Source organism: Castor canadensis, chromosome 3, assembly GCF_047511655.1.
Source record: "Castor canadensis chromosome 3, mCasCan1.hap1v2, whole genome shotgun sequence".
Taxonomy (NCBI): domain Eukaryota; kingdom Metazoa; phylum Chordata; class Mammalia; order Rodentia; family Castoridae; genus Castor; species Castor canadensis.
The window spans coordinates 44091320-44379677 of NC_133388.1; the positions used below are offsets into that span (position 1 = coordinate 44091320).

The window sequence follows — 288358 nt, forward strand, 5'->3', positions numbered from 1 at the left end:
GGAACAAAGAGGCAGCCAGACATATACAGACTGAGAAATATATGCTTTGAGGACTACCCAACCTCAGAAACCCAGTTCTTCCCATTTTCTTTACAGAGGAGGAATAAAAGAGTCCAATGAGGCCAGTGATTTGTCCAAGGTGACCCAACAAAAACTAGGTCCTGACCCTGGGTCCCAGGCTGTCACTACCAGGCTGCCTCTTTGAGTCTTTACTCTGCTTTCCTAGTAGAGCTTCTGCCCAGTGCTATGGCCCCTGGTGCCCAGGACTGCATTGAGCTATTCCAATCTGGACTCTGCAGAGTCTGCAACCTGGCAAGGGTCCTTAAATTCAGAATTACCTGGAGGGCTAAAGCATAGACTTGCTGGCCTAAACAGTGTCTGATTCAATAGGCCTGGGGTAGAGTCTGACAATTTGCATTTCTAACAAGCTTCCGGGTGTGGCTGACGAGAACCACTAAATTAGATTACAAACAACAAAAAAGTGCAGAGAGAAAGACTGGAAACAGTAAAGTCAGGTTAGAGGAAGGGTAGAGTTAGGAGTGACAGTGTTCATTAGGTGAGGAAATGAGCTCCAGGGGCTCATCTTTTTCCTGTACCTTCTTCCACCCTGAGCTTGGATTTATCTAGGACTTTCCCAGTACAAGTTAAATCCTCCCAGTTTCTGGGATAATGGGGGCTCTGGCCCACAGGTGAAGCCAAAACTTGCAGGGTCTTACTTAGAGCTGGCACTAGAAAAGCCCAGACTTAGGATTTCTCTCCACACTCCTTATCTCTATGTCCCTGTCAAGATCACTACAAACTATACAGCTGCCTGCCCCATAAGGCCCAGGGACTCCAGTCCTAGAAGCCTCGAGGATAAAGAGTCTGGAGAGTGGTTGTGGCCATCTCACCCACCTGTCTTTTGCCATGGAAGGCCAAGGGCCTTAACACCCAGTGGGCATGAAGGATGAAGGCATGGGAATGAGGGTGGCTTATAAAGTCCACAGCTCACATCCATTGACTCAGCTCATCTTTTGAGGCCCCAGTTCTCCTGAATCATCAGTGAACATGGACTTGGCATTTATAGTCATCAGTACTGAATATGGGTCACTGTGGTCTAAACTGGTTTTTAAATGTAACAGCATAGAGCTGAGCCAGGCAGGGTGGGGAGGAGGAGGAGGGAGAAGAAAGAAATTTTCAAGTGAAGGTAGAAGTCCAGGATGTATTCTGAAATGATCCACCTCTTCAGATCCATTTGCTGTTTAACAAGCTTCATTTGCCTGAGAAAGTACACAGATGCTTTTCCAAGGTTGGCAGCAACCTCAGGGGGAACCAAGAGACTGACCAATGAAAAGGCAGAGCAGGAACACTCTACCTATGGTTGAGCCCCCAGAGGGTTCTGGCAGGAAGCTGGAGCTGTGACTTTATTGCCTTTCCTCAAGACTGTTCCCATTGCCTAGTAAACTGCCCCCCATTGCACCCCTTGACCTGAATTCAGTATAGATGGCCCTCATATCTAAAGAACCATCTGACCACAAGACCAACCAACAACCTTCTGTGAACTTCTCAGACCCTGCTGGCTCTGCAGGTAAGAGACTGACATCACACTGAAGTAAATACAACCCATGCCATAAATATATATAGATAGATAGATAGATAGATAGAAAGATAGATAGATAGATAGATAGATATCTCAAGATGGGAAAGTAGAAGAAAGCAATAGATTTATTAGGACACCATTAAAGAAAAATGGTGGACAGCCTGGCAACAAGGGAACTGTGTCTACTGCTGTGCAGTTATGTGGTTGGAGAAAGGCTTTCATAGAGTTTACATGGGATTTCTCTGATTGGTTTTTGCTTTCTTGTGGGCCTTGTTGATTGGTATTTCTTCCTCAGATCATGATTTGAATTTTCATGTGCTCACTAGCTTGGGTTTCAGATTCCATCCTATCCATTTCTCGCTTTTCACTCATTCCACAATCTACCCAGGCTTTCCTCAAAAGGGGGGCTTCCTCCACAAGCTCCAGACGAGAGAATTAGAAACTGCATGATTTTCTGTATCAAAAGCCTGAAAATATTCCCAAGGACCCAGGTAGAGTCTGGAACTTAGAGGACAGTTATCTTATCCCCTTCACGCCCGGGGTGGGTGGAGAAGCCACATGGAGCCCCCTGTGCAGTCCCTTCCAGCAAACAGATTATCCCGTGCGTGTCTGGCACATTTTGTGCTCCTTGGAGAGGAGATGGGTGAGGCCCTGGACATACTTCCTGAAGCCACAAAGAAAGACGAGGCAGCTGATTCAGGACCAGCTGCTTCCTGGAATTTTCAGTGCCCGGTTGGCAATGAACAGTATTTTTCCAAGGTGATCCAGAGCTGTTACGACATTTCTGCTTTACTCCCATCAGACCTTCCTGTAAGTCAAACCAGAGAATTACCCAAACCACACATTCCTGAGCAGTCAAGCACAAGGTTCCAGATACAATGTTTCCAACATGCCTTAATATCCCCCTTGGGACCTGGGGTCCAGTCACTCTAGAGCCTCTGTACTTCCTCAGTGCATCTGGCAGAATACAGTCATGTGGAAGGAAGCTGGTGTATGGCTCTAAGTCAACTGGGTGGGAAGCTCAGGCCAGGGCAGATTCCCCTAACAGGATGGGTGAGAGAGGAGCAGTCCCCTGATCTTGCTGTGACCCTGTGTTCATAGACACTTTCTCTGTCCTGCTTCACTCTCCCAAGTCTGAGACAGAAAGCTAACATTTCCCGTACTGAATTAGTCTTGGCTTTTTTCAGAAATAAAATACTGGTTTGGAAGTGCCCCTGTTTGACCCTGGTATCTGCTTCTCTCCTTTGCATATAGGAGACTTGGTTTCTCTGCTGCCTTTGAAGTGTAGTGGCTTTTGCTCGGAATGGAAATTCCAATGGTGGAGGAAGGTGAGGTGAAAGTGGGGGTGCAGAGAGGAGCAAGACAAGTTCTGGATTTTTCATTTCTGCCTCTGAGACAGATTGAACTAGGAAATACCCTCCCTCCAAAAAAAAAATTCTTTGTTTTTCCTTTCCTCATCCTTTTCTAGGAAATAGAAAACTGAGGTGGAGATGTCTAGGAATAAAGTACACAGAGCCAAGAAGTAGGGGCCTGAGCTTAGAAGAAGTAACTCCACCCTTCTCTGGGATGAATTGGAAAACAGCTTCTCTCTCTCCTTCCTTGACTGATGGTCTGTGGCATCTTTAGGTGGAGAAATGCTAAGCCAAAGGACCCTACATTTAAAATGAATTCCTCAGTTATACTAACTGTAATTTGTACTGAGAGTTAGGAGTTTACAAATTGTCCTTTTTTATCCTCATCACAATCATAGAGGTGGGTATTGTTAGTACTACTGTGTGAACATCTCTAAGTCCAAAGTCCAAAATCTGAAATTTACCTAATGATTTCAGTGCAGACACAATGCTATGGTGGAAAAATTTCACACCCAACCTCATGTGACAGGTAACAGTCAGAATGCAGGTGTACTAAAAATACTGCATGACATTACTTTTTAGGTTGTTTATTAAGGTTTATGTGAAACACAAGTGTATTTTTTTGTTTAGACTTGGGTTCCATCCCCAATATACCTCATTATGTATATGCAAATATTCCAAAATCAGAAAAAATTCAAAATCTGAAACACTGCTGGTTTGAAGCATTTTGGATAAGGGTAGATACTCAACCCATATTGCCATTTAATAGATGAAGAGAACAAGGAATGGTGGTGGTGGTGAACAGCTAGGCCAGAGTGAATGCATTACTTCCAAAGCAATATTCTTCAAAGCCCATAGTATATACTTGGCAGTTACCGTTGGCAGGTCTGTGAGCCTCAAGAAGTAAGCCCTTAGAATTCCTACTGGGGCCCTAATATTCTGAGAAGGTAGAGACCCAGCACAGAAGTTTGCTGAGTCTGTGACCCTGTCCAGGGTTTGTCCACAGTCAGCACGTGGTGGTCCTCATGGGGCCTAGCCCAGTGCTGTAACAGGCTGTGCAGAATGAATAGAACAGTGCTCTTCATAAACACTGTTGGCCATGTCTCACTCTCTAAGACAAGTAGCAAAAGCATTCTTAACTCTCCCCTGCTCACTCTTTACGGTAGGCCCATTTTCTTTATAGGCCTCTGGTTTTCCCAATGAGCTCTTTGCCCCAATCCTGTCTAGTAGTAGGGAGTGGTTACCTGATAAACAGCCTTCTTCCCTCTTCTACCCCTTTCCGAGGCTCCTCCATCTTTGTCCTGCAGGGAGAATGAACTCCTCTCTAGCCCAAGGGGGCTAAGTCATAATATTTCTAAGATTTAGACTTGCAGCCACTGGTTCTGTATTGTGACTGTTCATTAGAACTATCCAGCATATTTCAAAAATCCCACTAATCCCAGCAGAGGCTCTGAGAGCTGTGGCTGGGCTCCCATTTCCCTTGTTAGTGATTGGTGCAAGGTATGGTCATGCTAAACCGGCTTGTAGAATATGAGACCAGGAGGCTGGGAAACTCCTAGGAAGGTTTTCCACATTTAAAACAAAAGCCCACCATTTAGGGGTGTTGTCTCTTTCTGTCTCTGGAGTTTGACCAAGGGAAAGCACTTAGTTTAATAAATGACTTGAGGATCTTGATCTTATCTGATCCTCACAGTGCTCTCTACTACTCTGAAGTAGTTAGTATTTTGATTTTCATTATTATCTCCATTTTATAAACAAGGAAACTACTGGGTACACAGAGGTTTCAATAACCCCTGTCCTCAGACCATAGAGTAGAGCCAGTCTGAATCCAGTTTTGCCTGGCTTCAAAGTGCATGATTTCCTTTCAACTCCACTGTTCCTATGGTTGTGCTGATAAACTTTCTAAAAATAATGAGAATGATACTAATAATGAAATTTCTGGGTTTTGGCACTTCCCTGTTTCTACAGTGTAAATATTCCCACCACAATCAAATTTGAGCTACCAGTGTGAAAGCCACTACAAATGGGACAAGTGCTTAAACCCAGACTTGACGCTAAAAAGAAAAAAAATCTTCTCCCTAATCCCCAAGCCCCCAGCAGAGTTTTCTCTTACCATCTATCTCCTGGAACACCTCTTACCCTGGAGTTCTGCATTGGTGGAGGGTGCTTAGCTCTTGTTCCTAGAGAGCAGAATATGCACGAGGAATAGACCAATAGGGGTGAACCTCGGGGGCTTTCCTAATATCTCCAGGATGCTCAGTTTGTAAACAGAAGTCCTGGAGGCTTACCATTCTGCATGATGGTGGGCCAAGAGCACCTTCACCATTTGGTTGATCTCCTGTCATCTGAGCTGCTGTGCATTTGGGACACACTTGCTGAGCCCCATGGCAACGCTGGGTCCAGATTCATGCCTGTGTGGTACAGTGAAAGCGGCTGGGGACTGGGCATGTGGCCACTGGAAATGTTATGGTGAGCCAACGCCCGGCAGCACAGTTGCAGCCTCATTCCACACTGTGACGCGGTACCTCTCAGTGTGACCTGTTTTTCATAATATTGCTGTATTTGTATTAGGTCTATATTCCACATATGAGAGAAAACATGTGACTTTTGGTCTTCTGAACCAGGCTAATTTCACTCAAGATGATGTTTTCCAGTTCCATCCATTTACCTGCTAATGGCAAAATTTCATTCTTCTTTGTGGCTGAATAAAATTTTATTGTATATAAATACCACATTTTCTTCATCCATTCATCAGTAGTGGGGCATCTTGGTTGTTTCCATAGCTTGGCTATTGTGAATAGTGATGCAATAAACATGGGTGTGCAGGTACCTTTATTGTAACCTGACTTACATTCCTTCAGCTATATCCCAGGAATGGAATTGCTGGGTCATGTGGCAGCTCTATTTTTAGTTTGTTGAGGAGCTTCCATACTGTTTTCCACAGTGGTTATACTAATTTACATTCCCATTAGCAGTGTATGAGGATTCCTTTTTTCCCCACATCCTCACCAACATTTGTTGTTGGTTGTAGCCATACTAACAGGGGTGAGGTGGAATCTTAACTTGGTTTTGATTTGCATTTCCTTTTTGACCAGGATGTTGAGCATTTCTTCATGTGTTTTTAGTCAATTGGACTTCTTCCTTTGAACAAGCTCTGTTCAGGCCAGGTGTTGGTGGCTCACGGATGTAATCCTAGCTACTCAGGAGGCAGAGATCAGGAGGATTGTGGTTCAAAGCCAGCCGGGACAAATAGTTTGCAAGACCCTATCTTGAAAAAAAATCCATCACAAAAAAGGGCTGGTGGAGTGCTCAAGATGTAGGCCCTGAGTTCAAACCCCAGAACCTCAAAAAAAAAAAGAAAAAAAAAGAAAAAGCTTTTTTCAGTTCATTTGCCCAGTTCTTCATTGGGTCATTGATTTTGGGGGAGTTTAGTTTTTTTGAGCTTCCTGAATAATCTGGTTATCAATCCCTTGTCAGATGTTTTTAGCTGGCAAAGATTTTCTCCCATTCTGTTGGTAGCCTCTTCAATTTAGAGAGCATTTCTTTTGTGCAGAAGCTTTTTAGTTTCTTGTAGTTCCATTTGTCAATCCTTTCTCTGAATTGCTGAGCCACTGAGTTCTATTTAAGAAGTCATTGGCTATGCCTGTTAATTCCAGTGCATTCCCTTCTCTTTCCTGCACTGGCTTCAGAGATTCAGGGCTTACATTAAGGTCCTTAATCTACTTTGAGTTGATCCTTGTACAGGTGAAATACATGAATCTAGTTTCAGTTTTCCGCAGGCAGATATCCACTTTTCCCAGCAACATTTATTGAAGAGGCTGTCTTTTCTCCATCATATGTTTTTGGCACCTTTGTCAAAAATTGGGTGGGTATAGCTGCATGGATTCATATCTGGGTCTTCTATTTTGTTTCCCTGGTCTTCATATCTGTTTTTGTGCCAATACCATGCTATTTTTATTGCTATGGCTCTGTAGTGTAGTTTGAAGTCAAGTATTGTGATACCTACAGTGTTGCTCTTTTTGCTCAGTATTGCCTTGGCTATTCCTGGTCTTTTGTGTTTCCAAATGAACTTTAGGGTTGATTTTTCAGTTTCTGTGATGAATGTCTTTGGGATTTTAATGGAATTGCATTGAACATGTAGATTGCTTTTGGTAATGAAAAAGCTTATTTTTTATGCTAAAACAAATTTCATAACTCCTGTTGCGGTCTGATATGCTTCAGTTCTAACCCTGAGGTTAGTATATATAGATATAATAATAATATAGTAGATAGATGTATTGCTAGACTAGTCACTTTCTACACAGCAGGCATAGTAGTTGGGATAGATCAGCGTTTGTCAGTTTTCTATCACTATGACAAATACCTGAGACAAATCTAATTATTATGAGGAAGAAAATGGTTTTTTGGCTATGGTTTCAGTCCATTGTCACCTGGTGTACTGCTTTGAGCCTGTGGCAGCACAGTGAATAATGGAAGGAAGCCCAGAAGAGGAAGACTATTCACCTCATGGCAATTGGGAGCAAAAAGAGACAGGCAGGCACTGTAGTACCAAGATCCCCTTTAAGGGCACACCAATGACCTAACTTCCTAAAGGCTCCTTACCTTTGGAGCCTCCCAAAGCACCACCCTACAGACCAAGCCACCAACACATGGGCCTTTGGGGGGCATTCACAATCCAAACCATAAAGCCAGGTGTGGTGTCCCACACATGTAATCCCTGAGCTCATGAGGCTGAGGCAGGAGGACCATGAGTTCAAGGCCATCTTGGGCTGTATAATCAGACCCTGTCTCAGAAAACAAACAAACAAACAAACACCAAACCGTAACATCTAGGTTATGTTACAGTGACAAAATGTGGCCACAAAGAAAAGTAATTTTTTAAATGTATTTTTTGTTCATTCAAAATGTCCATCAAAGATTGTCTAGGAGGTCATTTTAATCATTCAGGCTTCTGGAGTCTAGCCACCATCTTTTGTTATTGCCACTCACTAGAGGAAAAAGCGCCTCTCACCAGCATTGAAATATTCCAGTTTGTAGCTACTGGACACCATTCTGCTCCCAACTCATTGGCTAGAGCTGGAGAAATTAGAGTAGCATAATGAGCACCTCCATACCTTTCTCACGCAGATGGCCCCACTGAACTGTGTTTGACTTTTAAGACGGTAGGAAAGCGATATGCATTCAGTAGAAACTGTAGTTGGAAGTTTGATCTTTTCCCAAACTAGCGACATGTGGTGCAGCCATTCTTTTTTGACACTGGGAAGCAGCAGTGAACTGTGGCTCTCAGTCAGCCGCACGGTCACCGTGTGAAATAGCCTGTGCTCTATGGTGTGCGTGTTGTTAAGCGCTGCTGTTCAACAGGTGAGGTGCATTAAATGCACTCTGGATTCATGATATTTTCAGCTTACAATGGGTTTTATTGGGAAGAGCCCCAGCTTGCCGTGTTACCTTCATTTATCAGCTCACAATCTCTGAACATGATCAGAGATTATATCTCTCCATGGCCATGGTAGTTTCTAGAATCAAGTCCCCTTACCCAGACAAGGTCAACCCAAGGCAAAGTTCAGTGGGGCTCGCCCTTCTTGCCTGAGACACTACGCTTATTTGTAACTCTGGAGCCTAAGGTTACATTTCAATTATTTTTAGCAGCTACAGCGTCCTGCTACTGTGTTTTCACAAGACTCAATATTAACATCTCTAAATTAGAATGGAAACTCCATGAATGCAAGGATCTTTGGCTGTTTCTTTTTTCACTCTAGTTTTTCCAGCAACTAGACATGTCTAGAATATAATAGGTGCTAAACAAATATTAGTTTAATGAGCAAATAAATTTCCAAGCTTGTTTGCTCTTTATATCAGAATCTCCTGGGAGGACATGTATAGTTGGAAAACAAAGTAGCATTTTGTTCCATTGTTTGATTTTTGTGATTAGTCATGATGTTGAAGATTTGAAATTTCAAATATCAGACTTGAAATTTATTTGATAACCCAAGGGGAGCAAGGGTTACTCAAGGTTGCAGAATCATTACTCCAGACTGATATTAATCTTTTAATCACCACACTTTGGGAACCATTGGTGTTTTGGTTTTTTTTAACTGCAGTTTAGGTACAAGGAAATAACATGAGATTTGATCACATATGTTATAAGAAAGTTATCATATGTCCTTGATCAACCAGTCTACTAATTGTCAAAGAAAAAAATGAGATTAGACTTTCAAGATACATTCTTTATGAACTTCTGTGCAGTCCTATTGATCCATGTCACTTCGATGCTTATAAATTATTGATGAAGTATCCTGTTCTGCAATTTTGCCTGTACTCACCTGAGTGCTTTGCAGGATCTCTGTATCTACCTTGGACTACAATTCATTTTATCAATGAGTATTGTACTCTTTCATCTGGAAAATCATTTTCTCTGATGGGAAGAGAGAGCAGAGTGAAATCCTGCCTGCTTTTCATCAAGCGCTCTGTTATTGGTTGCTGGAAAAGGGCTTATTTCTTGTGATCTTCCTGTGCTGATCATAACTTTAAAATGCCTTTTTATTTTTTATGTATGAGGAGGTGTGAGAAATAGGAATGGCAACTAGGTATGTGGTACTGGTGAATGACAATATGGATCAGTGATCTGTGTGAGAGTCTAAGGGGAATCTTGGGAGTGAGAAAGAGTGCATATGTGAGTTAGGGAATAAGGTGGACAGGGAGGAAATTGGAGTGAAGGATGTCTGGTGTATGACAATAGAATCCTTACCAGTGGAGGCTCATTGACCATATCCCTCTGCTCACTTTTAGTCATCGGAGCCACAGACTAGAAGAATTTAAGAGGTCATCCAGGTTATTTCTGGTACTGTCAAGTTAACTGGCTAGACTATCCCTGGTTTCTAATTTGAAATGTCTCCAAAGAAGATTCTGCAACCAACTTGAATGTTTGACCCCATTTGGTACCTACATAATCTTCTCTTTGTCTAGCCCAAATTCTTCTAGTTGTGGTCCAAACCCTTGGAAGAATGAAGCCTGTGAGGGGTAAGAACTGCCATGATGGCATGAGAAGGCAGCCCAGGGTGATCTGGAGGGGCTATTGTATGGGTACAGGGGTGTTTAGCTAGCTGTGTGGCTGTTTCCAGAAGGATACATCTGACTATGGGGAATCTTGTTACACTAGAACCTTCTTCATAGAAAGCTTAATCTAGAAAAGAAAGGCCTTTGGTTCTGTCATTGACTTTAACCTCCCATGTGTGACAGGACTCACTGAACACCTTGAGCACATGTCCCTTCATCTCTGTGCTGATCCACCAGCATGTTGAATGTCTAAGTAGAGAGTGCCCAGCAGGTACTGAGGATAGGTGTAGTCCTGTGCTAGTTGGATGGAAGTGAATTAAATACACCTTCCTGCTAAATCCAGTCAGACAGAAGAATTCCTGAAAGGCTGGAGAGAAAAGCCATTCAGAAAAATCATGGGTATGTCTTGGTTTCTTTGTTTCAGGGTGATAGCAGTTTCAACCTCACAACTGATCCTGTGTGCTAATCAGGACTGAACTCAAAACACTTTAGAAAGTTTTAAAGGTTTTCCGAAGAGGCTCTGTGGTCAGTTAGTTAGAAGAGTTAAATCCCCCTAACTTGGAGCTGGTCCAGCATCCCATATTTGATGAGAAAAGGAGTATGAAGTACATGGGTGTCCTACTCTGTCCATTTTTGGGTGGGCAAAACAAACCACATTCCCTTCATCCTCTGTGGAATAGTAGACAATTACCAACACTGCTTGAGCATTTGCTATGTCCAGTCGTGTATTCAGTGCCTGACATGTATTACTGCAGTTAATCTCTGTAGTATTAACACAAGGCAGGCAGCTGTTAGTCTCACTCCCACTTCACAGAGGAGAACACTGAAATTTGGGGAATGACTTGGTTTGCTCAAGGATGCAGAGTAGATGTGGGTTCAACACCCAGATCTGCATTCCCACAGCCAGGACTCTCAGCCTATGGGCCTCTTTTCTCCCAGGGCAAGGAGGGGTGGCTCTTAGGCAGTGTTTGCTAGGGCAAGTGCTGACACAGGATGATGATGACAAAGATGCAGACATACATGGAGAAGGTGGCTGCCATTTCTGGACTATAAAGGAGCTTATGAAGTAAATGTGCATTTTATGTCATGAAAATCTAGTGGTGGAGGGAGGGAGAGAGAGAGAGAGAGAACAGAACTAATTGTTTTACATTGAGGAATAGAGTGAGGAGGGAGGAAGTGGAAGGAAGGAAAGAACAACTGAGAATGGAGTGGGGGACATGATGAAGCAATGGTGGCACCCTTAGCTTTGGTTCTATTCCAACACAGGAAGAAAGGGGGACTACAAAGCTCTGATTACAGCTGTGCTGTGGCCTGCTCTGTCCAACCTGCAACTCACTTCAGAGGAACATGACAAAGACCTCATTCTCACCACAAGCGTCTAAGGTCGATCTGTGTCTTATCTTGAGATGACGCACAATGAGAAGTTACAGGACCCCGAGTGCGTCTGAGCCGGGGCAATCGCAGTGGCTGTCTGGTCATTGTAAGTCAAAACCACCAGATGAAGCAACCAGCAAGCCTGGCAATAAAGAAAATGGAAAGCTTTTGTCACTGGCATGTGAAATGATCAAGGCCAAATCTGTGGCCGGAATATTTTCAAGGCATTATATACCCAGTTAAGACTAATGCATGGCAAATGGAGTGTTTGTATTTTGCTCTTTTCTTCACAACCAACTCACATCAGCTCCATAGCTGAAAGCTCTCAGCTGAGAAGGCAGGCTCTAGGCCTCAGGCCTGCTTCCCTCTGGCCTCCTGCCAAGCCAGCAAGTGGTGGAGGGGAATAACTGAAGCACGAAGAGGGGTGAGGAAAACACTGGAAACTACCAAGATTCAGAGGTTACCCCAGAGGTTCAGATGCGTTTATGGGATCCAGCCTGACCCAGACTATTTCCTCACCCACCTCCCTGTCCCCTGTGGAGGTCAAAGTCCCCATTGCATCACCCTGGCCTGCCCCTGTTCCTTGAAGTCGGCAGTTAGCAAGCTTCAGGCCCTTGATATGCAAATCATGCCATTTCCCTGCTGACCTATGGGTCTACAGAGGGGATGACTCACACTGTCCTGCTTAGCTGGCACTTTATCTCTTGCTAACCACTAACCCCAGATTACATCCTTTTAGTTGCTCTCAAAACCTCACAAAAATGGAGAAAATACAATTGATTTTAGTTGAGGAACTCATTAATTTGGACTAAAAGTAGAGATTCTGGAACTAACCTGCCTGGTTCCAGTTCTAGCCCTACCACTTTAGTTGTGTGACTCTGGACAAGTTTCACAGTCTTCCTATACCTCAGTTTCCCCATCTGTAGAATGAAGATGAGAGTACCCAACTCATGTGGGTACTGAATAAATAAGTACACTTAAAGTATTTAGAACAGGCAGTTGGGAGTGGGGGCAAAGTCTTGTCAAAGTCCTGTAATCCCAGCACTTGAAAGGCTAAGACAGGAGGATTGAGTTCAAGGTCAGCCTGGGGTACATAGCAAGACCTTGTCATAAACAAAACAAACAAAAATGTGTTTAGAACATGGCCTTACATCTAATAAACAATATAAACATGAACCATTATTATTGAGTGAAAATATCTTTTGAAGTAAAAAAATTGAGCAAATTGAAAAAAAAATTGCACAGAGGGAATGTTTTGGACTTATTCTATCAAACACTGAAGACCATGAGTATAACTTACTTAGTATGGGATAGCTTGGGAGAGGGGGGCAAATGGGCATGGGGATGAGGACTGGCTGCGGAGGAGAGGACTGAGGATGTCTCAAACTTCCTTATCCAATGTATTTTGTATTCATATGTGAAAACAGAAGAATGAAATCTGTTAAAATTGTTCTAAGACGGGGGAGAGGATGATGAAGGAGAATGGAGGGGGTAAATTCACCTAAGGCATATTGTAAGCACATATGTAAATATCATAATATATGACCCTGTACAACTATTATATGCTAATAAAATAAATAAATAACATTTTATAAAAAGATTCCTTATCCAAGAGGCAAGATGATCTTGAGTGAATGAAGGGTCACAGTGTGACCTTGTCTTGAAGTCCTCTGTGCTACCAGCTGAGCTCATACAACCAAGCAGCCCCAGCCAAATCAGCACCTGCTGACTGGATGGCTTGCTGCCAGCTCTAGCCAGTTAGTTCCAGGAAGTAGAGGAAGGGCAACCCCACAATTGATCACAAAGAAGGGAGTGTAAGATTAGAAGGAAGATGTGAAGCAGAGCTCTCACCAGGAATTGGAGGTGCTCTGAATTTTAGGTAAATATCCTGTTTATTCTGTTTTATAAAAGAGGGAAGAGGGAGAAGAACCAGAAATCCCATCATAGCAAAATCAATTGCTATTGGCTAATCTGATAAATTTGGAATGGTTTCAAAAGAATGGTCTCGACCCAAATTGGGGGCCTAGGTAACAGGCTTGAGAACTGACTGTGATCGGCTACCGAAACTCATCAAAGAGAACACTTTGGATCCTGTGCATGGCTGTGATGATGGATTTTGTAAAGAAACAGGAGGCATACTTTATTTTTCATGGCTCTTTACCAGACTGGTGTAAACCATATCAAAAAGCTGATCAGCCCAATGGAGGAATAGAAAACCTGGAGCTGCAAAGAAGCCATGAAGGCCAAAAAAAGCCTCAAAGTCAGAATAATCTGTCCTTATCCAGAGGCCTGTGGGATTAGGATATAAAGATTCAGAGTCCAGACTTCCATCTACTGCTTACAAAATCTGAAACCTTTGGGAAATCAACTAACTCGATTTCTCTGAGTCACTCTTTTCTTTCAGTGTGTGAGACGTACTGCAGTATTGACACTGTTGATAGTGTAACTAGCAGGAGAGGGACCTGCCTACCTCCCAGACCTGTCATGAAGAGCCAGTGAAGTTGTACAGGCCAGGCAACCCTTCAACTGCTAAGTGCTAAACAAATCTGCAGGGAGGCTCCTGGCTGCTCTATTCATTCAAGTAAAACTTCACTAGGAATGCAAAAAAGAACCCACAATAGAGATTGCCAGTTCTGGCTAGTTCCTTCCCGGCTGCTCTATAACTCCCCCATCCTGTTGCAGTTCGAGGGACATCACATTTTGTCCAATCAAGTGAGAGAAGTGATGTATGTCCCTCTGAGGAGAGGTAGTAAAGCAGCCATCACCTCTTCATCTCTCTCTTCCCTTGCTCTAGTAACCTTGGGAACTATACTTTGCGGACGGCATACTTAGAAGATAGAGGGGGTCCATGAACATGTGCTCTGTGTGAATGAGAAATAAATGTTATGTCTAGCCACTGAGATTTTGAGAGTTAAGTCTGTTGCAGCAATAGCCAGCGGTCACTGTCATGATTGGAACAGAAGCATTGATCAGTAAGAGACAGGCCATATCCACTTTTGGGATACGAGAAGCTAATGTCAAACTCTCCTCTCAGGAGTGTCCCTTCAGTCAAGAGCTCGATCCATTCTGCTCAAAGCTTTTATTTTAATTAATTAATTACTTTTGGTGGTACTGGAGATTGAACAAAGGGCCTCGTACTTGGTGGACAAGCACTCTACCACTTGAGCCTTGCCCCAGTCCTCAAAGGCTTTTAATTCTGATTGGAAATCAACTCTCCTAGTGAAGAGAGAACAAATCCTTCCGAACAGAAAAGTTCCTTTTGTTACAAAATGCATTTATTTCCAGCCAGATAAAATTCTCCAGTTGCATATGTGGTTACACATTATAAGGTCCGTCTTTTCTCTAGCCCTCTTTACAAGATCCACTTCTAATTATTAAAGTGTATATCAAACAAACTGTCTCTGCAAACATAACTTAAATAAACTGCTAATGGAGAAGCTGTACATCTGGTCATGGATACGAGTGGCGTGCAGTTCCTCACTGATGAGTCCGGAGCCATAATCAGATTCCACAGGTCAGCGGGCAGCATGCACTGGAAGCTTGCCTGTTTGTCTGTGTTGTGGCGGTGACCCTTCTGTGAAAAAGAAAGTATGTGTAGACAAAGAACTGTGGCAGAGGCAATGTGGAAAGGCATGTCACAGAATGCAAACACCATTCAGGTAAATTAGTGGAACCCAGAATGAATGAAAGCTTTATGAAGGTAACTATTGTTTACGATACTGGGCATAATGACACCTTATGGACACTCAATGGACTTTCAATAAATATCTAGCTAATCAAAGTAAGGGTGAGAGAACCTGTTGTGGCCATTGTCTTGGTGCCCAGTATCTGTTTTCACACTGGGCTTTAAGTTGGGGACTTAATTAGGTACACCATTTTTGTTTGTTTGTTTCTTCAGTGTAAATCATTACTTGGAAATCTATTCATTTCCTTAGAAAAACCTTTAAATTCTTCATTAGCATTTAGAGTCTTCTTGCAGACTGTGGTTTTAGGGGTTCATTGACTTAAAGAACACAAAGTAGTCCACAGAAAGTCTTGATTTGTCTCTTACAGTAAAAGGCCTGTTTGGCTCAGAACTTCTAGGACCTACTTTATTCTTCATGCCTTCTCTCTTTTTGGCTCCTGTTAATATCCCAGGTCTGAAATAGCCATGGAAACTCATAGATTGAACATCTATGTCTTCATAAAATCTCATTTCATTATCAACTAGTCCCAGAACTACAGCTCCCTTGGGACTTGAAATAGTTGATCTCTTGAAGCTCCATCCTTCACAGAGTTGTGAACATTTGTTTTGAAGGTAAAGTTGGTGTTCTAAGGCGGATGCTGGGGAGTTCCCACAAAGGAAATTCCTGGAAAGTCTCTATTCCCTTTTGATTCTCATACCAGCTCTCTTTCCCCATAAGGCTATGGTTGCAATTCTGGAGACACATAGGAAAAGTTTCTAAACTCATCCTGGTTAATCATAGGAAGATGTCCCTCATCAATTGGAGTTAAAACTGGCTCTTCTTTTATGAAGTCAGGGTCAAAATTACTGACATCTTCTCGAGATTTCTGTGAAAAAAGGGAAACAAGGTCAGAATTTATGTACCTGAGACTAACTCATCTTGCGTGGGACTCAGCCCATTCCAATGAGTTCAGAGTTCTCTGTAGCTTGTTCAGCAGCATTATTTACAGTTGTGATCACTGCGATTAAACAGTACTTTATAGCAATTCCAATGCAATGTGAATTATTATGGCATTTGGTAACCACCGATTCACTCACCCCATGAAAATCTTGCCGAGCAGGCCAACCTTAGACTGGGAGGCTTAGGACTTAATTTGGTCACTAAACCAATTGGCTCACTCACCCTTTATTTCTCCATTTTACCAAAGTGCCATTTCCCAGCAGCCCTCAGTGAGGGGCAGATGAGCTCCAATTTGTCAAGGCGTTGCGTAAGTTCACACTCACCTCACCTGCTTGTACACAGTTCTACACATGTAAAGAGCTGTTGTTAAAAGACTTCTTGGCAATGCTGACCTTAGAGAAAAACTGCCTATCATTTCTTTCACTAGAAAGATGTGTTACTCATTCCTGGGCTGGTTGTGTAGTCAGGACTATGGGTTCTAGCTTCTGAAAGCCAAGTTATCCCCAATCTCAGAGGAGCTGACAAGAGTCTATCCATGGAAGGAACTGGCTTTACCTCTGGTTGATTGGTATCCAAAGCCTAGCAGACGAGCACAGACTAAGCTTACTGTCTGCTTGAGAAGTTGCATATGTTATATCTTTTTTGAGGGGGAGAGCAGGTTGGAATTATATCACTTGAGCCTTACTCCCAATCCTTTTTGCTTTAGTTATTTTTTAAGGTAGGGTCTTGTGTTTATGCCTGGGGCTGGCCTGGACTTTGATCTTCCTACCTATGGCCTCCCACCTCGCTGGCATCACAGGCACACACCACCATGCTCAGCTTATTGATTGAGATGGGGTCTTGCTACATTTTTGTACTTCTCTGACTTGATTCAATGATACGTCTCTCTCCATCCCATGGACCACCCCTCCTCCCTGAAACTCTTGATCTCTTGCTATCCTGGCTTCTTTGCCTTTCTACTGTGGCTTTCTTGACCCACAGATAAACAAGAGCTCAGCTCTCAGACCATGAACTGGGTCACCCTCAGGAGGGCTACCCCTCTTGCTGCATAGCTTAGAGAGGTACCCCTGGTGCTCTCATATTTCACCAAAAAGGCTTGGCCCATTCTGGTCTGAGCTCTGCATCACAGTAGCTATTATAATAAGTCCAGGCTCTATAAGCCAAGGAGCCAGGCTCAGCAAAGGAATATCTTATGCCTTCTGTGCTTTCTTGGGAGCTTATGAAAGGCACAAATGGTGCTTAAGGAGCATGAGGATATTGGCTTAGGAATCATGACTTATCAATTACCTAACTCGTTGGGGAGAAACCTACAACATCTCAGGCATCTTAGACCCTACAATATTTTAACGTTGGTTAAGGAAGGATGAAGCCAGGGCAAGCAAGAGATGAAAATTCATGAGAAATAACTGGTACATGGAGAGATGCTATCTCAGGGGCAAGGAGCCGAGCTCCTCTTGGGTAAGACTGCCCTGTAAAAGTGTCATGTGAACTTCTACTCTGTCACTCCACAGGGCACACCAGCTGCCCAGTTGGACTTTGGTCATCTGAAGAAAGGGGAACGTCTACGCTAATGGTCTTGACACTTACGATTCTGGGTCGGAAAGGTGGTTCTATCTGGCGATGGTTCAGTTGGGCCCAGTCGATTTCTTTAAAGAAAGGATGTCTCAAGATAGCATGCTCACCTCCCTGAGTCAGGCTGCCCAGGCGCATGCTGGGGTTCTTGGTCATGAACTGAGAGAGAAAGAGAGAGTCAATTATTCATTCACGTATAATCGCTGTGTCACAAGACAGCAGGCATCAGCCCTGGCAGACAAGCCTATGGGAGGCGTTCTGGCTGACGTTGCTTAACTAGCTGGATTTTCCATCCTGGGCAGCACAGCCAGTATGAATCATGCCTTAAAGGCGCAATTGCCTGTGTGGATTTATGGCCTTCCCCTGTCCATTTCAGACATGGCCACTAAAAGAGGACTAAAGGGTCCAGTTTTCTTTTTCTGTAAACACCATGTATTTTTCTTTCCTCTTTAAAGAAAAGAAGCTCTTTATGAAATAGTATGCCTCTCTCCCACACTGCAGTTGTGGACAGCAGGCATCTTATGAATGAGGCTACTTTTAGGAACAGCCGTGCCATTTTCCAGAGAGACCTGCCCAGCTGGCCAGGATTCCCGCTCTCTCACAAGACCACAGACAGAAGAGTGAGAGTCATTGTTTTTGAAGACCTGTGTGAAGAAGTAGCAAGGATTAAAAAAAAAAAAAAAAAGCTTAAAAGTTCTGTGTTTAGGCTCTAGGAAAAGCAAAATTGGGTACTTTTATTTATGCAGCAAAGATATTATAGTCCGAGATGAAAATATTTTTTCTTCAAGATGGCTCTTCTTCCATTTTGAAATAGGTTTACTGGATAAGAATTTAAATAGGTGATGCCACATATTCAAGAGATGTTTGTATATAAATTCTATCTTCGTATCAATTCAGAAATTTCCTTGATGCTCAGCTCCTATCAAAGTATTTTGGGCTAACTCTGCTTTCACAAAATGGCCTTGGTGTTTTGATCATTTCCTGGCCAAGGACTCATACACAGAACAATTCACTTGTCATGGCCCAGACTATAATTCTTAATTTCAAAGACAGCTAATTTAATTTCCCATTTCAAAAAAGAAATTGACTTGGATAAAAAGTTCTGGTATTGGTTTGGCTTTTATTTAAATTGTCATCTTTAAACAGATTTGTGACAACCCCCACCCCAAGCACCCCTTTTCCAAGTTCGATCTGTGAACACAACGGTGTTCCCAGAAATGTTTTCGGAGTAGATTTTACAGAGTAAATAAGAGGAAAATCTTGGTGATGGTGCAGACATGAAAAGGTAGCATTTGAAGGTGTTGGAGGTGACTACGGCTGCCATGCCAGGTGGCCAAAGCTGCAAGCCTCCAATATTGGTTCAAATGAAAATAATAATGTTGAGGAAGGAGGCTGCAAAACTTCCCAAGCAATCGTCAGTCTCACAGAATCTGTATGTAAAGTGATTTAAAAGAGTGTCAATAAAAAATGAAGACACTAGTGGGGTTTAATGGCTTTTCTCTCCAAGTGTCAAGGAATTAAAAGCCTCAAGTGGTGCTAGACTGGAGGTGAAACCCAAAATAAAATAAGCATTCAAATACAGACAGGTCCAATTAGAACGGTTTCTACTCTAGGGACTTCTCATGGTCAATGTGGATTTAGAAAATCTGTACCTTGTAAATTACTCTACTACATAAGAGCTGGAAGTTCCCACTGCTCAGGATCTTCTGGGTAAACTTCCTTCTCCAGAAGGAAGGGGAAAGTACTTACAAAAAAGAAATGAGTAGATTTCTCTCCATGGGAAAGTCAGTAGGATACAATCCCTAATGGATGAGCAGTTGTGATTCTGAGAACTAATTAACAAATAACAATGCTGCGAAAAACTCAGGAGACAAGGATGACAGAACAGACCCAGATGGCTTGTGGGAAATTCCCAGGCCTGCCAATGATGTCAGTAGAGGACATTTTGTGAATGTGTGGGTACAACTTGTACTTCTGGGCAAGAAAAAGAGTGCAGGACTATATGCCAGAGTGGCAGAAGCCCTGTTGTCTGAGAGACTTTGCCCATTCTTCTCTGCCCTGGCACTAAATCCAAGCTTCCAAGGGGCACCGTGGCAGAGGCACTGTATGAAGACAAGCAGACCAAATCACAGTGGTTCCTTCTTTGAAAACCACATCCCTGAAATAGGGAGCAAAAAGAATAACCATTTCACTAGCATGATACTTTCTCATGGTGTTCTGATCAATCCTGTTCAATAACCAAATGGCTTTGTTTTGACTTTTAATATCTTGGTTTGGGCTCTTTAGATGAAGTCATCCTCACATTAAAAAAAAATCTTTCTATTTACAAAGGTTGAGAGGGTAACTGGTGAATGCAAGGCAGTGCACTAGACTTCCTAGGGTAGGGGGCTCTGCAGATGACAAGACACTGTCTCTCTATCAAGGCATGAACCAAGGGAAGGGGAAGAGGCAAGTGAACTTTAAGGCACCGATGAAATGAAGAGACTTAAGACAAAGTGCTGTGGAGCTTAGAGAAGGTCTGGGTGGGTGGTAAGAAGGTAAGTGACAGTCTCATGGAAGAGGTGGCATTCAGCACAAATGAAGAAGAAGAGATGAAGAGGCATGAAGAAAGAAAACAGTCATGCTTGAGGGCACAGCCAGCAGAGTGCAGATGCGTACAAGCACCTGATGTGCTGGCAGAGGAACATATAGTCTGGTGCAGGTGGTACACTGAGATGGGTGAGGAAATGTGTGGGCAGCCAGTGAGAGCCATTAAAAGTGAAGGCGAGTGATAAGAAATGTCCGTGATTTAGGAGATGACTCTGGCCACAGGGTGATGAATAAATCCTGCATGGAGAGTAAGGATTGGTGGCGGGGTGAATGAAGCTGAGACCACAGCTGAGTTCAGAAACTCAGAGAGCCTCTAGTTAATGGGAAGGGAGAAATGGGAGCAAATTCTAGAAGGCTTGGGGAAGAAGAATGAGTGCAATTCACTAACTGCCTAGGGCTGGGATGAAGGGTAGAGTCAAGATCACAGTGTCCTTTCTGGCTGTCTGATGGAGCGGGGCGGATTGAGTAACAGAGGCAAGGAACAAAAGAGGAGTAACGGATCATTATCTGAAATATTAGTATTAATGGCAGAATCAGTAGTAGTGATATTTTTTTTTAATCAGGGGAACAAAGATAAATACAACTAACCCTTCTTGAGATTGTGAAAGTTGTCAAAATCAAAATGGAGTCACTGTGTCAAATCCTAACTAAGTAAAGAAAGGTGGGAGGTTGTGAAAGGGAGGTGCCTGTGTATGTGTGCCTTTATGACAGAAGACTTGCACAAAGGCCACCACAACCTGACACAGAAAATACTTCTGCAAGGTTGACCACCCCACAAGGGACTGATGTCACCCTTATTATTGATCTTGTAGCCAAGGATTATTTCAAGAAAATTTGTAGAATCCTCATGTGCCCTCTAAAAACTTCCCCTTGAATATGAAAACAATCTCTTTGAATAGGCCCACAGTTTACTATGGCACACACATTGCCACTGCAATGTCAAATCTTAAATCAGCTTATTAATCTTTGGAGAATGTCTGTTTGCTATTTAGTTTGACTAAAGGTCTTAAGAGTTGCTAAGCCTGGGAGGTTGATGAGCTCGACTTGGCATTTGAGGTGTACAGGCACTCCCATGGAGATGACCAGCCCTGTAAATGTGGGTTTGCAGCCAAGGTTAGAGAGCTAACTCTCAGAGATACTGGTATTTCAGATGAGAGGGCTGAAGGTGGGAAGGCAGGCAAGATTGCAGTAGATGAGACAGGGAAGAGAGGGAAGGAAAGAGGGAGAAGGAAGGAAGGAGAGAGAGAGAACAGAACTGAGACTGCCTGTAGTTTTTAGATACATTTTTAGTCCACAGAATGTGTTTTTTAAAATAATTTTAATTACTTATCAAGAATTAAAAAACCTGGAAATGTTACATGTTACATCACATAAAAGTCAGGTTTTGCAACCTTTTGAGAAAATGGGATATTGCAGAACCAGAGTGCTGGGCTTGCACTACTTCTTCTTCAGAGGGATGGCCGGCAGTTGAGCTGTGGTGGGCATGACATTCCCAGTTGGCCACGTGTCTCACCACTCCCTATTGCCTCACACCTGGCTGGCTTCACTCACTGACTTTCATGGCTCCTGAGTCCTGGCACAAAGGAAGAAACAAGCCAGGTGGCAGTGGGTGGGGCTCATGAAGAAGCCAGAGGAGGATAAATACCAGGAAACAGGAACCATCCCGAGGTGATACTAAGGACTTTTGAGGGCAAGTGGCTTGTAGCCCCTCTATGACAACCCCTGTCCAAAGATGCTGAGCAGGGCATTAAGGAAACATTTCCCACCAGTCCCAGGCCTGAAATGGGTCATGGCACTCACGGGTGCAAGCATGTACAGGTGCAGGCCATCCTGGCTGGCCATAGGACTCTCCGTGGACACCCCATTCCCACTGCTGTGAATGGTGACAGCATAATACTTTTGTGGAAAATGTTCTCAATTTGCTTATGTCCATAATGGGACCCAAATGCCAAATAAGTTAAAAGCAATTCTGTTTCAAGCAATTCCTTTCGTCCATGTCTAAGTTCACTCTTCAAACTTGCCTCACCTCAACTGACCTCCTTGACTATGGTCCAAATGGAAAGTCAGCCCAAAAGGAAAACAATGTGACTGAGTGGAGGATTCTTACACATTTACCAAGGGAAGCAGAAAACTTCCTAGGTCAACAAGAGCACTTTATAAGCTGCAGAGAGTGAGTTAGGCACCCAGCGTAGAAAGTCTGACTCTACCCCAATTTAAGTGTCACCCTGGAGAGCAGGAGAGGGGTCAAGGTCTCATGGATTCACTTTACATACTCCTTCCTTCTGTAGCCCTCATGCAAGTGGAAATGAATGACAGCTACTGAAGGAATCAGAGACACACCTGCCCCTGGGAATGGGATGCTCAGCAGTCCTTTCCAGGCTAGACAGGAGGTGGACCATAGAGGAGGGCAATCAGCTGTGCTCCCTCCGGAAGGCAGCTCCAAAGAGTGATGTAGGCTAAGTTTGCTCGAGCATGTCCTGGGAAATCTCCAAACCAGGGAAAGGTACCTGAAGGATATGGGGTCTCCTCTGATACGGAGCAGAGGTTAACTGCTCTGGCTTTGCTGTTCCACTACTTATGCTTATACACCAACTTCAGCACGGAGGAGCTATGTGGCCTTGGACTAATTCCTTAATTTCTCTGGACCCCAAATGCCTTTGCTATGAAACGGAGGCTTTCCCATACTTAATAGGTTATGGCGAGTACATGAGAAAATCAATATAAAGTGCCTGGCGCAAGGAAAAGACCTCGAGAAATAACAGTACAGTAAGATCTGTTAAAATCACTTGCAGGTCCATCTTATTCTACTTCAAGACTCCAAGAGAAGACACTAAAATCTGAGGTCAGCCTTGACCCTGAGGCTCATTTGGCCTTCCCTTTTGCTCCATCTTACAGCCAGGACAGATCAAATAAGATCTGGGTCTGTTCTCACAGTCCCAGGCCCTAACTGTGGAGTAGCTGAAATGGTCTTTGGAAAACAACTTTCTGATAGCAGATCTTTTCTAAGCCAATCTTAAAAAAAGAAAACAAAAAATGCTGATGTGCATTACCAATAGATGGGAGGCACCAAATTCAGAATGTGGCTGCAATCGAGCTGCTTCTTGTGTCCAGTGTCTGGTACAGGACAATCATGTCTTGTGGGATGGGCTACACATGAGGAGGTCTTGGTTTTGAGTTGTTGGATGTTCCAGATGACAGATTTAAACTAACTCTGTATAAATGTGAGTCTTGAGATAACAGGATCCAAATGGACTTTGAAACTCATTAAAATGTAAGCAATGGTGAAAAGTACTTTTTTTCCTCTTTCAAAATATGTCTGATTTCATAGGAAGGGGACTAGTTATATAAATAGAGCAATTAGTCTAGTAACAGTTTCTTCCAGGAGCCAGAAAACACTGAATTTTCTACCTAATAGTTGGATTTGGCTGTTGGGCAAACAGAATGACCTTCTTTTTTCATTCCATTTCAGACCTTAAACAAAGGCAGACAGAGTTAGCAGCTCATACTGCCAAGCCAAAGGGAAGGAAACCAAGCCACAGGACATTCCTGTCAATATTCCAGGGAGGCACTCCTAAATGGGAAGGAGGCATTTTATGGCTCCAAAGAGAGTCCGGGGGAGGGAGAGCAGAGAAAGAGAGCGGGACACAGAACAGAGACTGTTTCACTGTCACCACGGCCAGCCTCGCCATGGGCACACAGCCTGATGGCCACCCAGGGGCTAACAAAATGTGCCTCTTATGCATGGTGCAGGTATGTCTGGCTTTTGCTACTGTGCAGTCTGACTCTGACCCAATTGTGAAGTCCAATCACCAGCCTTGGGCCTTTCACACCTTTTCTACTGGTGAAGGTGTGGGGGGCATTGACCTGGGAATGACTTGTGCCAGCAGCACCTTCAGGCTCAGGACAGTGGTCACAGAGGGATGGGGTGAAGATGTCAGTTAGTGGATGAGGCATCACAGGAGAGGACAGAAGGTAGGGCCTTGACCTGATGTTGGTAAGCCACTTTTCCATAGAAGGCAGAGGCAGACACTTGAACCTGAGATGAGACCGATGAGAAGCCACTGGTGGGATGGGGCTTGGCAGGGTAGAAAAGAGCTCTGAGGAAGCAAACGCCATTTTCTCCCAAGTTCAGGCTCTTATGCAGAATGGCGCTGCTATGGAATGCTGGACGAGCCAAGAGGAAAGCCACTGTATCTTGCTCCAAATGGACCTGGATGGAATTTACTTGCAGAGCTGGAACTAGCAATCTGCAAATCTATGGGACTGGACTGCCCTGCCAGGTGTCCAGACTGTTTTGGGAAGGGACAGTATAGGAATGGAGTATGTGGAGAAAAGAAGGGTACAGTTCTTGTAACTCTTATCACTTACTAAGTGGTAGGCATTTCCACTATATATGTATGTTAAATACTCTGTATTGCACCTGATAATTGATTTAAGTGTTTGTTTCAAATTAATTCTAGGTAATCTTTGGAGCGACCATGATTATTGTTTCCATTTTTTCAGATTTGGAAACAGAGGAAGAGACCCATCTGTAACCTGCCCCAGGCCACATGGTTTGACAGTGGGTGGGCCTGGGATTCATACCCAGGCCTGTGTGACAGCAGAAGTTTTTGCTCTCAGTCACTATGCTTCACTTCTGAAGACTGCTGAACTTATTTGGATTCTGGGTTGAAGAGCAGTGTGGACAAGACTTAGGTTGGGAAGAATCCTGGCTCCACTCCCAGGACTTCACCTGGATAAGTGTTCACAGCGCTTGGTGGATCCCTTTGGCTTGCACTGCCTCTCCTGGCCCATGTGACACTGTCTCCCCGATTCATAGGGGGAAAAGTGGTTGTGAAGTGCACCCAAAACAGGTGCTAAAGGACGGGGGAGGAAAGTGTTAGTCTTGGGAAGAGTCTGAGCCATCTTTCAGTCTGACACCAATTTTACTTTACACAACTGAGGGTCTTGAGTTGAGAAGACAGAAGGACACTGCTGTGTTTTTAAGTGTCTGAAGAGCTGTTGGCCAGAAGAGTGATTAGTGGCCTTTAAATGGAAGAAATAAGTTCAGGGGAAGAAGACACAGGAGACATGTATAAGTCCTCATAAGAACAATTTTTTAAAGGTTCTTTTCAATACTCAATGCTGTTATGTTACAGAAGGGGCTTTCCTAAGAGAAACAGGACTTTTTATTGGAAATGTTTGAAGCAGAACCTGAATGATCTGTCTGGCACCAGGTGGGAAGTGAGAGCAGTGTCTACCGTGATCTCTGCCAACTTCAGGAGCAGTCTCAGCCTTTTTCTCTTCTTTTCTTGCCTTTGTCATTAAAACTCTGGGAGAGAAAAGCTGACATTCTGAAGATAACTGTTCCTCACTCCCTCAGTTGCAGATGCCATGTTCTTAGGGAAGTAGGCTTTTCTTTATAAAAAAATAAATGAAACTTGCTCTAGCTGAACTCACCAAGCTAGTTATTGAAGGAGTGGACATGTGAGTATGTGGGTATATCTGAAAATGCAAGTGGGTCAATGACTTCCCTAACAGGTTATAATCAACCCACACCAGAATATTCTGTGACCTATCTCCACAGACACACTAAGCACTGTGCTTTATTTCCTCCTAATAAAACCCAGTACAACAAGTGCCCTGTGCTCTTCCTGTTCCCACCCTGGGGCAGAACAGTGCTAAATCCGTAGTGGACTGTTGGCTGTATTTTCCTCTGCGATGGACATATATTTTCCTTTTCGTGGACATCCATTCAGTTCCTTTTCAATGCTGCCAGTACACTGCCTCTCCCGTGTTTTGTAAGCATAATTGCTTTTCTCAAATCCTAAGCCATCTCATGGCTCATGTCACGTGACAGTATTGGTTAAAACAAGTAAATGTCAGAGGTGAGTGCCTGAGATGGAAGCTGAAGGTCATGCCCTTGAGCCAACTCCGATGCCTTTGTTGGCCAATGGAATTTTATTCCTGGAATTAGTCTCAAACAGCTCTGGCTGATAGAGCAAGTTCCAATGCTCTCCAGTAACTTCCCAGTGTTAAAGGAAGTTAACTTCTGCCCCCTCCCCCCATGCCCAAGCCATACAAATGACTGCTATCTGGACACCATGCCTAAATGTGGCTATTAGAAAGAAGTGAGTACTGGAGAGGTTTATCTAGAGGTACATGCAACCATGTCCTTTGTTTCCTCCTGACAAAACTTAGGTCAATACCCTCCATTATTCTGGATATACATTAGCTTTGGTATCTAAACTGAACCTGATGATCAACTGGTAGAGATTATGGATCTTTGATAGTTGGCAAGGAAAATGGAAAAAAAAAGTGTATTACTTCTGTTCATAGGAGTTTTTCTAACTTAAAAAGCTCTTCTGACTCACAGATACTAGTTAGCAAATCTCCAAATAGAAAAAAAGTCTCCATGATCATTTTACGAAATCTTTGACATCTTTATCCTTCTAGCTGGAGATGGAGATGAATGAGATGTGGTGTGAGTGCTCATTAAAGAAAATCTTTACCCTGCTGCCTGCAAATAAAACAGGAGGACCTCTATTCTTAGGAAACCTACAATCTAATGAGGGGGAAAGAAGAGAAGAACAATAGCTTTAATAAAAATACATGGTTTTAAAAAATCCCCACCAAATACATAGTCTCTGGGCAGCTCAGCAGTTTTCTCTTATAAGCCAACAGTAGCTGTGATCTGAGACTTAATGGTTCACTTCTGAAAGGTATTGACCCCCCTAGGAGTTTCAGTAGACACTCCATCTCCTCTTATGGGATTACTTTCAGGCTGCATGTCAACCACCCCTCTTATTAAAAGGGTCTTTTGATAACTTTCTTTTGGATTGTCCCCAAAACAGTATTAGAAAAATCAGCTCCAATGACCTGGAGTTGGGTTCTTTGCATTACTTGGGTCCCATTTTTCCTCCTCTTCCTCAGCCTCCTCCCAGCTTACCACCATTTGGCCCCTCCCTTTGACACTCCAACCTCTACTAGATGGTGGGGAGTTAGGAATGGAGAGGGTAACGGTCAAGGCTCCTTGAATGAATCAGCTGCTTGGCTGTAGAAGAGGATCCCAGCATTCAATGTGGTTTCCTCTTTGTGCAAAGAGGCAAGCAGGGATCCTGCAGACAATGCAGGGATGACAAAATCTCGTCAGTTTGATGACAGATAAACCCACACATGTACACACACACTTGAATTTTTGTGATGCTCAGAAACAAAAGCAACCTTACAATCTCCTGTTGATGCCAAGTTTATCATGGTGACTCAGGAGAGCGCAGCAAACTCCTTTCAGCACTTAGCTAAGCGGCCGCCTGTGTGAGCGTGGAGACAAGGGTGTTGACTTCACCTGAGTCAGCATAGAGCCACGGGATTTCTCACAGATGCTGACTCAGCAAGGAGCCTAACCTCTGAGCCGGGTATCACCTTCCAAGCTCTGAGACACGTGAGGACCTCCCCCAAGCCTTCCTTAAAACGGGTAAAACTCAGACAAACCTCAGAAGCTCAACACAAACTATTTTCTTTTGTGTCATGATAATCAGCATTCTGGCATAATTCAGTGTCAGCCTAGGATGGTAACAGGGAAATAACAGCAAACTTGTAGTATTTACTTTAAAGGCAATAAATAAAATGTTAAAATAAAATCTTTAAGGTCAATACCGTGGAAAGTCTATACTTATTCTTTATGCAAATGTGTGTATCTTTGAATATCTTTTTTGTGTTAACTTCTGAGGATATTGCCATTTTTAGTAACTTACTCTCTGAGGTGGGGCTGTCTGGAGATGCATGTGTGAATATTAACAGATATATTTAAACCAAAGATAAGGAGGACAAAAGCCAACTAAGAAAACAGCTCCCCATTGGGTTATTTTTAGTTGTGGGGTTCACTGGCTCATGATTTGGAAATTTATTTTCAGATAGAAGTCCTGGCCTAAAAACTGTGTGTCTCCTAACTACCTACCTCTCCAACCAATGACCGTGCTCCATGGGAAGTGCTCTCATAGGTAAGTCCTTTGAACTCTATCTATGTCTTTATAAGACTTCTGGACAGCCACACACAAAGAACTCAAATATCCACAGCCTTGGGGGTGGCAGAGATGGAGAGAGTAGTGATAAAAGGGATGACAAGAAGGGTAGGTGTAGGAAAGTAATATTGGATTAGGAGTCAGAAGAGGCTGGGGCCTGTCCTGTCAATTCCTCAGTCTCAGAGGGACAGTGGGGAAAGACACTCTGCCTTCTCCACTCTGAACTCAGGGGATTCCCTACCACTATTTCACAGATGAAACACTGACGTCTTTAATACCTATGACTCTACAGTGTGTTACATAAATGGAGCACAAACATTTCTACAGATGTAGAATAATAATGCCTTCTTTTAAAAAAAGTAAGAGAGAAATTCAAAAAGCTTTTTCTTCTGAAGGGGAAAAAAGGCATGCAAAATATCTAATGTACATCAATTCCAGGAACAGTCCTGTTCTTACATTTAAAAAAAATCATAAAATACCAGGAAGTCATGTCAAGATGATGCACAGTGCTGACAGAGGGGCTGTGAGGGTTGCTTTGGAGATCCTGGTTCTTCCTGTCTCTCTGGAGGGATAGGGCTGACCCAACAGGGCAGTAAAGGACCCCATAGGGTCACAAGGGCATCTTGGGGCAGAATCAGCCCAGGAAGACTCTCATCTTCTCTGTTTTCTTTTTTTACTTGCTAAAAATACTTCTTTGGGGGTACACTGAGCTGCTGACTTGGGGGCTGAAGGATACTTCTTGAGAGGACATGGAGACTCTTCAGGGATGTTGAAGAAATGAATGTGCTAAAACCCCTCTGGTTCATTTTATCTACAGCATAAAAATGATCAGGGTGATGTCAGCTCCTAATCCAGAAACCTGAGATGTTTGTTTTGTCTCAAAAGATATAGCTGGGATCCACAGGAGAGCTTTATGTGGTTCACACCATTTGCTCTTTCTGTATATGGTATTATTAAATCATTTCCTTTCATTCATGAAGGCTGGGCTCACTTTTTCTAGACATTTCTATAGAAATGTTTCTTCATCTGCACACACCGGGCTTGTGCAGGAAATTCATTCGTATATTGGTGTTCACATTTTTCTATTTTGTAAAGTTTCAAATGGATGCAGGTAGGGAGGACAGTAAGATGACTCCATGTGCCCAGCACTCAGACTTGGTGTACTGATATGTGCCTAGGCTTGCTTCACCTGTTCTTTCACCCAACTTTGGATTGTTTTAAAAGAAATCCCAGAAATCATTTCACCTGCAAATACTTTTGTCTGTTGAGTCCCTCCTTCTATCATAACCAGAGTGAACTTTAAACATGAAAAACGATTTTGTCACTCTTGCTTGCTTAAAATGCTCCAGACCTGTCTTGGAACTTCAAAGTCCAAACTCCTTCCTCTGTCTACCATGCCCTTCAGCTTCTTGCTGTGTCTTCTCCCTCATCTTCTGCATCCCTCATTGTCCTACCCTTGGCTTGTGATACTCCAGCCACCCTGCCACTGAGTTACTCAAAGGGTGTCTCTTTCTCAGGACCTTTGCATATCTTAAGCCTGACGAATTACTCTTCAGCCTTTACTCTCAGCTTAAAAGTTATCTCAGCATGGTTTCCTCAGACAGCTCAGATCAGCTTAGCTTTGTCTGTCATGCTTCCAAAGCACCTTGCCTTTTTTCCCATCAAATTGTATATGGTTTTGTAAAACTGCTTCTTTTAAACCTCTTTGTCCTCTCCACCCCAACTAGGCTGTAAATTCCACAAGGCAGGAGTCACGTCTACCTTGCTCATCACCAGATCTCCTGCACCTTGCCCAGAAGCTGACAGTAGCATATTGTGGTTGCTACGTATCCATGTACAATACATGAACATTCATTAAATGAACACATAGCTCATTATCTATTTGGCTATTTACACCCTCCCCACGCGTCTGATTTAGATTGAAAGCTCCTGGACAAATAAAGTATCATTCTCCTAGGAATAAAACTCTAGCACAGCCTCGTGTATAATTAAGCACTTAATAAGTGTGATGATGTTACTGGATTGTTCAAGAATAGAATGGGGATAATGACACCTGTAAGTGTGCTGTGAAATTACTGCTCGTAATTTAACGATGCTAATAACTTGCTCTTATGCTGTGCATTCCACTTTGAAAAGGCTTCCATGCATGTTGCCTCATTTGAAGTGGGTACTGGAGCTGCTTGTCCCCACTGCTAACAGAGGTGAAGACTGAGAGCCACTTGTGGAAGTAGACTGAGGACTCATGACTCTAAGGCTAGCATTCTAATATGTCAATCCCTTTGCATCAATGGGACTATAAACTAGGGATTTGGACAAAATGTTTTTGTCCAAAATTTCCAGCTCTGCAATTCTGTGTTTATGTTTCTCATATACACAGAGTTCTATGAAATTAAGAGCAAAGGCAAATGACTACAGTCCAATCCTTGGTACTCAGGACTTCCCTACTGTTTTTAGGACTATGCAAGACACTACCAGTAGATTCAACTATTCATCTCTAGGAACTCTTGAAGTCACCATGATCACAGGATGCCTGACCAGGGGTGGCCATGAAATTTTGAAAAAATCCCTCAAATCTACACTAGGAAAGAAAAACAGTATAATTTGATCTAGCATTGTACAACAAAATAAAAGCCTGCTCAGAGCCCTTAAAAATGCCTAATCTTACCTACTTCTAACATGAATTCATTCCCCAAGCCTTCGTTATGTAGCCAAGGACCATGTGTTCCCACCTTGCCAGCACTACATCTGCTGGAGGCATCCGCTTTAGGATGAATCACACTGCATAACCACTGGCTTATTTCACTGGAAGCAAAACCAGCAGACATGTTGCAGCTTTTCATGTTTATATGATCAGAAACCATTCATTCCTGGCTTCCCAGCTGAATTGACTTCACTGCCCCAGGTCCCATCCTCTTTACTCTTCACCTCTCCCCTGGTCAACATCTACTCCCAGAGTCCACAGTGATCATCTCCAGCCCTCTGTCTTGCATTCCAGAGCCATGTGATCAGCTGCTATCTATACCACTTTCCAGACATCTCCCAGCTCCATCAAAGTTCACATGCTCTAAATTCATCTTTCCTTGTCTCCTACCCTGCACAGGATGCTCCAACAGTATAGAACTAATAACTATGGTTCTTGGAACATATATGCCACTTCCTTCCTCTGAGGCTTTGCATAAATCATTTCCTCTAACTAGAATGTTATTCTCACCCTTGTCTGCACACTGAACCTCATTTGTCCCTTAATGCCCAGTTTAAATGTCATTTCCTTTGTCTTATCCTTTTGTCACCATCCCTGTTCTGGCCTCCAGAGAAAGTTCTCCAAAGATGATTCCTCCTAGGCAGTACTCAAAGTATTCACTTACCTGTTCTCATTCCTACTTGACTATGAGCAACAGAGAAAAACCAGGTCTTTTCACCACTGCATCCCCAGCTCTAGCACAAGCCAAGTAAAGAAAGACACCTAACGAGCATTAACTGAACTAAATTAAGCATGGATTCCAATTGCCTAATACATTGGCACGGAGACTCATGTCAGGTCAATAGATTGATAATTATTTCTGATATTATGGCATTAGTCAAGTGTACGCTCTTTAAATAACAATTTAACTTATTATTATCATAAACATTATGCCTTACTTTATTGAACATTAAATAGGTGAGTGATGAGTGAGTAGTAAGTACACGCACCCTGGTAAATTCCTCTAGTGGCTAATGTTCCTGGTATAATAGGAACGAATGACATCACGGAGTAATTTGGGTGCTAGAAATATGGAACTCTAGGGGTAGGAGATACTTTTTAATGGGAAGTAGAAGAAAAATGGGCAACAATCCAGCTTAGAATCTTAGACTAGGAGTCAGGAAAATCTGGAATCTGATTTCTAGGTTTTTGGAGTTTCTCCCTTTTTTTAGTATAGCACATGGCATACACTGTATGGCATAAATATACATAAACCATGTACACCTTCTCCAGAACTTTTCATCTTCCCAACTACAACTCCACACTCATTAAACACAAATGCCCCATTCTCACCTTCCTCGAGCACCTGACCGGCACCATTTTATTTTCTGTCTCTGTGAATTTGACTATTTGAAGTGGAATCATACACTGTTTGTCCTTTTGTTTTTGGCATATTTCACTTAAAATAATCTCTTCAAGTTTCGTCCATGTTGTATCATGTATCAAAATTTCCTTCCTTTTAAAGGGTGAATAGTATATGGTGTATGGATAAACCATGTTTTGTTTATCCATTCATCCATTGAGAGACATTTGAGATGCTTCCTCCTTTTGGGATTGTAAATAACATTGTTATGAATATGGAGGTACAAGTTTCTGTTGGAGTCTCTGTTTTCAATTCTGTTTGGGTATATACCCAGAAGTAGAATTGCTGGATCATATGGTCATTTTATGTTTAATTCTTTTGAGGAACCACCTACCAAATAATTTTTCACAGTGGTTACACCATTTTCCCTCTGCATCAGCAATGCACAGGGTTCCATGTTATTTGCTTAAGAGATGTGCTGCGTGGCCTCTGGTGAGACACAATTTCTCTGTGCTTCTCATTTTCCTCATCTATAAAATGAGAGAGTAGAATGGACAATCTCTAAGGTTTCTTCCAGCAGTAAAATCATAATCTTGGCCTAATTACCTCAAGATGTGATTACAGCCAGGAAGCTGTCTGGATAGTTTATGAAGTATGAGTTGATACTTAAACCCATCTCCTATTACAGAAATGCAATAATTTTTCCTAGAAAAGGCAAAGAGTTTAGAAATCATTTCATGCATGCAGCTCTCCTAACAGGGGAGTCCACTTCTAGGCATGTGCCCTTTCCTGAGAAATGCATCAAGTACCCTTGCCCCCACACAGTTTGGTACATGATCCACACAGTAGCCCTATAGGACAAATACCCAATAACTTAGGTGAGGAAACTGAGGCATGGCAGAGTGAGCCATTTGCCTAAGGTCACATGGCAGTGGGAAAAAGTCAAAATCTGCTCTTAGACAACTCTGCTCAGAGCAGACAGGCTTTTAACCACCAAATCTGATACCTTTCCCTGTCCGCTGTTTCCCCTCACGTCTTGAGTTTCAGTTGTTTTCCTTGGTCCTATTTCCATTTAAGTGTCTCAGCCGTATGTGAGGTCTAGATCACTGTCCTCAGCTATAGCACTAAGTTTCTTAGTTTTAGGTATAGAGAGTAAAATATACAAAACTGTCCCAAGAATCATCAGTGAATTTTTTTCTAGTAATTTTATCTGACAGTTTTTAAGAGAAATTACTTCAAAAGCATATTCCTTGAAGGGAGTAAGAAACAGTATGCTTATTGTATACCTGTAAGGTTTACATACATTATTTCATTTAACCCCGATGATAAACTTATGGCCTGGATTTTATGACCTCTCCTTAATAATCAGGGACCCTGAGATTGAGAGAGAGAGAGAGAGAGAGACAGAAGCCCACCAACATCACTTAGCCAGGAAGTAACAGCGGTGGGAAGCAGAAGTGGCACCATGGATCCCCAGCTCCTTCCTATCTGGATGACCCCAGAGAGAGCACAGAGTGCCATTTAGGAAAATCACTGCTAGTTAAATGACACATAATGATCTCAGGTGCTGTCATTAGCCATGAGAGCAGCTGGCATTAGAAAGGAAGTAAAGAGATTGGTAGCTTCCCAGAAGAGGACCTGCAGGGAGAGGGAACAATGGAGTATCCACTGATGCTGAGATTCTCTTTAGATAAGGGACAGGAGGCCATTTCTTCTTAGAACCAAGACTGTAGAGGATGTTACTGGATAACACTTGTGCTAGTTACTAGAAGTATTTACTGTATATATACATTGGAGATTCAGCTTTAAGCAATTGGGCTTATTTGTTAAGAAGAAATGGTCTTAATAATTCTTAACCTTGCTTAGCATCTGCTCTAGGTTCTGTAAACCTTGGCTGAAGGGGTGATATCTAGTCTCTTTCAAGAGAACTCTGAAGTATTGGAATGAGGATGTCTCCCAAAAATGTGAAAAAAAAATTAAGAGAAGCAGATATGAGAGATGTCCAATCCAAATTGTGATGTGACCTTCCAGATTTCTATAAGCCTGGATGCAAAAGGTATGAGGTATTTATCAGAGAAGTGCTGATCTAGACTGGTAATCCCTAAAGGGAGAAGAACATCAATGTTTCTTGAGATGCAGACTGACTTTTATTTCCTATCCTCACAGTACACTTCAAGCATAGCGATCTTTATGCAGCAAGGCTAGTGATGGGCATTCCTTTACAGCTTAAAGTAGCATTTTCATTTGATTGTAAATTCTGGGATCACCCTTTCAAGTATCAAATCAGCTGTGGTAATTGGACTGAAATGTGCATCATGAAAAGTCATTTGTATTCTGGGTTGGCCGTTACAGGCCAAGGGGGCTAGCATGCCCTGGGAATCACAAAGAACCAGATTCTGGGTCATGGGCCTTAAGAAAGTAGTAATGCAAAACAAGCCTAAGTTTGCCACATGGGAAGCTGTGTTATCACAGCTTATGTTATCAGGGTTAGCCGTGGCCAGACCAGGTGAATACGTTCCCTTCAGGAAGTTAAGAAATTTCATGGCAAAAGTCCACACAGATAAGTCCTTCCCCATGATTTTTTTATTCATAAAATTATCAAAGCCACACTCTTGGTCTCCTCAGTCAAAAATTTCCACTAATTTATATAAATTGTTCTTATGAAAGCCTACCAGACAGTAGGTAATTGGTAGACTACTCCAAAGTATTTTATTTTTATTTCCACATGAGATTAGTGTTTTGTTTTGTTTTTTTTTAAATTTCAGGAGTATTGGCTCCTGAGCTCCTGAGAATCGAGTTATGTGTTGTGATTCACTCTGGCAATATTTTCCTGAGGAGGACTTCTGTGATTCTTTTTAAGTGACACAGAGAATTTTCAGAGGCAATCTTGCCCAGTACACAGTGACCTGTATACAAGATGTTCTCAAAATGGCAATAATTGTAAGGCTGGAGGTTTCCAAAGAGACAAGTCTTTCAGTAAGACAGCTAACATTTACCAAATTCAGCTTTTTGTTTCAAAGCACTGGAAAGGATATAACTTTTGGAAACTGAAAGAAATACAAATTGAGGACAGTTATCTATGGGATAAAATTCCATAAAATCCCATAGATACTACCCAACAGAGAATAGATTTTCTGCATCTTTCCCTAATGAATAAATTTTTAATTCATTTTTATATCCCTCTGTGTATTATAGGCGATACTACATTATTTTTTAACACAACTAATGTTTTCCAGAACTGACCTAAATTACACAAACTTTGTTATTTTTAACATAAGAGCATCAAATCCATGTTTCTTCCCTCATTTCAAAGTAAGGTAGTGCTTTGACTGCATTAAAAAAAAAAAAAAAAGAATTTCTCACCATGACACATTGTACCAGAATCCTTGGCTTGGCACCTGTCTTGCATAAAAGAATAACATGGAGGCCAAAGAAATCCAAAGATGTTTTAAGAACCTCCTTCTTCCTCTTCTAGCACTAAGGGAAAGTCTCCTTTGTCCTGTTCTTTGGACACTGGCAACAGAAACATAGTTGTTATCAAACAAACTGGGAGTGGAATCCACTAGATCCAACACCTTGGTATGGCCTGACCAAACCTCAAGCCACTTAAACTTAAGCCAGTTTAAATTCAGTAATTAAGAGAAAGAACGGACAAATAGGACTGCATCAAACTTGATTTTTGGCAAACAAAACTACCAACTGATATTGTACTTGGCCCACAAGTAACTGCTGCAGCAGAGAGGAGAAAAGCTGGAGAGAACTCCTTGATTCTTTAGCTCAAAAGACTCAAGCTGGTTTGCAGGAGCTTGGAAGCTGGCTGGATAAGGCAAACTTACAGATTTGAGGATCCCTGTGGCATCTTCATGGAGCCAGGTAGGGTAGATCACTTCATCATTCAGTATGGCCTCAAAGAGGTCATCTTCATTTTCAGCCTCGAAGGGCGCGTGACCACACAGCATCTCGTAGAGCAGCACGCCCATGGCCCACCAATCGACTGCTGGCCCATATAGCATCTCCTGGAGGATCTGAACAGAGGGGTCAGCATGAGAGGTGCCTTGTGCACCTGCTTAACAAAGGTGTTCTTCATAACTAGGGAAAATGATAGGTTAAGAAAAAAGTCTCCCATGCTGGTATGCATGCTTCAGCTGTCTCTATAGAATGGTTTATTTTCACTGTGGTTAACTCAGAGGTGTCTTCTCTTCAACGTGAGCAAACATTAGGACCTCTCAATCTAAGAGGATGGCAGATCTCAAACACAAAGAGCTTTGGAAATACTCTAAGGTGGAAGGAAAGGGAGACAGGGTTTGCTCATTCATATGGGAAAGACTCAAGAGCTTTTCTTTGGAAGTGCTACATCAGGCTGGAATTAAAACACTGAGTGAGTACAGCCAAAGAGGAAAATAGTAATGAGTAGAACACACTTTGTCCTCATTTAGGGTAAAGCCTAAAGCAACTGAAAAATTTACAGTTTTTTTAAACTCCAGTTTTTATTTACATGAACCTTGGACATTTTCAGCCCATTCACTCAATGAGCCATAGAGTCTGGAGGTGTCAGCTTTCAATGCTGTTGTGGCACATAAAAATAGCCCAGGGCATTTGTGGTCAGGGCTAAGTAGAGCTCAGATTTCAAAAGCCACACCAAGTCGGTGCACTCACCTCTGGAGCAATGTAGTCAGGTGTGCCACAGAAGGTGGCTGTGGTGACTCCATTACAAATACCCTCTTTGCACATTCCAAAGTCCGCCAGTTTACAGTGACCCTCGTGGTCCAACAGCACATTGTCCAGCTTCAGATCTCTGAAAGAAAGCAAGTGTAGCATGTGATAGGTTTGCCAGGCCCCAAACCACTCACCTGAGAGAGCAGATTCACAGGATGGGGGATGAGACCACAGTGTAGTCACCAGGGTTTTCTGCACACACTTCAGAAGGAATAAACTTTTGGGGAAAAATATATGTTAGGTCTCAGAAGCTGCTTCAGAGACCCCAAAGATTGGTCCTTACAAATGGGCTAATGTAGGAAAAAATGTAGGCTGTCCTTTAGAAACTGAGGGCAGAGTGAGGCTTTCACATACTTTTTATATCTTTAAGAAATGTACCCCTCCCCTATCTTCCACTCTAGCACCCTTTCTGCCCACCAGAGTTCACTTAGTGATCATGTATGGAGCAAGTGCCATTGTGTGCCAGGAAATGTGACAGACATCAAGAATACAGATATTTGTCCTTAAGAAACTTAAAATATAATGGTGACACAAGTATTTGCTACACTGTATACTCCATGAAGGCAGGTATCAGGTTTGTGGTTGTGCCTCACATTATATACTTAGCCCTCCCCACCCCATCCCCACCGCTCCCCACAGAGAGAGAGAGAGAGAGAGAGAGAGAGAGAGAGAGAGAGAGAGAGAGAAGAGAGAACACCAACTGCTATGTAATATCAGTGGCATAACAGAAGTACAAACCAAGGACTACGAGAAAAATGAGAACAATTAATTCCTTCTAATGCGAGGGCAGAGTGACAACTTTATAGTAGAAGCAGAAATTGAACCAAGTCTGAAAGCATGATTCACAGTTTCCCACTCAGAGAAGGGGGTGTGGGAAGGTCACTGTGGCAGATGGGCAGAACAGGTGCCCAGAGGCAGGCACAGAGGTGTGGATGTGCAGATGGGCTCAGAGAACCACGGATTGGAATGGGGTTGGGGAGTGAGACTGGTATGGGAGCCTGGAGCCATGAAAAATCCAGGGGTGGAGAGGAAAGTGAGGTCCTTCAAACTGCGAAGGCCCCTGAATGCTGTATTTAGATATTAGGCAAAGGAAAAGAAACTCCCTAACTAAGAAAGTAACAGGTTCCCAGTAGATACCCAGGGAGGTGGTAGGAACTGAGCCAGACACTGATCAATGGAGCGGAAAGAAGGGGTCTGAGGAAGGTGAAAGTAAGCAGAGCTTCCAAGAACGAGGACAGTAATGGGGCTTGACAGCCACTAAAATGACCAAGGAGAAGCAGCGGAAAGACGACTCCTGAGTTCTGTCTTAGAGCAGTGGGTTAGTATAGATGTTAATAACAGGAAAATGCAACATAGGAATAAGAACAGGGCTTGTGTAGGTACAGCTTGAGTTCGCAGAAGGCCTAGTAGATTTTGGGGAGCCAGGACAAAGGCACTTTCCACTCCTCTCTCAACCTCTCATTGCAGCATCCACTGGAGGGAAGTGAGTTTCCTATAGACCTGTTTGGTTAAAAGCCCTCCAGGTAGGCAGGAACATGGCTGCACACTGACAAAACTTCTGCAGGTGAAAGGCAGGGCTCTCTTAAAACAGCCTCCCCAGAAAGGCTTCAAGAACCTGGCTCTCCTGTTGCCAGCTATATTCCTCACTGTTACAGAGGGCAGTCTAACTAGGTCAAGAAAGAGTCCTGCAGACAATTGCCAGCCTCCCATGACAGTGAGAGAGGATAAGAACAGCGTCCTGGTCATGTGTGTTGGGAGGGGGGGTGCGGGTAAGGTGGGGAACATCTATGCTTTGCTTTTTAAAGGAACAGTGTGTTCAGAGAAAAACCGCAGGGCCTATCAGTGGGAAGGAACGCTAGGTGACCTGGAGATCTGCCCCAGCTGGAGATCTGCTGTTAACTGCCAGTGAGTGAGGCTGCTCTGGCCTTGGGCCACTTGGTTGGGACTGACAGTGTTCCCCTCCCTGTGGCATCTCCAGTGTCTATTGCTGATGGCTCCCTGAAGTCTCACATTTGCAGTGGGCTGTGTTGGGATCCTCATGGGTCTGAGACTAAAAGGTCATTGGCCTGCTAAGCCCCATGGAAATGGCTGGTCTCTGTCCAGCCTGTACCACATTTTGGTTGAGGGAGGGGAGGACAGGACTGGTGTTACTGGCTCCCACATTGTGTCCCATGAATTAACACAGTCTGGCTCTGCAGGTCTTATCACAGTAGTCACTAGAAAATGCCCAGGAATGAAAAAAACCCCAAATCAAACAAACAAAAAAACGATTTCCAGGAATCCCTGATGTCTGGTGAGCACAGCAGAGCTTTCTTGGCATAGACCTTCCCTCTGTCTTTGGGCTCCCTCTGTAGCAGTCTAGTTGTCTCCTGTGCCAGGAGCATAAGGCCCAGGTGTGCAGAGTACCTGTGTGCACACCTCAGCAAAGCAAACCCTCTCTGCCTCTAAACCAACCTGCTCTCCACGCAGAATCCTCTTTCCCACACAAGCCTGTTTTCGGGTGTGCTGCAATTTGTGGACACTGTTTTCTCACCGCACACACACACACACACACACACACACACACACACACACACACTGTTCAGCCCACAGGAAACTGGACCCACAGGAACACAGTGGGAGATAGGGAGTGAGGATGATGTGGTTATGTCACATGAAGAAGGCCACCACTGGGTATGTGGACTCCTAGTTGTTCCTTCACAGTGGTTTCTGACTCAGAGGGCCCTATTAGCACCTGGTCACCTATGGGACTGATGCCCAATATTAGTGAGGCAGTGACTGGCTAAGGTGAGAGACAGGAGCCTGTGGCCTCAGCAGAGAGCAAGAGCCTGGGATGCTGAGCTTGTGAAGTTGGTTTATCAATACCACATCCCACCTGGCAGTCCAGGCTATGCAGGTCTGAGCCCAGAGAACTCGCACTCACGTTTCTAAAAAAGGTGACTGAGTTTCTGAACTTTCCTGAAGCCGTTATGCCTGTTGAGGACTCGGGAAAGATCTTGGGCAACAGGAACAAGTGCTAACAGAGACCCACAACGGTCTGAAGAGCTGACCTGCGATTGCTCAAGAAAGCTTGTGACTAACATCGCAGGTAAGAGGCTTGATTGCTTATTACTCAGCTGCTGTCATGAGTAGCAGGAATTGTTCAGGGAGAGAAAAGTGCTTTGCAATCAGTTTGTCAGTCACCCATCGCAATTCCCTCAGCACAGAAGTCCTGGAACACAGCTCTCAGGAGACACACCTGAACAGCACAGGGGATATGACTCATCCTGGTCATAAGACGCCAGAGGCCACATAGGCAGGTTAGGCACTTTAAGCCTGACTTTTCAGTCTAATTTTAGGCATTCTCAGAATTGTACAAATCCTGAGGGAAATGCCACCGTGGGTTTCCCACCAGATACTGTCTAATAGGACAAAAATTTCAAATTAGGATCCCAAGAGGATTCAATTAAGAGTATAATAATCCCAGACTATCAATTCTGCCTGAGACCAAATATCTCACATCTCCTCTGTGAAGTCTGTTCTGATGTCCCCAGCCAGACATACTGATGTCAACTCTGCCCTTAAGAGTACCAAGTTCATATCCCTACAATAGCCCTCTCCACTGGCTTCCAGAGGCTCTATTGTGCCTCCATCATGTCTCCCCTTAGCAGGAGCCTTGCCTTACTCCTTCCTAGCTCCAGCTCAGTCCTGGCAGAAGGTTCTGCCCAAAGAGATAACTGGAAGGATTTCAGGTGGATACCAGGGGGCTCCCCTGGCCAACTCAAAGCATGTCTTATTTTTAGGGGCTGGAAGTTCCATAAAATTCACTGGGATCCTTGTTCCAAAGTAATTAAATTCATATAAAGGGGTATGTTTTACCCTTTCAAGACAGATTCCAAAAGGAAAATAGGAAACCTGAAATGGAAGTTCAAATTCTTCTCTTTGGTGAAGCTGGAGAAAGGAAACTGATTTTGAAAGGGGAATCATAGAGCCAAATGGAGCAAGCAGAACCCGTCTCTCCCTCCGTTTATACCCAAATACAAGAGAAGAGAATGGAGAGGGTTAATCAAACAAATCCAAAGCTTATTGAGCCATGTACAGCCACTCTATGGCAAAACCGTACCTTTATTGAAAAAAAAAAAAAGCAAAAACAAAGTTACTCTGTGACTCCCAATTTTAACTTGAAATGTGCAGAGGTCAGATTTTTGACTTTGGAATTCCTCAGCCTTGTATGCCAACATATAACTCAACAGCAAAACTTAACAAGGCTACACAATGAAGATTACAAGTTCATACAGGGCAAAGGCTCAGATCCTAAAATGCCAAAAACACAATTACGAGCTCACCAGTCATTAGCTCACTGAGCACTGATATTTAATAGCTAAAGCTTTTGTCATGCAAGCAAAGAAGGGTAGACAGAGCTATTTTACCCTGAAAGGTACATTGTTCTTGCTGGGTAAGCAAGGTTACTTAACATGCCTATAGTAGTTTCAGAGAGAATTCCCAGGTGGTTGAGGACAAAGAAGAGTCAAAATTGGATTTGTTTCCTCTCTGAGCTGTCCTGAGGGTAGTAAAACAGAATGGGATGAGTCCTTATGCTTCACTACTAGACTCAGTTGCCTCTCCAAAAGAAACAAAGGAAAGTGAATCGAGAGCTGGCTTCTTGAATGACACTGAATCTAGGAGGTTATTCACCTTCAGGAACTATTTTTTGTGTCTTCTTGACACTTTTTGTTGTTGTTGGCATACTGGGGTTTGAACTAAGTGTTTTGTGCTTGCTAGGCAGGCACTCTACTGCTTAAGCTACAACTCCAGCCCTTTTTGCTTTGGTTATTTTTGGAGATAGGGTCTCACTTTTTGACCAGGCCAACCTCCTATTTTACACTTCCCACAATCATTGGGATGACAGGCTTGTGCCACCACTCCCAGCTACCTTTGTGACTTTCATTGAAGAAAATGTCAAATATAGACAGAAGCATAGAGAATAATATAACTGATCACACAGCATCAGCAGTTTTCTGTGCAGGTTCAGTCTTGTTTCACCTGTGCATCTCCTTATTCCCTTCCTGAGCAATCTTTTTTTTTTAAAGATTAGTTCATATCCAAGACATGAACTCATCTCATCTGTATTCTAACAATGATTCTTTAATAAAATACAACTTTATATCAGTTATCATAAAATAGACAGTCGGTATATAATTGTCAGTAAACTGCTTTTTGTGATGTGTGTGTGTGTATGTATGTGTGTGTGTGTGTGTGTGTGTGTGGTGTGTGTGTGTAGGTGTGTGTGTAGGTGTGTAGGCATCCTGAGAACCTAGAAAAAGCTTTTGTGGATAATAATAACAGTGTCACCAGTACCTAATATGTATTAAATGTTTACCAAATGCTAAGTGTTTTATACATACTATCTTAGTTTTACTTAAAATAACCCTTTGAATTAGGCTGTATCCCAAGATCATATAGCTAGCTATGGGTAAAGTCAGAGTTTGAATTTAGTTCTGTTCACTTCCGAGGCTTGGGCTTGTAACACCTCCTTCTGTGTGACAGTGTTACTGGCCCATCCTCATGGTAGACTATTTTCTGAGAGGTTATTGAAACAAGAACCATCTGAGAGAATTGGTCAATATCCTAGATGACAAAAGGAATGCTTTCTGTACATCACTGTGAAATGCATCATCAGAATTCTGCAAAACTACCTTTCCCTCCTTTGGCAGGTGCACGGCAAAGAAGTTCTGTGGATTTTGTGCATCCTTGAGGGTGTAGAAATAAGTGAATGTATAGCAAATATTTCTTTAGTGTCCAAATATTCAGAAAATAATTTGCTACCGTCTTCTAAGGAGAAGGGGGTGGCATGTGGATAATTGTTAAGAGGTGGCATTTGTCAAGAGAATGCATTTAGATTATGATCTTAATTTCAAAACAAAGCTAGTTAGGGCTGGCTTTGTTTGGAGTGTCAGGATTTATACTTGAAAAAATTTAAAGCAAGACGCTTGTACTAAATTGGTAAAAGAATTTTGAAAAGTCAATGAAATAGTAAAAGTCTAAAATGTAGGTCCAGTGGAACACAGAATAGAGGACTTGGATATGAATCTACACAAGTATACCCACCACATTTTTGACAAAGCTGCCAAAAATATATGATGGAGAAAAGACAGCCTCTTCAACAAATGTTGCTGGGAAAAGTGGTTATCCGTCTCTAAGAAACTAAAACTAGATCTATGTCTATCACCCTGTACTAATAGCAACTCAAAATGGACCAAGGACCTTAATATCAGACCCAAAACTCTGAAGTTACTACAGGAAGGGGCAGGAAACACTCTGGAAGTAATAGGTACAGGCAAGGACTTCCTCAATAGAACCCCAGCAGCTCAGCAACTAAGAGAAAGAATGGACAAATGGGACGTCATAAAATTAAAAAGCTTCTGCACAAAAAAAGAAATGGTCTCTAAACTGAAGAGACTTCCCACAGAGTGGGAGAAAATATTTGCCAGCTATACATCAGACAAAGTGCTGATAACCAGAATATACAGGAAACTTAAGAAACTAAACTCTCCCCAAATCAATGAACTAATAAAGAAATGGGCAACTGAACTAAACAGAACTTTCTCAAAAGAAGAAATTCAAATGGGCAAAAAACACATGAAAAAATGCTTACCATCTCTAGCCATAAAGGAAATGCAAATCAAAACCACACGAAGATTCCACCTCACCCTTGTTAGAATAGCCATCATCAAAAACATCAACAACAACAAGTGTTGGCAAGGATGTGGGGAAAAAGGAACCCTCATACACTGCTGGTGGGAATGCAAGCTGGTGCAACCAATCTGGAAAAAAATTTGGAGGCTTCTTAAAAATCTAAACATAGATCTACCATATGATCCAGCAATACCACTCCTGGGGATATACCCAAAGGTACGCAACACAGGTTACTCCAAAGGCATCTGCACACCCATGTTTACTGCAGCACTATTTACAATACCCAAGTTGTGGAAACAACCAAGATGCCCCACTACTGACGAATGGATTAAGAAAATGTGGTATCTATACACAATGGAATTTTATGCAGTCATGAAAAAGAATGAAATTTTATCATTTGCAGGTAAATGGATGGAACTAGAGAACATCATTCTGAGTGAGGTTAGCCTGGCCCAAAAGACCAAAAATCGTATGTTCTCCCTCATATGCGGACATTAGATCAAGGGCCAACACAACAAGGGGATTGGACTTTGAGCACATGATAAAAGCGAGAGCACACAAGGGAGGGGTGAGGATAGGTAAGACACCCAAAAAACTAGATAGCATTTGTTGCCCTCAACACAGAGAAACTAAAGAAGATACTTTAAAGCAACTGAGGCCAATAGAAGGGGACCAGGAACTAGAGAAAAGGTTAGTTTGAGAAGAATTAACCTAGAAGGTAACACACATGCATAGGAAATCAATGTGAGTCAACTCCCTGTATAGCTAACCTTAGTCTCAACTAGCAAAAACCCTTGGTCCTTCCTATTATTGCTTATATTCTATCTACAACAAAATTAGAAATAAGGGCAAAATAGTTTCTGCTGGGTATTGAGGGGGTAGAAGGGGAGATGGAGGGGGTGGGGTAGGTAAGGGAGGGAGCAGGGGGAAGGGGGGAGAAATGACCCAAACATTGTATGCACATATGAATAAAATAAAATAAAATATTTCATATTCTAAAAAAAAAAAATGGCAGGTGGGAGAAGCCGATAATCAGATAACCATACAACTAAATTTCCCATGGTGAACTGTGATGAATTCATTGAAGAGAAAATAAGGGAGTGTCTAGAAGGATGGCCTGACCTAGCACTGGAGGAGGATTTATCAGGAAAGTGACTTGAGCTGAGTTGTGAAGATTATGAAATGGAGAGAGAGAAATAAGGAAGTAATGGTGAGGAGGAGAACACTAGGCAGAGGGAGCAGAGGTGAGGAGTGTTTAATATAGTCAAGAAATGAAGACTAGTGTGGCTGGAGTCCTAGGAAGGGGTAGGGGTGGAATGGAGGAAGCAGGCAGTAACAGGAGCCAGATAAGGCTGTATCTAGAGAGGATTTCAGTCTTTAGCTCAAGAAGAATCAGAGACCATTGAAAGCTTTGCACAGAAAAAGGGTGGCCCTGGATCTATGATTTCACAAGTTCCTAGCTTCAATATGGAGAATGGATTGGAGGGGTTGAAAGTGAACCTAAGGAGATCAGTTTGGAAACCACTGGAGTATCCCAAAATAAGTAATGGTGGCCTGGACTAGGGTGGGGGTAGTAAGGTACAGAGAACTCAATGGATTCATAACTCTTAGGGGGACATTAATGAGATTTAGTAATGCAAAGATGCACAGAATAAAGGAAGGAGATGTCAGCAGGTTGTTTGGATATACTGAGCTATTTTTTAGACACACAAGTGGAGATGTTTAATGGGCAGCTGAATATACATGGCTAGGAGTTGGAGGAAAGGCTGGGCTGGAGATATAAATTTAAGAGTTATTACCTGGGTATGGATAAGTTCACCTGAGGAGATGGATAAAAGAAGAGGAGGCCCTATGACTGAGCCTGGGGAGCAGTCTCCCAAGGGAAAGATGACCCCTGGTCTTTTTTCACACAAAGACCACAAACACTAGTGATAAATGAGACCCAACCTGGGGAGCAGAGCTGAAGGCTCAGAAGAGTGGGGGTCCAACTCTCTGCCTCCATGAGGGCCAGCGAGAGTAGTGCTGAGGTTTAATTTAAATGGATTTATTTAATTTAAATGGATTTATTTAATTTAAATAACTTTGTATGTTCACAATTGTGCAGCTGGATTCCAGGCTAAACACTCAATCTTGCTACATGATGTCATGCTCTGGTACGTGTAAACCTACGTATTTTATTTTATAAAGTTGTTTACTGCTGCATCTTACATAATAACAAAACTGGGAAATAAGCTGACTTACATATTAATGGTGGAACGTTTAAATAGACTGTGGGATTTCTATAACAGAATTTTATGAAAGTTGCCAAAATTTTACAGAAGACTAAAAATGTAAGGAAATATTTGCAACACAATTTTTGTCTTTTTGAAAATGACCTTTCTGATTTTCATTTAAAAATTTGATTATTTTAAAGAAGCTTATTATATGTGAGAGAGTAATAATTTGGCTATTTTGTAGTAAATATTACCCATTTTTGTAAGTCATATTTTTTGCTAACTTTCATGTTTTTCTGTAGTGAAGCCTATGAGTCACGTAGAGCTTTTGTGACTTATTTACAGGCTGATGCAACCATAAGTGAAAGAACAGGGTACAAACTTGTATTTTCAATAGTTTAGTTATGTGGCAATTGTAAGGGAGGGGGATAAAAGGACAGGAGAAAGACAGGAGGGAAAAGGAGAGAAGAGGTAAAAGAAAAAGGCTGAAAATCTATTTCTGAGTGACGTGTTTATTATTTTTCTTTTTTATATTTTTTTACATTTCTTACAGAAATGAAGTATTACTTAATATTAGGGAACCAGCCATTAAAATATATATGTTTACATACCCTGGCTTTAAGCCTTTTCTTTGGTTTCTGTATTATTTAAGGTTGTAACTTCCAACAAAAAATATTTAGAGAAAATGACCCATTGGTGGGAATGATAAGGATTTCTTTTAGAATGAAGGCTACGAGAGAATGCTGAAAAAAATCATCTTTTTTGTGTAGAGAACCTGCATTTTTTTGTGGTTCTCAGAACTCTGAACCTGTTGTTCTAAACTCATTTGTCACCTGGTTTCTGCTATATTTGTAATTGCTGTGGGTGGTGATTACATTTTCAATAACCCCGTAAGACATCGTGGTAGCCTGAACCATGATGAAGACACAGCACCTGCTAAAAGCAGCAACACTCCTGGCTGTTAAATGAGGTCTCCATGCCATTTCTCCTCATGAAGTGACATGTCATCTGGTTATCTGTGAGGCCTGATCTACTGGAACATCTTGAGAACAAGCACGAGACATGAACATTCATCATTGTAAGTCTGAACACAAAATTACTGACTGAAGAAAGTCAGTAATTCCCAACCCAGTTCTGAGGCTCTCTTCCTCTCACCTTCTCATACTTCTTCCAACGTCTACATGAGATGAGAAATTATTTTAAAAGTGACTTCTGTATAAATCTGGTTAGTACAGGGCCAGCACTCACAAACTAATCTGCACAGATCCAGTGTTGGACTCCATCCAGTCCTGGGTGTTTGACGCTCTCGATATGCAGACAGCATGTTCCCACCTTCACCACTGTGTGCACAGGGAACTAACTTAAACTTGGGTAAAGGGACTGAGAGATTTCCCTCACCTTGTCTCATGGTAGGAAAAAATACTCACAAAAAAGGATTGACTCTCTGGACAGATACAAGGGGAAATAAGTTTTAATAACTTTGACAGTGTATATATACAAGCCAGATACCTCCTTAGGATCACCAAGTAAATGAGCCATCAGGTTGACAGGTGAGACTTACAAGTTTTTGAAAAACCATTTCATATACCCTACCTCTCACTCCCCTAGGAGGGCTGAAATCTCCTGGCTGAAGCAGTACAAATTCATTTAGTAGTTCCTTACAGTGCTTGTACTTTGTACTTGCCAAGAAAACCTCTCTCGCTGGTTCTCCTTGCCAAAATGTTTCTTATATACCTAGCACTGTTCATTTTGCAGATGCACTCAGTGAAGAAAAGCAGTGAGGCAGGTTAGAGGGTTTCAGACAAAGATAATAGAAGATGATAGACCTTTGATGACTAGGGGCCCCCTGATCATTGGATCTAGTTCTGACAACACAGATAGGAGACTACAGCTAACAGTACATTTGACCCACAGAAAATCACTTGTTTGGTTGGCTTTGCTTTCTGGCCACAGAAATCCACCAAAGAAATGTAGGCTTTCTTATAGCCAGTCTCTAAAGGGTGAAGGCTCAAATGGAATCAGAGAGGGAATTCTGAGATCCTGTAAGGTAGGGGCACGATAGGTGTGGAGGAGCCTCTTACTGGCTGGCTGCTTTCAGGACAGGTGCATGAGATGACATAAAGAATGATTTCCCCTTGTTAAGCCAGTGCACACAAGGGAGATATGAGGATAGGTAAGACACCTAAAAAATTAGCTAGCAGTTTTTGCCCTCAATGCAGAGAAACTAAAGCAGATACCTTAAAAGCAACTGAGGCCAATAGGAGAAGGGGACCAGGAACTAGAGAAAAGGTTAGATCAAAAAGAATTAACCTAGAACGTAACACCCACGCACAGGAAATCAATGTGAGTCAATGCCCTGTATAGCTATCCTTATCTCAACCAGCAAAAACCCTTGTTCCTTCCTATTATTGCTTATACTCTCTCTACAACAAAATTAGAGATAAGGGCAAAATAGTTTCTGCTGAATATTGAGGGGGGGAGAGGCAGGGGGCGGAGTGGGTGGTAAGGGAGGGGGTGGGGGCAGGGGGGAGAAATGACCCAAGCATTGTATGCACATATGAATAATAAAACAATAAAAATTAAAAAAAAATGATTTCCACTGAGGTAGAACCTGAATTTGGTTTTCTAATTAGCAGTAAATATCATGGGTGGCTGTGGAGTGGAGATAGGCAGGGCCACATGGATCCTGCCAGGTTTATGTTGGACAAGTGACACCAATACCAACAGATTCAGAGTATGAAACTCTGTGTTATACATCAGAGAGCTCAGGGATCCAGGTAAATGCATGACTGTTAAGTAGATAAACGTGGTGTCTCTTCTCAGCAAGATGAACCACACAACTGGGCTGCCACACAAATACACAGAGGAGACATGTAGGACGAACAAGTAGGATGAGCAAGTCTAGTACAAGGTACAACATGAGGACAATAGTTTATAAAATTGTACTGGACTAGAGATTTTTGTTAAATAAGTATATTTTAGCTGCTTTCGTAAAGAAGTAACTGGATGAGACAGATATGTAAATTTGCTTCAATACAGTAACCACTTTACTATCTGTATGCATCCTATAACATCAGATTGTAAACATCAAATATACACAATAAAATTTAATGTAAGAAGTACAAAAAATGAAGGGCAATGGGACATCTTAGCCTGTCTACCCGTGGCTAGTTCTCTCTAACAGAAACACGGGGCTATTCTTACTTAGAGGGCAGAGACCCTCAATTATCACTCAGATGACCCTCAGTCGTCACTGAGGCTGGTTCCCTGAAGACCTTCAGGTGACAGGAAATGGTGATGACTTTGCTTTGCTAGGATGAGAACTTCTCTTTGTCTTGGGAGAAGCAAGCGCAGTAAGTTGCAGCCGTTTGTTGTCCAAGCATGTGGTCTTACATAGTGTGAAAAGGGCTGTGAGTACTGCAGGGGAGGTATGGTTTGCAACAGGAAGGGGGAGAGTTGGTAGGACTAACCTTTGGAGGGGATATACAGGCTGCTTTTGGCAATGGACTAAGCACAAGTCTTGCCAGCATTAGTAATGCCTTATGCAATATTGAAAAGGAGAGAAGGCAGCCTTCCGACTTGAACCACTATAGCTGCTTCAGCAGGTCTCATCTGGTTACCTGTTATCCCTATCAGATTAAACCTGAGCTACTTAAACAGAAGTCGCTGAAAAAACCCAAGAGGATGCTTGTAGTTCAGAACCTCCCCCAGGTCCTTGGAATTAAATATGTACCTCACATTTTAGTTCTGGATTATAGTCGGTATTCATTTGTTCTGTACGTTTAGCATAAAAAGAAAGTCTTGCTTACCCTAACTGGATTACAGACTGCAAGGTCATCTTCACAGTACTGATCATAGGCTGGACACATGACAGCAACATATATCTGAATCTCTTTTCAGGGAATTTTACTGATTTCTTAATAATGTTGGGCACATGTTATAGCAAAATGCACAAAGACAATGAATTTTTTTCTTAAATGCCCTTTGGGAGAACTTAGTAATACTTTCAGAGCAGTCCTTCTATCCCTAGCACTTGGTTTTGTAACCAAAGAGCCCAGGTTTCTGCTGTTCATTCTTTGAATATTTGAGTATGTATATGTGGGAACACCATCCAAAGAATATTTCCTATTTGTCACAGTATTCCTTTTAATAAAAAAGCTATTAAATGTATAAATATGAGGTCTCATAACTTTCTAGGATCTTAAAAGTACATAGAATTCACAAATTAAGGGAAAATTTTTTTGGTTTATGTGTCTTATTTTTAGTTTAGAAACCGTCATCCTGCTATGAGCAAAAGTAGCAGGTGAAGAGATATTTTGAGAAGGGCTAAAGTCTCTCTTGCCTTAATGCTGTGATGATCTTACCCCAATAAATAATGGCTGTTTCATTATGGTCAATTTCCCTGACCCCTCAGTTTCTTTATTAAAACATAAAGGTTGCAAGGTGATAGACCTTGATCTGAATAGTCACCAACACTAGATTTCACTCTATCAGTAACCTGTATAGCAACACTGTATGTCCATATTTATATTCCAGATGCAACTAGAGACCTTTTACAAATAGGAGATTTAATGTAACATCATTAACGGGAAGGACATATTTACATTTCTTAGGGAACCAGGGTCCAAGATTATGACCTTATCTGGTAATAAGCCAGAGTGACTAATTCTGGGGACAAAAAAAATCCAGATGGCTGGCCAAGAATGGAGTCCCTGTGTCCCACAGATAGGCCAGGGTCAAAATTACACAGTGTGGTTATAAGATTTTGGAGGAGGGGAGCCAAGATTCAGCTGGTGGAATGAAGTGATTATTATTAGAATCCTGGATGAGTGAGGGAATTCTGTATCGTGTACCAATGTCCAGTTGAAAATAAAAATAAAAATATGTTGGGCAGTTTATTATCCAGGGATGCTCAGAATGATTCACTAGGGACATCCCAAATCACAACTCCTCTATGTACCTCGTGACTCTCATCTCCATCTTGCCATGGATCCTGCGGCTCACAGAGCAGCTATCTTTGCTGACCCAAGTTTTTGTTTTCCTACAAACTCAAACTTACCTCTTCCAGGAAGACTTCCTGAGTGATTCCAGCTCACAGGGATCCATTCTCAGTGCAGAGGAAATTCACAGCTCAGGAACAGCCTACCCTGCCATCACGCTGTTCTCTTCGTCTAACCCTGGACTTACTAATGGTTTTACCCTTCTCTATCTGCACAGATAGATCAGTAGCCTTCTCTCTTCTGTTTCTCAAGTAGCTCCCAAGTTCCCCCCCCCCGCCCCCCCACATACTGTAAGCCCTCAGTCAAGGCCAGCTAGCCTGACCTGGACAATGGTCTCTTAAGTGGCAGGACCTTGGCTCATCTATGTAAGAGCCAGGAACTCTTAGGCTGACTGAGAAAAGGATTAGGACTATAGAATCCTGGTCATTCTTGGCTTTGAATGAATGCTTTGTTTTTTAAAAGAGGTCTGTTTTTTGTCTCTAGTGCATTGAGGAGACAAAGCCCACTGTCATCATATTTCCAGAAATGATTAAACCCCATCAGCCATAATACCATTGTCTTCATCAGCCATCTTTGAGATTAAAGTGTGAAGCATTAAGGTAAAGGCATTAGGACCTGTGTTTGGTATGAGCAGCCCAGGTTGCAGTGGTGAAAAAAGGTTCATCCTGAACTACTGAATGCCAAGTCGCCACCAGGTGACCTGTTCTTTTAGGCAGAATAAGTTGCAGGAGAACACAGGAAGTCACTGACTTCTGTTGCTATCCCAATACCACTGCAGCTGGAGAACTTTATTTTCATTCTGGAGAAATGAAATTCTTCAGAAATAAAACACAAACTTTTCAGGAAGTACTTTTTAGTACACTTCCTATATTTGTAGTTCACAATGTAATCAAATAATATTTGAGTGTACAGCCAGTTCTCATTTTGTACCCTCTCTCTACTAACTATTTAGGATACAGACCTATCAGTAGATACCAGTTATAATACTCAATGGCACAATCAACCTCAGAACCTGCAAGGCCACCTTTGGGAGACATTTATAATCTTCATTGTTATAAATAGTGCTATGACAAATGAAGGTATCTTTTGGACATGTCAAAATCTTTTAATATTTTTATCATGTGTTTTCACAAATAAGCAATCAATTCCAAGTGCCATGTTCACATTTAAGAGTTTCTATAAATACTACTGTACTGGTGCTTGCCATTTTTTTTTTTCATCAACAGAGGACATGTGGATCCAAGAAGCGGTAAGGAAGAAAACATGAATCCCAAAGTCCTGTCTTGGACTGTTTCCATATGATTCATATTTTTCCAACTAATATGCCTTCTCTTTGATGAGAGATGTTTCATTACCTTCATTTCTCTAGATGTTGGAGGCCCCTTTAGTGTGTAACACAGTGCTCTGCACATACTGGGTCCAATAAATGGCTGTTAATCTGAAGAGCAATTTCCCTCTTTGGCCAAAATGGTTTGGTCTGAGGTCCCAGTGAAGCTTAGGGAGGATGTGGGGGAAACTGGGAAACTGGGTGAATTCTGGTTTGTGCTGGGCCACTGGACCCATCATGAAACTTCCATTGCCTACTGGGGTTCTCTGCTTTGGGAACAGCTCAAGACCAGGACAGCACCCCAGGAAACTCTGTGGCTTTGAACACACTCTCAACTCTACCTCACTCCAGATATCAATCTTTCAAAACCAGTTTAGAATCAATTCAATATTAAAAGATACCAGAAAGGAAAAATTGCATTGCTATTTAAGTTTGGCTTATAGTTGAGAATAACCTTTGTTCCTTTAAAAGAAGGGCATTAAAATTCCATTGACTGCCTAAACAGGATCGACATGAATTTAACTGGCTCCTCCAGGACACAATGAGCTCTTCTGTCATTAAGACAGTGACTGTGAACAGAGGGCACAGAGAAACCAGTGGGTTAGCTAAGTTCAGCTAGGCAGCAGGCTGGCATCAGGGTGTGCTCTGATCTTCTGATGGACACTGATCCTTCTCCTTCCTTGGAGGGGTGGGTGTGAATAAGCAGGAACACTGGGGTTATCTGGTACAATGTCCAGTGAGTTAGTCATGGGGCAAGAACACTTGTCCTGATCCAGAAAGCAGAGTGCTTGGCCTCAGCTCTGTCACCACTCTGGGTCTCAGTGTCCTGTCAAATGATGGAGCACAATCAGACAATAGCCCCTCCCCACTTCTCACATCTGGTCACTCACTAAGAACTGACCATTACTCCCAGTTACATTTAGAGTCAGATGCCTTCTCTCTACTGATCTGTCAAAGCCTCTGTTCAGCCCCACTGTTATGCACCTTTGCCTCATCTCCTCTCTGTGCTGAACTAGCCAGTTTTCTGAAATACAGTTCCTTGAATGTTTGAAACTCTAAGTGGCTCCAGTGGGGCTTTGGCACCCTCAGTGCTCCATCATCATCCTTGGCTGTCCCTTGTCTTCTTCCTGAAGGCTCTCTGGTCTGCTTTTGGATTCTCCAAGAAGCACCTAGATCAGCTCACCATGGACCCCTCTGCCCTCTGATACGTCCTTCCTGGCTTAGAAGTGCTAATCAAAGTGTGGTCCCAGGACTGCTTGTCTGCAAACTGCTACTGGCCCATAGTAAGGTAAGTAGGAAAAGAGTGTTTTGAAGCTTTTGTAACTGTTTAGCAGTGATTGTATGTCTGCTGAATCTAATAATGAAGATTTGGGCTTCTATTTTATATGTCTTTTTGAAGTTTCATATTTGTAGTAAGGTACTTTTATTATAGTTTATAAAAGTATTAGTCCTAAGTGGATTACAAAAAAGAGAAAACAAACAAACAAAAACCCCTGCTGTTTTATGATTTTAGATAGCTGGTGGAGCTCTGGCTTGACCCTTCTTCTGTTTCTCTCCTGGGCAGACTACTTCTATCTCAACCGAAGCCTATTGCAGCCTTCCTGGAACAAGCTTCGCATCTCTCCTCTGAGCTCCAAAGGTATTTAACACATACTTCTAATGGTAGCATTTATTGCACTCACTGTCTTTCCCAAGTTTATTTCAGCTCTCTAATCCCAGGCTCAGAGTTCAAGCAAGCACTGCCTGAACACAAACCAAGTTTCTTACCCTAAAATTTGGTTGTATTCCCTTTTTTTACCTGTTGAGTATAAAATCCTGTTGGCCTGTGTATCTCCCTCTGGCCCCTCTAGTCCCTCTGTGCATAGTGGGTGCTAAGGGAGTGAGGAAGAAAAAATGAGAATGTTCTCTGCATGTGATGGCAAATCTTCTCTGCCACCCTTCTGGTTGCACTGCTCCTTCTCCAGCTCTGAGTCGCGTCCTGCAGCTAATCTAAAAAAATTGGGCTTGTAGGTAAAACAACCAGTGAGCAATGTGTGTGCTTGGTGATTAACCATCCTCACAGCAATGTGGTATTAAAAACCAGACAAGACAAATTGCCCCCATGCATCTTGCATAAAATTAAAAGGTCAGTTCAGGAAGAAAAGGAATGATGAGAATCCTGAAGTCCTTCATCAAGTTGAAAGACTAATTTGATATATTTTTAAAGGTATTTCATGGAAAACTCCAAGGTCAGAGAGATGAAATATTATTCCGGAAACTATGTAAGAGATCAGAAAATCCTTTAAGCCCAAACCAAAGAACAATTTTCCCATAATATGGAATTCCTTTCCTTTTGAAAGTTTTTGAATTTCCCCAGAAATCAGTTGATTCCCTGCATTTTCCAGAGAAGGCAGTTTGGGAAAAGTTCCAGCACCTCTGGAGTCCTATTCTTACATCTTCCTTCAGAGGCCACAGAAAAATTCTCTTTCCCCCTCCCTGCTTTAGAGCTCTTTCTTTAAAAAGAGGTCTTGTGATCATCAACCCAACTATAAGATGTAATGTATGAAATCCAGGCTCTACACAGATTTTGGATCTACTGAGTCAGGGGCCAGGTCACTTTAAGGTTCACAAAGAACATGCAAGCAAACCCCAGAGTCAGGACAAATGATTAGAGAAGAGATTCTACTTCTCACATTTAGGAGTCAACTGATAAAAGAAAATGTACTCAAATTCAACATTTGAAAAAAACTGAATTATTTTGGAAGAAAAACATTGAGACTGACTAATTCAGAAAATGTATACGCAGTCGAGTGCCACCCACTCAGATAAAACCATTTCACTCTGAGTTTTATGGTTGGTCATTCCAAACACTGTTTCCCTGGACTGGCCTGGAGCCCACTGACACACAGTGAACGTGGAATTTTTGATCTGGGTTAAGCAGCACATTCCTAGCCAGGAGGGTGGTGCTATCCCTCTTCATGCAACTTTCCATCAATGCAAGGAGGTCACAACAGCCAGGAGGCAGCAGTGACAGGTCTGTGTGGGCAGAGAATCACGAGCCAGGGCAGGGCACAAGCTTTCTCTTCTATGAGAAGCATTTCTACATCTTATTGGCACACCATCTGGAAGGCTGTGAGCCTTTGTAGTTTGTGCCATAAAGAAGCCAAGGCAGTTTCTAAGCCATTGTTCTGGGGTTGCCTGTGCTTTATGTGGCTTGGGAGGCAAGAAGCTTCCTTCACCTTGCATGGTGCTCAGAAGGCAGGACTCAGAGCCATCTGAAAGGTTCTACCTGCTTGGGTTTGAGACTTGTCCCAGCCTGATCAGGTGCAACAGGGGTGAGCCCTGAGGAGCTGCCCTTTCCTAGCAGCAGGGAGCATGGTTTTCCCATCTAGCTGCCCACACAGGGCAGGTTCTGGCTCCAGCACTCTGGCGGAGGCATCTATGTGTCCTGGATGATGGTCACCTGCTCAGCATTGGCTCCTAGGAGCACAGCCACAGGTCTGATTACTCTATATCTTAACCAAACAGAGACAGTCAACTAGTCCATCTGCTGGTATCAGGGCAAACATAGTCGGTCTGTGAAAGGAGAGAACCTGCTGCTCTGAGCAGAGGCTCCACCTGAGTCATTAAACCAGAGGCAGATGGGAGCTCCCCTGTGATGACCAAGTTTTCAGGCAAATAGGAGGCAACTAAACACAATCCTATTTAAGTCTCTAACCACTTTGAAGTGTCTGCTTTGCAGGCTCCTCCTCCACCCTCCCTCGGAGGGTGGGTGGTTCTCTAGAGTTCTCTTCTTGGCCCTGGTCTAGGTTTACATCCAGCACTCCTTCTAGACCATATGGCGCTTTTGTGCACATTAGGAAAAGGTGTTCATTTCTCAAGATGAAACTACCATCTGCCAGAAGATCTGGAGTCATTATGCAAATCTCTGATGATTTTGATCATGGTGCTCCCAGGCTGCTCTGTGTATGGTCACCCAGTTGTGCACAGGTGTCCTGCTTGGTTCTCTACCTGTGTAGCTGGATGCCAGGAGTTCAAGTATTACCCTAGACAAATGGTTCCCGAATGTAAATCTCTACCCTGCTCTTCTCCTTGGAGAGGCAGACCTGCAATTCTACTTGCTTATATTTGGGCATGGATACTAGGGATGGTTCAATCTTTCAAATACAAAAGAGCAAAAATTAACTTTGTCCAGCTGCTGACTTCACTCAGTGAAAGCTTTTGAGCTCTTCACTGGAAATCTTCGGGTAATCATTAATGACTTTTCCTTGATCTCCTAACCATTTCATCACAGGGTCAGCTCAGCTTTTCCTCTACTATATCACTCACTCCCATTTCTCTTCTCTTTTCTCCTCCCACTGTCCTTGCCTTGCTTCAGGCTGTGACTGTTTCCTGTCCAACATATGACAATTATCTTCTACCTGAATTCCTGGCTTCTGGGCATCTCTGCACTAAGATGCTATATTTATTTCCTCTTAGTCTCTTCCTCATAAACCTCTGATGGTCTCTACTGATAGGTAAATAAAACTCAAACTTCCACCCAGGCATGGTGGCACATGCCTGGCATCCTAGCTATTTAAAAGGCTAAGATTGGGAGAATCATGGTTTGAGGCCAGCCTGGGCAAAAAGTTAGCAAAACCCCCATATCAACCAATAAAATCTGGGTTGGTGGGGGTGGCTCATGCTTGTCATTCCAGCTATTCCAGAAGATAAATAGGAGGATACTATCCAGACCCACCTAGGCATAAATGTGAGGCCCTATTTGAAAAATTCCTAAAGTAAAAAGGGCATGGCTCAAGTAAGTGGTAGAGCACCTGCCTAGCAAACTCAGCAAACAAAGCCCTGAGTTTCTTTTTTTTTTTTTCATTTTTCTTTTATTATTCATATGTACATACAAGGCTTGGTTTATTTCTCCCCCCTGCCCCCACCCCCTCCCTTACCACCCACTCCACCCCCTCCCGCTCCCCCCCTCAATACCCAGCAGAAACTATTTTGCCCTTATCTCTAATTTTGTAAGCCCTGAGTTTCAATGTCAGTACCAAAGAAAACAAAGAAAAAAAAAAAAAAAGGAAAAGAAAGACAGAAAGAGAGAGAGAGGGAGAAATAAAAAACTTCCGTGACTCACCCCAACCTCCCTCAATTGTCACTTCTGCCCTGTTCCTTCCCAAGCTCCAATCCTGGTCACTGTAAGTCCTCATGATTCCTTAGCACAGGATGCTTTCCTGCTTCCATGTCTCCACTCCTATCATTCCACTTACCTAGCATGGATTTCTCTATTTCATAACTGAAAACCTACAGGTTCAAATGCCATCTCTTCTCCAAAGTCCCCCTTGGGAGACCCTCTCCATCAAAATTAATAGCTGCCTTTTCTGTGCTCTTCTTGTACTCTGTATTTTACTTTGGGCCTTCTGGTACTATGTCTTACATTGTCAATTTGTGTGTGGTTGGAACCCCTAACAGATTTGTCTTTTCATTTTCAGAGGCAAATAGTACAAAGTAGGTGCTCAGGACAACTGCATGGTAAAGTCCCTTTCATGTTCAAATGATGCCCATGGGTTACTTAGCCCTTGTCTAGCCTGCATTTGTATAAAGCAGCAGCCAAGCAAGGGCAAATGAGTTCACTGCAGTAGGCCAAGAATGGGGTGAAGGGCCCTGTCCAAACCAGAAGGGCACAGTTAAACCACACATGTATTTATGCCGTAACTCACAACCCGCATCAAATACAATTCTTGGAAACCACACTCTGCCACCTGAGAGAAGGATCAGCAAGATTCAGGCCTCTTTCTTTAGCCTCTCCTGTCTCTGCACAGCTGTCCAGATCCAGTGCTGGCCAAGCCCACTACCATAGGGGTCTGGGGAAATAGAGTGCTTGCTTAGCACATGGGAGTCCTTGGGTTCAATGTCTAGCACCTCACCAGGAGGAAAAAACCAAACAAGAATATATTACAGGCATCCAAACATTGATCAGAACAACACTTGCTTCAGAGAAGGTGAGTACATGGATGGGTAGCAAGTAAGAATAAAGGAATGCTTACAAATCTAGTTAGCAGCTTTGTCTTGAGAAAGTAAAACAAAACAAATTAAAAAAACCCCTTAACTCTGAGGACTGATTCAAAAGACATTTACAGACACAAGAAATCCAGGAAAGAAGCTGGGCATGATGGTTTATAATTGTAATCTCAGCTACTCAGATTGCCAGCTGAGCAAAAAGTTAACTAGATCCCATCTCAACAAACAATCCCAGCTAGGCAGGAGACATAGTAGGAGGAGTGCAGACTAGTGGGAGGCTGGCCAAGGAAAAATGCACACGATCCTATTTGAAAAATAAACTAAAGGGCCAGAGGCATGACTCAAGTGGTAGAGTCTGTGTGTGCCTGGAAAGAAAGACCATTTATAACTGGGTATCATTTACAATACCAATATGAGAGTCATCAGCAAGATGAGCTCGACCACCTGATCAGCACTTTCATCTTCACCTTTTGTGACATGGGCACAAGAGCCACTCTTGTGAGACCAGATTCTTTCTGGAAAAGAAATGACCCTGAGCTGGGGAGGGTGGGTGGATTTGGCTTCTCTGAATCAGAGGGAAATGCTGCCGGCTGTCCTAGCCACTGCTCGCACAGCCTTCCTGCAGAAGGACGACTTCACCTCCAAGTGAAGCACGTTCAAATCCCACTGATCACACACTGACCAACTGTCGAGGTCCACCTTCTGTTTCTCTTTCCCCTGGTAATCTTGGTAACCAATGCCCCTGCATCACTGTGCCTGGAGAAGAAATACTTCTTCGGTCACTACTTTGGGAAGAACAAAACTCCACCCCCTGTGTTGCCTCCTTCTAAGACCCTGCTCTCTCCTCTTTAATACCTTCTGAAAAAGGGAAGCTCCCTAAGACTAAGGGCCAAAAGAAAACTTGACATCTGCCAACAAATCAAACAATTCAAAAAAATCAAAAATCATCAGTATTTTCCAATCGATGGTTTCTTGGAATAAAGGGAGTACAGCACTTTTCAACAAGGATTTCTCTTGTCAATTACTGAGTTAAAGGTTGGGGGACCACAGAGAGATATTCTTTTTCTTTTAAAAACTGTTTTACTGATATATGATTGACATACAAAAAACTGCAGGTATTTCATGTGTACAACTTGATGAGTACAATTATTGCAATAAACATCCATCACCTACAAAAATTTGTTCCTGCCTTTTTTTTCCCCTTTTGTGATAACAGCACTTAACATAAGACATATCCTCTTAGCAAAATTTAAGTACAATATACAGTACTGTTAATCTTAGGCCCTGTATTACTATGGATTTCTAGAACTTATTTAACTTATATAATTGAAACTTTATAGCCTTTGATGAACACCTTCCCATTTCATCCTCCCTCTACCCCCTGGCAACCACTGTTCTACTCACTCTCTTTTTTACATCCACATATAAGAGAGATCATGCAGTATTTGTCTTTCTGTGTCTGGCTTACTTACCAGGTCTATTCACATTGCCACGAGTGACTGGATTTCCTTCATTTTATAAAGCTATTAATACTTCATAGTAAATTTTCCTAATTCATTTGTCTGCTGATAGAAATTTAGGTTGTTTCCAAATTTTGGCTGCTGTGAATAGGCTGCAATGAACATACGGGTGTACATGTCTTCTGTTGCTGTAACAGAATACCTAAGACTGGATGATTTATAAAAGAGTTTATTTAGCTCATGGTTCTGGAGGCTGAAAGTCCAAGATTGAATAGATACATCTATCTGGCAAGGGCCTTGTATTATGTCATAACATGGCAGAAAAGTGGAAGAACAAATGGCCTATGCAAAAGAGACAAACACAAGGGGTACCTTGCTTCATAACAACGTAGTCTTGCAGTAACTAATCCAGTCCCCCAAGAGCTCCATTAATCTCTCTGTCTCCAGTCATCACTTGAAGTTCCACCACCTTTCAACATTGTCATAGTGGGGACTAAATCTCAACATGAGTTTTGGATGGGACAAACCATTTCCACATCACAGCAGTAATCGGTATCCTTTCAATTCCTTTGGGCATACTCCTAGAAGTAGGACTGCTGACCATATGGCAGCTCTATTTTTTGAGGAACCTCCATGTTGATCGGCTTAGTGGCTACATCAATTTCCATTTCTACCAGTAGCCTATAAGGATTCTTTTTTTCCACATCTTTTCCAACATTTGCTGTTCCTTGTTTCTTTTACAAAAATTACCCTAACAGGTATGACGTGATATCTCATGGCTTCAATTTGCATTTCCTGATGATTAGTGATGTCATATACCTGTGAGTCATCTGTATGTCTTCTTTTGAGAAATGTCTATTCAAGTACTTTGCCCATTTTAATTGGGTCATTTGGGATGTGTTGTTACTGTTGGGGTTTTTTGTTTTTTGGTTTTTTTGCTATTCAGTTGTAGCAGTTCCTTTTATATTTTGGATATTAGTCCCTTGTCAGATATATGACCTGAAAATATTTTCTCCCCTTCCATATGTTCCTTTTTTATTATTCCGTTGATTATTTCTTTTGGCGTGGAGAAGCCTTTTAGTGTGAATAGCTTCTTCTATTTATTTTTGTTTTTGATACCTGTGCTTTTGATATCATATGGAAGGCAATTTTAACAGGGAAATTTGGGATATATATATATAGATATATATAGATATCTATATCTATATATATCTATATATATATATATAATGGTATATACACACACATACATATATATTAATCTTCAAAGAATAGAGTTTGTTGTAGGAAGTTTTATACTGTATCAAAACCAAACTATTTTGTTAAATGGCTATTCAGAAAGGTCCACTGTGTGGCCAAAAGGAAGAAGAGGCAATTGGGTTTTCCTGCTCTTTGAGTTCCTTCTTTTTCTTCCTTCTTAATTTGAGAATAAGAAACCACAGGGCAGTTGACTGAAAGCCTTTCTTTCTTTCATGGAAGTCCTGGAAAAGGACAGTACCGGCGCCTCTAGGAGTGTGTTGGCACTGAAGAGAAGCTGTCTGGGAGAGTGCCAAGAGGTGGGGTTGGCTAAGGAAGAACAGAAGATGAGCTTCATGGAGAGGGCTCACCTAAGGGTACAGGAGTTCAAACTTGGCTCAGGGGAGTTGTAGGCTAGAAGGAGCCCACATTCCTGGATGGGGTAGATGGTGACAATTAATTCCCCTACACATCCCAGTCTGGGCTGTACCAGTGTACGGTGAATTTACTCACAGTGAAGCATGATAGCAGTATGTACAAATTCCATGAGGAAAGACAATATTCCTGACATTTCCCCAAGGTTTTCCCATGGCTTTCCTTGAGCTTAGTCCATCTGTCATCCAAATTACTGAGCTCAATGTTTCCAAATTGAGGTGGAAAAATTCCCTGTGGTTAGAAATTTCTAATATCACCTCCATTTTCTCTGAGAGATTCACAAGGGGACCTACAGCAATGTGAAACTGAAGCAGGCTTGGCAGGCATCAATTTGGTGCTAAAGGACACTGGAGGATTTAGATGATGTGAGTTAGTGGCCAGAGCCAAATGCTACCTGTGGACACTTCTTGCTGCGCTGTCCTTGGAATCCTTGTCCTTATTATTATTATTATTTTTAACTGAACTTTAATTGTATAGATGCTGTGTGACTGGAGTGTTGCCATTGGTTCTCTCACTCTTAATGTAGGAGTTTGAGACTTCAGGTAAAATATGACTGTAGCGTGAATGTTGTGTCTACCAAAATTCATGTTGAAACTTAATGCCAATGTGATGCTATTTGGAGATATGAACTCTGGGAGGTGATCAGGTCATGGGGGCTGTCCTCACGAGTGGGATTACAGCCCTCATGAAAGAGACCTCAAGGCGCGCTCTGGCTGTGTGTCCCTAAGTGCCAGGAAGCAGGCTCTTACCAGTTACCAAATCTGTTGGCACCAAGATGTGAACCATCTACCCTGTAGAACTGTGAGAAATAAGTTTCTGTTGTTTCCTAGCCAGTCTCTTCCATCATAGTAGCCTGAATGCACCAAGAAATACATTAGACATTCAACAATGTCTGTCTGTCTCTCCACTTTCTCAGCTCTGAAGTAGAACTACAAATGAAAAAATTTACTTCCTTTCTTCTACACAACTGGTAATTACTTTTACTTCCTTACATATTTATACAAAGATGCATGCTTCCTGTAGGCAGGGATGAATTTATACCTTACCTAAATACAGTCAGGCCTCTTTATCTGTGGGTCTACATCCATGGATTGAAAATATTTGGGGAAAAATGTGTAATGAACATGTACAGACTTTTTTTCTTTGTCATTATTCCCTAAAAAATAGAGGTGATTTCAAGATATAGGAGAGGATATGTGTAAGTTATTTGCAAACATGCCATTTTATAAGAGGAACTTGAGCATACAAGGATTTCACTATCTGGGGGTGGGGGTGGGGAGTAAACTAGAACCAATCCTCCACAGTCGCTGAGGAAAGAATATATATTAAAGTATCATATAAAGGAAATGAGCTATGAGATTTAGGGGAAAGGCAGTTTTCCCTAATGTGTCTTTGAAACTAAGGTAGTAACTGATGTGGAAAAAAGATATTTTAAAATGGGCTTAGTAACAATATTCCCAATTCATGAACTAAAGGGAAACAGTTTATGGAAGGCAAATGCTGGGGGATGTGACCTCCTACAGAGAACCCCTCTCATCTAGAAGAAACACTCTTTCTCTTTTGGCTCTACCATCTCATAGGAACACAATTCCTGTGAAATGGACACCCCTTTTCTTTGGGTGATCGTAAATGTTCTCTCTAAAATGGGGCTCTGTGAGTGAAAGGGGCTATTTGAAGGAGTACAGGATCAACCTGCGACTTCTCTAGGCAAACTACAATATAGGATCTGACTTACTGTTCACCAGGTAGGCTAATCTAAGCTTATTCAATGCTAGAGTTATTTTTTGATGTCTACTGCTAAACAGGTTTTGGTTTTTTTTTTTTAAACTAAACTCTGTCCCCCTTGAACACTGATGAGTTTTCATCTTGAGAGTTAATTCTTTCAAAGTAAAGTATCTTGAGTTCCTCAAGTTTTCCATTCTCAAGTTAACTCAAAACACAAAATGCAGAGCTGCGATGTTCATAGCTCAGTGGTAGTGCACGCACCCTGCATGTGTGAGCGCCTGGGTTCTGTCTCCAGCACCAAAACCACAAGAATGAAACCACAAAGTGCAGCAAGTTACTGCGAACACTGCACGGTGAGCTCTTCACTGTTTCCTTCTTTTTATAAAAACAGAGCACAGACACATACCATCGCGACAGCCAATTGAACTAAGCACAGTGGCCTTCAGACTCCAACGTGCTTGGTCACAGGTTTCCTACCTGGGGGAGCAAGCACCCCAGCACTACCATCCCACTGAGCCGCCCTGACCATAAAGCACTTCAGTCTTTCCCAATCCTGTTGCCAAAGTTGAAATGCCAAGAAATGCTGGGAAACTGGCCTGGGAGTACACCACTTCATACTTTACAGGAATAAGCTGCAGAGAACAGAGATTTCCTTCTTAAATGGCAGTGGGACATGTACAGCTCTCAGGCCCCGCGGAGTGGCTGAGGATTTGCGCCGGGAGAAACAAAGGACTCACAGATTCCTCCTGTCTGTGGGCACCTTCCCATCTTGCCACCTGGCACAGCTCAGCTAACTTTTCTCACTTGTTTCTGCTTTGTTATTTTTTAACCTTCTGAATTACTCAACCAAATTGTTATAGAAAAAAAGAACCAGTAGCATGCATATAAATCAGTCACAGGGAAATGCAGATACCAACGGGTTTGAACCTGTCTGTTGGCAGACCAGAAAGCAAAACCTCAGCGTTCCTTAGGCCAACACTGTGTCCCCCTCTGTGGTGCCCCATAAGTGGCCTGTCTGATTTGCAGTTTGCTTTCGTCAACATTTTCCTAGCTTTGTAAACGAATTTCACTGTCTCTGTATTTTTCTCAATTCCATCCTCTGTGTGGGAGTTAAAAAAATTTCTTTTTAAAAAGCCTGCTTCCTTCTCCCCTTCTTTCAAGAATCTACACAAGAGCCACGAGTCCCTCGGAAAGGGCTCCTGATGACAGGACTTCTTTCTCTAAAGAGTGAATTTCATAAGTCAGTGTCACCTGCCTCCCTCTATTGCTCAGTCCCATTTCTTTGTCAAAGGAGTGCGAAAATCCTCATTGGGTGAATTTGGGAGGGGAAAGTATTTCACTGCTGGATTCAACTAAGATTTCATACCCTCTCTTGATTTATTGCAAAATCTGGGGCTGGTGCTGCAACCCCCACCTGTTCTTAGAGGACAGGAGACGGCTTTTGATTGTTCACCCTTTGGAGTATTTGGTCTGGTGTCTTGCACCAAAGGTGTTGGAGAACTCCCTGGACAATGAGCAAGCCACTTCTGCATGATAACAGATGCTATGCATTGGGTAGTATGTGCAGAGAGGCTTTAATCCAATTACAAGTAATGGCTGATACAACTGCTGTACATATAGTGTTGGAAGAAATGTCTCTTTGAGGCTATGTCACTACAATAAGTTTTTAATAAGCCTGCTGCATGATTTGGAAAAACCTGCATAGTTTTTCTGACAAGAAATGGAATTTTTTTTTTTTTTTGTGGTCTCACACTGGCTAGGCAAGCACTCTATCTCTTGAAACACTCTGCTAGCTGTTTTCGCATTTAAAAAATTTTTCCACTATTATTTATTTATACAAGTCTCAGCCACATTTATTTGTACATGCATAATGGGCAACAGATACTCCAAGTTCATACCAATTTATAAAACAACGAAGTTAATAATCACTTGATACACTTGTGTGTTATCTTGCTTACATATTCAAGTCTGAATTAACTTCCTTCATTTTTGTAAACTTTCATACACTACCCTTAAACAAAACTTGAAAACACATATTGGCATGTTTCAGTTAGAGCCAACACAAAAGTTAAGATCACAAATTCAATAACCAAATTTTTTTTTTTTTGGCATGTTTCAGTTAGAGCCAACACAAAGTTAAGACCACAAATTCAATAACCAAAAAAATTTTTTTTTTATGGTAGTAGGGCTTGAACTCAGGGCCTCAGCCTCAGTTGCTCTACCACTTGAGCCATTCTGCAAGCCCTTTTTTGTGCTGAGTATTGCCGAGATAGAGTCTTGCAAACTATTTGCCCAGGCTGGCCTTGAACCACAAACCTCCTGATCTTTAACTCCTGAGTAGCTGGGATTTCAGGCATGAGCCACTGGTGTCCAGCTGCATTGATTATTTTTGGTAGGGTCTGTCTTTATGCCAGGCTAGCCTGGACTGCAGTCCTCCTATTTGTGCCTTCCCATATAGCTAGGAAGTCAGGCATGCACCACTGGGCCCAGACACTGGTTGAAGTGGTATTTTGTGAACTCTTCACCAGGGTTGGTCTCAAACTGAGATCCTCCCAATCTCTACCTCCAAAGTAGCCAGGATTATAGGCTTGAGTCACTGTGCCCAGCCTAGAGAGAGAGGACTTTTTATAGTGAATTCAGTGCTTGAACCCTTACCACCAATCCCTTCTGAGAAAAGAGTAAGTAGCTCACTTACCACCTTTCTATAAGGGCTTAGATCTAACCTCTCCCAAGATTTAGGAAGAATGTTCTAGCATAGATTAGTATTTGCTTTTCAACAGGAAACACATTCAAACACGGAGATGGTACAAGCACAGAATATTTCTGGAAGGACATACAATGATATGCCTTGAGGAAGAGAAATTGAAGGCAGGGGACAGGGCTATGAGGAGGATTTAGCTTTCACTGTAATCATTTTACAGCAGCTAAAAATTGCCCCTTTTTGTTACGTATGCTCATTAACTTACATTTCAGCATTAAATTAAAATGACATTGCTCTTTAATCAATAAAGATACCATAGTTCTACCCATCTTCCTGTTGCTTATTGTCCCCTAGTGAATTCTGCTGGATAAATATTGGGCTCAGTTGTCAAAAGTAAAACAGGAATGAAGGGAAGAAACAAGAAATATTGCTGTGCCTTGTGCCAGAAAGGAAAAGCTGAGGACACAACCTTAATGTAGCCATAACAAGTGAAAAGAAGCCTGTGCACCCTGGTTTTTAAGTTTGTGTTCTCCAGGACATATCTCCCCATCTGTTTGCTCCAGCTTACTGATCTATCCTCCTCCACTGACCATTTCTCACTCTTTTGGCTTTCTTTTAAAAAATTTGTTCTCAAAAATCACAAAAGTAACATATTCTTACCATAATCAGTGAGATAGTATAAAGATATATAAAGAAAAAAAAAAACCATTCCCCCCTCCCCAAACTATTATGTTTCTGTTCTTCCACACCTCTCCCCATGCAGATGCTTCTGCTAATGTTTTCTTTGAGGGATTAAAAATGACCACACAGCTGGGTGCCAGTGGCTTAAGCCTATAATCCTAACTATCAAAAGACAGAGATCAGGAAGATCCAGGTTCAAAGCCAGTCCTGGCAAATAGTTCACAAGACCCTATCTTGAAAGTACCCAACAAAAAAAACAGGGCTGGTGGAGTAGCTCAAGTGGTAGGGCACCTGCCTAGCAAATGTGAGGTACACTGAGTTCAAACCTCAGTACTGCCAAAAGGAAGACCATTAGTACACAGAATTAACATATATATTTCTTTTTCCCCACTTGTCTTCAGGGACAAACTACTCAAGTCAATAAATGTAGATCATTCTTAATGTTCATGTATAAGGTGGATCATCCTTTTAATGGCTGTATGATATTTTACATGGATGAACCATATGCTATGTAATCATATCCTACTGAATTTGCTCATCTCTTAAATGGAGTCATTGTTCAAGTTTTCTCCTTGGATCACTTTTTTTCTTAATAACTTAGATAATGTGTAAGGAGCATTAAATGATGCTAGATACTGGGACAAACAAGCCATATGAATTCTCATAGCAAACCCATGGGATAGGTGATACTCTTAGTCCCATGTTGCAGATTATAAAACCAAGACTTTCAAAAATTAAAGTTTACTCAGTATTGCAGAACTAGTGCACTGTGGAGGTAAGTTTCAAATCCAAGTTTGATTCCAAAATCTTAGTAAGTCAGTACTCCCTCATTTCACACTGTTCTGTGCAATCCACATAAAGTCTATACCCATAGTCTTAAACATGCCTCCCCATACCCCCATGCTCACCTTGTGCTTCATCCTTGGCAATTTATGCTGACTGACTTGAGTGGAAAACATCCACCTTTTCAGAGTAGACTGGACATACAGACTCCCTAGTTCTGAGATTTATAATGACTTCCTCTGCTTTCCTGTACACACAGGGGCTGAAGCAACACTCACAAATGTAGGCAAGGATTACGTCCCTCCCCACCACAGATCCACACAAAAGGAAACTTTGAACACCCTATTCTGAGATCATTATACCAACAAGTAACTTCTCACCACGATGTCTACCCTGGATTCAACATTAACAATCCACAGTTAAAGTCCAAGTGTTACCTAGGAGAGGTAACATGAGCAAGCTGTTAGTATAACCAACAGCTCCTTAAGACAGATCTGATTTTATAAGAGAAGAAGACTATAACAAGGCAACTGGATATCAATCCAAGTATCTAGAATCCCATGGATGGCTAATGATTGCTCAGAAACCAGTGATTGTGAAAACACAGCCAGATTGAGCAATATCAGGTTGATACCATGTCATTCTTTAACAGGAAAAGTAGTTTGAGAGACCCAGAATGCCTTTAAATATCTGAAAGGTTTTCTTGTAGAAGATTTGCATATTTTTGAGTTTACCCTTTAAAGGTGGCCCACCACCAGTTAATAGAAACTGGTAGAAACTTTGTTTCGAATAAACAAAGGAGACATTTCCAATAGTCACAGATGCCTAAAAGAAGTAAGTTCTTTTCTGCTTGGAAGTGAGGATGGAAAAATTGACTGCTCAGCAGGATGTCAGATAGTCCTGCTCTGAAAGAGGAGTATATAACTTTGAACTGCTTTCCAACTTGAGATTCTAGAATTTTTATCAGTGGGACAAAGTAAATTTTGATGCAGGTGCCAAGAATGATATAGAACTCTGCAGTGAAAGAGCAGGTTTGCCTGAGCTCTCTGAAGGCTGGAGGGGCAGTACTGAGGCAGGAAAGGGAGATGAAAGGCCAGAGAATGAAACTTGCCAGCATCTGTCTGTACCACTCACATGCCTCTGGAACCAGACCCCCAGGGACACTGTCCTCCAGGGAGTGGGGCCATTTACTTGTCAGGTTTTACTACTTGCAATCGAATCTGAAAACCATCATGTGTGAGCATTTTTGTTAAACAGTAACAAGGCACTTGCACCAATTTGTATTTCTGTTTAGGAAGCTAACCAAACATTAAAAATTGACACTTGCAGACAAAGGGGAAAAAACTCCACTTTCAGGCACATGCTACGTGTATTATTTATCAAAAGGTAAACCATAATACTGTGTTCTACTCAGCTATTTCTCCAGCTAGACTGACACTGGAATCCAGGAGAAAGATTTGGTTTCAGCACACCTGAAAGACACAGCTCTAAGACTTCTAAGACTTGCCAAAAGAATGGCAAGACCTTGGTCTAACCCTCATCTGTTGTCTCATATCAGGCCACTCTATGGTCAGCTCTAGCAGGTGCTGTCCTCAGGGCTAAAATTATTTCCGGGTAGATTCTGTACTATCAAACCAAGTAGCTTCAAAGTACCTTCCTTAATGTAACAGAAAACATTAATTAACTAAATATGTGTATGAATGAATATCTGCTATAGACTGAATATTTGTGTCTTTCCAAAACTTGTAAATTTATGTCCCAATCCCTATTGTGATGGCTTTGGGAGATAGTTAGTATTAGCTGAGGAAGCGAGGGCAGGGCTCTGTGGTGGAATTTGTATCCTCATAAAGAGATGTACCAGAGAGCTTGTGCTTTCTCTCTCTTTTTCTTATTCTGTAGGGTCACAGAGAAAAAGTGGCCACCTATAAACCAAGAAGACAGCCCTCACCAGGAACTGAATCAGCCAGCACCAACATCTTGAACTTCCAAACTCCAGAATGGTGGGAAATAAATTTCTGTTGTTCAAGGTACCCAGCCTATGACATTTGTTATTGTCTGAGTTGACTAAGACAATGAGTTTGGGACTTCTATAGAACTGGGATTCACAGACAAGGAGTGATTCCAACCTGAAGGTCAAGGCTTGACAGAAATTCACTAGTACCTATTTTTGACATTATCATGTTGAAAACCACAATATCATGTATGAGATTCCTTTCTGAAACAGCATTTTTAATTATGGAAAAGACAACATTTGTTCAATGTAGAGCAGTTGATGGTAATTTATTTTATTTTGGGGAGCAATGCTGGGTTTCGAATTTAGGACCTCGTGTTTGTTATGTATGCACTCTTCCACTTGAGTTCTGCCCCAAAGTAGAAAATTTGAAAGCATTAAAAGGAAAGTAAAAACCACCTACATTGCCCCATACACTCAGACTCCTGCCAGTTATGTGCGGGGGGTTCATCTCCTGGAAATATGTCCCCCTACAGGCATATTTCTGTCTGTCTCAGTTCTACTGATTGAGAGGAGGGGTTTGCTTTTGGATTGTTTCTTCTGATCACAACCACCACTATTCACAAAGTCCATTTAAAGAACCCCATCCTTTTTCATTCATAAGACATTACTGAAGAGTAACTTTCAGGAACCACTGCACAATTCAATCACTTTTGACAAATGATGGTGTTCATCTAATATTTAAAGATCAATTGGCTGCATTTTTATTGCTTTGCAAATAAATCCAATATTGTCTGTAACTATAATGAGGAAATGGTTTGCTTGGTTAATTTGGTGGGATCAAAACTGGTGGTCTGATTTCATTAGCCAGTGAACTCCATGAACACATTTATCAATTAACCAATTAGTTCCAAATAACCATGGCCTTCATTGAAGCCAAAGGGCAAACAGTGAAAAAGTGTGCTAGGATCACTATTCTGATTTAATGTATGAAGTACAGAAAAACAACCAAAGTGTTCCAGGCTTACATTTATTTCTGCTATTAAGCTGTGTCCTTTGAGAAACTGTATTACTGGGAATAAGCCCCTAGGATACTCACTCCACTGGTGGTCTGAAAAGGTCCTTGAATTTTCCCTCAAATTAACCACCAAAAGTTCTGTTTCAATACTACAAGAGGAAAACTCAAAGTGAGTTCAGCTGCTTCCCTCCAAAATTAGAGAGAGTTGAAAATTATACAAAATATAAAAGTAAAATGGTCATACAGCTGAAGGGCTTCCTAAGAAAATTTCAGGGCTTCGTAAGAAAATTATCTCAAAGCCTTATGATAAATATGTAAGTATATCAATCACATATAATTTCAAATTACTGCTGAAATATAAATAAAACAATTTTTATTTGGAAAAAAAAGGCACAGATTTAGTTTACTGCAGAGACTGGTCTTCAAAGGGTTGAATTTTACAAGGTAAAACTTCAATTTCTCTGAAGAATTCCTCACTTCAGAGGCAGGATCTTCAGGATGACTCTAGAACAGGCTACAAAGAAAATCTGAACCAGCTGATAGTGTATATGCCAAGAATAACCTCTCATCTTGACCTGGCATGTTTCAAAGAGCTTGCACATCTTCACAATACCCTACAGGGATGCCTCATGGTACAGACAGACAGACAAGCTCAGAGCACTGAGCAACCTGCCCACATCCCAGAACCATCACTCTGTCCAGTGCCCAGGTTTTCAGAAAACCATCTGTAGCATTCTCTTAGTAGAAATACATTCTTCCCCTCAAATCATTTTAAAATAAGAGGTCTTTTTTTACTCTTTTAATGGATTATGTTTTCCATGGAATTTCACTTTGGGGACATTTATCAAGCCTGGTGGCATATGCCTATAATCTCAAACACTCTCAGCTTTTAACTTTCCATACTCAGCTTAGATGTTATTTCCTTCAGGAAGTTTGCCTGAACATCTCAGGATCAGTAGCCATTCTCTGTGCTCCCAAAATACCCTGGGCATACCCCAGTTTTAGAGTCCATCTGCCATTATTTTATATGAGCCGTCTCTTTCACCCCATGGAGAGAGCCACATCCACTTATCTCATTTCTATACCTCCTAACTCAATGCCTGACTCAGTCAACATGTTCTGGTCTCAACTGGATTTTTCTCTTGAAAATGAAGTAAACAGCATTGAATGCCTCAAGATGTCTAATTCTTCATGTCAGCAGTAATTTGAAGATTTAAAAAGTCAAAAGTTTTCTAATTCTAGTTTTAGTTTTCTGGAAATGGACATTAAATTGTAGATGAACCATCCTAAGAGAACACTTATGAAAAGACACAATTCACTGGTTGGATGGTTCAGACCCGAATTTCTTCATCTGGAAAAGAGAACTTGGCTCTAGGTAATTTCTGAGGTCTCATCTGGCTCTACTATTTTATAATCCTACTGTTGAGTATAAACACAAAGGTGAGTTGATGGTACCTCCAGGGATTGTCAACATGACCAGACTTACACGTAAAACCTTTAAATAAATTATTTACGAGGTTTGTGTAAAAAAATCTTGAGGTCATCAGATGACTGGGAACACTCTGGTATAATGAAATACCAACTATGGAAAGCTATGCCTCCTAGACTCCAGCCACAATGGACTCCCTTAAAAGTTCTTGAACTTGCCATTTTCCTTCCTCCTACTGGGCATTGCAATTGCTGTTCTTTCAGTTTTTCTCTTCCTCACCAGGGAACCTCAACTCAAGAGTCGCTTCCTTCGGACAATCTTCCATCTTTTCCTGACCAGATCAGATCACCCTATGGGAGATTCTCAGTCATAGCATTGCATTTCTCTTCTTCACTGCACTGGCCACAGTTCTACTTTCTCTTGTAAGATCACTTGGTTAATAGCCTTCTCCTCACTGGGCCATCCTCATCACCAGAGGGTATTTTTGGTTTTGCTCATTATCATATCTATATCCTTGGCAGAGAGTTGATGGTCAATGAACTCTTGTTAAATGGTCTCCAAGGGCTGTCTGTGGGAACAGAGAGGGCTGAGCATTTCCCTGTGGGAAAGGAGAGACTACATTTGGGGGAAATGTGAAGTGAATCTACTGAGCTGGAAAGCCTGAGCTCTCCAGCACATTCCTGAAAAAGGAGTAGGGGATGGTGGTCACTTTCTGGTGACAGTGGAAGAGCAGTCACTGAATGAGGCCACCACTGGCAGAGCAAAGCATGGCATGGAGAAAGGAGACAGGAATGTGACTGGTATCAATCTTGTGGAGGGCTCACAGTCAGAAGCTGAGGTGAAAGTTATTCATGAACTGAGCATTCCCATCCTTGGTACTTCCTGGAAAAACAAGGACTATAAATGTAACAACTGACAGTTTGTAGCTGTCTCTGCAGTAAACAGATCAAAAAATAATGAACCTATTTTTTCATGGAGTAGAAAGAATGATGCCATTAGATGACAAAGGGAAAAGAGAAAGACTCAACTTGACTACCATTTTTTTTATCTTAAAAGAAGGCTTTTCTCACTAGCATGAATACAAAGAACCATAGATATGGAATAGAATCCTAATATAGGTGAGGTAACAGTAAGATTCCAAAATTCCAGGCACAAATGAAAGACATTTGAGGAGTCTCCAAGTTTGCTGATAAGAAATGCTGAGGAGTGAGGGAGGTCCCAGGAGATGGGAATCACATTGCTCCAATTTTCCAGAGGGGGACAGCTGCAGAGAGAAATGGTGCAGGCATGGAACATCTATGACAGACTCAACATACAAATCGATTTGGAAACAGATTCCTTGTGAATCCTTAGCCACAGAAGCAACACTCACAGAGGGCCCTCTCAATGGGCTCACTTAGCAGAGCTACAACCAGCTAAGCTCAGATCACACAGGTATCTGGAGCCAACCAGGCACCATGGCCTCACATATTACCCTGAAACAAAGAGAGGTGATGATGGAGATTGACATGTCACCCAGCTCCCTCCAGGTCCAACCTCTGTGTTCAGAGCTTAGCTCAAGAGAACTTATATTAGAGGGACATTGCTGATCCCAAATCCTAAGTCTATGAGCAAAAGTCAAATGAGGTAGAGATTTTTCTCTCAATTTGAAGATAAATCAAAGATGGTTTTCAGCAACAGTTGACATGCTTTATAAGCATAAGGGCAGACGACAATGTGTCAGGTCAGCCTCTGTGAAGCATCTTCCTCTCCATGGGCCAGTTCCACATCTGGAAAGTGGGACAGTGAAATACCACAGTAGGCACTTGGGGCTTGATTACCTCATGTGTAGTTTGCAAAGGACCACACAAGCACAAGTGGTCAGACACACACTGGAAATATATGTTGACATGTGCCATGTGTTCAAGTGTAACATGGCAAGTAGGAACCAAAATTTAAATGGCATCTTTCTGTAGTCTTCACCCAACATTTCAGATTCACTCCCACTTTGCCAGAAACAGCAAATCAGACATGTGCTGGCTGGCTTAGGCACTGGAATATGTGACAAAATGGGCTGCATGGCCCTTCGTTTCCCTATCTTTTTTGTAGGGCTTAACTTTGGAAAAGCATCCAAGCCACATGTAAACTATTCATGAGCACTGTCTGGGCTTCTGGATGGCTAACAAGCCCAGGACAGGAATGAACAGTCTTTTTTCCCTTGGCAAAGCCAACTCTACCACTTTCCAGCCCACTCACCTTGGTTTCTGGGCTGTGGCAGCATCCAGACTTGGCAGACAAAGAGGCAGAGGCTTTTGATTCTCCACAAAATGCAGGTGAGTGCATCTGAGAGTCAGGGTCAGAACAAGCTGGAAAGCTTGTAAATGTGACTGGCCTGTCTTCTCCCACACAGGCAGTCAAGGAAGAGAAAAATGCATGTTGGAGGGAGCCAAAGGCACCTTCTAAGGTCCTATTTGACAATGATTTACACATGTGACTTGCTGGAAAATAAAGAACCTCCTACCCCAAGAAAAAACTTCTTAACAAACAGACAACACTGTTTGGATAGATCAGAGCCATCTTCTGTAGAGATCATTGTAGCTCTGATATGCCATCTTGGGATATGCAAGATAAATGAGGCTGTCTGATGCTCCCAAGTTTCTCATTGGATTCCTGTATCAAATTCACACTCTCTGTGACCCAAATGTGCCCTTGACTGTGTGTGAATTCCAAGGACTTGGCTTTCAGAGCCTTACTTTTAAGATTCTGCTCCCAACCAATAACCTGGATGGAATTGAATTACCTTGTGAAATAAATCCACAGAACACAAATAGCAGTTGAATCTACCATAATTAAACGTGTTCCCTTTGAAGTCAACCATATCACTTAGAACCTGAACAAGGGTAAACTAAAATCAGTTCTCAGAATTGAGCCACAGATAGCATGAATTGAAATTAAACTTCAAGCTATAGACCAATATGACTTCACTGGAAACTTCGCAAGTTACAGTATCCGTGCTGTGTATCTCGAGACAAATGAAACAAGCGGGCACAGAAGTGGTGACATGCAACCTGGGAAAGCAAGCATGTAGTCTCACATTGATGTGGTGTACTGCTTATGTCAAACCCCTGAGTATTCAAGACAACTTGAGTATAGGCCTTATTTATTTCCCCATTCTGCCTTATTTTCATGATCGAAAGTTGTACTATGACTGAAAAGAGAATAAGAAGCCAGCCCTCCAGTGGTGCTCTCAATCTTTAAATCTCTCCTGAGAAGGCAGGGAAGTTCAGTGATTAAAAACATGGTTTGAATCCTGGCTTCACTACCAGCTAGTAGCCTGGTTGTTACGGCTCTGTAGGACTTGATGATTCATCTAAACAAAGTGAACTATATTACTGTGATATAATATGATGGAGGACTAGGGGACAAACAGGTGAAGAGCTGGTCCTGGAGCAAATTTAGCTCTTATTGTTGATAATATTATTTTGATTTGCAACATAAACCTCTGTTAAGTAGGGAAGTCATTACTATTAAAAATTAAATGTTGACATTTCTCTTTGGGGTAAGCAGAGCAGGATGGATGGTCTACAAATAGCAAAATTTAATCAGGAAATTGTTTTGTTTTGTTTTGTTTTGCTGTTACTGGAGTTTGAACTCAGGGCCTCACACTTGCCGGGAAGGTGCTCTATCACTTGAACCACTCCACCAGCTCTTTTGTGTGTTGGGTTGTATTAGAGTCTTGTGAACTATTTGCCTGGAGCTGGCTTCCAAGAGAGATCCTCCTGATCTCTGCTTCCTGAGTAGCTAGGATTACAGGTGTGAGTCACTGGCGCCAGCCTTAATCAGGAAATTCTTTACTTCAGCATTTGTGCTCTTACTCTAAGAGACTTCTTCTCAAGGGGAAAACAACAGTTACATCTCCAGAGAAAAAGAGGTATGTATGTGTCATTATGTGAGTTAAAGAGTAAGAGGATTCTGACAACAGAAAAAAAAGGAAATAAAAACTGTCTAACACTCACTATTGCATTTCCCCTCTCCCCCTACTCTCGCTGACTAGTTTCTTTTGCTGTCCATTGAGTTCTAATAACACCAATCAGACTTGGAGCCCATTCAATGTGGTATATAGTGATCAAAAGATTGTGTCATGAAATGGAATCAAATATCATTTGGGAGGGGGCTACAAGTGACAAAGACCATCAAGGAGGGCACTGCTCATCAGCAGGTGTTAGCTCCTGACTGGGAAACCCACCTCATCTGACCCAAAGGTTATCACAGCAACTTAGAGCAATGCTCGGCCATGTCGCTCGGTTTACATGTGGATTTTTCAAACAGAACAGCTCCATGTTAGCCAATTTCCCTCAGGTATTAAAATGGAAAAATGAGAAGAATGACACTTCCCAGGGTGTGGCTGCTGCAGGCCCTGAGTAAGCCCCAGCTGAACCAACTCATGCCTTGTCTCTTCTGAGCCTCTCAGGCCTATTTTGTGAATACCAAGTAAGGTGAGTTCTAGTTTGGAGGCAGAATTCATCAACTATGTTATTCATTTATTCTAACAAACACTTAAACCTTCTGTGAACTTAACTCCAAAAGACTTAATTGATCATCATGAGTAACAGAAGGATGGGTCCCAGGCAGGAGAGGGGGCTGGGAGTGAATCAGGAGAGACCAGGCCACCCAAACTTACCGGTAGATGATTCCCTTCTCATGCAGGAACATGAGAGCTGAGATGATCTCTGCAGCATAGAAACGAGCTCGGGCTTCATCAAAACGACGGGACTTCTGAATGTGGAACATCAAGTCACCTCCGTTCACAAACTCCATTACAAAAAACAGGCGGTCCTGGATGTAAACACATGGCACAGTAATTAGCCTAGAGTTCTGTCAGCATTGTGCTGCCCTGGGGTGTGGCAAGGGAGGAGAAACTGTCAAATGTCCTGACAGCTGACAGTGGGCCAGGGAGCAAAGGCAGGTCTGGGGGGACAGGATTCTTTAGGGAAAGAGTTACATTCAGATCTAAACAGCCTTGAATTTCTACATCTCTAACAAGTAGAAAAGGCATCAAAAGCCACCTGTTCTAGTCCTGGCTCTGCAGCTTATGGGCTATGTATGTAAGGGAAGAGAACAGCACAAGTCAAAAAAGGCAAACGGCTTCATCTGAGCCTGGGGGTTAATCACACAAAGTAAAGGACACTGGACAGGTGCTTTAGACATCACCAGTGGGCAGAAAACAAAGAAAAGGTAAAATCTTTTTGATAATTCTGCCAAATAGGAGTCAAATGGCAGCCTCTGTGTAGCCTCCATGTTAGAAAGTCCCTACAGGCCAGCAGAAGACCATGACTCAGAAGTGTGACTGTCCAATGAGCAAGAGGACATCTCCACCTGCAGGAACTCTGCCCTAGCAGGAGAAATGAACCCCTAAAAACATGACCTGTGCAGTTACTCAGGCACTGGAGATTAGGAGGATTAGCAATTTGAGGCCTGCCTAGGCAAAAAGTTATCAGGACCCCATTTCAACCAACAAGCTGAGCATAGTGGAATACACCTGTCATTCCAGCTATGTTGGAGGAATAGGCAGGAGGATTAAGAACTGAGGCCAGCCCCAGGCAAAAATGCAAGACACTATCTGAAAAATAACTAAAGCAGAAAGGGTTGGGGGCATGGCCCAGTAAAAGCAAGGTTCTAAGTTCCAAACCAAACAAATGTGACCTGTGCAGTATTCTGAGAACTATGCAAATGGTGTGTGGACAGTAAGACCGTTCAATGACAGAAATGTGTGAATCTCAATTGATATCCTCAAAAAGGGATAGCTCTAAGATGAAATAGTAAAAAGTTTTGATTCAAGGACTTCTAACATCAGCCAATTTCCTCCCTCCACCAGTGTTTGTGAGGTCTCTGGTTAGCAGGTACTAAATGAGGTTTAGGGGACCCAGCAGAGAAAACCACAGACATAACACAGAAGTACCCGTAAAAACACACAGTGCTTTAAAAAAAAAAAAAAGCCACATAAACAAGCAAACCCACACATTCTGGTAAATCCTGTGAAGCAGAAAGGGAGGAAGCAGGAACCTCTGCTCACCTAAGTGGGGTGTGAGCCGAGGCCTGCAGGATGAATGGTAGCCTCTTTGGAAACAAAGTGGGAGAAAGTTACCGTGGAGGAAAATGGGTGTATATGCAGAGCCCATCTTTATTTGGAGCTTTAAGTGCTACTGACTTTGCTAGGTGTGTTTCCACAGTCACTGTAAACAAGGCAGGGAGCTGTGCGTGCTGTGGCTCATCTCCCATTGCCTCACTGGTACAATCAAGCAGATCCCTATCAGCAGGCAGTCTGACCTGTGACCTCCTAGTCCCTATTTTAAGTAATACCTTAATTCGAAGGGAGAAAATTCCCAGCATTTATTATATGCAGGTCTCTCTACCAACAAGTATGAGTTTAAGAGTAAAGAAGGAATGCCAAGACTTGCAAAAATAAAAACCAGCACCATCAACAACACAACTTCAGGCTGACCAACATAAGCCAGAGGGAAGACTATACAAATATAGCATGCCATCTGACTAAGCTAGTGGCCCTCATTTGTGTGACTGACAAGGGGAGAGGCAGAATTGGGCAGAACTGGTTCTGATGAGCAATGGCTGTCCTGTATTTTCTCCACAGGAAGGAACAAGTTCCCAAATAGGTCGGGTGGAGGGTAGACTCTGTCTGCATGGGAAGCTTTCATGCTAACATATTGCTCATATGGAGGGGAAGCTGCAGGAGGCCTGAGGAAGACCACAGTGGAAAAGCCAGACTGCAGCATCTCTCAGCAAGTAGGTCAACTTTACACATTTTTGTTAACCAGCCTGTTCTTCATGGATGTAACTGGAAGCCACATGAATTCCAATTGCTCTGAATATCTGTTTACTGGAACTGGGTCAGTAGGACAGCAGCCATTCTTAGGCTGCCATACGGTAGTGTCCATAGGAAGAGTTGCAAAGGCAGTAGGCATCAAGAAATAAGGACAGTCCAAAGGAAATTTTATCCACTTCTAGTTCACACACACAAAATCGTTTTCATATCTGAAGTTTAAAAAGCCAGACCCTGGGCTAAACTCCAGATCTGGTGGAGGAATGCTGTCCTCTGGTCTTGTTCATTCTCCTCCATCTGGGTCCCACACATAGCCCTGGAGGCAGCTTCTCAGACAACACATGGAATCTGGCACTTTCTCCTCTGAGGCCCAAGAAGAAGAGAAGAGATCATAAGCTTTAGAACTTCAAAAATATGAAAGTATGGACTCATGTTCTTGTTTCTTTTCATAAAGACTCTCATTTCTAACCTCATGTCTGGTACCACCCAGAATGAACCGGGGGTATAATTCACAGGCCTGGAGCTACAGTCAACTTTTGAAGCAGGCATGAAGAGGAAACAAGCTGATAAAGCAATGAGAATTTAAAGAAAAGAAACAGTCCAGCCTATCAAAGACCTCAACAATGTTACAAGGTACAAAAATAAAATACTATGTTCATCAACTAGCAAAATGCTCTTGGCTGCAATGAAACCCTCTATTGACCTGTATTTCTGTTCGCCCTATTTTAAAATGTCTGCTGCAGAAGCGGGGAAGATTCAGCAGAGCCTCCAAGATCACTGCAAGAAGACCCATTTTCCATGAGGTGGTGTGGGGAGGGGTGGGGATGAGAGCTGAGAAGGAATCAGAAATTAAATTTTATTAGGCATGTCATTGGGTCCCTTCTGCCCAGTATGCAGTAGATTCAAGCTGATAAGGTTACTGCTGGTGGCTCTGATGAAGATATTTTCAGTTAAAAAAAGTCATAAACGTGAATTATAAAGAGTTATTTCAATTATAGCCAAGTTGCAAATATGCAACCCCAATCCTCTATAGTAATAGAAGTCAGCTTTCACTTGTGGGACCTTTATTCTTATTTCTTTATACTTCTCCGTATGTCTCAAGGTTTCTGTGATGAGTGTGTATTCCTCTTATCACCAGAAGCAAACTAAAGTCATGTGCTTCCTTCATGCTTCTCCTACTCTGGTCTTTAAGAAGGAAGATAAGATGTTGAGCAAAGATAGTTTTCAAGTTATCTTACAGAGCAGTTGTTTATGCAATGGGAATCAGAAAATGGTTATGGAGAGGCCTTTGCATCCTGATCTCCATTACTAAGGATCATCAGTGGCCATCTTTCTCCCTAGGGCTTTTCTGCTGTCTGCAGTAACCAGGCCATGAGACTTGTTGGAATGATCCCCAAAATGACCAGCAACTGGCTCTTGTTTGGGTGTGAGGAGCCCTGAGGGCCTGTGTTCTAATGCACAGATTCTACCGCACCGACTGCAGCCTTCAGAGACCTTTGGTGCTCTCTAAGAATCTTGGCAAGGACAAACTTGCTGGGCACACGCAGTACACCAGGCCCTGGGCAGGGTCCAAGTATCCTGAAACAGATGAGACCCTACACTGCTCACTGATGGGCAGACATTGCACACCACCTAGCGTGGTTAGTGCAGTGGAGGGGTTGGAGGGTGTCATGGGGACATGAAGAGGGCACCTGAGCAGTCTGGAAGCTAGGGTAAGATCCGCGGAAAGCTAGAACTGATTCCCTGATGCTCAAGTCAGGCTAGAGAAGGAAAGGAAGGAGGAGGTGTCGAGATAACAGCTGAGGGTAAGGTGCAGGCAGAACTCAGGGGCTGTAAAGGAAGACAAGTCACCAAGTACTGAGGCTGCAGACAGGGAAGTCTCATTGCACTGCTAGTGTCGTAGCAAGTATTTGTAGAGAAAGCAAAAGACTTTGTTTGACCCCATCCCAGGTCACCCACAATCCCAGGTCCTGAGAATGCAGGACCTCACTGCAGATCACTGACCTACTGGTCTCCATTAGAATTTTAAGCCCAGTGCCCGGGGTAAAACAGGTGGCAGCTATGGGGATTGACTTGAAAGGACTCCAGGAAGCATTGGGCCATGCCCCGGTTAATAGAACATCAGCCACAAAACAAATTGCTCCAGCGAATTAGATCCATCCACCTACAGGAAGCCTTTCGTATCGAGGGAATGACTTCTGCAAAGCAGAGATGTGTTTGTGAAGTTCTGAAAGGAAGCAGAAGATAACCTCTCACCTACAACTCCACTTACCGCCTCTGCTACCATTTAAGAGCCAGCATCATTGCCTTCTTGCCAGACGCTAAGCCATGCCTCCAAGCTCAGATGTGAAGCAACTGGAGGAAGCATTTTGGGGGGAATCCTACATCAGGAAGTACTGCAGGATGGATTGAGTCTGTTGTGACTCACGTCTAGGGTAGGGAGGACTTACCAAACCCCACCTTGGCAGAGATGGCACAGGGGACTCTCTGTATTTAACCCTGTGCACATAACCCTTTCGGATTTTCTGAAGTCTAATTTCCTGAAAACTGACTTATAGCCTCAGCATCTGTGAAGTTTTACTTGAGGCTTTTGGCTCCTCTCAGGTAGATCTGCCCTGACCTGTGTGGTAGGAAACCTAAGGTTCTTGAGATAGGTTTAACCTCAGTTCTAAAGCCAAGTGGCCAAGCCCTTTGTGTATCCCTTGCACCTCTTTTTGGTCTCTGATTCAACTAAACACAAATGCAATCATTAACACAGATGATGAATACCTGGGGGAGTAAAAGCAGTTCAGAAATCCCTTTGTCCCCACGCCCTGGTGTGAGTTACATACAGGCCCAGAGGTCAAGAGCTGTTGCCTGGTAAGAATAGAATTCCTGTCACCACCTGCCTGGTTCCATTGATCTGCTGCAGCTCAGGCTAACTCTGTCCTGGCTCACAATCCTGGTTGTTGCTTCCATAGGCCAAAGAGGATTAAAAAAGAAAGAGAGAAAGAAACAAACAAACAAACACACGGGAACTAACAGTGGCTGTCAGTAGCAGGCACTCTCAAAGTCCCTCATGGAGGGTTGTTCTTGGAGCCAAAACTGACAAGCAGCTGCATGAGAAGTCAGAGACCAAACCCTAGGTAGATGGAAGCTATGCCAAGATGGTACAAGTGACAAGATGGAGAGTGAACATGACAGAGGGTGACTATGGCAGACACTTTTGGAGTTGCCTGTTCAATGCATGGTGTCTCCCTCCTCATCGAACTGCCCCAGCCCAGTCATGGGGGTAAATGCTAAGCCTCTGGACCAAGCTGGGTCTCCAACTATCTTCCCCAGAAAATTCAAACTGAGATAAAGAGGTTTCAATTTAGTTTGGGCTGTGTGCAAGAAACTGAGGAAATGTGAATTAGAGGCTGCCTTTGTGGTGTGAATATGTGAAATGACTTGGTGTAACAGAGTGGTGAAAGCCTGGGTGGGTGGGTGGATGGATGGATGGATGGAAGAATGGAAAGATGGAGGATAGATGAATGGGTGGACAGATGTATGGGCTGATGGATGGATGGGGGAATAGACAGATAGGTAAGTGTGTGGATGGGGGAGAAGAACGGGGTGAGTCCCCTGTGAGAATAGCCATCATCAGCAACACCACCAACAACAGGTGTTGGCGAGGATGTGGGGAAAAAGGAACCCTTTTACACTGTTGGTGGGAATGTAGACTAGTACAACCACTCTGGAAAAAAGTTTGGAGGCTACTTAAAAAGATGGACATCGATCTACCATTTGATCCAGCAATACCACTCTTGGGGATATACCCAAAAGACTGTTACTCCAGAGGCACCTGCACATCCATGTTTATTGCGGCACTATTCACAATAGCCAAGTTATGGAAACAGCCAAGATGTCCCAGCACTGACGAATGGATTAAGAAAATGTGGTACCTATACACAATGGAATTCTATGCAGCCATGAAGAAGAACGAAATGTTATCATTCGCTGGTAAATGGATGGAATTGGAGAACATCATTCTGAGTGAGGTTAGCCTGGCTCAAAAGACCAAAAATCGTATGTTCTCCCTCATATGTGGACATTAGATCAAGGGCAAACACAACAAGGGGATTGGACTATGAGCACATGATAAAAGCGAGAGCACACAAGGGAGGGGTGAGGATAGGTAAGACACCTAAAAAACTAGCTAGCATTTGTTGCCCTTAACGCAGAGAAACTAAAGCAGATACCTTAAAGCAACTGAGGCCAATAGGAAAAGGGGACCAGGAACTAGAGAAAAGGTTAGATCAAAAAGAATTAACCTAGAAGGTAACACCCACACACAGGAAATCAATGTGAGTCAATGCCCTGTATAGCTATCCTTATCTCAACCAGCAAAACCCCTTGTTCCTTCCTATTATTGCTTATACTCTCTCTACAACAAAATTAGAGATAAGGGCAAAATAGTTTCTGCTGGGTATTGAGGGGGGGAGCGGGAGGGGGTGGAGTGGGTGGTAAGGGAGGGGGTGGGGGCAGGGGGGAGAAATGAACCAAGCCTTGTATGCACATATGAATAATAAAAGAAAAATGGAAAAAAAAAAAAAAAAAAAAAGAACGGGGTGAGTGAGCTATGAACGAAACCACCAAAGTTCTCCATGTCTTTCCAGATTTAAATCCATCTGGGAGTCCTAGCCAATGTCTGCCCTTGGGTTCCATTAAATGCCTCTTGTCTCTCTGAATCTTTACTTCTTTACTTTTAGTTCTCCTTTTTTTTTTTTTTTTTTTTTGCGTAGCATTGAGTAAGTTTTCTGCTGCTATCAGGAAAATTTTAACTAAAATACACAGCAATTTTTAAGGAGTAAGAAGTTTCCTCATTTATAGATCTAGGATGGTAACACCACCCCAACAGTGATCATGTGAGGATTATCTAGAAGCAAAGAGGCTTGCCCAGTGCAGGCCTGGAAAGGAATCTCCACAAACAGAAGTAACTGGTAGTACTTCACCATACATTACATCCTACAGCTCCCAGGAGACCTTGTAGCCAGTGCCAAAGTCCATGGTGTTCTGGAGGTGGGATGCTTCTCATGTACAAGCAGCTCTTGCTTCACTTTATTTTCTCTCTCTCAAAACTCCTATTTGCAAACTGGGAATAATCAGACAACCACACTCACAGGTTTGTGAGGACTGAATGAGCTAAGCTAAGAGTTTTGAACAGTGCCAACACAGGAAATGCTCAAAACACACTAGCAACTGCTTCTATTATCATCATTCCCATCATTATTACCACCTCCACTCTAGCTGCAGCCACCATGGCTGTCCACCCAGCTGCACCGTAAGGAAGTACACTTCCTATACATGTAGCAGTGATGTGCTACCTGTAGCGGATATTGAGATAGTGCCTCCTTCATGGACCTCTCAGACAGGGGGAGGTGATCACACGCACACACACACGCGCACACACAAATACACACATGATAAAACTGCAGCAGAATCAGTAGCTGCAATGGCTCCCCAACCCTCAGTTGTTGGACAAGGATCTAGGGGGTCCAAGGAGATGGAAGGACTCTGAACCCAGCTGCTGGGGTATAGGGGTATTTCTTGATGCCATATGGTAATGATCTTGATCAGGTAAGAATTTCTGTTTCTGGGAAGTACTTGGTAAGCGAGGGGGTCACAAAGCTAGGCTGATAACCAAAATACATTAAACAAGGTCTCTGTTCCACTAAGTTTTCTAAGAGTGAATGATAATTCATATTCCCAATTTTAAGCAGTTTATAATATTATTATTGCAAAGCAAATGCCACCCCTGTGGATTGCAACATAATATTGTGACTTTGTATAGTGGCAATTCTTCCCTTTTAGATAGCTGACTCATTCTTATAATCAGGTTGAGAAAGATTTTTCTCTGTTTTAAACAAGACTCCATAATCTTATGATTTACAAATGTGAATTTCATGTGAAGATGTATCATTTTGAGAATGAAATGTTTTCAGCAAGAAAAAGTCATGATCACAGTGAGGATGGAGATTCTCTTTGGAAAAAATTCAAAGAATAGGCAGTAGCAGCTATGAATAATTTAGTCATTGCTTTAAGGCAATAATGTTAAGCTGGGAGCCACGTCTGTACTTATTTATCCAAATTCTAAGAGTTGCCGTGGAATATTTCTATATGAGTAACAACAACTCCCTTTTCCTGTGTCAAGAGCTAGAGTGCTACTAACGCTGTGGGCAAAGAGGAGGAACTCTCCAGCATCCTGCTGGATTTCTCCTAAGCGCCACTGCTTCATTATTTTTCTCGGATACTGTCATCCACAGGGTGAATAGGGAGTTCACATCAACAGGAAACAGCTACTGACGTCAGAGGTCACAGTGGAAAAGCACCTCATGAGGAAATCAGATTGCACCATGTCTGAACTGGAAACCACTTAAATTTAACCACGTTAAGAACAATTACAAAGGCTTCGATGAAGAAACAATGAGAAGGAGCTTAACAGCTTCTTTTTTTTTTTACTTATCATTCTGCAGAGCCCAGAAGAGAGCAGAAGACAATTCTGTCAAGCCCACAGGCAGGACGCATCCTGTTTTTGAGAAGGGGAGGTATGTCTTGAATATAACCAACCCTCAGGATCTTGAATTTCAAACTTGGAGGGCTGCACAGCTCTTTTTAAAGACCAAGTCTCTTCCTGGTCATCAGGATGCATTATAGCCATCTCTCATAATAAAACCCGACAAGACTTACTGGCCCATACACCAGGCGAGGGAAACACTGAGAAGCATCCAAGCTGGGATGTCCTTTAAAGCCTAAATAAGCAGTAGACATATGACCTGGGATTAGCCCAGCCCGGGCACAGTCCTGCCTTCCTGCAAGAGCCCCCTTGGGCTCTCAGTCCACACGCATCGTTGCACCTGGTGGGCTTTATGCTGTTGTCTCATTTCCCATGGAGGAACCGAAACCTTTCAGGCTGAGCTCTAATACTAAATTATGTATCTTTACTAGTGCCACATACAGTGCCCGAACTGTGGTGGGGTTTGTTAAGTGCCTAAGGAACTAACAGCAAAAGAATAGTTTTGTTTTCTTATCAATTTTAAACTAGTACTTTTAAAAAACTGGAACAAACTCCAACATTAGTTTTCCCTATCCATTTTATGTTAGTAAAGTGCAAAGAAGTAAAGTCTCCCAGTCTGTAAGGCTGGGCATGGTGGTATACATCTGTAAGCCTAGCACTTAGAAGGTTGAGGCAGGAGTTCAAGGCCAGCCTGAGCAGCATAGAAAGCAAAAACAAAAACCAAGCAAACAGTTTATGGAAGAGTTGGGTAAGAAAATCAGGCCTGTGGACACCATTTCATTTCCCTTTATAAAGTGTTAGTTTCTGTTTATCAAAGTGATTGCATATCCATCCACTATAATTACAAAGTAAAACTGAGGCAAAAAAAAAGAAAATGAAGATAAGTCACCCCCAATCCTGACAACCAGATTGAAGCCTAAATTATGCAAAGAAAAAAAAACTAGTAGGCTTTTAGCTTCCAAAAAACTGAGGAGTTGTCGCAAATAAGAAATTTTGCACCAGGCACTGGTGGCTCACACCTGTAAGCCTAGCTACCCAGGAGGCAGAGATCAGGAGGATTGTGGTTCAAAGCCAGCCCAGGCAAATAATTCAAGAGACCCTATCTCAAAAAATCCATCACAAAAAAAGGGCTGGTGGAGTGGCTCAAGGTGTAGGCCTTGAATTCAAGCCCTAGTACCACGAAGAAAAAAAATAGAAATTTTGCAAAGTAATTTCAACTATATTTAGCCCCTCACTACCCACCCCTGGTTCTAATTATACTTAACAATTCACAGCATGTTTAAAGAAAAAGAAAGGAGAAAATGAAAAACATATCCTCTTCTTTTCACTTATATTACATAATATTTCTTAATATCATTAGTCAGCCAGACCATGCTTTTTAACAGTTGCATACTATTCCCAATGCCACTTCTAGGAAGTCTAATTAAGTTATTGGGAGTTATTTAAGTTTCTATGACTTCTAATTAAGCTAATGAAAATTAGAGAACTTGGTATTAATAACATAGTCTCTATACAAAGATAAAGATCACTTTTATTAGCCAGGAAAAATAGCCATCTCTGTGGGCAGATGATTGCTAACTAGGAGTGGTATTTTCATCTGGCTTGACTAATTAGTCATTTAGACATCAGTAGCCTCTGGAGCACCCCCTGGTGGTTGAAAAGGGCACTGGACCTGTGTCTCCTGGTCCAAAGTGTACCTGTATCAAAGACAGATTCATGAAGAAGATAACTATTTTTTTTTTTTTGGTGGTACTGAGTTTGAACTCAGGGCCTTGTGCTTGCTAGGCAAGTCCTCTATCCCTTCATTCACACTGTCAGTCCAAGAAGAAGATATATTAGTAATCATTCTCATTTTAAAGAAGGTTTAGTTACTTAACAAAAGTATTCACAAAAGGATTTCTTTAAGTCATAATTTCACATAGTGCAATTCCTTTTACAGTCATTTTGGTTTAATCTTTAGCCATATGGGAAATGCAGATCAAAACTACATTGAGATTCCATCTTACCCTAGTCATAACAGCCATCATCAAGGAAGCTAATAACAACAAATAACTGAAGAGGACGTGGGGAAAAAAGGAACCTTATACACTGTTGGTGGGAATGTAAATTAGTGCAGCTGCTATGGAAATCAGGTGGAAGTTTCTCAAAAAACTAAAAATACACCTACCATATGATTCTGCTATACCATTCCTCAGCATACACTCAAGGAGTCAAAGTCAGCAAACAATAGAGACACCTGCACACTAATTTATTGCAGCACTATTCACAATAGCCAAGTTACGGAATCAGCCTAGGTGCCAATCGACAGATAAATGGACAAAAAATATGGCATACAGACACAATGGAGTTTTATTCAGCCATAAATAAGAATGAAATTATGTTATTTATAGCAAAGTGGATGGAACTGGAGAACATCATGTTAAGTGAAATAAGCCAGACTCGGAAAGACACATAAAGAATCACATTTTCTCTCATATGCAGAATCTAGATCTAAAAAGAAACAAACAAAAAGACATGACCACAGAACAAGGATTATTGGGAGGAGAACCAGCAGGAGTGGAGGGAATAAGAGAGGGTGATGGGGGGGTGAATAAGACCTATGTACATTATATACATGTATGAGAATATCATAATGAAACCCACTATTTTGTACATTTTTCTAAAAGGATGGAAATTAGAGTAATTCCTGGAGAGCTTCCAGATTAATGCACAGAACCACATTGTGGGGGGGGGGGGTCGCACCAAGAAAGGGACAACAGATCTGTTAAAAGATTCTTACTGTATAGACTTAGTTTGTACAAGGCTACAGAATAAAGAGTGAAAGTACCATTTAATTTATTTAGATCTTTTTTTTTTTTTTTTTTAAATGACTGATACGCCTAAACTTGGCACACTCTTAAAAAAGCTAAGACTTCATCTTCTCCCTCTGACCTGTGGATGACTTAGACATTCTTGCCTCATGAGAAGACTCTGGGCTGGAGTTGTTTGATCAGACATTTTACCCAGAGATCTGCCTTGAGACGGGGACCCCCTGAGAAGCCGTTCCTTCCTCCTGCGGGATGTACTTGTTGGCTCCCCTGGGAAAGTGCACTGCACACAGGATGGGAATCTGACTCACATCCAGGCCTCCCCCTGAGCTCCCAGTGGAGCGGATGGTCTTCCTAACACACCACTGATTCAGTGCCTGATCACCAAAGTCTAAGTGTAACAATTAAATGCCAAGAGAAGCTGTGCATCTCTGTTGCTTGCTTTTTAACATAACCCATTTAAATACTCAGTGAGCTAAAAATCTTTGGCTCCCAGATGCCCCCTGCTCTGCTTATCACACAGTGGGTCTCACCAATGGGAAGGACCAGTAGTGTATGGCTAGGCTAGCAAACCCTGCATGCTTCTGCTGTCTCCCCCACTCAGGAGCTCCATCCCACAAGTGCCACGTGCAGCCACTGACAGCTGTCATGCTGTCATGTACCCTCAATAGGAACTTTCCATGAGTCCAGAAAAACGATAATGCTTATACTTTTATAATGAAGATTTGATACCTTTTGCTTTGGCCCTTTTAAGAAAAAAATAGTAGTCTAGCCCACCTGGGCTCTTATCTCCGGAACAGATCACCAGACAGTTATGTAGGGCTGTAGTTTCTAGCTAAGGTAGACTCTTCCCCTACTACCAGTAGACATTTGGCAATATCTGGAGACAATTTTGATTGCTACAACTTGAAGCATAGCTAGCATCTAGTGAGTTGAGGTCAAGGCTGTGGCTGAACACCCCACAATGCAATGACAACTCCCTCCCCAAAAAAAGGACTGCCCAAGCCTGTTAGCCCAGCTACATTGAAGGTGGAGATCAGGAGGATGGTGTTCAATGGTGGGAGTTAGTAAGACCCTGTCTCAATAGATGTGGTAGTCCAAGCCTGTAATCCCAGAGTGGGAGGCATAAGTAGAATGATAACAGTCTGAGACTGGCCCCAAGCAAAAGCGAGACCCTATCTGAGAAACAACTAAAGCGAAAAGGGCTGGGGGCATGGCTAAAGTGGTAGAGTGCCTGCCTAGCTAAGGGTGAGGCCCTGAGTTCAAACTCCTGTAGTGCAAAAAACAACCAACCAGGAAAACAAAAGGGCTAGGGGTATGGCACAAGTGGCAGAGCACCTGCCTAGCAAGCCTTCGGTTCAAACCCCAGTACCACATACAAAATGAAAAAGAATTGTTCAGCCCACGTTGTTAGAAATGAGCAAATGACAATGCACTATACAAATAACTGTTTTGTTTTTTTTTAACTGCAAAGGTTGAAAACTACCTATCCCTCAGATCACTAAAATGACCTGACCTGTTGGTGAGGGTCAGTAGGGGTAAAATTCTGTAGAACAGAACTCTCTGCTACAATCTGTCCTGAAACCCAAGGAAGGGGCATACATAAGAGAGTGAGCAGCCCCACATTCCACAGGCTTCCAGAAGAGAAACTTCAACCAGGCTCTAGGTCAGCTCTTCCTTATTCGCTGCTGTTTTTCCTGGTTGTGTGTAACTCATCCTGAGCTGCCTTTCACTATGGGTAGACAGACATTAATACAGAAGGTCTAGGTTTCAGCCTGGGCTACTTCCCACTTCACATTCCCTCAGAGAACACCAGGGAGACTATGACTCTGTGCTCCCTGGGGAGTGAGTGGGCAGAAGGGGATTGACAGAGTCTCGTTGCATAGAAATGGAAAAGGATGCACAGAGGCCAGGGCAGTGTGACTGGAAGGGCTCTTCTCTTTTGTTTGGGTAGGGAATTATAAATGACACCATTCTGCTATTTAAGATGTCATATACCATGAGAATGACATTAAGAGACTCTGGGAAGAGTTCCAACAATCCCTTCCCAACACCTGAGTGATCAATCACAACAGTCCAGAAGTGGGCAGGAGTGAGCTCAAAAGACAGCAGCTCTCTTGCTGGACAAATATACTGCTGAAAGACAGGAAAGAGGAACTGCCTGGGTGGTCCCAAAGGGAAGAAAGGGCCTCTGCAGCACTCTAGCAGAGAGGAAAGGGTCTGTTGGTGAGGGCCAAAGTGTTATTAGCTGATGGCAGAAGGCAGGAAAAGGAATCTTGAAAAGTCAGAGTAGAGGTGTTCTCCATGGGTTACAGTGTGGGCAGTGGGGTAGAAAGGGTACCCTTGCCACTTGGTGCAGAGGCAATTAATGAACAGGCCAGGCTACCCAGCAGAATGGGAAAGACCAAGCAAATGGCAGTGGTGAGCAAGAGAAGCCAGCTGGGGCTGCTACTCTTCCCAGTATGCCTCCTGTGTGGGCCTCCCTGTCCCCGGAGTAAAATAGAACCCAACACCTGCCAGAGACAGTGCCTGCTTGCAAATTCACTACACTCTACATAAGAATAAGGGTATCAATGTGCACTTGATTTGCAAATGAAGTTTTAAGACCAGCCCCCTAGACTTCCTTCTAAATGGAAATCTAGGAACTGCCATCAGGACCAGACTCCCCCCATTCCACCAAACCCCACAAAAGTCGGTCAACAGCTAAGTCTAAAAGGACTGTCAGCTCCGGGCTCAAGACCGCCCCCAGCTACCTGAGGGTGGGGCCTCCTCTCTGCTTTGCTTGCTGCAGTGTCTCCAGGGCATGAAGCCCAACCTACACTTCCCAGGCACTCACATGCACCGTCATATTGGATGAACACGTCCCTGCTTTCTACAGTAAGTTATCCTGTGACTGCTGTTTCTCTGTACTTCCAGGTCCGCTAACGTGGTGCTGACAGAGTTGTTTCTACTCCAGAGAGGCCCTGAACAGGACTGGGGCCTAGGAGAGAGGGACACAACCCAGTTTTGACCAGTGATGAAGTAATTATGGGAAACTCAAGTATTGCAAAACTAGGACATATTATAGCCTGTGATTTCCATTCAAGGCAGTCAGTCAGGCTTTTGGTTTTTACCCTGTATGATTCTGTCTACCGGCTGGGTGGGCCCCCTCCAGCCACTCACAGACACTGCTTCAGGTCCAGCCTAGACGCCCCAGTGAGTCAAGGCAGAAGTCTACCCAACCTCCTAGGGAAATATCTACAGGTGGCACCCGAGGAACGGCTCACAGCTAAGATGCTAGCTGATTTTGGTCTCACTCTGGTTGCTCTTCTGCGGAAAACTGTCACATGGGTAAGCACTTCTCCAAAATGCAGAGTTCTATTTTGACTGTCTTTCCTCTGACTTGTATGAATTACATTTACTACAGGGGATCCACTGCACACGGTAGACCTACTCCACCTGTGGTTGATCTTCTCTTCCCTACAACTGCAACTGCGGATGAAAAGAGTCACTTCCCTGGCCTAGCGCTTGAGCTGATCCTTGTGCTCCTGGAGGACTCATTTTTTTTTCACTAGGCTATGGGGCAGGGAGCCCATCTTCTCACCCCTAGAGTCAGTCTTGGCACTTGGAGTTTGAGTGAACAATGCTGTTGAGGACAGAGAATCTATAACTGGACCAACTGTGGTCAGGGAGAACCATAGCCAACCAATCACCACCTCTGAAAGCTTTCAGCCATCATGAGCACATGAGGCAAAGTCTGACCCTGGCAAAGACCTGGTTACGTCAAAGGAAATTACACACAACTCCACACCCCATCATACCAAATGCAGAAGTGATGGGTTGGCTTGACCTCCACGTCCTAGTGATGTGAGGTCAGCAACAAGGTCTGTTACAGAAGACAACCTCAAAGCCAACTGTTTCAAACTCTTGTCATACCAACTGTGTTGGCCATTCCATCCAAAGACACAGAGCCAAAGGAACAGCTCGAATTTCAGACTCTCTTTTTTTTCATTCATTTTTGGGGACTTCCCTATTTACCACCAGAAAGTCTCATGCCTGGTGGCCTGAGAGGACAAAGCAAAGGTCCCAATAATCCCCCCAAATCTGAGTCTGGAGATGACCTCTGTATACTGTTTCCAGGGGCTTTCAGCTGAGGAGGCAAGTCAATATTTGCTTGCTCCAGAGAGTCAGATCCAAGCTGTTTGGCTGATTAGTCACAATGACACACACACACACACACACACACACACACACACACACAGAGTTAATAAACTAATAGAAAGATAGAGCACTGCTAATAAGTTGGGAACATGTAGGCAGAGATGGGAAACACCATGTTCTGGCTCCTTTTCTATTTTCATCTGAGCCAAAGGCAAACTATAACAAATGACCCATAAGCAGACCAAATGGTATTTGTAGCAGTCATTGCTCAGGGAAAGGAGGAAGCCTAGTTCCAAATGGATAAAAGTAAATATCCTTAGGACCTTCCTAAAAGGCCAAAAAGTGCAGATTGTGAAAAAACTGCCTTTATTCCTGATTAATGGCACTTTCCTTCTCAGATGTACGTATTGAGGAGAAAAAATTTCTTGTTGTAGTTTAACAGAAATGGCACGTGTGTGTGCATGGATGTGCAATTAAGCTGGACAACCTGGTCAGGGATCCACATGCTGGCTCTGTGTGACATGGAGCAAGGGACCTCTCTGACCGCTGTCTCCAGACCTCTACAGTGAGGATTACAGTATCTACACCTAACTGCATTGTTTTAGGTATTAAGAGATACTTCTCCAATGGGTATTTATGGAATGCCAATATGCAGTCTTGTAGATAGCGGTAATGAATAGCAGCATCCTAGGGTCTTGGTGAGCTGTTCTTTTGTTTTTCACCCATGCCTTCGAGAAAGCTGGCACCATTCAGCTCCGTGGTCATGCCAGCAGAGGCCTCCCCAGACCCTCATCTCTGCAGAGGGAAATGTCTTCTTCCTCTGCACTTCCCCTTCTCCTCTCCTAACCCGCAGTCACGTGGCCTCTTCCCTTTACCCAGGGATGTCACAGCAACTCAGAGCACAAAGGGGCAATGCCACTGCAGGGGCCAAGTGTGTCTCCTCCCCAATTCAGCCACTGGCAGCAGTTCAGGACACAAATAGGCCTGGCTGTGCTGCCAGATGCCAAGGTCACATGGAAAAGAAAGCAGGCTGGAGTGGCTGGAGGGCAGTTAGGGCTGCCTGGGCTGCAGGGCAGTCTGCTTTCCCATGTGTGCAGCCCACCTGTGAGCCCTCTGGGAGCATTCCTGCTGATAAGGAGGGAAGGACACAGATTTGGGTGGAGGTGCTTATCTGGAAAAAAAACAGAAATCAGGGGACCTTTTTAAATACAAGTGGGCTGCTAGGTAAGTCAGAATTCTAACCCAGAGCTCTTGTACTGGTGGTCACAGTGCTGTCACCTGTTTCAGAAAATGCTGAATGGTTAATTCTGGGTCCACATGAGTACCATGCTGCCTGCATCTTGTCTCTTACACATGCTGACACTCAAAATTCCTTCGCTAATAACTTAATGTAACAACAATGGAGAAGCTAATACCAAGAAGACAATGTTCTCTTGCACCCACATTACCAGGAAACTTTCCTAACGTGTTTCAAGTCCACTGAAATCATTTCACGCCAGTGTGCACTCTGGTGGCATTTAGTCCACAAGGTCCTTGGACACTCTGTGATTCACAAAGGGGCTTCAGTTGTATTCACCCAAATCTAAGGAGTGCTCTGCCAGGAGCGCCAATCCTGCAGGCCGACTTCACCAGGACATGGATCAGCAGCCCTAGGCCCTGAGGAACAGGTGGAGGTGGAGCACTGGACTTCTCTCCCTGCACTGGGGATATCGGTAGGCTGCAGCCCCAATCAGTGCAGCTGAGGAAACACAGCTCAATTAATTCATTAATTACTTCCCCAAGGATTGAGGCGCTACCTTGGTGCAGCCTCTGTCCTGGGCCTGGGGCCTGCTGGTGAGAGGCAGATCTCGGGCACTGGGTACCAAGTGGCTCCTATTTTCCAAGTGGAACCTTTGCTCCCATAAACTGGGACTCTGAACAAAGACTAAAGCATCTGAGCAATGTTTACTTTGCCCCCCCCATTTCCTGTTAGTGCTCTAATTTGTGTCTTTGTTCCTCTCTCCCTCTTCCTGACCCTCCCCATCTCTATTCTTCCTCCCTCCCCACCCCCTAATGTCCGTCTGTCTTTTGCCCTCCCTGCTATGCAGCTGAGTCTCCAGCCAGAGAACCAAGAAGAGAGGTGCAGAGAGCCAGATTCCAGGCCATAAATGTCAGGAGGCTCAGCGTCTGGCCGGGCAGTCACTGATGGAGATGAAAGGAGTGTGGAGTGAATTTGACTTGACAAGACTGGGGAGGCACATTTACTAGACCTGCATCCCTGGTCCTGAGAGACCCAAGCCCTTCTCACTTAATAATCCTTACTCTTCCCACCTCCATGGCTAAAGAAAAATCACCTTACCACCAAATTTGATAAACAGAAAAAAGAAGAAACAGCATCTGGAATTCCACTACCTTAATAGAGTCCCTGATAGTTTATTGGTATAATTTCCTGGGGTGGTTGTTGTTGTCGAGGAGACAGTCTGCCATTCCCTGTCCTGGACAGAACTTAATGTGGCATACCACTGATCTTCAAAATTCTATACTATTTGCTAGCCTCTAACCTCCCTAGTTTCATCATTTTCTAAAAAGTGTTGAATTTGGAGCAAGTGACTTAACTCTCACTGCTTCACTGCACGACTGACAAAGAAAACAGCTGTACCTCTCTTATGCATGCAATATATAATATGTGTGCCCACGGCAATCTCTCTCACACAGAATATTTTTTTGAGATAGGGTCTCACTATGTTGCACAGGCTGGTCTTGAACTCATGGATTCAAGTGAACCTTGTGACTCAAACCTCCCGAGCTACAGTATGGGCCAACATACCTGGCTCGTGACACATAATTTAATGAAATTATGTTTCCTTATTAGCTGAAAACCTTCATCGGATATTATGAGGCATGTCCCAACTGCTGAATGCTGAAGTTGTTTCTAGTATTTTCCTATTACAAACAATGCACTGAAGCCAAAGTGATCTTGAACAAAAAGAACAAAACCAGAGGCATCACACTACCTGACTTCAAAACCTACGACAAAGCCACAGTAGTCAAAGCAACATTTGATACTGATGTAAAAACGGATACACAGATGAGTGGAATGGAATACAGAGACCAGAAATAAATCCATTCATTTATGCTCAATTCACTTTTTTTTTCGGTACTGGGGTTTGAACTTGCTAGGCAAGTACTCTACCACTTGGGCCACAAATCCAACTCTTTTTTTTCTGCTTTAGTTATTTTAGTCCTTTTTGCCCAGGCTGACTATAGACTGCAATCTTTCTACTAACATATGCTTTCTGCGTAGCTGGGATTACAGAGATGAACTGCCACCCTGGTTTGTTTAATGAGATGGAGTCTTGCTAACTTTTAGCCTGGGTTGGCCTCAAACCATGATCCCCCTGATTCCTGTCTCTTAAGTAGCTGGGGTTACAATTAAGTAGCAGGTGAGCCACCTGCACCTGTTCTCAGCTGATTTGTGGCAAAAATGACAAGAATACATATGAGGAAAGGACAAGCTCTTCAATAAATGGTACTGGAAAAACAAGAGATTTACATATGAAAGAATGAGTTATATCCTTATCTCACACCAGATGCAAAAATCAACTCAATACGGGTTAAAGTCTTAAACTTAACACCTACATCTATAAAACTACTGGAAGAAAACACAAGGGAACGGCTCAATGACACTGGTCTGGGCAATCACTTTGGATACAACTCTGAGAGTACAGGCAAGAAAAGCAAAAGTAGACAACTGGGATTCCATCAACATAGAGCTTCTGGGCAGCAAAAGAAATGACCAATGGAGTGAGAGGCAACCTGTGGCATGGGAGGAATATTTGCAAACTGCAGAGCTGAGAGGCATCAAGATCTAAAACATATAAGGAACTCAACTCAGTAGTACGGAAACTAACAGCTCATTAAAAAAACAGGCAAAGGCTGGCGGAGTGGCTCAAGTGGCAGAGTGCCTATCTACCAAGTGTGAGGCACTGAGTTCAAACCCCAGTGCCATCAGAAGAAAAGAAAAAAAAAGGCAAAGGATCTTAATAGACATTTCTCAAAAGAAGAAATACAACAATCAATGAGCACATAAAAAAATGCTCACATCACTAGTCATGAGATTCATGCAAATTAAAAACCACAATGTGATACCAGCTCATACCTGTCAGAATAGCTACTAAAACAGATGAAAGATACCAAGGCTGGCAGCCACTTGGAGAAAGGGAACTGTGGTAGGATTAAAAATTAAAATTAGTATAGTCACTGTGGAAAACCATATGTAGGTTCCTCAAAAAGGGAAAACAGGACTGCCACAAGAGCCTACAATTCTATTACTGGATATATCCAAAGAAAATAAAATCAGTATGTCAAAGAGACACCTGCACTCCCGTGTTCACTCACCATTATTCACATTATGGACAAAAGGGATAAAGATTTGGGTAAGCTGGGCTCTGGTGGCTCACACCTGTAATCCTAGTTACTTGGGAGGCTGAGATGGGGAGGGTGGTGGCTCAAGGTCAGCCCAGGCAAATAGTTCACAAGATCCCTTCTCCAAAATAACCAGAGCAAAATGGACTGGAGATGTGGCTCAAGTGGTGCCTGCTTTACAAATGCAAAACCCTGCGTTCAAACCCCAGGAAAAAAATAAATAAATAAAACATAAAAAAATGTAAAACATATGCAATAGAATATTATTAAGCCTTAAGAAAAGAAGGAAATCCTGTCATTTGTGGGAACGCAGATGAACCTGGAGAACATTAAGTGAAATAACCCAGGTGCAGAAAGCAATTAGCACATGATCTCTCTTTTATGTGAAATCTAAAAAAGTCAAACTTGTGGAAGCAGAAAGTAGAATGGAAGTGACCAGGGACTGGGGGTGGGAAGACTGGGGAGATGTCAAAAAAAATAATGCACTCAAAATTAAATATCTTTGTGAATAACATTTTATTTCACTCTTTAGACTGTTCCTGTAGGCTAAACTATCAGAAATAGAATCCACAGATCCAAGAGTATAAACATTTTATGAATCTTGATGGCTGATCAAATTATTCACAAAATATTAGTGTGTACAATGCTACTGCAAATGTATGAGAATGCCAATTTAACTATATACTTGCAAGCAATATATAATTATGAAAAATTAGGGGGAGAACTTACGGATTCATAAGCCTACATAGAAAACTTAATAAATTAATATTTGAAATTTGCCTTATCATTTTCTTTTTACCAAGAACAAACAGCGTCCCCAAATTCCCACTTTGGGGAATTCCTAATTATTGTCATCTGCACGTGGGGGTCTGGGCTGGCCACTGGAAAACCCCAGGATATTTGTGTTTGCTGTGGGGAGGAAGGTATCATCACCCAGGTGAATCCACTGGCTTTTGTGCAGCACTTCACAGTGTTACAAGTGTTTCCTGAGTTCTCTCACTTGACCCTCCTAGGGTTTTCATTTTCATGACGAGGACTATAAGGCTCAAAGGAATTATAGAACAATCTCAAGCCATTACATGGAGGGAAATAAAGGTAGAAAAGAACTCAGGTCCTGAAGGCAATGAATGCTGCTTCCATCTCTGCAAGCCAGAGCCAGGGCATATGGTATAAGACCACACGTGACAGATGGATCAAGTCAGCCTGGCCTACATGAACCCTGTCTCTACCACTTAGAATGCAAGTGACCCCCTCCACGAGTCACCCCCTTCTTTGTGTCTCAGAGATGTTGATGTGAGCACAGGGCTGGACGTGAGGGTAGGTGCATTTCCACAGGGGCCTTTGCAATGAAAGCATGCTTTGCAGACAGCTGCGAGTGATCTGACAACCCACCTGAATTCACTTCTAAACTCTTCAGGGGCGGCTGTGACAAGAGAGCAACACATACTCATCAGCATCTCATTTGAGAAGCTGCGGCCTGTAGGACTGGGTAGCTAAGAAGTCATCCTCTCTGCTGTCATTTCTCACAGCAACTCCATTTTTTGTCCGTTTTAGCTTGCTTTACAACAGTGAATGAGGATGGTCACCGAGGACTTCTTACAGATGGATGCACAGTGAACATATGTCACACATGCTGTGGAGTCAGATACCTTGTAAGACTGAGACAAGGCAAAATGGAAATTGTGTATCTCTGTCTTAATTTGGTTCTTTTCAGTTGGTTTTCACTACTTCTTTCATTAAAATGAAGCAGGGAGAAATGCCTTCATCCTTTGTTTTGGAGACGGATATTACAATCCATACTTTTGAAACCCCAAAGGCAGTTCCATGTGTTTATTTCTCTGGTGGAGAAATAAAAAAATCACTTCGCAGTAACGACTGCCACCTTGTGGCCAAACATCAAACTTTTACCAGGGAAAAAAAGGCGCCCATTGCTAAAAAAAGGCTCAATTTTGAGCCCAATTCTACATAGGCAGCAGAGTACCCTGCCCTGGGGGATGAGGCAAGGTTAGTATACGGCAATCATGAATCTTGAGTAGATAATTACTTTCCAAGCCCCCCTCGTTGCTAAGCATGGTTAACTAGTCTAGGAAAGTTCTCTTCCCGATAGGAGAGTGGCCCCTGCTGTATTTTGCCCTCTGCTCCTGTGCTTTCTGCTCTGGACATAGCCATGTGAAGGTATGATGGTTACAGATGTAGCACATATTTGAGACCCCAAAGGGAAGACAGGTCTGATATCACAAGATGAAGAATCCATCCTCACTGTTACTACCAGACTTCCCACTGTGGGAAATAACAAAAACAAAGCTTGCATGAATGACCTAAACCCATCCCGGGTTTTGTGGTTGTTTGTTTAAACCATGGCTGGTTGGGTATTCCACTGACTGCAGCCCGAAGCATTCCTAATTGCATTTACCATTGCTTTTGCCATCACAGGCAGACAGGTTCTAATTCCAAGTCCATGGTACTGAGGAAAGCATCTTCCTATGCAGCTAGAACAGTACCTTAGGACATAGCCAAGTGCTCTTTCTGGGTCCTTTCACACCCCTCATTATTATTTTTTTATTTTTTGCGGTTCTGGGGTTTGAACTCAGGGCCTTCACCTTCAGCCACTTCACCAGCCCTTTTTTTTGATGGGTTTTTTCGAGAAGGGTCTCACGAACTATTTGCCTGGGCTGGTTTTGGATTGCAGTCCTCCTGATCTCCGTCTCCTGAGTAGCTAGGATTACAAGCGCGAGTCTCCAGGGCCCAGTCAGACCACTCTTTTGAACTCTTGTGCCCAGGTCCAAACCAGTCCAGAATTTAAGAGCACAGCAATTGTCAAATTCACCAAGATAATTAGCCTATTACAGAAGTCTTAGACTTCTGTAACCTTCACCGGACCTTTTCAATTTCAGGGTATGCAACACTAGAGGTGACCCTTGCACAGGGCAGCATGAAGGAAGGAGTGAATTGATTAGTTTTTATATTTTGTCCCAGAGGTCGTCAGAAGTTACTGTGACCTTCATTTGGCCTACCATAAGAGCTCATTCCAAAATATTTTCTGGTACCTGACTTTCTGAAATCTTCCACATCTTATTATCTGAACTCTTTAAGACCGGAGCTGCAGAGGCAGTGAACGCGAGTCATACTTACAGGGGTCTGGAAGCAGCAGAACAACTGGGTGAGGAAGGGGTGGTTGCGGGCTAAAGACAGGATCCTTTTCTCGGTCATTGTGCACTCCACATCATCATCCTGCAGGATCACGTCCTTCTTCAGGACCTTCACAGCATAGAGGTCTCCTGTTTCTTTTATCCTGGCAAGCATCACCTAAGCCAAAGCAGGAAAGAGGATGAGGGATGTCTCTCGGGGTTCTTCAGATATGGGCACACATGAGAAATGTGGGTGTGTACATACACACACACAAACACACAGACACACACGCTCACGCAAACAACATACACATAATGCTTACTTCAACCCAGAGAGTCAAAGCCAAGACTCACCTTCCCAAAACTGCCCTTTCCCAACACTCGGATGAATTCAAAGTTGTGGATGCCAAATTGGTTGGAAGAATTAATCCCAACCCCATTTCCTTCCTTGGTGCCCTCCTTTCCCTGTCGTCTTAGGGTTGATCTGGAAACAAGTTTCTGCAAAGAAGAGGATATATTGGTCAGAAACTGCAGTGTGAACAGGAAGCCCAAATGGATGGAAAGCTCTTCCTGCTAGCAGCAGTCTCAAGCCTCCATCTAGTATGTGAGGAAAGATCAGTTCAGCTGAGCGGATTATCAGCTTCTGAAACTCAAAACTACTTCAGTGCCAGGCATGGTGGCACTGAATGCTTGCAATCCCAGCATTCAGGAGGTTGAGGCAGCAGGAGGATCTTGAGTGTGAGGCCAGCCTGCGCTACATAGAAAGACCTTCCCTCGAAAAACTGAGGCCTGAGCACTGTCTGGCTTACCATATGCAAGGCCTTAGGGTCAATCTCCAGCATCATAAAACAAATAACAACAAAAAACCACACACCACCTCCATGTCAGTTTCTGGTCAGTGCTTACTTCTATGTGGGAACAAGCCATTGCAAAATACATCTAAACCAGGCAATTACAGTTTGTGTGCAAATGGAAGAGCTTGGAAGTGTGAATGCCTGAGGCTGGTCCCTTGGCCTTCATTTGTGTGGCATGGGACTCTAGGAGCGCCACCTAGTGTCCACTTCACGCAAAGAGCAATTTTCATGTCTGCTCATAGAACCAAGTGCCTATGCAGCATCACCACACAAATGAAGCAACTTTTTTATAAAAAATTTTAAATTATATAGAGAAATAAAAATTCAATTTAATAACTGAAACAATGACCAGAATTATGAAGGATAAAAATTTAAATACCTAAAATCTCCCTTACCCCCCCTTTCAAAATATACCTATTTAAAACAATACAGGTGCATTTTACACTTAATTTTTAAAAATATAATTAAACTATTGTTTTATAACACATTTTTATTTAAAAATTGGTCATGTGTATCCACTCTTCAAAAGAGCTTTTGATAACAGGCGAGTCTGAGAATGGAACAGAGGGCCTCACACGTTAGGCAAGTGCCCTACCTCTAAGCTATTACCCCACCCCAGCCTGAGAACATGAGTTTTAATAGCTGTTCAGTATTTCATTTTATGCATATAACATCATTTATTTGCAAATTCCCTGGCTATTGTTATACTTTTCATTGTAACAACCATGCCCCAAGTGAACACACCAGCATGTGAATCGCTATGAAGCAGCTGCTTGGGTTCAAATAATTGCTCTGCAACTTAGCCTGTGCCCTTGAGCAAACTACCTTACCCAGCCTCAGTTTCCTCTCCTGACAAAGGGGAGGTTGCAGCATCTGCCATGAGTTATTATGGGGGATAAATGAACAAGTGTACATAAAGCAGTTAGACTGGTGCCCAACATAGACAATAAACGTAAGCTGTGATGTCATTATCACTATCTACTTTCTTAAGACAGCTTTTTGGAAATAGAATTCCTTGGGCCAAAGTGTTCACTTGGAAGACTTTTGATACAACTTGCCCTTTACAAAGATGGGCTCCCTCCCACCAGCATAATGAGAGCTCCGGTTTCACCACCTTGAACTGGCGGTAAATGTTGCAGCTCTGGTTGGTTCTCAGGTCCCACATGCCAGCTTCACAGTGAGGACACTACTCAAAGGCAGGGTGACTTTTGTAGATACCCAGCTCAGAACATTAATAAAGCAAACTACCACTAGATAATAGATCAAAAGTCTAACATCCTGGAGTTTTTGACCTATTTAGCTGAAAATACAATTTACAAAAGTTTATCTGGGACAACTTCTATGCAATGTTAGAAATAAACCAACTGTGCACCAGCCTGGAACTTCAAGGATTTTTCTTAACACTGTAAAACAGGGATAGCAGGATATAAAATGGATTATCTTTAAAAAAATCTGGTGGTTTTAATAGTTCCTTCTCTAAATCCCTCTTCTAAATTTTTCAAAGATAGAGAAGTGGTACCAGCTTAAATGCTACTTCCTCCATTTACATACTTCTCCTGGTTAGACTAAAAAAAACTCTAAGCCAGTGTTTTGCAACCTTTTTTTTTTTTTCAGCCCATTCTTTTCTTTTGTTAAGACTTACAGTTCTCCCTTTTCAATGCTGGACTGTGAAATAATAGGTGATTTTGGGGTTTGCACTATTAAATATCATAACATTAAAGATATTTTGGTTTAGGCCAGGCACCAGTGGCTCACCACACCTGTAATTCTAGCTACTCAGGGGGCAGAGATCAGGAGGATCCTGGTTCATAGCCAGCCTGGGTAATCTTGAAAAAAACCCATCACAAAAAAGGGCTGGTGAGTGGCTCAAGGTGTAGGCCCTGAGTTCAAACCCTAGTACCGGGAAAAAAATTAAACAAAAAAATAATACAAACTTGGTCCAAATGACAAGGGCACCACCATTCCTAGCAATTTGTCATGTGGTCTACCTTAGTCCCACTGTATTTTTGAAGCCCTGGCTCAGGCTGAAATCCTTCATCTCCTCTTTTTGGCAGTAGCTATCCTAGAGATTAGAAATCCCCTAACCATTTTAGCATCCTACCTGCCTACCCACAACTTTTCCGTGCCCTCCTGAAATCAAGAAACATACTGTCAATACAAATCCCTCATCTGGGCCAGGAGTCTTTCAGGAAAGAGCAAGTGAGATGGTTAGTGCGGACACTTTCTAAGTTACCAAGAATCTCACAGTGATTATGCTTTCCTCTCTAAGTACCTAGAGATCATTTACCAGTTAAGTCTAGAACTTTTCTGAGCAGACATCAAACCCCACCTTACAGACCTTATAGCCAGACAGTCAAGCCTATCTCCTCCCTCCCTGCAGATGCTGGCCAGGAAGACAGCAGTGACAATTGGCCTGGGAAGTGGCTGAGGTTCTAACGGACACCACCAGGTGGAGGCCAGTCAGGGAGGCTGCATGACCAAACATGTCCAGGGCAAGTGACCCAGCCCCCCGCCCCCCACTCCTGAGAGCCCACGGGAAGGAATTCCTGCCAGTTACTAAATGAGAAAGATAAATTCATAATCCATAAATTAAAAAACTGCAGAACTGCTGGATTCCAGGGAAGTAGAAAACCATAGCTATCTCCAAGTTCAACTCGGTTTGGGACGAGGAAGCTGAGGCCCGTGGTTATGATCCACTGCCCTGCCCGGTTAGACAGCTCCTAACTCAGGCCTCTGGGTTTCAAGCTTTTCACCAGACCTTATCGACAGGAAGCTGGTTTTTGTTTGTTTGTTTAAAGAAAGGAAAAAAGTCTTTCTTCTGCTTGCTGATATATCTGCATGCTCATTATTTCTTGTCATATAACTGAAGACAGATTTCTTTTGTGACCTGAAATGATTTTTTTTTTAAATGCAATAAATCTGCGGAGTGTATTTGTTGCGATTGGAAACTCTGACAATGCCTCATGTTCTCATTTGGAGTCACCACGTCGGAACAACTTTTAAATTACAATACATGAAGAAAAAGGAAGTCTCACCGAGGTTGGTGAAATATTTCCGGGCTGGAGACCCATCCCTGCCAGGGTCTTGGCCAGCTCCACCGCGTTCACCCCACAGTTGGGAGCGACGTTGGCTTGACATCGAATGTGTACATTCATTTTACATACTGGGAGAAGAGGAAGATAGAATCATTATTCAGAAAAGAACCAGTCACCATATGCTACAACTGAGAACTTTAGTAACCTAAAAGATCATGACAGGAGTTACACAGGCTGAACAATGTCATCTCAGAAAATTAAACTCACACTTAAAGAAATTCCTGACATTTTATCTATTTCTGTTTTGCGCAAAAGCAGAAATCCTGGCATACCAAAGAACAATAGATCTCAAATACATTTTTTTTTCACCATGACTTGAAACACGTTCATCTAAATCATATGCAACAGTCATTGCTGACTGAACATCATAAGCCAATATAAAGATTAAAACGTTCATCATAGTGACAATTCACAGTCAATTAAATAACAAGAATCATGCCAACTGGCTATTCTTTTCCTTCTTTCTCTCAACAAGAAAATAAAAGGCCGTCGTCCAATGCTATACATAGATCACTGCTGAAACAGGATGGAAATGGTGTTTCTGAGAGCTGAGAGCTCTACAGAGGTTTCCTTCTGAGTACTGTTGTGGCAGGGTAGCCCTCCTAGCACAGAGACATACATCCTGTGGGGCTGTGGCTCTCCGTGTTTGCAGCCTGTGGTTCTAACTATGTTACAGGGGAAGAAAAAAGCAACCTTTAAAGAGTTTGAGGTTAGGGTAAATGGCAGTTAGAAGAAGCAAGCAAAGTCCCTTGAGCTCAGGAGCTGCCTCAGGACACTGAATCTCCAAGGTTTAATCAGCAGAAATATATTCCAATATAGTTTCTTGAAGAAGGCCCTGTTGATGAGAGATAGAAGTAGCCTGCAACACTTTTCTGATTTATGGAGTCTGTCCATTTTTGGAAGCACACAGGGCTGAATTTATGTCAATCAGGAAACTCTTTAAGAAACAGAACAACCAATCCAGAAGAAAGATACTTTGAAGCTTAAGCTCCATGAGCTTAATGGGAAATTGGCTTTTCAAGAAGACTGCTATAGAGCAACACAAGCCTACAATGGCCTTTCAAAACCACCAAGTGACAATGAAAGCAAAAGTTATAGAAGGTGGATCACTACAGGTAGGCTACCTCAGGCTACCAGGAACAAAAGCAATGCAGATGAGTCCTATGCAAGGCCCTCCATTCAAAAACAGAAAGTGACTTTCAGGCAGGGTCCACACCCTGTTGAGACCATCAAGCTGAAATCAAGGAGCACAGGAACCAAAAGCCCTAAAAGCTGGATCTGAGCTGGCTGCTCTTTGGTTGTATGAATAAATAACAGTTATTAATGGTATTCTAGAGCCACAGAAGAATTTGCTCTTCTTAAAGAGAAGAGATTTGTCCCCTTTTGTTGACAGAAGCAGGCTGGATAACTTCAGGCCATCAGCAGAAGTTGTCTGGCTGCACCCATGCCAACTCTATCTCCTCCATCATTCCCCGGGACCAACGACTCAGGCACACCCCATGACAGCCAGATCACAGCATCCCAATGGGAGATTACTCAAAACCGTCAGTTCCCCTACTCCTAAGGACAGGGCCCAGCCCTCTCCCAACCCTCATCCCGCCGCAGCCTTTGCAAAAGCAAAAGTTCCAAAGGGCTCTGGCCCACAGCCAAAGAAAGCTGCAGTGCTCCAGCCACCTCCAGTCTCCATCAAAGTTCTCATGCAGAGGACCCAGGACAGCTCTTGCTATACTGACAACTGAATTTCTGCTCATCTTTGGTGAGGGCGTCAGACCTACTCTCTTGCCAGTTCTTACTCATAACCTAACCTCCGCCTTTAGCCATCTCACCTCCCATCTGCCATCTCTGACCAAGATCCTATTTTTCCACTCTCAAAAAACTATTTAAAGTACAATGCCCAGTCTACTCAGCAATGAGTCTACTCGTATGACAGCTAGCTAGCTAGATCCCCGAACTTAACGTCTGACTAAATGTTCTATGATTAATTTGGGGATCAGATGTAGTTCTCTTTACATGACAAGGGATACATAAGTATAAAATGATTAAGATATTGATATATAAATATCTAAAACCATCAGTCCCAGGTCAGATTCTGAGCCTGTAGAATCCCAGAAGCTTGTGGTAAGGTGTCCCCATGAAATAGTGGGAACCCAGTCCTTTGGCATCTCACTTTTACACTGAAGTCCTTGTCGCATTATTCCCCAGAGCAGGGAGCCACAGTGATCACAGAACGTTGGCACTTTGTAATTGTGGATGCTGAATTTGTGTGGGATGTTGATGCCAAACCTCTGTTCAGCAACCTAGGGTGGAAAAGAGGACGAGAGGTAAAATTTCATACTGACACCTTTTGTAAAAGCTGTAATAGGAGCCCATCAAATGCAAAGTGTACTGTGACCCCAGGGTTGGGTATACCATTTCGCTCAGCTTCAGCTAATTACTCAGGTCTCACAGTCTGAGCGTGTCTTCTTTTCTTTTGTAATTTTTAATTGGTTTCATCATAACATTTCATACATGTTTATAAGGCACTTTGTTCATATTCATCCCCCATCACCCTCCTCCCTTCTCCCACTGACCCCTTCCTCTTCCCAAATGGTCCCCTCTACTTTCATGTTCTGTTTTTAAAAATCTAGATTCTGCATATAAGAGAAATCATCAATATTTATATTTCTGAGTCTGGCTTATTTCACTCAACATGATGATTTCCAATTTTATCCATTTTCCTGCAAATGATATAATTTTGTTCTTTATGGCTGAATAAAATTCCACTGTGTGTACACACACACACACACACACACACACATATACACATATATATGTATATAGCACATTTTCTTTATCCGTTCATCTGTTGATAGACACCTAGGCTGATTCTATAGTTTGGCTATTGTGCATAGTGTTGCAATGAACATAGGTGTGCTGTTATCACTATTATATATGACTTTGAGTCCTTTGGGTATATACCCAGGAGTGGTATAGATGGATCATTTGGTAATTTTATTTTTAGTTTTTTGAGGAACCTCCATACTGATTTCCATAGTGTCTGCACTAATTTACATTCCCATCAACAGCATATAAAGATTCCTTTTCCCTCCCATCCTCTCCAGTAATTGCTTTCTTGATGATAGCCATTCTACATGGGGTGAGATAGAATATTTACTTTTAAAAAATGCTAGGGATCAAACCAGGGCCTTGCACATGCCAGATAAATGTTCTACTGAGCTACATCCCCAACACATTTGCAGCATGTTTTCTGATAAGTAGAACATGACAGAAATGTGGGGTGCACATTATACCATTCACCCTTTGGAGAGATATGCAGAAATTAAGATTTTCAATCCCCTCACACCTATGTCTGTTTCCTGGAGCCTCTGACTTCAGGATTAAATGTGCATTTATATACTGTATATATGTGATTACCACAAATTCGTCTAAAAATTGTGTCACAGGGGAAACTAAAAAAGGCACTAAGAAGACATGGACTCACAAAAGGAAGTCATTCCAAAGTGTCATTAGAGTGGCCATCTTAGCCCTTGTGGCATTTGTATTCTGAGGACCTGAGCACAAAGGTCCAATTTTAATTTTACATACTGCTTCCACAAATAATTATACTTGCCATATGCTCTGTGATCTACCTCACAGTTCGCAGCAGTAACAACAGATCCATTCACGTCAAGGAGGAGGGCAAAGTCTCCTTTGGAGACTTTTCTGGTATCTTTCTTGTGTATCTCTCTATATTCAACTCTTTAGCAATCCTGCATGTATTCTGCCAACAACCATCAAGTTCCAGAATCAGACTTTTCAAAGTATCTGCAAATCTACTAAATGTCAGCAATTCTCCATCTATCTAAGCTCTCCCTCCAGAATTTAAAATGTGTGTCCATCCCAGCCAAAAGCAACGTGAGTGGCAAGAATGAACTTACAGCTTTTCCACAGATCTACATCCTGCCTGAAATTTCTCAGATGCTGGAGGAGGCCAAGAGACTTACTTAGGAAGCATAATTTATAGCTTACATATGTCACTTCTATTTAATTTAACCCCCACAAATATGCATGAGGCAGGTACTGATGCTGTGTTTAGAATGAGGCACAGAGAGGATGTGGTCCCAGCTTGAGTTCACAGAGATGATCTCTACTGGAGGCTATATTCAGCATTCTAGTCTAGGTGGTTGCGTGCCAAGGTCAGGTCTCTTTTATTCCATAGAGTGCTCTGCCTTAGTAGAACTGAATGATCCATAGAGCCAATGCTCAGATGACCACTGATGAGATCCTCATAAGGTGAGGTCATGCTACACAAGAAGAGGAATACAAAATGCCTCAATGCAAAAAAGGATAGGAATTGCAATTCTAAATACCACTCTGGGCTCCAAGGATTGTGGGAGGAAATGGGGAGGGAGAAACTAAAGCAGTGAGGGAGGGGGAAAAGGGGAGGGAGAGAGAAAGAGAGAGTTCGCACACTTACAGCACATGTGCTTAATCAACAGACTAGCAGCCTCTTACCTTTGAGTCCACTTTGTTAATGTTATTTTGGCAGGTGCAGGCTGTAACAATTAGATGATGGCAGCGTTTATGGACCACACAGGTGCACACTAGGAAATTAAATCCAGCAATTACACATTTATCAGAGACTCACAGTCCAGTCAGGTGCAGCAGTCATGAAGGCTGTGCCATGCCAATGTCATCTGACTTGGATGTCTGGTTGGCAGCCAGCATTCCCATCCTTCCTACTTCCTAACAAAGATCTCTGTTCATGTTCAAGCAGCCTGTTGCCCAGTCCTGAGTTTATTTCTTCCTGACTGTATTCCATCTGGCACCCTTTATGGATTCTTTCCATATTGTGATTCTGGTCACTTATGTCTCATGATTGAAAATTTTCAACAGTATCTCATTGCTACTCAAGAGGGTTCAAATTTTCCAGCCAGGCTCTCCAGAGGCTACCCCAAACTATCTTTCTTCTATGGGACCTTTTGTTCCAATAAAAACTTAATTAGATGATCTTTCTAGAACAAATCTTCACCCTTTCCTAGGCATTATCAATACTCTTCTCTATTCCTGGGACAGCACACTTGCCTAGTGACCAACTATAACTTAAGTTATGATAAGATACAACTCAAAAAATATATATATCTTCCCTAAAAGTATTCTATACCTGTCCCTTTGGTTGACTGAAACCACCCTCTGATCTCCCACACCCCTTAGCCTGCCCTCCCTTTTCAAACCTCCCATATGTGGCCAAATTATACACCAAATTCCCAGAATAATGCCTTGTGCAGCACAGGCATTCAATAAGTTTGCTGAATGACTTATCAATTGTCTGAATATTTTGAACTTTCTGAGTAATATTTTTTTCTCATTTTCATCCAGGTAACTAACACAGTTCAGATGGAATCAGACTTGACATTAAAGGATGAAAACATACAATGAAGCAGTATAAAAATGTACATCATTTTAAGATCTTTTAAGACATGTAGAAGTTTTAGGATTAAGCACATAAAGACAAGTGACATGTCAGCAAATAGCATTGTACCTTAAAACTAATCTAGCTTTCATCAGATTGAATTCTCAGGACAATCACATTGAATGAGCCTGGAGAACTGACCTTTTAATATTGAGATAATCTCAAACCTATCTTTCACACTTATTTTTTTGAGGCATTTGGTTTTTCTTGATTAGCTTGGCTAGAGATTTATCAATTTTATTGATCTTTTCAAAGAACTAATTGCTTGGTTTTATGGATTTTCTCTATCATTTTCCTTTTTTCAACTTCACTGATTTCTGCTCTAATTTTATTAATTTCTTTTCTTCTGCTCATGTTAGGCTTAAATTTCCCTTTCTCTAGCTTCCCAAGGTAGAAATTTACATTATTGATTTTAATACATTTTCTTTTATGGCATTTAGTGCTGCTACACATTTTCATTTGAGCACCGATTTTGCTGCATCCCACATTTTCTGATGAATTATTTCATTTTTGTTTGATTCAAGCTATTTTTTTTATGTTCTATTGAGTCTTAACTCATGTGTTAATTGAGTGTATTGTTTAGTCTCCAAATGTTGAAAGTTTTAGAGTATCTGTTACTGATTTCTAGTTTAATTCCATTGTGGTCTGAGAAGGTATATTTTATTATTTCTCTTCTTTTATATTTGGTAAGTGGTTTTATGATCCAGAATGTGGGCTCTGTTGGTAAATGTTCCTCGTGAGCTTGAGAAGAACGTGTAATCTGCTGTTGTTGGAGGTATATTCCATAAATGTCAATTTGCTCACGTTGTGATAATGTGGTTTAGTCCAACTATATCCCTACTGATTTTCTGCCTGCTGAATCTAGAAATTACTAATATATTGAAGTCTCCAGCTATAACTGTGGACTTGTCTATTTCTCCTTATAGTTCTATCAACTTTTGTCACATGTATTTTGATGCCTATTTTTAGGTACATATGTGTTAAGCACTGTTAAGTCTTTTTGTAGGACCAACCCTGTTATTACTATACAATGTCCTTCTTTATTTTTGATAATTTTCCTTTCTCAGAAATTGGCTTGGTCTGAAATATCTACCGCTCTTTGCTTTTGATTTTATATCACTGAGCAAGATGTAAAAGAGAAGTCTCCTCATGTTTCCTGATTAATGTCATTTCCTACTCTTTAAATCAACCATAAAATACCCTGATACTAACAAGCCAAAGAGGAAAAGAAATAAAGTACCAATAGAGATAATTTCTAAATCAAATACTTTAATCCCAAAACTATAATTTGGTCTATCCTGGGCTTCTTAACCTATCTTGGAATGTATAAGATGGGTGTCATTATGGGGCTTTTCCCCGTGCTGGAGATAAAGGGGCTACAGAGTGCTAGCCACCTGGCTTGTGAACTATCTTCTCATTTAGGACTGGATTAGTCACATTGGTCAGTTAGCAATGCTATATTGATTACATACTCAATTTTTCTAGTTTTGACAATTTAGTGGAAATTTGCACATATTACAACCAAGAGTCTATCTTACCAAGTTCTTCTAAGGAAAATAATGTTTTACCTCACCTTCTCCAGAATAACAGACAGACTTTCCTTATTTACACAGAGACTACCTCTCTAGGATACACGGTGTGCTCTTATTAATTATCAATAGGGTGAAAATCAAAAAGACAAGTGTTACATGTATAAACCATGTGATTGCTCAAGCCAATGGGAAGAGAGACCCAAAGAAGGGGCCAGGCAGATCTGCCCAAGATATACCACGTGTGTAAAGGGTCTCCTTTCAATGTTTCCATTTTACAAATGTATTTTGCCTTAGAGTTATGAAAACCAAATTAAAGTTAGTATGCAATGACTTAGAATATCATTAACAGCTTAACTTTGAACACGTCTCTCGTTTTTTTGAAATCGGAACGTTGAGACAAAACCAGTTTGGATAACGGCTTCTACTCTGCAAGCAGATAAGGACGGCGTCATGCTATTCTCATTCCTACTGGCAACGCTATGTGAAAATCAGAAACTTTTCTTCATGGTTCAAGGGTGTGTTTCCCAAATGACACTACCATTTTAGCACTTTCACGTTACCGCAGAGACCAAGTTTACACAGAGAAACTTTTCTGGGTATCCTGGCTTTAGAATAAAAACGCCCTCTCGAAAATATAACCAAGATCTAACTAAAACTAAAGAGTTACAGCTACGTGGGAGTTTCCTTTGACCCTACAGAGTTATTTATCACGGTTTTAAGGGAATGCATCCTGCTTTCTCTTATATAATAATTTTAACACAGGAACAAAATTAAACACAGTTGTAAACATGTTTTCTTACCTTGGCATTGATAACCCTGTTTCCCAAATACGCCCCTGTTCAGGACAATAGAGAAAAAAAATTACTGTCAGTCAAATATTTCAGCAATCATCTTCTATAACTAAAAAATAAGTTTCATTCTCACGCCACTTATAAAAAACACAATTTGGGGGAAGAAGTGCTTTGTGAATCCTTGTTTGGTACCATGAGACACAGGAAAATCATCCGACGGACTAGAATTTTCTAGGTGATATAAGCTCCAGGTGGGTAGTGATGATCCCCATTCCACCCACCTCTATCACAAACTCCTAGGTCCTCACTGTGTACGTGACGGAACCTCAGCTGAAGACTTCATCCACCACATTATTGCCTCTCACAAACACACAAAGTTATACCAGGCAGAAACCACAGCTGTCTGGCCCCAGCACTCCCCCTCTAACTTGTGCCCACGTCAGCCCTGGAGTCCACAGAGGGGCAGAAGTGCTACCATTATTCACCCTTCCTGTTCCATGGCTTCAATTTCTGTCTGTCCCTAATGTATTCTATGGGGGATGGTGATGACATTCTCATCCTCACTAACAAAGACCACATTTTACTACACCCATGGTAAAGACATCCTTAGTAAAGATTCTTAGATGTGCTTACATCTTTCCTACGTAGCATCTCTCTTAATCCTCCTAAGAACCATGGGAGATGGCGCACAAAATAGAATAGTTAAGAACACAGATGCTGAAGTCTAATGGTGTGATTTGGAGCAAGTCAGTAACTTCTTTGAGCCATAGTTTTCTCACTTGTAAAAGGTAATAAGAACAATGCCTACTTTGAAGAGTTATCACAAAGATAGACTGTGTTGGTAAAATGCTTAGAAATCCCTTTAAGTGTACTATAAGTGCTATTTAAAAATTTATTATATAAAAGAAAAAAAAATTGTATAATGCAAGAGATCAAAAAAAATTTATTATATAAATGAAATCTGTTTTTCCATTTATAAATGAGGAGACACTGTGGGTTATATAATTTAAGTTCACATACTTGGTGATGAGATGGAATGCCAAGTCTATACACACACACACACACACACACACACACACACACACCATACACCAATATTTTAAGTGACAGAGAATGTATGTGAACGACTGAGAGTGTGTGTATGTGCGTGAGTGTGTTATAGAGTGAAAGCTGGTTAAGAAGTTAATGTTCCCATTATGTTAATCGAGGTCAGAGGTCATCATTACAAATGCTTACAGGGGCCAGACATGTCACATGATTAAAAGGAAACAGGACAGTATGAAATACTATCCTGAAATAAAAAGCAGTGGGGGCTGGGGATGTAGCTCAGTGGCACAGCACTTGCGAAGTCAGACTCTGGGTTCCATCCCCAGTGTTGGGTGGGGGAGGGGGCAGTGGCAATGGGCAGTTGTCCTCAGGTCAAGCAAACCAGAGAGAAAGGGGTAGGACTATGGTAAAGAGACAGCATGGCCCGAAGATGCCAGAGCTCCTCGTTTTTTCAATAGAAAATGTAACAGGGATTTAAAAAAAAAAAACAAAAAACACTGTAAACATGACAAATTAGTAGGCCTCTATCAATAGCTCACTTAGGAACTCAAGACGGTTCTTGATTTAAAATGCCAGAAACACTAAATCTGGGTTCTTACTGCTAAAAGGTAGAAATCCAAAATAATCACAAAAAACAAAGAACAAAATGGTATTCAAAATTATTCTGAACCAAGTGCTTCTCTCTTCATTAAGCAAAGCGATTAAAGTCTGTAACACAAACACAGATCTCTTTTCACGCTGTTAAGCTGTCTCTCCTTTTGCAACGTGTGTGCAGGCATATGTACAAATGTATGTTTGAAGAGGTATTTGTTCTCTTTCCAAATACAGTACATATGCTTAATGCTGCCTCTAATTAAAGATAACTATTGCTTAAGTTTATCCTATACAATAGGTCTGCCATCATTTGAGTTATTCATTTTCTTTTTTTCCACAAATATTTATTAAGTGCTACTATGTGTCAGGTATCTTTCCAGCACTAGGAAAATACCAGTAATGAGTTATTCATTTTCAACTACTATAAGATATTACCCTTGGAATCTCTAGCATTTCCCAACTTTTAATTATGGTAGATCACTAAAGGCTATTACCTTATACTACATATCTGTAAGGCTGAAGACTACTGGGTACTTAGTTTTCCTGGAACCACTAACTTCCATACTTGTCACATGATTCATGCCTTTTTAAAAGCAATACTGTTAATTTTCCTTACGTGCTGATCGCCTAATTTATTATCTCCTTATTGACTGATTAGCTTCTCTGATTTATGCTTCTTGATCAGTTCATGTTGATTAGCACCTTTACAAAAATGATTGGAAAAAGAAATAATATCTAAAACTGTAAATTATTTAGATATTTTTAGTAATGGGGATTAGAATTATTGGGTCAACATATTATAAGAGGAGGCAAACATCAGATCCCAAAAATAATTCTTAACAATCACGCTTTCCTCTGAAATGATACATAGCCAAAGGAAGGGTAGAGAGAGGCTCTTGGGGCTGAAGGGGAGCCAAGGATCTCTTACCAGATAAACTCTCTGCAGTGGGAGCAGTAGGTGGGCTGCCTCAGGTATGTGGCCATGAACTTGTGCCCATTGATCTGGTGGACTCGTCTTCGCATAGCCCTTTGGCGCTTCCTGGTAAAATGTTTGAAGATTCGGTCTCTCTGGAGAGTGGCTATGTATTAGGAGAAAGGAAAAGAAGAAAAACGTGTAATGAAAAATGTGTAATGAATCTCATACACTGAAGGTATGTGAAAGTTGGATGGTTCAAATAGTCCCCAAATTATTTTTTCTCTCTTCCATATTCAAAACATTTTTGGAAATCATCATTCTTCTAATGACTTTAGGACTCTTACTTTTTAAGGTTAGATCTCTATGAAACCCCGAGAGCTCACTAACCTGGTTATAACTGGCTATCTTGAGTCCCCCCAGGGTTCCACGCTCCAGTGTGGGATGCCGACATGGTCCCCTAGCCTGTGTGTCAGTATGTGGGGCTGTAACTTGGCTGTGGGCTGCAAGCGATGACTGCTGAAGCAGTTTCTCATTGTCTTTCCCGTTCGCTTCTCATGTCCGCATGAACTGGATGAGGGACTGCCCACAGCACAGGCCGTGAGCGCCCAGGCCAAAAGCAATCGACACAGAACCACCTCTGTTAACCTGGGCTAGCACAAAGGAACCTGGGATGGGTGCCAAGTTTTCTAATGGCATATTTTTAAAATATCGGCTCCTAATCTGAAGACTCTGAAAACTGCATACCATCTAAAGACAGTAAATTACATCTTCCATATCATTATACTAGACTTTTTTTCCGATGTATGAAGGGATTTGGGATTAATCAAATCAAGCTTATTTCCTCAGTAACACTTTTAAATAATCACTGACGCAAAGGAAATTCAAGGAACCATGCAAGAATAATTTGCTAATAAATTAAAAAGCCTGGAAGAAATTGGAGATTGCCTTTTTTCCTTTATTTTTTAAAAGTTGACAGATAAGAACTGTACAACTTTATGGAGTACAGTGCAATGCATCAGTATATTTATACACTGTGAAATTATCAATTTAGGATATTTAGATTATTTGTCATCTCAAACATTTATCATTTCTTTGTGATGAGAACAGTCAAAATCCTCTCTTTAGCTATTGTGAATTATCTGATACAATATCATTAACTATGAACACCCTATGTGTTTCAGAACATCAAAACTTATTCCTCCTTTTGGCTGTGACTCTATACTTGATTTCTAAAATAATCTCAAACCCATGTTGAGGAGGAAATTACAGAAAAATAAGAAAACAAAGAGATATAGTGTATTCCTAAGATGAGATAAGAATAACAAAACTCTATGCCATAAAAGATTCATAGATATGCAACTTTAAGAAATTTAAAGTTCTATTTGACAAAAGACACAAAACAGAAAGTTGACAGAAAAAAGCTAAGGGAAGAAGGACTTTGCAGTTACTATTTATAATACATAGAAATCAGTAAAGAAAAATCATGAACAATACAGTAAAAATAGGGCAGAGGATATGAAGAGGCAATTCATGAAACTATAAATACAACTCTCCAATAAACATGCCGAGACATCCAATCCTATCCAGGATGGACATTTAAGAACAGGAGCTGAATCATGTTCTACCTCTTTAATGAACAAATATTAAAAGAATCGCACCCATTTTGACAATGGAAGATAAACTGGGCTCAGCCCTGGACAAGCCCCTTGGGGCTGTATTCTCCTTGTTTGCTCCCATCTACAAACCAGGTGGCGCTGTCCTCCTGGGATTTTCCAGGTAGTATTAATGAGGAAGTGCTTACCACAAAACAAGACACATTGTAGCAATCAAAAGCTGTAGCCATTTCAAGAATAATTTTTTTAGAGACCAATTTGACAATACCTGTCAAAGTTGTAAATATGCATTTCCTTTCATTCAATAATTAACTTGAAGAATTTTTGTTTCTATAAAAACACCAGTAAGCAGGAATATATATGATACCTAGGTATCACTGCTACATATTTTTCACAGTAAAAAGTACGGTCAGCCCAGCCCAATAGGTATTTGGGAGACTGGGGCAAGAGGAGTGCTTGAGCCTAGGAGTTTTAAAAAAGAAAAACAAACCAAAACCCCCCATGAAAGTAAAAGGGAATAGGAAAGGGAGCAGTAGGAGAAAATAAGTGTGGATATTAGGGGATAATTATGGCCAAAGTACCAGCATATGTATATGAAAATGTCATAATGAAACCCACTCTTTTATACAATTAATATATACTCACAAAAAAATAGAAATGGAAGGAGGGTCTACACTAGAAATCCCAAAGAACAAAATGCAGAAACAGTCAAAACTAATTTGGCTAAAGAACCAATGTCTTCAGAGGCTCTAACAGTAAAAATTGTACCTGTTTCACCTTGTGGTTGGGGCATGTGCTGTCTTTGGCAAGCTACCTACTTACTTCTGTTCTCAGGTTTTCCATTTCTCTTGAGGAGATAAAATATACCTGTCCTCAATCCCATGAGAACAGTGCCATAACCAACATTCCTGACAGCTTCCTATAGTTTTGGACAAGGGTTCATTCCGTAACAACGGAAGTCAACATTCTGCTTTACCCTTTTTCATGACATTTCCAGAAGTCATTTAGCAACCCCAAAGTGAACAGGTTTTAACATTTCTTCATTGGAGAGTGACAACATTAGACTAAAGGTATCATCCCGTATCTAGCTGATGTGATTATCAGCCTGAGACCTACCCAATACTGGTTAAAGCAAGATGTATTGAATTACTAAACACTTATCATACCTAGATGCAAATTAAATTCTCCCAAGGGCCTAATTACCAAGAACTTACATATTTAATCTTTTAATACCATAAAGATTGGCTAAAAGGTCAGCTCTCTTGCATTTTTAATATTTCATGAATTGAAATATGCCATAGTATTAGCATGACCTATAAATTTTCCAGTTGATTCCTCTGACCAGAAGGAATTATAAAGAATCTATATATTGCTGTCCCTCAGGATACTCCTGCCTTTGGCCCTTCTTGAAGCAAACCCCACCCCCACCCTGTTTTTCCATCTAGACTTCTCTATCTCCTATATACCTCAGGCCTAAGTGCTCCCCATCTCCCAAATCCTCAACTAGGTGAAATGCCTCTTACCTGTTCCCACAACAGCTTGGATGTACACCTTAACCTTTTCCCTTACCCCACTACCCTGTGGGTCTTGTCTCTTTACCTCTGTCCCAGGTGCCTCCCACGTACCTCCTACATGGGCATGGACTCCAACTGAACTTCATCCTTCCCTTTTCTGCATTCCTTTGCACCTCTTTCTGTTTAAGAAGCTAATGCACACGGGGCAAGTACCTGTAATCCCAGCATTTTGGAGGCTGAGGCAAGGAGGATCATAGTTCAAGGCTAGCCTGGACAACTATAGCAAAGTTGTAGTATAGTTGTATACTACAACTATACTATACAATGTAGTATAGTAAAGTTGTATAGTAAGCCCGTGTCTCAGAAAACCGAAAATAAAATATAAAAGCAAACACACACATTCATGCATGTGTTCACACATACCTGGGAATTTGCCAGACATTAGGTCACACACACACAAACTCCAAAACCTAGGGGCCCGTGACTTCCAGTGGTTTTCACTGTCACCATTCTCTAGACTAAAGCCACAAACAGGAAGAGCTCTCCCTCTGCACTCTCTTCCCCACTATGAACTGGGTCTCCACTTCATAATCCAAGTACAGAGAGCTTCCCCATTGTTTTGAAGGCCGCCTGTTTACTTAGGCCTCAGTTAAAAGGACTATAAAAGACTTTTTAATGCTGCTGTGCCTTACGCCAACTGGGGCTTTGAGAAATCTTTCAGATCACATTTTAGTGAACACGTCAGGCAACCTAACATGCTTTGCAGCCAAAACTTGCATCACAACTTTGGCTTGGGTCCTGAGGTGCCCAGGGCCTCTTAAGTAAATAGGAAGCTGGCTTGGTGCCTCATCAGGGAAATTCGCATTCCAGTCTCCAGAGGTCCACAGCCCTGCAGCCCTGAGCTGTCTCTCCAGGAGTTGGTTTTGACAAGGCAACCCATTAACAGGGTGCAGAGTAATTACATCAAATAAAATGAAGATTTACTATTCTTAGCTAAAGTTCTATTTCATAAAATCCGATTGTTATCCCACACACTTGTTTTTGAGAATTGAAGAATGCGCAAGTGACTAGGAGCCACCAAACAACCCCAGGGTAAGATTTCACTTGCAAAAAGTTGTGCTGCACTGAAACTGGGGTTGGTCACGTGAGGCTGTGCAGAGGAGGAATGTGACTCTGAAATCTCTAAAACTGCTCTAACTTTAGCTACCAAATGGCAGACATGTCACCCTCTTTAGTCTTTTGTTCTACCTACCTGAATTCTAGCAGCAGAAATAGGTATTTGAAACTACTTTTGGAACATTCTGATAGGAGGAATGGATCATAGATCCTCATTTTAAAGGGACTGTAAGCAAATTAAATCAGAGAGAGAAAATTTATGACAGGGTACTTTTTTTTAACTTTCAGAAATATTGGTTTAAATTCCATAAAGGAAAGAACTTTGGTTAAGTTTAAAGTATAATTTAGCTCTGTTAAGCTGAACACGCCTGTTAGCAAAAGCACTTGGAGCTAAGCTGATGAGTGGCTGGGAGGCTGGTCAGCCTTCCTACACAACAGGTGGGGGCCATGGCAGCCGAGGCTCTGGGATCTGGAGCTGGTGTGAATCCTGCTTCTCCCCTTTATAAGCTGGGTGACAATGGACACAGTGTTTAGCCCTCTGTGCCTCAGTTGTCTCACTGACAGAGCGTGAAGAGTAAGAGTGTCTTCCTCACAGGTCCATTTTGAGGACTCAAAGAGTTAGTAAGTGTATCACAATTGGAAAAGCACTCTGCAGGTAGTAACTGTTGCCTATTATAACTGTTGTTAAAACCCTTACTGCACCTTTCCAAAGAGTTCTGGGAACAGAAAGGACTTTTAAGTCAATTGTCTAATTGTCTGGGAAAGGAATGAACACTAGGAAATCAATACCTAAAGACGTTAAATGATGACATGTCTGAGATTCAGCTAGCTAGCTAGTGCCAAAACGAATACGAGACTCTTCCACTCTTGCTTTTATCCCAGGGTTGCATGGTTGATGGCACGCTGCACTGTGTCCCTTATTAACACTGGGTTCTCCTGGTATCTCTGGAAAGTAACAAAATTTCTGGAAACAGAAACTTACAGGAAGGTTAGTGAGGTCAAGCAGCCAGTGATACAAATGAGGATGCCAGACCCTGTGTGCACTGTTGAACTACTGAGTAACACTATCGAATGTCTTGTTTTCTTCCTCCTGAGATAGTTGTTTTATCATTTTTTGCACATGGGAGGGGAAAATTGTGACAAAAACAAACAAGAAATCCTTACAATTAACCAAAAGTTACTAGTCAATAAAGAGCCAGAAAATATCATGCTTGTTTATGCCTCCAAAATGTATCTCTAAAAGGTAATGAAATAACACACAGCAAGTGAATTTCACTTAACATGGTCAAACACACTGAATAAGCCCCCATATGATCACAGAGCTGTTTGCATGAAGAATGATACACAAAAATATAAATATCCCTTAGATCTCTGTTTAAGACAGTAATGATATAAACAGAGAAAGACTAGGATGTGAATCAAACAAATATGTAACGTAAAGGAGTCTTTACAAGTAAGTACACACCACCAGTGGGTGGGAGGATTTAGTGGGTGGTGAGTGAAGTGGGAATCACAGGAGATGCATATCTGGTCCTCTGATTAATTAGAGAAGACTTCATAAAGGGGCTGAGACCCAGCAGTTGTCCAGAGAAGAGAAAGGAGAACTTAAGATCAGGTTCTAGCAATTGGTACCAATGCCAGTGACCAAGATGGCACCAAAGGGTTGCTTTCTTAAAATGGCAGCAAAAGCCCCCAAATGGTACCAAGAAGCAGAGAATCTTCTGTGTTTTTTTTTTTTTTAATAGTTTAACTATATGACTCACAGCAATTTCCAAATTCAGATGGAGTGATTAGACTCACTGTATGAGGAGACTTGGTTCTACAGGAGCTGTTCCCAGGTGTCTCTCAAGGATCTGGCTCCCTCTGGGGAGGCTCAGCCCACACAAACACCTATCCTCCCGTACATGGATGGGATGGCCACCCTCGAAAAGAAGAGGAGAAGAAAACAATTTGTCAAGGGACCGACTCTCTTGAGTGGGATTCAGAGTTCCCAGTACCCATGAATGCTGACTTCACTCTCCCTGTCCATCCAGCCTCCTCTGCCAGCAGAAAGTTAATCAGAAAGAACCGGAAGTGATCCTCTGAAATGGCACCAAAGCTCTACCAAGAGCCATGGGGAAAACCTCTCACCACACTGTCATGAGAAGAACGCCCTGGCTGCCCACCTTCCTCATGTCACTTCCAGTAGCTCCCCTCTAGGAACAAGATCTCCCCTTCTTGAGCCTTCAGGAAAAGGGCCTTGGATCCAGCCATAAAACCCAGATCCTTCCATTCCACAATTCTCCTTCTTAGTCTCTGTCATCAGCTCTTCTTTTCCACCCAATCTTTAAATATGTGTTTGTCCCAAGACTCTCTGTGCACTGTCCTTCTGGCCTTTTCTGGATGTTTATTCATCTTTTCTGAGTCTCATACATTCTCTTGACTTCTAGGAATTGTCTGTATGTATTGGTGACTCTTAAATACACAGCTCTAGCTTTGGCTTCTAGCTACTAAACTCACTTCTAAGTAGCATCCTTCTAACACATCTCCAAATAGCCAATCATTTGTTGAGCTGAGCCATCTTCTCCATCTTAACACACTCTCCTCCTAAGTAATAGCATCACTATCCTTGGCGTCATCCAGACCAAAGACCAAAAACCAAAAACCAAAACCAACCAACCAACAAACCAAACAAACAAAAACCCTGAGCAATGTCTTCAGATCCTTCTTCTCTCTTGCTATTTGGTTATCCTTTTTCTATTCTGTCTATACCTGTCATCATTTGGATTCCCCTAGGAGCAGAGTTTGAGACAAGGAATTAAGATACAAATATAGTCAGCCCCCTGAATCTTGGGGTTCTACATTCATGGATCCAAACAACCTTGAATTTTGGGAAAAATGCATGGGTACTGAACAACTACAGACGTTTTTCTTGTCTTTGTTCTCTAAACAATACAGTATAACATCTATTAACATTGCATTAGGTATTATAAGTAATCTGGAAATGATTTAAAGTATATTGGAAGATGTGCATAGGCCATACACAAATACTATGCCATTCTATAAGAAGCACTTGAATAGCCATGGATATGAGTATTGGGGCATCCTAAAACTAATCTCCCACAAATATTGAGACAACTATAGTTTAATTGGGAAATAATTCCCAAAAGCAGCACAGGATTACAGAAGTGACAGAGGGAAGGAAAGAAACACCACAAATGTGTATCACAGGTCTCCAGTGTGGGCCACTGAGGCTCAGCCCCTTTTGGGTGGACATAATCAGGGGATGAAGAAACAATATATTTGCCCTTGACTGTCATTCACCATCAGCTGCTGCCTGTTTCAGGGAAAAGAGGGCATTAATTCCCCACCATTTCCAACCTTTTTTTTATGTACCAAGAAGAAATAAGGGTGTGACATCCAGGGACAAATTGACACAATGGTTCTGATTTCTTACTTGTATTTTACTGCCACATATATTCTCTATAAGCTTTTTTAAAACTCTTTGTGGAATGGAGTGAAGTTTAAACAGAACATTTTTCCAATAATAATCTTCAACTATTATTATGTCTCCTCCTTTCTATACATATAATTTAATCACAGAAATTCCCTCCTGTCCTCTATTATCAGTTGTAAGAATTTCACAGTTCTCTTCTGTGAAATGTTAAGAATTCATACCCTGCTGCAGTGATTCTACAAATAATTCATTTTCCTCCCATAAATAGACTTCCAATTGCCATTGCTCCATCCTTCATTTTTCAGAAAAGGAAAATTAAACATTCCTCATCCACTGATTAATGAGACTAGATTTCAGTATGATGAGGAAAAATAGTCCTGTCCCATCAAATTTAGGTTGGATCATTTGGGGTACATCCCCATCATAACTCTTATCCAGCCTAAAAAATATCTCAAAACAGTAGTGTTGTCAGCTCCAAGCTTAAGTTAGATTATACATCTTGGTTTTATATACTTAAAATATATGCATTTTCTAATTTTCTTGAAATTTTTCTTACATCTTTCATTACTAAATTTGGGGAGAAAATGTCCTACTCATGAGCTCCTGTGCTCATAACAGCCTTTTAAATGTAACATAAAGGGATGATGTAAGCATAATATGGTTTCAGTGTTAGAAATAACACAAAGATTTCTCTTTTTGCTCTTTCGTTATTGTCATTTATGGACAATATGATGACACAGAAAGCTATAAAGAAAAATTTCTTTCAAAAATCATCTTAAACTTTACTATATAATCTCTGAATACCTTGATAAGCATGCCAAATATATACACAGAGGCCCAGTCTTAAATTAATGGCATCAATACTGCATGTGCTGCTTTGTCAGTTACTTTTCAACCCTCATCTTGCCATCCCTTTTTAGAAGTGACTGTTTCTGTTCCAAGTAATCCAATAGCATGAGCAGAACTTCCCTATGAAAACAGGGCTTCTCTGTTGGAAATCTGTGTTTTTCTCTTTCACTTGAAACTGAGGGACTGCTCACTCTACCCGCACCCTAGCCTCCAAACCCAGGTTGGTCTTCCTTCCTCAAAAAAAAAAAAAGGTTCTTATACAAACAACCTGTCCAACCAAAATCTTTTCCAGATAAACATGTGTTTCCTGCTGAGAACTAAAAGAACCCTGCCCTTCAGTTTGACTTATTCCATTTCCCTTTCAATTTTTTTCCCTTTTCCACTAGCAGATTTCTAATGTCCCTTCTAAGCTCACAAGTTCTGGGTTGCTGGTCTTAAATAACCTTACAGAGTATCAGCCATGAGGGGTACAATGACTAATTTCCTGCTCCAACTCCATCAATGCAGTGAAAGCAAAGCTGCCTCCCTCATGTTGCTCCTTCACTGTATTTTTAAAACCACTGCACGGTTGCTCATTGCAAACAAACGAATTCAAAACCTAATACTGAAGGTAAAATACCTTTATCACACAACCAGACTCCCTGAAACACTAATGTGAGGGCTTTGAACCTCTTTTTTTTTATTGTTAAAAAAAAAAAAAGAAAAAAGCTGCTTTAATCAAATGTCATTTACATTACACGGTTATCCCCTGTCAGAGGCTAACAACTGAAAAACATAAGTCTTGGCTGCCAAATTGGATTTTTTGTTGCTGTTTGGGTTTTGGCAACTGTATTATACCTAAAATTAAACAGGAACAAAATAAAATTAAAAAGAAAGAAAGAAATTAAACCTTTTAAAGCAACATTGGTTTGACAGTGACAGGAACTGAACCTCTAATGAAACAAGATTTTTGAATTTGCAGTGAATTCCCTCTTCTCTGATCCAGTGCCATTATCCTCTGCTGCCATATAGAGAATATTCCACTGGTCAAGGACAAATGGATCCTTCTCTTTCTTAAAGCCATTCACAAGGTTCTTTCTCTTTTATCATGGTAGCCCAGTAGCCTTAGGAGTTTGTACTCTCAATATACAGGTATATATGTCTGTATGTTATGCATATGCATGGATGTATATCTTCACGCACACATGAATATTCCAAATAGCTGGACAAGCCACTCATCTTTTGTAGTATTTTAAATTATATTATTGTTGTACTGGAGGTACACTGTGACATTTACAGAAGTGCTTACAATATATCTTAGTTAAATTTACTCCCTCCATCATTCTCCATCTTCTGTAGTAATTTTATTACCAGCTCAATATACCATATGAACAAAAGTCTGGATATTTTACCTTTAATTCAGAGGTTTCGTATAATCTAGTAAACACAAGAGTCACAATATACAACGGTTTCCACTGAAAAAATGAGGAGCAAAAACCTGTAGGCCCTAGGCTGTCATTCAATTCAAAAATCACTCTGAAGCCAGGAGATATGGTGCCCCATTCGGGATACTAAGTAGCAGACCATCTTTTGCCATGACCTTGATTTAAATATAGGCTCTAAAGATCACTCACCTCTTTCTCCACCTTATAAACTCCAAACACTGTGATGGAAAGTAGGGGTATAGTAGTGAACAAGATACAACTAAAACATAATGTCGGAGGCAGGATGCACATGGCTTTGACTATGCTTGTGGCATGTGGACAGGCAGTAGACTTAACCAGATGAAATGGTTTCTCTGAAGGAGGACGATGCAGTTACAAACTAGTGAAGGCTTCAGAACAAGTGAAAGGGAAGTGGAACAGAAATAACAGAGAGAGTATTGTAAGAAAACAGTATAAAGCACTGGCCAGAACAAAGAGAATGTAAGAGTCAGGCTGACCTATAACCTTAATAGGTAATAGCTGTGTTATTATCATAAAATACTTACCAAATGTCTACTATTTACTAGGACCTGAAACACCAAGCACTAGGCACGTACGTGTGTGTGTGTGTGTGTATAATGTAATATAATATATATAATTTATGGAAATATACATTTATTCACAGTACATGCTCAATAATTGCTCACTGATGGCTGCCTGGTCAATAAGGTTTGGAGACCACTGACCTGGATGCAGTACATTCTAGCTGGAGAAACAGTTATGAAGAGGAGAGAAGCACCACACACCCAAAGCCTAGTGCCAGCTATGTTAGAGGAGGAAGGGGCAGGAACAGATCCTAAGGGCTGGGGTGGTCAGGAAAAACCCCCTGATGGAAGAGTAGGACTTACTGGGCTATGCCCAGGTGCACGAGCCTTGGGAAATACCTTAGAAAACCAACTTCTCTAATACAAATAATGCCATGGGGTAAAAAAAAAATAGATGAGGATTTTGGCATGGAGATGAAGGGAAGCTGAACAGGAATCACCTTCACAGTAAGGCTAAGAAATTGCTCTTTACCCTAGAAAAGTAAGGACCCTAGAAAAGTCATGCCACTGTGCCTAGTGGCAGGCCTTCTTCGGAAATGGAAAAAGCTGAGCTAAGTGGTTAGTGAAGTTCTTTCTTTCTCCTAAGAATCTTGGTTACCAGCAAGACTAGCTTCTAAGAATGAGGGCAAAAGATATATCAGAAAACTGACATGATTCACCCCAAATACCTTCATTAAATAAACTTAAAGAATGTACTTCAAAAAGGAAGAAAATGGTCCTTGAAGGTCTCCGTTATACAAGAAAATGGTGAGTTTAAAATACGATAAACACAGAGGTAAATATAGCCAATGATAAAATAAATTAGTAATGATGTCTAAATGAAGTTTCAAAAGAATTTTTTAAGTCTAAAATACCAAACAATTGCACACAAGCCAAGAGAAAGCCGACTGGAGTTGGAAGCACTCTAAGACCCTACTCTGTAGGAAGGAAGAGTGGTGGCTAACTTCAGAGCTCATCACACAGACATGTTCAAATTCCAAGTGTAAGCACTTAGAAAAGATGACGCATTCCAAACCAGAAGAGGTGAGGAAATGGAACTGATACAGGTAATAGTTGGGAGAATCTCTATCAACTTTTAAAACAGGAAATCTAACTGCTTGCCATAAAGACACAAACCTAAAACCCGGGTAGAAAAAGTAGAAGGTAAAAGAATGAAAGAGGACGCTAGACAATTACTAGCTAAAAGAAATGCAGAGTAGCCCATGAATGCAGGTAAAATAGACTGCAAGAGAAACAGTATTTCCACAAATTAATAGATGTGACAATATAATTATGAACTGTTTGTTTCACCAGGAGAATGTAACAGTATTATATTTGCATATATTTAACGGTATAGATATAAAATAAACTAATAACATTTATTTACCATCTAAATATTGTTTAGTGCAGAACTAAGAGTGTGATAGGATCACATTCTCCATCTCTGAGCATCTATCCTGGACCACTCTAAGGAAAATACTCCAAATATCAAGCTTAAATGCACTCTCTATTCTTTTATTTCATCAGTTGTCCAAAATCATACTACAGTTGGCAACCTTTCCATTCATGATTTGCTTTCATCTCTCTTGGGTAAGCATCTAAGACAAGAATTATAGGGTCGTAGAGTATGTGTTTGTGTTTACTTCTGTTGGAAACTGCTAGACCATTTTCTACAATGGTTATACCATTTGAACTCTCACAAATAATATGAAAAATTCTAATGCTTCACAGCTTCACCGACACTTATTGTTATTAGTCTTTTTCATTTTAGTCACTACAGTGATATCTTATTGTGGTCTTAATTTGGAATTCCCTAATCCCTAAAAACATTGAGTATGTTCTCATGTGCTTATTGCTTAGTCATATATCTTTTCTTGAGAAAAATGTTGAAATCTTTTGCGCTTTTAAAAAGCTGAGTAGTGGGCTGGTGGAGTGGCTCAAGTGGTAGAGTGCCTGCTTAGAAAACATGAAGTCCTGAATCCAAATCCCAGTATCACCAAAAAAAGAAAAAAAAATTGTGTTGTTACCTTTCATTTGAACCATGACTTTCTTGTATAACCACTTATTCTGTTTGGGTAATCTATCAACTGTTTTTTTCTGCTGAAAAAAGAAACATATGCCTCTACTATTGATTCCATGGAACTTAATCTGAGAACTCTCTGCCCAAGACTGTGTCCAGATTAAAGGTAGAAAAGATTACAGAAAGATTAGGGCTCACGTTTACTTTTTATACATCCATTTTGGGGAAGGAGAATAAAATCTGGACTTGTGTTTTAAAATCCCAATGAAATAGGATTATTCTGGCCAGCAAGCATAGAAACCCACACTTCTCAACCTCTGTGCCTCTTCTAGCTGAGTACTGAGTAAGATAATATGGCTAAATTTTAATATTCCAAAGTTTTAATAAAATAATCCAAATCACACTGATTCCTCTTCCTTTTGATTTATAACTCCTAGCATCAACACACAGGTTTATTTTAGAATGAATCTTGTTAACCTCATTGTCAAGTTCTTAATTAACTGAAACAGTTTTGGTCTTAGCACCTGCCACTGTAAGTAGTCAATTGTGGCAGAGTCCATGGACACACATTCCAGGATCCCCTGAGGCTCTATAAGCATTAGTTAGGATGTGACTGCTCCCCTTCTTTGTTTGAAAGTAGGTGCTTAGCTATTGCACAGTCTAGGTTTTAAAAAAAAAAGTCCTCACATCACAAAGATCAAAACAGTGAGCTACTGTATGCCACGTAAGTCTAAAGCATTTATAAATGTTCGGTTAGCCATCTGCCCTTGAGAAACACTTGACTCTGTTCTATGGGTTTCTGTCTGAGCTGTTACTCAAAGCTGACAAATTGTCTCCTTAATGTGAACATAGCTGCTCTGATGAAAGAGGCATAAAAATTACTGTGCTCTTCCTGGCCTGCAAGTTTACTTGTTCTCAGTGTAGTATTTGTGTTGAATGAGAGAGTAGTGTCTGGTTTCACTTGATTTGTAAGGAATGAAGAATTTTATGTGTCCTTCTATTCCCCAGATCAACTGGAAACTTATTTAAAACTGCAGGAGTCTCTAAAACAATTAAGAGATAATTCCTACTTTCCTTAATTTTGCTTGCTTTAAGAACTTATTTTTAACCTTTGGCCTTGAACATGGAACACACAATAATGGGATATGAACCACAGCATTCAGAATTCCTTAAGCTATCTAATCAAAAACAGAAAAAAAAAAAAAATTTACTGAAAGTTAGCTCCACCTGCCTCTTTCAAAAAAGAGTATTTTAAAGTCAGTAAGAAAAAAGAAACTAGCTAGGAAAAAAAAATTCTTAAAATTTTTATAAGCAATCATTGAATCTCAAAAGCATACCAGTGAGGAATATTTTCTCTGACTGATAGACACAAGAGCTCCCATGAAGGCATTTCTGGTGTTTCAGGGTGAAATTAAAACTCCACTTGGACACAGAAATAAAGTGGACCAGGTCTCAAAAGCCTGTTTGGGTTAAGCGTCAGCAGCCAGCAGAGGACAGGCTCAGCTCTTCTCAGAGTCTGGTACAGACTGGTAACAAGATGGGAACTTCAAGAGGAATGCTTCCAGCAAGTGCATATACTTCCCCATCGCAAACTGCTTCTAATCCACTTTCGTCAACTGCATTCCTGAAGCCCTAACTCATAAGATGAAAGGGTTGAATTTCCCCAGACAAAACTTCCCACATTTTCTTGGAGTTGTGTGGGAAAATTCCTCTGAAGCACAAAAATGGGGCATATGGCTTCACACTGCAATTATAGGTAAAAGATTCTGAACAGAAACTATTTTAAAATAAGCTATATACTTAAAACTATGTAAGGTACAGAGGACTTGTCTTCTTCCAGTATTTATGGCAAACTCAAACAGGAGTCTTCACAGGAGACCTTTTGGACTTCCTTGGGGCAAAATGACCATGCAAAGATGAGAAAAACATTTCCTTGGATCAAAGGCTTATTACAAAGCAATACCTCATGCAAATTGTCTCGCTTCAGCAATGACAGGGCACTGTGAACTGACAGCTTTATTCTAGATTACATGTCCAGTGGCTTAAGTTACCTGGATTGATATCTATGGAAATCATGGCTCTGACTGTTTTAATGTTTTCGTGGAAGGAGCTGGCAAACACATTGCACAACAGGAACTGTGACAGCTTGGCGGTGTGTGCACACGCAACAGGCAGGGACACGTAAACATTCCTCTGAATGAAAAGCCAAATGAAACTGTCCCAGGTTGCACCTTGGGCTGCTTTCCACTGACCTGGAAGTCCAAGTGTGGCCAGAGCTCTCCAGAAAGAAGAGCACAATGTAAAAAGGAACACATGGTTATTACCTTAAATTTAGAAACTCAGAACCCTGGTTAGTTAAGTGAATGGATCCGGGGTTGAGGATAACAGACTTTTAAAATGCCAAGTGTGCAACACATCTCCAAAGTTAATTAAAGGCCTCCTGAACCTGGCCCAGCACCCTCTGCTACACAACAATCATCACCTTCTACACAAACTTGTGTTCTGGTCAAACTGGTGTCCTCACTGCTCGAAGCCCATTCCTGTCAGGCCTCTGCTCACGTCACTCTCTCACCTGAAGTGGCTTCTCACTTCCCAGAGCCAAACATCATGAAAGTGCTTCCTTACCCCAAGGTATTTGCAGACCTCCCCAGCAAAGTCTCTCTCTCACACTTCCTCCATCCCTGCAGGGTTCTAATGCTCTGCTAGGCCCAGTACTGCATGGAACCCTCACATTCTTGCACGTGCATTCAATTGCCTGTGTATTTTTGCCTTTTGCCCTCAAGTAGATAGATAGATTTTACAGTTTCATATTCTCCCAAGATCAATAATGAGTGTCCATACTCCTTGATGGCATCATGGACGATGCTTAAGCGCCACTGAGTATTAAAATGCAAGTTCAAGATACCATGTTCCTAGTTCTGGGTCCCTAGATGCTGTGGTTGAATAGGACTGCCTGCTTCTCAAAAGGCCATCTCAATGAGCCACTGTGACATAGAGATGCTGTGAAAAAGCCCGAACTTGGAATCACCGGTGATCTTTAGTTTAGGCTCCAACACACCTTTTCATATAAATTCAGGCAACTTCATAAAAATATATAGCATAGCAAATTTATACTAGGCATTCAGGAAATATGGATATAAGCATGAATAAGAGGAACTGTGTGGGTATCTGTGGATGTATGTGCATGTACATGTGTTTGTGTGTATGCACAGATGTGTAAGACCAGGGCCTTCAATGTACTTATAGTCTACTGCAATGCTTCTGCTTGTCACAAAGTGGAGATTCCCAGGCTTGACCCCAAACTGAATCAGAGTAACTGGGGTGGGAACTAAGAGTCTATATTCTAAACCCTGAGAACCAGAAGGAAGGACACACAAGTAAACAAATAGATAAAATACAAAAGAAACTGTTGCCTTATCTCTAGTATGTGTGATATGGTGCTAGGTTACAGAGGAAGGAGCCCCAATGGTGCCAGATGTCTGGAGCTCATGCTGAGGAGTGAATCCTGAACTCAATCTACACCCTGAGCAGCAGGGTGGTAGACTGACAACAGGAAATGCCCCAAAATGATCTTTTCAACCAATCTATACCTTGCCATGCTTCTACATAAAAACCATTGAATGGCTGCCTTCAGGCTATGCACCAAGCCTTCAAAACTGTATACCTGCAGTTGGCCCTGCCTACCACCAAAACATATCACTCACCCATCCCTGCCTGATCTGGTGTCCACACCTGTTCTGATCCCGGCCTTTCTCTCCTCTTGTCACTTGACACTGAAGCGACTGACTTTGGAGAAGCCACTCCAGGGCCTTCAAGTCAGAGTTGGACTGCCTTCCTCATTCCTCCCTGAGAACCAGCACCAGAGATCTTATCACACGGCATCACATTTGCCTGCTTAGACTAAGAGCTAGGGGCTGGGCAGGTGTATCCCCAGTGCCTAGAAAATATATAGGAGGGAATGAATGAATAGACAAATTCATGCTTGTAAAAGGCATGTAAAAGATTGCCACAGTCAGGTACCCTAAAAGACTTTTACTATTGCTAAGCTACAGTGCATATGAAAGACAGTAGGAATGAGATTTTAAAAGAGGTCAATACCAGACTGAAATAAGAAGACAATCTGTAGGGCTTCACAGAGCATACGATGTTACCTCTTAGGTGACTCCCTAAATTCTGTCAAGATGAGGCCAAGAAAGAGGCAGGGTCTTAAGACTGACTTGTGATGATTAAGCAAGAAAATACATATAAAACAACTTATGCATTATAAAGTTAAAGACAAACGTAGGACTATTTTCTGCAACACTTAGCTAATAAATCTACTTAATGTTAGCATTTAGTTTTCATATCTCTATCAATATTACCTACAGCTGGCTGCATAATTTGATGATAAAAGATGACCAATACACAGTGCTCAGGAAATTCAGTCACGTACTGGGGAACTCTACTTCTTTTTCAAAACAAACCAATTATATACCTAGATCACTATTAGCCTACCCACCAGATAATACCTACTACAAACTAATACTATCACTGGTGACCTTTGTTGAGCCTCATTTTCAGTTCAGTGATTTGTGTATTTATCTGATGGATATAATCCACACCAGAAATTTAAGCAAATCCAATGATTTCAAATCTTAACAAGGTTTTGTTTTATTCTTACAGCAATCTTCCCCCATCACAGACCAGAGGAGGCTGGGTGGTTTCAGGTCTTTGCCCAACTTCCAACCCAAGTCATCTATGTGAGCTCCTCTCCTGCAGGCCATGATGGTGGCAATGGGAGAGAGGATGGTAATGAAGGGCTGCAGTAACTGACTCTTGTCGGTCTCTTCCAGGAGTGTGAAGCAAACCTCAGTGGACTCCTGCAGCATCCTGGGAGTGGGCTTCTCTGTGGAGGTGGAGATCCACAGATGGTCTGGTAGATAAAATGAGTTTTGCACAGTCCTTTGCTTCCAAGGCTAACTGTGGTGGTCAGATGATCTTTTGGGAAAATGAAACCTTGCACTATAGGGGCCAGGAGACCTTCATGTGCAGCCAAACAAATCATCAGGATGGCAGGAGTGTCCTTACACAAGGCACGAGCTATTCACTGTTTTAATACTGCATTTAACTGCCAAATAGGGTTATAATGCATTTGCTGGGGAGACAGACTGAGGCTAAGACTCTCTAGAAAGCCAATTTCCTCCCTTGGGGGTCCAGTGAGGTCCAGTTTCTGTCTGTGAGAAAGGCCTCAACAATACTTTTATCATCCCCAGTTAGGGAAGAAAGAGTAGACTGGTATGTGCCATGCTCCCAGAGTCCACCCCCCCCTCCCCACCCCATAACCAATGCTCAGAGTTGCAGGGAAGAAGAGGTAACACCAGGCCTCTGGAAGGAGCAGGACAGCCACACACATTTGTACAAAATCACACATTACTCACTAGTACAAAGATCCATCTACTGATTTTGGAACAACCCTGGCCAGAACTGGGATTGAGTGAGAGTCTTGCTGAAAGGAGGCCACAGGTGCTAGCCCACCCTCGGGCCCCCATGAGCTAGGCCAGTTCTACTGAGCTTCATGGAATTTGGCATTTTTGGACAGCAATGGCCAACTATATCTCTGGGCTGAGAGCCATAGGCCTGCAGCTAGCATCTCTGGCAAAACAGAACCAACTATGATAGACAAATCACAATGTCTATGGAATCAGGTAACATCACCTGGCCGCTTTTCTCTTATTCTACAAATTTAAGTATACATACAAAGTCTGGGTACATACCTATACAAAGGTGTTCAGTGTACATATAGACTTGAAATTTGGAATGGTGCCTGGGATGTGGCTCAGTGGTAGAGTGCTTACTTAGCCTGTACAAGGTCTTGGGTTTGATTCCCCAGTACCATGGGAGTTAAAAAAAAAAAAAAAGAAGAGGATCTATCTAATTTTAGCTTTGTTTAACAGGTTCTCTATGTCCAAGGTATTAAAAATTACAACCTACCTCTCTCTGAGACAGTATATCTGTGTAGCCCAGAATTCCCCATACCACCCACCAGGGACCCTGGACCGTGATCTCAAGGTGGGGCTTCCTTCTTTTTAAAAATCAGTTTCATAGACTGCATTGCATTGGTTTTCACTCAGGGGTGATCTTGCCTCCCCGCAGGGGACATTTTATAATGTCTGGAGACGTTTTTATTGTCACAACTAGAGTAGGGCGTGCTACTGCATATGGGGAGGGGGTAGAGGCCAGGGAAGTTGCATAGCACAGCCCACCAAAGATGAATTATGTGGCCCAAAACACCAACCAAGTGAGGGGGAGAAACCTGTGGTGCTTGGACTCTGCAGGTGATTTCATTTGGAAAAAAGTATTTTGTTGCTTAAAAATAAGTGAAAACTTCTGCTCTAGGACACCTGCCTGGACTCAAACTATTGACGAAAGTGATACTCTTTTGTGTTACGCTTCAAAGTCCTAAAATAGCACAGATTTTCACCTCAGGCATTTACTTTTAAATTGGAATCAAAGGCCTTTTGGGGAAACTGCTAGCTGCTATGAAAAGGTAAGACTTTCTCTCTTATTTTTTTTTTTCCTCTTCAACACCGGTTGAGAATCAAGGGCCCTGTAGTCACTCAGGACACAACAGCAAGCTCCCTGCTGAAGCAGTAGTGTCTAAATAACCTTAACCAGAGGGGAGAAAAACAGACAGGGGCAGTGTTTGTCCTGATGGGAAGCCACGGGTGTTGGCTTCATAGAGATTGACTCTCCATAAGTCAGGCACAGAGCCAGAAGTTAAATATATTGCTTCTTTTAGGAAGGAAAGTGAACAATGGCCTCTTCATTTGAAACCACAATGGGAGTTAGGAAGGGGCAGAACATAATTCCCAAAATGGAGAATGGCGGGCGCTTCACCGTATTAACATCCTCACTCTTTTAGGACAGACTCCAAGAAAGTTTTCAATTATTGCTGGCGAACTCTCTTTTACTAATTCCAGTACAAAAACCAGGGACTAACTGGGACCTCTGGACGCCAAGAAAAAGAATAATTCTGATTCAGGGGTCAAGGGAATTAATATGTCTGGCCAACCTATCCCAAAGTCTTCCTGATACTCTGAGATTCTCCGAGATCTCTCTCATCAAAAGGAACCAATACCTCATGCTTAAGCCAATCCCTGCAGACACAGTCAGGTCAACAGCACATCTCTCTAAAACCTGCTTCATCTTCCACACCCATCTTTGTCTTCCAGTAGGGCCCCCAGAACCCAAGCACATTAATCATTACACATCATGCTGAAATGTATTTAGGGGACTTTTCTCTCAAACCTGTGAGTTTTTAGAAATTAGGACTCCTTTCACATTAACCTTTTATCACCAGGACACAGGCTAGTGTCCAGCCCTGGATGAACATAATATTGAATGAATGAGCTTGATCTGTCAGACAAAAAAACACGCTTGAGTATGTGCACCTAAAATATACCTGGCAGGCCCAATCCTCCCTTGTTCTGGTCGTGCAGTTTGCAGTGAGAAAATGCAAGCCCAGAACTCACTTCAGTAAATACAACCAAAGAACAGGATAGACCTGCACAGATGTTAGATCTTTCTCCAGGAACTATTCCATATGTAAAACTATCATGGGGTGGAGAAATTCAATAAACAGCTGGCCTTTGAGGTGGCAAAAGACACACTCTGCCTTTTGAAGTTTAATCAGTGGGTCAGACGTCCTTGACTTTGCCTTTTCAGCAGAGAAGCAGTGCTGGTGTGGCTTCCTCATCAGTCCTTAAAAGCATCTACAAGAAATCCTCATACAAAAACAAACAGCAAACATGAATCACATTCAACCTAGATGTTTTCACTGGGACTGTCAAATCTGGCAAGAGAGATTCGGTCACTCTCTAGGCTCTTTCCTTTCCTTTCCTTTCCTTTTTTCTTTCTCTTTTAAAGAAAACAAGCTCTCGGGACCATTCCTAAGCTGAGGATCCAGGGCAGAGGAGGATACTTATAAAGGTCCATGAATCTAGAGAGCACCAAACAGACTGAAAAGCTAGTCTAATAGCTATACATCTACAGCTTACATACTTTCATAATTTAAAAAAATCTGACTAAATGGTTTACTGAATCTCCTGAATTTTGTCATTATTAGTCAAAAGTGACGTAAAGTACAATGCTTATGAGAGGTCCTGGGAAATTTAGTAATGGCCCTCCTAATCAAAGGTTTCAAAACCACGAAGCAACCCATCTAGACCATTTCCTCTGTGGTGCTGTACCAAGAGCCCTTCAAATGTGGCCCTTTCAGTTCACTGATCATGAGCGATCAAAAGAGAGCCAAAAGGGGGAACGTAATAAAGGTTCTATTTGGTAAAGCAATGTGGGGTGTGGACAGCCAGGAGGAAGCCCTTTCCAAAGAAGTCTACCCTAATGATTCTGGCCTCTGCAGAGATGAGGTCATATTCAGAAATGAACAAAGGGCTTTAAAAACCCCATTGTACATGGGACTCCAACCCCTCCTTTTCAAGTATGAAGGATACCAAAAAGGGAAAGGTAGGACATAGACAGAATTTCAGGGGTCCTCTGTACAGCCCTTATAAATGTCATATAGAAGTAGATTCCCTTGAATTTTTTAACTGTAACAGGATGTTGGGTGGGAATTTTCCTGTTGTCTCAGAATTTGAGCTTAAGACAAAAGGCACTAAGTACCCTATACTGTAAGTTCTTGGAACCTCTGCTATTAGGCCTTTCTGGTGACAGGACCACTAACCCACCACCACTTCCTCAGTCAGAATGAACTTGCGAAGAGAAGTGGGTGTCAGTTTCAGAGAAGATGCAGTGTTTTAGGTGAGAGATTGTTCCCTCCCAACCTGAAGCCAAGGGAGGGAAACTTCAAGAGAATCCTTCTTGAGGAACAAGCAAGGAAAAGGAGAAGAAAGAATGGTGGAAGGGAAAGGAAAGAGAATAGAAAGAGACAGGAAGAGGGAAGGGGAGGCTGGATCTCTGGATAAGGCCTCACACCCTTCTTCATTCAAAGTAGCTGGGCCAGGATGTGAGGGTGATCTGGGTGTGACATCTGTCACACCATTGATTGCCAGGGTTGATTAGGCTGATCTGGCTGGCTAGGTGGGTGTTCCCTTCCTCCCTCACTGCTCCATCTGCATCCCTCCCGAAGTTTTGTGCTCAGTTGAAGAAGACGACCACCCCAATAGAGAAGGACCATTCTTCGGTCAAGGGTATACAAGTAGCTGTGCTCCCCTGCTAGAACCCCCAAACAAGCTCTCCAGGTAGCTGGGCCAAGTTAGGGAGGTGGGTTAGGGAAGTCTCCATTGAGTTTGAGACCGAAATTTTCAAAACAGATAAGATTCAATCTTAAGTACTAATATGAAAATACTTAAAAACTGAAAGTGTCTGTTGACAGAAGAATGGGTAAACAAAATGTAGACAACAGAATACTAGCCAGCTTTAAAAAAGAATGAAATTTAGACACATACTACAACATTTCTGACCCTTGAGGATATTAAGTGAAATAAGCCAGACACAAAAGGAAAAATACTATATCATTCTGCTTACATGAGGTACTTAGACTAGTCAAAGTCATAAAAACAGGAAATAGAATGGTGGTTGCTGGGGTCTGGAGGGAGTGGGAATGGGGTATTAGTGTTTAATGGAAACAGAGATTCAGTTTGCAACAATATAAAGAATCCAAGAGATGGATGGTGGTGGTGGTTGCACAACTTGTGGATTATTTAATACCACCTTGCTATACACTTATAAATGGTTAAAATGACAATTTTAATGTCACGTGTACTTTATCACAACTAATAATTAAAAAAAAAACTCACGGTAATAGAGTTATGGAACCAGCCCAATTCAGTGTTAGGGAATCCACTACTCAAAGAGAAAAGAAGATTCTACACAGCATAGTCTAAAGTAAAGGTTCAGATCCCTATAAACATCCCTAATGAGACTTCTCATTACACAGATTACATATGCTCATCCTTCAAGGGCTACCCATCTCTACCAGTTCTCCTTCTACCTGAAAATGAACATCTCCTCCCAAACACCACCTCTGAGATCATGATGTAGTAGTACCAAAGGTAAGGCACAGGGTTGTGGCTGCTTGTTATGACAGGGACACTTCTCTTTGCCTCATTTATACCTTCACATATCTCCACTTTAAGGAGGATATACTCACCCCTGAGTAATATATCCAGAATTTATTAACTCATGAAAAGACAGATTCTGTGCTGGTCCATGGGAAAAATTCAGCACTAACAAGTACAAACCACTGTAGGACAGATTTTGGCTCAGAAGATGGGGTACATCCATAAGTATGGCCCATGCTTGGAAATAGTATAACGAGCAGGTGTGGGGTACAGGGTACACAAACAGAACACTAACCACTAAATTAAGTTGCTCTTAATTTAGTTGGAAAGATAAAACATGTAGGTAAGGAAAAATGTGGATTCTAGCTCAGGTGTCCCAGAAGGAAACAATGTTAGAAATGGAATGAGAAGGTGTGGATACAGGAGGAAAATGATGACTGGGGTCTGAATTGTTAGAAAGACATCATGGAACTGGGAAAGAACCAAGGCTGAAAGTAATAACTGATTTTCTGCCTGAAGATGAAAGACTCTATAAGGTCTGAAGTCCACTTTTAAGACACAGAAAGAGGAGTAGAAGCCCATGAAGGAAACAGTCAAAGAAATAGAGCAGGATCAGAACAGTACAGTGCTTAGAAAGGGAGGGGGGGTTCTTTCATTCATATTATTCTACATTTCATATGCAACTGAACATGGGGACAGAAGATGCATGTTTGCTAACTGAAAGAGTGAATGAATGCCAGGTGAGAGGGAATCTAGAACTCAGGAGACCTGAGGAGGTCTGCAGATATAGATGAAGAGGAGGAGTATAACCAGCAGAGTGAAATCCCAAACCAAAATAGATCACCAGGGTTGTGAGTGAGAACTTCAGTGGGCTGAAAAATGACCTCTGGGCAACATGAACTGAAGGGGCAGGTAGAAAGGACTAAAGATACAAAAAAGAAAGGTCAGGGAGTTACAAGGATGATAGCAGACTTCAGAGTGTGGATGTGAAGACATGCAGGGTTCTGAGGTGGGTGGAGGAAGCAGTGTATATAATATACAACAGAGACATCCAGTAAGAAGGGGAATAAAAATTGTCTACCGGATTAGGCAATACCAATGTCCTTAGTGACCTTATCAAGAATCCAGAGAACTTAGTGACTGGAGGAGAAAACAGCAGGCGAATAAGTGGGGAGAGGCACACAGACTAGGCTTTCAAGACATCTGGATGATAAAGAGGAGACAGAAAGTACTGGGGTGGGAGGAGGCTGGAAGCCTTTTTGAGGATGAGGAGACATGGCAATGTTAACAAGTTTGAGGAAGAAACCAAGAGGGAGGGAAATGGGGCAGGTACAGACAGAAGCAAAGTTCTTGAGGAAGCAAGGGACTTTAGCAAAAGCAAGCCTGTCCTCTGGAAGAGAGGATAAGGAATGAGGACAGGTGGTGATGCGGATAGGCAGAAGCAGGATGTGGGGGGAGGGGACCAATATTACCAATATTAACTCAAAATGGATCAAGGATCTTAATATCAGACCACAAACTCTAAAGTTGATACAGGAAAGAGTAGGAAATACTCTGGAGTTAGTAGGTATAGGTAAGAACTTTCTCAATGGAACCCCAGCAGCACAGCAACTAAGAGATAGCATAGATAAATGGGACTTCATAAAACTAAAAAGCTTCTGTTCATCAAAAGAAATGGTCTCTAAACTGAAGAGAACACCCACAGAGTGGAAGAAAATATTTGCCAGCTACACATCAGACAAAGGACTGATAACCAGAATATATAGGGAACTTAAAAAACTAAATTCTCCCAAAACTAATGAACCAATAAAGAAATGAGCAAGTGAACTAAACAGAACTTTCTCAAAGTTCAAATGGCCAAAAAAACACATGAAAAAATGCTCACCATCTCTAGCAATAAAGGAAATGCAAACTAAAACCACACTAAGATTCCACCTCACCCCTGTTAGAATAGCCATCATTAGCAACACCACCAACAACAGGTGTTGGTGAGGATGCGGGGAAAAAGGAACCCTCTTACACTGTTGGTGGGGATGTAGACTAGTACAACCACTCTGGAAAAACATTTGGAGGCTACTTAAAAAGCTAAACATTGATCTGCCATTTGATCCAGCAATACCACTCTTGGGGATATACCCAAAAGAATGTGACACAGGTTACTCCAGAGGCACCTGCACACCCATGTTTATTGCAGCAGTATTCACAATAGCCAAGTTATGGAAACAGTCAAGATGCCCCACTACTGATGAATGGATTAAGAAAATGTGGTATCTATACACAATGGAATTTTATGCAGCCATGAAGAAGAATGAAATGTTATCATTCGCTGGTAAATGGATGGAATTGGAGAACATCATTCTGAGTGAGGTTAGCCTGGCCAAAAGACCAAAAATCGTATGTTCTCTCTCATATGCGGACATTAGATCAAGGGCAAACACAACAAGGGGATTGAACTTTGATCACAAGATAAAAGCGAGTGCACACAAGGGAGATATGAGGATAGGTAAGACACCTAAAAAATTAGCTAGCATTTGTTGCCCTCAACGCAGAGAAACTAAAGCAGATACCTTAAAAGCAACTGAGGCCAATAGGAGAAGGGGACCAGGAACTAGAGAAAAGGTTAGATCAAGAAGAATTAACCTAGAAGGTAACACACATGCACAGGAAATTAACGTGAGTCAACTCCCTGTATAGCTATCCTTATCTCAACCAGCAAAAACCCTCGGTCCTTCCTATTATTGCTTATACTCTCTCTACAACAAAATTAGAGATAAGGGCAAAATAGTTTCTGCTGGGTATCGAAGGGATGGGAGTGAAAGGGAGGGGGCGGAGTGGATGGTAAGGGAGGGGGTGGGGGCAGGGGGGAGAAATGACCCAAGCATTGTATGCACATATGAATAAAAAAATAAAAATTAAAAAACAAACAAACAAACAAAAAACCCAAATGAATAGTGGCCATTTGAGGCTCTTGAAGGAAGAAACATAGGTAGAAAGAACCAAATGCAGCAGCAAGGTCGCAGTGAGAGATTACTGAGAAAGGAAGTGTACATTTTATAAGTAGGATGTGTGTAGGCAAGAGAAAAACAGAGGCTGAAGGGAAAGTGGGTGATGATGAGATATGGAAAACCTGTCAAGAGTGTTGGCCATACAAAGGGGAAAGAAAATGGATGGTGAGGTTCAGAATGTGATGAAGAATTTGTTTTCTATATATGACACCAAAGGAGAAGCAATCAAAGGAGAGTGAGGGACTGAACAGTGTGGTCAGACCAGATAAGTGAGCAAGCAAGAAGGTGTTATGAGGCCAAAGAGGACAGATCTTCCACCAAAAGGTGTAACCTCTGTGAAAAAAGACAGGAAGAAAAAAAGATGGCCATATTGAGGGGCAGTGGGTACACAAAGATGGAAGCTGTTACATGATTTTCTCAGCAGAGTAAGAGAATCCAACTTGGGGGCGGGGGAGGAGAAAGAGAGAGAGAGAGAGAGAGAGCCTCACTGGTATAAAGGGTTTGAATTGCTCAAAAATCACACGAGACCATGCTTGGATTTTTGATGGGTACTTACTTAAACACAGAATTTATACAACAGTGGGTCCAGAAGCACTTTCTGTCCCAGAAGCTGCCCTGCTGGATACAGACTTGCAGGAAGGTTAAAAAGCCAAGTGACACTGGGTATCACTGAGTTAGCATTGCAGTGGTGACCCCACAGTCTGGGCTACAGTGAGCGCTACATGAGCCAGGAGGGGCTTATAAGTCAGATAAATTAGCAGGGGCCACCTATATGATCCACCTATGTTTGGTAGAAGTAACATAAACATTGAGCTTTAAAAAGACATCCCATGTCTGAGAGCCAATTTGGGACTTTTTTTTTAATCTTACATATTTTCACTTAACTTTTTGAACACACAGAACAGAGTTATCATAACTGGTTTTTGTTTTGGAAAACCTTTTTTTTACTTTATTTTTTTCCCCTTTATTGTTGTGATAGGAAGGGGTACATTGTGGCATTTACACAGGTTCTTATAATGTATCAAGTATATCATACATGTTTTAATGGTTTTGTCTACTCATTCTAACATCTACAGTTACTTCTGGGTCAATTTTCTTTCCTTTCTTTTTCCCTTCCTCCCTTCCTCCCTCCCTCTCTCCCTTCCTTCCTTCCTTTTTCTTTTTTGGTGGTTTGAACTCAGGACCTCACACTTGTTAGGCAAGCACTGTTCCACTTCAGTCAATGCTCCAGCCCTGGGTCAGTTTCAACTGATTGATTTGCTTCCATTATGGGTAATATTTTGTTGCTCCTTTGCATGCCTGGTATTTTTTATTGTATGCCAGACATTGTGCATCTTTCCATCAAGTACTACATAGTTCTGTACTGCTATAAATCTTCAACTTTGATCTGGGACACAGTTAAGTTACTTGGAAATGATGTGATACCATCGGATCTGGTTTTTAAGATTTGTTAGGTCAGCCAGAGCAGCACTCAGTTTGGGCTAGTCACTTGCCTCCCCCCACTAGGGAGGCAAGACCTTTCTAGGTACTCTACCTAAAGCTCCAAGACTCTTGAGATTTTCCAAACTGGTTCTTAGGAACAGGAATTATTCCTGGCCCTCTGTGGGACCAGAGACTTATCTCTGGTTCTTTTGGATCATCCATCCTCTAGTCTCGGTTAGTTTCTTGACACTGATCAATACTCAGTTGAATACTACAGGGGAATACTTTGCAAATCTCCAATGTTCTCTCTCTGTGCAGCTGTCTCCTTCTGGTACTCAATCCCGTAATCACTAGTGTTCCTGTTCTCCCTGGACTCTCAGGTCCATCTCCTCAACTTAAGGAGTTGAATGGGTTTCACCTAGGTTCTTTTTCCTGTTTTATGTCCTAGAAACTCAAGGCAGTTTTAGAAGACTCGCCTCATTTGTTTCTCATCTCTGAGGAATCACTGGCCTTCATTATCTGATATCTAATGTCCTGTAAGTCATCGTTTCATTTATTTTTCCCACATTTTGTTTATTTTTAGGTGAGATAGTAAATCCAATCTTTGTAACAGCATCTTGGCCAAAAGTGAAGCCCCCTGCAGTTCTTAAGCTGAAAAACCAAAGAACTATCCCAGCAACACAAAAACTTGATAAATACATGTGTGGCTGATAGGAAGAGAGGTCCTGAAATGATAAACATGAACTACTGTCCACTATTCTTTCTGAAGTAAGTGAGAAGAGGGAGAGGGAGAAAATGAAGAGTTACTCTATTTCATACTATACATCCACTGACACCACTGCTATTTTAGCCACTGAAGATGACACAGGACTGGAACGTGAGCAAGGAGACCTGCATAAAGACTGGGCATGAAGGTGTTAGCCTTTGGGGCAGTTCAAAACTCTTCACAGCAAAGACATGCTCTGTTGCATGGTGACTATCTCTGGGAGTCACTGGGGCTTGGTCCTTGCTGAGCTCAGGTATACTTTCTTCACGAGACTTGGAAGTCCTGACATCCAAATGACACGACAGAAGAACTAAGGAGATGACACCCATCATATCCCATACTCTACTCTGCATCTTTGCAATCATCCTTCATTTCCAAAATTCATCCAGCATAGCTCTTCCTAGCAAGCTTCATGACCCCAAAAGATACAGCAGTTCATTTCATTTGGAATTAGCCAGGGACTGGTAAGTGTCACAAGTGCAAGACTATCAAAACAGTAAGAAGAGAGACCAGCCAAGAGAGCTGGCCCTGATAGCTATATTTATCTATATCTACCATAACCAAAAAAAAGGTCAGGCACATTGACTAGAGATGACACTTATCCTTGAAATGGCCAAGGGAGGCTCTGGGACAAAGGAAAGTAGAGCATTCAAGAATATAAAGGGACTGCAGGACTAACTCAGCCACCACAGTCCCCTCTGCCACACTCCACAGGCCAGAAATGGTACTGAAAGCAAGAAGAAATACCCAGATCGAGCCTCCATTCATCCTTATAGGCAGTAGAATCTCCAAACACCCTTAGATGAAAAGAGCCTTTACCATACTTTTGATGAGCCCTGTCAGGCAGCTCAGAAGCAGCTGAGCCTGTATCACCCCTAGGACTTATATTACCAGACACCCAGGCAGCACAGAGCAGATTAAAAAGATTAACCCAAATCCACTCAAAAGTTAATCATCTGTGTGGCAGTGCAGGCCCCCCTTCACATGCAATAATATTATAATTTTGCCTCCAAAGTGCACATGATGTGTTTTAATTAATCATCCGGTAACTGGATTTTTAAATGGATTTTCACTTGAACATAGCACCACCTTTAAGTTAAGAAGGACCTGGGTGGTGACTAAGCTCTAAAAAAAAAAAAGCCAGCAAGCAAACAAAACCAGCTTGTGGACTTAAGCAAGAGATGCTATCTGGTAATTCAAAGACAACTAAGCCTGTAAAATTAAAACCACAAAAGTTAATGCATAATTTAACTGATAAATGAGAACTAATTTAATAAATGAAGCAAATGTTTGGGAAAGTATCAAAAGCCATGAAAATATCCAATGGTGTGAACCAACTCCATTTATTTGTGAATAAATAACAAAGTGAGTGGTTAGCCTGATGAGCAGAAAGCTCTTGGTCAGATCATCAGGCTAGTGACCAAACCTAAAAAGATTCTGGGACAGGGGAAAAGGCAGGAGACAGGTGCCAATGCTGGTGACAAAGTAGGGTGCTGGCCTTGGCACTAAATAGTCAATCCTTGAGAGATAAGAAATTAATAGCAAGGAGCATACACAATTTGATCTTTAAAAAAGTTTTGTTCCTGGGACCTAGAAATGTGTTATAAACCTTAACTTATTCATGTTAAAAGAGCTACAGGAAGGAGGCAGGCACTTCTTTATCTGTGCTAAAAGAAGATACCACAGAGAACCCTGTGCCTACAGCTCTCTGAATCCCTTATCCCTGTGCTGCTATCCTACCAACACTCCTCTGGAGTTCCCAGAGCAACAGGCATACCTACAAATAGGGCTGTCTCACACACACACACACACACCACACACACACTCACCCACCACCATCACACACAATCACCCGTGGCAAATCAGTCCTCACAAGGCAGCATGCGCAACATCAATCTAGACATTAGATGAACTCTTAAGCAGTGCCTTAGGAAAAGGTGCATCATTGGGTCTGGAGGGTGGATTTAGAAACAGGGGCAGCATATGTTCCCTGAGTTTCCAGCAGGCAGGAAACTAGCAAAGCAGAGCGCGCTCTTCTCACAGAGTGAATCGTCCCCTCACCCTCCCCACTCCACAAAGACATATATCCTGTGACATTCAGTTGCTGCCCAGAATTTGAAACAATGGCTGAGAAACAGGACTTATGTAATCACATTTTTTTTTCCAGTGCCTTTTAGATGACTCACCACCAAGTACCTAGAAGTAAATGGGGTACGGATTTCCTTAAAAGTGGGTGGGTACATAAGCTGCACCAGGCCCTAATGCAATTCTTTGTGGGTGTGTGCTTGTGTGCATAATCTCATGGAACCTTTTTAACAATCCTGGGGTACACATCATTATCCACATGTTTTATACATAAGGTAACCATTGCTCAAGGTCATCAGCTAGTAATTGCACATGGGAGAGTTCATCCATTTGATCTAAAGCTAATGGCCTCTCCCACCCACACCACATCTCCCCAACAGCAATTGCTTGGGGAGTTCTGACTATGGCATTCTATTAATAAAAGGTTAACACTAACACAGGAAATTAACTCTTGGGCATTCATGAATTGTAGGCATCACTGAAAGTAGATTTATTATCTGAAAGCTTGACTTATCTTCTGGTGTTAAACAAACAAAGAAACAAGAAGGGGTTTCTTTCCCCACCCTCCCCTCAAGTGCTCCCCAGAGCAGTGAGACTGTACTACCCATGACTGGAAGTGTGGGATTGCTGCTGAGTAGGATGGGATGTTAAGTGATGCAAGAAAGGAACCTTCATGGAATTCAGTGGCAATAAAGTGTTTTCATTCTTGACTCTAGCAAAGAAGTGATCCTTCTCACCAAAGGATATTGAACAGTCCCTCCTTGGCCATTGTATACTGTCCAGTAAATACCTGAAACAAACATTAAGATTTGGAGTGAAAAACTGAGGCTGGGGATGGAAGCATGGCAGTGTGAAGTCAGAGGGAATTTAGACAGCAAAGGAGGATAGGATGGGGTGCCCTGCAGAACTCTATCCTTTCTGAAGAGTTCAAGTGGGAAAACTTTGAAAGTATTATGCTATACTGTATACAAAACAAAATGGGTCTGTGAGCTGATTTCAGCCCATGGGCATTTGGCAAACCCTAGTTACAGAGAGACATATGGCCAAATAGACACAGACAGCACACGGTTAACAGTCTGCATATTAGACAGAAGTATCCATAAAGATTGGACTCAGGGCAGCCTTTAAGCATTCACAGAAGCAAAGATCAAAAATGTAGAAGCCAGAGGTCTCAAAGAGTACCCAAGAAGAGGTGTGGAAAAGATCTGACAGTCACAGACACTCTTGAGTAGGACCATTCCACACCCCACATGTCCTGCCTGCAGAGAGGCTAGAAGGAGATATCAGAGTCCTTATGAATTGTCACTCATGAAAATGCTCAACAAGATAAGCATGGTTCCCACCCAAAGAGGACCCCACCATGTATTGTTATGTGTTCCTTTGCCTAAATGGATCCTAAGTAACCATGAGATGAAAAAGAGGTACTCAGATGTGCACTCCCTTCCACCAAATGGAATTTGGATACTATGGACTTAAGACTTATGTTAGAGTCATTACATCTTTTATAGGAAATAATAATTTTAGAGATACCTGAACCTACCATCTGAGTATTCTCACCAAAATTCCTATAATAATGAGATTTAGATAGGCAAACTACATGGCCAGAGCATAAAAATAGTTACTGATGAACGCTTCCAAGTTTAAAACCGCCTTATCCCTGTCCACCACAGAAAAAGCCGCTGTTCTCCCCCAAGTAATCAGACACATCCCATAATACCACCTACAAAGTAAAAATAAGCTCAAGATCAAAAGGATCTTGTAGTTTATACTAGATGCCATGAAACTGACTGGCAAGTGCTCCAATCAAGCAAAGCCCAGACAAAGTAAATCCAGGGTATGGGGGTCCTTCACCCATGAAGAAAAGGACAGCATTGATGGAGTCATGCCTGGGTATTAAAAAAACTGATAGCACCTTCAAATAATTTTGCAAAAAGAACTCTACTTGGGACAGTGCTGAGAAAAATCAGTATGAAGTAGATATTGTCATGCTTTCAAATCAGCCAGAGAAGTATACAATGAGTTAGTGATCCATTCTTGATTCTAAGAATTAGAACCAAGGTGCCATTGTAATCTAAACACTGACAAATACAGGGTGAAAAAAGTTGTGGGCTTTCATTATTTTTATTGTTGTTAAAAACGTACCAATCTTTTTTTTTTTAAGCTATATACTGTTAAAAAATTGGAATCTCATTTTAACTGAAATCACTTAAAATTGCCTTTTCCCAGGACCAGTTACCTTAAGAACAAGGAAGTGCCTGTAACTTGTCTCCAGTGTCACAGCTAAGGGGTAGCAGAGCCAGAATTCCCTTCTGATTTGATCACTTTCAAGGCTGATCTGAGTTCCCACATTAGCACCGAGTGTTTGCAGACATTGGCTGGTCCCTTAGCCCCTGAGTTTCATTTTTCTTCTCCAAATAATGCGAAAATTATAACCTAACTTTTGTCACAGCATTTTTATAGGCTCTTAAAAGAACGCATTTGGGCTATGGCCGACTCTCAAAGGACTATTCCAAGGCAATACACTCACCTATTCATTTTTTCTATATTTATTTTTCAACTGGCAAACCTCCCAATCACCTTCACCTTACCTGAATTTGATGTGATTTAGGATACAACAGGAGGGTGTCCAAACTTGGTCAAACATTATAGTCAGCCAAGATGCTTATTAGGAATCTGTTGTCTTGGCCTCTTCCCCAGGGATTCTGATTCTGTTTGAGGCCTGTATTTTTAAAAATTCAAAAGTGCTTCCAATACTACAGAACAGATCTTCTTGCCATTTCAGATTTTCTGATGCTCCAGAGATCAGTACTTGATAAACCCCAAATCTAAGGACTCAGATAATGGAAGCACCTCTATTTACATGAAACAGGAAGCTTCATCAAAATTTAATAAGAACTAACCTTTCAAAAGAAGGTACATACTAAGTGTAGGCACACCAAGCTCCAAACTGTTTACCACTCCAGATGTTCAGTAGAAAGCTGTGTCACTAACACATAAAGCCCTACAACAAAAGATGGCCCACGCCAAGTTCAAGAACGCAAGACTCCAGCCCAAATTTTGACTGTGTTTTAGAAGAGTGAGGTGAACAAATAAGAGTAGTTTCTTAATAAGTCTTAACCAGAACTGAATCACAGCTAATTATGGATTTGTTATGTACCTCCAGATGGTCAATTTGAACGTTGAATGCTTATTAAGCTGTGTAATGGCCTCTAACATAGCTTAAAACAATGAAAAACCACGAAGAAATTCACAGAACTTGAGAAGTTTTCATGATTTAAGCAATGTACATTAAGTCATTGTAAATGGATACCATATTATACTCTGGAGAGTATAACATTTTGGCCTGGAGGCCAAAGAATTGCAAAAAGACATGCTGAATCAGCCAAATGGCAAGAGGCACCAAACGGAAGTAAGTTTCATGTATGTCCTTGGAAAAGGAAGTGACGTTAACAGGGTGCTGACTTTGTGCCAACAACCATGACAGGCAACTCCCCAGGCCTCACAACTCAGTTATATTCTTCTCTTTACTGCAATTCTAACTCCCACGCCATGTTTCTTCTTAGCGTTTTTATACTTCCTGTTCCCTGTCTCCACAGACTCCCTCTCTTCCTTCTATCTCTGACTTGAATGGCACCTCCTCAGAGGGGCCCTCCCTGACTACCTGATTTGAACAGAACAGCATACACATAACCCCCCTCCTCCATTCCCATATTCTGCTTTATGTTTTCCATATCACTTACCACCCATCATATTATGTTAATTTGTCTGTTTGCGTCTTCACCTACACACCAAATTTTGAATCCTGTGAGAACAAAGTGGTATCATTATTCACTACAGGTACACACATGAGTGAATATATACATTCATTGTGTAATTCTGTACACCATAAATACTGTGTGTATAAATGGGTGGATGGATAAATAGATATCTTGATCAACTGGACTGAAGTGATGGTCATTTAAAGGTGTTGCTCAATGTAGTGTATTTTGGACCAAATGTAAACTCATACAGGTAGCAACTGATTTGCTCCAAAATACAGTGAGAAAGAACTAAGTTGCCACTTAAAATGTCTAAGGCAATCTCTGATATACACAAGAATGTGTCTGCAACCCTAGGCCACTGTCCCTACCATGCCTCCCCGTCTCAAATTCATACAGTGGGTCGTTCAGCACTGACTGGAGATCCAGAATACAAATCTCAAGACACCACGAGAAAAAAAGGGAGAAAAGGGGAAAAATGGGTCTTTCTGCCTCTGACCCACTGACATGGGGTGTTTTGGGGGAAACCAAAAAAAGGGGACTTAAATATAACTGGCCTGGAAAATGTTTCTGGTTTTGGCAGTCTTGTTCATTTAAACAAAAAGAGCTGAAAGGTAAGGAGTAGGTGGAAATAAAATTGAAGTAGATTAAAATAAATGCTGGAGCAATTAATTCTTCTATCAAAAAATTAAATCATCTGTTTTACTCAAATCTCAGTTCCATTAAGAGAATACCACATCAGTATAATTGGAATGAAAAAAAAATAATGAAGTTTGAAAAAACTAGTTGTGTTTTACAAAGAACCTTTATTTTAAAAGGAGCAATCTAGTTAATAAGCAGGTGACACATGAAGCAAGTCTCCGGATCTTTGAGCTATTTTTGAGGTTCAGGTTTTGGTACTTACAGCTCTGACCACTTGCCCAGAGTATTGTGACTGCCTTGTTCTGCCTAAATTAAATGCGGTTTAGCATGAAGCTACCTGTAACAGGCATCTCTGAAGTCAGAAACCACTGGGGACTTCTGGGTTGTTTTGGTGTCACTTCCTGTCCTTATTTTTATGAGAACAGGCTTATAACTACAACTGGCTAAAAACAATACACAGTAAAAATAATTAGAAAAAAATTATAGTTTCAAAAAACTACTTATTTCTGCTGCTATGTCACCTAATTGTATCACTCCCTAATATAACATGCACAATATTTGTCAGTTCCTTCTCTCCATGGTCACTGAAGTGTTGTTTGGGGTGTGTGTGGGGGGGGATAATTAATCTAGAAATTCTCAAACTTTTTGGTCCTAGGACCCCTTCACAGTCTTAAAAATTGTTACAGACTCAAAGAGTTTTGGGTTATAGGTAGTTTATTAATATCCCCAAATTAGAAATTTAAATGACAACATTTAAAAATGTGTGTTCATTTACTTTAAACAGCAATAACAAATCAATATATATTAGCAAAATATTAGCATAAACATTTTCATGAAAGGTAACTATGTTTGCCAAAATAAAACAAAAATTAATGTAAAGGGTGCCATTGTTTTACAATTTACAAATCTCATTAATGTCTGCCTAAAAATAAGACAGCTGCATTCTCCCATCTGCTTCTGTGCTCACCCACTACAATGCTGTTCTAGTTGAAGGATATACATAAAATCCAGTCTCATTAAATGTAGCTAAAATGGAATATTTTAATAATCTTTCAGCTATTTATGAATATTCAATATTTGATACTACATCAAAACTCAACAAGTGGTAGTTTCTTAAAAGATAGCTATATTGTGGAACACAAAATTTTTCATACTTTTACATTAAAATGTGCTTACATTATTTGAAGCACAAGGTTGTAAGTTCAACCCCTGGTACTAAAAAAAACAAAAATCCATTCAATGGGTTCCTCTTACTTGCATGGTTTTGGTAACATCTTGTATTGGTCATTTAGAAAATATGTACTCACTGAGTCAGGCAGATCTTACAAAAGTTGACATAGTTCATTACACAATTTTTTAAAAAATCAGTTGTGAATTAATATCAACAACAAACTCATGAGAAAACACTTTAGATATTGGGAAACTGTTAAGCTCACAATGGTAGATATAAAATTTCTAATTATGGTTTGAAGGCTTTGATTTGATCATTGGTACCAAAAATTTAAGTTGTTTTCCTTGAAATAACAGTCTCACTGCACTCATTTTTAAGAACGTATTTCAAAAATTCCCCCGTGTCATAACTACCGTTTGCATGTCACTCATCCAAAGGAGAAATGGTATTCCATGCACAAAATGGTGAGCCTGGGCAACAATTCAGTCACACAAGTGACGTGAGATCTGACAGTGTTTTGGTATACAACAGGAGTCTTAATGTATTCTTCTAATTTTGTCACACATAATTTTACAAAGATATATAGACAAGGGCTTAACATAATAATGGTTACCACTTCATCAAAAGCATTAAGTGAGACTAGCTTTTTGTCTTCCTGCAATTGTTGGCAATGAAGAATATACTGATAACTGTACAGTTTGAGGTCCGACTCAGGCTGAGGTACCTGAAGTTTTACCCACCATTCTTTTGCATTGTTGGAATAAACGTCAATACAGTTAAAGGGGCAAATAACATCTCAAGAGACTGAACTGCAGACCTCTTGAAAATGTCTCTGGAACTCTCAGAAGTCTGAAGGCTTACACTTTGAAAACCAATTTCAAAAATTCTCAACAAAACTACTACCTAGCTTTTGTCAATAATGAAAGTAAGAGAAGTAGGTAGAGTGAAGCCAGTGAGTTATAACTGAGGTATAAACTAAATAGAGCCAGCTGGATTCATTTATTTTCTTCTGAGTTCTAGATTAGATTTCCAGCAAGGGAACCTACTTCCTGATAATAAAACTTGCATGTCTCTTAAACTCGATCTGCCACAAACTCAGGCTCTTGCCACAAGCCTGAAATTTGAAAAGACTGATGAATATTGGTCTTCAGGTTTGAGGAGAAGGAAACAAAGGGAATTCTTATTAAAAAAACAACAACAACAACAACAAAAAACCATCATCCCGAAAGAAGACAAGACTGTGGAGAGTGGGTTATACCATCACTGAGGACATTTTTCCTCCAACGTAGAATAAGAGGAAATAAATATCATAATGCCCCTGCTGAGTGTTGATGTGCACCCCAAAGCTCATGTATTGGACCTAATCCCCAATGCAAGATGGGGCTTAATGGGAGGCGTTTAGGTTATGAGGACTCTGTCCTGATGAAGAGAGTATCATTATCACAGGAGTGGGTTTGTTACAAATGAGTTAAGCCCCCTATTGCCCTCTCTCACTCCCTCATTTTAATGATGCCATATTATCATGTAGCAGGAAGGGACATACCACATGCAACCCTTTGATCTTAGGCTTCCCAGCCTCCAGAACCATGAGGCAAATACATTTTCTGCTCATTATAAATGACCTGATCTGTGCTATTCTGCTACAGCCGTATAAAGTGGACTAAGACACTTCTCCAGATTGTGGTCAGCTTGGAAAGATCTTGGACCTCATACTGTGATCTGAGCTACCCTATGCTCTGGCACTTACTCTCCACTGCACCACAGCACATCAGTAACTCTGGCCTGACTCGCCATTTGCATACTGAGAATGACACCAGCCTCAGAAGTGTGTTGTGGGGAGTAAATTAAATAATGTATGAGATGGCAGGACACAAAGAGATTCACAGAAAGGAACTATCAGAAAGAAAATAAAACAAGGGCTGTCAAAGAACAAGCATCGCACAGTGTCCGGTCCTCAGAAGGTGTTCAGGAGATGAGCTGGATGATGGCAAAGAGGAGCAAGCAAACTGTGACGAGGGAAAATTAGTCTCAATTCTTTAAAAATATCATTTCTTTTCTAATTCGTCTCCTTTTCCCATTCCCTCAATTCCTCTTTCTCTTCTACCCTGTCTCCAACTTGGCAGTCATTTCCAATGGTAGCCACAAGGACTACTCGGACCAGCAAAAACACTCAAGTAGCCTCTCGAGAATCTTCAGGTTAACATACCAAAGGCATACCATTTTAAAGCTAAGTTTTTAGCTTTAAACATGAAACATGAAAAAAGAATGCTACAAATCCAGTAGCAGCAGAGACAGCTATTTTTCCTTTTAAAATGACAGGTATTAGAAGTGTGCAACTGTGGGTTGCAGCTTAGAAGCAGTAACACACACTTCATACACCTCCTTGGTCCATGTGGCCACAGTGACTTAGCAGAGAACATCATTATTACAAACCAGCGGTTTGACACAGGAAATGTGAGCTACCAACAGAGCCAAGGGCACAGAAAGCCAAAGATCAGAATCTTATTCTGCACCATAATGCACTGCCTTCCAGAGACAATAAGGAGCAACCAAAAACTCAAGTGCCTTTCTGCACTGTCCCCAGAGAAATGCACATCAGTTCCAAGTAAAGCAATAACAGTCTAAGAGAAGGGCAACTCAAGGTTTCAGCAAAAGCAAAAGACCTTTTTTTTTTTTCTAAACAAGTTTGGAATCCACAAATTATAAACAAGTGCTTTGTGAGTTTTGTTTTTGTTTATTCTGTAAGGGGGGGTATTTTCCTCCTAGAACTGGCACAGGACAGAATATCTTTGCTTTGCTAGTGCCAGGGAAGAATCATGTCCTTTAGGACCCTTGTCTTACTATCTTTATAAAGACACTTCTATTATTAATTCTTTTGCTTTACTTGATTAGCTTAAGAAACCATGTTAACGCGAAGCTTTGCAGCTGCAGAATGTTATGTAATTGCTAGTAGGAGATCTACCTGTCACTCGTTATGGTTGAGAACTTCATGATGGAATGAAAGGAATCACCTTACTCACCCCTTCCTACCTGCAGATTTTGACTCACAGCTTAGTATTTATTTAGCATTAAAAAAAAACTTTCTGAAGTGCTTTAGACATTTAGAACTTTTAACTTACCTTTTCATAAGACATAAAAATTGAGAATTAAGGATAAAATAGCGCCCCCAAGCCCCCTCATCCAGTCTTAATTTATAAAGGAGGAAAAGTGACATGCGTTCAAACTTACAGCATCATTTTGATGTCATACAGGCAACCCAGATTCTAGCTCATGTTTAAGAACTAGATCTTAAAATTGGTCATTTTATTTGACTTTATTATTAATGAAAAACATATGCAAAGTTAGACAGGATGGTATAACAGACACATATGCAACATATAATTGTTCTGCAGCCTCGATAACTGATTCATGGCTAACCTGGTTTCATCTACATCCATTTCTTCTGCCTGCCTCTGGATTATTCCAAAATAAACCCCAGATGACATATCATTTCACTAAAAAATATTTCAAAATGTATTTCTCATTGATGCTCTTTTTGTTTTAAACAACCACAATACCACAATCACACCTACATAATGCTCACAGTTCCCTGTAATTATCACACATCCAATCACTTCTCCCATTTCTTGTTCCCTGGACATTACTGTTTCTTTTACAGTTTGTGTTTGAATTGGAAAAAGCATGGTCCACACATCAAAAATAGTTAAAGCCTCTCTCTTTTGTTTTTTTTTTTTTTGGCTCTTTTTCTTTTCTTTCTTCTTCAAATTTGTGGCCCAAGAAGCCTAGTCTCTCTTCCTGTAAAATGTTCCCACAGTTTGGATTTTGCTGATGACACTGCAAGGTGTCATTAAGAATGCTCTTCTGTATCCCGTATTTACTTTTATCTCATGACTGGATTGGGAACCCCGACCAGACTCAAGCTTGAGTTTCTGTTTACCAATGATGTGGTGTGTTCCTTTTTGCAGGCACATCATACCTGGTTTTCACTTTGTGGGCCAACTATGTAAGCGTGTGTTACCCTAAGAGAAGACAAATTTCACTTGTGCAAAGTACCTTCTCCCCACATCTTAAAATCTTACAACTATTTCTTAACAGCACAATCCAGCAACATCTTTCTGACCTATTCTCAAATGAAGGAATATCATACTTCAATTTCTCTGTTGTTTCTTTTCCAATCACAGAAGTTATGAATTTAGTTTGATGCATTTTCATCAGCTGCCTTTAACTTTTTTTTCTTTTTTTGCCACTCTCCTCTTCCAAGTGAAAACTAATTCAACACAGTGACAATCACAGCCACAGCCATAATGGCAGCATTTAAAGGCTGCATTAAAAATAGGGTCTCTTTCATTGCTATCATAAATTTCAGTTTGCTTAGTTTGTAGATACTGTTGTTAGCTCCAGAAAGACTTATTAGTCAGGAAGGAATAAAGATTGACATTAGACAGCTTTTTCAAAAATAATACATCATTCAATTGCATCTACTTCTGCCCCAGCACTTAGGGGAACTCTGCATCTGATCAGAGCAATAGCACCTTTCTCACGATGAAGTCATGAGGGGTTTCTGCTCCAGACTTCAGCTCTGCAAGACACTTCTATAAAGTGATAATGACTGGTTTTTCTGAACTCAGGGCCTCACATTTGCTAGGTAAGTGCTCTACCAGTCCTCTGTGCATTTTAGTTTGTTTTTCAGATAGGGTCCTGTGCTTTTGCCCGGGCTGGCCTTAGACCTCAATTCTCCTACCTCCGCCCCCCAAGTTGCTGGGATTAGAGGCACATGCCACCACACTTGGCATTGGATCTAGTTTGGTTTGATGAAGAGCCTTCAGTGGATCTAGTTTGGTTTGATGAACAGCCTTCAGTGGATCTAGTTTGGTTTGATGAAGAGCCTTCAGTGTATGTTTCTGAGCATCTGTTCCTCTTACCCCAGCATTAAGTATGAACAAAGCATATGGACTCATCAAACGTTGGGGAAACTACTGCTATCACCAATGCACACAGTGCTTTTCAAAGTTTTTTATATTCTATTCTTTCTTCAATCTTCATTATCCATCTCATGCCAATTTGGAAGATGTTATAACAATCTGGGAAAACATCCACTGGCATGCAGTAAGCACTCAATATTATTGCTTAAGTAATGAACACATTAGCAAAATAGGCATTCATTAAGTAAATCTTCAACATAGTTTGAGGTGGTTTGACACACTACAATCTATGAGCAAAAGTCTTTGAATGTTAGTGTTCCACAGAGTTATACTGCAGGTCAGGCCTCATTCTCTAACTCTCCTCACTGGTCCCCTTCATCCATGTGCCTGAGTTCCACCTGGCACCTAGTGTTCAGGCCCAGGCCCAGACATCTGACCAAACTCCAAGCTTGCATTTTCAATTCCCCAAGACATCTCCACTTGGATTTCCCACAAGCTCTCCAAATTCTGCTTTTCCTAAGCTACACCATCATCTCCCACCCTTCAGGGAGATTTTCTCCTTGGTAAATGAGCCATTACACTATCTGAGCACCTCTTCTGGCTCCTTCTCCATCCCTGACATCCAGCAGATTGCCGATTCCTGTCAATTTTACTATCATCCATCTCTCAAAGCTACCCACTTTTCTCTATCCCCTCGCCTTCCAGCTCAGCCCAGGCCCTAATAGTAATTCCCGCAGACAGCTTCAGAGTGTCCCAGGGCTCTCTGCTCTCCTGTCTTCTCTTATGGTCTGACATCCTCTCTCCCACCTTTGAACGACTGATAAGAAATCTGATCTTATTCCTCTCTGCTTGAAACCGCTTCCTTGGCACTCCATTACTTCTAGTAGCCTAGAAGTCGTATGACCACACCATTTACCATCTAATCTGGCACCCTTTTGAGAATGAAAGATAGCACTTTTAATAGTGGTGCTTTCAGAGCCGATAAGTGGGCAGGCCCTCCTGAGTCCCATGCTGCACCTCCCATCACAGTCCTTCATACTACTGGTGTCACATTATAGCTACAGAAAATCTAAAATGACTACCAGGAGCAAGGCCAAGCCAGGGACATGCTCAGAGGCCTAGGGATACATTGAGGGTGGGCTTCAGTTCTCTTTGTATAAGAGACACAGAGACAGAAATAAAGGAGGGGAGAGGGGAGAGAGAAAGACAGAAGGAGAGAGAGAGAGAAAGAGAGAAAGAGAGGCAGTCATCATGTCCTCTGCATTTGACAAGGGAGCTGTGCTCTGAGGTAAAAGCCACATGCAAGTTCAAGCTGAGCCCCAGCCCAGGATCTAAATTGAAAAGATAAAGTTCCCACAGAAACAGAACAGACCTGGGGTTCATAATATATATGCCACACATACATCCCATGGGTCCTGAAATGTCAACATTAATGTCTATTTCTCTTGACTAAAACAGTTCTGGTGTCTTAAAATATCAAGCACACCTAAGAGGGGTAGAATACTAAGAGAGCAATCACTATTGCAGTATGAATTAGTTCATGAACTCATTATCTTCCTTTTCAGCAACTATTATTGGATAGAGGAGTTTGCTATTGGAGGGAGGGAGGGAGTGAAGAAGGAAAGGAGGGAGCTAGAGAGAGAGAAAGAGAGAGAAGGGGAGGTGGAACTACTCAGCCCATTGCACAGGGGTGGCTCTGAAAGGAATATAACTAGAGTTACCTACTAAGAACTCAACTCCCAAATGATCTGCCAATTCTTCCTTCTTACTAAAACTAAGAAATAAATACAATGAGAACATCTGGGTGTATTCCAATGTCCACACATTTAAGAAAGATACATTCTTAATAGCTCTCAGTCCTAAAGAGCAGAGATAGCCATTACAAAATGTCACACAGTGACTGCAGCACAACAAACCAAGTGTGCCATGTATGGCCTTATGTCACTAGCCCCTCATAACGTAGTGCAGAAAGGTGACTTGGCACATCAGAATCTCACCCACTCTTCATTCTGGCCTGCTTTCTCAATGCTGGATTTCCTTCTACAACTATGACCCATGTTCCATGTGAGAGAGTCTGTCCACAATACTCTGCAACAACACATTAATTTTATTTGACTGAGCTAGGAGCAGACTCATTTGCTCACAAATTCTGTATGTCCAAGATACCAAGCAAAACAAAAAGAACAGAGGGCCAGCAAATGACTCCCAAACTGTAACCCTGACAGTTTTGTATGTCAAGTGTCCAGTTTCTGCTGGTTTCATTATGATACAAAAAGGCAACACTTAACTGATTGAGACAATCAGTTTTTCAGCACTGAAAAACTTTAACATTAAAACAATGTCCCACGTGAATGAGAACAATTGACTGAGAGGAACAGAAAAAAACTATTTCTCAAAGACAGCATCACCAATTTGCAAAATGCCAACACCAAAATGCAAATAATTAAGCCACCTGCTTAATAAATCTTCATTGGATGTTAGTAATGTGGAGTGGTTTATAATACTCAATCTTCTCACCAAATCATCAAAATCTCTGGGAAAATATTTTTAAAAACTACTTGAAATACTTCAGAACAACAACAACAACAACAACAACAACAAAAAAGCACAAAGTAAGGGGAATTTGACACTTGATAGAAGGGACCAGCATTGGGTGAGATGCATATTTACAGAGCTTGTCCCCAGACTATTCCTCAGGCTGCACGGGAAGCCACAGTTGTATTGGCTTGTTTATGGACTTGAAGATGCTTACAATCATTAATTGTCCTCAAAATAATCTACAGATTCAACACTATTTCAAATTCAAAATCAAGCAAGCTTTTGAATTATATATATATATTTTGAATAATATATATATATATATACACACACACACATGTATATGTATATATACACTCTATACTGACATCAAAATTCAAAATAGGGTGAGGATAGCCAATAACCTGAAAGTAGAATAAAGGTAGAGGATTCATACTATTAAACCTTAGGGCTTGCCATAAAGTAATAGTAAGGAAGACAGTGTGGTATTGGCAGAAGGATGGAGAAATAGATCAACATAACAAAATAGATCATCCACAAACAGACCCACATATATGGTCAAATGCTTTCCAACAAAGACTCCAGTGTGGTTCAATGGGGAAAAAAGAAGCCTTCTCAACAAATGGTGCTTCAACAACTGGATTGATGTAGAGGAAAAAAAAAAATAACTCCTCTGCTGCATCTCATACAAATATTAAGAGGGCATGAAGACCTAAACATAAAAGTTAAAGCTATAAGCTTCCAAAAGGCTCAGTGACAGACTTCATAGAGAGGACACAAAATGTACAAACTATAAAAGAAGAGATTGATAACTGAGTTCATGAAAATTGAAAATTTCTGCTCAAAGACACCACTAAAGAAATGAAAAGGCAAGTCATGGACTGGAAGACAGGACTCATCTACATATTTCTCACAAGGGACTTAGGTCTGAAAACATAAGGAAGTCCCATAAATCAATAATAAAAGGACAACCTTAACCTTTAGAAAATGGCAAAAGACTTGAATTAGCACTTATTAATATACTATAAATGGCCAACCAGCACATGAGAGAGTGCCGACGTCAGCAAAATGCAAATTAACATCACAAAATGCTACTTCATCTCTACTAGAATGTCCAAAATTAAAAAGAATGACCATAGCAAGGGTTAGTGAGAAGATGGAGCAACTGGAACTCTCATAAAGTACTGCTGGGAGTGTAGTAAGAAAACCATTTGTGAGTTTCTTGCAAAGTTAAAAATCTGTACCAATGCCAACACCTAGCAGTTCCATTCCTAGGTATCTACACAAGAGAAATGAAAGTGTATGTTTGCAAAAAAATCATTTCTAAGAACGTTTTTGGTAGCATTATTGGAAATAGACAACAACAAAAAAGCCCCCAAAAAGTTCACCCAGGAGACAAAATAAACACTTATATGATGGAATATTACTCAAAATAAAAATAAAATACTGATATACACAACGGTATGAATGAGTTTCACAGAAATGATCCCAAGCAAAAGAAACCAGACACCAAAGAGAATTACTGAGCGACTCCATTTGTATGAACTTCTAGAATAGGCAAGACTACTTTGTGTGCAAGGAAGTGTACACTGGTTCCCTTGAGAAGCAGGCCTGACTGAGCAAGGGCACAGGGCGTCCTTCACAATGACGGAAGCATTCTCTATATCTTGGATTGCAGAGCTGGGTACCTGGTTGTATACATTTGCTGAAATTCAAATTATTCACTTGTGATCTCTGACTTCACCACATAAAATTTTACCTCAATTAAAAGGAGGGGAGGATTTGGTAAGCAGTGAATGAGGTACAGACTCCCTTAAAGGATACAAATAAAATTGAGATTATGAAGAAGAGAAAACAATCCCCAGTTTTTCTTTCTTAGACATTCAGAAACAAACTAAAGGGCTGGCACAAAACCAAAAACCTAAAGCAGAGTCTAACAGTCATGACTCAAAACAATTCAGGCAGAATAAAAACAAAAACTCAGAGAGTATGCTAACCAAAACACATGATTGCCAGGTATACCAGGTGTGTTCAACCTGACAATCTGAACAACAGACCACTGGACAATAAAATCCAGCCAACCCAACTGAAGACAGTGACTTTTAAGTATCTTTTCAAATTTCCATGCTAGACATTCCTACTGAGTGTGAACTGAGATTACTCATTCTACAAACCACTTTAAATTCATCCTTACCTTCAGTGAAACTCCCTGTTAGGGTTATTACCACAAATACTTTCCCCTCTGGCTCCAGATCCACCTAAAAAGAGAAAAAAAATCATATGATATATTTTAATATTAAAATATTTTTTGTGGGTCTTAAATAATTCTTTACAAAGAGGTCTTAACATATGAATTAGAGCCATAAATCAAATCTAAATCTTTTATGAAACAGTAGATGGGCAAGGAACCAAGGGAGAGCTCACAAAATTGTAAAGGCTGAACCATAAATCTAAAAAAACCTACAGTTTTTCAGAGCATCCTTGTCTTTCCTTCTTGGTTCTCCAGGATACACAGAAGCACTCAACTACTTGGGATTGCTTCTGAGACATGTGTGTCTGTCTCATTCACACCTCCATAAGAGCAGCATTTTATCAAACCACAGGGCAAGTATACGAAATAGAGAAACAAAGTCAACTTCCAACGTAATAATAATAAAAAAAAAACCTTGGCACAGACAATTGCAAACCTTTAGTTTTATGGAGCAAAAAGTACAAAGACTCTATGTTTCCATCCAGGTCTAGTCAATCTTAAGACAGCACCAAGGAAGGAAGTTTGGGAGCTTTGCATTCATTCACTACTTTTTAGCTGTTGTTGTTGCTTAGGGTTTTTTAAATTTTGTTTAAGGCAGGGTCTCACTATGTGTCCTTAAACTCATGATTCTCCTGCCACAGTCCTCTGAGTTCTGGGTTTACAGGTATGCCACCACACCTGGCATGCTCATTACTCTTGATTGTTCCTGGGAATATCAGCATCCCTTGAAGTTATTGATTGGCTGAGACAGGAAGACATGCATTCTGCAAGCAGACGGCATGATGTCTTCTCCCATGGTGTCATCCTCTGTGCACATTCCAGTTCTCCAAAGACCCTCACACAGCAGGACACCTATGATGGAAGAATGCCCTGCATATCTGCTCTGATCCCTGTGAGCCCAAGCCAGCAGGCTCTGTCCTCTTCCTGCTAGATGCTAACCTCACCATCTACACATACATCAAACCCCTACAGTATGAAGCACTTAGGGGCACAAAAACAAACATTTAAAAAGATCCTAAAACAAATCTTGTCAGATTTAGCTTATGACACTTCTGTTCTTGTCTTCTCCTCTAAGACAGGAAAGTCAAGGGAAACTGAGCGTAGGCATGGATGGCCATTTGGGGCAGAATAGTAAATTTAAAATAACTGGTACAGTAGAAAGCACCTCCCGTAGGCCATAGGCTCTAGGCTAACTGCACAGCTGGCGCAGGACCAGGCAAGAGTTCTTTGGCACCCCGAGCCTCCCTGTGCTCCTCCGGAGTCTAGGACCACTGTGTAGCATTTCTGACCTTGAAGAACTCCAACAGTACTACTTTTTGCTTTTATGATGCCTATAGATAAATGAAGCCCCCACCCTCAAATGCATTGACCTTAACCTAGGTTACCACCATATCTTTTTTTATTCTCCCATCCGAGTACCAACCAGGTCCAACCCTGCTCAGCTTCCAAGATCAGATGAGAATGGGCAAGGTCAGGGTGGTATGGCCTGGTAGACAACATATTTTTCATTCTAACACCACACCCCAATTATATACTTTAAAAAATAAGAGATGACTGTCTTGTGCAGGCTCAGAAAGCTTTACCTATATACCGTGACAGCCTGTTTTTTCCACTCTACCTTTCTCTGTATGAAATCTGTTCCCAGTGAGGTCACCATATTGTAAATGACCTCCATATTCACACCAACTGCTTGTATCACAGTGGAATGCTAACTTACAATATCCTCTTAATTATCTTGATACCACTTGTGAACCTCCATAGAACAGTACTGAAAATAGAGCTCTCTGGAGAGATGACTAAACAGGATGTCAGTCTCTAATTGTCTCCATTCTTTGCCTTGACTTGCTTCAAGTCAAAAATATGTTATTTTTAAAAGCCACTCCCTCATCTTCAACATAAAGGCCTGGCAGAGAAAGAACACACACACACACACACACACACACACACACACTCACACACTCTTACTCACTCACTCACACACTCAACCTCAACATAAACTGTTGCTAGCACAGGAGCAACCACTGCCAGCCTGCAGACAGACAGACTACTGGGCCGCCTCTGCCATTCTGTACCCATCAACTCCCTCCAACACTGCCTAGAGGGCCCACAAAGACGGTCACTTTACCCCAGTGGATCAGGAGCTGCTCTGACAGACAGTGGAAGGTTCCACCTCCAAGAATCAGGAGCTCTCACACAGAGAACAGAACAGGTTTGCCTCTCATTTTTGACCCGTGCTACCATCGTGGTGGACAGACCAGGTTCACACGTCATCTTCAAGCCCGGTCCATCTGAGGCAGATGTACTAAGATGGTGGGGGAGGGGGCTTTAGAACACAGTTTCACAGACTGCAGGTTGAGACCCATTAGAGGGACAAGCAAACAATTTAGTAGATGCACACAACAGGGATTTTTAAGTAAACAGTAGAACAGAAAATGTCAAGTACTTAGGAAAAGCATTATTTCGTGAAACTTGTGTTTGCAGTTTGGCGTATGTGGGTAAGTGTGCTGGATCTTAACGCGGAGATGTTCTCCTTACTACGTCACAGAGAAACATGGCTTTCGAGCTTATGTGCTCCATCCATAGGGTGCTGACAGGCTGTTGGCATTTATTCACAGTGATTATTTGGATCAACCGCTGGCCTGTTTCATTCCGGTACTCCAGAGAAAGCTCTTTCTCTGTGAGTAGTAATGCAGTGGGACCAATAATTTTCCCTCGCTGATCCCAGTTCTGTCCTACAAAGTTCTGGTGGACACTATCTCTCTAGCTAGAACATCCATTCTAGCTCTGGGAACAGACTTGAATTTAATGAGAGAGCAACCTCTCCCTCACTTGGAGTCCAAATGCTTCAGCTAGGATTCTATTTCTGCTCCAGAGTGGATATGTGACCTATGCCTAGCCAGTGAAAGCACTGAGTTCACCAGCCAGAAGACTGGTGTGGAACTGACACATTCCTTAGATCTGGCTATCAAAGTAATTATAACTCCTTTCCCTCAGTAGTTCCTATTTCAAGTTTGAGCATAAAATTCAAATACATCCAACTAGGAATCCTGGATCTCCTCTCATTCTTCTCTTCCTCAGGCTCTCTCTGCCTCTGCATCTTGCTGGCTCTTCAGTTCTCTTTTGTTTCCATTAGAAGATGCAGACCGACAATTTTAAAGCCCATCTTTTTTTTCTGTGAAGAAAAAGAAGTTAGTGAGGTCCTACCTCAAAGAACAAATTAGGCATGGTAGTGTATGTCTGCAATCCTAGCCACATGGGAGGCAGAGGTAGGGGGATAGTGATCTGAGGCTGGTCTGGGCAAAAGCATGAAGTCCCATCTGAAAAACAACTATAGCAAAAGCGGCTTTTGAGGGTGTGAGCTCAAGTGGTAGAGCACTTGCCTAGCAAGCATGAGACCCTGAGTTTAAAACCCCAGTACCACCAAAGAAAGAAAAGAGAAAGTAAATGAGAGAGTGAGAGTGAGAATGAGAAGTGGGTAGAGGGAGAAAGGGAGAGGGAAGTAGGGAGACAGAGAGAGAGAGAGAGACAGAAAGTGACAGTCACAAAAGACAACATACTGTACAATTCCATTTATATAGAATATTTAGGTTATGCAAATCTATAATGACAGAAAGTAGATTAGCAATAGCTTCAGGCTAAAAGGAGAATGGGAATTAACTGCTTAATGAGGTTCCTTTTAAAGATTAAAATATTCTCAATTTCTTTTTTGTTGTGAGTTATACGGTAATTCTATGTTTAATTTTGTGTGTGTTATCTTTAATAATATATTTTAAGTTGACAAATAGCAATTGGACATATTCATGATATACACTGACATTTCAATACATGTTACAATGTGTAATCATCATATCAAGGCACCTGGCACACCTACCATCTCAGACATACCATTTCTTTATGCTGGGCACATTCAAACTCCACCTTGCTAGCTATTTTGAAATATTCAATTAATTGTTGCCAACCATAGTTATCCTATAGAGCATGAGAAATTTTTTCTCCTATCTAATTTCACCCCTGGATCTGTGAACCATCCTCCCACCACCTTAACCTCACCCTCTTTCTAGGCTCTGACAACCTTGATTTTATCCTCTGCTTCTTGAGATCAACTTTCACATGTAAAGAGAACATGCAGTATTTTTCTTTCTGCGTCTTGACATATTTCACTTATCATAATGTCTTCCAGTTCCATCCATGTTGCTGTAAATGACAAATGATTTGTGGCTGAATAATATTCAATAGTCCATTGTGTATGTATGCATTTTCTTTTTTCACTTATGCACTAAAAGATACCAACATTGACTCCACATCTTGACTACTGTGAACAGTGCTGTAATACAGGTGGGAGTGGGATGTCTCTTTGACGTACTGATTTCTTGTGGATATATACCCAGTAGTGAGATTGCTGACCACATGATAGTTCTGTTTCTAGTTTTTTGAGGAACCTTCATGGTGTTTTCAATAATGGCTGCACTAATTCACATCACAGCAGTACACAAGAATTTCCCTTTCTCTATAATCTTACCGGCATTTGTTAATTTTTGTTTTTTGATATTAGCTATTCTGACTGGAGTGAGATGATGTCTCATTGTGGCTTTGATTTACATTTCTCTGATGATGACCTGCTACTGAGATTTTTTTTTCTCATGTCTTCTTATTCATTTGTATATCCTCCTGAGAAATATCTATTCAGGTCATTGGCCCATTCTTAAATCAGATAATTTGATTTAAGCTTTCTATTAAGTTCTTTGGGTTCCTTACATATTCTAGGAATTAACCCCTTGTTATTTGAATAGTTTGCAAACATTTTCTCCTATTCTGCAGGTTGTTTCCTTTGCTTTGCTTTTTAGTTTGATTTTATTTCACTTGTCAATTTCAGCTTTGTTGCCTGTGTTTTGAGGGTCATACCCCTCAAAATATCTTTGCCCAGTGTTCTGAAACATTTCCCCTATATTTTCTTCTAACAGTTTCAAAGTTTCAAGTTCTATATTTAGGTCTTTGATGTATTTTGCATTGATTTTTTTATATTGTGAAAGAGAACTAGTTTATTTCTTCTGCATTTGGATACCCAGTTTTCCCAGCACCACTTACTGAAGAGACTTTCTCTAATGCACATACTCACTGACTTTGTAAAAAATTGGTTGGCTGAAAATATGTGGATTTTTTATTTTTAAACATGTGTCACTTATTGTATATCAATAATGCCTTAGTTTTTATTAAAGAAAAAAACCTGTGAATCTGCATGATGGAAATAATTTGTCTTCATTCTTCTCCTAATCAAAATAATTCCCCCAAAGTAGCTCTTTGCCTCATGTTCCTTCTTTTGCCTTCTACCCAACAGTCTGCCCATTTGCATGGCTTCTCTCTCTGGTGTTCTGTACTTCGAATCCCTAAACCTCTGTTCCTGGGATTTGCAGCAACACCTGTGGAGTGTTCCATGGTTTTAGGACTCCCAATATCACCTTTGCAGCAATTTGTCCCTTGAGGTCTTGTGTCCCAAGAAACCTCTTCAGAAAAGCCAGTGTCGTACCCATGTGACTCCACGTTGCCTTGCACACGCCATCTCCCTGTTAAGCCCATCCTCTGCATGCCAGCAATGCCAGAGGACAGCTGGCTTCTACTGCCAACTCTGTCTTATCTGGTCTGTGACTCTGGGCAAGCCACTGGACTTTCTGTGTTACAGAACCATGGGGGAAGTCCCACCAACAGCCACTGATTTTGAATTTTCCAAGGAAGTTGAGGGGGAGGCATCTGCTATTTTTTTTTTTAAGTTCCAGGGTGACTGACGTAGCTGGGCCAGGGACCAGCACCCAGGAACCTGAGCTAGATGCTCTCTGAGCAGCTAACTTCCACTTTAAATGGTTCTAATTTAATGTTTGCCTCCTAACGCTTCCAGTTATCATCACTGAGCCACTGGAATCACCATTCTTCTTGGTTCCCAGACTAAAAGCTCAGGGGTCTTTCTATTCCCTGCATCACTGGAGGATCCCTGTCCCTATCCTTTGTCCTCCAGTCACACAACTCCCCTCCCCCTCAAAAAAAACAAGCAGAGAATATCTACACCTGACTGCCTAAGGACCCTTTCAAAAGTGCCACACTCATTAACTTCTGTCCATCAAAGCCTCTTTGAGCTGGGTGGAGCCTTCAGAATAAAACTCATCTGCTCTGCCAGGCTTCCTAGGACACCTGGGCTCCCCCCTGGGTTGCCTCCCCACTAATCTACCAAAACCTCCTTTTCCAAATTCCATCCTGTGAACCTGCTCTTCTAGTCGTGCCGACTCCTCCTTCCACTGCATGGCCACACCTTTGCTCCTGTGTGCACTCTGCTTGGACACCTATGTTTTCACTTCATCCATCTAGCCATTCATTCACACATTCACCAAATGCCTCCCAGGGTCAGGACTACTGCCAGATGCTGAGGATTTCCCACAGCAGCTCCCTGGGGCTGTAGGTGGGACAGGTCACCAAGCACACCTTTGGAGGAAGATGCAGCCCAGGAGCAGAAGGAATGAACTGTTGCCAGAGAGACCTTGACCTTTATATTGACCCTTGAGTCTCAAAGCTCCTGTCTCAATTACTGTCTTAATGACCTATCTATGCCTTTGAACAGTTGAGCTAAATTTTCACACATTTTTATCTCATCACTTAAAATACACCTGCAAGTTTCATTCCAGCATCATGGGTGCTGGTGGAGTGGCTCAAGTGGTAGAGTGCCTGCCTAGCAAGTGCAAGGTCTAGAGTTCAAACACCAGTACTGCCAAAAAAAAAAAAAAAGTCATTCCAGCACCATCTGACACTTGGTTCCCAGGAGGCCTAACAGAATTCCTTGAACCAAGTAACCACCAATAAATGTCTGTTGACTTGAACTAATGAACTGAACAGGAAGATCATCTGAACAACTCAATTTCCTCACCTGTAAAATTGGACAGATAGTACTTATTACAGAATAAAATACTCAGTGACAGGACTTTGTAAAAAAGTTATAAAAGCACTCCAAGATGGATATCTGCAAGGAATATCAATGGGAAATGGACTACCCATAGGAATCACCCTTGGTAAGCTTGATGTACCCACTGGTTTCCAGCATCCCACCCCGACATTCTTGGCCAATGTTTACTTCACCTTGACATCACTTTGCAGAAGTTGGACAAATCACTAACATCCCTGGCTCATCTCCTTGTACACGAAACGAGGGTATTTTCTAGAAATCTCTCTAGCCTTAATGTGCTATGCATCATTCTAAACAGGTTTGGATAAAATCCTGTACACAGGGCTCCAGGGAAGCATTCATTTAATTAACTGCCAATAATTTACAACCATTTCCCTTCACAAAAGGCATTAGGATTGATCACAAACAGGAAACTTCTAGCTACTCAATATTCATCTCAGTCTGGAATAAGCAGTGAGAACTAGAAAAAAAAAATCCTTGATCTGTGCAAAGTGGAAGGTTCCACTAGGCTCTGTGGGTTTGGAGCAGACCACTGTGATAGAGAAGTTGTCAAAATTTAAATTCTTGGCTAGGTGGCCCTTTTCCCTTGTTTTTCTAAGTCTTGCAACTAGGGATAAACAACAGAGGAACAGAAAAACATGATAAAAGAACTTCATACTTCTTTTCCAGCTGAAACGGAAATGAAAGTTCAGACTTAAAAATGGAAGTTCAAATTCGTACAGGAAAAAAAATTCTTCCACCGTGCCACTGTGTTCTTTAATAATGCAAATAACAGCTTGGCCTTGACCTCCAACAATGTGCTGGGGCCCTACTAAATACTGACCCAACTTTATCCCTCACCTTCTCCACCTGCAGGATAAGTGTCACTATCCCCATTTTATAGATAAAGAAATGGAGGCTCTGTAAGGTTACAGAATTGACTGAGGTCCCACAGGCAGTGAAGGTCAAGCCAAGATGTGGATGCTGGAAAGATCCCACATGGGTGCCTCATCGGCTTCCCTCAAGGCTGCCATGACCACGCACGCCTGCAGATCTGTTTGCTGCCTGCTGCACAATGCAAAGCCAGCCTCCCCGGGCTTCTGGCAATGTGAGGTCATCACCTTACCGTCTTCCTGGGAGCCCAGGTAAACTCATGCCATCAGCCCCTGAGGGTGCTCACCACCAGCTGCTAGCCGCAGTGTTCTAGCCTTGTCTCCTCACTGCCAAGACCAGAGGGAGTGGCATCAGCTGATGGCATCACTTGATGGGTCCTGATGGGGCAAGAGGATGTTGTTGCTAAGCAAGTTAAGTCTGTGCTGTGGCTGGAGAAATGCAGCAGCAGTTCCAGTCCCAGTCAGCATCAGCCTGGAGAGCCTGTATCAGTGCCATGTGCTGGGGACAAAAGATGTGTCTCTCAAGAGGGAAGGGTCTCAGAGGGGAGGAGGGTGGAGGAGGCAAATACTATGTCCCTGCTGACTGTACGCTCTCATTTCATGTGTTAAAAGTATGCTGAGAAGAACCACAGATTAAAAGCTACCAGAAAACCATGGTGGTAAAAACAGAACAGAAAAGTGAGTCTTATTAAGTCTGGCTTAATAAGTTCAAAATGAAAGAAAACATAGCACTATTTTAGTGACTAACTCCTAGCTCCACCCCTTGTCTTGCTGAACCTGGACCCTGTGAAGTGAGGAAAGAGCCTCAAGCTATGGTCATAATGCCAGCATTGCCTATCTGCCATTTGGACAGGTCATCTTGCTCTCCAAAAATGAGATGGGGACTAAGCCTCTAAGTCCTTTCCATATGTAATGTTCTATGATTCCAAGTCAGAAAGTTCCTGAACTCCACAGAGCACGTAAAGACATTCGAAGATTACCAAGGAATATTCTTCTAAAACACAGACTTGAGGCTCACAGTAAATTCCTCTCTGCCACAAGCTAAATGAACCCACAAAGTCACTCTAAGTTCAAATTTAGATTAATCCAGCTCAGAGACCATTCCCCCTCTGTTCTAGATAAAAAGTGTATCTCTTGGAAAAGTAAAAGTCTTTTCCAGGAAAATTAATTTTTCAAAGTTCTATCAGAAAGGAGTAAATAGCCAAGACTGGATACCTCTGGGAACTAAAATATTTCTTCTCTGCCAAAGAAAGGACTAAAGGTACAAAGGATTTACTGCATGTCCTGGTGGTGGTAGTGGTGGTGGGGTGTGTGTGTGTGTGTGTGTGTGTGTGTGTGTATAAATGTGCGTGTGTATATGTGTATTGTTGACTCCAGTATCTAAGGGATTGAAAATGTAAACTAAATGAAGGTCTCAGGCTTTTCAAAACACTCCACAATAAGTCTTCCTCCTAATTGCACAGGAACTTTAATTCTGCACTGGAAGCCAGATGAGGATGGAGGCTCTGAAGGAATGTAGCTGTCCAATAAGGAGGTCCAGAGCTTGTGGTGCCCCTACTGAACCAAAAAGGGTAGACAGAGTTCTTCTGAAGAAGTTCACCCACCCAACTCCACCCCCATTAGAACCAGCATAGGACTATTAGAATAGCACAGGTGGTCAGGCAAGACTCAGACCTCCAGAACTAAGATGGCGCTTCTCTCCTCCCACAGCGAGGTACCCCAAAGTTGCTCACCCCACAGCAAGTGTTGAAACGAAAGAGAGGAACCCAACTAATTGTGGGCACTCTTCATACCACATACCCCACAAAGAACTCTTCCAAAAGGCATTTTCTGCATGAGCCTAAACTTTGTAGTTGACGGAGGTGAGGTACAGAGTGAAGGAGGAGTCTCCAGTGCAAAGGACAACTCCTGGTTCCATCAACTGAGACATGGACTCCAGGGAAATGAGAAGATCTGGGGGAAAGATAAAGAGCTCAATCTGTGGTCATTACCCATGATGACTAAGCAGCTAGTGTACTGTAGTACATTATACTTTTATCATTGCTTTAGAGTATACTCCTTCTACTTATTAAAAGCAAAGTTTATCATAAAACAGTATGTGTGATATACCGCAGCCTCACGTATCTCCTGTGTACCATGTCTCCTATTGCATTGGAGGCCATATTTAATGACTGACCTATACCATCTAGGTTTGTGTGGTTGCACTCTGGTATTCTCTGACAAAATCACCTAACAACACATTTCGCAGAACATATCATTAAGAAACACATGACTATAGTTGTGACAGAGCCCTTATGCCAAAAATATTTACTGTCTGCCCTTCACAGAAACAAAACAAAACAAAACCTGCCCGTCTCCTTTGGCATTAATCAGTCAGGGAACTCAAAGGGAAAACCCTGTTTTAGAAGAAAGGAAATGAGTTTAAATTTGTACACAGAAGTACCCAAATAGAAACATCTGACAAGATGTTGGAAATAAAGACAGATTGTGAAGTTAAGATATGATTAGGGTAATTATTTTGGGAATATTTCTCAAAAGGTGCTCTCTAAGAGCCATGAAACTATCAAGAGCGAGCACAGGAACAGAAGAAAAGAAAAAGTGAATTCATTAAGGAGTTAGAAGAAAGAAGAACCAGCGAAGACACAATCTGAGGTGGGAGGACTCACCCAAGTTTAGTGTCATGGGACATGGGAGGAAGTAGCTTCAGCAAGGGGGGAAGCCAATGCTGCAGAAGTGGAGAAACATGAGGATTTTAAAGCCCCTCTCAACATACAGACTGCAAAGAAAAAGATGGACTTCTTCCACAATACCCTCCCCAGCTCTAGCAGGTCTGTGGGAACGGTTTCCTACTGCTAAGCTAATGCCCATACATAACCCATTACAAACTTAATTCTACCTCTAGAACTTATCCCAATAAGATGGGGAAAGAAAGAACAGTACAGAGGCAGCAAGGAATATGAAATGTATTAAACTGTGTATGTACTTTGAGTTGGAAGATAAATGTAGAAGTGTTAGGCAAAAGGTTTTGAATACCAAGTTGAAAAATTAATTCCAAAAAATTAGACTATCAACAGTCCTATAACAGGCTGGAGGATACATTGGGGGAGGGGTAGACTGAACTGTGGGTGTCAGGTACAATCAAGAGACTGTTTCAATGGGACCTGTGTGTGGTGGAGGAGACAGGAGTAAATACTGCAAGAGAAACTGGGCAGCAGCATTTATTGGCTAGGGGTGAGGAATGGTGGAAATCCAAAGGGGACTCCAGTAGCTGAAGCATTACGAGATTTATCCTGGAAGAAGAAAGAAAATTGAGAAGGGCAGTTGGTTTGGAATGACTGTTTTTTTAAAGTATGGGTTTTTGTAGCATTTCAGATAGAAATGCTGGACAAGAGAAATGAGGCCTGGAACTTAAAATTAAGGTAGGCTGAAAGCAGGGTTCTAGGAGTCATCCACAGAAGGACAACTGAAATGTAGGAAGGTGACCCCAAGGACAGATTATACACGTCAAAGAGCAAAGGGTCAGAGACCAAAGCCATGTCATAAGAATGGGAGAAAGCAGACCAGCAAAAGAAAAAGGAGTGTGTCCAGAAAGGCTCTGTATCTACCTTGGGTTCCCAAGAAGACTCAGACATTTTTTCCCTGTATTTTCACAACCACCCTCTGAGTAAAGAAAAGTGCATGCTATTCCCATTGTACATCACTCAGGTGGAAGAAAGGGGCATAAGCTAGCTGCAGGGTGAGCAAGGTCTGGATTTTATGACTTCAAGTACCATTCCTTACTATCCTGCTAATAGACTCATAATGCAGTCTGACCTTTTAATAAGCCTGGCTAATCTTGCCACACAGGAAGACTTCATAAAGTTCACCTGCCTCATTCCCTCACTTCTTACTAAATCTCCACTTTTGCCTGTTCTTGAGAACTAGTTTCACAACCCCAGCTGCAATCCAACTAGTTTTCTAGTCAGTCAACAGTCTGACAACAGACCAATCTCTGAACATTGGTTGCAATTAGAACCAGAACTGGTTTCAGATGCAATTGGTTGGCAAGACTCTCAACAGAACCATTAATCCAAATGATGAGTTGAGGTCACATGGGAGAATAATTTTTTTTAGGGCAGTGAAACTATTCTGCATGGTACTATGATTGCAGAGCACTACTATCTGTCAGAATCTATAGAAACTTACAGCACGGTGAACCTGAATGCACGCAATTAAAATCCAGGCATAAATAGGTGATGGACTGGATAGAAGGCACACTGCAAAGCAGAGTTAACTATGTTTGAATGTGTAAAATAACCTCGCTGAAGGGAGGGGAAAAGACGTAGCCTAAGGAACTTTGGAAATGAGTAGAAACTCAGAGAAAAGGGAAAAGGAACTTTACAGAAGCACTGAACTACAGCAATAATACAGTTTTTTAATTCTGAAATTCTCATGTCAATTCTGAAATCACTATATATGAAAGTAAATGCATGGTGGATGGGAAGAGTCAGGAGCGGAAGTTTGCAGACAAGCAAAGCAAAAAAACTGGAATGACCCGCACAGTACTGTATTGGAGCTGGAGACCTCAGTATGAACTCACATTTAATGTAATATAGATAGAGATGGATGCACAGAGAAATTTTATTGATAAGTGTATATTCAAGGATTAATAGACATAGATCTATTTCCTGTTCTGTTATCTGAGAGATCCTACAAGCAATGATACCCCAACAATTCCAAGACACTCAGTGCACCAAACTTGGCTTCTAATACCACTCTCCATTAAAAAAATAAACCCCAGAGTTCCTTGGAGAAATGGCTGATTCTAGGGATGATGCAAATATATATAAAGTGAGCCTGAATTATTTATATATTTATTTATATATAAAGTGGTACCAGAAATAATAAGTGCTTTAAAACAACAACGAAAACCCACAATACTGGAGAGTATGTCACAAAGGGACACAGGAGTCAACAAAGCCAGAATGGTTTTAGCAACAATATACCAAGGGTACTACATTGTAACCAAAAGTAAGAAATGAGTGACCATGAATGCATACCAGCAGAAATGGTTGAAAAATAAATCAGTGGGAAGGAGAGACAAATCTCCCATGCATAAGAATTCCAAATAATTTATAAACATCCCTCCCTTCCCCCCCACCCCGCCCCACCAAAAGTGAAAGGTAATTTCCCACAGCTCAAGTGTAGACCGTGGGTGGCAGTAAATCCCTCCCAGAGTCCAGGGTCGGGGGAGGGGGGAAAGAGTAACTGTGGGGACACCTGAAAAACACCACCTCAGCAAAAGGACCAAGGTCCACATTAACAGATAAATCATGTTGACAGTACATATGGCGGTAATGGTGTCATTGTCATGCTAAGTTGTAATGAGACATGGTACTTCACCTCTGTAGCCTTCCTCCCCAAAACCCTACCTAAAAGAAACATCAGAAAAACCCAAATAAAGACATTCTACAAAATACCTGGCAAAGTATTTCTCAAGCTTTCGAGCTCACCAAAGCCAAGGAAAGTCTGAGAAACTGTCGCAGAAGAGCCTAACAAATAATATATATAAATGTCATGTGGTGTCCTAGATGGGATCCTGACATGGAAAAAGGACATTTAAGTAAAAACCGAGGAAACTGGGTAAACTAAGGAGTTTAATTAGTAATAATGTATTATTACTAGTTTAGAAACTGTGACAAATATAATTATGCCAAGATATGAGTAAAAGAGAAAACTGACTTCATGAGTCTTCTGTAATTCTAAAACTACTCTAAAATCTGTATTTGTTTAAGAAATATGCCTTTTAAATAAAAACTACTTCCACTGAGCTCTAAGTCCAGATAACTCTTACAGAAATTAAAATCTAAATTGGTTACTATTACAAATGAGAACTTTGATTTCTTCACCAAATAGGTGAAAAGAAAGCTAGCAATTGCAGTGCAAAAGAAGCCTGCCCTTCGCAGATTGTGCATGTCACATTTTCACGTTAGTGCTAAGGTGTCCCGTCCCAACTGCCCCCAGGTGGCATGGGATCAGCACATCCCAGGCTGGACCCATGTTCATACTGCAGAGTTGAGTTGCTCACTCCACACCGCTGCAGAAGGCTGGTAAGACAAGCTGTTGAAGTGTCTTCCCTTAAGCTGAGAGTGAGAGAGAGAGAAAGAGAGAGAGACTACTTCCAAGGAATATCTAACATCACCCATACTTTGCGCAGCTAAGGCTGAGTAATGTAAGTGACATTATGCCCAATATACTATCTGATTTTAGGAAAAGTTGCAGAAAATCTGAACAAGAACTCCTTATCCCAAAATGGAGGGACTTGGAGCAGGTTTCCAAGGCAGACTCAGCCTTTCATCTCTCTCCCCAGTGCGTAGAGAGTAAGAACTGCCAGAATTCTTCCCAGCTCCCCGGGCCCAGAGCCCCCTGACCTGACTGCAGATGCAAGCCCCACCCCAGGCCTTGCAACCAGCATCCCAGCATACAAATTCTTCAGGTTTAGACCTGGTCTCAACCCAAGCTAAGCCACACCCCTAGCACTTTTCGCTTTTTAGTTATTTTTCAGATAGGATCTTACAATGTTGCCTGGTCCAGCCTCAGACCTTCCTACCTATACCTTCTGCATAGTTGGGATTACAGAAGTGAACCATCATGCCTGGCTTATTCTTTGAGACAGGGCCTCCCAGTAACATTTTTGTCTGGGCTGGCCTCCAACTGTGATCCTCCTATCTCTGTCTCCCAAATAGCTAGGATTGTAGGCACAAGCCACTGTAACTTCAGGCCTAGCCTGAAGGTGATTTTATACAATATTTTGGGTGCATCTGTGTTTTGACTTTGACCTGCCAATGTGGAATTTTCCACTGTAGAATCATGTTGATACTCAAAAATTTTAAATTGTGGAGCATTTCAGATTCTGGATTAAGGAGTCTCAACCTGTATATTCACACGCAACACATACATACATTTCTTTGTATAGATAATATTATCTATACACTGGCTATTTAAAGAAAAATTTCTGTTTCTTACTGCGAACTTTACCTCTCATCTTCTTCCCAATTTTTTTTTTTGCTATCCCTTAGGTGGATGCTTTTAATAATTCAACACTTTGTGGTAAACTACTCCCATAGCTAATTTATTACGTAGCCCAAAATACATAAGAGTTTACAGTTGATTTGAAACCAAATGCCATCCAGGTACAGTGGCTCACCCCTGTAATCCCAGCTACTCAGGATGCAAAGATCAGGAGGATCGCAGTTCAAGCTCAGCCTGGGCAAATAGTTTCCAAGACCCCTTGTTAACCAATGAACATGGTGGTACACACCTGTCATCTCAAGCTACTCAGGAAGCCTAAACAGGAGGATTACAGTCCAGGCTGGTCTGGACATAAAAGTGAGACCCTATTAAAAAAATAACTAAAGCAAAAAGGACTGAGGGGGCGTGACTCAAGGTGGAGCACCTGCCTAGCAAGCACAAGGCCCTGAGTTCAAGCCCCAGCACAACAACAACAACAAAAAACCAGGAAACAAAATGTGCCAGAAAAGAAAACCCTTGCTAAAGCGGTATCTAGCAATATGTACTATATTACACCAAACAGTCAGTTGGTATAAATTTATGTGGTGAAATTATAATTATAAACATATGAAATTATAAGAGACATATGAAAATCAAAATGGGGAAAATTCAATAGGAGATTAAGGCTAGGCAAAGCTAAAATGTAAACAGTTTAAATTTTATTAAAGTTGAGCTACAAATTTGAATCTGAATTTCTGAAATAAAGCAAAAAGGGAGCAAGTACCATCAACATAGTTATAGTAACCACAGTGAAAACACACTGACCTTTCAGGAGAAAAGTTTCCAAGGCCCTAAGGTCAAAAAGGTGTTTCAGGCCAGGTGTGGTGGTACACACCTGTAATCACAGCTACTTAGAAGATGAGATAGGAAGATTGCAGTCCAAGGCCAGCCCCAGCAAAAACCCTAAGACCCCTAATCTGAAAAAATCAACTAAATCAAAAAAGGGCTGGGAGCATGGCTTGAGAGACAGACAGTGTACTGGCCTAGCAAGTGCAAGACCCTGAGTTCAAAGCCCAGCACTGTCATTAAAAAAATAAATAAATAAAAGTACTTCTAATGCATTGATTCTCAAAGTGTGAGCCCCAGGCCAGCAGCATGGGAATCCCTGGGGAACCTGTCAGAAGAGCACTCACTCAGACCTGCATTAGATAGCCTGGCTGGGCGGGGCCCAGCATGTGTTAACAAACCCTCCAGGTGATTCCCATGCAGGCTGCACTTCCAGAACCAGTGCTTTACTGTGCCTTTCATATGGCTGACTAAAAGTCATTCCAAACCTTTGCTCACAACAACTAGCCCATGATGTGTTTCCCATGCAAATTCTAGTGCATTCTGCAGGGTCTAAGCGCAAGGCTGATCTGTACAGACCCAGGACAGCCTGGGTGTGAGGTTCAGCGTCTTCAGGCTGGCAAGTGTTGGATGGACTTCCAGGCATTTCTTTTTTGAATAAACAAGTAAGAATAAACACATGCACAAGTGAACATCCTTTCAATAATTCCTAAGTCTTGTCAACTTGGTTTTGGGTGCCTATAATAAAATACAGTATGTCATAAAGATTACAAAAGTGTTTAATGAATTCATTTTATGAGGAAAAGACTGTCATTTATACTCAACATTTTCTGTCTTGAATTTTTAAAAAAATAGAAGATTTGCACATAAACAGTCAAGCTTGCACAGCACACTCAGGCTCTTGGTCCCTTTTGGCTCCCCAGTCTGGTAAGAGGATGTAATTAGTACCAGCTGCATTCTTACAGATGTGAAAGACCTATGGGAGAGTCGCTTGACTTGCCAAAGGGCACATCATCACTAAGTCCTCTGACCCTTGCCCTAGTTGTTCCTCCTTTGTCTTCTCATAAACAGCAGTGTCTGCTGAGCAGCACCTACCCAGAGCCAGCTCTGCCTGCAAAGATTTTTCTTTTGCTCAGCCCAGAAGAGGCTCCCTGTCTTGGGAATGTGGCAAAGGACCTGTAGGAAGCAGCAGGTGAGTGCAGGGAGCTCAGAGGCAAGATCATCTGGGGAGACTGTTTCTCCCTTTTTCCCACAACTACAGGTAATTTGAGGAAGTGCTGGTAAGAGCAGGGAAGAGGCCAAGGCTAGGCTGTGAGTATCTGGAATCTGCAGCAGATGTTGGAACCAGAGGCAGCTGTACCACTCGCCTGGCAGCCCCCAGGCATCATGGAAACATTCACCCCCACTAAAGCTATGCTTCTCAATCTATTTGGGTCAAAGGCTCCTCTGACTTTCTCCCTAGAAAATTCTAACTTTGCATACCATTTCACAAGGAAGCTCCTCCAAGAAACCCAGATTAAGAGCCCATTGTCTATCAGGAACACACTATTTGTAGTTGTTACAAGAAAGTCATAAGCAGGACGCAAATCCTCCAGGTCACAAACCCTCCAACAAGGCCAGAGTTAAAGAGTTGATTCCAGTACTCATTCATCTGGTAAACCTACTGTGTGCCAGACACCACACTGGGTCCTGAAAATAGGGCAATCCTAGAAGATAGCAGCACTGAGGGACAGCTGGGGCAGTCCTCTTGCAGTGTGACCTCAACCACAGTGACCTTGACAGCAGTTATATCAGAGATGACCTCTCTCTCTCTCACACACACACACACACACCCCAGTGGCAGCAGCGGCAGCAGCATCTCATATTTGTTTTCTCAGGCTGCAGGTCCTCTGAGGATGTTGAGTCAAACTAAGCTTGGATCAGGGCAGAGGTGGACAACGACATCTTTGGGAGTTACTAGCCGACTCTACCCCTTCCTTGCCAATGGACACAACTCATGCTGTCTTCTTCTTCCAGTCTCTCTCTCTCTTGATTATAGCTGCCGCCATACCTTCTGCTTTCTTAGCTCTAGATCCCTAGTCTGCCAAAGTAGGAAAACAGCCTGCCAGCTTCAGAAGCAACAACATATGAAGGAAAGTGGAAACATTCAGGAAAATAGACGTCCCTACTCATCAAAGTACTTGTTTCCAAAATCTCACATTTCCTACTTCTTACTGCTACCTTGGAAGGGGAAAGAAGGAAGAAGAAAGAATCCAGACAGAGGTACTTGGTGGGTTCGTGGTTCTCTGGTCAAACTCTTGTTGCCATTACTGTTAGAGCCCGGGAGCCCTAAATGCCTCAGAGCCTTTGACAACTGAGTCAAGTGTAAATACACACATGAAGATGAACAGAGAGAGGTGAAGGCTACTGGTTGTATAAGAAGGATTCACCTTAATTACAGGGTCTTGGTAAAGCTTCCTTGCCTAATGAATACCATTCATATTCCCAAGCAATTAACAATAAAGTTGACATGACCAACACCCATTTCCTTATACCCAGGAAACACATGAACTCTGAGACCATTGCCTCCAAAGTGCCGGGTGCCAGCTGAGTTCACCTGAAGTGGTCATCAGCCAACCTACAATTTATTCCATTGAACTTCCTTAAGAAGGCCAGGTTAACCGGTAAAGTTACACAATATTTTCCCACTCAGTTTGGATCTTGCTCCTTCCCTGTTTTGCTTCCTTATCCATCATGGTCATGTCTGAAGGAGATAAAGAAATAAATAAAGATGCACAACCATGGAGACAGTTTTTCCAAAGGAGGGATTTGTCCAATCATTTGCTTAAAACTTCTTTAGTTTTGTGAGTCTCTATTTACCGGGGGAACAGTGGGGGCAGACTTTGGCAATACAGTAATTCTTTTCATCTTACTTGGTGAATTTGAGCAACAAAATGATATCCTAGGAATCTAAAATGTCATCTGCCTTCAAAAGATGTGCAATTTCTGCCTCCTACAATGAAAGGACCAGATCTTACTTACAAAGAGCTTTGCAAGGCTTTGTTACTGCTGTCTCATCTTCTAGGAGCTGGGAAAGTAACTCATCATTGCCTTCTACAGATTGGGAAATTGAGGCAGGAGGTAAGGCTTCTACAATACCTGAGTTTCCATCCCTCTGCATAGGCCTTCTCTCTTTTCCTTCTTAAAGTCATTACCCCCTACCTTTACCATCACAGCTTAAAAAGACTCCTGTCTTATGACCTCCTGTAGGAACGGCTGCTAAAACTGGGCATCTGTTCATCCATCCTGCTATGTAAGTCCTGCATACTTCTCATACATGTCTTCCACTTATGTCTAGTTCCTACAACTCAACCTGAAGCTCTCTGGGGGGAAAAATCAAGACTTATTCATTTTTGCGTCCTTATCATCAGGCACGTATTAGGAGACCACATAGTACATGCTAATGTGATTTGTTTTGATTTTTTTCTCATCTTAGAAGATAAGGATGCTTGCAGTTTTTTTAAAAGCCAAATACAGAAATATAAAAAGTGGAGAGTAGAATTTTAGATGGTAATGCACAGAAGTGCACTTAATTCAGCCTCGATTTATTGCTTCCTTCAGCACCAGAAAATGCTTCAATTGACTTTTCAATTTTCAGTTCTTCTTGTTAATACCTACTCTTACCCAGTGAAATATGTGGAGTACATATTCCTCCCTATCCAGTCTAGATAAACAAACTGAAGACCGACTTTAAATAGATCACCCAGAGCATCAAACTAAACTGAATGAAAAACACACTGAAATTACTTTGAAAAGTTAAGTATAAATACACAAAGTATTATCACAACTTATATTCATTGTCAAAGCTTTCTCTTATTTTCCATCTTAAAGAGACAGAATTCAGGACCAGGCATGGGTGCACATCTGCAATCCCAGCTACACAAGAGGCAGAAGTGAGAGGATCACAGTCCAAGGTTAGCCCAGGGAAAAGCACAAGATTCTACCTGAAAGGAAAATCAAAAGCAAAATGCTGGAGGTGTGACTCAACTGGCAGAGCACTTGCCTAGGAAGAAGGCCCTGAGTTCAAACTCCAGCACTGCCAAAAAAACTTAGGTTCTATCCAAACACACCTATCTAAAATGTCCAAATAAAGCTTTTTATTCTACACAGCCAGGCTCATAATTCAACGTCAAAGCAAGTAGAACAAAGGTCCTCTTTCTACATTTTTCCCTAGGGGTTGACCTCTACTCCTCCATTCTACAAGCCTTCACTGCTGGGCCACTTATGCCACCCACTCCTGGCTACACCCTGGAACATCTGTCCTGAAGCCCAAATCACCCTATAGCCTCCTGTCTTTCTCCTGTTACACCTGAGTTTTGGCCATTGAGAGTCCTCCAAATCCATGAACTGCTTCTTGTCAGCTTCTTGAACCCCTTCTAGCCATATTTCCTTCTCTACTCTTTCTTCTACCACCACCCCCACATACATATGCACCTCACATCTTGCCTTTCTGCTGCATCTGAGTGGAAAAGCCCCACCCTGGATGAATCTCACCATCTGCTGCCTCTGCTCTGACAAACAGGCTTGGGAGCCACACCTGGGGCCACCATAAACCCACCACTCTAATCTCAGCTGAGCCTCAGCACCTCTTCCTGATAGTCTCATCTCCACTTCCCTCAGGGGCTAGAATACTCCAAACAGTCTCTATTCTCTTCAAGATCCTTGCCCCATTCTACCTTGCCTGACACTTCATCAAACACTCCAGGTGACTTGAGGCTAGCTAGCTCAACTACAAACCTCTTAAAAGTCTCCTTCCAGCTTCTGCGACCACAGGTTCAACCTTCAAACCCATTCTTCTGAATCTTTTCTGGATATGTCTTCTCTCATCCATTTCTCCACTCTGCCTGAAGACCCCATCCTCTGACCACTGACTTCTACATCCTCAGTGTTTTTTAACACTAAACTGCTCCCATGGTTTTCACTACCACCTCTGTGTAGTTTGCTCCCAGATTTGTATCTCAGTCATCCATCAGAGCATCAGACTCACATTCAATTGACTGATGGACACTTAAAAAAAACCAGTCTAGCACCTTGACCCCCACACCTGTTCTTCCTTCTTTAGTACTCATTTTGGTCTCTTTTATCTCATTCATTGTCAAGTAGCCAATTGATCAAAGTCACATCAGCTTCTCTTCCTGGCTACTTCTCAAGCCTCCAGCCCTCTTTTTTACTGCTATCTTGCATGTATGAATTCTCTCATAGTTGACCTATCATGATAACTTCCTGCCATCCAGCCTCAAATCTATGAGCCACTGAGTTGCCATGGCAACCCATCCAAACGGCAAATTGGACCTTTTACACCTGTGGTTAAAAGTTCTTCAATGACTCGCCAACACCTATAGCATACACTCTAAGCCCTCACAGAATATACGTAGCTCTTCATGGCCCTGTCCCCAACTACACCATTCCCCTGTAGAGTTCCTGACTCCCCATCCATGTTCTACACTATTAACACTGAAGGGCTGTACTGGCAAGCACACAGGCTGCTTACTATATTAATACCGGTCAAACTGCTCCTTTAGCCTCCGTGCCCTTCTCCTTAATCATCCACTCATCTGAGTAAGTCCTAACCATCAGTTAAAACTCAGGCCAGCTGACGTCTCCAGAGAGCTTTGTCCTGATCTCCCTTTCACAGAGGACAAGAGGCAGTGTTCTATGTCTCCTAACTCCCCATCATGATACTCATCACACTGAGGTCACATCACCTGTGTCCATGTCTCTCCCTCTATGGATGACCTGCTTCTCCAAGACTGATGTTACTCTCTACCCATCCTTGTACCTCTAGGATTAACCCAGTACCAGATGAAAGAGTGTTATCAACATATTATATAAGCTTCAACAGAACACACATCATCTGTAATGCTGGCCCAAGCAACACGGGCATTAAGGAAAAAGGAACTTCACTTCCTTTTGTTATGACCAATGCAAACCGTTGTAGAAAGGAATACTTGATTATTCTACCTCCTCAGTGGCAGAGTCACCTGAACCTTGACTTTTACAAATTTGCAATAATACATGTGAACAACCAAAACTGAGCATCTTCCAACAGCTTGGAAGGTAGATTTATTTCTTGTAGGTAGGTGGGATTGGAATCAGTAATCAATATTACTCAAAACAACAAAAACAATCAGATAATCAAGGTTTTGTTGTTTATGAGTCATTCTTTGAGTGTCCTTGTTTCCTCTTTTCCTTTTACCCCTTCATTTTTTTTCAGATATTTGTCTTAGAAGGAACTTACTATTAAAATACACCCTTTGGTAACAATCCATTTTGTGTTCTGATTAACTGCCTAATGATACAAATTCTGAGACTGTCTCACCAATTTCACCAAGAGCCTTTCCTCCTTATAGATTTATAACACTGAGGAAATATTCCTGGGATAACATAAATATGTGACCAGGTGTAATCATAAATGTGATGAAGGAGCACGGCATGTTTACTAGTTTGTAAAGGTCTTTGAAAATGGGTCATCCTGCTTTAGTTTCTTTATTCCACACATCAAAATTGCCCTTCTTTTGCCTGTGAAGTAAGCATTATTGGTACCATTTTACAGACTGTAAAACTAAGGTTCAGAAATTTAAAGAACTTGTCTAAGCAGTGACCGTGGGTTTCTATTCCTTATCTATCTGCTCCAAACTCCAACTCCCTAACCCTAAGCTCTCCTGTATCTTCTCAAAAGAAGACATGAAGGGTATAAAACAAGCCTTTCATTATAATTAAAAAATAGAGTTGGAAGTTTTAGGAAGCCCACAGATAATTAACTCTCTGAAATTCTAATGATCCATGGTAAGTGAAAGGTTTCATTGGTAAAAATAAACTGTAATGGTGGTCAGGAACCTTCTTTGCTTACACTATAACAACCATTGTGACTATAATCTAGGATAAACACCCTTTTTCTTCATTCATTCACAAACTTGTCCTCACTATACTCCAACTTCCATGTCCTCTATTCTGTCCTTCAATAATCCCACAAGGAGAGAGAAACAGGAAGGTAAAAGTAGGAATTCCTCTCCACCCTCAAACTCACCCCCCTCACCCACCCATCTCAATTAAGGTAAAACCTAAGAACTTTCCCAGACACTGTTCTGAACAGGCTGGGGGAATAGCCCACTGATATGGACTCAATCAGCTCTCTATAGCCTAAAAAAGATCCCACCTGTGGCAGACTCTGAACTGAGGTTCAAGTCATCCAGGTAGGGTCATCTATGATCTCTTGGGGTCATTAATCATGAAATGATTTACACCATTCTTCCCATGCATGGCAATCATGGATAAATCTACCTGTGTATGTGAGACAGACTGAATGGGTCCATCACTCTTGTTCTGATCATTCTGATCCCTTCCACCTTCTAAGGTACTAGAATTCAAGGTATTCATTGTAAAAAGAATCTACTCCACAATGAAAGGGTCTAGTGAATTCCATGGTATTACAAGATAGCTAGAGCTTCCAAGAGTGGTTCCAGTTGAACTAAACCTGTGCTTACTTCTTTAATTCCTCAGGCCCCCAAAAGCCAAGTGGCTAAGGCAACAAGGCAGGAAAATAAAGGAAAGAAGATCTTGCCTTTCTTTTCTTTTGATTTTAATTTTAAAGTGTTTTCAGATTATACAACAATTCAAATCATTTGTTTCTCTTTTATCCAAAGAAAACACACATGGCTTTCTTTAAGAAATGTAAATATTTAGTTCCAGGATACATTTTAGTCTCTTTGAGTTTTTATGATAATGTGAAGCAGAGAAAAACAATCCCATTACCCAACTCACATTCTTCCCTTTCCCCTTTGAGTTGTATAAGAAAACATTTCCAGACAGACAACACTATCTGGTAAACATCATGTTTGTTATTTTCTGAACGTTGTTGTCCCTGAAGATGCTTAAATGATAAGGTTCTATAATGCTACATACACTCTATAAAATGATACAGTAATTATATGATGTTCATAGTAAAAAGTCTTATTTCATAGCTCTGTAAAACTCTCTTGGTGGTAAGATGCCTTCAGTATTATCCATCAAGACTCCTGCATACTAAAACACTGCTGTCCAATTGAATATTCTGCAATGATAGGAATGTTCTATATCTGAAATGTCCAATTTGGTAGCCACTACCCACAAGTGGTTACTGAGGAGGACTTGAAGTGGGGCCAACACAACTGAAGAATGGAATTTTTCATTTCAATTTGTTTTGAGATAGGGTCCCACTATATAACCCAGGCTAACCTCTAACTCATGCCCTTAGCCTCCCAAGTGCTGAGATTCTATAGGCATGCACCACCATGCCTGGTCCATTTCATTTAAATTCAGTTCAAACTTAAGTGGCCAATATAAACAGTGGCCCCTGAGTTGGGCAGCATAATTTTGATATGTGCAAAGCTTTAAGTGTTCAGACATCATCTTTTATAATAGAAAAGTAGGATTTGAGTAGCCTGTCAAGTAGGTCAGTTTACTTTATATCTCAAAGAAGTTCTGTCTCAGAGTACACATTTTCTGTCCCCATATCATTGGAAAGTGGTTCCACCATGGTGTAACCCTACTCAGAAAAATATTCGCCTGCAGTATCCCCATCAGGGAAGTTCTTCCATCAGGAAGAATTTTCAGAGGGCTGGTGCAGTGGCTCAGGTGGTAGAGTGCCTGCCTAGCAAGCATGAGGCCCTGAGTTCAAATGTCAGTACCACCAAAAAAAAAATTGTGATTAAAAAAGAATTTTCAGGCTCACTCTGACATCCTTGCGTTGACATTCTCACGCCAATCCCTGGGACTGGGATTTGGTAAAAAGAATGTGAGAATGTCTACTTCAACTGTGGCTGCCCCAGCTGCTGATACTGAGTACTGCCCCAGAACTCCATTCTCCATGCACACAGGAAACCAAAGTTATGCAATGTTTGCCCATTCTTGAATTTAGTCATTCATTTATAAAACATCCATGATGAGCACCTAGTACAAGTCAAGCATAAAGCTGGACATAACAGAATGAACCTGAGGAGAAGGACACAGTTTCTGTCCTTTGGGACATACACTGGGTGAAGAGATATGTCAATGATGATGGTCCAATATGGTAAGTACATTAGGAACCCAGAGAATGTCAGAACTCTATGGAATATCACCTAACCTACCCTGGAAGGGTCAGGGAGAGAAGAGGTGACACCTGAGCTGAGTCCTCATAATGAAGAGTCAGTAAGGCAAAAGCAGGAAGGGAGCATTGCAAGCAGTGTGGCTAACAAAGGTGGAAAGTGGCCTGAAGAGCCTGGCATGCACAGGGGCACAGCAAGAAATATTGCTCAAGTATAAATCAGAGTCAGGAAGTGGTGAGAAGAGAGGCTAAGAGGCCACCAAGTGCCAGAAGGAGAACCAGAGATGCCAGGCTAAGGAGCCTGGTCTTTGATATACATACAATGAGACAGCACCATAGAATTTCAACCAAGCAGAAACCCAGTTAGACTTAGAGAGGCTGTCTGGTAGTATACTGGAGGATAGATTTGCAGGAACAAAAAGAAGGCAGGAGACTGGGGCTTTATCTTGGAGAGCAATGATAAGGGCTATGGTAACAGTAATTTAGAGCAGGGAAAACTCAGAAATTTCCAGGACTAGGAAATGAACTGTAGTTAGAAATCAGCCACATTGGTGACTGGATGGATATAGGAGCTAAAGAAAAGAGGCATTAAGGATGACTCTTGGGTTTCTAATGTGGATGACTCAATCGATGGGGATAACTGACAGAGCACAATATCAAAAGTTGCTCATATGTACTACATTCTTATTCTAACCAAGGCACTGTACGAATGCATTATGACCTACCTCGGATGAACCTTCTGAGACAGGTATTATTTTTATCCCCATTTTAAAATAGAAGATGCTGAGGCTTGGGAATGCTCAAAATCAAACACCCAGTGAGGGTCAAAGCCACAATTCGGATGACATGTCTGATTCCAAAGCCCAAATCTTTACCTCTGTGCAGTATCATGTCTATAAAAAGCAGAAGAGGAATGGTACATTCAGTCCTTGGAGAGTTTAAGGACACTTTCAGGTACACATGTGAGATGGTTGGCCACCAGGCTGCAGTGCAAGGCAGAGACATGGGATCATCAGCTCATAGTTGGTGATGAAGACCCAGTGAGCAGACGACACTCTGAAGCCAGGGTATTCAAGAAGAGAAGTGCGATTCTCTCAGAATTAAACTCCACAAGTAAGGGGTGGGCAAAGGGAGAGAAGCTCACTAAGAAGATAAAAGGCACAGAGGCAACAAGAAAACAGAAGCACAGCCTTCACATAAGCTAAAGGCTCTTTAAGAGAAGGTAGTGGATCTACCGCATTAAATACAAGATAAGGACTAGGGAACCCCCATGGGCTTGACCAGGGGTCCAATATTAAGTACGAGGAATGCAAAACTAGGAAACACTGAGAACGTTTTGCAGCCAAGGTGAAGGAGGCAGTATTGACCCAAAGGTAGAAAATTAGAAAGAGAGCAAGGAAGGGTTTATGACTCATACAGCAAGGTCTAGGAGGAAGGCAGAGCAGGTGGGATACATCTAGAGAAACCAGATAAAGGTAACTGTGATGACACATTAGTTTCCAGGCATCAAACAGGAAACTGGTGGAGATCAATTTCATTTGATTATTCCCAAGTCTCTTAATAAAGTTGGATGCAAAGTCATCTGTGAAGAGAAAAGGGGATGGAGAGACCTCAATAGCACCACCCCTCAAAAGCACAGCAGAGAAAGAAGCAACGCCTTCCTGCCCAGTGCAGACTGGCAGCCCAAGCCAGGAGTTGGGCAGTACTAATTCATCGTGGGCCTGGAGAGCTGTTAGCCTAGGATGGCAGATGCACAGATATGTCACAAAATTAGGGGCACTGAGCAGTGTTCAGATGACCCTCCATTCTCTAGAAAGTCCACTCACCACTGGTGGTTCGCTGAAATCTTCATTCTACTCTTGGGAGGGTCCTAGCCATAGTAACAAAGAACTAAGGAAGATAACTTGCTCCCGCCTCCAAGATCTCCCATGATACTTAATAAATCATTAAACAGCACTGTTGCTGCAATTAAATCCTTCATCTCTTACTATAAAAGCCTATAAACTGAGCAAAAATCAACTAGCATTCAAAACATGCCAGTGGCAAAGCCAGAAAGAGTCTGTAAAAAGCCTCCACCTGTGGGTCTTCAGATTCCACAGGAATTTGGCATAGGAGCAGCCTAGTTCTTGAAATGAACCAGGATTCTAATCAGCAGAGCCTGGGGCTAAATTTGAGGGGGATGACAGGGACCACACTCTGAAACATGAAATGGTGCTGGGATAAAAGTGGGTGCTAGTTCTCTCCCCTTGATAAAATAGACAGGATGTCCACTTAGGACAGCAACAAGGAACTGAGGGATTCCAGTTCCTTCCAGCCCCCAAACAACCCACCTCACAAGACCAGGCAGCCTACAGAACAATGGAAACACAAGGTCACTCTCAAGTTCCCTACAGCCCCCAAGCTGCCCTCCTACTTCCTCTTTCACCCTGCCTGAGTTGTCATCTTTCCATGAAAGTATGCCAAGCGCCCAGTCAGTCTGACTGGGAGTTCCTGCTCATCAAGTTTTCTGGATGCTTCAAAAGGGTGGCAATGTGGTACCGGAAAGACTACCTCCTCCCTGGCTGCTTGCCAGCCTTCCACCCCTGCTGAGTCACCCGCCAGTTTCTATCATGGATAAGAAGATCTGTGATTAAAGGAGACTTCATTTGAGTCTCAGGGGCCTGAGGATGCCTCTCTTGCAAGTGACCCTTTTAAATTCAGCCTGATTACACAGGTAAACATTTTGGTGAAGATCTCCCAAGTTTCAGGTTGGTGAGAATTACAAGTAGCAAAAAATAAATCACACAATGTTGGTCAGTTTTTCTGTGTGTGTGTTTGTTTGTTTTGTTTTCTGTTTCAGCTGTTGAATGAAAAAGAAGTGACTATTTTTTTTTTTCTTGGCAGTACTGGAGTTTGAACTCAGAGCCTCATGGTTGCTAGAGAGGCACTCCACCATTGAGCCACTCTGCCATCCAAAGTTGGTCTTCTGCAGTATCATTCCAGGAAATGAGCTCAGTAGCCACCTAGGTCGAGGAATAGGTGCAAAGTGTTCAATATTGATTACAAGACTATAAAATCTCCACTTAGAACTTTTTGCTATATGTTTTTAGAAAAGGCAAGATCAGTTTTGATCAAATTAAATACCTTTTAGCTTTGGTTATTTGGGGAATAGAGTCTCATGTTTATCCCCAGGCTGCCCTGGACCATGATTCTCCTATTTTTGCTCCCTGTGTAGCTGGGGTGACAGGCATGCTCCATCGTACATGACTTTTATTGGTTGAGATGAGGTCTCACAAACTCTTTGCTCAGACTGGCCTTAAACTATGATCTTCCCAATTTTTCCCTCCTAGGTAGTTAAGATTACAGGCATGAGCCATCAAAGAGTTAAGTTTTCAAAAGATCATGAAGACAAGAATAGGTCTATCAGATAAGCTCAGCGAAGAGGTGCTCAAGAATCAGGTTTTTATGATAATAAGAGAAAAACAAGGAAACTAGATGTCAAAAACAAGTAACAAAGGTGAATACTCATAGTGCTCAGTGCTCGACAGAGTAGGATTTGCACAGAAAAGCAGTAGCTATGGCAGGAAAGCAGCAAGCTTGGAATGAGCTCATTGCCCCTGCAGAGTGTGGGCAAAGGACAGGTTTGAAGGTGTTAAATGATGTGTTGGCCCCGAGTCCTCCAGGGACTTCATTGTAAAGGAGCAATGGGAACAACTAGGAAAAAAGTTTTGATTTTCTCTTTTCTATAAAGTACTTACACATCATTGAAAATACAAATCCGATCCACTGTTGGCTTTCAGCCTTCTAAGTTTCTCAAAGCAGGAATCATATTGAAACCCTTGTTCATTTCATTCCTTTATGCAGGCATTTACTTGCTGGAGAGATAGTTGAGATACAATGTGCTCGGAACTGAGGGTACCCAGGGAGGACAAATCAGACCTAAGACCTCTTCTCAGAGTCTGTATTCTAATGAGGAAAGCAGAAATGAAGCCAGTAATCCTAGAGGAACTGTGTGCTTACAACTGTGATTAAAAAAAAAAATACTAAAATACCTTGGAGAACATACAGGTCCCGTGGGTAAAGTGGAGTGTACTTGGAGAATTAAAATTAAAATGGTAAAATGGGAGGGGAAAGGGAGAAGGAAGAGAGTTCCAGGACAGGCACACAGCATGGACATAAATTCTAAAATTCAGTTTTGTATCTCCAGAGCCTTCTGCATAGTAAGTGCTTAATAAATGCTTATGGAAGAAACTTTTAAGTTCTTAATGCATTCAGAAAAATTTCCCTAGGTAAAGAGCCCCCAAATGTAGAAAGAAAAAGGAATAGTTATAGGCACATAACTGTTTCTTAGAAACAGTAATAGGAATATGGAAAATTATGTAAAACATGACTGAAATATTATGTACCAACAGACAAAACAATAATCACAAAAGCAAGTGGAAAAGGTAAGAAATTAGCAAATCATGATTAGAAATATGGAAAAGTGTAAAAACTGATAAGAAGTCCTTAAGTAATCACTGCTAAAACTAAACAATCAATGCTCAACCATCCCATTCACAATGCATACACAAAATTGCAAATTCTTCCACTTTACAGAATTATTCCAGTCAGTTTTCAGAGAAAACCCATTCAGACCAACTCTATTCATTCCAAGCTCCTTGAGAAGTACAATGTCACTTCGACAGCAACTTATAATGCTATACAGCCTTGTATTTTTATAAAGTGACCTCCCATCCACTACATTTTGGCTGCCATCCTTGCTTCTTCCATGGTGTCCTTATTAGTAGAGCCCAATATAATGTCCTGTATAAAACGCCATGGAGGGAGGGGCACCTGATTTCCCACACAGTATTCCAAGGAACTTATTTTTCTCCACAGATGTTTTAATTCTGTTACATATTCCTTTTTTCCCCTGATACCATTATCTAGGGAAAAAAAACCTATATGTGTATGTGAAACATAATCACATTAGAGAAGTTTGAAAATTTACGGGAAAAATTCTCAATGTCCTAACATAAACACTGCTAGAGATTTCTTAAATGTGTTTCCAACTATCTCATGCATATCCTTAATTGTTTTTCTGGCCATAAAATTATACATGCTTACTAGGAAAAAAATATTACTTAGAAAATGATAATCTTCCTTAACCCCTACCTAAGAAAAATGACTGCTGAGGCACTGATGCAAAACTCTTCCATCTTTTCTCCCTTTAACTATATAGGTCCACAATCTTTTACCAACAGTCCTGATACTGAAAAGGCCCCAAAGCCAAAACAAATTTAATAATATTCCTCAAACTCTTCCCTGAACTGACATAAGGGAATTTGTAATCATTACTTACTACACTTGGTATGAGCATTCATCATTCACATCAGTGGCATTAATGTGTTTGATTACAGGTGCCATTTAATAGTAAATGGTAATAATGGGGGCTGGGGTGGCACCTGCAGTCCCATGTAAACGTTTAAAAAGTCCTCAATTCAGATGCAACAGCGGGCCCTGACAGTTTCAAATAAAAGATGTAGACTGTATTAATATTACTCATTTTCATTTTCATTTCAGAAACAGATCATACCATGCATATTTCTCTGCTAGTAGATTTTTTTTACTCAATAATATCTCAAGGGCATCTTTCTACATCAATTCACTGTGTTCTTTAACAGCCAGGCGAGCATGAGTAAGGAGGTAAAAAGACCAGAAGAGTGAAAGGAATCCCAATTTTAAGAAAAGGATGCAAGGGCAATTAATTTAAAAATCTGACTCACATAAGTGATTAGGGAGGCAGTCTGGAAGTTAAGAGTGGAAACTTCATAGTTTAGAGGTAAAAAAAAAAACTTGAAGATTCATAGTCTTATTCTTTTGTCAAAAGATTATTGAATAGGGAAGAAGGAACTCTCGTACATTGTTGGTAGGAATACAAATCAGTGCAGTCACTATGGAAATTAGTATGGAGGTTCCTCTAAAAACTAAACCAAGCACCACTATATTACCTTGCTGTTCAATTCCTGGGTATCTACCCTAAGGAAAGTAAGACAGCATACAATAGAGACACCTGCACACCCATGTTCATTTTAGCACTGTTCACAATAGCCAAGCTATGGAATTGGCTCAGGTGCCCATGAACACATGAATGGATAAAATGTGGTCCACATGTACAATGGAGTAGTATTCAGCCATAAAGAAGAAATTATGACATTTTTAGGAAAAAGGATAGGACTAGAGATCATCATGTTAAGAAAATAAGTCAGACTCAGAAAGACAAAAACTGCATGTTCTCTCTCATGTGTGAAATCTAGATCTTTTAAAAAAAATAAGACGAACATAAATAGAGACTATTTGGGGGAGGGCTGGTAGGAAGGGGAAAAGAAGGAAGAGAGGGGAGAGAGGAAAACACAGCCACACTACATTATATGCATGTATGAAATGAAAGCCATCTAGAAATTTGTAAGAAAGTTGAGGAAGAAGGGTTTGGATTTAGGGAGCTAAGAAAGTGTAAGAGAGGGGTGAGTGTGATCAAAGCACACCACCTGCATGTATGGAGGGTCACCATGAACTCCTCACTTTGCATCATTAATTTACGTAAATTAGGAAAGGCCATCTCATGGTGGACAGGTGTGGTGATTCCTTTGCCTTCCCTCAGCCAGTTGGCAGCTGACCTGGAAATACACCCAGAACTCCTACCTCCCAGCAATCCCTACCACACTCTGCAACTGCTCTTAAACACTGCGTCCCAACTGTGAGGGCCAGGAAGGTGGCTGTGAAAAATGCAAAAGCCACTTTCCCCGTCACCACAGATCACCAAAGCTGTTAATGTCAAAGTCTGTTCCCCTGGCGTTGTGATCAGCAGCCTTCCAAACTTCACAGCAAGCATTTTTTAGTTTCACAGCTAAACAGAAAGGGATATGAAAACCACTGCCAATTACTAAGACTTCAAGATGGATGTTCAAATTTGGGTCACTTTTTCCTCAATACAAGCCATAGCATGCCAAGCGTATATCATTTCCTTTACTAATCTTGACTTATCTTTTTTTGGGTCCCAAAGAGCTAATGCCGTATACAAGAACAATGAAATTATTCCACCACGTGGAAAACCACCAACACTCAATGGGTCTCTCCCAGGATCTCCCTGGCCCTCGCTATGCCTCCGAGCACCACACAGCTCTCCCAAGTATGTCCCTCCAACAAGCAAATGTGCTCCTGCTTATGCATAATAAACTCCAATGTCACATACATCCAAATCCCCAAATTCAGAACATGGAGAGTCAAAGGAGAGAAGGCTAGCACGGTCAGTCTGTCTCTACCCTCCTCCTGGACATGCCCCTCCCCGCCCCCCGCCAAACCACTGTGTTCCCCATCCCTGAGTTTTCCTGCTCAGAGTGGGGGGCGTGTCAGAATGTGGTTCTATAGGACCTGAGCCAGAAATGCCATCTGGGGGAATGAAGACATATATAAAAACCAGTCCTCCAGAATCTGGTGTCCCTCACCCCCTCCCCAAGACACAAGAAATGCACCTAGGGCTACAGCCCAATCAGTGATTTGGAGACTCAATAGTTACCTTAAGCTTTTACATGAAGTATCATTTTGTGACAGCCCTGCAGCTCCCTAGCTGAGCACCGCTGAAGCTGTGAATTGACTGATGGAGTCAGAACCCCTATTCTGGAATCCTACCATGCAGACCAAAGCTGTGCTTCATCAAAGTGATGGGAAGAGGAAGCAGCAGAGCCAACTCATTTCCTTGACTGCAGCCACGTGAGACAGAGTGTGGCTGTCACAGGGAGACTCAAAAATAACCTACAACCCCTTCACAGAAATGTCTACCAGCCATGATCCCAGAGGTCAGATCACAGAGCACTCACTGTAAAATCCAAGTCAGCATGGTTGGTGAGGAATTTGTGGTATCAGTCTGGGTTAGATGAAGGTGGAAGCTAAGAGAAGCCTTTTTTTTTTTTTTTTTTTTAGAATACTGGGGTTTGAATTCAGGGTCTCATGCTTGCTAGGCAGGCGCTCTACCACTTAAGCCGATTTTTCTACTCAACTAAGAAAAGGCCTTTTAAAGGGCTGACAAGCCCATGAAACACCATCTGTCCCTATTTTGCCCCATGGAGGAAAACTGACAATCCTCCCTCCCTCCCTCCCTGAGGCTGGGTCAAGTGCTGTACACTGAGCTCCCTGGTGTCAACAGACATGAGAATGGCGTTGCCCTTCCAGGGGGAGAAGGGACATGTGTTCCACATCTTGAGAAGGCATAGGGCACCCATGAAGAGGTGAGGAGAGAGGAAGACACTGCTGTTGTTTCCAGTCTCTGTTGCAAAAAGGGTTCTGAGAGGCGATGAGCAGGCCTTCGTGTCTAACATGGTAAGGAGCGGGCAGACAGGCATAAACGCCAAACTTTGTAAGACAAGAAGGTCTGATTTTCCATAAAAGCCCATCGATCTAAATATCTGTCAGTTCTCTGTTTCTGTGTCATTTGCATTCAGAAAAACAGTGTATAGGCTGGTGCTCTTCTGGGCCCACTGTTGGCCTTTCATCAGGCTGGGATCTCAGCCTCCCCTGGAAGGACAGGGGGTGGGGGAGAACAGTACAAGTAGGCATGACTGTGAAAGGCAGCCAGCACATATACAGCATCCCAAATGCTGGCTGCTGCCCAGCCAACATCCTTGCAGCACCCCACACAGACCTTTTGGGGGGTATTCTGTACATTCCTGGAAAATGACTTAATCTCTCTGAGTCCCCATTTCTCCATCTGTAAAACGGGGATAATCATATCTACCTCAACAGGACTGGTAGAAGATGAAGTTGGGTAACAGCTGTTAAAGGCTGGCACACAGTAGGTGCTCCATAAACATGGGAGGCAGCATCAGCTCTTGGAAGAGCACCAGAGCTGGAGTCAGGTCTGCTATCAAGTCTCAGCTATGCTCCTTAAGTCACCAGCTGTGTAGCCTCCTATGTTTCCCCAACTGTAAAGCCAAAAAGGCTCTCAGAGAATTACCATGGGGGTCAAAGTAGAAAATGCATGTGGAACGAAACAGGATAAACACCTGAACCCTATAAAGGGTGAAGCAAACAAATGTTTACTTACAGGCCTCAAGTGAAAGCTGTTAAGAGCACACACTGATCCCCATCATTGTCTTATCAAATTCTCAAGAAACACTTTTGTGTCAGTCAGTCAACAAACATAGCAAACATTAACTGGGTGCTTATAATGGACCAAGTGCAGTGCTGGGAGCTGAGGCTGTTGAGGGACTATGGCCCTTGCCAGCATGAAGTTTATGCTAGAGGGGGAGGGGAAGCTAGTTGTAAATGAGTATGTGCAAGCACTGCAACGCAGAAGTTGCCATGAAGTGTAGATGATGGTGGGGGGATGGAAGGGTGACCCTAACTGAGCCTGGAGGTCTCAGGGGAAAGGCAACATTAATAATGGCTACTGAAAGTGGCTTTTGGTGACTGTGACAAGTGAGCAAGAAGAGGGAAAGGTCAACCACCAGTTACATACCCAGGGCTGGTACACAGCCCACTCAGCATGACTAACTAAAATTAAGAACATGGTAATAAAAGTTCTGCCCTTTTATAGGTCCAATAAAGAACTAAAGAAGCTTACCTCCATCTTAATACAGTCTATGTGGAAAAATAGCTTGCTTCATATATGCCCCAACATCAGAGGACAGGACAAAGCTTTGGTTCCCCTCCTCAGTCAAGCTCACTCTGCCAGGCCATCTAGCTTTCCAGACACCACAGGTTCACATGGCTCATGTTTTCTAACACCCAGTTGTGTTCATTCAAAATCCTCTTTAGGGTCACATGGCCCACAGCATTTTAAAGCAGGGTGAGCCACTGACAACCTCCGCCCCCAATCAACCACATAGGCAATTGGTCCCCTCCACCTGGAGCATCCTGCTCTGTAGTGATCCACCACAGGGAGACACATCCTCTCCAGAAAACACTAGGGGGGCATAAGCTATAATTTAAAGGATCAGGGGCAGGAGCTTACAACGCTGGCAGGTTGGACATCAACTAAACTGGACCAAGGACTCATCAGGAGAAATGGAAGGACTCACGCCTTTCCCTGTCAGCCTCTCAATTCCCTCAGCCCCTGGATGAATCAGCTTTGGGAAATCAGTGAGTGCCTCTCTTCCTCAGGTCTATTAACTCCCTCTGCTCACCCCACTACCTCAGCCACGTTCTTTAAAGTGCTATTTCATCCATTCCCTGAAAACTCTGGATCCTCTCTTCCTTTCTATTTTGATAAAGGTGTTTGTATCCTCCCTCACTGACCAAATGAAGGTAACACTCATGGTGTCAAAGAGTTTTAATATCCAACACCTCAGATCTGCCAATATAAAGTACTAATGAGGTTCATTACTTGTTATATTAGGCTTCTGGTGTCTAAGTCAGAGAGAGTCATGATGAGCCAAATTCTGATGATAGAGACCCAGCCCCTCCCCTCAGGGGCCCACATTGGGTGTCTTACCTCTCACCCTCCACTTGACATGGGCCACTTAGGACTTAGGAGTCACTGAATCTAAGTCAGGGTACACACCTTCACAAAATTGGGTTTTGGGGATAAACTGAGTATGTTCTGACTGCATTAGCCCCAGAAACATTACTGCCAAGCCAAGCAAAGCAAGAGTGACTCCGATTGACAACCACCTGGATATCCTGGGAGGATGCAGGTGAAGACAGCAAAAAGAGGTGCAAAAGCATGAATTGACATGCGGTGACACACTTCACTGAGCCATGGAGAGAATCAGAAAAAATTGCCAGCACAAGATTGTTTAAAACCTCATCCCCACAGCCCCAAGGAAAGCAATTAAATAAAAAGTAATCACATTTTTTAAAGTAATTCAATCAGTATTTCCTCTGCTAGCTTGGCACAAACCAAACCATCTTAGATAAGCAGTGAGATGACATGCCCTCCTGAACTTTCACCAAAATCCCTCCACTGTTTTTGGAATGCCTGTCCATGGTTTCTCTCCCCAACCAGTCCCCATTCCTCACCACCCAACTTCAAAAGGACACAGAGAGTCCCTCGTGAACAGACTCTAAGGCAAAGGGCAAAGTAAATAGATGGCAAAATTCCTAAGCCACTTCTAAACAGTGCTTTAAAACGGACTCCTGAGAATGTCAGCATCAGAGCTAATGTTGGAATGAAATGATGACTGAAGAGAACCAAATACTTAGGAAAAACCAATTCATTTCAGTGTTCCTCCTTGCAGTGGCTGTGTGGTTGAAGTTCAGGACTGCAGGTAGACTTTAAATCAATCCCACATTAACAGAATGTATTCAGGAAGCACAGGCAGAAAGATGTGAGGCGCCTGCTTGTAACTGCTGTGGTCACAAAATATCTGTCTTTACGGAGTTCTGTATGAAGGCTGCATTGCACACACAAACTAAAATCTCTGTGCTGTCAAAGAATTTATGTAACTGCTTCCCTTGTAAGACAAGCTGCCTGAGGGCTGGGAACCTATCCTTTTTATTTCTGCATGTCCCATGTCTAGCATAACCCCAGACACACAATCATTGCTCCAATAAAGCACTGAACTTGGGGCTGGGGTGCTGCTCAGTGTTAGGTGCATTCTGAGCACATGCATTGCCTTGGATTCATTCCTGAGCACCAAAAGAAAGGGGGAGGGGGTGAACCTCTTGGAAAAGTGACAGTTAATTTTGAAATATCTCCAAACAAGAAGAAAAAAAAGTGCCACTGATGAAGGCTACAGCCCTCAGCATGGGAACTAGCTCAAGTTACTGTTGGGAGGTTGCACTTACACTTGTGCTCATAAATTCAATCACGCTACTTCACTGTTTGAATAGAGAGAATGAAGTCAAAGGTAGAAATGTACGGTGTAGCCAGCATGTGCTGAGGGGAGGTAACTCTTAGAAAAAGTCAATTGAATGTGTGTTATGTCATATTTGATGTTCCATTCCTTAAACTGCTAAGGCTGACAAGTTTTTTTTTTAACAAGGCAGACGATTTGGGTACCTACCATCTGCTTCAGTGGTGCAGGCAAGGTGTCCGTCCCATCCAGGGTCCTGGAAACTGTAACTCTTGAATAATTTCCCTGACACTTTATCAGTGCCACATGATAAGGGCACATAACCCTAAAAGGCAAATACCCCGGAGTTTACCTCAAAGTTGTACATTTTGCCTCATACCCATCCCCTGGGACTGGTGTGATGCAGCCTAGGGCTCTGGTGTTCAAACTCTAGCTCCAGCCCTTCTCTGGGGTGAGTGTGTCTTAACCTCTCTGGGCTTCTGCTGCCTTGTGAAGAGGGAGATAATAATCTACCTCCAAGGAATTCTGAAGATTGGATGAGTTAATGCATTGGAGCACTTAGCCTGACACCCAATTAATCCTTCCAGAGAACCTATTCCTCTCAAGCTTATATACATTGTCACCCCCATGCCCCTCACACACCCTGCTCCATTCATCACTGCTCCCTCCCAACACTGGCACAGAACTCCAAGGAGGAGGGGACGAGCTGAGACTAATGATGCTGGATCAGCCTCCTCTTCAACATGCTCTGTTCACAGTGATTTCCACCATCAACTGTTCTTTGTGGCTTGTTAATCTGACCTCAATCTCCAAACACAGAACGGTGTATTCTCCGGATAGGAAAAGGATACGAATTATGTTTCTCTCTTTTTACTTGCAGTCTAAAATTTACATAGTCTGGAAAAATGAAATATGCTTATGAGTGTGGAGATGGTTACAAAAGACTCGGAAACACCTGCTCCTTCTAGCCTCAAAGGGACCACAGTGATAGAGGTCCTCATGAGAGACTGCTTACTAGAAAGAGTTGGAGAAGGAAACCATCTCTGGGAAGAGCTGAGGAGCTGTTACCCCTAGTGATAGTGGAAAGAGGGAAACGGTTTGTTGGGAAATGTACAGAAAAGGGAACTGAGGGCAAATGAGCACACAGCCTACTGTTGTGACAGGAACAGAAAAAAAGCCCTCTTTGCAGGCCTCATGCTAAGTTCATTCTTTCAAATTGGAAACAAAAAAACTGGCCCATGGAGGAAGACACACTCGAGTCTAGCCTTGCTCAATCGACTGGGAGCTCAGAGTCATCACTGATTTTATTTTAAATCCTTTGTCCTTATGACCTCCAAGCTCCTTCAGTGTTCCTTAGGAGCCAGCAACCTGGATCTGCTGAAAATAGAACAGGCAGGCAGTCCTGGAGAGGAACTTCTCCAAGCAGCACACAAGCAAAGATCAGCAGGTCAGGGGTCATGAGGGCAAGTGACCACTCGCCTATCTCATTCATAAGCAAACACACAGAATACAGACGGAGCACTGCCCCAGCTGTACCTGCGGCTGTTGGGTCATCCCACAGCCAGCCTGAAAAGAACAGGTTGGGTCACAAGACAGCCATGCAGCATGCTGTCCATGGGACTTACTTGTGGCTCTTTATCTGTCAAGTATGTTATTTATAAAGAGACAGAGAGACAGAGAGAGAGAGAGAGACCTGCAGCCCGCCTCTATTTCCATGGCAGGACACCTCTGTATGGATTGGCTGAGAAGTGCCAGATACCATCTAACTGACTTTCAACCCTGCTTCCCATACTCTGTGGCACTAGGTCTCACATTTATCTCCCTTTCTTGTTACACATCCAGTGTCATAAAACAATACCCTTGGTGGTGGAAATGGATGACGTCAGAATTCTTAGAGCTAAGGGAACTTTCAGAGATGACTCCGTTCATTGCCAATGTGAAACCAAACTGTAACTCTTCTTTCCCAAGCACATGAGTAAGCTGTGTTGTACAAATGAGAAGCTCCACGGTGTTCTGATGGCTTTCTGATGTATGTCACTTCAGGATGAGTTGAGAGCATGACTGAAAGGTTCACCATTGAGGAAGGAAATCACCATCCAAAAGAGCCACCATTACAAAATTCAGGCCGTGATTTGAGAGATTCTAGGGGTAGGAGTCACACTTAAGAACTGACTGTCAAAGTCCTGGATTCCATAAGAGGCCAATATGTCAGACTGTACAAGCGTCTGTTCTGAATAATTTAGACAGTTTCCTACCAAATGCAACTGCACCCATCCCAGCCTAACAAAGTTACACACAAAATCTTGAAATGTCTTTGTACCCATATATTTTAAAACCAATTTTTACTTTGTCACAGCGTGTCACAGGCTGTTACATAGTAAAATATTACTCAAAATATTGCTTAATTACAAAAAAGCTACATTTTACTTTCATATTAGATACATGTTTTATGTGTAAGATAAACGTGTAAGGAAATTCACCCTGCATTTTCTAGTCTTTGCTCTATCATAGCTTCAAAATGAAAATGAAAATCTCATCAAAGAAATTTAAGACCCTCTTTTCCTTATAGCCTAGTCCTTTTAGAAAAATCAACAGGTCTCACCTCATAAGTTTTCTCTATCCAATCTAGTCTTAATTTTCAGGGACAGTCACTATCACTCTAAAGGGTCTTTCCCTACCTAAGATCTCTTACTTGGGCTACAAATGTAACTTCTTACTTAAAATTACATTAAGCCCTCTCTTCTAATAATACACCAGCCTCAAAGCAGTCCTTTGATTGGTCAATCCAAAAGAGATCATTTTGGCAACCGCTTCACTGTAAACACCAACCAGGTGGTGAATGTGAAGTCATTCAGAATCGTTAAGGCCACCCTAAAAGCAGTAGGAAAGTAAAGGCAATAACACTTATTGAGAAGAGTCAATGAAATATCCCCCTTTTGGAACAGGACCTGTTGATCCATGGAGAAACAGATAGGAAAGCCAGAGTCGGAGCTCCCCATCTGTCTTAAGAATGATGCACCACTGTTGGCAAACCTTAACAGCAGCACACTATCTCATGGTTTGCTGATAGAAACACTAAACCACCTTTCTTGATGCTCGTCTTCAACGGATCATTAAGACATCTCAAACCTGATGTTAAGATACCACAGTAGGACAGAACCCACTGGAAAATTTGCACTGAGGGATGGAAAGATCTGTTGTATTTTTGACAAGGGCTGAGACACCTCCGCCCTGTGGGTTCTGCACACAGCCACAACACTGACACCGACAAAGGGCACAGTTCCTGTGGAAACACTTACGGTGTGGTTCTTCTGATAGAAACGGGTCTCTGAAAAAACAAAGGCTTCGCCCCAAGAGGACGCAGCAATGAAGCCAATGGAAAGGCAGGTCTGGAGCCAATAATTTAGAGTCCAAATCAAGTCAAGCCTTCATTTCCCACAGGTGGAGATAACAATCTGATTAATTAAAGGATAAAGCCTGCCAATATGACATATTCTGGCATCTTCAGATCTTCAGGCAGGTGCTTATTGACTAATTCATAATCAAGGGTAGCTCTCCAAGCCTTTTCTGCAGCTACAAAAAAATGACAAAACACAATAATCTACATTTATATGAGTGAGGGTGATCATATTATATGCTAATAAGTCATTGGCTCCACCTTCGCCATCCTTCTGCTTGCATTTAGTTGCTAGCTTAGGCTTTAACAGGGCCCTGCCTTCACCTGCAAATGAGTTTGGCAGTCCTGTTCAGAACAGAGTTGGACACCTGGACCTCACTCTGCCTCTCCCATAGATAGCATAGGTGCACTAAAGAGGCAGGTCACCAGTTTCACAGGCCACCACCCCGCACACAGCTCTTGACTGTCACACAGACTTCTGACATCTCCGGGGCAAAGAAGAGAACCCTCTCTCATGCCTCACCTCAAGGAGTTCAATTCAGTCAACATTTTTCAGTACCTGCGAGGGGCAACAGGTTCCTATCAGTGGTATCACCCAGGTACATATGCTTTAAAAAGCACTTAACTTTGGTTAGTCTGGTGAAAAATGACCAACACAGGTGAAATTACAATGGAAAATGCAAATTCCCAAGACACAAGGATGAAAAGAAATTTGGGCCACCTTAAATATGGTTAATACTGCCTTCCCCTGAAGACTGACCTTGCACATCACCTCCTTCAAGTTCTCCCAGAGTGCTCAGCTCATAATCCCCTAACATCCTACATACATTTCTTTTCCTGAATTCTGCCACTCTATGATGAAATTGTGAGTTTGTGATATCCCCCACCACACAGTAAGCTCCTTAAATTTTTCACCACCCCCCCCCCCCGCCACCTGATGTACTCTCTGACCCATGGCAGGTGCTGAACCAGTGCTGTGACCAAAAGCATGGAAGTGTGTGTCGATGTGTACATGTGCACACTCAGGCTTATGTGTGGGTGTGTTTGTAGTATAGTGATACACGTTTTTTTTTCTGTTGGGGCTTCTTTACCACTATCTTTTCTAACAAATAGCCAATTCTTCTGTACAAATTACAAGGAATACCTGTGCTCCTCCACTACCTACTGAAAATGAAATAAGTTAGACATGACCAGAGTTAAGAAAACCTAATATGCTTATCAGTACCTACATCATGAACTGGACATTCAGGCAAGGGATGAAATGGGGGTGGGGGAGGCAAGGGCCATCTGAGGGGGAATCTCCCTGAGAAGCCTTAAGTTTATAGGGGACAGGAATCCTAAAGAAGATCCCTAGCAGGAGAGAGGTTAGTGTTGTGTTTTAGACAGCTCATCAGGCAGCTCTGCAGAGGATGCATTTGAGATAGTAAGACTACATTCATAGAGACCGGTTCTAAAGTTATTACATATGATAAGGGTCTAAACAAACATAACGCTGATGGGGGAAAAAAGAAATTGACACATGAAGTATTTAGCAAGCTAATTCAGCAGAATTTGGAAACGAACTGAACTGAGGAAAGAAGTGAGAAAGAAGAAAAGTCCACAACGATACGCAGGGAATTGAATGATGGGGAGACCCGTTCTAACTAGGAACATGGGTTGTGCTGGAGAGAATACGGTATTTAATTGTGGGCATGTTGACCTGGATATGCCAAAAGAACGTCTAAGTAGGTCTGTGCAGAGGCATATTAATCACGCATCCTGGGACCTGCCTAAAGCCCAGTTCCCTCAAGTGAGAAGTCCAGGTGCCACTATGTCTCCTCCTCTGAGTCTGTTGTGAACAGAAAGACCTTTGCTCTGGGCCTGACCCATTCTAGAAGCAGTGGACACATTCAGGAGGAGAGATGGAAGACAGAACTTTGGAAATCCTTGGTTTATGGGCAATACAGTTTAGACCATAAAAGTAGATAAGACCATTTGGAGTAGAAAAGACAACCAAGTAAGAATAAAATTCCAGGGAATATCTCTATTGAAGGAGGCCAAGGGATGATGAAAGAGGTACAAAAGGAAAACAGAGAGGGAGGAAAAGATCCCAGTAAGCACTGGGTGAAACACAGAACCAAAAGAGCAAAGAATCTTGAGAAGGAAGCAGTCGGTAAGACAATTAAGAACTCACACAATTTTATAGGCATTCTAGGCTTTTCCAGAGCAGCCTAGGGTGGACCTCATGAGGAAGACTGAGGACAGGGAGAGCATGCTCAGACAGTTCTTTGAGATGTCTTGCTTTTGGGAAAATATGGACACTTTGCATCCTACCTCAGAAGGGAATCAAGCGAGGCCTAGAGATGGCTGGAGGGTTTGTCTGGGGCTGGGGCTGGGGCCTGGGGAGGCCAAGTGCTCAAGGAGAGTTGGTGATGTTTCTGAAGGAATGTCTCAGGAGGACAAGAGAAGACAAAGGTACCAAAAGGGAAGGGTCCACCCCTGTGGGCTTCAGCCCGCCTAGAACACTAGCATTGTTCCTTGCAGAGAATAATTTAGGTTCTAGGGAAGAAACAACTTCTCCCTGATGATAACTCTGACTCTCATCTGAGACCTTCCAAAACAAAGGATGATTTCTTCCTTTTGACAGAAACTCCACTGAAGCAGAGCTGTCACTAAGTAATTAGCCTTCAAAACAATAATGGAAATAATGTTGATACAAAGACTCATTTGATATCTTGACAGGAATGATTTTTCAGAATCACTATCTTTCTTGCTTTAAAACAAAATTCTACATGGACAAGGTCTGTAGAACCAATAATTATAGCAGTGGAATCAACAATGACCCAGCAGAAACTCAGTGCAGAGGGAAAATGTGCCCTAGAGTCCCAAGGAGGCAACTTCAGGAGTCATTTATTTTGCCGGAACAGGATACTTTAAGGAAAATGAGTCTCAATGACAACTATCACTTCAAGGTCACAGTTGTACCTTAGTGTAGTTTATGCCCTCGCTGGTGTCCTGTTCTTGTGAAGAGCAGGCAGTTATTAGTATATTCTGGACATCTGGTGAGTTAGATGATACTTTAATTTCTGTTTTTCCTATTTTGAAATCCATGATTTACCACCCGAAGTAAAGTTGTTAACAATCTTTGGAGAACCAAAGATTCTTTGTTCCTTTCACACACCATTTATACTTACTTAAAAAACCAAGGGGATAAACCATTCTGGCATATTCATTTTCTCTGAACTATTCCTGAGGCTGTTCTGGAACACACATCTACCCACCCCCCAAAAAAATGTATTAATGTCTACATCTGAAATATTAATTTCTAAAGAGAAACCTTCCTTCCAAAGGAGTACTGGTGGCAGTGCTTGAATTCTGATTCAGACACAGGCACAATGAGGAATTTTTTCCTTCTACAAATGTTTCCCCAATCCCCACCATGTGTAGGGAGGGTAAGGGTCCCTAGTGTGCACATAGTGAGAAGTCCTTTAGGGCTGAGAATAGTGGCTCAGGGCCAAAACAAGGGCAGACACCCACCAACACATTCTCATTCACCCCCAGACATCTGCACCAGCAGCGCCCCAGCAAATCAATACAACCACAGTCCAGGTACAGGATGTGCATAAGAAGGCGAAGGGGCCCAGCAGGGAGACTTAAAACAATATACTCTGCACAGCAAAGCGCGAACAAAGACTTCTGAACAACCAAAACCAAGGCTGTGCTCAACATCAAATGCAAACCCCATTGTGCCTTACTATGGAGCAAATAAAACTTTTGTTCTTAAAAATTAAACATGTACAGCTCAGAAACCTCCAACTTAAAATCAACTGTGAAACACTGAGGACCCTAAACAAGTGTCCAGTCAACAGACAAAAGTATGTACAATCAACTACAAAGTAAGTCTACATAGGAAAAAAATACTTTGCATTTTCTGAAAACTAAGTCAAAATTGTCACTGCCCTTGATTTCATCCACAAATCCACATTCAAAGGGTGCACTTTTAAAATTGGAGTTTTCCTCCTTGAAAGCACTGAACAATTCATGCCCAATGACTATTAGATGTTCAAATTTGAATCAAGAGAAACATCTTTTAATGCCAACTGAGAGAAGCTATTTACCACCATTTCCCTTAATTGCAGCAATAAAAGTGCTCACTGCTGCTCTTCAAAGGGCTCCTCCAGACCCTTGCAACTAAATACTGTAACTGTTATGCTTTCTGCTTTCTTGGTCTATACTAACTCAGAGCCCTCTATCTGTCCAATATTGAACAATCACACCAACAGATTCCATTTCAAGGTTCTCCATCAACTATAACAGTACTCCATTTTCCCATATTCCTTGCAAGATCTCTCAGAATGGATACATGTGGAGAGTTTACCCCAAATTCCTATGATGCCAGGATAAGGAAACCATCTTCTCATCCATCAGTATTTAGAAGTATCTTACTGATTTGCATCCAAGAATCTCAAATAAAAAGCAAAAACAGTTAGAAGACTGCATTCAAAGATCACTTCCAACTCTAAAATTCTACATAAATTAAATGTCTTAGTGTTTTCAAAGCCAATTTTAGAAAAAGGCCAGGCCCATGATTTCATATTTAGTGGCTGAGGGTAGAATGGTGGTAGGGATGGTAGCACTGATGATAAATAATTTTGCTATGCCCATATGTTTCATGCACTATGCCAGATGGTTTACCTCGTCCCTACTGTATTCTCACATCACCCTGTGGAGCAGACACTGCTAGGGATAAGAAAACTGAGGCTTTGGGCTGGTGGAATGGCTCAAGTGGTAGAGCACTGCCTAGTGCGTGTGAGGCCCTGAGTTCAAACCCCAGTACCGCTAAAAAACAAAAGAAAGAAAAAGAAAACTGAGGCTTGTTGTGGTTAAATGATCTCTATTAATAAGAGGCAGAATAATCGAACCCCAATCTGGCTGAGAGTCAATCATCATACTCTGATGCACTGATAATTACAGTAGTCAATCAATAAATTCCTCAAAACCTATATTTGTTATTCTTAGTCCATAACTAGATCCTGCATCCTTACTATGACTTAGGCAAATACTAACATGTCTTTTCACATTAAACACAGACCAAATGTATGTTGAATGGAAGGTCGGAAATACTTGGGGAGATGGCAAAATTGGCATTATCCAAAATCATTCAAAATTTCCAAGATTTAATTCACAAAATTAAAATCCCAAAGTAAATGAACTTTCAGAAGTAATCAAAAATCAACTATGTCTAGTAATTTTCACTGGGGGGGGCGGGATTTCTTTTGATTATTGGCACTATATTTACTAATTCTTACCTATAAATTTATAGTTTTGTAAAAAATAAAAACACTGTAGGATCCTATCAATTGTACCACTGAAATAATTGTATTTCAGTAATTGTACTTTATCTCTCTAAATTACTAGAACTTTCCACTAGTACTTAAGAGTCCATAGAAAACAAATATATCTTTCAGAAATTCAAAAACCTGGAGTAAACCTCAGAGTCTTTGCTTCCTTTCCCTGCTCTTCTCTTCAGAAATCCTAACGGTGAAGCAGGGGAGAAGATAAGAAGGTGCTTCTGTGCTATCATTTGAGGGGTGCCCATGAGACCACACCTCCCCCACCCTGCAAAACTCATCTCACCACCCTGAAATGATGATGTCTGAAAAACAATCTTCCGAGTGACTTTCCTTGGCCAGTGTGACTCTTTTCAGAAGACCCTTGGCAACATGCTCATTTCCTTAGGAGATTAAAAGCAACCAAAGCTGTCTGGGCATGGCGGTGCATGCCTGTGATCCCAGCTACTTGGGAGGCAGAAGTAGAAGACGTGTGACCCTTGGCTGGCCCAGGCAAAAAGTATGAAACCCTACCTGAAAAACAAATCAAAGCCAAAGGACTGGGGGCATGACTCAAGTGGTAGAATGCTTGCCTAGCAAGCACGAGGCTCTGAGTTCAATCCCCAGTACCACCAAAAAAAAAAGACTGATAAATGAATGAGACAAAGGAAAAGAAAAAGCATCCAAAGATACCATTTCTTGAAGGCCTATTCTGTGCGAGGCATGTTTAATGTGTAACATCTAACCTTGACACCAAGCCTAGGAAGTGGTGGCTAATGCTAACACCATTTTCTGAAGGAGAAAACTCGTAATCAGAGATCAAGGAGGTTGCTCAATGTTCTCCTGTGAAGCAGCAGAGCTTGGATAACGACCCTGAGCTGGCTGACATCAAGCCTACCCTCTTTCCACCACCTTGGATTTGTTCCTCCTGGTGGCCTCCACCTAGATGTCTCTTCTCTAATCTTCACAGGGCTACTTGCTTCTTGTCACTTCGTCTCAGCCGAGATCTCACCCTCTGTGTGCTCTCCTCTACCCTCTTGGTAAAGCAGCTGCCTCTTCTTGCTGGACCACATCACTCTGTTTTAATTACCCACTTAGCGCCTACACACCATTTATTTTCATAATCAGTTGTTTTCTTACTTATTATTGACCTCTCCATGCACCAGTGGCGGCTCTGAGAGGGGTGCCAATTCCAGGTCATGTGTTCTTTGCCCTACAGAAACATCTAGAACACACCTGGATCAGCAGGGCACTTAGTGGGGGCTCAATGAACATCTGTGAATGTATGGACGATTTTCATGCACCCTCCACCACTCACTGAGGTGTCAGGCAAGAATCAGCCCAAAGTCCTGAGAGAGCTGGATCCTGGCTTTCCCTCCAACTAGCTAGGGGCTCCTCTCCAGACCATCCCCATTCAGCTCGGTTTCCAGCATCATCAGGTGACTTTCCACAGGGCAACGAGGTGAACTGGATTTCAACAGAAGAACAGAAAAATTGTTAGGTGAAAGTGACCCAAGCCATGGGAGACCCAGGCTGGAATGGTAAAAGGAACAGAAAATCATGACCAATCTCATTATTTTTGTCTTGGACTCACAGAGCAGTGTACCATGATGCCTGTTACAGCTCAAATGACAGCAAATGTTTCGAGAAAAAAGTTTACAGAACAGGTAAGCCCTGTCTCATTTTACAGGAGAGAAGTTCATTCTTTGAGATGATACCAAGCTGAGGTCACTCAAACTGTCCTACTTTTTTTTTTTGTCGTTTTTATTTTTGCTTTTCATCTATAGCAAACCTCAAAGAACTCCTGCAAAAATAGAGGCCTTTGAAAATACCTAAATAACACACCTAAGTAGACCCTAAAATGGGTCATATCAGCTAGTGTATTTCACCAGGAGACATGTTTTAGGGCACAAGTTTTTCTTTAAAGTTTTCAGCTCTCTCTCTGTCTCTCTCTCTCTCTCTTTCTTGTACTCTAGTCAACTGTCTTCTATAATTAATTAACTGAAGTGAAGTATCCTCAAATACAGGGAAAGTATTAGATCCATTCTTTGGAAATTAAGATTAATAAAAGCCTTATTTTTGACACCTTCAATTGGAGTTTCTTTATCTGAGGTATGTATCCAAAGCCAGGCTTCAGGGGACCACTAATCTGGTGACATTGTTCCTAGCATATGGTTAGTATGCACATGTGTATATTTTTCTGGAAACAGTCTATAGCTTTCACCATCACTAAAAGAATCCCGGGCTCAGAGACAAGTTTCAGAAGCAGTATTTGACATTGTAATCTACCCGCAACTTTTCCATATCATAATAAAACTATGTGTACAACTATGTATCAACACATCCAAGAGGCCCAGGGATTAAGAAAAAATTATATTCCATTTAGAAAAGTAGGCTAACACATGCATGACTTTTGGGTGCTCTTCCAAAAATATTTTCAGTGTCTATAGCAATCTGAATATCAGCAGCTCATTCTCTAGAAGGTAGAAGAGTGAAGAATGTTCACTGTCCAATGGAACCATAACTGGAACCACACAACACTGATGCTGGAAGGGACCACGGCACTCAGGCTGCCCAGCCTTCTGATATCACAGATGAGAAACCCTGTGGTCAGAGGCCACAGTACCATATTTAAGAACTATGACAGAGACACAGAGATAGTGCTATCCAAGTACAAGGAACACATACAACTGACAAATGAAAATGCAGCTTTGTGGCTTTGGTTAAGCAATCCGAGAACAGAGCCCGGATTGGAAATTAGGTATACAGGGCCGGATGCAGAACATGCTTACGCTAGCCCCAAACAATTTCTTTTATTGATGTAGCTATAAGGGGCTCATGTTGACCATGGTTCTGTCCCCTGGCAAAGTTCTTCATTTCTTACCACAAGCACAAACTAAACACCATTGACACTATTAAGCATTTCTTTCTCTGTGAGGTCAAAGGTGTACAGGGGTAAAACATAAAATCAAAGGAACTTTCGAGAAGACAGCACATAATAAAACACCCTGGTCATTTCCCTATTAAGTGGTCTTTCTACTACAGAAGTCCCATTGCTTTGGCAATCACTGCTCTAAGTTACTGTCACTATAGAAACACACGAACATAATCATCTTGATAAAGGGTTCTGGATACTACCATGATTCTCAACAAAACTTCCTGTCTTATAAAATTCTTCAGCTTAGCATTTAAAAACTACCATAGCCAATACCCTGGGGCCCATTCCTCCATCTAATTAAAATGTCTGTCCTACAAGTGATTTATAGCATTTGTCATCACTTAGGGTGGATATATAGACTGGTGGCTACAGACACTTTGGAACTACAAAGCTTTAATTACTGTGTTAGTGAGAATGGCTTCTAGCAAAAGCTTCAACTATGGGGTTCTCCGTCTTTCTCTGATGCCAGGTAACAGGGGCATAACTTATGACAATTCCACAGAATAAGGAGTTCATTAGTGTAATTAAGAGGACCCTCTATATTTCTTTGAGGCTGATACAAAGCCAGGAAATAATCCCAACATTACTATCAATGCTAGACAAGTCACTTGGACGAACTAAATCTCCTCCAAGTCTGAGTAATTTAGATTTGGATCAATTTAATTCTTAGGAGTTACTAGCTTTGATAAGACATAATTCATCTCGACTTCTTAAAACCAAGCCAGTTACTCCAAACGAAGAGAAACGCTGTAATACCTGATAAAGGGAGCCAGAGGCTTTAGAAATGAAAGGGTCCCTAGAGACATCTGATTATACGAACCAGGGAATTGAGCTCCTGAGATGTTGAGGCTTGCCTAAGACCCCAGCTCACAGGTGACAAAGTCACACCTTGAGCCCAAATCATCTGATTCCCATTACAACACAGCGCTCACATATTGCTGGAAGTTGCATACTGAAACACAAAGAGGCACCTGCCTAGCTTGCATAGGGCGCTGGGGTGGATCACCAGAATCTCACACACACACACACATACACACACACACACACACACACAAATAACATAAAATAAAAAGTATTTTTAATGGGATAGTTAATATAACACTATTCTGCAATAAAAGTTAAATAGTCACATATTTACTAGTAAACCAGCTTCTCAGAAATCGCAGGACACAAATATATACAAAAACAAGTATCTAAAATATCCACCTAAATTAATGTACTTCACCTAATAAACAAATACATTCCTAAGCCTAATTAAGTATATCTACATTTTATAGACATAATATGTAGGTATTAAATGTGAGCATGCATGTGTCACCCTTCCTGTGAGCCAGGTCAACATTAATGCTTAGGCTGGAGTTTTGGTTCCTACGTTCTGAAAACAAAGACCTGTGTTATGGTGTTACAAACTCAAAAACCATTCAGGACCAAGAAGGTAATGAGTCAAAGAGTTGATTTCATAATAGGGAGTGGTGGGGTCTGTGGCAAACTGGAATGCCATAGCACTAAATGCCTTGTTTCAAGGTTTAAAACATTTGTACCAAATGAATATACCTGCAGACTATCTGCAGCCTAAGAGCTGCCAGGCTTTTTGTTGTGGTCGTTCTGAACTAGACGATCCTTATGCTCAACATCTGTGATTCTTTCATAGTCTATATGAAACGTGAGGTACTCGATGGTTCAAATATGGTGTTACCTGCTTTCATCAAAAGGACTTGCAAATTATCTGTTCACAGGCATTAAAACTTAGCTCTCTCCCAATCGTTGCAAAGATGGGAAAACTTTGCAGGAGAGGGACATTTACCTTTCAAAGGGTGTCTTTGATGTCTCTCAGGAGAATGGCATCAAGTCAGAAGTACCTGTTCTTCTTCAAGGAAAGACTGTTCAATCACTCAAGTGAAGCTTATCTATGCTGGAGCCTTAAAAATCATTTGTGTTCTTCCTCCCAGGAAGAGGTTCCTGACCACCCCAAACCAGTTGCTTGCAGCAGTATTCCTCTGTAACCTCCCAGCTGCTCCCAGTCAACATATGAGGAGGACATGATCTAGTTGACTGTTTCATAAAATAGAAAAAGACTATGGAAATCCAAGGTGCCTCCCTTACTCTAAGTAAACATGACCCACTTCATTAAAATGCACTGCACTTTTACCATCACCACTAATCACCATTCCAAACACTCACTAGATACCAAAACTGTACTGAGAACTGCATAAGACAAAAGATTCAGGCTCCACCCACTGACCTCGCTAGCTCTCCAAGGTTGAAATACAACCTTTAAGTTGTATTTAGGTGATTATTTCTTCTGTTTGCTACAAGTTTAACATTGGGCTCAAAAATTACAACTGAAAGAATTTGCCATGTATTACAGGCTTAAAAATCATAGACTTTCAAAATGAAAAAGAGTAGGAAATTTTCCATCCACAGGGTTTTCAATCTGCATAAAAATCTAAGCAACCTTTCAAGCACAGATTGGAATGCTATTGATTGATTTAAGAGAGGAATGCTGCCATTATGGTTGCTCCTCGATTATTTTCATTCATTTCTTTAAGATTACTAAAATATTTAAGGATAGCTGTTCCCAAATACTTACCCCCCCAAAAAACTCACTCTTTCCTTTGACAAATATTTAGTGCCATATACCAGATACTGCTCATGGTGCTGGGGTTAGAACAGAGAATGAGAGGTGGCGGTCCCTGATTCAAGTGTCTATATTCCGAAGGAGGAAAGGATGATAAGCAAACTAATTAACAGAATTATCTTATAGCATGAAGAGCGCAATGAAGGGTGACAAGAGAACAACACAACCAGGAAGAGGCTCTTGAGGGGAACACATCTGAGCCTTAACCTGCATGAGAAGCAGTCAGCCCCACCACAGCAAAATTCATCCACCATGAAACTGAAGACATTCTATAGCCAATACAATTCGCATACAGTGGAACAGACCTCCCTAGAGATTCTAAAAACATGTTTTTCCCCCTAAAACCCTGTGGGTTAATCAGTCACTGTTAGACACTCCTTACCAAGTGGCTCAAAAAAAATCAATTGTGAGAATGAATAACTGCAGCACCAACTACAAAAGAGAATAAACCACTAGATAGAGAATCTTGAAGAAGAATTTTGGTGCTATAAATTCATGCACCTGGATCCAGGAATCAACAAAAAGATGATGAACAACCTCCCAGGGGTAACCTGGCTGCTTCAGCTGACAGGACTACCAAACAGCTACCTCACTGAGAAATTGAGAGAAAGCAGCCTCCATGGCTGCAGAGAACAGAATGTCTTCAAGAGGGCTGAACAGGAAAACAGCCTGGGATTCCGCCAAGCAGGTCCTTCCTTCCTGAGGGGGCGCCAAGGTCTTTCCATGACGCAGCTCCAGCTCCTCCTGCCACCCCTGTGCCCCCAGCGCTCTACACTATTAGCTACCAGTCCCCATTTGGAAAGTCAGGGAATCAAGAGTAAACACCTGAAAGAAACTGTTTTAACACAGGCAAACCTTAGACCGTCAGTCTTCAAAAGTTTAAGAAATTATGCAAAATAAACAAGTTCCAGAAGAAGCAGGGAAAAAAAAACTGACAGTGATAATTCAGAAAATAAAACTGTGTCCAAAAATCAGAAACTAATTTAATGAATGTTTTATTGTTTTTTTAATGCTCCTATTCTGATAAATATTTTCTTCACTAAAGAGGCAATGCAATTTTCACGAGTCAGACATGGCTCAAATCTAATTCTTTCATTTGCTGGCATCTAATTTAACATTTTCAGTAAAACATGAAAGATAAAAACATAGTTTTTTCCTACAGCATTCCTGAGGTATAACTATCATCTACCATTCATGTACTTAAATGAACTATTAGATAAGCTTTGACATATTTATATTACCCTGAAGCCATCATCACAATCAAAATAAAGAATATATTCATCTTCCCCGCCTCAAATTTCCTCGTGCCTCTTTTGTAAACCATCCCTCCCCTTCACTTCCACTTCTCATTCCCAGACAACCACCAATGTGTTTCCTATCACTAGAGACTTGTTTTCATTTTCCAGAATTTTGCATAAATGGAATCATACGGTATATAACTTTCTTCCTTGGGAGTGGAGTCTGGCTTTTTTTGGACAGTACTGGGAATTAAACTCAAGGCATCACACTTACTAGGCACTGTGCCACTTGGGCCATGCTCCCAGTACTTTTGCTTTTAGTTGTTTTTCAGATAGGGTCTTGTGCTTTTGCACAGGCTAGCCTTGGAAGACGATCCTCCTACCTCCACCTCCTAAGTAGCTTGGGATTACAAGCATGCACCACCACACCCAGCCCTTAGCCTTTTCCAATTAGCATAACTACTTTGAGATTCATCCATGCTGCTGCATAGACCAATAGTTCACATCTTGTTACCATCAAGTAGTACTCCATGGTATGTATGGATACACCATGATTTGTTTAAACATTCATCCATTAGTTGACATTTGGGTTTTCAGTTCAGGAGCTATCACAAAGCTTCTGAGAACATTCACGGACAAGTCATGCTATGAATGGTTTCATCTGTCCTGTTAAATACTAATGGGTAGGTAAGTCACATAATGTTTGGTATTTTAAGAAACTGCCAAACTGATTCCACCCTGACTATAGCATTTGACATTGTTAACAGTTGTGTATGAGAGCTTCAGTTGCTCTATTTCCTTGCCAGTACGTGTTATGGTTGGTCTTACTAATTTTACCCTCTCCAGTAGGAGCATATTGGTATTCTTTTAGTTTTCATTTGTATTTCCTTAATGACTATTTTGAGCATATCATAATATGCTAATTTGCCATGAGAATGCCTGTTCAAACATTTGACCCATTTTAAAATTAGGTACTTTTCTCATTATTGGGTTTTAACAGTTCTTTTATATATTCTTGTTTCAATTCTTTTGTCTGACTTATATGTTACAATAATTTTCTCCCAGTGTTTTCATTTTTTTAAGCACAGCCTTAGAAGCAGTAGCTTTTAATTTTGATAAAGTCCAATTTTTAAAATTTTTTAAGAGTTGGGCTTTTTGTGTTCTATCTAAAAACTTTTGCTGAACTCAAGGTCATTAAGATTTTCTTCTATGTCTTCTTATAGAAATTTTACAAACTTACATTTAGGCATACAATCCATTTGGAATTAATTTTTGCATATGGTGTGAGGTAAGGATCAAGGCTTGTAGTTTTACAAATGGCTATCCAGTTGTTCAAAGAACATTTGCTGAAAAGATTAACACTTCCTCAGTTGAACTTGTCTCCCTGACACCTCTGTCAAAAATCAATTGATCATACATATATGGATCTATTTCTAAACTCTTCTATTCCATCATCTATATAACTCTTTGCTCCAATACCACATTATCTTCATTATGATAACATTAGACTCTGAAATCAGATAGTATAAGTCCATCAACTTGTTCATTTTCAAAATTATTCCTAGACCAGTATACATTCTTTGCATTTCTATATAAATTTTAGAATCAGTCTACCAATTTCTATGACAAATCTTACTGAGATATTATTAGGAATGCATTAAATCTATTTAATATTTTGGGAAGAATTGAGTTCTTAATAATATTGAATCCTCCCATTCATGAACACGATATACTTCTCCATGTACTTAGATCTTTATTTCAACAATATTTGTCTTTGAAAAAGACATACATCTTTTGTTGGTTTTATCCAATTTTGTATCTTTGCTGCTTTTATAAATTAAAAAGTGAAATTTTTATTTCACTTCCCAGTTGTTCACTGCTAGTATACAGAAATACAATTGAGTTTTGTATTTTGGTTTGTCTCCTACAACTCGGCTAAACTTATTTGCTGGTTCTAGCAGCCCTTTTCAAGATGCCTTCGAATTTTCTACAATCATCTGTCTGCAAATAAAGATGGTTTTTCTACTTCTTCTGCAATCTGTATGCACCTAACTTCTTGAAATTGCCTTACTGCATTGACCAGAACCTCTAGTGAATACAAGTGGAAAGAAAAGACATCCTTGCCTTGCTCCTGACCTACAAGAATATTATTCATTCTTACACCACTAAAATGATATCTGTAGGTTTTTCAAAGATGTTCTTTTGTTCTTTAGCAGGTTAAAGAAATTGTCTCCTATTTCTAATTTGATCAATTTTTTTTATCATAAATGGATACTGGATTTCATCTAGTCCTTTTTCTACATCTATTGAGATGACCATACAGATCTTAATTTTGCCGTTAATATAAAGTGTTGCACTAATTCATTTGTAAATGTTTAATCAGTCATGCAATTATGGCTATAAACCCCATTCGGTCATGATATACTATCCATTTGCTACACTGTTGGATTTGATTTGCTAAAGCTTAAGGATTTTTGCATCTATGTTCATGAAAGACATTGATCTGTAGCTTTCTTATTTTCTAATGTCTTCATCAGGTTTTGCTAAGGGTAATGGCCTATGGAATGAGTTGGGACATGTTTCGTTCTCTTCTATTTTCAGAAAGAGTTTGTGTAGAGTTGGTAATATGTCTTCCTTAAATGTATTACAGAAGACACTAGTAAAGTCATCTGGGACTTTGAGTTTGCATTGTGGATGGTTTCAACTACAAATTCAGTTACTCTAACAGATAAACCTACATTTGAGGAAATGTGGTAATTTGTATCTTTGCAAGTAATTTTTCATTTCATCTCAATTGTGGAATTTAGTGGCATAAAATTGCCTAGACTATACCTTTATCTGTAAAGATGCTTCCTCTCTCATTACATGGTAATTTGTGTCCTTTATTTTTTCCCCTTTGGTTATTCTGGCTTGAAGTTTAGCAATTTTTTTAAAACCCAGCTTTTTGTTCCATTGATTTTCCTCTATTATTTCTCTGTTTTCTACTTCACTGACATCTGTTATCTTTACCATTTCCTTCTTTCTGATTACTTTAGCTCAATTCACTCTTTGAGTTTAAGGTGGAAACTTTGGTCTTTGGTTTGAGATCTTCTTTTCTAATTTAAGTATTTAGTGTGATGAATTTCCATTTAAGAAATTCTTCAGCTACATCTATCTCCTAGGGTTCTACATATGTTGAATAAAATAGTATTTGTATAGTCACTAAACCAAAAATGAGTGTCTATTCCATGTCAAGCACTTGCTTGGTACTATGTATACATTGCATAAAATAGATCTAACTCCTCTCATCAAGCTTAGCAGAAAATACCAATAAGCTTGTACTAAGACCAATGTTAGTGACTACCTTAATACTTACAAGTATCTTAAGAAAGCATAAGTTTATTCTAATGACAAAAATATCTTCTATTTTCACATCTTCTGTTTTATAATAAACTTACAGATATATCTTCCTCCTATGATCCGTACAAAACTAAGTTGTTAGTTTTGTGAAAGTTGACAATTTATAGTTCCACTTGTAATACAAAAACTTATTGTGGGGTAAATCCAATTACTCCACTTGTAATTGTCTGAATAAACTACACATTTCAATTTAATACTGCAAAGGTAAGTATTTCTATAATCCTGAACTTCAAAAGCACTTTTTGATTTATAAAGAATTTTTTGAAATTCCGTATGTTTCCAAACATTTTCTTAATGCTCACTTTTTTTTTTTTTTTTTGGCAGTACTAAGGTTTGAACTCAAGGCCTCACATTTGAAAGGCAGGAGCTCTACTACTTGAGCCATTCTGCCAGCCCTCCATTTTTTTTTTTCATTTTTCTTTTATTATTCATATGTGCATACAAGGCTTGGTTCATTTCTCCCCCCTGCCCCCACCCCCTCCCTTACCACCCACCTCCATTTTTTTTTAAGATTATTTTCTTACCAAAAAGAAAAAAGAAAGAATACTCATTCTATTTACTGTATTTTTGGTTTCAAATACTCAGCACCTATTTTTTTAAAAAAGAATTCTGTCCTCTAATTGGATATAAATGTATGACAAACCATCAGCTTCATTTAAATGCTGACCCTATCCTATCAAACACTCATGTTTTCCAAAATACCACCAGTGGGTAATATTAAACACTTAAGTATAATTTGGACAATTATAGATTTAGAAATATAATTTACTTTTCAATCTTTTCAGTATAGAACAATAAGCAACTCTGCACACTCCACCTAGTCAGAGAACCTGAATCTTCCTACACTTATGCTTCTTACAGTCCTCATCGCTTGGTCTTCATTTAGGCCACAGGTTCTCAACCTTCACCATACATTGGAATCATTTGAGGAGTCTACAATACTGCTGTGGGGGTCCCACAATCAGAGATTCCTACTATAGTTTTTTTTAAGTGGGGATTTTTGGAAGCTCTCAGGTGATTCAATTATTCAGACTAGGGGTGAGAAGGACCAGTCTAGCAAGATGTGCTTTCATGATGGCTGGCTAATTTGTACCACCATACTTCAGAACCTACTTCCTCCAGAGCTTGGTCCAACCCAACCAGGCACTAACTTAATAAATCCATCCAGAATCCTTTGTTCACTTCTATTTCATATACAGAAATTCACAGGAGGAAACTGTGAATTTGTATTTTGGCCATTCCTTTCTAGTTTGCTTCTAAGTTGCACACAGTAAATTAGGTTGAAAAGAAATTAATCCATATAAAATTGATGGTTAAGGTTAAACAGTCATGACAGGTTTTTACTTCTATTTAAAGGAAAGAATTATCTCCACAAGCCATCTGTAATTTTAGAGAATATATGGAAAAATTATCAATTCCCCAAAGTTGAAAATACCTTTGTCATTATCCATCGTACCCCCCCACTTGTTAACTTCAGATTTCCAATACCGACTGACATTCTGAGCTCAAAACTGACTTCTTTCAGAACTTAAACCATTATTAAACTCCTTAGAGTCCTCAAACCCTGTACTCCATTTTGCCAAACCAGACCACTTCATTGTAATTATCATTTCATCTTAAAAGGAAAACAATAACACCTGCATCACAGAGACAGTGTGAGGCTTAAGAAGCAAAAGCATTTTGGCACTGTGTAGAGTGCTCTAGAAATTGTATTTGCTGTAGAAATCTTACCTCGTGGGAACTATGGGAAAAGCAGAGGCAAGTGAGAAGTTACTGGAAGCTACATGTCAGTACACAGGAACACCAGCAGGTGATGGCAGGAAGACAGGGCAACCAACGACCTACTAAAGCAGCTCTGGCCGCCTCTTCTCAGACCATTAGCTGCAGAAATACACATTGCAGGACTGGTCTTAGACTGAACGAAATCAGTTGCAAACACAAAACTGCTACACAATAAAACTTTGCCAGCGTGCAAAGCTGGGCACTCTGGCCCCTGCCAGTGTAGCTTCTGTACCTCTGGGATCTAATGGATGTGCATGCTGAAACACGTGTGCACGTCTGCGCGGCTGAACCAACATGTATCCATAAACACTATGAATAATACTTGCGAGAATGCATGGCTTTCTCCTAAGAAACGCTGGGAGCGCTTTACTCAAATCATGTCATTTTCATGTCACCCCTTCCTTGCCTTTCCTGAGTATTTACCCGGGGCTCAGAGTTAGGACGCCTTAACCCAAAGTCTAGGAGGAGAAAAGTCCAGCTTCCCGTTAGCCAAAGCCGCCCTCTGAAAGGGGACCATGTCCAGGCCGGCTTCCTAGATACACACCTGCGCCCGTACACACCCACCGCTGTAGCGTCACCAGTGCCAGGGCCACCTGGGAAAGGACCAAAGTCTGGAGGGAATTCCCTCCGCTGCGGAGCGTTCGGAAAGCGAGACCCCGGCGAGTTTCGAAAAATGGAAGAAAAGAGGTTCAGTGGACACAAGGCGGAGAGGTCACCGCTACTCACCCAGCCCTCAAAGGTGTCCGAGGTGCCAGCCGTGCGCAACAGCTCCTGGAATTGCAGGGTGCAGTTGGCCACGAAGTGGTCGTAGCCCAGGGGCGTCTCGTGGAAGACGGCCAGCTCCAGGTGGCCGCCGTCGGTGACGTTAGCGCAGAACTCCTCATTGTACGTGGGTTTATTGGTCTTCTGCTTGGTGCTGGTCTGGCCCACGCGCACCTGGTCCACGCTCACCGTCAGGTAGGGGTCCAGCAGCTGGTAGCCCTTCTTGAAGAGCGAGTGGCGCAGGGACCAGCGGGTGGGCTGCAGCCCCACGGCCTCGCCGATGCGGACCCTCAAATAGCCATTGAACTTCATGGTGCCGGACATGCCGGCGCTGCTACCTGGGCCCCAGGGGGCCGCGCTGGCTTGGATCGGAGAGCCCCGGCTCAGGGCAGCCCTCGCAGCAGCCGCAGAAGTGGAGGCAGCTCCAGGAGAAAGCAGCGCCCAAGCCCCTCTCGACCGGCCATTCTGTCTCTTCCGTGGGACCTTCCCTCCCCTCTTTCCCTCCCCTCCTTCCCTCCCGCCCTTACTCCCGAGGTGGAAAGGAGGGGAGCCGAGCTCCGAGCCCTCCGCGGGCCGGGGACACCCGACTGGCCCTCTGGAGCGTGCGGCGCTTTCCCGGGGGCTCGCGCGGGACTCGCCCCTTCTCCGGGGCCGGGCAGCTCCTCTCCGCCTAGAGCAGCAGCGACCCGACCGGTGAGCTCCAGCCCCGAGCGTCGGTTCCCCCGCCTCCTCCCGCTCCTGCCCCCGCCCCCGCGGGCTCACGCTCTCCCCCACCCGGCGAGCTGCGAACCAGGAAGCAACCGCCGCCGCATCCCGGCCCGGAGCCTCGCGCTGCCAGGCTTCAAGTTCACACAGCCCGGGCGCGGACTCCCGCGCCTTCCGGACCCCGGGGGCGTGGCGCGCAGTCCGCATGCCCGCCCTGCAGGGGTGCGCGCCCGGGCGCACGCGGCCGACGAGCTCCGCGCCCTCCCGCAGCGTCCTGCGCGCTCCCTGCTCTTGGCGCGGGGTCTGGCGGTACCTTGCGGACTAGGGACCACCCGCGCGGCACAGGCCAAAAAATGAAAGGGTTCGTGGGCCGCTGCCAGCAAACACCTGAGGCAGGGGAGACTAGCCCGGGGAGGAATGGAAGACAGGAGGGTGCGGAACAGGAGCAGTGGGGAACCCTGTCTCCCCACCCACTGCGGGGTACCGGCGACCCTGCCTTGCCATCTGGAAAGCCTTGGCCGGAGGCGGGCACACGCATGGCGGGGAGGTTCCTTTTCCTAAGCTTTACAGGGATGGCTCATCCCAGGTTCAGCTCGAGCCCATCCTGTTTGTGCGCCTTTCCTGCAGAGGGTAATTACAGTTGTTTTGTTGTGTTATGTTTTCTAATAGGGCAGTAGTAATGATGGAAATCCTGACCTCCTCCTTCCTTGGAGAGGTGTGTCTCATTACACAAAGAGCAGGAAAGGTCGGTTCTTCTGGAGACAGACCTGGTTGAGATGTAGAAAGTCTCTTCCTCTGTGGGGTAGTTCCTGGTCCACCCAACCCGGCATGGCAGGAGCAGAAAATGTTCACACGAGCTGCCTGATACACATGCGCCTAAGAAACCCAGGAACACCCAGGGTATTGATGTCATTGTCGTCAGCCCCCTGATCCTTCCCACCACATAACTCCTGCAGTTTTTGTCCCCTGAAAGTACCTTTTGGTCTACTGTGTTCTACCTCAGACCTTGCTCCCTGAGGGCCAGCCGCTACCAGTTTATCTCATAAAGTCTAGGCCATTCTTGTAATACTTAATTACTCTCTGTCTTGCCATACTGGTTCTCTTGGAGCAGGTTCATCTGTGTAGCCCCTCCTCCCAGTGTCCCAGTGGGCTCTCTGAGTAGGTTCTCAACAATTTCATACTGGTGAATGTCCTCACCAGTACAACTGTACATCTAGAATGAAAAACCAATAAGAACAGGGGTCTGGGGTGGTGAGGCGAGGCAAGGGGGAGGGGCTATCTTAGAAACACCAAAGCTTCCTGAAAGAAAGAGAAGGGCAGCAATGCAGCACATCACCCTAAAGACATGATAGCTTTAGGCGGAGCTTGTAAAGTGTGCTAGGAAACGTCTAGGGAACTCCTGTCTCTCGCTAGTGCTTGAGGTAAGAGGTCAAGTCCACCATTTGGGTCAACTCTCTCACCTTCTCTTCCAAAGAGCTGGACTCTAGCTTCAAGAACCACTGGAAGATTTGCTGTTATGGGACTTTGACACTAAAGGAAAGCTGTCCCCCAAAATGGTGAGTAGCTACACAGTTGCCCTAGGATTGGGATATGAGAGACACCAGACACTCCATCTTCACCCTATCAGCCAGTGCCTTTTAGGCACTGGAGTGGACAGTGGTGCCAGAGCAGTGAGTAGGACAGCCAGGGTCCCTATCAGCTTTCAGTCCCACAGGAAGGAGAAACAACAATAGAAAATGATATATTTGGCAGGTTCAGTGAAGGAAAAGCCTGAGGTGCCATCAGCCAATGTAACCTGGACAGGTGGTCAGGGAAGAGTCCCTGGAAGAAGTGAACAGCAGAGGGAGCAGATCAGAGTACCTGAGAAAAGGATGGTTTGACCTGTTTTGGAGAGAGCTGTGTGACTGGAGAGAAGAAAATGGGGGAGAGTAGGTAGAATCAGCCTGAAAAGGTGACTACACTGACCAGACCTGAGGACATGGGAAAATCTATGGATCGCTGGAAGGCCCAGATGGCTGTTAAACAGAGCAAGGACAGAATGAGATTTGTGCTTTAAAATCTGTGAAGCTGGATTGTTAGGAACCGGCATGGGTATGGGGAGACCAATGAAGAGGTTGTTGCCAAAGTTGAAATGAGAGAAGATGGTGACTAGGATTAGGTAGAAGTGCTGGAGATAAAGATAAATAGATTGATTTGAGAAGCATTTAGGAAATGGGATTGACAGGTCTTGGGAATGGATTGAATAGAGGGAAAGAGAAAGAGGAACGTATCAAGCATGACTTGCAGAACGTGGCTTGAGGAACTGTGTACATTGGGGAGCCATTAAGGAGTTAAGAAACACTGCAGGAGAAAAGATCTGTGGGAGGAGATGAAGAGTTCAATTTGAAACTTGTCAAGTTTGGTATATGTTTGATACATTTAAGTGGAAATCAGAACTGGGCAATTGGCTAGGTGATTGTGACACTCAAAGGGGTAGTCTGGGCTAAAGACATAAATTTAGAAGCCAAGGTATATAGATAGTAATGGAAGCTAGAATACTAGATGAGATTCTTTTGTGGGAAAAGACAGAGTATAGCATGAGAAATAAGAGCCAGGAGAGAGCCTTCCAGAAACTCTAACATTTATAGGCAGAAGAACAACAGGCAAGGAGACTGAGAAGCAGTATTTAGGAAGGTAGGGGGAAAACCAGAAGGATGTGGTGTTTGGGCATTGTGGAGCCAAAGAAAAAGTGTTCAAGCAGAAAGGAATGGTGAGCGGATCAAATGATACTAAGAGATTAAGTAAGCAAGGCTGAAAGAATGCCCGGTGGTGTTGGCAATGGACAGGTTCTTGGTAATTTTTGAGTTGTTTTTGTAGAGGGGTATGGGTGAAGACCATTTGGGGTAGGAGGAGGTGAGAAATAAGGAAATGGAGTGACAGAATATACTCTTGAGCAGTTTGGCTTGAATTGGAAGGAAAGAGAACACTGAAGAACATGGAACACTAGGAGGAGGGCTTTTCAGAATGGACAGCAAGACGAGAGGTGAGAGCTCACACAGTTCTAAGAATACAGGAGGAATGCTGCCCCATACAGATGAAGGGATGGGCCTTAGTTCAAAATGCAGCAGCTAGCCAAGCATGGTAGTGTTTGTAATCCCAGCTACTCAGGAGGCTGAGATGGGAGGATCACTTGGTCTAAAGTTGGAGACCAACCTGGCAGCACATTCAGACCCCACTTTAAAAAATAAAAAAGAAGGAAGGAAGGGGAGGGAGAGAGAGAGAGAGAGAGCTAGGTTTATGGCACTTAGCCTGTTATCTAGAGTTGCCTGACTGAAGTCACACTTTAGAGTGAGATATTTGAATCCCAAAAAGCCCACAGGCAAAAATGCAGTATTCCTATGATATTAATCAAGCTACTTTCCAGCACTTTCAGTCACACACTTTCTCTAGTTCTTTGCTCTTCCTACTGCCTGCAGGTTTTGTTTTGCTTCTCTCCCTGCAACTGGCTCTTTCCATACAGCCAGGGTACTCATTCACCAGCAGCTCCCAGATTCCCAGTTTAACAGCCCCAGCAGAGCAAGGATTTTCTTTATCAGCATCTTTAAGTGAATCTCCAGGAAGACAGGTAGCTCCTGGAAGACAATCGCCAGGTACCAGGTCCCTGTAGGAAAGGACTGTCTGCCACTACAAACCTTATCTATGTAACAACTTTTATCCAGTGCTGGCCCTGATATTGAAGGCAGGCAGAGGAGCAAGAAGACCCTTTGCTCTGCACATTCCACTCAGCTGACTAGTGGCTTGTATGTAATGCAATAAAGCAACTATTGTAATACAGCTGTATCTGTACTCACTGCTTTAAAATCTATATTATAGATCCCTTCATTGACTACAGGAATTTTTTTTCACATTCCCATTACTGTTTCTTACCTTAGTCACACTGTGAGTTTGGACTTCTCTATACACAATTCCTAGTACATCATCTAAATGCTTTTCCATTGATGGGTTGTTTGATTGACTGAATCACTGCCATTTTTCTCATTATAAAGTTACATTTCAAACAGTCTCCATTACACTTTAAAATAAAATTTGCGAATAATACAGCCAAGTCAACACTCTATGTTACTATAAAATGTCGACCTTTTTTTTTTTTTTTTCCGCCTGGTGGGACTGGAGTTTGAACTCAGGGCTTCACTCTTGCAAAGCAGGAGCTCTACCACTTGAGCCACACCTCCAATCCATTTTGCTTTGGTTATTTTGGAGATTGGGGGTCTTACAGATTATTTGCCCAGACTGGCCTCAAACTGAGATCTTCCCAATCTCAACCTCCCAAATAGCTAGGATTACAGGTATGAGCCACCAGTGCCCAGCTAGATGTCATAGCCTTTGGAGAGCAATTTGGCAGAAACCATTAAAAGATTCAAAATAAGAAACGGATCCCTTGCCTGAAGATGTCTGGCAATAGTGCAATATACAAGTAAATTATAGAATAGCAGCTCAATGGAATATTATATAATTATCAAAACTATATGTAATTAACAACCAAAAACGATAGTAAATAATATTTAAAAGCTAGAATAAACTAGCACAAAGCCCTGAGTTCAAACTCCAGTGCTACCAGGAAAAAAAACTAGAGTAAGAAGTACAAATATGCTATGAAGTACCTAAAATATGTATACCAAAGAAAAAGATTGGAATGCAAAACAGGTAAATGAAAACAGTTCTTGAAGTGTTGTACTGACAAACAAATAATAAATGTACTTACCTTAAGAGCTCTGCAGATAAATTCACATAAAGCATTTGATCATTGACAGGCTCATGATGCACTCTGGCCATTATTTTGGTTGCCATATTATATAATTTATTGAGCATCCACTAGCATTATAACAAGGCGCTTAACAAACATTATTTATTTGATCCTCATGACAACCATATGAGTGGTACTAGTATCTCTGTTTTACAAATAAAGGAATCAAGTGTCAGACTTTGTGGCTTAAGCACTTGCCTAAGCACAAGGCCCTGAGTTCAAAACCCAGTACCTAAGAAAGAAAGAAAGGAATGACTTGGATCATACTGTGTTACACAGGCAAGCTGAATTTTGACACTTCTTTTTGAAAAATGCATACCTAAGGCTCATTGCAGAATAACTCTAATCCATAGTGGGGTTGAGATTTACTGCTTGTATGCTACAAGGCAGAAGAAACTGGAGATTCTCAGCAGGCAGGAAACTGCTGACATAGGCAGGGCCAGGACCATCTCAGTGCTGTTCTGAATATCCATTTCTAAATACACAAAGGTACGTCTGAATATGAGGGCCACAGTGTCCTACTTATGTGTATTCCAAAAAGAACAGAAAATGTTAGAGTTCACAGAAACAGTCATGTTTCTCAGAATGAAAGAAACACACTCATCTCATATTGGAAAAGGAACAGTGTATTAGGCAAAATGAGTAAAAACAAAGACCCACACCTAGACACATCATTGTAAGTCTTCCGATCTTCACAGTGGATAAAAGGAAGCACTTCTATGACTTAGAGGAAGAAACAGAGGCAAAGGGGCAGGGTGGGGGGGGAGGCGCATGCAGGGGAATGAGGACTTCAGTTAGCCCACGGTTCCTGATACACCATTGCCAGAGGGATAACAGCTCATAATGAGAGAGGAAACCAAGGAAAGGAAGCCAGAAGGGGACAAGTCCTGAAAGGGCTGACAAATCTAGGAGACAAGCACAGTTTCTTGCCCTTCCTCAGGCATCCTCAAAGGAAGGGCCTTGTATTACTATTTGCCTCAAATCCCACTTAAGTAAGACAGATTCCAGGGATTGAGATCAGAACAGAGGGCAATCATAAAAGTAATACCCCCATAAACAGCATCAAGTTAGTAACACTTTGTACTGACAATTGCTTGGGCATAGCCGGGTGATCAAGAGCAATGACTCCATAAAACATTTTTGCCACTGTTTTCCAACTGGAAAATCAAGTAAGGTTAAATATTTTATCTATCTAAAGAGAACAAACACAGATTTCTCCCATGACTAATTTATTTTTTGAATTAACTCATCTAGCTGAATCTACCCATATTAGATTATCATCGCTGGGAATCTTTTACATTAACTAAATGCTTTTCTTGTAGTCGTATAGAATCCTGGGAAAACTTACAGCCATTCTATTAAGAAATAGATTCATAAAAGACTGATTATAGTTTTGTCAATTTAAAAAAAAACATACTCCATACAAAAATAAAAAAGAAAAGATAGTTTAGAGGAGCAAAACTACATGTAGTCACCCGAAACATTTCTTTGTATTCATTTTGGTTACAACAGCTTGAAGCAAAAGCATGTCACCAAATGAGGCAAAAGTATCTCCTCAAACTAAAATATTTTAAAATTCTTTAATTCTGATTGCAAAACTTTGCATTCATTTTTAACATTTTTTTCTTGGCAATTTTTCAAAAAGCATTAGTGAATAAAGCAAGCAAATGTGATTTAAAATAGTAATCATTTTTGCTAAGCCTATTATTAATTTAGCTAATGGTCAGGTTATCCCATTAACTTTTCTTATTTTTTTTCTGGTCCATGAACAAGTCAACTCGTCATTAACTCTACGTAGCCACCAAGTTATGAGATGGTAAAGACTCTGGGAAAAAAATTACCATTTGCTCTAATAGCATCTTTCTCTCCACCCTTTCCTGAGTTTTCTCCAGGTCTTGCTGATGGTCTTCTCTGGTTGACTTATGACCATTCAATCGCTAATTCCATCTTAGTCACTTGGACTTGCTGGGATCCTCTGAAATTGGCTTTCGGTCATTTCAAGAACCTCTACACTCTTTCAGTCTTTGAATTAAGTAGCTTTATAGTGATAAAATTTAATACATGAAATGGTTTTCAACAATTCAAATGATCTAACTATAAAGGTCACTTAGGTCTTTTGGGGTATTTTTCTTCACAGCTGTGGAAGTATAGAGAGCCTCACTTAAAATGGAATATTTTATCAAGATGTAGCCATCACTGTGTACAAGAGTAGCCACTGTAGATTTTTCATGATTGTGAAAAAGCAGGCTACCAAATGGTACAATTCAGTAGGATCCTATCTGGCATAAAATGTGCATGTGTGTTGGGTGTGTGTGTGTGCATGTGTGTAAATTTGGAAGAGTGTACCCCCAAATGTGAACAGTGGTTGTCACAGGTCATGATCAGGGACTCTGGAGTCAGACCTTCTCCTCTTCTCCATTGCCCTAAATCCTTTCCCTGCCCTTACTGTGTGAATTTAGGCTCCATCAACTCTTACTGTGTCTCGCTTTTCTTATGTGCTATATAAGTTATTCTAGGTAAGCACTTGGACTAGTGCCTAGCACATAGTCAGCAACTTTTTAAGTGTTTATATTTTTAGTGGGTTTTTTTTCTTCTTTTCATTTATCTGTATTTTATGATTTTCCTATAATGAAACTTTTCTATAATGAAAGCTTAACTAGGTTTTTGAGCTCATATTAAATATTTAAAAACTGCACACCAAATCACAGTAAGGTTGACTTTAACCCTTTCAAGTGTAAATCATTTCCTGTCATCTTTCTGGTGAAACTTGAACATGTTCTTGGTTTTTTGCAATTGAAAAAACAGTTTACATTCTGTTCCCAAGAGCTTATAATTCACAGTAAGAAGGCATAAATGGCCTTTTGTCCTTGAAATCCTGGTAAAGGATAAAGTTTTCATATCAACCCCAGTCATCTTTCTCATGGAAGGATTAAAAAAATTAACTTTCTATAAAACTGATCAAAATAAATAAATAAAATAGCCTAAGCAAAAAGGAATAGAGGCTAGAGCTTCTGCCCAGCATGTGTGAGGCTCTAAGTTCAAACCCCAGTACTGCTAAAAAAAAAAAAAAAAGGAAAGAAAAAGAAAAGCATAAAACTGATCAAAGCATATTCCTGCATTAAAATACTACAAATTTCCTGCTCCTTCTTTTAGAACTCTAAATTGAGGCACTTGTTTTCATCACAGAAAGTTAGAAAATGTTTATTTTCAATACTAATTTCATTGGGCTGGAGGTGTACCTCAGTAATAGTGCACTCTCCTGCCATGTGGAAGGCCCTGGGTCCAATCCTCAGTACTGTAAGAGAAAAAAAAAAAGATGAAGAAAACCACAAATTTAATGAAATCTCATTATGAAATCATCAGAATTTTAGCTCTAGAAACCAGTAAATGATAGCAGGGCAATTCAGACTTTCTGATGACCTTGGGGGTGGCCTGGGGCATTAGATAGCCCAGGAATTGGCATGTTTAAATAATGTTTAACAGGCCTGTGTGATTCTTCAAAATAAAGTTTAAGAACCCCAGGCATAGAAGACAACACTTCTATTCAAACACGTGGGTTGGCATCCTCCAAAATTGTTAGTTGAATTTGGAGAGTAATATTATTGCTCTGAGTAAAATGAGAAGCTGAAATACTTTTATTGTTTATTCATTTATTCATATGTGTATACATTGGAGAAGCTGTATTTAAATTTAAAACACATTGCAAAGCCAGACAGCCTTATGTAAATGTTATCAGTTCTGCATCACCCTCACCATGCTGCTCACTTTCCTTCCACCCACTTCATTCCTGCTGCATCACCCTCAATGCCATGTGCCCACTGGGGTGAGGAGGAGGTGATGAAGACCAGTCACAGGCCTACAATCATGCAGAGATCCTTCAAATCTGCGGGAGAATTTTTGACACATTGTCTTAGTATAGACAAAGTCAGTTAAATTGAGTGTCAAAAGATAAAGAAACACTTGAAAAAAAAATGACATGAGTCTCAAAAGAAAAAGAGCACTCCAGTGAGTATAGTGAAGGAGAAGTTTGAGGGCACAGCGGTGTGGAAATATAAAAGCTTCACAGAACACAAAGATGAAACTTGGGCTTAATACAGGAGAGAGGAAGTCAAGAAAGGAATTTTACACATTTCCCTGAGTTACTCATTTTTTTTTTTTTCTGAGTCTGAACAACTGAAATCAGGAAACACCTGGTCTTGTTAACATTACTTAGGAAATGACTTTAAAAACTTGGACTCAGTTTGAGATAACTGATGGCAGGCAGTGATAGCATTCCAGCATCTATGTTTCCATGTAAGTGCACAAGCTATTCCTCTTAGTTTGGGACCATTTTTGTAATAGCAATTGGAGACTCAATGCATTCTATTTATATTATATTATTTAAGTTTTAAAATTACCTGGCATTTAGCCACATATTTGGTTTTTGTTCCCATTTAAAATTATCTGAGGATTGTCATCAGTCTGAGATGAAAGTAAATCTATGGAATGAGCATTTTAGAATAAAAGATGAAAAAATATAGCATTGTAATAAGAAGATGGACCAGAAAGTAAAAGTAACACAGAAAGTTTGGTTGGATTAGCAGATACAATAGCGATAGCTAGACTGAACCTTTATTTTCAGGTGAGGAGCTGGAATTGAAGTTGAACATTTGCCAGGCTGTTTATTACACATTCCTTGGTCCCACAGAATATGGGGCCAGAGTTCCCCAAAGCGGGTTTTATTCTTAAGTAAACTACTGATTCAACAGACTTATCACAGATCAATTTATATAAACAGCATTATCATTTATATTGCTTTGATATGTTTTGTTAAACGATAAAGCAAAGCACAAAAGTTAAGGTGCAATGATTGAGATCACCTTTCTTAGAAATATGGTACCAGGTGAGTTTGTTTCTGACATTTTCCTTTGATGTGCCAGTTAACAGTGAGAAAAGTTATTTTTGTTGTTTTAAAGAAGATAACAAATTAAGTTTTGTACCACTGAACACAGTTTGTGAAGATCATTTTATCTTCTAATTTTATTGTATCTGGTGTTTAAAAACAGAAGCATTCTCAAATACATGTTGTTCTACTCAAATTTTATATTAAACTCTTGAAAAATGTCTTCCAATGTTTGATAGACACTCTAATGAGTTTTGCAGATACAGTTCATGATAATTATTAATCATTATAATTTATAAACATTAGTTATAATCATTTAAATGAACAGATAACTAATGAGTTTTTGGAGGGGGGAGGCTTAAACTTAGGACCTTATACATCCTAGGTAAGCACTCTACTACAGAGGTACATCCTCAGTCCTAAACTAATGACTAGTAAGGTCAAATTAAGAATATAGAATGATCATGAAGAACACTGGCCTGATAGGACAGTGAAAGCAAGACCTTTCAGGCTAGAGGTGTAGTTCAATGGTAGTGTGTGTGATTAACACTCATAAGGCCCTGAGTTCAATCCCCAGAAGAAAGAAAAGATAAGAGAGAGAGAGAGAGGCAGAGAGGGAGGGAGGAAACAATGAGAGAGGGAAGGAAGGAAGGAGAAAGAGAAATCTTTAGATAAAAAAAGGAAAATATGACTTTGTGTTTTAGTACTTTTTAAAATATATGTACTTCACCAAAACACAAATAAGGTAACTTCTACTTCTGCTGTGCAGAGTGACTGTTACTAGACTTGGCCTCCCACTGAAAACAATTGCAAGTGAAGTAACTGATCTCAGACATTTGACAACAAACCTTGCAAGATTGTGATCCTTGACAGAAAGGAAACAAAGCAATCTCCACATCCTCTTGAGCTTTCTGCCTGGAGACACCAAATGGACTGAAAGGAAGCAGACTCCAAGGATATGTGGAAGTCTTGCAGACCTGCAGAGATCCAGATAAAAGGTTGGAGTGACCATCATTCCTGGAATTTGTAAGCCAGGGTACCAAAGAGAAAGAAGAAAGGCTTCATAAGGGTTTCCTTACAGGCCACATACAAGATGACGCTTCATGAGGCCCAGCTGAGAACGGCTGCTGTGAGTAAGACAGCTGGCCCAAGACAGCACAGGCTGTGCAGTGTTGAAAATACCAGAATACTGGCCTAGCAAAAGTGAAGATACCTTACTAAGCATCTCATGCATTCAACTGAAACTCCAAAGAAGTGACATCTTAGGAATAAATACTGTGCCCCAGAGAAAGGGCCATCCCTCAGGACTAACAAGACTGAAATAAAACTGCCTTACCAAACAATAAAACAAAGATCAAGAGGATGCATCAGTAATTTAATAGCCTGATAGAATAAACCTTGACATCCTTTAAAAGAAAATAAGATAATCAACCTAGCCTCTATAACTCTTTTACAATAATGTTCAACAATAATTTTTAAATATTAGATATGTGAAAGGTGGGCATGGTGGTGCATCCCATAGTCCCAGCTATTACAGAGGCTGAGGCAGTAGGATTACCTGAGCCCAGGAGTTTGAGATCAGGTTGGGCAACATAGTGAAATCCTGTCACCAAAAAAAAAAAAAAAAAAAAAAAAAATCAACATATGAATAGGAAAGTGTGATCCATAATCAAGAAAAGAAATAGTCAATAATAGCAGACCCAAGGTGACCCAGATGTTGGAATTAGCAGCTAAGGTTCTTAAAATAGTATAAATGTTCTTAAGGATGCAAAGGAAAAATATGAAGACACTGAGGAAACATATGAAGAGTGTCAGCAAAGAAATAAACCAAGTGGATATGTTAGGAATAAAAAGCAAATAACAAAAAAGTTCCAATTTAGGTAACAGAAAGAAAAATATGTTTTAAAGCCTGAAGAGTTTCAGTGAATTCTGGATCAGTTAGTATAAGAATATATAGTTGGAGTCCCAAGAAGAAAAGTAAGAGAAAACAGGGTAGAATAAATTTTGAAGAAATAATGGCTGAAAATTTTTCTATGTTGGTAGAAAACAGCCTAAAGACTGAAGAATCCACAAAACTCCCAAACAGAATAAATACAAAACAAGCAAACAGCAACAATCATAGCAAAAACCCACACCTAACTACATTATTGTCAAAGACTAAAAAGCAAAGATAAAGAATAAAGGCTGAAGTCAGAGAAAAAAAATTAATTATATACATGCTGTGCTAGAATAATCATTAAAAAGATAAAAATAGGCCAGGCACAGTGGCTCATATCTGTAGAAGTAAAGATAGGGAGGATAGCAGTTTAAGGCCAGCCCAGGCAAAAAGTTAGCAAGACCTCATCTCAACCAATAAGCCAGGCCTGGTGACATACACCTATGATCTCAGCTACATGGGAGGCCACCAGTAGGAGGATCACAATCAAAGGTCAGCTGAGGCAAAAATGTAAGACCATATCCAAAAAATAACTAAAGCACAAAAGGTGTGGATCAAGTAGAATAGAGGAATTAAAATAGAATAATAAAAATACTTTATTAAGCAAAAGAAACATAGGAACGGAAAAAATGAGAAAAAAACAGGATGGGGTAAACAGAAAAGAAACAAGATGATAGAGTTAAATCTAATCAACAATAATTATATTAACTACAAATGAATGAAATAAGTCCAAAGAAAAGGAAAGGATAACAAGGATGAATAAAAAGCAAGATTTAACTAAATATTCCTGCACATGATGTATTTTAAAGATCTAGGAAGGCTGAAAGTAAAAGGAGGAGAAGAAACAGGCCACCCTAAAAAAGCTGGTATTGATGTTCTATTGCTACACAAGATAAACTTCCGGTCAAGGGGAATTGTCAGAGTTGAAGAATGACATTCCTTAATGAAAAATGGTCATTTCACTATGAAGACACAAAAACTCTAAATGTCTGGCTGACTAAAAGCTTTCAATCACAAGAAGCAAAATATGAAAATTAGAGACAAACACCCACGTCCACAATCATAGCTGAATATGTAAACACCCTTCTCTGTAACTGATAGAACGTGGGAAAAATGGATGTAGCTATAAATGATTTGAATAACTTTATCAACCGATTTGACCCAGTTGATATTATAGTATACTTCACCTAGCGTCTGTATAATACATATTATTTTCAAGTGCACATTACCAAAATAAACCACGAGCAGAGACATCGATATGAGATTTAAGGGTACAGAGTATGCTCTGTGAACATAACAGAGTGATATCAGAAATCAATATGATGAGCTATATCAAAACTTCCCAGACACTTGGAAATCCCACAACATGATTCTAAATAACTGATGAGTCAAACAAGAATCACAGAGGGCTGGGGATGTAATCAGGGGTAGAGCACTTGCTTAGAAGCACTTGGAAGGCTCTGGGTTCCATCCTCAGTGCTAAAAAAAGAAATCACAGAGCATTTAGAATAAGAACAAAACCAAAATGCATCAAAATTTGTACAGTACAGCTTAGCCAAGTGCTTTAACACAGTGCTTAAAAGTAAACTTAAATATTTATATTTACATTGGAGAAAAAAGTTCTAAAAAGCAGGGGAAAAGAAGCAAATTAAACCCAAAATAAGTAGCAGAAAGGAAATCCTTAAGAACAGAAACTGATAGAATTGAAAACAGACAAAACTAGAAAAATGGAATAAAAAAGTTGGCTCTTTGAAAGAGTAATAACCTTTCTAATTCCCCAGCAAAGATTGGTAATGCAATCTTTCTGGAACCACCAAGAGGACTTACACACTCTTTCTCTATTCACTCTCCCGCATGTACACCCTTTACCCTCATATACCCTGTTCAGTATATAAACAGTCATTCCCTCCTAGTCTACATTACATCATCTTTGAACAGAATATTTTTCTTTTATCTCATTTTCCAAGTGCCTGGAGTGTTTCCAGACTTAGTAAGTACACAATAAATGTTGGCTGATCAAAGGGCTGCATATTTATTTGGAAGCTCTTAGGGCCAGAACATACTATTGGTCTTGAGGATAGCATTTAAACATTTTTCTTTTAAATAGGATTCCCTTCCTGTTACATGAATGTGTATCTAAGGAAACAATGTATTGCAGTGTGGAATAATGCCGTGTTAGAATAGCCCTGAGAGAAATGGAAAAAATGAAGGAAAACTGTGTCATCAGATAAAATGAAGTGAGGAAATGAGACCCCCCCCCCCCCAGAGGCTTTAGATTATAGGAGTAAGATAAGGAAAACTTACATATTCGAAGGGGATCTTTGAAATACAATCACTCTCCAAAAGGTGTAAAAGTAACCAAACTGTATGGAAAACTGTTTATCCTTTGAAACATCTCTTATAAATTAGCCTTTCTAATAATGCATAAATGTATATGATCACATTTTCTTCTATCAAATAATGTGGTTTATTAACTTCTGTAAGTATGTCATGATTGCAGAACTGTAGTTTCATTGTAAATAAGATGAAGTGTTCTCAAATATACCTAAACCCCGAGGCACAAGATGTGGCTTGCTATTAGACACAAGAAATAATGTTTAGCAAGAAATCTGATAAAACTCAAGAAGTCTAAATTAGGATCTTAGGATGGAAGGAAAGTAACTTAGTAGTTAGAGATACAAGATCAAGAAAAGCAGCAGAGGGTTGGGGGCATGGCTGAAGTAGTAGAGAACTTGTCTAGCACGTGCAAGGCCTTTAGTTCAAACCCCAGTACTGCAAAACCGAACAAACAAAAACCTAAAAAGAAAAGCAGCAGAGATGGCTCCCAGCTTGTGGAGAAGAGAATGGGGTGAGGCTGTGCTTGTCTCACGGGGATGAGAGAAGCAAAGGGTTGCAAATGTACTGTAGAGTTTTGGGACAGGAATGCTTTAGTAGGAGCCAGGGGAGAAGGGAGGTTAATTAAACATATTCACGGCTACTTACATGTTCAACCAGGTCTACATGACAAGGTTTTATTAAGCAGATGCCAGTATCCTCAATTAAAATAATGAACACATGTGTTTCACTGTCATCCTTTTCCTGTCATGTAGGAGGTGAGGGGTCGTGATTTGGTCAGACTGCCTGTGTCCAAACCCTGGTTCCTCCCTTCGTTGCGGGTTAAGTTACTAACCCTCTCTGTCTCAATTTTTTCTCTAAAACAGGAATGACAACAATTGATGGCACCTGCCTCAAAAAGTTATTTTGAGAATAAAATGAGTCAATGTATGCAAAATGCTTACACACAGTATGTACTTGAGAAGTTTTCTTTTTTCTTACTGTAGAATAAACAATGTTTTATTTCTGTGAAGGAATAGAGGAGCTAGAGTCCTGGAGTTTTTAGAAGAAGCAAACAGGAGTCATCACACACACACACACACACACACACACACACACACACACACACATAATCCTTACCTACATCTGAAATGCTAACCACCACATTCACATATTTTGGGACCATTGACACTCTCAAGTAAGAATAACTTTTACCAAGTACATTTTTGAGGTTTTCAAACCTCAAAATTCTAAGTAAAATAATTTCAAAGTTCTAAAATGGAAGGCATTAGTTTATGGCTAAACAAAATAAGGCTTAACCCCTCAACCAAGTGAAAACCTCATTCTGCCTTAACCATGATTTGCTGCATGATCCTTGGAGGCAGGAAAAGCTGCTGGTTCAGGGAACTCTGTCTGGGCGTACCTGACAAGACACTGTTCCCACCCTGAGGGATGCACAGCCACGTGGAAGGGATGCAGCAGGTCAACAGAACACTCATGCTCTGACTGGGTCTGTGGAAAGAGCCACTGCAGTCATGGATGGGAAGGACTCCACCTGCCTGGATGAGCTGGGAAGACAACAGACCTATGCTATAAAGAATGAGTAGAAGAGAGCCTGTAGACCTGGTCTTTAGTCATGCAATAAGCATTTATTGAGCACCTACTGCATGTTAAACACTGCTGGTCACTGGACATATGGTAAGTAAGATGGGTAGACAGACTAACAGAAGGCTGGAGTCCAAGGAGACTTGGCACAACAAAGACTGTGGTATCTGGGAGATGGGGTCTACACATCACCTCCCACTAGCTAGTTAAAGATGACTGTTATGAAGCTAGCTCCTGGGATTGGTCCCCAGGAAAGGCAGTTGATTTTATTTTTTTCCAGAGTTAAGGCTTCACCTCAGATAATTTATAAATGAATCTGTATTTTCTTTGTACATCAATGCTTCTGGCAATAAGGAGCTCCAAAGGCGAGAATATGGCTAAACTAATATAGCTCCTCAGCCTTTGTGGAAACTCAGCAGCACAGCGCTCTGGAGGGGGGAAGGGACGCACATCCTTCTGTGACTCAGGATCCCCACACCCAAGTCTAAGTTTGAGAGGCGCGGTTCTCATGTCACACGGAAAAGAATAGCTTCTCTATGCAAGGCAAATTTCATTTGAGACTGTGGGGTTATGTTCTGGATTTCTGTTTGATAGTCTATGATATACTGGCAAATTTTATATGGAAAGTAAAATGTTTCTGCCTTCATTGAAACAATAGAATGAAAACGTTAACCTACTGCATGTGACTTGTGCACAGCTCAGCATACAGATTTCAAGTGTGTCTCATATTTGAAATCCACAGTGCCATCTAATGGCTACAGACTGTAAACCCAAAGAGGAAGAAAAAGAATCAGGCCTGAAATAGTGATAATAACAAATAATAAAAGTTTTAAAAAAAATCTAATAAAATTTGGTTAGCTAACTGGCTTTACAGGAAACAATTTTACTGTTTCCCTAATCATGGCCAAGTGAGTTACAAATAATCACACTGCATAGGTTTTAAATTTAAATAATTCATGACAAACCTGAGGCCACCACTTACATACATTTTTTAAAAATCACAAAATCATTTGGAATGTCTTAGATGAAACAATATGTTCAACTAGAATAATTTCATGTTTTTAATAAAAAGGGGTAAATTTGAGGGGATCAATTAGAAGGGCTTTATCTTGATTTTCACAAAATTAGCACATCACTAGTCTTGTGCATGGACAACAGTTATTGTATCTCCTCTCTGCAAAGCCCCCTACAACTGGGGTTTTTATGGGCTATTGAATGAACCTTGGACACTAGAGAAAGAAAATGAAGGTGGTAGCTGTTGGTTCTGTTTTGGAAAGCTGCAGCCCGTGGCATGACCTTCCACATCTCAGCACTGGGGTCAAAGGAATTTCCCATTGCTCATACATGCCACCCATTTGTGGGGGTTAAGGCAGTAGTACAAATACAGCACACATGGAGGAACATGGCTTCAGATTCATCTTCATGGATCTGCCCCGAGGAGCAGGCAAGCTTGCTACCCCAAGAACAAAACTTCAGACTTAGGCCCAACACAGTGACTTTTTCAAGGTTTTGATCTCTGCCCTTCTGAGGTGATTTGAACTATACTCTACACAAACTGATAACTTCCCATGAGGATTGCTTTTAAAAATATCCTGCTCTAATTTTTAAAAGAACTTTAAAAAATAGCATGTGCTGTTTCACTGTCATCATGAAGTGGAATTTTTTAAATAATGCAAAAACCTAATATTTTTCCTGGTTAGGCTTTCCCACTTGGCTTTATTTAGAGGATCAAGATTATACATTGCCCAGTAGATTGCTTATGCACAATTGCAAATTTTTCTTGAATGAACTCCCAGGCTTACCAGAATTATAAGGGAGATTTCTATGATGAGAAAGCCACAAAAAAGAAGCAAAGGATTTAAACAAAAGAGGCAACACATAAATTATTTACTGGAAGTGGGTCAGGTATACTGTACACATTACTCCATTTAAGCCTCACTACCATTCTTCAGATAGATGTTAATATTCCATTGTGCAGCTTGGAAGAAAAAAAAACCAAGTTTTTCCCTCTTATGCTTAAATTACCTGGGGTCCCAACTAGTAAGAGTGAGAGAAGTTAGAATTAGAATTAGCTAATTAAGCAGCTCTGCCCTCTAGCAATGCCAGTGTCACATACATGGTGACACCCCTACCCCCCTCCCCGGGTAGATGGTTTAACAATCTCTTCCAGTAAATCTGTTCAGCAGGGAAGTCTGAGAACCACTTTGTCAGACCTGAAGGAAGGTCTTTAGAGACATGCCATAGGACTCTGATCTTTTCTCTTAAGCTTTTTTTTTTTATTTTTTTTTTGTTAGTACTAGGGGTTGAACTCAGAGCTTCAGGCTTGCTAGACAGGCATACTACTACTTGAGCCAATCTGCCCAGGCCTTTTTATGTTGGTTATTTTTGAGAGAGGGTCTCACTTTATGCCCTGGACTGGCCTGTACTTAAATTCTCCTGTTTGTGCTTAGCTGGGAGGACAGGTACACACCATCATTCCCAGCCATTGGTTGAGATAGGGGTCTCCCTAACTTTTTGCCCGGGCTGTCCTTGAACTATGATGCTCCTGATATCAACCTCCTGAGTTGGTAGGATAGGCTTGAGCCATGGTGCATAGCCTCTCTTGTGAATTTTTCTTAAAGCACACATTTCTTTGTTTTGTCTGTCCTTGTTTTGTTTCTTTGTTGTTCCCATGTTCACTAAATTATTTTTAAAAGATACATATAGGTATTAAAAAGAAAATGAAAAATTACTGATCATACAAAGATAAACACTGATATGATTGGTACATCTCTCTGCAGGACTTTTTCTGTGTTTATATATGTCCATATATAAAGCAATACAATAAAAGCGCATATTATTCGATGAATTTTATCACTTTTCAATGGACAATTTATTGTGACAACAAACAGACCTACTATGTATTGAATGCTCCTGTTATACCATCAGTAAGTCCTCTACTACTATTAATGATTTCAATGAAAGTGTGTGTTGACCAGATATGTGGGTAACACAAAGCTGGAAGACATGACTAATATATTAGACATAAATAATCAGAACATAAGCCACGTTAATAAGGAGGAATTATGACCCTAAGTTGACATAAAATTTCATGTCAAATACAAAACTTCAAACAGCTTTCAAATCCCACATTTCTGGGAGGGAGGAGCACACTGACTCTCTGAGAAAGGGGGAAAGGGAGGGCAGGCAAGGACCTGTCCAATTTAGTCAGGCGTCAAGGAACACACAAACAAGTGTAGCCAGATTAGTGAGACAACATAAGCAAAGAAAACTGGAACTGGCCATCTAGGAACACAGAAAATGAAAAACTCAGTATGAATGCATTTTTACCCCAAAAGAGCATGGTCATACATTGTGTTCATAGCAGGCTCTGACACAGTTGTCCTGGTATGATCATCCTTGGAGAAGTGAGGAAGGTCGTATGGTGGCGCTATCTAGGAGGTTACCCTCTCATGGCTGGCAAGCAGAGCCTGACTAAGTCTGGGCACCAGAGACTGAGATTTGGCAATATCTATTTTATTAAATACATTTTAAAAATCAAGCTAAACAAAACTTGGGGATTTGTTATCACCTATAGATGACTTCTAATAAAGATCTCTGTCTTAGCTAATTTATTCACTTCAAAGGTGTGTTTTTGTTTGTTTCTTTTATGTTCAGGTGCTTGGGGAAGTGGGTGATTTGGTCTTATTAGCCAGTGTCTTGTGTTTGCACAAGCTGGCAAAGAGGGTTCTGCTATTTTAATATGTGGATGAGCTGTCCTGTCCCCTCTTGGATGTAAGAATAGCCAGAGGAGAGCTACGTAGATGAGCAGGAGAGAGTACAATGCAGGGGGGTCTTCTTCTTCTTGAAGGAAGACCTAGGACCAGTCCTTCCCAAGGCTGCTCTTCATCACTCTCATGCTTGCTGATCAGCCTGCCAAACTTTTAGGATTTGATGTGCTACTGTTTCCGTCATGCTCACTTGAGATGGGGTAAGAGTCTAGTGGTAGCTCCTGTTTTTGATGACAGCTGATGGGCCCTCTATGAAGATGGGAGGCGCAGTCCATGCAGCTGTGGTCAATCAGGAAGTGAGGACACCTGTACCCATCTGTACCTCTCCTGTTGCCATCTTGGGAGGTCAATGAAGATTAACTTTACTTATTTTATAACTTCTAACACTTTAATCACAGCTATAATACATAGAGCTCTTCAGATATACACACTATTCTCACAGAATAAAACTTGTGTCATCAATGGTTTTGTAAGTAGGTGGGAAAAGATGCTTTGATGGTTTTCTTTCTTTCTTAGTTTTTAGACAGACTCTTACTATACTGTCCAAGCTGGCCTGGAACTCCCTATGTAGCCGAGACTGGCCTGGAGCTCATGATCCTTCTGCTTCAGTGTCCTGAGTACTGGGATGATCAGTGTATCACCACATCCAGCAGTGGTTGTGTTTTTAGTGAGAAATTTCTCCTACCTGATTGGACCAGAGTTTGATCTATCCTGTTTTTTCCCAAGTACAATCTTTTACTCTCATCCTAATCTACTAGGTAGTCCATCTAAATGCAGGCCATTTTCCTGCTTGATAAATTGTAAATTCTGGTCCTCGTGGGTCAATGTTCTCCACAAGGCTAACTGCAAGCACAGCGATTCCACCATTGCTCATTATTATACTCTTTGTCATCCTGTGGTGCAATCTGATAAGAAAAAATGAAGCATGCTTGCAGTTTTTATCGATCTTTGACTCTGAGGACTGAAATCAGTTATAGGCCAAGATACAAGCCCAATATGGATTTCCCATCTCCCATATTCAGCCTTAGCCCCAAAGGCTTAAAAGAAACCTTCACTTAATACAACTGTGTTTCAAGAGCAAGAATAACAATCACTGATGGATCAGATACAGTGGTAACTCCATTTATAAGAAATAGAGAGACAGGCTTTCTCTGATTAATCAAAGCCATGGTTTATTAACAAGAACCAGAAGGGCATTAATTGACAGCTGATCCTAGCTATTGTTATCACAAAGAAGGGCTGGGAGTTCTAAGTCCAAAATCATCAACTTTCTAATATATGTGTGTGGGGGGTATGTGTGTAGATATATATATTTATGTATCCCCTTAAAAAAAAGGTAGATGTTCCATGCGTGACTTACTAAGATTAGTTTATGAACAAAATAGTCATTTCGTTATAAAAGATTTAATTTTTTCCAGGCTGAAATCATTGAGGTATACATTGTGTATCATCTTGTAAGAGCAAACACCAAATTATACCTTAACAAGAATCTGAACACACCAGACGGTCCTTTCCTTGCCCACCTACAAGTGGAGGTGCAGTGGCCTTCTGTCCACCATATGTCTCTGTCAGGTACCTCAGATTTAATAAGAACTTGTCAATCCTCCCTAGCTTGCTTGCTTATTAAAACACATGGCTCAGCATTTAACTGGCAACATAGAAACTCTATGCTCCAGAAATTTATCAGGACATTTAATCTTGAGACTAGCTGCTACTGCTGCTGCTTAATGGTTAAAAACTTTGGAAAATGAGCACCATTGAGGGAGGATTATCTGAAAGATAGCAGTGCACCCATTCTGTAGTTTTCAAACTTTGCCTTTTTTAGAAGCTCAGAATCAGGAGAATGGGATGGTGGGAAAGGATGGCCCTTCAGAGCACAGCTTAGAAGCCACAGCTGGCTCCTCTCACACCCACCACAGACATGAGAGCAAATAACCAGAGCGTCACATGCAGACTGGACCACCAGGTCTTCACAGAATGACTCTGCTTCATGTGCCATCGCCAAGCATCATTTCAATTCACTCTGGTTTGCTGTAATGAAACTAACCATGGTATTTACTGCAAGGAGGTTGTTAAGGATTTTTTAAAACCAGACTTCACGACATCTCAGACGGAATCATAAGGAGAACATTTTTTCTATTCTCTTTAGTAGAAATAATTAAAATTCTTAGGAGCTAATGGTTTGTTTTCTCTTGTGGCTGCATGGGCCATTCTTCTCCCTTTCTAGCCTCAGAAAGCTGAAGAAACAACCCTGCAGACTACCATCAGCAAGGCATCTTCTCACTCAGATCCACCTTACTTTACAAAATACATTCCCTTTGTTTTCATTCTTGTGCTGTGAAGTACTTTCATCTGTTGCTCTATTGTATAGTTTAAAGCCGTTTTCAATCCTTTAAAAACGTTACTGGGTATAAGTAAGCCAATTCTTTAATGACACTGTCTACCAACTCAAGCCATGTGCAGGGCTGGTGGGGTGACTCAAGTGATAGAGTGCCTGCCTAGCAAGCACAAGGTCCTGAGTTCAAGCCCCAGGGCCCTCCCCCACTAAAAAAGAATATCAAGTCATGTGCAAAAAAAGGAAACCAAAATGGTGAGCATCTAGGTCCAAAGAAGACCAGCAAAATAAGTATGCCTGGGGTAGACATATAAATTTTGAACATAATAGCCACCCTCAGGATTCTTAACAGGCAAAAAGTTTATTCTGTATTATTCCAGAGAATGAACCTAGAATTCGTGATGATCATTTCTAAGGAAACCGTCAAGCAAGGAATGCACCTCACAAAATGTTGAGTTGCTTTTCAAAGGGGAGTTGATATAGAGCCATGTGACCACCAAGCTGGAAATTACAAAAGTACTTTGGTCACCCTGTGGGTGCTTAGCCAAACCTCACCCCCTCCTTTGGAAGGGTTCCTTCAAAGAAGCTAGGCAGTTATGCATGTCCCCCACCCCTGCCATAATTGATTAGACCATGGTCAGACCCCTGACCCAAGCTGCATTCTCTCTCTCTTGAACTACAGAATATGACTCTCAGAGGTTGAGGGAGCTATAAGGTGACACAGCACTGGTGCAATAGTTGGAATGGAGGCACCCACCTCAGCATGGTAAGCTGGGATTTGGAGAAGCAAGAACTAAGAGCTCTGCTGAAGAAGATGGCTGCCTGAGGCACAGGGAGAAGATGCCAGAGTCAGTGCAAAGAGAAGGGAGCTTCTTGTTGACTTTCCACTCCTGAGAGAGCCAGGCTTACTTCCTTAAGTTCTTGACTTCTGAGACATCTCTCTGAACAACAAGATGAGAGAAATGTCTTCATTGAAGCTGGTTTGAATGTTTCTGTGCCTTGCATCCCAGCAATTCCTAAGATCACAGAGAAGCCCTGCTCCCCCAAGTGGCGTTGAGACCAAAGCAGACTTGAAGCCCGCAAAGCCAGACAATCATCAAACTGCTCTGAGTAAGATTCCTGGATGTCAGGTCCTGGAGGAAGCCGCCCCCTCCTCCTAGTGATTTTGCTACTTGTCCAGTTTGGGAACCACTGGATAAGATATCCTTTAGGGTCTTGGTTCCACTAAAATTCCTAAACTTTGTTTTAGAAGTTGACACAAGGCAAGCATCTTCACAATATTCTTCCTACACAAAGAAAACTCAAGTGGAGATAAAGGAGAATGATAGAGGGGGTGAATTCAACTATGATATATTGCAAGGACTTCTGTAAATGTCACAATGTACCCCCAAGACAGCAATAATAGGATAATTTAAAAAATGTGAAAGAGAAAACTCAAAAGTTTAACAAATTCAGAGTTACTACTCAGTGAAAAAAATGATGGCCCCCGGGCCCCTTGGTGGGTACACAATCTCCAAATTGAATATTAACAAGTCAACATTGATCAGCACACATGACAAGCACAGGTCCCCATGGTGCTGGGCTAAGGCCCAAAATATTCAAAATATTGAAGCAGTGACCTTGACAATGGAATTAAAAGTATGTGGGTTCAGTTTGTTGATGATATCAAAAGGGAAAACTATCTACAGCTACATGTCTTTGTTAAGAACCTATTTTCCTAAAGGGACACCAGCCTTCCCGCCTCAGTTTATGGCTGTTAGAACATATGGCTTTGCCCCGAAGTGTACTTCACTCTATTTCAAAATCTGATAATTTTCTGAAAAATTTTAAATGTTTAATTATTTACTCCTGATACATAAGTAAAGAATTTCTGACGTTTCAAATAGCGTCATTGTGTGAAAGGGGAAGCTAGTCTGTGGTCACTGAGGTGAGACCTTGTTTCCCAAACTTCCCCAAAGTTTCACTCCATCAGGAACAGGATGGCTGAGATGATCTCTGGCCTCAACAGATCGGCTGGTTCTATAGACACTGCTCTGTCTTGCTGACCCTTTCTTCCCTCTTCCAGAACTCACTGTGGGTATAGAGCCCTCTTACCTGTCACACTTGGACATACTAATTCAGTTTTTATTCAAATCCTTTCTTCTTTCTAGTTCTTCCCCTCTATCTCAATTTTTGTCTCTGCTTACTCACCAGCCACAATCCCTACAGACAAACTATCCACACAGCATCTTTGCTGGTTTATCCACTATCTTTTAACTTGGCCATACCATACCCAATGCCTGTGATATTGAAGACATCTTGTTGCCCATCCCAGTCCCGTTTTTTCATTTTATACTGCCCCCTGCTGCTCAGTCCACCCAACTTCACTCACAGTTTACCTCCACTGTTTTCCAATAAGTTAGTGACAAAGAACCACCAGTCTGCAAGGAGCAGAGAGAATTTGTGTCTGCGTTTTGAATCTCCAGTGCTTGTAATGCTAGTGACCTTAAGTTTCTGTATCTCTTCCACTAGGGGGTACCACCCCATAACTTTTGAAACAGGAAGTCTGCTGAATGCAATTCTTAATGAAAATTGAAGTCCAGGCACAATGAATTTTTAAAAACTTTTCTGCACACATGCTGTACTTTTATGAAGCTATTTAATTTGATTCTTTTTAAATAAAAGCTGCCCCATGGGCAAAGTAATAAGCAACAATCTTTAGCAGTATAAACCTATGTAAGGGAACGCCAATTAAAAACCCAGGCTGGGTTACAGTAAGATAAATAGTCATGAATTAAATGAAATATGCAAACACTGAGTACAGCCAGACAAGTGAAGTTATTTTTACTTTAGCAAGAGAAATAGGCATGCTAAATAAAAATTGGCTTTAAAACAAAGGATTTTATAAAAGCAAAAATAAAGGCATCTCAGATGTTCTGGCACTCCTTGCAGAAGTAGAGCAGAACTCTCTTATCTTTGGCATATAAGAGAAGACCTGAGGCACTAAAAACTGGCTCAAGGGTGCAATCTTTTGAGTTCTTTTTGGAGGAAATATAGCAGTGTAGTGGTTGAAACGCAGGCCCCTGTAATAAAGCTGACTTTTGAATCTTTTTTCTTCTGCTTATCACTATGAGAACTGGGCAGTTTCTATCACATTAGCCTAAATCTTAGCTCTGCATCAGTTTCATTGGGTATGATCATTGTACCAACCATGCTGGTTTGTGGTGTGAGTTATGTAAAGTGCTTAAAGAGTGACTGGCTTATGGAAGGTATTCAATAAGTGTTAGCTACTTGTTCAGTGAATCATTGTCATTCAGAAGACCTCTTGAAATGACTAGGAACAGAAATTTTGGCATTAAAAGAGATCTTTACTGTCATTTTGGCAAATACACATACAGATAAGCAATGATAAGACCAGAGAAATTAAGCAATTTGACCAGAGTCACAGTTGTTTTCTAACTTTAGAGTAAAAATTGGACTTTCTTAATGCCAGGCCAACCATTCTTTCCACAATCCTGTACGGTTTTCCAATCACATAGTATTCTGCTAGTATCTGATAATGTATCAGTGTAGACTAAATATAATCCTTGCTTAGCAATTGGTTTTTAAGGCAAAATTTTGGTGAAAGTGGCAAAGTATTTACATTGTTGTGGCAGTTTGAAAGACTCTAGCAGTAGGTATTTGACTTTTAAGACCCTTTCCTATGTTTAGAAATTTATCCTAACTAAATAATATGAAATCAAAATTATATACAAGACATTCACTATCATATTCCTTAGAATCCTGAAAAACTGAAAATAATTCTACATGTCCAGCATTAGGAGAGAAGTAAAATGTGAGTCTAAATATGGATAGTTTCATAAAATATGAAGCTATTAAAAATTATGAAGAGGTCTAGGGATGTAGCTCAGTGGTAGAGTTCCTGCCTAGGATGTACAAGGTCCTTGGCTTGATCCCCAGCCTCTCAGGAAATTATAAGAACACAAAGGAATATGGAAAATATTTATTTCATTCTTCATCTTGTTCCAAAAGAAGGTAATTTGACAAGTAGAGTAGCAATTATATTTTTAATTACAATTAAAAACTAAATATTTATCCAGATAAAAATCCAGAAGCTAAAATGGAAAAGTAAAGTAATTTTAGGAGTATTTAGATTAGAAATGCCCTTTTCCCTCCTCTCAACCTTCCCTACAGCCCATGTGTACCCAACTCTCTCCCATGCATATGATCTTGCCTTTGCTGCAAGAAGAAATTCTTTAAAGAATGAAATTGTGTTGTTTTCTGGAAAACAGATGGAATGAAGTAAGTCCCAAAGACAAATGTCCCATGTTTTCTCTTATTTGTGGAAGCTAGGGGAAAATAAAGCAAAACAAGTCAAAACAAAACCTAAAAACCTAAGGTCATGGAAGTAAAAAGAGGACTCCTGGGAAGCGGAAGGGGAAAAAGGGAGAGGAAGGAATGAAGCTGAATGGTCAAAGTACATTATATACATGAATGGAAATTTCACAATGAAATCCCTTAGTATTTACAACTTAATATACACCATTTTTTTAAAAGAAATTTTCTTTCTTTTTTTTTTAAAGATGATATTCATATATAGCCCAGGCTGGCCTTGAACTCCTGGCCTTAAGTGATCCTCCTTCCTCAGTCTCCTAAGTACCTGGACTATAGGGGCATGCCACAATGTCTGGCTAAAAAGACATTCTGGGTCTCACTGTGTAGATGAGGCTGGCCTCAAACTCAAGATCATCGTGCCTCAGCCTCCTAATTGCTGAGATTACAGGTGTATCCCATTATGCTTGACTTATAAAGATATTCTTTTTTTTGTGTGTGGCATTGGGGCTTGAACTCAGGGCCTACACTTTGAGCCACTCCACCAGACCTTTTTTGTGATGGGTTTGTTTTTTTTTTTTGAGATAGGGTCTCATGAACTATTTGCCAGGGCTGGCTTTGAACAGTGATCCTACTGATTTCTGCTTCCAGAGTAGTTAGGATTACAGGTGTGAGTCACCAATGCCTGGCTCCAGAAAGATATTCTAAAGTGAAAACCGTCCTCCTGAGCAGTTGCATTCTGCATCCATGCTTACTCCCTGACCTCCAGTTCCAGGGCTGAAATAACACTGCACCTGTTCTCTGCATCGAAGACTTCTAGCCTGTTCCTCCCTTTCTACGGACCACGAGCTTGTCACCTCTCTCTTCAACCTCATCTGCACTAGTCCCCTCAGAATGAACATGCCTTTGTCATTTATAAAGAGAACTTTCCTTTTGGATGCAAGCTCTTCTAGATCATCACCGCCAGCCTTTTCTCTTCCCCTTCTCACACATTTCTAAAAAGAGCTGTCCAACCTTAGCTGCCTTTACTTCCCTTCTCTGCCACACCTGACTATACCTGACTCCTCCCACTCCACCACATAGTATGGTCCCACAGAAGTTAAGCCAATGGCTCTTTGTCATTCCGTATCTCATTTAAACCCTTAGCTATGTTTAACCCTGTTGACCATTCTGTCTTGAAGTATTCTCCTCTCTTTATTTTGAAACTTTGTTTCCTTCATTAGTAGAAAGAATGAGTAAATGCATTAGGTCAACCAGGGAGAGGAGAAAAGGAGGAAAGGCTCCGAGCTTGATAGCAGGGCTTGCATTTTTAGGGGTGTGTTACCATGCAGTTGTAGACTTAAGATGTCCTAGATAAAACTGTGAGAACTGAATTCCTTCTTGAAGACTGTACCAAGCAGACTGGTGATTCAATGATACAGATAGGGTGGGTGGAACTCAACCAGAAGGATTAAGTGTTTATTCTTTTATCTTGGGGGTGGGTGTGAAAGGTGTAATGGAACATAGCCCACTGTGGGAACTTGTTGACAATGTTGGAATTTCCTCTCTTGGGGTATAAGAAGTGAAATAAGTGGAATTCCAGTCACTTGGGTCTCCCTCAGTAGTGTCTAGCATCGAAAGCTTTCAACCTGTATTCATTTAACAAAACAGAATCAATTTGGTACTGGATTATATGCTGACTATTGGCGATTATGATTGCTGCTTACTCCTAGTGAAATGTCCCCGGATCAGACTACAAATACCTTAAGGTCAAGGATCCTTTTCAATCTAATCCTCTCCTAATGTCTTCCACATTGCTCAGCATAGGGCTGAATGCTTGGAAGATGCTTAACTTTGTTTTTTTTAAATCTGTTGTTTAATTTAGCACATTTTAACTTTTCAAGTTTCAACAGACTTTGAATGACTCCTAAATGCAATATATATTATGCAGTGTAATAGAGCAAACATTTAAGTTATTTGTGTTTTATGAACTGGAGGAGATGTAAACACATTTCAATACCTAGGGAGGATCTAACACAATGTGAAATGGGCTCGTGTTCTCTTGAGCGTGTTGTACCAACCAAGATACAAAAACCAGGATCCCAGGTAACCCTCAGAGCTAATTTGAGTTCTTGTAAATTCTATAAATCCTTGTCGTTCACTTCCTTAGGCCAAACACTCCAAACACCCTTGACTGTGGATAGCTGCTAGGTCCCTCTGGGACCTTGGATCAGGCCTTTCTTCAGTCAGGTAAGTAATCTGAAAAAAAAAAAGAAAGAAAGAAAAGAAAAGTAAAGCAACCCATGTAGCCCAGCGAAGCTATTTAAAGGCTGTGAACTCCAGTCTTTGATTCTCTTTCTTTAAGGTCATTCTATTTTTAGAGAACTTTCTACCTTTCTTGGTTATACAGCCAGACTGGAGCACCTGGCCAGGAAATCGTTTTCCTTTAAAAAAAAAAAGGAAAAGGAAAGAAAGAAAATGCTAGAATTTGAACGTTGAACACAGGCGTTGAATTTGAAACAGATTTACCATAGCCTAATTCCCAGGGCACTACAATTAGTGGCTGAAAGCTGAGTGGAAGGGGTCCATAAATTAACCTACAAAGACAAAAGAATCTAGACTCACGCCTCCCCCTTTATAAAGAGGATTAACAGCCCGAGATCCCCAAAGCCTCCAGCACCACGGTGCAAGCTCTCAGTGAAACTTTTTGCTGGAGGCTGAAGCGCCTATGACTTTGGGGGAAAGGGTCTTAGGCGCTCTTGCTAACCTGGAAGGCGGAAGAGAAGGAGGTACCTGACCTAGGTAGGAGCCACTCAGGGGCCGCCTGAGGCCGCCACTCACCCCAGAGAGGGAGGAGCTGGCGCGGGGACCTAGCGCCACCGAGGGCAAACGCGAACCTGAGCAGCCAGGTGAGGTGAAGAACACCCTCCCCGCTCACCTCGGAGGGGGCGGAGGCGACTCGGATCACCTGGGCAGAGAGGAACGGAAGGGTCTGGGGACAGCAGTCCGGAAAGCCTGGAACTCAGACTCACCTGCGCGGGAGGCGGGGCCAGAGCAGAAGCTCACCTGAGCAGGCGGAAAACCCGAGCCCTCGGGCTCGCCCGGCGCAGAGAGAGGAGGCGCCCCGCTGCTGGCCCCACCTGAGCGGCCCTCGATCGGTCGCTGCGGCCGTCCCGCGTGGCCGCCATGACCTGGAGCGCCACGGCGCGGGGCGCGAACCAGCCGGACAACACAGCGTTCACGCAGCAGCGCCTCCCCGCCTGGCAGCCGCTGCTGTCGGCCAGCATCACGCTGCCACTCTTCTTCTGCGCGGGCCTGGCCTTCATCGGCCTGGGCCTGGGCCTCTACTACTCCTCCAACGGCATCAAGGAGCTCCAGTACGACTACACCGGCGACCCGAGCACCGGCAACTGCTCGGTGTGCGCCGCCGAAGGCCGAGACCGCGCGCCGCCGCCCAACTGCTCGTGCGCCTGGTACTTCTCGCTGGCCGAGCTCTTCCCGGGCCCCGTGTACCTGTACTACGAGCTGTCCAACTTCTACCAGAACAATCGGCGCTACGGCGTGTCCCGCGACGACTCGCAGCTCAGTGGGCTGCCGAGCGCACTGCGCAACCCGGTCAATGAGTGCGCGCCATACCAGTTCAGTGCCACCGGCCTGCCCATCGCGCCCTGCGGCGCCATCGCCAACAGCCTCTTCAACGACTCCTTCTCGCTGTGGCACCAGCGCCAGCCCGGCGGGCCCTACGACGAGGTGCCACTGGACCGCACCGCCATCGCCTGGTGGACCGACTACCACGTCAAGTTCCGCAACCCGCCGCTGGTGAATGGCAGCCTGGCGCTGGCCTTCCTCGGCACGGCGCCTCCGCCCAACTGGCACCGGCCGGTCTACGACCTCAGCCCCGACCCCAACAACACCGGCTTCATCAACCAGGAGTTCGTGGTGTGGATGCGCACGGCCGCGCTGCCCACGTTCCGCAAGCTGTACGCGCGCATCCGCCAGGGCAACTACACTGCCGGCCTGCCCCGGGGCACCTACCGTGTCAACATCACTTACAACTACCCGGTGCTCTCCTTCGGCGGCCAAAAGCTCCTCATCTTCAGCAACATCTCGTGGATGGGCGGCAAGAACCCTTTTCTGGGTATCGCCTATTTGGTGGTCGGCTCCCTCTGCATCCTCATGGGCTTTGTCATGTTGGTCGTCTACATTCGCTACCAGGACCAGAACAACGAGGACGACGACGACGAGTGATGCCTGCTTTCAAAGGATCCTTCCTGATTTTTGCCAAAAGTCTTGTGTGCAGCTTTTAGCGTCTCCCCCTTTGCCTGCAACCGATTTCATGCTCACTTCATCTTGCTTCCTGCTATGGACGAAGGGCCCAGAGAAAGGAATTATCCCCTTCCTCTTGGAGGCTCTCTAACTGTCCTGCGGAGGGTGGGGGGGGGGTCTTCTTATGACTTACTTAGTTGATATGTCAGGTCTTTAAGTCTGTTGCATTCCGGATGAAAAGGAGGGTAGAGATGCCTAGTCAGCGCCTATCAATTGAAGACCAATGATCAGCAGCTAGCAATTGGCTCTTGATTTTGATTCAGAGCTCTTGCTACAGCAGTACAGCAGGGTTTTTTTTTTTTTGGCGGTGGGGGGGACGGTTGAGATAGACAGTGAGACCCAGAGATAATCTGCAGAGGCATGGAGGGGTGGGGAGAACATATTTGTTACAAACGGAAGTAGATGGATCAGGAAGTATCAACCCCACAGGGTCTGGCACTGTAAGGCTTGGATGAACCTCTCAGTACTGTGTTTTAACAAGCTTCTCTGGAGATTATTCCCTCGAGTTTGGGGATCACTGTCCTGAGCCTGCAAGCAGTCACCTGAGTTCTGTTTTTCGGGTAGTAGTTTGTTCCCAGGGACAATCGCAATGTTCAGGTTTGAGCTAGCACTCTTAAACATAGGCAGAAGCTCTCAATTTATGGAATGAATTAAAAAAAAAAGCAATGCTGATTCTAGAAAATTAGTTAGCAAACAAATTTGCAGGGCCAGATTTGTGTCAACTCGTTTTATGTTTGAGTGTAAAAACAAACCTGGCAGATACTATGCAAAAACTTTAAAATGCTAGGCCTGCTTTCACGTCTCAGAGGGCATGCTTTCACCTTAGAATCAAAAAGCTGCAGGTGATCTTAGAGGGAAAGCAGTTTCCCTAACTGTGTTTCCTAACTCCTGGCTCAATTCTCTTTAGTGCCTGAAAAAAAAATTTTTTAAAAAATGCTTAAAGGAAAGGGCTTCATTCCTGTCTTTTCTCTTAGATCTCAAAAAAAGAAAAAAAAAAGGCTTTAATTTATGTTCTTAAGTGCAATGTGTTTATTCCTAGGAATCACACTTGAATGAGTGCTGAGGGACATAATTTCACATATTAACTAGAATTTTAGGATTATTTGGGCCTTCGAGATAATGTTAAAAGTCATTCAGTTAATTTTATTGATTAACTAGAATCAACCAATATAAAGTTATTCTAAGAAGCAATAGGATATTTTTAAAACCTTTCTTCTATGGAAAAATAAAAGAACTTATAAAACCCTTAGTGATACCATCTTCCAGTTTATTTACTGAAAGCAGTTATTTAGTGTTTGTCAGAATTCTCCAGTCCCTGCTATTACAGCTATTTTTTTGTTACTACCTTTTATTCTCATTCCTTTAAGGCAGTATGAGTCTTGTGGTATATTTTATTTTTTTTAGTAGTAAGATATTGAATTGTATTGAATAGTGTAGATTGATTTTTACTATTCTAGCTCCTTGATCATTCCCGATGAGTGTGAAGCATGCAGGTCATTGGTGTCCATCTTGGATCTTCTGGTACAATAAGAATTTAAGAGAGTCGTGCATTTTTACATATGCTAACAAATATTTTAGTAGCTCCAATGTGTTGGTTTCCCAGCTCCTGAATGTGACACAATTTTATTATCAGATTCAGTGTTGTGATTTTACACTATAAAAACATGATCATTACATGCACTTTGAGTAATTTTTATTTATGATGAGTGTTTGAGCAGCTCACTAGCTCAGCTCTCCTCTGTGTTGGATAAAAAAATTTACTACATTTTTTTTTTTTACCGTATAGTTGAGAGCAATCACATATTTTGCTATCATTTTTAGAATATCAGCCTATCACTAAGACTATGAATCTTAAGGTATTATGATTAAATGAATAAATTTCATTCTGGACCCTTTTTCTGGGCTTTTGAAAGAGAATAAAGGTTATGTTTGTCTTACCTTTGTTATCATGTTTGCTTAATTCTTTTGAACTATGATCTTAAAGGCGCAAACAGTACCAACCATTTTTCTCTCGTTAACAGCAGCCAGAAAATCATCTTTCAGAATAAGGCTCAAAGTGAACTCAGCCTTTCATTATTAACTTTCTAAAACAGAACTGAACTTACATCAACATTGTAAATATGAATTAGTGATCCTCAATTATTGTTTGAATTTGATAAATGTGGTTGGTATTTAAATTTTTCTAGTAAAAGTTATTGAAGAATGTGATTGTAGTTTTGTCTCTATTATACTCTGATTGTAAATTACAAAGCAGTAGAAATTTTAAAGTGGAAACATGAAACATTTTCCTACAATGATCCCTGAGCTCTGTAGCATTTTGCCTGGTATCTCAGGATTCTAAGTTGGGATAGGAATCCCACCAACAGGTGTGTTTTGTAGGAGTGAGATAGAAAAAAGAGCACGTCAACAATTGAACTGGAAATGAGCTTTGACCTGCCTTGTGAAATAAAGACACAGCAATAAAGTGGTCAGTGAATACTTCCAGCACAGAGTTACAGAAAAAGCAAGATGTTCCAGGTGTCTCCCAGCAAATCACCTAAACAATTTGCTGACTATACAGTGTTAGAAACCAGAGACAGAGTAATAGTTTGCAATTTCTGTTAGAGCAAATACTGCTTCATAATATATAACCACAACTCTCTCTACCTCGATTTCGATCTGTTGACCTCTTTTGTCATTTGGAGATCTCAACATCTTGAATAATGTTTCAGGAGTTGCTGGTAGAGCCACAATGTCATCAACCAGTGCCTTCTAGGTCCTTAGATGCAAGTCATCAGTTACTCTAAGAAAAGATAATTCTTTACTTTCATTGAACATTTGTTTGCATCCAGATTATTTCTGTACATAAAATAGACATGGCAATTTTTAAAATTTGTTTTGCTTTCTAGAAAAATTTCTCTCAATTACTCTCCAACAAAGACAAAGTCTTTTTAAAACAGTCATTTAAAAGGCCTTGACAAATCTGACTGAAGCATGTTAAGGTCCCAGAAAGCTCTTGCAAGAGAGCAGTACTGTAAAGAATTTGCAATTTTTTCTAACAGTATTCTAATTTTTGATGCTATGTTTTACAGACATCCTCCGTCATCCCTCATGTGAATAGCAGTGTGTATTTAGGAAAAAAAAATGCATTTCCACTGTTAGGATGGCCACCATTAGTGGTCCTCATGCAATGAGGTCACCAGAGTGTGCCAGCACTCCTTTATTTAACAGAACTGGCTGTCCAAGCTCACAAAAGACAAAATCTCTAGGGTGATGAGACCCAACATAGACTGTTTAGGGGTTATAGACAGGAGAAGAAAAAGAAGAGAAGGGAAAGATGTAGGAGGCACTTTTCTAGGCTGGCAGGGTACCCAGAGGCATAGGATCTACCACACAGGAAGCCCATGCCAAGAGGGCAGGGTTAACAGAAGGATTCTGATGACAAGGTCTTTGAGAAATTCAGTAAGTAGATGGTGGCTCACCTCCTTCTCAACCCCTCAGCTTGTCTTTTTTATCAATTTGAGTATGATTTATCTTTTTTCCTTAGAAGCAATAAGTATTACTGTCAAGAACCTTAGCTAATAGCCTTGCTCTCCATATTGAGCTCCCAACTAAGTTCCCATAAAGTGGATGAAACCTTACATTGCTGATGAAAACTGTAAATGCTATGTCATTAATAATGATACTTTGTTCTTCTAAAAGGACTTTGTTCTGAAAGACCAAGGTGCTGAACACTATGTGGTTCCATTAATCGTATCCATCAAAGTGCATGAGCATTAGAAAGTTATCAAGACCAGTGAGAGCACAATAGATACAGTGTGTGGGTGCGGGGGAGTACTAGTGGGAGGGGGGAAGGTGAAGGAAGAGAGTAAGGTGATGGTATATGGTAGATGGACTTCATACACCTATATGAAACAGAACTAAGAAACCACTTGCAGTTACTTTAAGCAGGATGGGAAGGGGGTTGAGGGGGAGAGACGATGGGACAATGTAAATAATGTACAATATAAGACTAATAGGAATTGTCACTATGAATCCCCCCATATAATGTATATATCCTAATAAAAATTTATTTAAAAAAAAGACCAGTGAGGTAGAAATATATTCTTTCTAGTTTGCTCAGTTTTGTTCAGAATTCTATGAAAGCAAGTAGGGTTCTTTTTTAAAAAATACTTAACTCTGGATGACACAGTGATGTTGAAATGGACCATTTTAAAAAGTAAAAGGCACTTCCCATTTTTGTTAAAGCATTTCAAATGGGAGATGTCACACTTCCTATTCATACTAAGTGGTGGATGTAAAATATTTCCTACTTTTTTCCTTTTCATTTTCTTACAAGTCTTTAAAGATTTAGACTTCTCTGTTGTTTTGACATAATTTATAAATAACTGAACTGTGGAGTTTTTCAAGTGTTTTTTTTTAGAGGAGCACATTAGCTCACATATTCACTTGCATAAATCTTTAAAGACATGTATTGAACATCACCTATATAAGTGGCAGTCCTCCTGTCTCCAACCCTATCTTTTGTCTAAATACACATTTCCAACTACATTTTGGATACACCTGTATGCCCTACAGGTACCATTTGCTCTGGGCAGTCAGTACTAAACTCACTGTCCTCTCTTCCAAACTTGTCCTGCCAACTATAGTCCCAGATGCTTATAATGACTCCACCCCTCAACCACCCAAGCCAAAAACCTGAACTGCCTACTTGACTCCTTCTCTGTTTCCTTCTAAGTCCTACTGTTGTCAGATCCTGTGGCTTCAGTATTCCAAACACACTTTCGGTCAAGTCTTTCTTGATCATGTCTTTGCTTGTGCTGGTCCACCTGACCCCTCAAATCTATTCATTCTTTCTTTCTTAAGACACTCAGTTCTGTTTTCATCCTCTGTGAGGACCTCGCAAGCCCTCTTTGCCTCTTCCACTTCCTGTTCTCAGCCTGCTCTGTCCTTGACATGTATTCCATTCCTCTCTGACAGCATTTACCATGCTGTCTAGAATTTATCCCCTTATCCATCTCCATAATCAACTGTTAGTTCTATGAGAGCTGAGATATTTTCTCTCCGACTTATTATTGCCATTCCCAAATTCCATGACCAGTATGTGATAGAACATCAAACATTTGTTAAATGACAATTAGGGTTCTGATAATTCCACTACTTCACTACCATTCAACATTTTGTTTCCTACAGTATAGTTGAATGCAAAGGAAATAATTCAAGGAATAAACAAGACACAGAGGTGACACTTTAAACATTTGAAAATTTTATAGTTGGGGGTGCTGGCCATGTGGACTGGCAGTGTGACTTAAGTGGTAGAGTCCCTGTTAGCAAGGGCAAAGCCCTACAAGTCCCAGTACTGTCAAAAAAAACCCCAAAGCACCGCTACAAATGTACATATATTCTTAGCAGCATGAAAACACTAAGCTTAGCGTTTCCATCTGGATAACTTAAATGTATAATCAGGGTCTCCTCCATAAACTAATTTGCAGAAATGAACAGCAGATGGGTTACATTAGTCCATTGATAGTTACTTTGTGCTCACAGGTAATCAGTGTCTTTTCTATTAAACTACACTATGTTAATGGATATTTACATTTTTGTGGTGCTTCTTTATAGAGGAGATTTTTTTACTTGCTGAAGCATTCTATAATAAAATGTAAATGAACATTGCTTTCTACTGCAGGGTAATTACCCTGGAATCCATTTAAACAAAAAACAGCATTGTAGAGAAATATCCAGAAAGGAAGGAGAAAATAAATGGAATGGTAGCTGTCCCATTTACTGGCTGGTGTTTGGTTTATAACATTTGGCACATCTTGATATCTGCATAATAGTAGTTTTAAAACCATAAATAATATTTTACAGAGGTCACACCATAGTTATTTAAGTTCAGGGGTTTATTTCCCTGAGCACTAAGTAGCTATGAATGAATTATGTTTAGTCTGATCTGCCACAGAAGGACCATAAACCTCCAAGTCACAGCAAACCATAGAATATTACTTCAATACGTCAGGAAAATTGTACATGTAAAAGAATAATGCATGATAAGGGAAAGGTATTTTTATGTTTTTAAAAGTAATATATGTTACTGGGCAGGAGCTATAAAATTTTGTTATGTTAAACTTTCCTCTGATTCTGGAAAACAAGTTAAGAAATTCTTTGCAAAGCCTGCTCCAAGCCAGCAAAGCAGGCTGTGGAACCACAGAAGGAACTGGAAAAAGGAGAGCTTGGCCCTGAGTAAGGAAGTCTGTCCTTGGCTTCCTGCACCTCAAAAAGACAAAAAGAAAGAAAAATTGCAAGATCACAAGGGTGATTTCACAACCTTTCATTTGTCCCAGCATTCTTTTCCAGTGGTTTTTGAGCAAGTGTTTGTGTAGATGCTAGGAGGGTATTGGGGCAGTTTTAGCAGTAATTTGCAGTTCACTGTTAAAATTAAATCTAGCTAAAATGCATGAAATTGTTCAGCACAGAAAACGTGCCAGAGGACACTCTAAGTGATTTCCCTTGGTTTTCGCACTTCATCTTTACAACAAACTCGGTATTATCCTCGTTTTGCAAATGCAGAAACAGAAGTTTGGAGAGAGAAAGAAACTGGTCCCAGGTTGCAGCTGGTGGAAGAGAGCAAGGACTCCAGCTGAGGGCAATAAGAGTTCAGAAGCTCTGCTGCCTATAGGAAGTCAAAAGCTGACTTTTACCCTGCACTTTGCCTACACCATCACACTGAGATCCTCATGAAAGTCCCAGACACTGGTTGTCTTACTATCTGCATTTCAGAGAATGCGAAGCTGAAGCTCAGAGAACTTAAATAACTAGCCTCTGGGCAGCACATGTAGTGACCTAGCATCAGGACTCAAACCAGGTCCTTAGGCTGAGGGGCCAGGTAAGGCAGTCAGAGTCTCACCATTTAGTCTTTCTTTTAGTTTTTGTGCTAATAATATAATTATGAATGTCAAGACTAATCCTGTGAAGGAAGAAGAATAGTGGCGACCGTTCTGTGAAAGAGCAAGAGTTGGGGGAATGAGGAGGGAGGGTAGGACCCCCTTGACCTACCGAAAGGAAGACTTACTCTCCTGCTTCAGTAATTTGGACAGGGTGATTTTAGTGCAGGGGTAGACAACCAGGTCAAATGGAACAGAACATATTCAGACCATAAGGAGAAAGACAAAAAGGACAACTGGGGAGCGTGGTTACTTCTGAGAGAGGGAGGTGAATGGAGGAGCATATGGGGGAGGGGTGATGGGATCTCTGACCTGCTAATATTCTGTTTCTTAAGGGAGGAATTGGATATACTGGTGTCCATTTTACTATTATTTCTTAAATGATCAATATATTATGTGTACTCCTTAGTACTGAAAATTAGTACTGGCCTGAGCAATTTCCTCTGTAGTAATGACAAGCTGTGGGGGAGTCATAAAACTGTACTTCCATGACATATTCAGGTTTTGCTCCTTCCTGCCTTGTTTCCAGGACTGTTATAGTCTCAAGCACAAAGTTACAATAATTCATTTTTAAGAATTTGTTACTTCGTTAAGGAACTTGGAAAAAATTGTAATTGAACATTTTCTTTAAATTGAATAATAAAAGTGACATTAGGTGAAGTATTGCCCAGTGCATTCCGTTTTAATGAAAAATTCAAAGTTCTGGCCAGTGTGGCGTGTTGTGGTGGCTCTTGTTTAGAGTATGCCCTCCAGGACCAACGCCGCCCCACCTCCTCCTCACAATCTTTGATCAGAGCAGGAGGAAATACAATTGCTTTGCATGACATAGGCCTGGCATTTTTGCTGGGAGACTCACACCCCAGGGTTGGAAAATGACATTCTGCCACCTGGTCCCCTGAAGTCACCTCGTCCTGTCCTCGCTGACCCTGCCAAGGACTGTGACCCGACCTGATCGCAGAGACCAAATCGAGTGTAGGGTTTCTCCGGCTGCTGCAGATTCCATCCCTAAAGGGAATCCCGTTTCGAAAGATGTACGCTACTGCCCTCCACTGGAAAGAGAAAGAATCCCTGGCATTTAACTACCTTCGAGTCTAATGCAAGGGGAAAGGAAAAAGACCTGCTTTTATAAGATTGTGTATGCATGTGAAACATTAGCTTTCAAATTAAATTTTCAGGTTGTAAGTAATTTTTTAATGCTTATATTTGGATAATTCTATGAGAGTTAATGGATTCCCAACTGTCAGGTTGAAAGGCGTGTTTATCTTTCATTTTTATTCAAATAATATAGAATATTTGCTTCAATAAAATTCTAGTAATTACTACCAATTTCACTTCCCCCCAAAAAGTCCCTTGTCATGGAATGTGTTAGCTTTAGGGCTAAAAAGAGATTTTTGATTTCAGTGTTGGAAAGGTACAAGTAATTTCATTTGTTGTAAGCATAGGCACAAAAAATGGAAAGGACGTGTACTATTCTTTCACCAAAAGGCTTAGAAAATTAGGCAAAGTATGTCTTTTTATATTAGAAAGTATATTTTTAAAATGAAAGATTGGGAGTCTTTATTCCCGTTTTCTGCGTAGGGAGAAGGAATGTTTTTCCCTACCTCCTAACTTCTCCCTACTTTATCCTGTTATACTAAAATTAATGCTGGATAACACGTTCACCCCGTGAAACTCCTAATTGTGAGACACCTTGAATGCTTTTCACGTGTGGATCTCAAATTGCAGTGATTTTGCCTGGAGATTGGGATGCTGTGGGAACCTCCTCACCCCTCACCTGGGTGAGGAGACCAGGGAACCTGAGCCAGGATTTGAAACTCACAAGGCACAGGAAATGAAGATGGAAACTGTCATGGGTATTCCTGGTGATCCTCCATTAGGCTATATTTCAAAAAATTGGGACTTAAAAAAAAAAGAGGGCTATAAAAAGAAATTAATTTAGTATTGTAATACAATATGGTCTCAATATAAATTACATATTGGGAAAAGTAAAAACAAATCAAATGAAAGACTGCTAAATATTGTAAGCTGCCTTTCCTAGGAAATGTATTAAATTGCCTCACAACTTGATGGATGGACTGATAAACTCTGTCCATAGCACCTCCTTTCAAAAAGAAGGGCTCTGGGGTTTCTAGAAGCACAATGAGGTTGCTCACTTGGGGGTCTAGGAATTGTTTGCACTGAAGCATGCAATGTAAGCAAACGCTGTGAGTGTGGATGATTTTATAAACTATGCTTACTTTTGTGAGGTTGATTTAACTAAAGGACTAGAATTTATTTTATAAAAAGTTTTAGATAATATTTTAATTTTTATATAAATGTATATTTATATACATATATAAATATTTATTTATATTGTTTGATACCCAAACAAACCATATTTCTTCCATTTTTAACTACACATTTTTTTCTCACATTTTGACATCTCTAAAACCAAGGTATGTTTCAAATTCTTGGCTTCTCATAATTCATGGAATCTTAAAATCACTGGCACTTAGAGTCCCTGTCAGCCAGGTGACACTTATAATATAACTGTCATGTGCTGTACTGTCAAGTTTTGGGGAGCAAAACACTTCACTGTGTTTAATAAAATTAATATGGGAGATTCTGTCTCTGAAGGGTTCAGAAGAAAAAGCAGTTGGACCCAGTAAGAAAAAGTTTTGGGAAAATTTTAGCCAATTTATTTGACATGTATTTTCCTTTTCATGTCTGCACAAGCATGATAAATTTAAAAAACTATCTAAATTAATGTTAAAAAAAAAGGAAGAGCCCTTTAATAAGGACAAAGCACCAAACTTTAAATGAGAGAGGTGATCAGGTCATGTTTTAGGCAGCATTTTTTCCTTTCTTGCTGGGACATTAAGTAAAGGTGTGTCTTATGATCGATGGCATCCTGTATTCAATGCATTACACAGTGTCATAACAGAGAGGGGAAAGAATGCTTCCCAATTCAAAGCCAGGTGACATACGATGGCATTAACTGAACTTCACACTCCCTCAATTTGCACTGCCTGCACCATCGATCAATTTTGTGAAGAAAATGAGATTTTCAAAATTCTCTCACCCCTCTGATGTGCCTGAACATTTGAAGAGTGAAACAACGTGCCAGATGCCAGCACGCAATGGCCTCTCAGAGCCAGCATCTCGCTGCATTGATTGATGCAGGCCAGCCACCCTTTTGGATCACGAGCAGGGGAGGTGAGAGGCTCAGAGATCAAAGCCAACTCATAGCTCATCTACAGCCCAGGGGATATACTGTGTTGGAGAGATGCACACAGTGACAGAGTGTGAGAAGAGTGAGAATACTGAAGTGTCTTTCTCAGTCCCCAAGGTCTCTTTTGGACCAGGAAACATTGTTGGGTAGACATATATCATGGCTGTGAGTGCTACCTCTCTCCATGCACTCTCAACATGAGTTGTAGGAGAGTGTGTGAAGCTGATGACCAAATATAAATCAGAGTTATTTCTGTTGACAGGAAATAAAGTTAGACTATCAGACAAACTCAGAGCCAATATCTGCTTTCATGTTTTTCAAAGTTATGGGGAAAAGATGGCTTACATTATTGTAAATGTGTCAGAGCTAAAACTCAGCCAGTTCTGCTCCTCCCAGCTCCCTTTCTCAGTCAAGAATGGAAACCATACTGAGATAAGATGTTGCCAAGGGAGAGTTCCAAATACAGCCTCCCATCTTCTTAGACTCGGTTCCAAATACAGCCTCCCATCTTCTTAGACTCGGCTTCTGTTTTTCCATTGCAGTGCCCCAGCGCCCCGCACCCCCAACCACCATTTCTGCAAAGCTCAGGAATCAGGGTTTTTTAGTTTTGTTTTTTCCTTATGGTACTGGGAATTGAACTCAGGGCCTCTCACTTAAGTGCTCTCCCACTTTACCACTTGTGCTAAGCCTCCAGTCCTTTTGCTTTTAGTTCCTTTTTTCTCTTTCTTTCTTTCTTTTTCTTTTCCTTTTTTGCCAGATAGGGTCTAGAGTTTTTGCCCAGGCTGGCCTTAGTCCACAATCCTCCTACCTCTTCCTCCTACATAGCCAGGACCACAGTCATGTACCACTACACCCAGCTTTTTATGGGATAGAGTCTGGATAACTTGCCAGGGCTGGCCTTGAACCCTGATTCTCCTATCTCTGTCTCTTGGATTTGTTTGTTTCTTATAAAGTACATAGACTCTTAAGACAACTTTAGGGCTCTATAAGTATGCAAGTTATACAAAAAAAGGAAAATAGTATTATATAAATGACACAAACATATAAAACAATTTCTAGATCTACGTTCTTATGAGACAATTCTTTTGGCCCTTTGTAAAACAGATTTCCATCTGTCTTTGCTTTGGGTCCATGTTTCAGAGCAGAGTAAAGCCACTGACTGAAGAGGCTCAGGAAGACCTCTCCCTGCATGTCTCCTTGTAGTGACGGCCACTGTTTCAGGACCTCAGAGCTCCTTGCTTTTGGAAAACTTTCTGTCCTGCTCACTTTATGTAGCTTCTGAGTCTGTCACTGCTTACATCCTGAACCTGTAACTTTCCCAAAGGCCTCCGAAACCTTTGAAACTTCTCCTCCCTCCCAGGCATCTCTTTTTCAATTTTCCTGGGCAGCTCTGTGTAGGTCCTCGTCTCTAAGCCTAGTCTCACCCTAGGCAAACATTAGCACAGAACACTCACGTGGCAACATTTCAGCTTTCTGTTTATCTTTAAAATGATTCTAAGCTCACACATGATTTAGAGTGGGGAGTACTAAAGGTGAGCTAAGTGGCAGAGTGGTGACAGGAACATGCACGGGCTTGGGAGCATGGATTCTGGGAGATGGTCTGTTTCCTGCCAGTATCTGGCCATGTGACCTAGATAAGTTCTTTAATGTTCCAGGCTTCCTCCTCTGTAAAGCCAGGGGACAGATTGGACTAAACCACTAGCTTTCTTCCCAGTAGTAGAATTCTCTGACTTAGAGTTTACATGGGAGTTTTCATCTTGGGCTGGGCATAGAACTTTTTTGTAATAATGAGGGATTACTCATTTTCCAGAAATGTTTTCTGCAGATGACTTTTTCTTTTCTTTTTTTTTTTTTGGTGTTACTAGGGTTTGAACTCAGGGCCTACTCTTGCTAGGCAGGTGTTCTACAACTTGAACCACACCTCCAGCCCTGCAGATGACTTCTGTTTTTATGAGATGGTATATCTAGTTGTTTTGCTGGATGGGCAAGTTCACGGTTAAATAAGTTAAAATAAGGTTTCTTCCCTATAACTTTTCAGAGTCCTGAAGGTAATAACTTGTTTAGAAATCTCCACGAAGGAGCGCAATGGTGTAGAGCTGGGCAAACAGATTTGAACAAATGCCTCTTTTTTGTTCTAACACCATCTGTCACCTTGCAAACCCAGAACTCCATACAAGGAATCATGGAGAAACACATTCCAGGGATGGCTTCTTAAGGAGAAATAAAGTTGTCAAAATTACAAAAGTTCCTAACAGAGGACTGCCTTGTTATTTTCCACTGAGAATTTGAGCAAGGTTATAATGAGGTTTGTTTGGGACTTGATTTCTTCTGATTTCAAGGTCAACTTTTAAAAATTTTTTCTTTTAATGACAAGCTTTAGTTAGTCCACAGCATTTGGTAGAGAAAGAGCCATGAATGTCTGTGGTGATATTAAACCTCTTCCTACTTCAATCCCAGCTCAACCCATCCTTCTCCATACTCACTTTCCTTACAAACAACCTGGACTCTTCTGCAATGCAAACTGAGCCTCCACACAGTGAACTCCCAAAACCAAAATCTAAGGAACTCAAACCTCTATGTTTCATTGCTAGGAACTATTCCAAAAGGTCACTGATCTTTGAAATCAGCCAGCCCTAAACCTGCTGAAGGGAGTAAAGAGAGTTAAAAGATTCCAGATGGGACCAGAGTAGCCTCTTCAATTTCTCTTGCCTCTGTTGCTCATTCTGGGTGTGACCTGCACAGGTCGCTAAATCTCTTGGTGCTTTCAAATGCCCATTTATAAAATATGGCCACGGCATATTGATCTCTAGGACACTGAGAGATCCCTGAATCAAAGTCACTACAAATGGCAAATTTTTTATCTGGTTTTGGCGTTGTTACCAGTGAATATCGTAGGCACAAACAACAACCAGAAAAGAACAATGCAACTGGGCAAATCAGGCTCCTAGCTCTGGAATCCCTGTCACTAATTTAAATCCACGCAATCACAACAGACAACGTCTTATTTATAAAGGCAAATATTTAATTAAGGAACCCTAGGACTCACAATGCTACTTCTAACATGTAACAAGATATCTGAAGCACACGAAGCAAACCCTATAAACTTAAACTACTGTAAAATGATAAAGTTTAACATAAAAATGTGAAATCTTTAAATAGCTGTTTGTTCAATGTTCTTCATGGACGAGACTGCCACACAATGAAGCTGTGTAACTGGGAGCAGCAGGCACTCCAGGAAGATAAAATAAACTGGCTTTATGGACCAGAGGAATTGATTTTTAATGAGATTCTGCTTGGTTGTAATGGCATCCTGAGAGGGTGACCCAGTTCCCATGGTCTCTGGTACACAGTTACAAGGTGTGGAGCAAGGACTTGGTTAAACAATGCTTGTGCATTTGCCCTTTTAATATATGAGATTAAACAAAATAAAGAAGCTGTCCTGAGACGTCCTCCAGAAAGTGCGTGTGTGCGTGAGCACGTGCCTTTGCATGCTTCTCCTAAGACATTCCTTACTTGTATATTCTGGAATTTTAGAAGACTAAACCCTGCCAGTTATATGCATATATATTTCTCTACAGGGTATAACAGCCTATAAATTACTAGATGAACTTGAACAATTCTTTTGTATTCCAATACAACATGGGTCCCATGTTGGCATTTATATTTGCATATAAGTATGTACAATAATGGGTGATACAGAGATATGGCTGTGGATAGCAAGTCCGACAGCGTGCAGAAGCTAGTGTACACTGTGGTTAAGAAGTCCAGCTTAGAATCTCGCCTCTGCCCTTTCCCAGCTCTCTATCCTTACACATGCTAATTGAAGTCTCTGAGCCCCAACTTTATCATCCATAAATGTGGATAATAATGTCTATTTCACAGGGTTGTAGAAAAGAGTAAACAATAAATGTTAGTTTAGATGAATCTTAGCAATATAATGTTAAAGGGGAAAAAAATAAATCCCCAAAGATCACTTAAAGCATTTTGTTCATAAATCTAAATAATGTAGAACTCTATATGTTTAAGAGTTCACATGGCACAAATAAAATTATATGTAAGGGCTAAAAATGTAGCTCAGTAGTAGAGCACTTGCCTAGCAAGAGGAAGGTCCTGGGTTGGATCCCCAGCACCACAAAAAAATTATATGTAAAAAGAAAAGGAACAATAAACACATTGATGACTGGGGGAGGAAGACGGGAGAATGAGAGGGAGGATCAAAGAATGAGAAAACAGATTATAGTCATCGTGTTCATGTTTGGGTAGTTGGCTTGTGAGTATACATTATAAATAAAAATAACTACCTAACCAAATTAAACTAGTCATGTGAGGTCCAATGATGAGACTGTGTCAAGAATCAAGCAAAGTGATTAACCCAACTCTGCATTGGAGGGTCAAAGAAAAAGAGAAGCTTAAATGAGATAATGCATAATAAAGTGACTAGCACAGTGTTTGGCCCTGAGTAGGCACTCAAAAAAATTTTAGCGAGCTACATACATCCAAATATTAGCTCCTCCTCAAATACTTTAGCCTCCCCCGGTGTTACCTGTTCTCCTCCCATTTCTCCTGTTTCCTGACTTCCTCATCTTTTTTTTTCCTGTTTGCATTATCTGTATTTTCCAAATCCTTAACTTTTTGAGTTTTGAAAACTGATTTATACACACCACCATGCACAGATCTTAGAGAGTTACCTTGATGAATTTTATCAATTGCACTCACAAGTATGATCATCATTTCAAGCAACATACATAAGATTTATATCACCCCCAAACATTCTTTTTTGCCCCTCCCAATTACCTTCCTGCCAAAGGCAACTTGTTTCTGACTTCTTTTGCTATAGGTGAGTTTTGCTCCATCTTTCATGGATGTTCTATAAATGAATCACAATGCATGTATTCTTTTATATCCAGCTTCTTTGGTGAGCACAATGCTTTTAAGATTCTCCATATTGTTGTGTATCAGTATTTCATTCCTTTTTATTGCTGAGTAGTATTCCGCTGTATAAATATACAGTGTGATGACCCTTCCTTTCTCCTGTGCTTAGAAGCTTGAGTTGTGTCCAGTTTGGAGCTATCATGAATAATGCTGCTACAAATATTCTTGTATGATTATTGTTCTGGACAAACTTTTTTATTTCTCTTGGGTAATTCCTAGGAGTAGAATTTTGCTGAGGTGTACGATACATGCCTGTTTATCCTCATGAGAAACTGCCAGTTTTCCAAAGTGGATGAAACATTCCAGATCTTTAACTCTGTGACATCCAAGTGCATTTAAGAAACCACATGAACAAGGATCCACTTGTGTCAGGTCCATATTTTTACCAACTCTAAAAGGATTCCTAGGCCAGGCAAAATAAATTTAAAAGCAATATCGATGTAAATAGCAACAGATGAATTTAGACTTATCGGATGGTAGAGTGTACGAAACGAGAACAGCAAGAAAGCACTTCCCTGCTGACTCAGACCACAAAATGAATCATTTTAAAGAATACTACTTGGGTGATGTGGGAGCCTAAATCATATGTTCTCTGGCTGGGTGGATGCCCTTTTGTGCTCTTGTGCTCAACAGTCAGATCGAATCATTGTTTTGGGGAGCGGGTGGGTGAGCGATGGTAGGAACATTAATTGCCTTCCATTGGATGGTTGATTTGGTTGTAAAGAGAAATGCCTGCCCTAGTCTCAAAGAGCTTACATCTGTTTCTCATACAGCTCAGCCACCCATGCTGCTTCAGCCAGCCCCTACTGCTGGCCAGGCTACTACTTTATTGATTTTTTCCCTAGCCCTTTAAAAAAGATGAAAGTTCTTAAAAGCTTTTTGTATGCAAGTGTGTGTGTTTGTACGCATGTGTGTGTTGGTGACAGCAATGGTTTCAGTCAACCAACTAAGCAACAGCCAGGTGAGCCATCTTGGGTTGTTATTGGGTTATGTTTTTGGAACCAATTACTCCAGGGTTATACATCCCCAGTGGTGGAGCTGGCAGAGCATAACAGTTAGTATGTGATGACAACAACTTAAAGATAATTAGTTGACAATGACTTCAGACCTCATTAACCCCTTTAACACCTTATAGTTTGTGATTAGAATGAAATACTTGAAGGTCCTTTGAAGAGCATCTTGTCTTATTACCAGAAATTGCTTAGGGATAGCCAGAGTATTTGGTATTTCATCAGTATATCTTCCATTATTGTGTAACCCTCAACAGTGTTATCCCAAAAGCTTATTACTACTTTGTTTATTGTTTTGCTTCTTTCTCCAAAAACCTCCTACCCCCAACCCTGCATTTTAAATTAAGTGACATTCAAACCTTTAAAAAAGCCACTCCCTTTGTTCTTATACATTACATGGCTTGATAAAGTTTACTGTGATATTTTACTGAAATCACTCCAATTGAAAGTTTAATGGCTGGAGAATTTCACCATAAGGATTCACAAGTGTGATTATTCCTAGATGAACCTGGAATATTTCACAAATCTGCTAGCCTCAAGCTCCAAGAAACATAAGATTGATTTCATTTTTCTTGAAGGGCTCTTACTATATGTTTAGTAGATGGCAGAATTGATGCGGAGAGTCCATGGTCTTCTAGAATTTATTCATTGTTACTCTGCCTCCAACCACTAGAGGTGAAACCCAGAGGTTCTGTCCTTTGTTCCTAAATGTTTTTTTGGGAAAGAAATTTCACTGCTTCTGGGACAATACAGTTACATTACATATTAAACTTCAATATTCTAATATTTCAGAAAAATGAAAGTTAGCTTTGTCTTTATTATAAAATGTTAATCACCTATAAATCTGTAATCTTAACATCAGTTGTACGTCTTAGACATAGAATCAGTTGGGCTAGTTAGACATTCCAACCATTTATCCAAAGTGAAGTTTCATATTAATGAAGCCATTAATATGAGTTTGTTCACTTTTGGAGTAGTGGTCTTCATCCTTTTTTTGGGTCACAGGCCCATTTGAGAACATGGTGAAATCTATGACCCTTCTGAAGCAGCAACTTGCTGTAGTCACTTACACACCAAATGTATTGGATTTCTGGATTTCAGATTAATATTCTCATATCATCTGTACCAGAGGGATGGTTTTCATCTTCTAATATGTTGATGATTATTAAACTATAGGGCAAATGGAAGGAAATGGATCAATTGTGAACAAGTCATACTCAAACCAGAACTTGGACTTGAGAGAACTAACCTAATTTCTTAGAAATCCAAACAGGAGGGGAAAGTATCTTGTTATAAAAGAAGGGTCAAGTGGATAAGGAGACATTTATTGAAAAAACCAATTGACCAGAAGCTCTAGGTAAGTGTGTCTCACAGTGTCATCTAAATGACTCCTACAGATCAGCTGAGATGTGGGTTGCAAATGCTTGTTCCTAGGTCCTGCCTCAGCCGACGAGGTCAGCATGTCTCTTGATGGGAGCTGGGACTCTGCATTTCAGTTTAACGAGCTCTCCAGGTAATTCTAATGCACAGTTAAGTTTGTGAATCTGTCTCTTCCACTCTTATCCTTAATGTTACCTCTTGTGTAAAGCACTTTATTTATATAGGTATCATTAGTCAGTCAATGTGAATGAAGATCTTCCATAAACCCCCAGAAAATGCTTTTGATAACTCCAATTTGGGCAGTGAACGTCAACAGAGGGCCCAGTGGAAGGCAGCTGCAAACAATTGTCACTCCACTCCACTTACCATCAGAGGAAGGCCACTTTAGATGGGCCCATCACATTGTTTCATTTTTTGGTACTTAGTCATTTGTTACAATAAAAATTAAGTTACAGGAAAGGAACATTGTGACAGGATAATGGACTCCCACTCAGAAGAAACCAGTCTGCCTCCAATTCATCACGGCATTTATAGTGCATTAGAAGACATTACAGTGACAACGCCATTCCTTGGGGGCAGGAAGCAAAACCAGATTGAGAGGGAAAGAGGAATTTACTTCATGAACTTGGCAAAAGTGAAAATAAAAATAGAATCTGGGGTGGCTTAAATTGCCATGTTCAGCAAAGGACAAGGAAAGAACTAACAATCTCTGAGACTAACATTCCAATATGTTAAAAAAAAATCAGCTTATTTCACCTCACATCACACAAGAAGTTTGTGGGTTTAAATAAAATGGTTGCCTGAGCAATAACAGAAAGAAAATGGGCAATGGTAGGCAATTTAAAATGATTAAAGCCCACCAAATAGTGTGCAAATATAAAGTCCTGGAGAGAAGCTTAATAAAAATATTTGTCCAGTGGATGGGGCCAAAGATATCTATATTGTCTGGGTATTTTAATTGAGGGGGTGCAGTATCATTATAAAATCATAAGAAATCGATGTCTGTGTTCTCATAAAAATAAAAATGGTTATTTGATGTTGGAAAGTAGTGTTTTGAAACATAAAAGCTGAAGGAATGTGGCACTGGGTAGGTATGTCTGCCAAAGTAGACCTGGGAACTTAATAACTGTATAGTACTTTTACGATTATACCCTGCACCATGTTAAACCTGGGGGGAAATGAAGGGCAACATGCAATTTGGTATAATGGGAGTAATGTCTTAATTCTGTGATTTTAAAAGGCAACATTTTTCTAAATTATAATTTTATATTAAAATAATATTGTTTCATAGATACCAGATAATTTGGGGGGAGGGTCCAGTTTTCCCCTTCATAAAATCTTTAATTGACTTCAAAATCTATTTGAACAAAATCCTGTGTGGTCTCATTTTCTTTCTCTGTCAATCTGTGTTGTTTCGAAGGTGAAAGGTAATTTTGACCATAAACATGGTCTCCAACACACATTTCTAATTTTAACCTATTTGTCTCAGTTTGATTTACATTGGGTCGAGAGCAAATTAACTATTGTGAGCTTTTATTGAAAATTAATTAGGTGGCTAAAGTGCCCTTGGCAGAGACTCTGCCAGGACACATTTCTCTCTGGGTCGCCAGCCTTCTCCAGTTAAAACACCTAGTGACTTAAAAAAATCCATAAAACGAATGATATAATTAGTTCCAGAGTGGAACTTAATCTCTTTGAAATCAGATGCTGTCTTCTAATGCTGAAGGGCTATGCTATAGCAAGCATTTTATGGTAGCAGGGGATTTTCCTGGGGGAAAAGAATAGTTCATTATGGTTGAATCACCTCACATGACTTACGAAAGGTGTCCTTGCAGTGCTAAATATGGTCTCATCTATGGTCTGATTCTTAAGTGAAGGCAAGGAGAAAGAGGAAACTGGCTTTATAAAACTATAATGATAACAAAGAAAATGCTCCCCAGCTCAAATAGCTTCCATGAGTGTGTTTGTGAGAGAGAGAGAGAGAGAGAGAGAGAGAGAGAGAGAGAGAGAGAGAGAGAGAATGAGAAAGATTATAGTTTGGCAAATCCAGGATGTAAATGTGATTTATAGTAAATAGTTCCACAACATTAAAATGAGTTTTTATTTTCTATGTATGCTGCTTCAAAGAAGAGCTCTGTGGGCTCATAAAAGTGCAGAGAACAAATAGGGGCCTCTAAGCCCAATTTATATGCCATGCCCACTGTGCACTGAGACACATATAATCTGTAAAACGTCAGCTTCAAAGTTCCACCGAGATCGGTGTTAACCCTGACCTCTGACCCCGCTGCCTCTGGCTGGGCCTGCATGCTTTCTTTACCAGCTGTTTTAGATAAATGTGTTCCATTTTTAAGAGATTGTCTCAGTGTTCTTTACATGAATCGTGGTAATATTATTAACTCTCACTGGAGAAACCACCTTCTTCTAAGAGAGCTTTACAGAAGAACCAATCATTCAATGCCCCATGCAGAGAGAGGTGGATTAATAAATATGTCATTGTACTGAAAATATTTAAACAACACTGGTCGAAAAGAGCAAGGCACACAACAAAAGGAAAGCATATTAGTAGTGTTTCCTGTCAAAATACACAGAGGAAGCACTTTATTTGGACCATTTTCTCCATAAAGAGACATGGCAGGCCAACATAAACACAGTACAGGAATCTGGTTTATCCCACTTTGGAGATTGGAGACCATCAGCTCAACCAAAGTTATGAGACCAAAACCAGGTTTTCTCTCTTGAGGCTGCTAAGTGAAGCCATTGACAGAAGCAAACAGATAAATTTAGTGGATCAATATTGTGCCGTTAAGTAGTATATATGGTTTCTTACATGGTTGAGTGGAACAATTCGCTTATCAGGACCAATAAGTAGAAAATTAAGAGCAACATATATAAAATTTTAGCACAGAAGATTTACAAAACCGAGACTATAAACAATTGTTTCAGCCAGAGTCTGGGGAAATTTTTACATTTCAACAGAACAAAGGAAATCTTGAATTAATGTTTACTGAGTGTTTCCTGGATGCATAGTAGCTCTAGATGTGAAGTGAGTTTGAAGACAGAGAAAAAGTATAATTTCTACTAACTCAAAGAATTAGCTTTTGGCATTCAAAAAGTCAGTCAAATTTCACTGCTGTCAGGAAGAAGGAGCTCAGACGGAACTGAAATTCGGACAGAATGTGACCCACATATGGTGGCCTTCCCTGTGGGAGAAATGCTCTGAAATCAATTCTGAGAGATTCAGGTTAGCAACTGGGAAGTGGAATTCTGTTCTATTTGCTAACGGTAGCCATGGAGACAAAGGAAGAAAAGAATCCAAAACAAAAATAGACCACCTTTCTGTATGATGCGTCCCAGGAGCCAATTCCATCCAATCCTGCTCAGCTAAGTGTCTCTCAGGGAAATTCTGGCTGGTATTTTGACAAGTCATGGAAATGTGATTTGCAATACACTCAAAATTTCAAATGATGACAGAAAATGTAACAAAACCCAAAGTTCCAAGCCCTTTGAATCAATACCTGTTTGAAATAGGATCTCACATTCTCACCATTAAACATGCACTAGGGCAGTTTGGAATTCTTTCATGTGTGGAGACTAAGTCATCATTTAGACTGAATTAGTCACAATTAGTACTTTTGAACATTAAAAATGTCCTCCAAATAGATGACTACCTAAAACCCACGAAAAAAAGTCATTTCAAAAGGGAGGGGATAGTCAACTCTAGGATATCATATCATTAGAAAATCTGGCACTCTCAAATGTGTTGCCCAAAAGTTCTAAGTCTAGACCAGGTGAGAAGACTGTTTTTGAAACTGATCCTGTAGAATTGTCCCTTTTAAGTGGCTGCTTTCATGAACCAGCTACTATTTATATATTATTATGAAGATAATACCCTTACTCACCTCAGGAGGCTGTTTTGAGAATTAATTAATGTTTGCCAAGTACTTTGAGCTCTATAGATGAAAGGTGGAGTGGAAATGCTAAGTAGTAGTATTATTTTCATCTGTATTTGAACTTGCCTCTTATAAGACAATCTTTTTTTTTTTTTTAAAGATAATGATCTCTTCTTTGGGAAGAAAAGGCAAAAATTGCCTCACCTACAATTGCACCAGGCATAAGGAGGACAGGTGTGATGATTAGGATTTGGCCCAAAGAATAGATGGAAGAGGAGGGCACACTTCAAAAGAATGTATCCCCAGTGCTCAAGACCTCTCCTGGGAGTCACACAAGTGTCAGGTTCAATCTGTAATCCCTGCTGAGATATGGCCAAATGTAAAGGCCAGGACCAGTTGGATATATTTGGCATATTGATAATGACCCATTTAACCTCTTTGCTGCCAGATTTAAGTGAGATCCACATCTGCTTACTGAAGAGAAAGATACTTCCTTAATCCTGCCAGGAAGCTCAAAGACAAATGTTGACAAACTGGTTTGGCTAAACCAGTTGGCTAAATTGGTTTGAGCAGAATTGAGTTTGTTCTGTTCAACTCTAATCCGGGTCAATGCAGCAAGACAGGCTGCCATAGTCTTAATGGGCTGCCTGAATGTGTGGGTTGGAGGGAAGACAGAACAGTGCAAATCTCAAGAGTTTGAAAAACCAGAAGCCTTTGCCCCTCACTACAGACCATGCCCTTCTCTCAGGCAGAGGATTTTGTCTCAGACATCTGTGGATCTGCATCCCTACCTGTGTGAGTCAGCCTTGCACCACTATAATGATAGGCTCTTACTACACAGGCTACGTATTGAATAAGTTTTGGAGGTTCCGAGTCAAAGCGGCCATAGCACAGGCTCTAAGGTAAGGGCCGTCCCTTGGCCATATCACCTCATGGTACAGATGGAGAATGTGAGAGCAGCAAGTGACTACATCTCAAACTAAGAGAGGTAAGGACAAAGGGACCAGGCTTGTTCATTGGTAACAACCTTCTCCCAAGAACCCAAGCAGTCATGTAAAACTGACACCCTTCATGACCTAATGATCTCCCATTAAGTCCCACTTCTAAAAGGTTCCACTACTCCCAGTAGTGCCACCCGGGGTCCAAACCTTTAACCACAATGGATCTTTTGGGGATACTCAAACCATACCAAAACCATAGGCAGCATCTCTCCAGGTGATAGTATGGAGCTGGAGAAGGAAGAATGAAGAAACTACATTGTCCTAATGTTGGGATGGGGGCACTTGTCTCCACCTAGAGGACCAGATTTCCTCTAGAAAAGAGGTGTGAGAATCCCTGGAAGTTTCTGATTCTATCCTTTGGTAAAGAGGTATATAGCCATAAAAACTTTAAATTAATTTTTCATTATTCTAAAACTAAAGGCTTGCCTACCAATTGCCCATTATTAATGACTTCCCTCTCAAAAACTCACATAGACATTGCCCATCTTTTCAGCATATTTTTTATCATATTTTTTCTATGCCTTCACCTCTGAGATTTGAAAAGTGCATATTCATTTTTGGGTAAATGATAATTATTTATTTTCTGAGAATTTTGAGCATTTTCACTTACAGCTATATAGGACTACTCTGAGGTATTAGCAAATAAGTTTTAGAACTATTGGTGTACATCCAACGCCTACCTGTTGTAATCCCAGTTCTCTGGGGAGGCATAGACAGAGATCAGGTCCTAGGTTAGTCCTAGGCAAAAAACATGAGACCCTATCTGAAAAATAACTAAAGCAAAAAAGGTTGGAGGTGTGGCCAAAATGGTAGAGCACCGAGAGGCCCTAAGTTCAAATCCCAGTACTGCATAAAAAGAGCAAGAGAGACTGAAAGCTCCCTGAGGGTAGAACTATGTCTTTTCAGCTTCTGGGCCACACTATGGACAGTGTCTGGCAGAATTTTGTATGTAGTAGAAACTCCATGAGTATTTATTGAAGGAAAGAAGGAAGAAAGGAAGGAAGGAAGGAAGGAAAGAAGGAAGGAAGGAAGGAAGGAAGGAAGGAAGCAAAGAAGGAAGGAAAGAAGGAAGGAAGGAAGGAAGGAAGGAAGGAAGGAAAGAAGGAAGGAAGGAAGGAAGGAAGGAAAGAAGGAAGGAAGGAAGGAAAGAAGGAAGGAAGGAAGGAAGGAAGGAAGGAAGGAAGGAAGGAAGGAAGGAAGGAAGGAGATGGGGAGGGATGAAGGGCGGGAAGGAAGAAATCTGCATACATTTTTCCCTCACTTTCAAGAGTTGCACCTTGTCTTAATGGAGCAGCTACCATGCTAAACAGCAATAGCAGTGTTTTCGTTGGATTCTCCCTAAAGCCTTGTGGATGGAGTGCTACAACTGACAGCGTTTTACAGAGGAGGAAGTGGGAGTCTTAGACAATGTGCCCAAAGTTGCTGCCTAGTAAGGGTCCCGGTCCATGGTGTTGTTAGGCCTTGGGCTCCCACCACCTGCAGCTTGGCACTGCTCTGGGTTGGGGGCATGTGTGGAGTCGTGCCCACGGCTTGGAAAAGTGTACCTCCCCAAAGCTGGGGCTTTCCAAACTTAGGGTCACTACCTTCTTTTTCTCTGCTTTCTGACCTGGAGTCAGGAGTTGTCAGGTCTGCTGAGTGCCATGGAGTTCCAGGAGATGAAATTAGACGCATTTTGTTCTGTTTATGAAGGAGACAGATAAATGTTTCCAAGAATTAAGTCCACTTTCATTTCAGTGTAGGATAGGGGGAAACGGCACCCTGAAAACCTTCTTAATAGAGATTTCCTGGAGATAAACAAAACTGCAAACACCTTCAATTATGTCTATGAATGCTTTTTAAAAAAAAACAGTCCTATATCATCAGTGGTAAAACAGAGCATATCAGCTAAGGTACAGGAAGCGGTGGAAATTAACCTTGGAACCGCAATGACTTACACATTGCTCCGTTATGCCAAGGACAATAAAGAGCAGTTCAGGGAGACTTCCCATCCCATCCACATGGGATGTCACCTCAGCTCCTAAAATAGCCCTATCACATAGTAGAAAAGGACAAAAAGAACAACATTCTTGGGCTTTTAGCCCAGAAACGAGAGAGATCACAAAGGGGATCTTCCTCTAGGCTGGGTTTGGGGTGATACAGCGTGAAGCATTTAAGCAAAACCCAATATAAAAATGAGTAATATTTGGAATGTGAGACAAGAAAAGCATCTTTACAATGTAAACTGGGATTGGGGGATAAAGGAGGATGGTGGACAGTGTGAATTTAAGTATGATATATTTGATATATTGTAAGAACTTTTGTAAATGCCACAATGCACCCCCACCCAGCACAACAACAACAACAAAAGTAAACTGGGGGAATGGGGACATGGCTCAAGTGGTAAAGAGCCTGAGTTCAAATTCCAGTACCACCAAAACCGAAAAAGAAACAAACATAAAAAATAAAAACAAACAAAAACTGGGTTCAACATCTTTCATTGCTATTTTCTGGTATTGGGGTGGCTTTTATTAAAGGTTTTTTTTCGGGGAGATATGTTTTTACATTAAAAAATGTTGTGTTTATGAAGAGGCCTTGTTATATTAAATTATTTCCTCAAATGTAATGTACCTTACCAAAGTGAAGCTATTACTGTTTCATATACTTCATATGAAGTCCACTGAGCTTTGTTGGATAATAATCTGTTAGTTGATATGATCTTATTTAGTGGATGTGATCATTTTTAAAGGCGTAGGGACCCTTTTCAAACTGTCACTCCAGCAGAGCAGAACATTGAGGCTACAGTTACTCCACAGCACAACTCGTACCCATAGGCTTTGTCTTAAAGTCTTCATCTCCTCTTTGGCTTAATTACTGAAATATAAATTACTTCAGAGAAATCTGAATGCCAGTGTTTGAACTGTTCATGATACTCTATGTAGTTCCTCTTTATTTTTCAACAGTGAACTGCTTCCCTTTAATAAATTTATACTTTTTCGTATTTTTCTCTTGATTTTATTTGGGTCAAGGTGTTTGATCATGAGATCTTTCAATGATATGTGTAATAGGAGAATATAAAAAACAAACTGCCGAATTCTTTAGAAAGCATTTGAATAAGTTTTGGCTCTTATTTGAAATATTTCTCTTTGCTGCATATACCAGGATAGGAATAAAAGGTGCCTTAAAATTTAATTGTTGTATTGTTGGAAACAATGGCTTTAATAATTCTTATTTGTCTGGAAAGAAAGGAAGGAAGGAAAGAAGGAAGGAAGGAAGGAGGGATGGAAGGAAGGAAGGAGGGAAGGAAGGAAGGAAGAAGAAAGAAAGAAAGAGAGAAAGAAAGAAAGACAGACAGACGGAAAGAAATCAGTGTAACTAGGCATTCTGAGAGAGGTCATAAGTTGAGCCACAAACTTCCTTTGCTGTGTCCTAAGCAGAGCATAAAGCTGTTGCAGAGCATATTCTAATATGTCAGGATGCATGCTGAGCACAGGAGAATTGACAGTTTCCGAAAGCATTCATACTACTTCTGTCCACCACAAAGAAAAGACCAAGGATTCTGAAAATATTCAAATTCCGCTGCAGTCAAGGAGGAAAGTTTGGCAACGTATGTCAAGTTTTCTTTGAATGTTTTTGACCCCTGTTGACCTGTCCCCAGCACAAACCTCTTACCCTAGGAATGAAAACTCAATCTTGAAGTCTATCATATAATTTCAGGTTTGTCAAAATTACACCTAATTCATTTCTGCCTGGACACCAGTAACTTGGAGCATCAGAAGGCAATCAGACAGGAAAGAATGGTTCAGCTGTGAGGTAGTGAAGCTGATCTTAGACCCCGTGGGCAGATATGCAGAGCTCTTAATTACCAACAGGCTATAGAAGTGGCAAACACTCAACCAGTTTTATTTCTAGGAAACCAAACAACACAAGCCTTATGGGTTTGATTTTAATCCCATAAAGTTAAAAAGTGATTAAAATAGAAACAAAAACAATATTTCTTCTTCTCTAGAAGCATCACATTATAAACATTTTTTATTCTTTCTGTCATTCCAGGACTTGTGCAGGTTTCTCCCTATTTATCCAGCAGAGTTCGCTCTTGCCCACCACACTCTTAAGGCTTCCTTTATTGTCTACAGCCTGTGCCAGGGACTTCAGTTTATGAGACTGCAGAGTGAAGAAATACGGGCAGTCACTCAGGCCTGAGAGTGAGGAGAAAAGAATCTGTGGTTTGGGAGGTGGGACTGCAATGTTTGGGAAACGGATACTTTAATAATGACTGTGTGGATAGTAGGTTTCATGTCTGTAAACTTCTGGATTGATGGGATTAATTGGTCAGTTGCTAATGCAAAAAGACGAGCTTTGCTCCACTCTTGCTGTTAAGTCTGCACACCCCCTGTTTCTTTTCTGGTGTCATTATCCACTGGGCAAATAGGAACAGGGGGAGTACAGCTGCATGTGTTTTCATTTGTCCAGGCTGAGAGCAGCCTGGTCAGTGTGAGGCTAGCCTTGGTGACAGTGCTAATATTACTGGAGCAATGGCTACCCAATCTTGGGCGCCCATCGTGATTGTCCAACATTGAGTGGAAAGTAGTCCTTAACGGTAGTAGCTTCCTCCTTCACCAACTCAGCAAATTCTATGGTCTCTTGGAACGAGGTCCCCAGTCTGTGTACCTGTGGTAGGGTGCTGGTGAAATACATGGTCTTCCTACCTCCCTACACAGCAAGACCTTTTTCTGAGGCCATAGGGCCGAGTAAGTAGACGCAGGATGTCCCAGCCAGGTTCTGATATGACATTGAGGAGGGCAGCTGTGGGTTGCAGTACAGAGGGAGGTGATCCACCAAGAATGGGGTGCATTGACAAAAGACACATTAAACATAAAGCATTTTTAGTGGGGTGGGGAGGGGGTAGAAGGGGAGAGATCATGGAGCAATGTAACTAATGCACAACATAAGTCTAATCGGAATTGTCACTATGAACCCCCCCACCGTATCATGAATATATCCTAATAAAAATTTATCTAAAAATTATTTTAAAAAATAAAGCACTCCTTTTTTTTATTAATCTATGCCTTGCGGTGGCAAGACACTGTGATTTTAGTCAAATATTTAAAACTCACTATCACTTTGCTTCCTCTTTCTTTTTCAATATGCTAAACTTTCTAAAAATAGACTTGATTTTTTTTTTTGAGCAGTTTTAGGTCTAGTTTTAGTTTTAGAGCAGAATTGAGCAGAAGCACAGAGAGTTCTCATATATTCCCTGCCCCCACATTCCCACAGCCTCCCTTGCCACATCTCCTGCCCGGAGTGGAACCTTTGTTACAACCCACAAACCTACATCATTATCACCCAAAGTCCACGGGTTACATTGGGCTCACTCTTGGTGGTGTGCAGTTTATGGGCTTGGACAAAAGTATAATGACATGGGTCCACCATTGCCCTAAAAATCCTCTGTGCTCTGCCATTTCATCCCTTCTTCATCCCTAACCCCTGGCAACCATTGATCTTTTTACTGTCTCCGTAGTTTTGCCTTTTCCAGAACGTCCTGGAAGTACAGCATGTAGCCTCTTTGAACTGGTTTTTTCACTTTTCGCATTTAAGATTCCTCTTTATTGCTGAATAATAGTCCATTGTTTATTTAGTCATTTTGGTTGCTTCCAAATTCTGGCAATTATGAATAAAGTTTATTAAACATCTTTGTGGACGTAAGTTTTCAGCTCATTTGGGTAAATTGCAAATATTGCAATTGCTAGATGAAATGGTGATCTCTATACCTTCTTTATTGTGTTTTTCACAATGGTTGTGTCAACACTTGACCTTCAAAATCAGAACAGATGCCTTCTCGAGTTTGACACTCATGTTCAAGGTAGGCCCACCGCTCCTCCTGCTCCCTATGCTCCAGTGTCCACTTTGAAGAAGGGTACTGTGTCTGGGTCAAAACTGTCAGGAGAAGTGTGTGGAGGAGGCTGCAGTCTCTGTTGAAGCCTCTTCAACTGGAGACACACGTGGGGATAGGTGGTTTACAAGGGCTTTATCCAGGACTAGACCACACCATGTGCAAGGTAATATGCAGCTACCAAGGCTAGAGTTTCTAGTTACTTGTTGCCCATATATCTTTAACCATGGAATTAGATGAGCTTCAAATTCATATTCTAGAAAAAAATACTATATTTGCAATGGTGGTGGTGCTTTATTGAATAATTTGATAGTAATTTCTTTCTTCCTTTCCCTTCCCTTCCATTTTTCCCTTCCCCCTTCCCCTTCACTTCCTTTCTCCCTTTCTCCTTCTCTTCCCTTCCCCTTCACTTCCCTTCGCTCTTTTCCTCCTCCTTCTCTTTCCTTCCTTCCTTCCTTTTTTCTTCTTTCTTTCTTTTTGGTTCTGGGAGTCAAACTCACACATATTAAGCAAGTGCTCTACTAATGAACTATACCCCCAGCCCCTGGTGTAATTTTGATTCCCAGTATAGAATAACTATGAAAGCAAATGGAATTTCTGAGGTATATGCTTACCCTGTTTGACCAGATGGGCCTTCCTTATTTTGCCACGATGATGGCATTGGTAAATCAGAATGAAGCCCGAATGAGGGTTTTTGGCCAACAAGGGCCAGCCCTGCATTGTCTCTCTACATCTGTTAGATGCAATGACTAGAAGGAATTGTGGTGTGTGTGTGTGGGTTTTTCTTTCAAACAAATTCTTCAGGGGCTGAAGTGTACAAAAAACACATAGAGAGACCTAGTAACAACAATTAAATACTTACATAGGTTGTGTTCCTAAAGAATTAAGAAAAAAAGAAGTCCAAATGCCCTAGGAGACTTTGCTTTGGGGGAAAACTTTCTTTCTGATAAATCATCGTCTAATTCATCAAATGTTTTCAAACGCCAGCTCTTACCAGATTGTTGGAGAGAATTATTTAGTGAATATGCCCTAATTCCTGCCCTTACAGTGTTTTTAGTGGAGGATGGAGATGAGGTGTGCAGCATCATATGGGAGCTCTGTGATGGAGTAAGGTCAGGGCTGGGGAGCAGCTCAGCACTACAGCCTGTAGGTGTTTCTCCTGAGCTGCTCCTTAAAATAACTCAAGCAGGTCAACAATGGAGCCAGGAGTCCAGAAAAGGACTCCCATGGACAGCTATGCCTTGGAAGACTGAACAGAAGCACTCACATGGCTGGTGCCTAAGAGGAAGGAGGAGAGTTAAAAGAGAGGAGGCTACAGAAGTAGCTGGGATTTGGCTCAGGGGTTTCACTCTTCATCATAGATAATGGGCAAGCACGGAAGGTGTTGGACAGGGACTGGTTGATTGACCGATAGAAAACTCAGGTTGTGTGGAAGATCCATGACTTGGAGGGAAATTAGTGAAGGCTTAGTCAGGAAATTCTCTTTTACCTACAAACATGTTGCAAGCACACTCAGTATTTGTCCACGTGGGAGGTCGGCTTTGTGCCTCATGTACATCAGGCCTCACCAGAAGCTCGCCACCCCACTGGACATCTCTAGGAGAGGACTCTACCAACTTGTGGGTGTGACTTTGGAAACAGAGGAAGCCCTTTCTCCCTCCCTCCTCCTAGGTCTTCTCACTGATGCCTAAAGCCTCGTTAGCATGAGGATTAAAAATAAGATACTTGCATGACACTTATTTTTCTTTCATATTTATTAGGGATGTTAATGAATGAATCTAAGCAGGGTAACAGACCGAATAATAAGATGTCAGAGCCTGGGCTGGTTACTTCCTATTTTGCCCCCCTCAGATGCAACCTCAGCTTTTCCTGGCCTATTCTTTGCCCCAGGAGGCAGCCCTAGTGAACCTTCTGCAAGGTTCTCATAAGGGCCCCTTCTTTTGAGAAGATTTGGGGAACAGATTCTTTTTTTTTTTTCATTTTTCTTTTATTATTCATACGTGCATACAAGGCTTGGTTCATTTCTCCCCCCTGCCCCCACCCCCCTCCCTTACCACCCACTCCGCCCCCTCCCTCCCACCCCCTCGATACCCAGCAGAAACTATTTTGCCCTTATCTCTAATTTTGTTGTAGAGAGAGTATAAGCAATAATAGGAAGGAACAAGGGTTTTTGCTGGTTGAGATAAGGATAGCTATACAGGGCATTGACTCACATTGATTTCCTGTGCGTGGGTGTTACCTTCTAGGTTAATTCTTTTTGATCTAACCTTTTCTCTAGTACCTGGGGAACAGATTCTTGCTGGAGAAAGTTCCTGAGCTCTCTGCCATCCCTCATAGGTTCTGTTACTCATCCACACTTCACTCAATAGCACCTTCATTTATTTAATTCTCCTCTGTTAAATCTTTTGAGAGTTTCCTGCATTCCTGTGCTGATTCTGGTGCTTTCCTGCATTCACACAATGCTAGAAGTAGGAAAAAGCCCCAGAGCACGAGGCTCAAAAAAGAAGAGTCCAAGAAAGAAAATACTGGGGGTCACAGATGACCTCCTTCCCAATTATCCTAGGGCTGCCTGACTGCCCATCTCTCATCCTCCTGGTTGGTCTCATGTTTCTGCTATCTGGGAAAAGCTCGCCTCCTAGATCTGGATTGAATTTATGTTAAAAAAAATTTCCAAATTGATTTGCAAGCTCCAATCTGTAATTCATAATCACTCCATCAATAGGTATTTCTTGACTAAGCATGTAAGTTAGGAGGACTCACTGCATGGAGGAAAACAAGAAACATACAGATACTTCTTGGGTGCCTGACACAGTCTTCAAGGGCTAAGGAACAGCCACACACTGTGATCAGGTACAGTCCACTTACCAGAGGCGTTCTGTTGTACTTCAACAATAAAGTAGTTGGTGGTCTGCTGGCTGCAGCCTGTTACACATTCCTTGGTTTTTATTGGGATAACCATAAGCCTCCAAGACCCTGATGTCAGTGACAGGTTTTATAGAACACTCACAAGTTTCTTCTAGTTGTTTTTGGGGGTATATAAAGTGTTAAGCATAATAGGTACCAGGTTAGAAGACCAGTCGAGGGCCAACCCAAGTTCCACTTCCTTTTGTGAGTATTTAATAACGGCTCATTACAGGCAAAGGTTGACAACCAGACCCCTGTTTCTGTGGCTCCAGAGCCCACTAAACCTCAGTGTTACTGCAGAAGTGGGCGTGGCTTCACAGTTACCTCTGCTGTTCCAATACCCTGGAGGACAGGACATGCCCAGTTGACTGGTGAATGTTGGCAGGGAGCATTTGCTGGAAGCATCTCATCTGTTTTCAGCAGCCGAGTGGCTAATTGCTTCTGATACAGTCACTTCCTAAAATGGCACGGCACAGTGGGTTTAAAGTAAAAATGTAAAGAGGATTCAACCACCTGGCAACAGATGTGAGGTTGGTGTGGATGTGCTGATGTTCCTCAGACGTCAGCTCAGGACAGGGCCCCTGGTCATCACATGCGCTTGAACCACAGTTAACTGGCATGACAGTGACCTAGCTCTGCACTCCCATTTGTCAGTTCTTGATCCTGTCGTTTGTCCAGCTGTGTTTGGACCACAGCTGGTCTGGGAATCAAATTGTTTTGGATCTCCATGGCGCATGAAGTTTTATGACAGAGTGCTCATGGGGTGGTGTCATGCCTCACTCCCCCCCTCCCCGGGTACATGGGAGAAAAGGGCCTTGCTGCCTTCTACCATATGCTCCTGTCTTTCCAACATGCTCTATTGCCCTAAACTGACTACAGCAGAGTCAGGACACAGGGCTGTGCTAGTGTCAATATTCCAGGCTCCCTGGGAGGAAGGAGCTCATGTTTCAACAAAAAAAAGATTTTTTTAGCCAGGTGCCTTTGGCCCATGCCTATAATCCTAGCTACTTGGGAGGCTGAGACTGGAAGGATTATGGCTTGAGGCCAGCTCAGGCAAATAGTTCACCAGACCCCTTCTCCAAAGTAACCAGAACAAAATGAACTGGAGGTATTGCTTAAGTGATAGAGCACCTGCTTTGCATGCATGAAGCCTGAGTTCAAACTCCAGTCCTACAAAAAAAAAAATTTTTAGACAATAGTTTAACATATAGGATGAGGCTGTTGAATTACCCTGATGAATCCAAATCTAAAAACTCCTAAAACACAGATGACAATCAATTTAAAATATTTTTTGTTGTTTCCTTTTTAAATTTTCTGCAATGAACATAGCTTTATGTTACCATATCCTGCTAAAAATCTTGTTTTCCATTCTTTTTAAAATAAGATGTAAAGGTCTGGAGGCATAGTTCAAGTGGTAGAGTACCTGCCTAGCAAGCATGGGACCTGAAATTCAAACCCCAGTATTGCAAAACTGAATGAATGAATGAATAAATAAATAATAAAATAAGATGTAAAGGTAGGCAATGGTGGCATATTCTTGTAATCCCAGCACTGAGGATGTTGAGTCAGGAGTTCTAAGCCAACCTAGGCTACATAGTGAGAGCCTGTTTCAAAAAACAAAAAAAATGCTTTGAAAATCATTAACAAGGCCCATAGGCCACGTTTTCTCCAACCCTTGCCTTTCCTCCAAAGCAGAGGCCACTGACATACATTCAGTTTTCTTGAATTCACTGTGCCTCAGGATCTTTGAGCATGCTATTCTCTCCACCTGCAATACTCTCCTCTTTCTTTCCTCCTCCCCTTTTTACTCAGATTTCAGCTTTACAAAATTTCTTCAGGGAAGACTTTCTGGAATTCAGCCTAGATGAAATCTCCCTTGGCCTCCTAACCCTCTAGGCTACTAAGTAGAGCCCATTGTCACTGGAAACAATTAATTCTGTGCAATTACTTATTTATTCCCTTGTCATCTGTAAACTGGGTGCTGCATTCTCAATGCCTAGCCAAGTAACTGGCATATAGACTAATGTCTAATTGTTGAATTATTCAAAAATGCATGTTTATTACAAAACAGCTTACAGAAAGTATAGAAAAACACATGAAGAAAATTAAAATAATATATAATATATAATATATATAATATATAATAATGAATATTATTATATAATATAATAATATAATATATAACAACTACTAACATTTCGATATATTTCCTCATGGCATTAAAAAAAATAAACACGTGGTATGTATAGATAAGCATTACCTGCTGACAGTTGAATTCTATGGCTATTTAGAAAAGTTCTCTTAAAACGCACCATTTCCCACCATAGGAAACCCATGTCAGTAAGGGGAGAGTTGCGGGGGGAGACTTCACCACTGCAGTCTTTGGGGCTGGTGAGGCGTGGGAGACGGGATCAAAATGCAGCTCTCAGGGGGAATTTTGGGGTTTCTTCTACTGTACTCCACGGACACTCTTGAGTTAGTTAGGCCTCTTAGTCATAGCTTAAATATTTGGGAATGCATCATCTCACTGCTTAATTTTTCTCTAATTCATGTTATAGGAGATGTCTTTCTCTTTTCTCTAATTCATGTTATAGGAGATGTCTTTCAGAATCATAGTACTAAATTGCTAGCTTCTGGTTCTCTTGTAGAGAAGGAGGTGGCTAGAAACGGATTGGGGACAACCACCAAACATTGGTGAAAGTAACTCTTTGCACTGAGTTCCTGGCAGTTAATCTCATAGAATTTGTTTCTATCAATGGGCTAAATCCACAGAGTTGGGCACTGCTGTTAATTCCATCTTATACGTGAGGCAGTTTAGAGATGTCACAGAACTTGCAATGTGGTCACACAGCCAGTAAGTGACTGAGCCAGGCTTTTAACCGAGTGTGCCGGGCCCAAAGCCCAGGCTCTGAGCCACTGTACCACACTTGGAAGTGGGCCACAAAGTAGATGAGCATATGAGTGGACTTCACATAGCTCTGAAAGCCCATGAACTTATAATGTACATTGTGTGTGTCTATACAGATTTCTGTTTTTTTCTGGGGAGAAGTTCTCTATATTCATCAAGTTAATTTGAAACAAAAAAAATCAAGATTCATCTAGACAATTGCACTAATATTTACCAAGTTCTAAGCACTTCATGTATATTGAATCCTATAATCCTTGCAATAAGCTCTGTGAGATAGGTACTACTATTCTCATTTTATGGTTGAAGAAAGAGAGGCACAGGGCTGGGGATGTAGCTCGATAGAAGACTGCCTAATTTGCACAAGGTCCTGGGTTAAACTCCCAGCAGCACAAAAAAAGAAGGAAAGAAAAAGAAAAGGAAGGAAGGAGAAGGAAGGAAGGAAGGAGAGAAGGAAAGAAAGAAAGAAGGAAGGAAGGAGAGGAAGAAGGAGAGAAAGAAAGAAAGAAAGAAAAAAAAGAAAGAAAGAAACTGAGGTACAGAGAGTGTTACTGGCCCAGTTCTCATAGCTGTCCAGGGTTGGAGGAACCTCATCTGGGCACTCTGCTCCATACTCTTACTTAACCGCAGGAACAAATGCCTCCTTTGCAAACTCATTAAAGCTAACAGGCACCTTCCTGCCCCTGAACGTGGGCTACATCTCTCTGTGAATGTGTACAGTGTGTGATTCTTCCTTCCTCTAGGAAAGGAGAAGCTATCACTAGATGGAATTGATGATAGATCAAGAGAGGGTATCTTGGAATAGAAAAAAATTCTTGAGGAGACCAGGTTCTGGTCTCCTTGAAGGGAGCCTTTGTGGTGGGGGGCAGGGACTGGAAAGAGACTAGACATAAGAGGATACTCCACTAAATGTGGAGGGATTAAAGTTCAAAGGTACCTCCAAGTGTGCATTTGTGACTACACACTTCTATTATGACTTCTATTGTACGTATTACTGAAACACATTTGATTTGTATATATTAAGATGAACACAATTTAAATTACCTGACACTTTCTTTATAACTTTTGAGAGAATGAGACATGACCTAAGTTGTTCCCAAATGGCTTTCTGGTATTACTGCATTTGAGGACTAAGCAGACTTTACAGATTGTTCCTTTACAGATGGAAAAACACAGCTAAGGGAGTCAGGCTCCTTGTTCAGCAGATCCTAGGGGATTCAATAGAAAATTAAGAAGAGAGTTATGACTTTATTCTTCATGCTGAGGGATTAGCATTTTCCTGATTAAGTGACATTGAGACCAAAAACTGAAATAACAGAGTCTCAAAGATGAGGATTGAGTCTACCCCAGGGTCCAGATGAGGCAAAAGACAATCCAGGAAGAGCACACATTTGAAGCATGAGGCTTTGGCTGGCTCCTAAGGCCTCAGCTGAGCTGGTGTGGGAGAAAGGCCTGGAAAATGTACCCAAGGCTGGCTTTAGAGAGGAATATCTTGTACCTTTTTTCTTTTAATGTTAAAATCTTGGCAGACTCTGACTTTCAGGCCCATTAAAATTCAGGAAAGGCAAAAAGGCAAAAAATGAAATCGTTATTAAGAGGGAGAAAAAGACAACACACACACCCACTCTTGCAAAAATAAAATCCCACCTCAAAAAGCCTTTATGAAAATGTTTTTCAGCTTTGAAAAACAGAAGGGGGTTGGAATGTTGTTGGGGCCACAGGCTGACCATTAATGTGGCATTCTATTGGCTCCTGTGCAGAAGGATGTTAACTCCAGCTTCATCCTTGGAGAGAAAGGCCCTGTTTGCTGGAGAAATGGAGTTAGAACCCGTTTCTATGGAGTGGCCAGATCCCTCTAGTGTGTTGATAGGGCTGGGTGGGGTGCAGGGGACAATTTGTTCTCATGCAGTGCCTCCAAATAAGAGCCTCTGCTCTGGAGACAGTTCCTTCCCACCCCCCTTGCCAATGCAATCAACAGTCCCGCCAAATCCTTCCTTCAGTCTCAGATGTCGGTTATATAAACTGTTCTAATCAAACAATCTCCTTCCAATTCAGAACAGGGCTATTCAGAACAGCCATTTACAAACAGCCAGTGGCTTATGTAACCAGAACCCAATCCACAAATTATGAGAATCTGCTCACTCATTCAGGTGCCTCAGCTACACAATGGCAGGCGGGCTCCAAGGTTTGGTGTCACTGACTAAAGCAGACATTTGTTCAGGCAGCTAAAAGGCTTCTTGCCTTTTTTACTTTGAGACTCCTGTCCTTCCTGCAGTCTATCTCTGGGTTCAAGAGTCCCATTGTTCAGTGTCCTTCACTGCCTTTCTCTTCCAGGCAATCTTGAGAACTGCTTTATATATCAATACTATTCAATACTTCTTGAAGGAAGCAGTTATGTGGCTGCTTGACATTCTCAATGTATTTAAGCCATCTCCTGTTTCAGAGTACTTAGATTATTTCCACTTGGGGGATTGTAATTATTTTGTGAGGAATACTCTCTTCCATAAATATTTATGCTACTGTTCCCATAAATTCCTAGCAATGGAATTTCTGAGTCAAGTTTATGCCAATTTTGATGGCTTTTGGCTACATATTACCAAATTGTTTTCCAGAAAGGTGAAATGAATTTTTCCTTCTTCCTACTGCTGCCCAATACTCTAATTAAAGTCATTTTATAATTTTTAAAAAAGTGATCAAGAAATTAAAAAATCTTTTGGAAACTACTTTCCTTAGGAAACTCAAATACATAGAGGGGATATATGATAATCCATGCATTTTCTCATTTGGTACAAGGAAAGAAGATCTTGGGAGGGCTAAAATACAACTGTGAGCTCCTACTACACGGGTGTGATGGAGTCATCTCCGGCCCAATACCATAAATGCTAGACATGTTCTTTCTTTTTCTGTTTTCCTACATACTACAGACTCCAGCTACAGCTTCTGATGGCCAGTCCTTCAAGGGCGCCACGGGAAGAGGTGGCCTCTAACAACACAGCAGAATAGAACTTGCTAGATGAGAAGAAAGGGGGCTCAGGTTCCACATTGTCAGCAAAAAGCACCTATAAAGAGAGTACATTAAGCCCTTGCTGTTAATATGCTGTCTAGACGTTAAAAGATTGCTTCTTTCTGTCTTGTAAGCTTCAACTTTTGACCTTGCTTCTGTCCTTATACCTGCACAAATGACTGGACTCAAGCATTTCTTCTCTCCTGAGGGGTCAATAGCCAAATTGCTCCTCACCTAAGCTGCCACAATAATCCAGCATGGATGTGATCCTAGCCTCTTCTCCACTATGTAATGAATGAAAAGTTTGACAACATCTGGCCCACCAGAGAGAGAAAATGCAGGTGTCCTGCTTCCTCTGGGACAAGGCAAATGGATGTTTTCTGCAGAAATTGGAGCAGGCAACTTCTTTGCTGATCGTGTATGGAGTCCTGGAAGGTAGTTTAAAAATTTTTTACTTTTAGCAAAAGTTATAGCTAGGTGTGGTGGCTCACACCTACAATTTCAGCTACTTGGGAGGTGGGAAGCCTGGGCAAAATGTTAGCAAGACCCCATCATAATCAATACACCGAGTGTGGTGGCATGCACCTGTGATCTCAGCTACAAAGAATAAATATATAGAAGGATCATGGCCATAGGCAAAACTGCCAGACCCTACCCGAAAAATAATAAAAGCAGAAAAGGGCTTGGGGCATGGGTCAAGTGGTGGAATTTTTGCTTAGCAAGTCTAAGATGCTGAGTTCAAACTTCAATATCATCGATGTATGTATGTATATATTTATACACACAGATATATAAATATATCTTAGGGTAAAATGTGATGTTTTGATACATGTATACATTTAGTACTTGGAAGGTATTTGAGGATTAGGAAGAAAAGTTTGTGGGTACCACATTTATGGTAGAAACAAATTCCTAGCAAATGGTTTTATTTTTTAATATATTTTACCCAGGAAGTGTTTCTTTATGTCTTTGTCATTGCCAGATCCTTCTCTAATGTGAAACATTTATTAAGCACTTACTATATCCCATGCATTCATAGACACTAACATAGAAATGCAGTGATTTAATCCTCACAACCGAAAACTTAGGAGGTAAGTACTCTTATTATCCTATCCATAAATGAAGAAACTGAAGCATAAACAATTAAGAAACTTTGTTGAAGATAACAGAGCTAGTAAGAGTAGCAATCTGACTCTTAGAGCCACACAATTAACCAATATTCTCTATTTGCCAGTCAATCTAGATTCTCTTGTTCCAGAATTTTCTTCTCAACTACCAAAACATAAATCATTTGCTACTCTATCTGGATCTTGTAAGCTGACTAAGTTAATACGATAATCAAATTTAGGCTAACAATGGATGATAACGAACTAGAGCACTATCCATCTCAGCAAATTTATGGCTGACTAGAACTTTAACTGTGACACAACTAGTAGTGGTGGCAGCCAGAGAGACCCGAGAACCATGTGCTGGTGGAAGGGGACAGTAGTGATCGTGGTGTTTGGGTCAGGTAGGTAGAATATCCCTGGGTTGGGGAGGCTCTCCTATCACTAAACAATGGCTCACTCAGCATACAGGACAAGACAAACCCTGGATATAACGTCTAAGTCTTTGTCAGGAATGACTGAGTTTTTTCAGATATTTGCTTTTGTGGTTAAGAGAACTCAGAGTCTTCAGAGAAGCACCATTGTCTGCCAGTGATTGCCAAACATCATCATGTGATCATGCAATCACGTAATTCCATGGTCTATCCATAACATCTAGTTTTTCTTCCATATTTTTGTGATTAATGGAAGCAAAAGGAATATGACAGAGTTCAAATCTATCTGTTGCCCCAGCCTGGTATAAACCAATTGCAATATCATAAACTCATATCAAGCTGTCACATCCTTTTTACTTGCTTGATCTACAACATCCCACAAATACTTTCCTCCGGATCCTCTTTGGGGCCACGGCAGTTTATGTTAGAGAGAAGATGATTTGCTGGAAGGTGTGGCCAAGGAATAATATAATCTTTGGCTTAAAGATGTATATTTTGGTTCTGGAAAAAATGTATTTAAAAGATTTTAATGAATCATGAAGGTAGTGCTGACACTTGGAACAATATTTTTCATGCTCTTGAGGGTGAATAACTCCACAGTGCCTGGCTCAGAGTAGAGGCAAATAAATGCCTATTGGTTAAAAGAATAAGTGAACATTGAGAACTTAACAAGGTATGGTTCTCCCACAGTTAGGACCGTGTCAAAGTGGGACTGCATCTTTAGTAGTGTCTCAAAAGGGGCTGCCAGGTTTTGATAAAATGAATCTTTATTTTGTCAGTTCTACAAGCTATACCAATTAACCTAGGTATTTTGCTTCTCATGAAAAACATGTCCACTTCTGATATTGTATTTATTTTGTCCAACGGCATTTATAAACAAGTCACCAGAATAGGTTGTTTTGCCTTTCTTATTTTTATAGGCTGACTGAAAAAAGAGAAACCTTTTTGTCTCCCTGCCGCAGTAACAGTTCAGAGGACCCCTGCTCATATACTGGTAGAGCAGTCTCTCCTAGAAACTTTAAGAATTTATGAGTATTAAAATGCGTTCCATGCTGCTTACCCTGTGGACCCTTCCCAGGGAAAAGGAGCAAGTTCTGCACTCCAGGGACTTCATGTCACACCATCTCAGTATTAAGAGTTGCCTGTCTTGGTTCCATCAAATTTAAGTCACAAAGTGTTTAGCAGAAGGCTCTGCTGGGGCCCCATGTTGTCATCTGTACTTGACAGGAGCATTTCTGAGACAAAATGAGTATCTCGTGACTAGTTCAGTAATCAATGGTGAAACAGAAATAGACTTGAAGATTTTTATTTCCCAGCAGAAAGTTCCAGAGCTGGAGCAACAAAACACTCATGCAGTAACAAGCCTGTGTGCATGTCCCTCTGCCCAAATACTGGCTAGCCTGTGAGCCACACATTCTTTTTTCAGAACTCAGCTCAAACAAGATCCAATGCAAAGCCACTGACATGTGGTGAAGGGATGTTCCCTAGTGCAGACTGGAGGGAGTGGTGCTCCCTCTTTCAATGCAGAGCAGAGGGCTAAGAAAGAATGATTAAAATGACAGAGTGAGAGTCCAGTACCCTTGCTAAGTGCATGAACTGCTTCTGAGACCATGCAAGTCCTGTCTGAAAAACTGAGAAAGCTTCACTCAGAAAAATAGCCTCAGCACAGGTTTGGCCCTCCCAAGGGCTCTGCCAACACTACAAGTAGAGAATAAAAAACACTCTAGACTCCTTGAGTATGGCCAGAAACTTGCTTCAAAGGGTAGATATGCAAAAGGTGTTGGGTGATTAACTTCACAGTAGGGAAGCCTGGCAGAGATTACCTTGACCATAAGTGTTGTCTATGACAGCACAGACTTTCTGATTTGATGTGATGGAAAGCAATAACCCTGTGTGGTCTCCTCCCACCCCAAACTAACCTTTGTCTAATCATGAGAAAGACATTAGACAAACCCCAGTTGAGGGATGGTCTACAAAATACCCAACCAGCACTTCTCAGGACTGTCAAAGTTATCAAGAACAAGCCAAGTCAAAAACTATCTCAGCCAACAGATGGCAAAGAAAACAAAAATGAATGAAGAATCCTA

The 288358-nt window shown here is 41.5% G+C and overlaps 2 protein-coding genes and 1 long non-coding RNA gene across 3 annotated transcripts; 2 read left to right on the forward strand and 1 right to left on the reverse strand.

Annotated features, from left to right (window-relative positions):
* Positions 1 to 14614: 14614 nt before the first annotated feature.
* Positions 14615 to 217687, reverse strand: Prkch (protein kinase C eta). The gene is made up of 14 exons (XM_074067844.1): positions 216725 to 217687; positions 158737 to 158800; positions 113653 to 113803; positions 111093 to 111127; positions 107803 to 107891; positions 105476 to 105605; positions 103249 to 103376; positions 99714 to 99857; positions 99364 to 99537; positions 76189 to 76343; positions 36847 to 36985; positions 36027 to 36215; positions 17574 to 17717; positions 14615 to 15912 (listed from the first exon to the last, which is right to left on the reverse strand). The coding sequence occupies exons 1-14, from the start codon at positions 217670 to 217672 to the stop codon at positions 15766 to 15768; spliced, it is 2637 nt and encodes an 878-aa protein (XP_073923945.1). The 5' UTR covers positions 217673 to 217687; the 3' UTR covers positions 14615 to 15765.
* Positions 53118 to 69928, forward strand: LOC141421562 (uncharacterized). The gene is made up of 3 exons (XR_012446145.1): positions 53118 to 53409; positions 53686 to 53760; positions 69030 to 69928. It is a non-coding gene; the product is annotated as an uncharacterized lncRNA (long non-coding RNA).
* A 28542-nt stretch (positions 217688 to 246229) lies between the features above and the next one.
* On the forward strand, positions 246230 to 249642 carry Tmem30b (transmembrane protein 30B). The gene has a single exon (XM_020154792.2). It carries the CDS (start codon positions 246566 to 246568, stop codon positions 247625 to 247627), a length of 1062 nt encoding a protein of 353 aa, XP_020010381.2. The 5' UTR covers positions 246230 to 246565; the 3' UTR covers positions 247628 to 249642.
* Positions 249643 to 288358: the final 38716 nt, after the last annotated feature.

What these genes read in the sequence shown, in the direction of transcription:
- Prkch (XM_074067844.1), bottom strand. Translation starts at nt 217,672, where the DNA reads ATGCGGACTGCGCGCCACGCCCCCGGGGTCCGGAAGGCGCGGGAGTCC. An exon ending in ACAAGGACTTCAGTGTAAAA is followed by an intron (nt 103,377 to 105,475) that starts GTGAGATGCCAA and finishes CTCTTCTCCCAG; the next exon opens with TATGTAAAATGAATGTACAC. An exon ending in CTGACTACATTGCTCCAGAG is followed by an intron (nt 36,216 to 36,846) that starts GTGAGTGCACCG and finishes CCCTCTGTTCAG; the next exon opens with ATCCTCCAGGAGATGCTATA.
- Tmem30b (XM_020154792.2), top strand. Translation starts at nt 246,566, where the DNA reads ATGACCTGGAGCGCCACGGCGCGGGGCGCGAACCAGCCGGACAACACA.